Source organism: Helicoverpa armigera, chromosome 1 (assembly GCF_030705265.1).
Source record: "Helicoverpa armigera isolate CAAS_96S chromosome 1, ASM3070526v1, whole genome shotgun sequence".
Classification (NCBI taxonomy): Eukaryota; Metazoa; Arthropoda; class Insecta; order Lepidoptera; family Noctuidae; genus Helicoverpa; species Helicoverpa armigera.
This window is the reverse complement of record NC_087120.1, coordinates 13,624,797-13,913,154: the sequence shown is the minus strand read 5'-3', so window position 1 is coordinate 13,913,154 and position 288,358 is coordinate 13,624,797. Positions and strand designations below refer to the sequence as shown.

The window sequence follows — 288,358 nt, the reverse complement described above, 5'->3', positions numbered from 1 at the left end:
CAAGTAGCTTAAACTTGCAAGGCGAGATTCAAAAGCAATATTGCCCAGGGTACGACTTTATTTTTGTGAAGATCACTTTGATGTAAGTTATTACATAGTTCTCTAGATTCTAACATAGAAGTTTTTTTAATTAAACTAATACACTTAGGCACATGGAAGTTTTTTTAATTAAACTAGTATACTTAAATGGAAGTTTTAACATTTCTAAATTCAGCTGAACAAAAATCTTTATTTGATGCCAAAAACTCTCCCGGCATTATGATATCAATTCTAGGCAAATTAGCGCTGTTTGCCTTGATAAATCCGAGCTCCATAACTCGTGTTATAAACAATTAATTAATTAAAAACAAAGATCGCAGTGGAAGTTCACAATAACGAAATGTGACGTTCGCGCGCTTTCGCGCGAGTTGTTTTGAGAGATGACGTCACGCGCTCTGATTGGTGTTCAAGATATCATGGCGGATTGCCTTATTTCGTAATTTTATTTTATAAAAATACATATTAATCACATTATTAATAAAGGAAACAATGCGCGTTTTGTATTCCAAGCTTCAAGTTTAATTTAATAAATATATTATTTTAATGATTTTTGATTACTGTCATCATGCCTTTTCCTGAAATAGGGAATAACCGATACTCGTTGAGATAATTCCTGTAACCGCAGCCAAATTAGCGTTCATTTTGTGCTCGCTGTTCGTATCTTCATTTGTGATTATAAAAACTTCTTTACACATTTGACATTGGAATTTATATTTACATAGTAGACCATTTCTGTTTTCCCCTATCAGAGACATATCTTTGAAATTACAACTGAATAAAGAACTATGACTAGATATTTTTTGCAGCTGCTGAATGAAGTAGTTTATATCTATGTAATGAAGTAGTTTATATGAAAGGAACCTAGCAGGTCAAGTTCAAGAAGCCGCGTAGTATAAATAGCTGGTGTCGTAACAATGAAAATTGTTTTCTATGGGCATAAGCTGAATGGAGCTGAATTAATAAAACTCAAAAAATCAATGATTATTAAACTTACTGAGATGCAATTGTTTTCTTTTTTCTGCTTCGTTTCTTCCATACAGATCTGTCGTAGAACCTTATTTCTTTTGTTTCCCATGGTTGAATTTTGTAAATAATGTTCTTTTTAACTATACGTGCTCGTACCTACGACATCATCATCAAGCAAGAAACATTATAATAACAGTAACAAAAAAAAATACAATCATATTTATCACACAATTTTAATGACTTACTTGCAGCGACAGCGAATTAGACTTGTGAAAAAAATCAGTTTGTGAGGCACAAAATGTCAAATGTTGTCAAGCTGTTGAAAACAATTGTTTTAGCATATTCATTATTATTCATATTATTTATTTGCATAAATTGAATAAGTGTTTCATTCACATTGGAATGCAACTGACATGCACATCTAGGATGCTATTTCTTAACTTTTTATCCAGTATTACATTTATTTATTTTCTTAGATTTTTTTAATGACAAAACGTTTTTAACAACATTCACGGTTCAAAAATGGCGATACAAGAATTTACGCCAACGTGTGCATTAGGAATATTATAACTTATTTGACAATATATAACTTTGGAGCAAACTTCCTTGACAATAATATGAGATAGAAAGGTCAAACGGGATCATATATTCGGAAATAAAAAAGGCTTATCACTAAGTACGTACCCAGAAGTAATGGAATTTTAAATTTGATAAAAACAAATAAATAATAATCTCACCACTATATCAAACACAAAGTGGGCGTCATATTTATAAGATTTTCAATCCACTTAAATATATTGTCCAGTTACGAGTTCCAACACTTCCTCTCAAACAACGATTATTTAATATCCAGACATCACATTCATCACACCTTACCACACATACCCAAACTCAACTCACGCACACATCTATTAAACGCTACACGACCCAATGGCTTAGTCAGTACATCCGCAGGGTTACTTGTCGAACACACATAGTCCAGACATACAACTTTGTTACAATGCAATCTCTGACATAGTGCGCCCTTATGTCAATGTGTCTTGACCGTCTGTGTGCCACAGGATTGTACGCAAGCTTTATGGCACTCTGGTTGTCCACAAAAATGCAAATGATCACTAACGTTTCACCTCGCATGAAAGCATTTAGCTGACGCAAGTGTACTGCCTCCTTCGGTGCCTCCGAGAGAGCAATGTACTCCTCTTCCGTAGACGACAATGCTACGCAGGTTTGTTTGCGGCATTCCCAATTGATTAAGCAGTTGCCGCACCTAAAAATAAACCAGAAAATTACTTGCGATCTTTTATCTTTCCTCCCCAGTCAGCTCCCCACTCATCTACGAATACCGTTATGTCCAGCACCGGCGACTTGGGAAATACTAAGGACAGACCCAGAATTGTATTGCGCCAAAAAATAACCGCAGCTACAATAAAATATCCGGGCGTGGGTTACAGGCCAGATAATTCAGCGACCCTATCAGCGCTTGAAACGACGAGAGTCTTGGCAGGACAAGAGCTTACCTCCTTCCCCTTCCTCCAAGGCTTTATGAAAATCCATTTCCATAGGAGTTTGTTTTGCAGTTCATATAAATATGTTTCTTAATTGCTATGCCTTTTTCTTGAAGACGTTGGTGCAACATTTTTTGAAATATATAAAACGTTGCGGTGTCATGTTTTAGGTCATCTGATATCATTACAATGCTGCCCTGTTTCAAATTTTGCTCCTCTTTATAATAATACGACCATGTCAGGAGCGTAGCCTGGTGGTTTTTTCAATGTAATGGAATGTCTGGGCTGCGTCTTGGACCACGAAGCTGTAGTTTTCAGCAAAATCGCACTGAACTATAATGTCACCCTTCAAAATCGACTCTTTTTGTAATAGAAAAAGATCGGTCTGCTTTGAGTGGGGTTTCAAAGTTTCTAACGCCGAGCAAAGACTCTACAAAGGATGATGGGCAATTTTGTATGAACCCTGGCCTGATAACCAATAAAGTTCAAATGTGTATTGGCTTATTACTTATACCCCACAGTTACCGAAATTAAACAGTTCATGTCAAGAATCTACCGGAAATAAGTACAGTCGGGCACAAAAGAGTTATACTTTTTGCACCATTTTTTTTCCGTAAAATTAAATCTTTAGTAAAAAAGTTAATTCTATGTTGTATTTTTCGACAACTTGTCACTCGTTTAAATAATCGTAGGGTAGACTAACAAAATAAAACAGTTGTAAATAGGCATAATTCTTTAAATAATGAAACAAAACATAAAAACTTTTCCTTCTACCACCGTATACTGTTTCTATTATTGAAGATAGCATTTTCTCGTCATGCGGCACCAGGATAGTCGGCCCTGGGTTGTTGATTATTTGATAATATACAAATAGTAACCAAACGGGTGATCAGGTCCGCAAGGAGATAAATCGCTTTTTGGGTTTAGTTGAGGCTCTTGGTTATAAACCATTTGAAACTACCAGCACAAGGTCAGCGTTATACGTCCACGTCGTTAGCTGAATCAAGATATTTAAGTTGTTTTTGAGCTTCACGGAGTTTTCATCATGTGGCACATCAGGCTTGTTAGCCACGACAGTCGACAGACATTAGTGATGAAAGATTGATCCCAGTACAACGTGACATGACCATTTTTGAGAACTGGATAACATGGTACCTCCAATTCCACAGATTAATAAGGATAATACTGATATATTATCCATGCCAATAGATGATGTCTGTGCAAGTACTCACGATTAGTATTTGTATTAAATGGGTTATGAATTTGACTGAACCGATTTGAAAAATCTGTCAGTGATGCGAAAGCTACGTTATCTCTGGAGAAGTAGGCGATGTTTTAGGTGTCCTAAAAAGTTAAGAAGTCATTTATTCAAAATACGCTGAAAATCATCAATTTAACAAAAGACAGTCAAATCGAAGTCAAAAAGTCGAAGTTAAAATCATTTATTAAAAAGTACACTAATTAGATTAGCACTTTTTAACGTCAATATTACAAAAGGACAGCACCCCAAAACGCCTTTCAGCTGATTGGAAAGAAGAAGCGGTGAAGAACAAACTTCCCAGCAACACAGCTGTCAGCTGTCTATAACAATTTAATAATTAATAAGTACCCTAGATGCTCGCCTTTAACACTTCTTTTTTCGGATCACAAAAAATCATTATCAACAGTTATCTCTTCCAGATATAGCGCAGGAGGAATAAATTCATCATAGCGGCCAACGCCTAAATACCATACAATGGAAATAACATGGGCGCACGCACCGACAGTGCGACGTCCTGTTAAACATGTACAATAATGGTGGACCAAAGCATCTAACCCCTGTCGCTCACGATCTATGAGCACATAAGAATAATATGTTCTCGCTCTAACATGCGTGGACTGAATGCGTCCACGCAGTAACCACACATTGTTTAAAAATATATTACAATCTTGAAGGTCGGGTAAGCTGTCTTCTCTACAAACTTCCATAATATAAACACCGACCGTCTCGTAAGTGTTCTGCTACGTAAGATTTAGATAATTTTAAGTGATATGTCCCTAACGCATACATAATAATATCATTTTCAACCATACGTATAAAATCTATAAAGAGATGGTTTTCATCGATTCTTAAAAAGATTGCTCGCTGCCTATTTAGACTTTTTAATTCTACATAATCGTATAATAGATTGGGCATATTAATTTTTGAATTTATTATTCTTATGAACTCAGTAGCATGGCTATTATCGACAACTACCGGATGAAAGGCATTTATAAGACTATCTATAAAAATCTATAAACATGCTTAAGGGCTTTGTTAAAATATGTCTGCCGAAGTAGTTTGAAGCACTGTTTAATTCGCCCATTTGTAGCTTCGATCACCCAACGACAAATGGTAATCAAGCGTGACTTATTTGCTTCGTCTGTCGATAGCTGAGAAGAACCCCTTGCTTTGGTGGGAGGAATATGGCCTTCATAACCACATTCCTCTAGAGCTGGTATGCTATCTCTAAACCCTCGATCAAGTATTAAAACGTCACCTTGCTCCAAAATCCAGTGAAGTGGGCTAACTTCATTATTTACTATGCCCGCCATAATTGTCGCATCAGAAGTCACGGCAGCATATGGACCTAGCACATCTATTATATATCCATCAGTACATACAATTAAAAAAGGTTTCAGAAGATTTTCGAATTTATGTAAACTATACGTCTGTCGTTGAAAAAGAAAATTGGAACTTTTTTCAATATAAATGTAAGTGCCGTCACATATAACAATTGCTTTTGAATTTTGATTATTTCCGAAAATGCTTTTTGGTTTTAATAAATTCCGTTCCAAAATGGTGTCCCTAGATATACTGTTGAATCCCAAATGTAAGTCGACGAAAGTTGTTAAAGACTCCCTTGCGACTGCCAGTTTCCGTTCCAATGTGCGACGAGACATATTAAATAATGTAGCCAACCGTTCATTGGATTCGCCTGATCTCAATTTTGATAAATAAATACCCAAAATAGTACGAGGACGATTATTATCTCCACCCAGAGATGGTGTCTCACTCAATATCTGGGCGAATTGGTCATTATTTAGACCGACCCAAAAATGTAGCTCCGCATCAGTTAACCCATTTAACACATCAAAAGAGAGCCGAGTCGCGATTGCAGTTTTTAATATACTGCACACATCTGAAAACTGTTCTGCGGTGAATTGGTGGACCATGTTACAGTGATTGATTAGGTCACTCCAGTTATTATTATATAAATGCTCTATGCATACTCTAGCATTGCTAGGAATATACAAATTGCATTCACATAACAAATACAATTTCACACTATGTGGGATGCGGTGACGAGTGGGATTGTGACAATAATTGTAAACGCAATGATCACTCCTGTTAGGAGTTCTCCTATATTGAGGAACGTTAATACTTCCTTGTGCTGGTAGTTGGTCTGGTATTGGTGCAGGGACGAGTGCTTCTTGTTGTTTAATATTATTTAATGCACTTTGCCAACAGCGATGACAAACAGCCCTTCCGTTATTGAATTCGATCTGAAAATGTACGTATCATGACGCATGAGATATTTATGCTTCTTTACTAATATAATAAGGAGGAATGTTTATAGCCTAAAGTCTTAGAAACTACTAAAAAGTACCAAAACAAGTACCAATGCCAAGGGGTATTGGGTTGATCGGATAACTGGGTTAAGGAGGTAAGATAGGCAGTCGCTCCTTGTAAAACACTGGTAGGTACTCAGCTGCATCCGGTGAGACTGGAAGCTAACCCCAACATAGTTGGGAAAAGGCTCGGGAGATGATGTTTGAGTATGTTGTGTTTGCACTTACTTCTTCCAAAGCCTGTTGTCGAATATACTCTGCTAAAACAGGTTGCTGGAGCATGTTTGCTCCACCAACCAACTTCTTCGCTGTGTTGCTCGATAGACCGATCGACGACGGCTTATTAGTTCCATCTTGAAACCTAGTTTTTTTTATGTGTATTATAATGTGAAAAATGGAAATGTCAAACTAGGAAAATATTTTGTCGTAGATTTATAATAAGAAGATATGTTTTTTAAACGGTTTTATTTAGCTCACCCCGTTTGTTTTATATTTATTCATTCTTGGGTCAAATTTAGTAATTCAAATTTCACCCTCTTCCTGTCAACCGATTAATCTGAAATTTTGTATACACCTTTAATTCCGATGACAATACAATATAGTAATATCAATAACATTGTAAATCCAATATGGCCGCCGGCACAAAATGGCGGATAACGTAGATTTTATCAATCCCATCAATATGGGTATCAAATGAAAGGGCTCAACAAGCAGAATACAATATACTATAAAAAATTGAAATCCAAGATGGCGGCCGCTACAAAATGGCGGACAACGTAGGTTTTATCAATCCCATCAATATGGGTATCAAATGAAAGTTCTCAACCAGTAGAATACAATGTACTATATAAAATTAAAATCCAAGATGGCGGCCTCTACAAAATGGCGGATAACTTAGGTTTTATAAATCCCATCAACATGGGTATCAAATGAAAGGGCTTCACAAGTAGAAAACTGTCAGTAACTCCAGCGGGGCCCAACAGGGCCAAGGCCTGCCTGGGCTGCGAGATTGTTCGAAAGAGTTACCGCGGCCCTGGTACATAAAAGGCCTACGACGGAACAAAACGATTTTTAGTCAAGAGTCTGGCACTCCCTCACCGCTGCTGACCCACAGCAGGAGAGGTCATGTGATGATTTTTGGGGTTGTTACAAAAAAAAGTATCTGGAAGGGCTATGTATTGAGGAATTGGATTGTAATAAATTTTCAGGTAAGAGACCGTGTAATAATGATGCACTAAATGAATTAGATAGAATGAGGAATATTCGGTGGGCATTTTCATTAAATACTAAAAACTAGAAAATAAAAAATCGGTAAAAAAAACTTTTAAGTTAAACGGTTTTATCTTATGTGTACTGAAAACTAGAAAATAAAAAAATAGTTACTTACCTGTCAACCTACGTAGGTGGTCCCGGTCATATTAAACTAAAATAAAAACGTGGGGCCCCTGTGAAATCCTACCTATGGCAAAGCATATCGTTTTACTTTGGTAGATCATGAGCTCGGCGTTCGCTGGATTATTGATTGTCAAAATCTCCAGTTACGATTATAGTAAGTCGATGCAATCCACACCTATTATACCTCTAGAAGAAAGTACTACAGCAATAGTTAATGGGCCCCACGTTTTTATTTTAGTTTAATATGACCGGGACCACCTACGTAGGTTGACAGGTAAGTAACTATTTTTTTATTTTCTAGTTTTCAGTACACATAAGATAAAACCGTTTAACTTAAAAGTTTTTTTTACCGATTTTTTATTTTTATAAAGCATACGTACCTAAGCGGTTTAAGTCGGCTATCCTATACTATCAGGTGTTATATCTTCGTTCTCCGGTAGTTTACAAGGTTTTGCCCATAACAAAAAATGAAGCTTAGGGTATAAGCTATCATTTGATATGCGAATCGTTTTTATTGGTTATGCCGGTTAGACTCACCAAAATGGCGGAATACGTACACCATACACTATAAATACTACCTGCTCAATATTTTTTTTTTTAATAAACTTGGAAAATATGGGCACAGACACCTTCTGTGATATGTCTTGACTAATATGGACAGTAATATAATGCACTTAAACATCGCTCCCATACAAAATGAAGTGGTTCAAGTCCATAGGCTGTCCTATGCTATCAGGTGTTATATCTTCGTTCTCCGGCGGTTCACAATGTTTTGTCCATAATAAAAAATTAAGCTTGGGGTGTAAGCTATCATTTGATGTGCAAATGGTTTTCATTGATTATGCCGGTTAGACTCACCAGAACGGCGGAATACGTACACCATACGTTGTAAATACTACCTGCTAAATAATCTTTGTTTTTTCAATAAACTTGGAAAATATGGGCACCGACAGACACAGGCACAGACACCTTCTGTGACTCGTTCTGACAGTTATTGACAATAATAATGCACTTAAACATCCCTCCCATATGCAATTAAGTGGTTCAAGTCCATGGGCTATCCTATGCTATCAGGTGCTATATCTTCGTTCTCCGGTGGTTTACAAGGTTTTGCCCATAACAAAAATGAAGCTTAGGGTATAAGCTATCATTTGATATGCGAATGGTTTTTATTGGATATACCGGCCAATTTTACCCATCATCCTTTGTCAGGCAGAAGGACTCGAGTGGCGATCGTAAAACGATCTGTACCATCCCATGTATCAAACGGCACACTGGTTGCTTAATTTTCGTCATATGTTTTTATCTAATGCTCGTGGATTTAGTCCAGGCCAGGGCAATTATGACATTGCTAGTTTAGTGGCAATTTTCCTGTCATTAAATGGCAAGTTGGTGTCGGATCTGGACACATCATCTTTTGCAGGCAATCTTTGTATGATTTTAGGGGGATTCGAGACCCGGAACTAAGCGATGAAATGTCTCCCCCGCTTAGTAACAATTTTACGTTTTAATGGTAAATACACACGCAGCTGCGTATGCATGACCATTCATTTTTTCTAATGATTTTACCGCATAGATCTCTGCGAGCGTTTCTTTCGCCGCTTCCTTGCATAATATAACCAATTGCTCCCAGAATGGACATCAGTAGATGAAATCCTCCAAGTCTGACGATGATTTTTGATACTTCAGAGCCCTCAGGTGCGGCTGATACAATTTCTGGAGCTTTAGCATACAGAAGCTGATCGAAAGTAACGATGCATACAGTGTCACCATTCCGTTTTGCATTTTCGAATGCGCAACGTAAAGTCGTATATACAGTACTAGCCGTTTTCCCGCGGTTTCACCCGCGTCCCGTGGGAGCTACTGCCCGTACCGGGATAAAATGTAGCCTATGTTACTCGCAGATAATGTAGCTTTCTAATGGTGAAAGAATATTTAAAATCGGATGGTAAAATAACAGTTCTAGATGAACTAAAAAATATTAAATTAATTAAATCCATATATATATAAATGAATTGCTGTTCGTTAGTCTCGCTAAAACTCGAGAACGGCTGAACGGATTTATCTTATCTTGGTCTTGAATTATTCTAGGAGGTCTCGAGAAGGTTTAAAAGGTGAGAAAAATTCTAATTATTGCCGGGAAAATCTTCAAAACAGAATTTTTCTATTTCCCATACAAACGTTTTCTAAATAAAATGGAGAGTCAATTTGTAATTTATTACCGCTGCATAAAGTTCAAATTCGCGTGCGCGTTGGAGGATCTAATATCGCGTTCTGAAACTCAACAAACGGGACAAAACTGCATAGTCTCAAAATACATAGTACATTAATAGTGGTCGGCTTCGAGAAACTCAATTTTAACTAACTTCAGTTGTTAATCTGTCCGATTATTTTTTTAATAAGACTATATAGAAATCGAAAGATAAATCTTAAGTTTTGTCACAAATTAAATTATAAATCTTAAGTTAAATTTCTGAACGCAATCATAATATTTGACATTAGATTTGACAACCAACTAATATGTCAATCCATCCTGTCGATCCTGTCGCATTTCAGAGCACGTGTTACGAGTTACGATATCTATGAGTGCATCCTTCTATCTTTGTGGCTACGTGCGCGAGAACTTTCTTTACTTTGGTGATCCTTTGTGATAGTGACATTCCAAGTAATGTGCTCTTTTTGTGATAGTGACACTTTACTGCTAAATGAGCGGGAAATTTTCTCACTTTGATTAATTACAATTTACGATGCCGAGGAAAAGACGACCTAACTTAGGTCGTCGTAGTCAATCAAATGTGCGAAGAGCTACCTCACGTGCTAACCGCACTGATGACCAGAGACAGACAGATCAAGAAAATAGTCGTATTGCTTTGTCAGAATTGCGTTCTTTAGTGAGAGACAATGTGGGACATAGGCTTAGAATGCAACGAGTTTGTGCACATCAAACACAACAACAGCAAGCTAGACATAATGAAATTGAGCAAATCCGCAGACGCAGTGCTCCTGTGATTCTTTACGATGACCATAAATAAATCGCAAGGACAGTCGTTAGAAGTTTGTGGAATCAACTTGGAGTTTCCCTGTTTCGCACATGGACAATTATACGTCGCGTGTTCGCGCGTCGGAAAACCGTCTTCTTTGTTTATTTACGCACCACAAAACAAAACAAAAAATATAGTTTATGAGAAAGCTTTAAATTAATTAACAGACTGTATTTTAACAGTGTGTGTCTGTGAACATCAAAGGACATTGTTCAATTTTGGCCTAAGAACCGATGTGAATATAAATTATACTATAATTTTCATTTATTTTTATATTGTTTGAAACATATTTTAGTATTCCACGGACACTTCAAATAAATAAATTCCAAATAAAAAGTTGGTTCACAATTATTGATGCCTTATAAAATGTTTCCGTCAGCCAGTGCTGCCAGTTTCGGAAGTTTTCGCGATTTCGGTAAATTCGGATCGAATTGAGAACCTCCTTTCCGAAGTCGTTTATTAAAATTAGTTGGTAACACTTTATTCATTTAAATACCTAAACTGACTAGCTAGAAAAAAACTAGTATTCTATATGTTTTAAGCGAAATCGCGAATTTCTAGCTTGGCATTCGAGTAGGATTATTGTTTTCGTAATTGGCAACACTGGTGTACTTCAGTCAGTTTGCTAGAAGTCAGTTTGATTGATTGCTTTGCGACTCGTTTCTATTGTGATTTTCTATGCGTTTCATGGTTTTATTCTAACAACTTTGGCTTGATTACGGACTCCGATTAGAATGCGTACTTGGTAGACTCGGCTGTGTGTAAAGGACTGGATTTTCCTGGCATTTTCGGATATTGCTCTGTCTGTGATCTTTCGAATTTAGTTGTATTATAATTACAACAATGGATGCAGAATATAGTATATTGTATAAATTGTGGATCTGCTGGAGGTTCTTTGGTATTAGAAAACGAAGATATACTTCGTTGCATACAACAATGGACTGTTCCCCGTATGGTAAGTGGTCTACGAAAGTGTTTTTCTAATTTTGATAAGAATGTTACTACCTACTTATGTTTTCATAAGCACACAATTTCTCGGTTTTCAAATCAATTGCCACAATTGCAAGTTACTTGACATTTACTAATGTTTTATTGTATTTATTTATTACAGGTTGAAGCTCATGACCTTATATGTACGACGTGTTGGTCTGAAGCAGTCGAGCATAATAAGATGCAATGCACTGTTGGACGCAATTGTGTATTTTGTAAGAAGCTCCTACCATCAGGCATTACTGTTGCAATTGTATCGTTGGGCGTAGAACAGTGGGCTGTTGTGCCCACATAATGACTATTATCTGGTATTTAAGCTGGACGAGATACCAAAATTCAATTGAACCCCCTGCTCAGTTCTTAGATAATATATTATTGAGAAATATTGATGATTAAAAACCCTTAATTGAATATAAATATTGTTTTTATTGCACATCCTCGAAAACCTCTTTCATTATTATTGGTAAACCTTACTTTAACTGTTAAATTATTTTGTGTGGTAATGACATTTTAGTATGGTCTGTGCTTTCTTGGTAATAGACCGCGGGTTCGATTCCCGCCTTATGGCATATAGATAGCTAGGTAACTGTCTAATATAAAAGTAGTAACAATCATTTAAATAAATAATTCTCCATCGTAATAATATCGATATTTTATGAATTTTGGTGAATGGAACTCTTCCATTTTGGATACTTATGCGTTTCATCACAAATCCAAAGTGGATTCACTATACATATATTAAGAAACGTAACGTTGAAAGCAAAAGCGTTTAGGTAGTAGTTTTTCATAAAAATTCTAAGCATTTATGAAAACTAGTCACACGCCCCGTCTTCGCACGGTGGCAATGTAAAACCTTGGTGTAAACCTTCCTCTTGACTTACTCTATCTATTAAAAAAAATCGCACCCAAATCCATTGCGTAGTTTTAAAGATCTAAAGCATTCATAGGGACAAACAGAAAATGCAACTTTATAAAATGATCATTGTCAAAGAATTATCTTAAACTTGACTAGGTACTATCTCTTTTCCTAGATCTAGTAGAGTAGTCTTTTCCTAGATCTAGAAAAGAACATATAGAGCTGTACATAGTATTGTTGATATTTTGTGTAGTGTAGTTTGATAATACTACTCTGATATTTCACGCAAGCTTGGTTATTTTTAGGGTTCCGTAGCCAAAATGGCAAAAACGGAACCCTTATAGTTTCGTCATGTCCGTCTGTCCGTCTGTCCGTCTGTCCGTCTGTCACAGCCGATTTACTCGGAAACTATAAGTACTACAGTGATGAAATTTGATGGGAATATGTGTTGTATGAACCGCTACAAAAATATGACACTAAATAGTAAAAAAAAGAATTGGGGGTGGGGCCCCCCATACATGTAACTGAGGGATGAAATTTTTTTTTTCGATGTACATACCCGTGTGGGGTATCAATGGAAAGGTCTTTTAAAATGATATAAAGTTTTCTAAAAAACATTTTTCTTAAAGTGAACGGTTTTTGAGATATCAGCTCTCAAAGTCGTAAAAAGTATGTCCCCCCCCCTCTATTTTTATAACTACGGGGTATAAAATTCTAAAAAAAATAGAGGTGATGCATGCTAATTAACTCTTTCAACGATTTTTGGTTTGATCAAAGTATCTCTTATAGTTTTTGAGATAGGTTGATTTAACTGTAATTTACGGAACCCTTCGTGCACGAGTCCGACTCGCACTTGGCCGGTTTTTATTTATAGCCTCAAAATATGAACTTTTTTCGTAATTATTTTAGTTTCCTGAAGTGTCCGTTCGTGAAAACTTATTTCATAGGATTCCATATAATTTTAAGAGTTTATGAAAGTCACTTTCCATTCGAACGGTTCTTAGGCAGAACATGTATGGAGCCGGAACAATGTCCTTTAAACCTTATAGATAGCCAGTATTTCAGGAAAACTCTGTTTTCTAAGTAAGCAACATGATGTATCGAAAATAATAATAAAACTTCATTATTTGTTCAATAAATGCTTTTTTTATTAAATACGGATTCGATATGTTACTTTTAAAATAAGATTAGGTCTTTTATTTATCGATGAGGCAGTACGAAGTCTGCCGGGTCAGCTAGTCTTCTTATATATAAAAATGAATTGCTATTCGTTAGTCTCACTAAAACTCGAGAATGGCTGGACCGGACCGATTTGGCTTCTTTTGGTTTTAAAATGTTTGTAGAGTTCCAGGGAAGGTTTAAACGATACGAAGTTCGCGTGATCAGCTAGTCTTATATATAAAAATGAATTGCTGTTCGTTAGTCTCACTAAAACTCGAGAATGGCTGGACCGATTTGGCTTTTTTTGGTTTTAAAATGTTTGTAGAGTTCCAGGAAAGGTTTAAACGATATGAAGTTCGCGGGATCAGCTAGTTATTTATAATAATGCATATACTATTGATTTTTATTTATTTACATACAAGTTTGAGGTTCCTTCCATGAAATAAACTAAAATACATAAACAATTAATTCTGCTTACATATCTCTGAATCTAAACTAACATAATAAAGACATACAATTTTTTTTGTTTGTTTTCGGACGACACGACGGGAAAATGGCTTAGTCATATTACATAATAGGGGGAAAATACTGTAAATAGTATTTAGCCTACTCCTCAGCCTATAATCGGCACTTAAGTCCGATGCGGGTAACCGAATCTCCTCAGTTTGATTTCTAGCCCAACCTAAATACCACACCACGCACATAACATGTGCGCAGCATCGCACCGTCCGCCTTCCACTAAGACATGATAGCAGTAGTAATGTGTTAAAGCTTGTCGTCCGCGCATTTATCGATTAACAACAATGTATTAATTATAATATTTTCTGGACCTTACATGTCTTGATTGTATTCGGGCACGTAGTAGCCAAACGTCGTGCTCTGTGATGTAGTCACTAAGACCTACTATTTCTGGCTCCCGGTACACTTCAATATCTTCCGACACTTGAATAACTTTTTTTGCATACAGGGGAAAGATGGGGAACTTTGAAATTTTATTTATGATTACGTTTTGAACGATGTCACCCATTTTTAGCTTGTTGTGTATTTATGTCACTTCAAATGTCTTAATTGACTGGACTATAATTATAAGAAAATATTAAATTGTTGACATTGATCGCCCGTCACGCCTGACAACCCGCAAAAGAAGTGAAAAAGGTCAGAGGATTCTGCATACCCTAGCAATCATGATTCGGATTCACAAAAAAGGATATTTAATAAATGTCTGTCCAAATCCCGAGTTGTGGTGGAAAACACATTCGGAATTTTAAGTGCAGTATTTAGAATATTTCGACGACCAATTGATCTGGATCCAGATATGGTATCACAATTGACAATGACATGTGTACTGCTACACAACTTTCTCAGAAACAGTAAAAATTCCGCAGCAAGATATACTCCTCCAGGAACGTCTGATGAATACAATGATAACGGCAATCTGACAAGGCCTTGATCGTGGCGAACAAACGCAGGTGGATATAACGCTATAAGAGATTTGCCAATGATAGCACGAAGATCACCTCTGAACGCTAGAGAAATCAGGGACGAATTTTCTTCATATTTTTATAGGGCCATCCACTAACAATGTACCTACCTACATATTACGTTACAATTGTATAAGTAAATGTATAACTTTTTTGTTTTAATGAAAAATAAATGACTGTTACACACGAACAAAGTTACGCTTATTTTAAGATAGACTGTTTTAAATTTAGTTTTTAAATAAAAAGTTATAAATATATAAATATAGTAACAATTATAGTATATAATATATATAACTATACATATACATCTATGAAAAGTAAATAAAAAGTAATTAGTTAAGTGCCTACTCAAATGGAGTAGTTATAGGTACATATTACTAACTAGCCGTTTTCCATGGTTTCACCCGCTTCCCTTTTTCGCTTTTGATTGGCTAAATGTTAATAATTTACAAATAAATCTGTCAAAAACGAATTTCATACAATTTTCTAATTATAAGCAAGTGATACAAAATCAATTTGGAGTTCAATGGTGATCAGTTAACAAAAAAATGCAGTGCTAAATTTTTAGGATTAATAGGCATGATGACAAATTTTTAAATTCCTTTGTATGATGTAGGTATACGTCTATTTTATATGAAAAATTATTTATTTTAAGAAAATGCGAAGTTTTTTTTTCAAATAATTGCATTTTTCTCTGTCCACTTTGAATCCGGCGCGAAAACGCTTGTCAGTGTCATGTCGTCACTTGTGACGTCACGACTGAAATTACAAGACGCAAGTAAACAACGCTCGTGCAATAATTAAGTTTTTTGTGTTATTAAATATGAATTCGAAAGTGCAAGTGTCGTGTTGTGGGGTCCCCCAGTGTAAGAACACATCCAAAACAACTCCTGATAAGTTATTTGTGTACAATCCTCACAATAAAAAAATACGAAACAAGTGGCTTAAACTTGCAAGGCGAGATTCAAAAGCAATATTGCCTAGGGTACAACTTTATTTTTGTGAAGATCACTTTGATGTAAGTTATTACATAGTTCTCTAGATTCTAGCATAGTTTATAATGTAAATAACTATTTTGAGGTTAGGTTTCATCTCTCATTGCATATCATATCATTTATTGCATTCCATCTACATAAACTTCCCAGGTATAACTACTGTTTTTAAATTTAAAAAACGTGTTTTTGTAGTCTTCAGTTGCTGATCTCTGTATTTATATAAAGTTTTTTTTATATTGTCGTATTTTGGTATTTTGGCAATTAAATTCAGTCCAGAATTGTTGTACTCTTCCAAAACTTCTTTTGCATAGATGGAGGGTATCGGTGTCAGTTCATTTTTTGCTCTTTCTATTGCTTCATTAATTCGTATTTTAATTTCATTTCCTGTTTCATTTTGCTGGCATTTATGGTCTTCTTCCTTGATAATTATTCTATCATTAGTGACTTAAGAAGCACAACAGATTTTTCTATTTACGCATGGCCAAACCGTATGCCCATTTAAATTAACGCGTCTTACAGTATACTTGTAGCCATTTTTTATGAGAATACTTCCGCCTCTCTGTGAAGGGATGATTTTAAAATCATCGCCCTTACTAGTGGACGGCAAATTTTCCATTTCTAAAAGAGAAAATATTTATTGTAAATTATAACTGTAGGTAAAATGTTTTTTTTTTTACGTAACATTGCAGTACTTTGTTTTCGTTTTTTTTTTTAATCTTACCTTGCCTGTTTTCGTTTTTTTCTTTCCCCGTAGATAAACATTTAAATTAAATAGATTTGTATGCAACTTCAATTGACATTGGAGACATGACATAATATATTGACATTAATGTTTTCGATAAAAGTTATGAAAAAGTTCTAAGTCTTTTGCCTCCTGACGATTTTGAGCTGTGAAAAATTTCACAACTACCGGATTTTATGAAATTAAGTCCCAATGGGTCGATTTACCTACGTTACTTTTTTCACATAGTAATCTGGCCCGCACATTCGGACCAGTTTTCCCGACTGTTATTATACCGTGTAATCTGGGCCGCGGCGCAGAGGCGAGTTTCCCCCTAACCCGGAATATCATGTGATGGGCTCGGTGTCACAGATTCGCATGAAACCAGGGTGTATGCCCACTATGTCAACCAGATAGAAGAAAACGAACATCAGATGCTACATCAAAACCATATATTGTCAAAAAACAAAGAAAGACATTGATAGAAGAATATCAGAAAGATTTAGAAGAAATAAGTACAAAACAGGTGAAACTTGAAGAGATGTCATGTGGAAGTTCAGGTAGGTACCATTTCAGGAACTTATTTCTGATACATAGGAGGCCTTTTCCCTACAGTGGGATGGTATAAAAGATTTAACCTTTTTCTAGCCCTGTAGTGGGACATTAACAGACTGTTGTTGATAATGTTGAATACTTATAATGTTGATAGCAATATTTTATAATGCCTATTAATATTATGCCTATTGATATAAAAATCATATATGATATTTGTTTGAGTTGTTATTGTTTTGACCTTTAAAATATACCTACAAGAACATAGCATATAGATATTTATATACCTCTCTGTATACCTAGCTATCTTGAAATCTTAATGATTTTTTTCATGAATAAGTATTTAAAGGTATTAAAACTTTTTTCTTTTTCAGCTTCACAGGCATTCATTGGAAATATTTTACAAGAAAACACACTTAACCCTAGAAGCCTAATCTACGCCTGCGAGACGTACACGCATTCGAATATCGTTTGTTTTTTTCTAACGGTTGAAGCTAGCGCGTGGTGCTCTTCTGTTACCTCCGTGGCCTACGGGAGCTAGAGGATAGTGCCCGTATCGTTGAGGTAAGTCCCGCCATTTTTGATTTATCGAAGTGTTGCACGCCTGCGAGACGTATGTTTAGGCTTTGTGTAACTTTTAACTGAGATTGAGTGATTTTACTATTGATTATTTTTCGTATATTTTATATCTTTTTTCGGCGTTGTTTCAGGTATAAATGTCACGGTCTAAAGTATTAGACGAACACGATATTTTTGCAATTTTGAACGAGGAAGACAATCCTTCTTAGGAAGATTCAGATTCCGAAGTTGAGGGTAACCAGATTATCGACAACGTTCAAAGCGAGGACGAAAATAATGAAGTGTCTGAGTACGTTTCGTCTTTACAAGAATCTGGAGCCTCTGAAGAAACCGACCCTACCCTTGTTGCAGAAGCTGGTCCATCATCTGGCGCAGACCGTGTTTTACCACCTACCAACTCGGAGCGGATTTATCGTGTTCGTAATTTCGTCAGAATGGACATATTTGGTCAACTGTTAAAGCTCAAATCTGATTAGTTGTTGTTTGCTCTAAGAATAGATATTAGCGTAAAAATAATATTTGGTATTCAAAAAAATATATATGTTTTAGCTGATTTTGAAGAAGTTATTTTTTTTGTTCCAATTTATGTATATTGTTTTTTTGTTGTAATAAATAACTGTAATTATAGTTATAATTAACAACAGTGTGATTTTATTTTTAGTTTATATTCTAAATTAAAATTTCTGCTCAATAATAAAAATGCTCATGTCCCTGTTGCCCTCTTGTTGCTTTTCAGTGACTGATTCCCGGGGGCCCAGTAAGTGAGTTGGCGAGTCTCCACCTGCCATTTTAACATGTATTTAATACATTGTCATCGGCAGGTGCCATAGTTCCCGTAGTTTCCCCATTCCTAGTCCATTAGCATCCCATCACAATAGCCCAAGTAGTTTTCATCCATAGTAAGCAATAGTTTAGCACATAACCGGGGATTGTCCTTGGGTACATTTCTATAGTGTATACAGGGATAATCGTCGGTTTTGTGTCACCATTTCATTAAAGTTGTCTCAAAAGGGCTTCAGCGTGTTGGCTTCGGCCCCACGTTCGGCCGTTCCAAAAATCCGGGACTCTATAGTCCCGAGGTCTGGAGGAGACATACATTTAAAATAATAATTAAATAATGTACCTAAAATCGGGGCTTTTATATGTGTACGCCTCTGAGACGTATGTTAAGGCTTTGTGTACGTTCGAAATATGTAGATTAGGCTTCTAGGGTTAAGACAGAGTAAAGCCATCCAAACGAAAGCTAATTTAGTAAACCAAATGACATCACCTCTGAAACCTTCAAGACAATCTGTGTCTACATCACCATTGAAAATTAAAAGTCACATTGCTGCTAAACCATCAATATCCAATGTACAGAAATTACTCAAGAAACATGAAGAATCTGATAGTGATATTTCTTATACACCATAAGTAACGCACAGAGATACATCACCGTCAACAATATCTCTACAAATGAAATCTACTTCAGACAGCAGCGAATTGATTGAAGAAGATAAAAAACAAGTTAATTCAAGAATTCTGGAATTAACAATATTAAAAATAACAAATAATCCACGTTTTTACATTGGAGTTCCTAAAAACTGTTTCTATTTAATAAATTTAATTGCAGAAAAATTACGTATTCCTGTAAGTGTAAACCATGTACTTATGTGTTTAAGAAAAATTAGATTGAATAACCCATTCAGAGAGCTTGCTGATGATTTTTCAATGGATCCAACATATGCTAGCAAAATATTTCTAAGGAGTATACCATTAATAGCTAGTATAATGCGTCCTTTTCTTGTAAAATTAGATAAGCATTTAACAAAAATAAATTTACCTATGGCTTTTAGGCACAAATACCATAAAGTAAGTTGCATCAAAGACTGCCTAGAAATAGAGGTGCAAAAGCCTTCAAAAGCTTTAAATCAAGCACTCTCATGGTGAGAGTACAAAAAAGCTAATACTATTAAATATCTTGTGTCCTGTACACCTAATCGGTTAGTAAATTATATTTCACCAGGTTATGGGGGAAGAATTACAGATACGTGTTTAGTTGAATCTTGTGATTTTATTAAATGTCTGCAACCTGGTATGTGTGTCATGGCCGACAGAGGATTTAAACATGTAGAACCATATTTACGACAACAGGGAGTGCAGTTAGTACGGCCTCCAAGTGTTACCACTGGGTCTAAATTATCAAAAAACGAGGCAAGGGAAACTAAAAATATTGCTAGTCTGAGAACACATGTGGAGAGAGTGATTCGACGCCTACGTAAATTTAATATGTTAAAGCCACATGTATGTGTAAATAATAATTTAATAAAAGTACTTGATGATGTCATCACCATTGCCTGTTCTTTAATCAACTTACAGGATTCATTAATGAAATAAAACTATTTTTGTTTTAATGTTGTGTTTTATTTACATAAATATTACAAAGAACTTTGGTACAGTAATGGATATATTTACATTTTATTTCCATAAAGAGACTATAACATCTAGAAAATTTAATACATACTTTTCATCATATGAAACACATATTATTTCTACATTTTTATTTGCACTGTAGCTGCTATCAGCCACACAAAAATAGCCTTTTTTAAGTCCTGTAAGGGTGATTTGAAATTCACCAAAAACAACGTTCGCCCAGCGGAATCTGTTTTTGGTGAATTTCTCCACAATGGCTGCATACACAAATTTTTATTTACCATACACAATTATAGGACGTCTTACACTAATTATCTGCATAATTAAAATCTTTAAATTCAACAACATTCCGCTGCGCGACCGCACACCCTGTAAGGTACATTTGGAGCTGCATCTGCACATACAACTTAATTGTTGGTTTACCATTGACTATATATTTTTAAAACGTTTTAGCACTCATGGGACATTTAATTTCAATAATACTGTCTTCACAGATACCATCAGGTGATCCTGCTATCATAGGATAGTTCTTAGACAGCATTAATCCTCAGTGCTTAATTTTTTTTCCCAGTTTGGTACTTACTGTTTTCCTTACTTCATCTTCCAATATTCTACCACGCTTCATGGCTGATGTATCAGGGAGTTTCCCACCCATTAATAATGAGATAAGAGTGCCATCACTGGTTTTGCAACGACTAAACTCAAATGGTCTTGAAGCTGTTACCCTGCCATATCTTAACTCATGCCAAAGGATGCTTTCATGTTGCCTTTTAGTTTCTTTCTCAATGCTATCAATATCAGCATCGGTCAATGTAACCTTTTCCAAAAATTTATCACAAGATGCTTCTTTATATTTCAGCACTAACTTGTGCATAGACAAACTTTCTTTTTGGTCAAACACATAGTCAGATTGATATTTAAGTAACTCGCAGTTGCTAAGTTTTCTTTTTCTCCCTTCCTCTAAAAACTTTTTAAATACATCTTCATCTGATGGCACACTGGGTCTGCCATTGGATAACTCTTTGGCTGTTATAAATTTCGTGGTGGAACCAACCCTCGATAGTCGCGATTTCATCCAATAGCACTGTATGGATGTGCAGGATGGCTTCATCCTTTGAACTTTGCCAAAAAACCGACACTCGACCTATTCGCGGCATAAAATTTCATGGTACGTTCAACATTCAACGGGCACATTCACGTTCACGAGCGTGTAAACGGTACGCCCGAGCCCGTGACCGTGCCCGTGACCGTGAATGCCGCGAATCGGGCTTTTAACACCCACGTCGCCAACGTCTGTAGCAATGCCCTAAACATCGCGAAGCAGCTTCAACGAGCTGCGAAAATAAGCTGGGGACTGCACCCTGATGTCATCAGCACAATTTACACGGCAGCAGTGGAACCCGTCATCCTATACGCCGCGGCTGCGTGGTCGCCCGCCACCAAAAAAATCTCCTAAGCTCCTAAACACCGTCCAACGGGGCTTCGCACAATAAATCTGTAAGTCCTACCGCACCGTCTCCCTAAACTCGGCCCTACTACTGGCCGGGCTACTACCCTTGGACCTACGAGTAAAGGAAGCAGCCAGCCTGTACGAGGCACGCAAGGGGTCGACCCGGCTAGTGCTGGGAGACTGAGAGGTCGAACGGGTGTTCGGATTTGCGGAGCTACCACACCCCGCCTTGCGTATACCTTCAGGTGTCTTGACCGAAGCCTGGTAGACCAACGCAACGGGCAGTCGCTCAGAATCTTTACAGACGGCATCAAGCTCCAGGGCAAAGTCGGTGCTGCGTTGTCCATATGGGACGACCAGACCGAACTGCGGAGCCGAAAATTTAGCTTGCCAGCGTACTGCAAAGTCTACCAGGCCGAACTCCTGGCCATATGCAGGGCCACTAGTGAAGCCCTGAACAGCGGAGCGGAGAGCTGCGGGATATACAGCGACTCACGGGCAACTCTGCAGACTATGACCAATCCCGTGTTTGGTCCGTGTCCGTGACTCTGTCCAGTGTTTGGGGCTAAACGCTTCGACCTCGCCCAAAAAATAGAAAAAGATGTGACGATCGGCGAAGCCTGCGGGCTCGTCGCAAGCAAAAAGACAAGAGGTCACTTTATGGAATACGCGGAACACATATGCAGAATTGTGGTGGAAAGGAACGCATCAGACTAAATCCGAGCGTTTCCCTCCCCAAAATATAAATGAGAATAATAATTGTTAAGACATAAAATGTCTCCGAATACATATGTCAGAGGTACACTCGACGGCAGGAGTGGGTTTTAGCCGGTAAGAGTCCGGCACTACCCCTCGGGGTGTCCATGAGGATTTCCCACTCCTGCCACACATACAAAAAAAAAACCTGCCAGTGTTTTAGCGTGCTAATAAGAAAGCGTGGGTAACAAGCGCTGAATTTTGTGACTGGTTTCGGAATTGTTTTGTTACGGAAGTTGAATTTTACTTGAAAAAAAAAATAAGAATTTAGACTTTAAGGCACTTCTAGTTTTGGACAATGCACCAGGTAATCCTCGCGAACTTGAAGCTATGCATCCAAATATAAAAGTGACATTATTACCTCCAAACATGACGGCTTTGCTTCAACCTATGGACCAAGGAACAATCCAGGCCTTAAAGCTCTATTACATTAGACGAACCTTCAGAATCGTATTGGGTAATATGGACATTTGGGCTTGGAACAAGATTAAGGAACTATTTTACTTCCCTAATATGCGTCAATACTTAGCAAGGTATCTTAAGGCTTGTGATGTATGCCAGAAATTTAAGGCAACCAATTTTAAACCGGCCGGCCTACTGCAAACGCCTGTCCCGCAACAGCGATTTGAAGTTCTCGCTATGGATCTGTTTGGACCTCTTCCTGAGGGTAGTAAGGGTGAAAAATGGATCTTTCTAATCGAGGATACTGCGTGCAGATGGGTGGAGTTGTTCCCGTTAGCCGTAGCCAACGCAGAAAATTGCGCTAAAATTCTAATTGAAGAAGTTTTCCTAAGATATGGTTTTCCCCGTCGGGTGATCTCCGACAATGGTACCCAATTTGTCTCGGCCGTAATGCAGAAGGCTATGTACGTTCTCGGAGTGAATCAGAATCTGACGCCAATTTACCATCCCCAGGCCAATCCCGCAGACAGGAAAAATCGGGAAATGAAAGAGATGCTGGCTATCCTAGTAGACCCAGAACATCGACGTTGGCCTGAGGCATTGCCAGCTGTTCGATTCGCGTTGAATACAGCACCTAATCAGGGTACTGGTCATACAGCTGCCTTTCTGACATTCGCACGCCAGTTTAGGTCCCGGTGGACGTAGCCCACGACTTAAGGACGGTCGTAGACCAAGAGAATTATGTGCCTCAAATTACGCCGTATCTCAAAGAATTTGCAAGACGCCTGCAAGAAGTGAAGTGGCGAATCGAGCGACAGCAGGACATCCGTAAGGAAGCTGCGGATAAAAGCCGTAGACCCGGACCCGATTATCGTGAGGGTGACCTTGTCCTCGTGGATAGCCATCGCCTTAGTCAGGCCGAAAAAGGCTGTACTAGTAAGTTCGCACCGCGTCGCGAAGGCCCGTTTCGTATAGGGAAAATAGTTTCCCCAACCACGTACGAAATCGTGGACGAGAACAATAAACCTCGCGGCAAGTGCCATGCTAGCCTCCTGTCACCTTACGTAGGTGAATCCCATCTAGCTCAAGTTAGGAGTAGGGGTAGACCTAAAAAGACGGTTCCCAAGCCAGCTCCACAAGTTTTCGCTGATTTGGAGGGGGAGGATGTAGCGCGGACTTTATCTATTGCCCCTCCGCGCCCCTCTAGGCTAAGACGCGCGCCGGCTCGCTACCGAAATTAAAAGTGGAACAGCCGCGCAGATTTTGCGGCGCGCGTCGAGAGCCGACAGTGACCGACTAACCGTGAAGCACGACGCATGCGCTCTGTTGTTGACGGACGCCCGCGTCGCTCGCGTGCCGCTGCTTAAGGTCCCTAGTATCTAAATATATACGTGTGTCGTGTGCGTGCATTATACGTTTATTTACCACCAATCGTTTTTTCAATCAATCTCGGAACGAAGCCCAACTATATACCCATATAATAATATGGGTATAAACCCAGATAAATTATCACTCTGTATTCACGGTTTCTGTATTCGCGGCATATTTATGGAACACTAGCTTTTGCCCGCGGCTTCGCTCCCGTCAACTGACTTCTCTACTTTACCCTATTTTTTTTTTCATAAGAACCTTCTCCTGACAATAACAAACACAACAAAAAAAGAATTAGCCAAATTGGTCCAGGAGTTGTTGAGTTATGCGCTTACCAACACATTTTGCGATTCATTTTTATATTATAGATATACCCCGCGAATAAAGAGATTTTACTGTACTCAAGAGTTTACAAGAACAGAAGAGATTATTGGACATCGGTTACCTAAAAGAAGACGTACATCTTTATCTATTTTTGATTGCTCTATTTCTACAGATTTATTTATTTACAAATTTTTGTACACACACATAATAAAGAAAGATGACAGGAAAGAAAGAATTTACAAAGGTAATGCTTATTTCTAAAGAAATCTCTTCCAGCATACCTTCGAATGGAAAAGGAATAAAAGAGATGTAGACAGTGTGTAAAAAGCAAGGGAAACAGAAATTAAAATGGAAGAAAACAGCTGTATATTGTATATTATACCTACATAAACAATACAATAATAATATTATTTTTATATATACAATATAATAATATTTAGTAAATTTAGCTTCCACAAAGAGAAAGAAATATGATGCAAGCTTGAAAGATAGATTCGTTGAGAAGGAAAAGGAACGCAGAAGCAAGTACAATGTAAAAACAGGCTGTGATATGAAGTGTATAAAATGTTGTTCAACTACATTTACTCCCGAGGAACGTTTGTATATTAATAACAAGTATTGGATGATGACACATTCTGTAATTATACGGTAGCAGCTCCTAAGAGAAAATATGTTCAGGAGCCTAAGAGAAATGCAAAAAGAACATTTATTTTACAAAAAAGAGTGATGGAGTTTTAAGGAAGGTATGCAAAGTACTTTTCTTAACTACCTTAGGTTACTGTAAAAAAATGTCAAAATATTGCTTAATTCCCTTAATCCTGACAAAGATATTGATAAACGGGGCATGCACGTAAAGACTCCAGCTTTTAATAGAGATATTATGACGGAAAATATTGAATCTTTCAATCCAGCTTCACCGCACTTTCGTCGTGAACACGCTCCTCATCGTCGTTATTTGCCCAGTGAAATTAATATTACGATTATGTATTCTGACTTTTGTTCGAAATATCCAGAACACAAAGCTATACCGATCACATCTAAAGAGTCTAAACAGTTCGCTCGACTAGGAAATGAGGAATGTGAAATATGCGAATCTTACAGATTGCATAGTCTTGATAAAAACCATAATGTTCGCACGCAAGCTATACCTGATTGTTGTAATGCATGTTCGACATGCAAAGCCATCTCAAAGAAGAGAAGAGAGAGAGTGTCATGCAAGAGAATTATATGATTTACACAAAACTTGGAACAGAATACTCAACAGATATATTTTAGTAGCGACTTAGAAAAAGTAATTATGTTACCATGACTAAATACGTTTAAATCCGTATTTTTTGTCCTAGACTTACGGTATATAAACAGACATTCGCACCAGTAGGAAAAATCACAAGCACAATGATTGTGATATGTTTATTTCATATGCATAAGAATTTGAGCCCAATATGTGTCATGTGCCATAAAGCTTTCAAAAGCGATGCTTACTTGTTTTGGGTATTTTTATAAAATAATTTCTCCGATGGTTTAATACTGATTATTATTTTGATGATTATTAATTCTGATCTCATTACTGAATAAGATTTGTAAAGGTTTGATTAAAGGACGATGGGCGTTTTGGTACCCTGTCCAACAGTGTTGAATCTAGTACCATTGCGTAGGTCTTGGCAAGGCAAAAAATGTTTACTATGACGACTAGTCCCAAATCCTTGTCCATTTCGCGTGACATCGATTAATAGAATGTGTAATGTTCATAAATCATCAACGTAGATGTAGTTCTTAAATCCAACTGGATTTAATAAAAACTGGTAAAGTAACAAAAAAACAGGAATTTGGCCTTCTTAGAATGTTTGCCTACCGATTGCTTTAAAGAAAGACTGTGCAAACCTTTGCAGTTCACACAGAACTAGCTTATGTATTTGATGAAAGTCTTTCAGTATTTACAATCAATTGAGGTTGAAAAGTCAGGAGACGATGTTTACATAGTACATATTACGACTCAATCTTGCTCCTCAAGAGGTGCTGAGATAATGATGAATTTCTTCTTAAAAAAAGATGAATAAAAATGATTTGAACTTTTGTCAAATCAGATGACGATTTTGTTTCCGTAGTATAACTCCATAGACTATTACAACTTTTAGATTATAATAACGTGTATCTCAAACAATGTAAAATGTCTGTTAACTGAGTTTAAAATTATTACACTGACGACATATGCCTCTTAATGAATTTGCATATATTGATGACATACTTGTTTCTATGTCGATTCAATTTTCATCGTTACTTGGATCGGACAGCTAATTGAGGCAAGCCCCATAGTTTTTATTATTCTTCACGTAAATACCTTTTTAATGATATATCATACGTTACTGTTGGAGCGGGTACCAAATTCCATACAAAGTGCCCATTGTCCTTTGCTTTTTTATTTTATTTTATATTGTTTAATTAAAACTAAGTTATTTGTTAGGAACTTAACACACAATATAATTAGACGTACTGATTGTCTTTTCTTTTTTATAAATAAATAAACTATATAGTTTTTATATAGTTATATATAGTTTTTAACATCTTCAACTTTAAACCCGCAAGTGCTTATTTAAAAGGCAGTTAATTGCGAGTGAAATGTCTTTAACTGCCTTCTAGTTAAGCAATAGGACAACCAGTATAAAAATATGTTTTACAATACCTAGCTTAAAAGCGTATAAAATCCCATAACTGCTTTCTAAGTAAGCAAAGATAGTCTTCCAAGTGTTAAGCCGCCCCCTCGTTTTTCTTGATTTCTTTAACTAGTTGTTTTCATTTTAAGGCCGGGTTTTCACTCTTTCCCGGTGTTTACCGCAACCATTGTATACAGTCCACCTCCCACCGAGCACATCTGTTAAAATCCTTTAACTGCTTTATAACTAAGTATATTTTGTAACTTTTTCTACAAGTACAAGACGTGGCGGCTATAAGAAATTGCTTTACTAGAAAGCAGTTAAGGTATGGTTAGCGGCCTTATAGTGCAGTATATTATGTAAAAATGAAAAAAATGCTCAGCTAAAAGTTAGAAAATGAATTTAAATAAAATGTAACGCAACCTATTAGGGAATATGTTTGCCGACTATACTCTCGTTGAAGAAAAAGTTGACACACTTAACTGAAACAAGAGACTATGAATACTGCAGTAGTCTCACTGAAACAAGATTTTTTGAAAATTTCGGGATTTCAAGCTGAAAATGCCGCTTTAGCTGCCATTTCTCATCCTAAATATAAAAAATTAAAATGGACATCACTAATTGGCCAGTCTACATCGTGGACAGTGAAGTGGTTAAAATCAGAAACCTCACGTACTTCTCCCATTGAGTCGTTGTTGTCCGTCCCATTGTCTAAATTCGAGGCAATGGAAGCGGAAGCTTCATCTCAAAAGAGAAAGCATCATAGCTATGCCATGATGTTAATGCCACAAAACGTGACCGTATTACCCCTCCATCATTGGTGTCACGATCCAAATATAACAACTAGGATAGGGAGCCATATCTGGTATATGTTTCCTGCACGGATTCAGACTCTACTTCTGGATCCACCCTTCACCCCATACGATTTGGGCAGTTATTGCAAAAATTAAACATAAAGAAATTTAATTAGGCGTATAACATACCAAGTAAACAACTCAATACAATGACGCATCACCGCCAGCGCACGCACAAATACAAAGAACGTGTCACCGAGTCTTCGACAACAACGGCAGCGGCGACTATATAAAGGCCAGCGCAGGCCTACCAGATTCATTCGCTGACTAGACGGATCCGAGTGCGATAGCCCCGCAGTCCACTCGTATTCAGTGAGCACCCTCTTATTCGATAGCCTAGCAGTCTTTAAGAGTGTCTAGGGAGACTAAGTTGCGATACCACGTGTCCTTCTTAACTGTCACTGTAGGATTGTAGTTACATTATTAAAGTGCAAAGTATAACTTTTGTAAACACTGTGAAGATACAATAAATCCACATAACTACAAAGGTGCCTTTAATTCTACAGCCACAACTCCTATAGCCGGGATTAAAAGAATTGGTCGAAACAAGATGTTAGTAGAGATTGAAATCCATGAGGATGCTTATATTTTCATGGATAACGTTGTTCTTAATCACAAAGGTTTTACTACATCTATTCCCACCTTCAACATTACAAGGATGGGGGTAGTGAATTGAAGAAGTGTGTTAAGTGATTCGTCAGAATTTTATTAAGTATTAGACAATCTCAAGTATGCTAAGATGTTGAAGGTGTGCGGAAGAATGCTATAGCGATACCCGTGCCCTCGACACAAGGTAATTGATGGCAACACTGGGTGGGTTTTTAAAAAGCAACTTTGCACTCTTGTATAACAAATAACTATTCTTTTGCCTGATATATTGAAATCCGTCGTGCGCAAGTCTGACTTCATTTGACCGCTTTTTGACACATTTTTTTTAGCGACGTCAAAAATCATCAAATGACCCCTCCCGCTGTGAGTTAGCAGCGGTGAGGGAGTGTCAGACTCTTACTGACTAAAAACCGTCGTGTTCCGTCGTAGGCCTTTTTATGTGCTAGGGCCGCGGTATCTCTTTCGAACAACCCGCAGCCCCAAGGTTTTTGACACCTAAAAGACATATTTAATTCCTTTAATTTTTTAGGACCTTCGTGAAATATTGCAGTCCAAACCTCATAGTACTGACTGTCAACCCGATCAAAATCAAAATGCAATTGACGTCGTCGTAAGTACCAGTTGCGAAGAAGCAGCAAGTGGAAGAGAGCTAGCGCCACGAACATTTAACAGAGGTTTACTGAACATAAAAAAATAAACTTCTAGATCTGACTGTCAATAAATCAGTCCCCAGTTTCAAAAATAAAAAATCGACAATCTATAGAAATAGGAATAAAATTTCAAATGTAAAAAAGTTTGTATAAATAGTGCAAGAGATGTAGAAGTGCCGAAACAGTTTCAAAATTTTTTGCTCGCCGATTATTATGACAATCAACATAGGATAATAATATTTTGTTCAGAAGAAGCGAGAGACAATATGAAAAACGTTAAACATTTTTTTATGGATGGAATTTTTTTATGAATTTAAAGTGCTGTCCTACGCCATTTAAACAGATGTTTAGCATTCATTGGCAGTAATTGCGACCAAACAATTATCATACCATTAGTTTATGCATTTATGTCGCATCAGACAAAACGAGCATATTCAATATTATTCGACCTTATTAAATCTCAAATCCCGGATTGGCAACCTGTTAAAGTAACTATATATTTCGAAGAAGCTTCAATGAGAGTATTAACCAAAATGAATCTTACAATAACTAAAGGGATGTCAGTAACATTTTTCAAATAGTCTGTGGCGTAAGGCCAAACAGTTAGGGCTGCACAAAAATAAATTTGATCGCAGATTTGTAGCCTTATGTAGTAAGCTCTCCTTTTTACCAGCCGATAAAATAAAGATAAGATGAGAATACATACATCAAAAGTGAAATAGGCGAGTTTAATAATGAAAATCTTAAAGAATTCTTTGACTACCTATTTCAAAAAAATTTGGATGCGGGACGATTACATTAATATTTCGTGTATGTATGGAGAACGGCACCGGACTAATAATGCCGTTGAAGGATGGCATCACAAAATTAATAATGGAATCAATAAAAATGAGGCGATTTTTTTATTTTTGATGACATATCCTTCACAATGATGCAGTAAAATTTGAAGTTGACGCTTACAGTTTTGAGGTTATCAACAAAATATTTCTTTGCAAATCACGTTAAAATGGGATCAGAGCATGTTCTTTCAGATTTAATTAACGAGGACAGTTCTTCGTTCTTAGTTGTACGACAAAGGCAGATAAATTTTCGCCCTCGAACTGGTTCTTATTTATGGGAGGAAGCAGATTTTAGAGCACGCTTTAGTGTGTCGAAGAATTGTGCTAAAGTGCTTGTAAATTTATTAGATTCTCGTCTCAAACGTTTCACCAGGAGGTGAGTAAAGTTTTATCCACAAATATTAATATACACATTAGGTTACTAGGTAGCAACAAATGATCTATGTTCATTCAAACTTTTCAGAAACGTTAACGAACGAAAAATACGAAATTACAACTTCAGACCAAGTCTTATTAACCCTAGAGTTTTACGCATCTGGATCATTTCTCACATGTGTGGGAGATTCTAAAGGAGTGCACAAATCAACAGCATGTAGACCAATCCACACCGTCAGCAAGGAGCTAGTAAGACAGCGCTTTATTTATATGCCAAGAAATGAAGATGAGCGAAAAACCACTGTTCACAATTTCTACAACATAAGCCGATTTCCAAAAGTTATAGGTGCTATAGATTGTACCCATATCTATATATACAATCACCTGGTGGCAATAATGCAGAATATTACCGCAACAGAAAAGACTCATTTTCACTGAATGTCCAAGTAATTGCTGATGCTAACTGCTACATACAGAATATTGTTGTAAGATGGCCTGGCGGAAGTCACGATAGTCACATATTTGATTCAAGCAACATCAAAGGTAGAATGGAAGATGGAGAGTTTGGCGATACATGGCTCTTGGGTGATAGAGGATATGCCTTGAGGTCATTTCTTTTCACGCCATTAGCGAAAGAGTGAACTCTGTGAACTCGTCGTTGTTAGCATCGATGATGTGTTTGTTACAGAATCGCATAGCTGATCATGCACTTGCGCTTGTCTTCATTTTTCACTGTGCTCGGCTACTTCACGTCTATTAGATTCATCAAAGATTATTTTCTTTTGTACAGTGGAGTTACTCTTCACTTAGCATCTCACTGACTAAATAGATCTTCTTACTGACATAGTAGTGATACTCCTATGTCACCAAATTTTCTTTACCAACTTAGAAAACACAAACTTATATTCATCATCCTATCATGTGAAGGTTAACCCTGTTTTTTCTTTCTGTACTTGAGAAACGGCATCCGTGTTTTCATACAGTAATCTATGTTTGTTTTCATCGATTGGTCCCTTTAAAAGTTCAAGTTTATTATGGATAAGTTACATCCTCCTTATCTGGAACAAAGCATGCTTTCATGATTACTATTTTACACGTGACGCGGTTGCTAAAAAATAACATGCACTTACTTTGATTTAAAGTCCATTCTGGCGAATACACCTGTACTGAGTAGGTGAAAAATAGTACTTTCCTTGCGTAACAACCAAAACCTATATCGATCGATATGAAAACCGATGAAAATTCGTAAAATATTGAATTAAAAATTACCAATATCTAATATTTCATATTTGACACAATGACAAAACTGACACAATGTTTGCAGTCGAAAAAAAATTACCAAACCAACAAATCCCACGGAGCGTAAGCATCTATTGTATTATAATTATAATTATAATACATTATCGTCGTAATTATCATATATTTCTTCATTCAATTTAAAAAACTTCAAAACTTCCGTAAAAACTTATTGTTATAAAAGGGCAGGGCAAAAGTGTCCTAACAAGACTTGAAAGTTTATACATCAAGAAATTAATTACACATTGGAAGATCTCAATATAAGACAGAAGTACACTTCAAGCTATTTACAGAAAATTTCAAGGAACTGCCTGTTAATTTATCATTACTCGGAGTGGAACAATCTGAGGAAGAAGAAACTGATAACAGGTACTTTAATTTATGCGCCGCTTTGGATCGGCAGATTAATAAACTGCAGTCTAGCGCTGATCCTCAGAAGAATAGCACATACAAGCCTAAGATGCCATCGTTGGACATACCTACGTTTGACGGTAAGAACATTAGTAATTATAAACCATTTATGGAAATATTTCAAGCCGTAGTACATGCTGACAAGAGATTAATGTCGAAAAACTTTGCTTTTTGAAAAAGTACCTTAAGGGAGAACCACTAACATTGATAGACGCATTACCCATAATAGGACAGTCTTATGAGTCTGCCTGTATGCTGGAGAAAAGGTACGACAATCCCGCTTTGATTGTGACCAACCATATTAGTCATCTTCTCGACATGAGCAACATCCAACGCAGCCCACCGCAGTTGCTTCGAGAATTTGTCGCACAAGTAAGGCAACACGTTACAGCTCTCGAACACCTCAACCAGCCGGTGGCGGAGTGGAGCGCACTGCTCTCATGCATTTTGTTGCGTAAATTAGACTCACTTAAAGTCAGGTTGAACTGGGTGTGACTCAACTTCGGCGGTATATAATAAAGGCAAAAAAAATTATGGATCTTTTGGAACGAAGGCAAGATTTGAGAAGTAAGGCAGAGATATTTTTGAATAATACATCTGAACTCGAAGATATTTTATTGAGGCAGATATGGTATGTTTTTAAGGACTTGCTAAAGACACACAACAAAATAAGCTGAGTCGAGTAGAAAGCTTATCAGAATATCTCGAAAAGATGCGCTATGAAAGTTTTCTCAAAGCTGCTACGAAAAACACTGCCGTAAAATTGTCATCCTTAGTTCCAACCGTTGGTGCCATAAATGAGCATAATAAGAGGATTACCTTCAAACCCAGATTTGGCTTGGCAACAAAAACATTTATCCAAAGGATTGGGGGTGGGTCATGAATGACGGTTTATTAAATCCACTTAAGTCTGTAGATACACCCGCACCACAAGAAAATGGTTTTTAGCAGCTGCAAAAAAGGATGTGGAGCGTCTTGCGGATGCAGAAAAGTAAGTCTGTTTTGTAATAGTACCTGTGGAACGTGCAGTTAAGATAACTGCTAAAATAGCCCTCCAATTCAGCCAGAAGATGTTGAATGTGACAGCGACTCCGACAGTTGAGTCATGAATGTTTCGAATGAAGCTGGGTGTTTCGGAACGGATGCTGCATTGTGTATGTAACCTGCACTCTGGTTGTAGGGTCAAGATCCGTGTTCCTGGAGAAGATTCTGACTGTAGAACGGTCTGGCGTGGGCTTCCTCAAGGGTCCGTTCTTACTCCGCTACTGGATAATATTTACAAAGTCAAAGTCAAATCATTTATTTCATTTAGGCCTTTACAAGCACTGAATGTCAAAAATTATAAATAGGTTTGATTCTATTCGCCCATTCCAAAAGCAGCTTCCTATGGAGAAGAACGGGCAAGAAAAGCTATGGTTACTTTTTTAAAAATAATAGGTACCGTGAAACCGGCCATCATTGCCCGCTTTTTTCCTTGTTTTTGAGATTTTGTAAAAATAAAACACCGGAAACGTGTATGAAGTCGACTATAGTAGCAATTACTATTAAAGGCGCTTAAATAGCCGGGCAAAATTATACGAAGAGAAAATGAAGGGGAGCAATGTTGGACGGCACAACCGTCCAACATTGCTCACCTTCATTTTCTCTCTCTAAAACTTTCAGTTCTAAGGCTTTGGCAATAAGATATGTTTTAGTGAATTATGCAATGTTGCCATCTCTCTTGATCAATATGTCAAACACGATTATTTTTTTATTTTTCTGAGGTGGGCAATGTTACAATACACACCAGCTACTTTTTCATACAAACTAAAACGGTGGGTTAGGGTTGATACACATTTATGTTATAAATAATCTCTTTGAATATAAACTCTTTTATTGTTAAATAATTAGTCAATTCATCAGAGGAACATCTCTTAGAGTTTCTTCCAAATTCTGAAAATATTCTAAAAAAATCGTTTGCACTTTTCTGAGCCCGCGCTGTTTTGATATTTTGCGTGCTTCTAACAGAAAGTTCATCTGCATGTCGGTCGAGAAAACTTGTAACCCAGTCCTTGCCAGGTGGTTTTCCATTAAATAAATTTTCACGATTATTTTTCTTTAAATAATCAAAAACAGTCAAACGTAAATCAAGTTTCGTTAGTGGGCAACCATATTCACCAGCTGCAATCAAAGCTTGAACAATACTCTTTTCCTCTTCCAAAGAAAGCCGAGTAGGAGTTCCAACGTTTTTGTTATGGTACTCTTTCACTTTGTTAAGGATGGTGCGCCTAGGTATACCAATTTTTTTTTCTGCTGATCTTGAGGACATCCTATTTTCTTTAACATTTTCTACCGCGAGGTGCAACATCTCTTCTGAATAATTTTTATAGGGACGACAACCGACGACAACTTCTTTTCACAGGCTTTCCCATACTGCGAACAAACAGACTAAATGTATCGAAGTGTCTAAATATAGTTGTTCTCAACTTGTCTAGACTGAAATACAGAAATATTATCATTTTTCTGCCCTTATCCCAATTTATATGAGGTCAGCGCAGCAGGTCTTCTTCCAAAACTCGGTATCAACTATCATCGTAGTATTTACTCCCTTTCTATTTTAGTCATAAATACATATTATAATCATTTGCACAATCCCTCCATTGGTTATTTGATCTTTTCTTACCTGCTCATATAACCATCCGCATTTATACTCATGCCTACCTAGAACTTTGGCCGTAACATGTTTCTCAGTCCTCTGTAAAAAATGCTCATATATTATGATAACCAATTTCTAATAAATTAGGTACCTAGGTAGGAGTATAAATTTTTAATTTAAAAATACTATAATGGGTGCCAACCCTAACACTGTTTCCGCAGTTCATTATCTTGAAGATTTGATGTTCTAATGATCTCAAAATAGCAAAGAAATGAAACAAGATACTTATTATTACTCTAATATTGAAATAACTTACCTGAGTGATGTCGTACGCTGACAATGTGTAAAAACTTAAAACAAGATTTTGGCACTACCTCACACTAGTCCTGCTTCTATCATGTCTCGCCGACGACTGAATGAACTTAACAATGAAACAAATCTTTAGTGTTACCAGAAAAATATTCAAATTTACCCTAAAGATTAAAAAATGTTGTCAGCTTTATACATTTATTTAAAATTCATGATTTTAGTTATTTTTCGTGTTCGGGCAAAGATATCCGCTAAGGGCAATGTTGGCCGGTTTCACGGTATAATATTTTTTATATTTTTAATGTTTTTTTTTTTTAATTTTTATAATCGAGTATTTAAAAATATAAATAATATGTTGTAAGATAAATAAATGACCAGAAACATAGGTATAACAGTTTGTATGTATTGATACATACTATAATAACATGCGAAGATAATGTAGAATCACAAAATTAAAATGCTAATTACACCTCGGATCTTCATGATTCCCTCAACTTGGATTGTCAGATTCTTCAATATGCGGATGATCTGTGTTTGTACATCCCTACTTCATCTATTGAAAGAGCCAGTGGGTCCATTAGTCCAGGCGCTAGAGGTAGTTGAGTATGCAAAATCCAAGTTACGGCAACTGTGGCCGGATTCTTATACCTGAGACCCTAAATAATGACAAAACACATCTTGCCGCCAGGTGTTATGGTCCCTTCTCGGTCCCTTCACATCCCCCTCTCCGCCCATACAGTAAGCATAGCGCGCTCACTTGTTTAGTGTGTTTCTACATCTATTGACGTACAGACGTTGCATTTTTAAGTCGTTTTTTTATATATCATATAAAATAATAATATTTTCGAAAATTCTTAGTGTCTGTTTAAAGTGTTCTGTATTGAAAAACGTAAAAAATGTCGTTAGAAGTGGTTAATTTGAAAAGAAAAAAACCTAACGAACAATTTTGCTTATTCTGCGATTATTCAAGTGATTTAGTGAAGAACCCAAGGCCAAGTACGTTTCTTCATATCAAAGAAGCAGCAAATAGGAGAAAGGACAGCATTAGTGAGAAGTTTTCAAAACTATATGATCCAGACTCCACAAAACAAGAATTTTCATGGCATCAAGACTGTTTAACCACTTATATAAGTGAGGAGAAAATAAGGAGTCGAGAAATTGCGTTGCATAAAAAAGAAGAAGAAGAAGTGTTGGCCATTTGGCTGCTAATTCCCTGGGTGAAAACATATGCAATATTTTGCCAGCATTACATGCTGTGAGTGGTTGCGACACTACTAGCAGATTTGGTAGTAAAATGCAATGGTCGAAAGCTGCGTCTGAAGATTTTGTACAAACAGCTCTCATGCCTTTGGGAAACCTTGACCTAAATGACGAGCAATTCAAACAGTTAGAAGCAGTTTGCACATATTTATTTTCAAAGAAGAAATTATCTGCTGATGAACTCAGATTTATACTGATATCTCAGAATATAGGTTTCAATTTCAATTTGATGAGAGTGATATGCACTTCAGATGCTTTGCATTTGCATTTATTAAGGGCTACAGTACAAATATTTATATGGAAAAATGCTCATCAAACACAATGACCACCCATTGATTATTGTTCATTTGGTTACGAAAAGCTCAACGGTGACTTACGTCCACGACAAATGACGAAGCCGTCTTTACCAAAGTCATTAATTCCACCATGTTAATGTACTTCAAATTGTCGCACAATGTCTTGTAATTGCAAAAAATCGGAATTGTTTTGTAATAACAAATGTGAAAATAAAAATGATTAATTTTTTACCTACTTTAACTATTCTATTAATTAAATTTTTTTAATCAATAAAAAAAAAATATTACTGTAATTTTTTTTTTATTATTATTTAAGAATCCATCTTCACTTATAACACGAGAAAATACTATAAATTATTACGAAAATAATCATTAAAGCGATTTTATATCATGCACTAAATACATTCCCTTTATTAATAAGAAAAGAGGGGGTAAAAAAAAATGGACCAAAAAATTGACCGGCAAGATCCACATTATTATTCTTTGACCTTTTCCTCACCTAAATCCGTTGGCGAAATTTGGTACTCACATTTTGCATACTCACTTACCTCTAGCGCCCGGTCTACATGCAAATATTACTCAATTCCCTAAATCAATGGTTGATTGACCATGGCCTTGTACTGTCTGCCACAAAAAGTTCTATGGTTGTTTTTTCACGTAAGCGTGCTGTTTCTAATGTCAACCTTAAAATTGCCCTCCGTACCACTTGAACAATGGGACAGTACCATTGGTGGTACAAATGGTACTGATTTATCCCACTAGTACAATTGATTGTACAAATGATACAATAATATCCCTCTGGACCACCTGTACCATTTGTCAGTACCATTGACGGTACAAATGATACAATAATATCCCACTGGACCACCTGTACCATTTGTCAGTACCATTGACGGTACAAATGATACAATAATATCCCACTGGACCACCTGTACCATTTGTCAGTACCATTGACGGTACAAATGATACAATAATATCCCACTGGACCACCTGTACCATTTGTCAGTACCATTGATGGTACAAATGACACTGATTTATCCCACTAGTACAACTGTACCACAATTTCATGTTATCATCCTTCTTGATATTTTATTGTTTCCTGGCCGCAAATGATTCATAATAATATTTTTTAGCTCAATGTCAGTGTCACTGGCACTATAACTATCAACCAGGTAAAAAAAGCTAAATAAACCATTTTCGTGAGAAGTTGCGTAGGAAAGCAAAGAAATTAGGATTGACAGATAGCAACTCTTTTTGCCTTCCTTACAGTTATTAAAAACGATTCCGACTTTCGAACCGTAGTACCCAAAATTCAAGAGAAACGGAAATCATTTGTACTGCACAGAAACACTTACATACACCATGTGCAAATGCAACTAATTGTAGACGTCCCCTGTTCTTAGAAAAATTAAGGCAGTAGTAAAATAATAATACAATAAAATAGTGCCAATTGTACCATTTTATTTTTTATTGAAGTAACGTCGAGTGTCGCGCTTGTATTTATTTTCCTGGTACTAATGGGATAAATCAGTACCATTCGTACCACCAATGGTGCTGTCCAATGGTACAGGTGGCCCTAAGGGTAAAATTGGAGGGTTTCCCATTGAAGTTGTAAATAATGTTAAAGGGCAATGCTATTCTTTGTATGGAAATTGGGCTCAAGAGTTGCCCACAGTAACTGCATAGTGTATTATGTTCCATAGGCTTATAATAGGTCCCAGACCGAAATATTTCGAAATCTATCCCAGGAGTCCTGAGAAAAACTGGTTTAACTCTTATTCAATATTACGAAAAATATGCTTACGAACTCTTAACTATTCCACTTTTATTACCTTCATTGAAATGCATTATAATATTAATCGACAAATACGAGGTATTGAACGAATTTTTTTTACTGACTTCAAAAAATGGAGGATTTTCTCAGTTCGTTTGTATTCTTTTTACGTAAGTACGTGCATAACTCCGTCGTTTACCAACCGAATTAAACAATCATTTTATTGTTTGAAAGAATTTACTGTCCAAATGGTTCCTTTGTTATTCGCTCCAGGGACCAGGGTCTGGTGATAGAAACCTTAAAACAATAGGGAAATCTCGGAAATTGTAAGCACATATCGAATAAAAACTTGTCATTCGGGTATATGTCTCTGACACTACAAAACATTGGAGGTTAAGACCTGACCTGACGATGGAGACGACAGTGAGACGAGGGAACTCCTCAACGGTATCTATTTACTACCTGTTCGAGCTTATTTTATTCGTCTTGATAAGATTTTTCCATTGCCATTACTGATATTGATTGCATGATGCTACACGAACTTAGGACTGATTGTGGTAGATAGAGACTGAAAAGCAAGAGAAACCGTTATTTAATTTTACTAATTACTACTAATACGTTAATTAACCAGTTACCTTTAAACGTCTATTTTTTTTTTATCCTGTTAACAGTGAAACCACTAACTATCTGAATGTTATTTCAAGAAAAGAGGTTGTTAGGATTGTGGCTGCTTAAAATGGCTTGCTAACAATGGCTGGCTAACATTAGAACCGGTTTTTCTCGGGAACTCTGGGACTGATTTCCAAAATACATATTTGGATTTCGTGTTAACAGTGAAGTAAAGAACCTATTCTAACCATTCCCACAACTGGGCAAATGGCTTGAGCTTTATAAAGTGACTGTTCAAGTTTAACATTAGAACCGGTTTTTCTCGGGACCTCTGGGACCGATTTTCAAAATATTTGGATTTCGTATTAACAGTGCAGTAAAGAACCTATTTCGACCACTTTCACTGCTGGGCAAATGGCTCAGGCTTTGTTAAGTGACTATCTATGGAGAACATTTGAACCGGTTTTTTTCGGGACCTCTGGGACCGATTTCAAAAATATTTGGATTTCGTGTTCAGAGTGCACTATGGAACCAGCTGGAACTATTCCCACTGCTGGGCAAACTTTGAGCCCAGACCCTGGCATTGTCCTTTCTTGGGGTTATATTGGACTTCAAATTGTCAGGTGAGTTTCATCTTAATAGCTGGGCGGTTCCTTAGCTAGCTGTTATCTAGTAAAACTGCAGATTCCACACTTATAACTATATTTTATTCAAACTAAAATACATTTCTCATACCAAAAGCAAAAAGGCGGGCGTCTGATCTGTCAAACTCTTTTTAGTGTTGTCCTCACAGTAGAGGTAGTGTTGTCCGTATAAAACTAAATGATTTAGTATACTACGTTCCTTAATGTATGGAAAGAGAATATAACATACAGAACAATAAATAAGTCACAGGATAATATTAGTCTAACAATCTCAACCATATTTTAGACTTAAGTGCGAGAAGAAACTCAATGTACTCCGTGCGCTAGCGGGAGTCTGGTGGGGTGCTCACCCCTTCACCCTAACACTGATCTATAATGCTACAGTTAGAAGTTTGCTTGATTACGGCTCTTTCTTGTTAGAACCCTGCAATAAAGTTCCAATTGCTAAACTAGAGGCCATTCAGACTAAATCTCTTCGAATCGTTTTAGGGTGCATGAGGTCGACCCCTAAAAACACCTTGCAAGTAGAGAGTGGCGACCCCCCTCTTCTCGTCCGTAGACAGTATTTTACATACCTAATCACGCCGTACCGTCAGCGTAGCTGTGTGCGCGGTCGTAGACTTGCACAGATATAGCTACGTCGACACTGCACTGATTCCAGCCTCAAACCTGCCAAACGTGCGCACATGAATCTAGCTGCAGAGCGACTGAGTCAGATTGTACCATGAAAAATTGTCAATAATATTGTGTAGTGTGCGGCCTGTATTGCGGTATTGTTCAATAATATTGTAGATTATCCAGAAATTCAGATTTTTTCACGTCAATATCGGGGGGAGGCAGGGGTATTGTCAATCATATTGACGAGTGCGGGCGCGCGGCAATATTTTAGTTGAGGAAAAGATTTCAAGGCAGGCGGACGTTCGTGTTATTTGTTCAAAATGGAAGACGAAAACAGTATCCAAAGCGAAAATAGTATTGATAATGTTGATGATAGTACCCTTACGGAAAAACACAATTTGTCAGTGTCCAGAATTATGGAATACATCCTGCAAAGCATATCGTGATACAGTTAAGAAAAATAATGCGCTTGATAAGTTGCTCGATATTTATAAAAAAATCAAACCAAATAGTACAAGAGAAGACGTAAAGAAAAAAATTAATTCCCTACGAACACATTTTTTACACACACTTTCGGGAAAGGGTACCGATGAGGTTTACGTCCCGTCTGCCTGGACGTATTATGAATTGCTGTTTTTATCAAATGATGAACAACCAGTAAGACAACTAGAAAAGAAAACAATAGAGGTTTGTATTATATTTTAACAAGTTTATTAATAGTACCTACTCTCCGTAGGTTAGTACAGTAGACTGCACATTAGTGGTAACTGTCATGCACCTTAACGCAATAGTAATAAGTACGATTTTCCTATAAAACTGTTACCACTGACCTGAAGTTGACTGTACAAAAAACTTATAAGTATTAGTTGATCGAGCCCTTGATAATTTTTGATTGAATATCAGCTCATTAGAGCGGCAGTTTTTCTGTGAGTATGGTTTCATCAAATTTGGGCCCAAGCTTTTTTTCTCATCCAGTCCTTAATCCATAGTTTCTTTCTTGATTGCCTTTTTAGGTAGTAAAATTAATGCAATACTCAATGCAACGACTTTTTCTTTCTTTCCATTATGTTCAATTTGCGCACATGAATCTAGCTGCGGAGCGACTGAGTTAGATTGTACCATGAAAAATTGACAAAAATATTGTGTAGTGTGCGGGGATCATTATATTAATAAAGATTTTGACAATCTTCATTGACAATATTATTGAGTGTGTGCGGTTAGCCTATGGATTCGAATTTTGAGTTGGTGGTTGTGCTCGGGGGGAAGGGGACTGTATTTTGTGTTCAATGGGTTGCGGTAACAACACCGAGGAAGAGCGTAAAACTGGCCTTAAATAACAATTTGTAAAAGATAACTTGAAAACGAGGGCATCTCGCGGCGAGACGGCGCGATGGCAACTTGACATTAATCAAAAATAGACAATTACAAAAACAAAAGCCGAACTAAAAAATAAAACCGCTAGATGCAGCCAGTGCTGCAAGAAGTTCGATATACGTGCGAGCCTCGCCCTCGTTGTCATTTTATTCATTTAAGGCGGCTCTCGAGGGTTCAGCTGCTGTTGTGATTCAATCTATGGAGTTTTCCGCCAAGAACTATTCTGTCGCATGGAAAATATTGTGCGAACGTTACGACAATAAGCTAGTTTTAATACAAAACCATGTAGCAGCATTGTTTAATCTCGAGACAGTTAAGAAAGAGTCATCAGTGGCTTTAAAACGTGTAATTGAACAGGTCATTATGCAAATCGTTGTAAAGTAAGTGGCTGCAAAGTCTGTAAGCGCAAGCACAACACTCTTGTTCATCTTATCTATAGCTCACACGGAAGAGTCGAGCTCTCAACGCCCGGGGGGATGTTTGCGATATTCAGAACATTAAACCCTTCTTTCGGCACTGACATCAAAACCTATAAAGTGAGAACCTAATTCGTGTCAGTGTTTTTTTTTTTAATAATTTTTCCCTGTTCTTCATAGTATAACATCCCACCATAGAACGACTTTCACCGGGCTGATTATTGGATTAAAAGTAATTTTTAGTTAATAAAATATGCCAATAAAGAGATTGCAAATGGTTTGCCAAAAACATTCAATATTAATTGTGTCGCTTAACTTCAAACTCGGATAAATCCAATTTTGAGACATTTCAAGATTTTGGTATCAAAAAAAGGTAAAAAAAAAAGTTTTGTCACTATTTTATCAGTTATGAATAAATCCGCATGGTTCCTTAGAAATAAACCGTTAAAATCTTAATATTTTATCAAAGTCGGATAGATCCATGAGACAGTATTTTTCAAATGTGGATAAGTCCATGATAGCCAATCAGCGAATTGCATTTGTTTAACATGGCCGTCAGTCGACGTAAAAGTCCGCGACAGTAGCACTGTGCACTCCCGTATTTTATTATTTTTGTGTTTAAACAATTTCCATGAATAATTCCATTAAAATTGTGTCCCCAAGCAAAGCCCGCAAGCGGCCTAATATAAAACTTCGCCGTAAAAAAGAGGAAAGAGCCGAAATTCGGTAAGTTTAAAATCCCTTATACCTATGCGTTGTTGGAAATTCTCATTTGGCACTAGTGTTGTGCTAAAGATTATCGATAGATTGTTCTACTGTTACAGAATAATTTGGATATAATAAAATATGTAAGAACATAATATTACATAATAATATGAACTGTTCGATCACATTTTTTATTCATTTCGGTACGGTAGGTGTACATGAACAAATGAAAGTTTTAAAAATAAGTGCCTTTTGGAGTTGGTGGTTTGGATTATGTTGTGCGATTCTGTCTTTATATGTGCGTTATAAAGGGTGATTTTTTTGCTGGTATCTTTTTGGCAACACTGTTTTTGACAGATCACGCGTGAATCGTGTCTTGTGTTAGTGTCAAACTTGTTCAGTTTGGTCTATAATTTAACCATGAACAGACTTACGAACGAACAACGCTTGCAAATTATTGAATTTTACTATCAAAATGCGTGCTCGGTTAAGAGAGTGCATCGCGCACTTCTTCCAATTTATGTTTTTTTTTTGCCCAAATGGAAGAATTGGACATGCCTGACATGTGGTTTCAACAAGATGGTGCCACATGGCATGCGAAACAATGGCCCAATTGAGAGCCGCCTTCGGTGAACAGTTTATCTCACGTTTTGGGCCCGTCAATTGGCCGCCTAGATCGTGTGTGTGATCTAACGCCTTTGGACTATTTCTTGTGGAGCCATGTTAAGGCTCATGTCTACAGGGATAAACCAGCAACGATTGACGCACTGGGAGCCAATATTGAAGCTGATATGTTGGGGAGAGTGTGCCGAACCAATTTCGGCACACTCTCCCCTTGCGAATGGGCCATCTAAACCGGAGCCGCGGCCAGAATTTGCATGAAATCATCTTCAAAAATTAAATTATATTGATCTTTCTATCGATTCCAATAAAGATTTCATCAATTTTTTCAGATTTTCTGTGTTTTTTTTGAAAATCAAATCCTATACCTCTTAAAAAATCACCCGTTATAACTGTGTGCAATCTTCGATAATATGTATTTATCGAAATTATTATGGCTAACATTTATGTTTTCTTAAGTTAAGGGCAAAATTGAGAGTTTCGTGTTCAAAACAGTTTCTTTCGCACTTCATTTAGCTTCTTATAGAGTTTTGTTCGCATTTTTTTTTTGTTTGGCTTGGCTGGTCGCATTTTGGGTGATTATTTTGTGCATTGGCGGCTTAGACTCGTTACATGACAGAAGTTATAACCAAAGCATTGATTTATTTTCAGATATTCAACCGATCAACCACCAATAAAACCAACATGCGGACATAACACCAAGGCTTATCAATGTAGCAAACTAAATTCAAACGAAGTCCTATTCTTTAGAGCATTTTATGCAACAAATGACAAAATTAAACAGGATAATTTTATTGTAAAGCATGTCATATCTACAGGCATAAAAAGAAGACGCCCAAAGACTGGAAACAAACCAGGAAGGTTAATGGCTCTTAAATACTTCATTCGCAAGAAAATAGACAGAGCGTTGATCCCAGTTTGCAAGAAAGCCTTTTTAGGCATTTTGAATTTAAAAAAGGGCAGGCTAGATGGTGTGGCTAAGCGTCATTGTGTAACTGGCTCAATTGCTGTCGAAAATCGTGGTGGACATAAAAAAACGCACGCTTATCGTTCACGCAAAGAAGCCGTTGAAAAGTATATTCAAACTTTGCAACCTCTAGAAATTCACTACTGCCGGGATAAAGTTCGGCAACGGCAATATTTACATCCAGAGCTTAATATAAAAAAGTTGTGGAAAATGTATTCCGATGAAGTACTTCCTGGATTTTCAGTTAGTTTCAGTTTCTACCGTAAAATTTTCGTAACAAGATTTAATATTGGCTTTGGTAGTCCTAGGCAGTACGTGTGTTCTACGTGCCTCCAACTAAAAGAAAAAATAAAAGTAGAAAGAAATGGTAGCGAAAAAGTAAGACTTATGACGGAATTGCGGATACATAAGCTTCGTGCAAAGGCATTTAAACTTCTCCAAAAAGAAGAAGAAAACGAGATACTGCTATCTTTTGACTGTCAGAAAAATATACCATTGCCCAAAATACCCGATCAATCCGTTTATTACTCACGACAGCTGTACTTATATAATTTTACCATCGTAAGAGGGTCATCTCATCACAATCTGTCTAAAGATAACGTGTATTCGTACATTTGGACGGAAGAAACTGCACATGAACGGTCAAACGAAATTTGTTCGGCCGTTATTGATTGTTTAGACAAACTTTGTACAAAAGGTATTGGAAAGATACGTCTCATGGCTGATGTTTGCGGAGGCCAAAACAAAAACTCCATTTTGTCGAGTGCTCTAATGAACTGGCTTTATATGAACACGCAGAACATCAAAAGTATAGAAATAATTTTTCCCATTACCGGACATTCTTTTCTGCCACCAGACCGTGTATTCGCATTAACGGAAAAACAGATCAGGAAAATGGAAACCATATTATTACCGGAAGACTACATGAATGTCTTAAAAGAACATGCGACGGTTTTGCGATTAGGAACGGACATTCCGATATTTGATTTCAAGACACAAAGCAGAAATGTTTTGAAGTCGACCCAAAGCTTTCATTTTCAAATAACAAAATGTAAAAGATTTACTATAACTTTACATAGAGGAGAAGTCAAGATACGTGGCGAAATGTCTTACTATTCTGATACAGGTACGTAATTGACATCCTTATTTATTACTAGCTTCTACCCGCGACTTCGTCTGCGAAGACAGGGACCTACTTAAGGTATCGGGATAAAATGTAGGCTATGTTCTTTTCCATATCGAAGGCTACATGCATGCCAAATTTCATCCAAATCCGTTCAGCAGTTTTTGCGTTATTGAGTAACAAACATCCACATTTTCACATTAATTTATAACATTAATAGGATTATCTTGTGAATTTGTACCTACTTATATGATTGATCGCATTTTACCAACTAGATAGTACTGTTATTTTTAATAAAGAATTTAATTTCATTAATTTTATTTCAGGTGTCGCTAAAACAATCAATAAGGGGGGACCGATCGTTTGAAAAATTTAATCCATAAATGCTGCCAAATGGAGTGCCAGTTAATGAAGCAAAACTGATTGATGTTCGCAAATTGTTGGAGACACACTTTGGCCAAGATTAGGCCTCGTTGCTGCAATTAAAATATTATAAAAAAGTGCTTAACAGTGAGAATGTGATAGGGCGACCAACTCACGAAGAGATTGAAGAAGATGATTCAGAAGAAATATTGAATTTTGTTTGAATAATTAAATATGCTCTTATCTTACTCTTTTTTATAAAATAAAACAAGATTTCCATTTTTTATTTTGGCTTTTTACTTAGCTAATACAAAAACTGGCGATAGCATTCCATTATTTCGCCACTACCACAACACTAGTTCCATTGGTATTTTTTTAAATTCAGATAAATCCAGATCTATTTTATCAGAATTCTATAAATCCACAATGAGATTTTTCAAAGATGGATAAATTGCATTCTATTATATCGAATGAAGGTAAATCCAAACTAAATTTTAAATTTTTCAAAGAATGTATGGTTTTAATACTAAACTTGCTTAACAGGATCGTTTTGTTCAATACATATTAAAGGAAAAACTGCCATAAAAATAATTCAAACATGATTATTAAAAGTTTTTTTTGCATATCTCCCAAGAAGGTTGAGTGGATTTATCCGAGTTTGAAGTTAAGCGACACAATAATCGATAATCAATTTTTTTTGCAAACAAAAATCTGTCATGAATGTCGGTAAGCGATTATCAAAAATTTAAATATTGCTAAAAAAATTGCAAAGCCCTAAAAACTTTTTTTTAACCGTCGACCATCTGTGCTACTCGTATCAAGTTGAGGAGGATTTATTTTGTTAGGAAATATGCACAATATTTCTGAATTAGAAAGGCTTGCCACTTCAGAAATAAAAAAAACTAATAACCAACCTGCTGAAGGCATTAATTGTAACGATTTAGCGTCGAAATCAGGACTTGGACTATGCCAAAGTCTTCCCGCCTTCCATGCGTTTACAGGTTGCCATTACACGGCAGCCTTTTATAATAAAAGTAAAACCTTTTCAGCTATTTTCTAAAAATGAAAAATATCAAACAGTGTTTGCATCATTAACAGATGAAGTCGATATTTTCATTGACGAAAAATGAACACCGTTCAAGAATTTACTGCAAGTATATATGGCATCAAGAACTGCTCTAAAGTGAACGATGCGAGATATCGCATTTTTATAAAATCTCCTCTGCTAAAGAAGACAGTGAGCAGTTTAAAAAAAAATATAACAACACGCTGGATATCATTGACTCAGAAAATTTTGCGAACAATTTTCGTAAATTCCATGTGGCTTAATGCGATGGATCCGGTATGCGTGAAACTTCAGCCTGAGAATTGCGGTTGGTTCTTAAATGAATATTTAAAACCAGTAGGGTTCATTGGGGATCACACACCCTTAAGGATAGAAGACATTGTCGAAACATCTGAAACTGAAAACATCTGAAATTGGGTTATTTTTTTATAAACAAACCAGTGGAATGTTTGAAAAAAAAAAGTTTTTTTTTTAAATTATTATCAGTCAATCGGATGAAATCGAGCCTGAGGAGGAAGATGATTCTACCGACGAAGACGATGATTTAAAAAAATCTCAAAGTTTGGTAAACTCTGCCAATAGCAATGTCATACGTTACGTATGACATTGCTACTATGACGTATGACGTACTGCCTATCAAATGATACGTATCATACGTACGTACTGATAGGCCTTTTTATCTAGAAAAACCTTTATTATGACAGCTTTGTCCGTTATGGAATATAGATCAAAGTGTAAAAGTTATAACTAAATAATCATATCTCAAGTTTTCAAACGAATACCAAAGTGCTAAGAATTAAGAAGAGGCCTATGCTGAGATGCCGCTGCTGGTACCTAAGCGGCGCGGCGGCGCGGCCCCTGACAGCGCCAAAGCGACGCCGTCAATTTGACTGTAGAACTTTGTTTATTTTTGTGTTTTATTTTTCTTGTAATATTCGTAATTTAAGTGTGTATAGCTTATAAGTGTAAATAAAACGAGCCGCAGCACACGAATGCGCAGCGGGAATGATATAGACTATAGTGAATGACAATTTTCTGGATCACTGGATGCTTTAGAGAGATGCCCCCCGTGCCCCCAAGCTCGTTTCTTCAAAGGTAAGTGAGGCTTGAGCGTGCACATTGGGAAGATCCACAAATCCCAATGTGCAGGCCCTGCCAATGCTAATGCAATCACCGATTCCGATGAGCCTGAGCCTACCCGTTTGCCAACAACAGGGTGATTACGTCAAATAATACACGAACATAAGATAAGTTCACTTTTTCATGAAAACCTAATACTTTCACTATGGCTAATGGTCCAAATATCAACCTACAAAGAAGCTATTAAATATATCTCAGTCTAACCATTGTATATTTATTTATGATTGGGACTCTTGACAAGATCTTGCAAATAATTACTTGGATATTTCAACAAAGAATAAATTAAATTCTGAAAGAATTGCTTAAATACATTATTAGGTGATTCCCTGTAAAGTTTAATAAGGAAAGAATTCGTCGGACCTGAGCAGTCCCTGGCACTATTTTAATTCAATCGGGTACTATCTCTGAATTATCCTCGAAGACGGAAGAGACAATCTATAGAGCAGTTGACAAAGAAGCTGGGAACGATTGCTCCGCAATTGAATAGGTGTTTTCAATTGCGAAAACCAAATGAATACCAGCTTGGCAGGCTAGAGGCGTGTTACCAACATATACTGGCCGGCTAAGCATGCCGTCGGCATGACGAAGCGCGGCGCGGCGGCGCGGCCCCTGACAGCTCCACCGCGACCACGTCACTGGCCGTCACTTGTGATTTTGTTTACTTGTGTTTTTTATAATTATTTATCTAATATAATTTCCTAAGTGTAAATAAAACTAACGGATGTACGACGACAATGATGTGGTAGAAAGTGAAGGTCAATCTTCGGTGTAACTTGATGCCGTGAAGAGATGCCCCCTGTGCCCCCAGGCACGCTATTTTAAAGGTAAGCGGGGTTTAGCGTACACATTGGGAAGGTCCATAAATCCCAATGCACAGGGCCTACCAATGTGACCGCACCAAACCCAACTCTTATCAGTTATCACAGCTACACCAACTCTCGATCCTTTTTGGCAAAAGTAGTAGTATTAAAGCAGGTTCCCCGCGCAGCCAGGGCTCTGGTTGCTCAACCCTTGGCAGGGTGTTTTAGCCTGGCTGCACGGAAGAACTCGTAACGTTAGGCCATACAGATTTCGATACTAAATTACCGACCCAAAGATGCTCAAACATTTCACGCCTAGTGGAATCAAAGTTGAGTGAGGGTGACATTCGGGGGCTGCTAGAATTCTCTTTAGCAGTGATGTGGTGGCGCCGTGTTCTCCAGATCGCCACCAAGGCCGGGGAAGCAGGTGAGTCGCTCTTGAAGGAGCTTACGGCCCTAACCAACCGGCAAGGTGGACGAAATCATCATCGACGTTTTGTATGGAGCCAATCTATGTGCTCTGCGCACAAAGGATGGCGGCATTCGTCCAATTGTCGTGGGGGATTGCTGTGGGGCTACTTACCGTCGTATGGTAGCCAAAATCTGCTCTAAATTTTATAGTGAGGAAGTTTCGGACAAATTTCAGCCCCTGCAGCTAGGTTACGGTTCGAAAGGGGCTGCGAGGCTGCCGTACATGCCCTGTCGACCTACCTAAATTATGGGAAAGGAGATGTCATCCTGAAGGTTGACATCAAGAACGCCTTCAACTCGGTGTATAGGGACACTTAGTTGGCAGAAGTCAAAAAAGAAATACCCAAAAGGAGATCATTCAAGTCTCGAACATTTTGTACCCAAAAATGAAAGTGCCGGCCAGAAAAAAAAATTGTAGATTCTCGTAGAGAATAATGTCCTGAAGATTTTTTACTATTACAAGAATCTTCTACAGTTAACCCCCTGGCTGCTATTTGACTTTGAAAATACAAAAAATAATTCTCTTTCTACAATGTTTTTAGCATCACATTAGGATTGTTAACGACTTACTCATTGGTCTAGTAGTCGCAGCGACTGCTATGACTGAGGTCCCGGGTTCGATTCCTGGGTCGAGCTGAAATCGCTTTCTGGATTTTATAAACTTTCACAAAGCAGCCCATAGTCTGCAAGTTTGGTGAATGATTCAGCCGTGCATCGGAAAGCACGTTATTGTCGGTCCTGCGCCTGATCTCTCTCCAGTCGTGTCAGATTGCCTTCTTATCTATGAGAGTGAAGGAATACGGAGTGCACTTGTGTCTGCGTAAATGCTTGTGCACTATAATATATCCTGCGCAGCTGGCTGATCTCCTTAAATGAGGATCGCCGTGGTCGAAATCGGCCTTGGATATATTATTATTTTAAAACAAATCTCTTTGGGTAGACGGATGTTTTTACTTTTTATTGTTTTTGAAGTGTCATGAATTTTGTTTCGACTTCAAAAAATACATATATTTTTTGCACAAGCTAGTTATCCATGCGACTTTCGTTACATAGGACGGCTACTATTCAGTTTACTTGTACTCTTATTTTGCTGATATCATTATGGCGGAATTACTGTGTACACAGTGTCATGAATCTGGTGTAAATAGAAGGAGATACTCTTGGGCTTCCCGAGAGGAGCAGCACATTGAAATAGCGCAAATCGTTATTCAAGAAATATTGGAGCAGCAGGTACCTATGTACCTACTTAAGATGCCCCGTAGATTTTGTTGTAGGTTCATTGATTCTGTTTCACAAGATTAGGTATGTTGCTCTCCTATAGTAATTATATACAGTAGTCTCAGTTTATTGTGTAGAAGTAATCCGTATTCGTCGTTTCACAAGTTTATTTTACCTCTCAAGCTCAGCCTACGGACTACATTTGTCGACCTTGTTGGCAAAGGGCAGAAAGAACGTACCATCGAAATATACGAGAAGCACGTCAAGAAGATGAAGCAGATGATGTTCTTCCCATGGAACCAGTTGCAAATGAAGAACCAGTTCAGATGACTTTGCCTGGTTATGTGCGAACTCCGGACACTAGGCGCACATGTGTTTTCCAATGTTGCGAAAATAGTACGAGGCACCAAATACCGAATAATATTGTAATCAGGATGCTAGGTCGTTATAATCTTCTTGTATCCGAAAACAGTCGTGTTTGTAATGAACATCTGCAGGAAAACCTATGGCATTTGCTGGCAGTACAACAAAACAACATTTCGGAATTTACAGCTGCCCACATCGTACGAGCCCAGTCGCTGTTAACTACGTATGTAACAACTGATGTTTTGAACTTCGCCCAATACCAGACAATAAACCCAAAGGAGTTTCACACCTGGACTGGCCTTACTCACGATCAGTATACAGATTTATTAGCAAACACTCCAAGTCTCAACGATACAAGATATAAAAACTTAATATAAGCAGCTGTATTCGTGAAACTGCGGACAGGAGATTCAAATGCAAGGCTGGCTACAATTTTCAGAACAAGCGAATCTTCTTTTGCCCGCATGCTTAAAACTGGTCGTACTGCGCTGATGCAAGATTTCGTCCCGCAACACTTGGGCTTTGATCACTTAAGCAGGGAAGACGTAGCTCGGAGAAACCTCACACTGCCAGATAATCTCTTTGGCAATCCAGATAGTCTACCTAGTGAAAGAAAGGCGATATATATGTGCCTTCACAAATGGTTATACATCCAGAAGAGTTCCAATAATTTTTCCAAAGAAAATCTTACAGTAATCATAAATATAGAAACCTATTAAAACCATTTTTATTTGTGTGTTGTGATGGACACATAATAGAAGTATCTGGACCTCATGCAGCTACAACATCAGATGTCTTCCATTGGTTCTACAGAAATGGTGATGTTTTTATCTTGGATCGCGGCTTCAGAGACTCTGTAGAACCTATGCGACAACATGGTTACTCAGTGCATATGCCAGAAAGCAAATATCCAAATGAAACACAACTCACCACAGACCAGGCAAACAAATCCCGCCTAATAACTATTTGCCGATGGGTAGTCGAAGTGGTGAACGGGCGTTTTAAGCGAGACTTTCGGCTTCTGAGAAACATGCATATAAACCGAACTTTATACTATATGTTTGAGTTCTTCAGAATAGCTGCCGCTTTAATTAATGCCTATCACAGGTTAATAGATGATTATGTTCACGCGCAAACATTTTTAAACATAATAAATGAAAGATTCACTCTTTCAAATATATTGGCAGATATAGTCATAAGACATAACTATAATAGGAGGCGAGTACAGTTTCGTTTACTATCAGCAGATGTTCCAGAATTGAATGACTTCCCGAGGCTAACGGAAGAAGACTTGGTGCTGTTTCGTCTCGGTATACACCAGACAAAACAAGCGAGGAGCTACTATGGAGAACACTTAAACCCAAATGGAGAGTTTATCATTGAAATCGGAAGCGGACTTCTCACTGAGCATGCCAGAGAGTTGGGTGAAAATATCGTCATAATAAGGGGTAGAATTCAGTCTCGCCATGTGCAAGCGAGAACATACTTTGTATATATTGGCTGGAACACACGATTAAGTGGTAGGGAAGCCATAGAACACTATTATTGTTCTTGCAATGTAGGCAAGCGAACCGTCGGTTGCTGCTCTCACACAATGTGTTTGGTGTGGTATATGAGCTTTGCAAGACATGAAGCTCATATAAGTCCACCCGCAATAGGGTTAGAAAATATTTTAATAACGTCTTCTGAAATGTAAAAACATGTATATATTCCCCCAATCTTTTTGTTGATATATTTTTTACTACCTACCTAGTATTATTACGTTAGCATGACCTAGCGCTCAAGGCTTTCCACCTCGGTGTAGTAGGGAAGGGGTTTATCATGAAGGTTCGGTCATTTAAAAAAAAACTTTATACGTTATTTCCCGTAACTGGAATGTACAGATTTTTTTGTAACGATAAGACTTTGAACTCAAATAGCAGCCAGGGGGTTAACCGAAGACGTTCCTTATAATAGTAAAAAATCTCCAGGGCCTTATTTTCGCTGAGAATCTAAGATATTTTTACTCTGGCGTCAGCAAACCCCAGCGGGCCCACCATGGCCATGGCCTGCCGGGAGTGCGGGATTGTTCGAAAGGGTTACCGCGGCCTTTGTACATAAAAGGCTTTAGATGGATTATGATGGGTTTTAGTCAGTAAGAGCCTCACTTTTCCTTACGCTGCTAACCCACAGCGGGTCATTTAATGATTTCCAATCAAAGAAAAAAAAAGGAGGCATTTGGTGGGCCCCACAGATTGGGCAGGAGTCTTTTGAAGGCAGTGTCAGCCTTCTTTAGTTTGGGGCCGTAATGTGATGCTCCAAACATTGTGTGATTTTTTTGTATTTTCAAAGTCAAATAGCAGCCAGGGGGTTAATTGTAGAAGATTCTTGTAATAGTATTAGTTTTAAGTTACTTTATAAGTATGTATTAGTGTATGTTTTATTTAATGTTATAATATTTGTGTATTGTATTTTTCTATGGGCCTTAGATGCCTGATTCAAATAAAAAAAATATATATATATTAAAAATTCTTCAGGACATTATTCTCTACGAGAATCTGCTATTTTTTTTCTCTGGCCGGCACTTTCAATTTTGGGTACGAAATGGATGATCTCCTTTACAGTTTTCTTTGGCTATGCCCAACAAAATTACTATATCGAAACAACCTATTAGAATCGGCTGTTGGCGGTCAACAAGGTGATCCTCTCGGGCCTGTGATTTTTAGTTTGGCGATTAAGCCAATTATTCGGCTAAATTCAGAATTTAACGTTTATCTCGACGATGGGACCCTGGGAGGTAACAGAGATATTTTCTAAAAGATAAATTTTATGAAATTGGCCTCGATCTCAACCTTTCCAAATGTGAACTTTTTATACCCGTACAGACAGACGATTCTTCTGATGAACCTATTCAAAGATTGTATGAAGGAACCGCAAAGAATTCAGAGACAAGGGACTCGATATAGTAATCTGGCTTTTACCGCCGTATGGAAAAGTTAAGCATTATTTACACGATGCAAGAAACAAATCACGTCCTCAGGCACGGTGGAGTGATGACTTGCGCAAGACGGCTGGCAGGAGCTGGATGCTAGAAGCCGAAAATCGATCTCAGTGGCGTGCACTCGGAGAGGCATATGTCCAGCAGTGGACTGCGATAGGCTGATGATGAAGAAACAAATCGGTACACGTAACAAAGACTGTGTTCAAAAATGTTGGTGAAGTTGAAGTACCGGTTCAGTTCAAAGATATTCTTTTAGCCGATTACTACCACGAGGGAGCTCGGGAACAAACACGTATAGTCTTCTGTTCCAGTAAGTCCCGTGAAGTGATCCCAAATATTAAAGAATATTTTGTGGATGGCACCTTCTGTAGTTGCCCTTAACCTTTCGTTCAAATATATAACATTCATGGCGATATAAGCAGCACCACAGAAACGATTGAAGTAATGCCGCAAATTTTTGCTTTGATGTCGAATCGTAATAAAAAGAGCTATATCATTTTGTTCTATTTGATTCTGTCGAATGCAATTTCGAAAGTTATTCCTAATTGCAAAATAAAAGGATGCTATTACCATTGGTTACGGAATATATGAAAAAACGCGAAATCTCAGAAGTTTCACATCACGCAAATAAAACTTGAAAGGAGAATCGTGGCAATTACTGCCGCCTTACCGCTTCTGTCTCATCATCATCATCAGCCTATCGCAGTCCACTGCTGGACATAGGCCTCTCCAAGTGCACGCCACTGAGATCGATTTTCGGCGCTTCTGTCTGCCTACTTTTTATTATATAAAATCAGAATGCGAAGGTTTAAAGCGGATGGACAAGTGCGCAGATATACGCGAGACACAATTAATAGGTTAAACTAGTTTTTCCGTAGTAAAGATGATATTCCTTCGCCATGTGACCTGGTGTTTAAAAATATTAGCCAAGATAAATCATTGTACTTATCACTTACAAGAAATTATGAATACTTTTATGACCACAAAGAAGATACTGGATCTGAATCTACTGAATCTAAAGAAGATACTGGATCTTAATCTGCAGAAGAAATTAGAACAAAACCATCTGACTGCAAAACATTTGCAGCCTTACTTATAAAAATCAACTAATCATCTTCTAAGTATTGTTTTATCTAATTACTACTTAAAGCCTTAAGTAGTGATTAAATTATTTTGACCTATAAACGTTGCTTAAGCATGTCTTAAGTAATGAACAGATAATGACATAAAAACATACTAATTTCTCAACACTACCTGAATGTTGGTAGCTTAAAAAAATATTTGTCATCAAAACGTTGTGTAATAGCAACAATGGCATCCGTAAAATATAAAATTAAAAAGTTGAGCTGTCAAAGTTGAGGTAAGGAGATCCCGTTGCATTGTTTTTTTTTAGAATACAATCACAGTTTTTGTAAATATCAGCGGCATAATTGTGATGTAGAAATACATCAGTATGCAAAATCGGCAACAAAAAGTTTTATTGACGGTATAATATATATTTTTTATTTTTGACTTATTTGTATAGAGATACATAATATATTCATACGAATTTTATGATTTTTTATCCAGAATGTCGCGTAAAGTGGCAGATAACGACATAGAACAACTTCTGGCAGCTTTAGAAGATGGAAATATTTCTGAGGATGGCTTGGAAGGTGAAAGTGAAGATGAAGAAACCTTTTTCAAGAAGACTAAACTAATGCAAGAGAAATTATTCAAGAGTTGGAAGACGAGGATGCAGAGGACCATGAAGATCCTACCTATAGTGATCCACCACTAGTACAAGATTTGCCTGGCCCATCAAGTCAAATGTAGAGTTTGATAAGAGGAAAAAAATATTTTGTTTATCATGTTTTAGATATACCGGTATATTAGTCATTTTTTTATATAAAGTGCTTCATTAAACTTAAAAACTCCGTCGTTTAAAAGCAAAGGACATTATTTAAAATTTGATTATTGTATGTTTAAATCAACGAGATGTTAATGAATAACAATGACATCACAACAAGATGTGAAGGCGTCAAAAGTAGACTTAAAAAGTTGAGTGAATTTGGTGTTAACGACACGGAGATCGAAACAAATATATATATTAATGAAATTAATATATCGAAATTAATGAAAATTATAAATTGAATACAAGTGTTAAAGATCTAAGTAATTCAGTATTTCAAGATTCTTTGAAATGCAACATAACTAAAAGTAGAAACATAATTTTCCCTGGTGAAAAACTTCCATCATGGTTTTATGAAAAAAAAAAAATATAATTACTCTTAGCGATGACAATGAATTTGGGAGTCATGAAAACGCATGCTACTTCCCCGCATTTATTAATGTCTTATCGCGTTTGATGAACCAGTTTCTTTTATGGTCCAATGTGATGAAAAATATTTATACAAACCTAAAATAGACAGATCTTACATCTTCAAATGTGGAATCTTATTTCAGAACCCTAAAAAAACTACTTTTTCAAATCGGAACAAAATCTCAAAGGTTAGGTATAGACGAATTTATTAACAAACACTTAGATATCAGTTAAGGTAATCGAACAAAAAGAAAAAGTTAAATGCTAGAGTTTACAGATGATTCTATTTTCTCAGATCATCCAAGTTTGGTAGAGAATTGGAGAGGTATGGGTGGGTATATTGAGCCGTAAAAGTATAAAACAGACCAGTGAACAAAGAAAGAAAGTGTTTCTGCTTTCGAATGGAGCCAGATTCAAAACTGGCAAAGAGATTGTAACTACAACAAATACTCGTGCACTGGACTCAGTCTGTCAAGCATTAGCTACAGCATATACTGATGGATCTAGCATAACTCCAACGATACAGGGAAGTGATCATATGCCATGTCAGCTAATAAGAACAATGAGTGAGTAGATTGTGAATGCAATGTGACTGTCCTATAAATAAAGTAATCAGGAAAGTGTCAGTCTAACGTTTGCATGATAAAAGTGTAGCTGATATTCAAGAAGCTGCAAGTTCACTCATCGACAATATGGAAATGACCGATTATTTCCAATGTCCCACTTGTCTGGCCACCACTGGGGGACAGCGAGACAACTTTAAAACATTATTCTCGCTGTCCACCACTGGGGGACAGCGTCACAACTTTGTAAATTATTTCCATTCGCCACCACTGGTGTGGCCGCCGTAGGGGATAAAGGCACCATTCTTTTGATCCAATTCCCACTGGCCATCAATGTAAATTATTTTATCTAGAGACCATTTGGTTTTTATGCTGAAATTAGTTCCACTGAACTAATGGGACATTTTGTTCTACTATACAGAAGAAGTACAGTCGACGGCCTGGGTGACATCTCGCCGGGTCCGTGGTTATTTGTAGTTGTGATTTTTTTCAGAGCTCAAAATCGATAGCAGTCAGAATAACTTAGATTTTTTTTTCATAACTTTCATCAAGAATCAATCAACTGATTTTCTTTACAAAAGTACTAGGAGAGCAGAAATGAAAAGGAACTATATAGTGAGTTAGTTACTCTTTGTTGTTCATCTAATTTTATAACACATCTCTGGTGGTGTTTAAAATCAGAATTGATAAATAAAAAGTTTGTATGTACTTTCTAAGCATATCTTGGACACCAATGACTGCGTTTCTGATGCCACGTTAAACTGTAGGTTCTGGCTGTCATTGAACATACACGGCAATCGCTACGGGTAGTCAGAAGCCAGTAAGTCTGACAACCAGTCTTACCAAAGGGTATTGGGTTGCCCGGGTAACTGGGTTGAGGAGGTCAGATAGGGCAGTCGCTCCTTGCAAAATACTGGTACTCGGTTACATCCGGTTAGATTGGAAGCCGACCCCAACATAGTTGGGAAAAGGCTCGGAAGATGATGATGATTTTTGATGTGGCTGCAAATAGCGTTTTACTTTTTAGTTCGGCTTTTGTTTTTGCTCCCATAACCAGCCATGTCCGATTTAAATACTAGTGGTTCCAGTTCATCAGGAAAAGTGCATTTAACATATATAAATAGAAAAGGCGGGACAATTTTATTACACGGAGGACATGAATATATAGTAAAACGAAAACATAAAAGTGGTTTAATAATCTGGGAGTGTACTAACAGGAAGAAGAACAAATGTAAAGGACTTATCAAAATCAAGGTAAGTCCATGATAATAACACAATAGTAGGTATACAACACCTTATTTAGTACTCATTTTGGAATTGTTTAAGGTACAGTTACACATGCTAGTTAGTAGCACGAAAGCATGCTACTTTTGAGCAATTGCTGCTTAGTGGTATGTGTGTCGAAACATTGATATGAATAGCTAATAATGAGCTTGCTAGTTTCGAGTTTGCTCGAAAATCGACTGTCGTGCGATTATTGGGCATGCTACCTGCAGCGTGGGTGGAAGGGGGCGTGCTTATAGCGTGTGTGAACAGATTTGCTTATTGAGCATGCTAGTATCGATCAGTCGTCAGCAGCAGGTGCGCGTGCACAATTTCGCGCTAAAAATGTCGCTGGGGCGATGAAAAAACGTTGAAATTTGTGATTGTATATCGGAACAATGAATGCCTATGGAATCCGCGCATACCAGAATACAAAAACTTTGAATGGTTTTGTTTGAACTGACAGTAAGCACGCTATAAAATGTCATGTGTACCGGAGTGTTTGCTTTGAGCATACTCTTTCAGAAGCATACTCAAAACTAGCATGCTTATAGCTAGCAAATGTAGACAAGTGCAGAGCATGCTCGAAACAAGTATGCTAATGAGCATACTAAAAAGCATGCAATAACTAGCATGTGTAACTGTACCTTTATTGTTTTATAAGTAGGCATGTTCGAAATTTTAAATTCGATGATATCGTTATTAAGGCTGCCATTTTGTTTACTCGTAGGGCGCCCATTTTGTTTACCAATCCTAGTATGACGGTAATGTGAGATGAATGTGAATAAATAACAACTTTTTGTCTATGGTGATGATTTGATGTCTTTTTTTTTTTTTAATAATTTTTTTTTTGTTGACCTAGGATACCAATATAAATGAAGAAAAGCCACATCTATGCCAACCTGATTTTGCAAGAAATTTTGTAGAAGAAAAAATACAGCAATGTAAAGATAAACGCCTATGGCGTTAAGTCCGCCTTGTACGAAATGTGCAGAAGCATTAAATAAATAAATAAATAAATAAATTGGTTTCTCCTCAATTTCCGCCAGTGCCAGAAACTTTCAACGCTATGGTGAGTCAATTCAAAGTCATACCAAGTTTGATTCAAAACATACCGTCATTTCAAAGCATCAAGTCCAGTTTATACAGACATAGAAATACAATCGCTGGAATAAAAAGGCTTAAATGCAAAAATGTGGAAGAATTCCAAGTTCCAAAAGATTATAAGGACTTTCTTTTAGCAGTCTATTCATATAACTGCAACCGAATTGTAGTGTTTTGTATTGAAGAAGCCAAAAATGTAATCTGTGAGATTGATCATTTCTTATGTGATGGTACCTTTAAAAGCTGCACAGAGCCATTCACTCAACTTTACTCGATTCATGCAGACTTCAGAAGAACTGAAAATAGTACTAACATAATTCCGCTAATTTATGCATACATGAGTCGCCGTGATGAGGAATCCTATACAATTCTTTTCAATTTAATCAAAAGTCAAGTTCCGGGATGGCAACCTTCAAAGTTTTCAATTGATTTTGAGAAAGCTGCTATGAAGGCCATAAAAGCGACATTTCCATTAGCTAAACTTAAAGGATGTCACACATACATGAATTATATTCAACCTATTTTCAATGGATTAGTTTCAAATGTATTTATTTTTTATTTGAAGAAGGTAGAATAAGAAAACATTTGAAGTTTTTCGATACGTCCACGATACGTTCATACGATTTCATTTCCACCATTTTCGTTAGAGTACAATCGGAGTTTATTGTTTTATTCCATTAATAGTTAGATTAACTACTTACTTATTTAATCATTATTTAATTACAATGAAGCGAGCGAAATGTGTGTCAGTGTGCTTAGAAGAGCAAAAAGCAGCATTTAAGGACTTCAAACACCTATTTACGGATGTGAAAAAAATCCCATCGAGTGAGGGCAGTGTTTTTAAGGACATAAGTAAGAATTTATCATTTCGTATGACACCAAAAGCCCTATACCTATCGGCAAAGAGACACTACATTTATTTTTTTGGTGATAAAAACCTTGAGGATAATGGAAGTTCCAGCAGCGCTAAATTTGTAAACGTTGAGAACGACGACGTAAGTTCTACTAGCGATAGCATTACCGATATCGTTGACGTGGAGTGTGGCACAGCGTGAAGCCTATACTGGTAACTGGCAAAAGAAATGATTTCAATAAACCTGGAATCAAATATAAAAGAAAAAAGAGGATGTCTAAATCAAAGTGGAGTGGTATTTTTTGTGAATGGATTTGGCATTACACAACTAATCGTTGTGTATGGAATTTTAAAAATAGTGCTGAGACTGATGATTGCCATATGAAGTGTACAGGTACATGTAAAGAGTGCAATGGTAAAATTAATATCACAACCAAAGGAAATGGTGATAGCGTTATGTTAACATGCTCGTTTGAAAATGTCGATAAAAATATGAACCATACGTTAAAAAATAGGTTGTCTTCTTACAAAACGAAAGAACTATCTTCACAACTAGAAAACCAGCATCCCATAGTCGTGCGAAACAAAATGTTGAATTCCTCTATGCAAGATGACGAAACACGTGAACCACCTTTTATATCTTGCCTGAAATCATTGCAAAATTTAAGAAACAAACACGATGCTGTAAAGCGTTATCATAAAGAAGTTGTTTCTGCCTTATGGATTATGTCGTTTACAGAACCGTGGATGAATGTCATCAGAACTGTTTTTCTGCAACCCTTTTTCATACACTATTGGACTGAACTTCAGTTTTTATGAAAAGGTTTCTAAGTGTTTCAATATTCAAGAAAATTTGTCCCCCTAATCCTACAAATGCTTACGAAAGTAAACAATTGTTTTTATACGTCGTGATGCTAAAGGTCGAAGGTAATTCTGTGCCACTTTGTCAAATGATTTCAGCCACGCAAACCATGGATAATATATTTCACTGGTTAAAGAAATGGATCGGTCATATGAAAGCACCGAATGAAGTCATTTGCGATGACTCGGCTGCAATTATAGGAGCTGTTGTGAACGCGTTCACAAGATTTAGCACAACCAGAGAATATTTATCACACTGCTTTAATGTTTTATGCCAAGGAGAACGCAGTCAAATTGCTTGCCTTTTGAGATTAGTTACATCACACTTTAAGTCTTTATATCGCCTACAATGTTTCAAGTTCGTTGATGTTCGTGTCAAGTCTTTTTATATTAAATATCTGTTAGGACTAAAAAGTTGTACGAATTTTGAGGTGGCAAAAACTATAATTGAAAATTTAATTGTTATTGCGCTGCAGAAATATGATAGATGTTTAAAAGACGGTAGCAAAAGCAAATGCGATAAAGCTCGAGAGTTATTAAAATCTCTTGGACTGTCAAGTGAAGGTTCTATTGATATTATTGATCAGAGTGATGAAGATGTGACTTGTAATAATATAAATAAATAATGAAAACGTTAACAATTATTTAAGTGAAAAAACGGACTACGAAAACATATATTATTTGTCAAATTTTGTAACATGTTTTCGCAAACTTGTGCTAAGATTACCTCTCTGGTCGAATGTTATGTTTCCCTACATTCCAAACGTCTCTGACTCATCAGATGTAGCTACTAGCAGCAACGTAGAAAGCTACTTTAAAAATATTAAAACTATTATTGCACAGTAGAAGCGGACTGATGAGAGTTGACGATTTTGTAATGAAACATACACAGTTTTTATCGGGAGGATTGAAATCGGCTAATTGTTCCAATTTTCTAAAAAGTAAATGTAAACATTTAGATGAAGATTTAAAACATAGCGTGAATGAAGAAATTAATTCAAGAAATAGTGACTTTACTCGAGAATCGGTGTTTACTGTTACTTGTACTGATTACATCAATATTTTAATATCTATTACTTCTACAAATTCGGCTTTTTCGAGACTTGTGTCTGCTTTGGTACAAAAAGATGTTAATGTAAATTGTTTAAAAAGTAGAACAGAAATCTTACGAAAACATTATCCCTGTACAGTACAAGGACATGTTGAACTAGTTGATTGCAATTGTAACGTTACTTTTGTACTAGAAAAAATTTTAATCGATGATATTTTTAGTGCAACTTTTTCAAAAGTTTGTTCTGAATGTGAAATGCGTGTAACAAGAAAAGTTTCGATGATTCCTTTGAATACATATATTATTGATATCAGATGGTAGTGTGGCCTTATTAAATGAATCGGTATCATCTATGTTGGCAAGCGAAGTCACTAATTGCAAAAACAATAATTGTACTGGAAAAGTATGCTCAGAATATTTAATTTCCGATATTTTTTTTTTTTAATTAGATATGACTGTGCGTGTAAGTGACATTCCAAAGGAATTGCTGCTCTGTGACAAAATATTTGAGTTAGCAGCTGTAATTGAATTTATTGCAAATTCAGGGGGTGTTGGTCATTATAAAAACTATCTGTTTACGGCGTAATTCTGAATGGGAATGCTACGACGATATGGCCCGTAAAGCTGTTCCAGCTAAATGTGACATTGTAGTTACTTCTCATCTGCTGATGTACGCTGGAGAGCATAGTTTGACTGTTAGACGTTATTGTTCTCGATCGATATGTTCAAATGCTGGGAATCGGTGTTCAGCGAAGTTATATGGAAACATGATTTTTGAACCAACATACCTATGAAGACTTATTGTAATTCTCCTAGATAATTTCTTGTTTTATTTCTTTGACTACCATCTTCTTCTATACTATACTAATATAACTAATAATAATCTAACTAACCTATTTTTTATATTTTTAAATGTTTTTTATTTTTATATTTGATATTTAAAAATGTAAATAATATGTTTGAAAATAAATAAATGAAAATAAAAAATCTAACTATAGTTCGGCCGTTCAGAGAATGCGTTCCTGACACTTCGCGATTGAACTGACGACGTAACTTTGTAATGGCGTTGCAGTTACGATAAAAAATTTTTGCTGATTGTTTACCGTTTTAACAATTGATGAAATAAATTTAAAACAACATTATTATATCAATAATCAATGAATGTTATAATTTTGGTCCAAACTGAGTGTCAAATAACTTGGTAAACAATATTTTTCTAAATCTCTACTGCGCAATTACAAGGTTATGTCAGCGCTTTATATTTGTAGTGCTGTGCTAAAAATAACAGGCAAGTATTAGTTCTTTTACAGTTATACTTATAATATAAAATAAAAGTTTTGTTATTCTTTTTAAGAATTTGAAAATAATGGACTATAAGATAACTTTTATGAATTTAATACTGCTAATTTCAGCTAATTATTAAAAGCTTATATTAGTATCTTAAGGTAGCAAACTGCGTAAGTTAAAACTTCAATACCAATCTGTGTTTAATAATCTTAGCAAATTCGGATTTGTCTCACATAGCTTAATCTCATAGACACCAATAAGTAAGTAATATAATATGTGCGCAGTCCTGTTTACTATATTATGTCTATGGTTTTTATTTGACTATCCGGCTTTTGTTTAATGGACTGTTTCTGCTTTTCAAACTGACATTGGCGCTAAATATTCAGAAACCGCCTACCCAAGCTAATAAAAAAGAAGAAATGGTGGCTTGGTTACAAGCAAAAGGCATTGACGCAAATATGCAGATGCTAAAAGCAGAGCTAATTAAATTAGTTAAAGAAAATAAAGCGGCAAATGTGCGATACGAAATCGATGAACTGGCTCTGGAGTACGGTCATCGCGTTCTAAGAATTCCACCGTATCATTCCCAATATAACGCGATCGAGCTAATCTGGGCTCAAATAAAAGGTTACGCCGCTCGCCACAATACTTCCCCGCCATTCAGCACAAAAAAGATGATGACCCTATTAAAAGAAGCCTGCGGGGAAGTCACAAGAGATGACTGGGCAAGGGTTGTTGAGAAGACTAAAAACCTGATTTTGGAACATTTTGACCGAGATATCAGGATTGATTCTGTTATTGATAATAATATAATTATACATGTAGGGGAAGATGATGATGAAGACACCACCTCCTCAAGCGAATCGGAGTCTGATTAATATTCTGTACGCACATTCAATTCAATGTACTTACTTTATTGCATAGAAATTGTAACTTTGTAACAAACAATAAATAAAACAATTTTATTATATGAATATTACCTTTTTTTGGTTTCCACTTAAATAACTAAAATATAAATTTAAATGATTCCGCCAATTTAAAACGAAAATAATCTTAAAATAATTCGGCGGTTCATTTTGGAGGAACGGTAACGAACTCAGTGTTATGTTGTGCCCATCACTAGTTGTGACTAACTGATAGGTGTCAGGAACGCATTCTCTGAACGGCCAAACTATAATACATAACGTATTGAAATAAACAAAAAAAAAACAAAATAGTAACACGACTAAAATGAGATACGAGAAAGACGACAAGAAACACTTGAAAAAATCAGCAATGTGCATCGGCTATGTGAGAGAAAACGAATAATGTTGACGAGAGCGGCCCGCCTACGCGCACGACTACCACCTCCGCGATCGTCGCTCAGCTCCGCCTCGCCGCCGCCGGACCCCGGACCACCAGCGATACCGGCGGCTGCAGCTGCGTCGAGCTCGAGCGACGAGTACTTCTCTCCGCCGACGTCGCCACCACCTGTACGTCGGCAGGGGAGACGCCGGCCACCGACGGGCTTGGGATCGGGGGACCATCAGGTCCCTAGCAGGGTCCCCGCTACCGGTGGTTGTGTGCAGCGCATGAGATGGACTCAGAAAATGAATGAGAACGTCATGCGCGCATACTACGGGTCCACAGAGGGAGGAACTAACCTCACTGCGTACCGTGATAGGATGCTGTCTCTGTTCCAGGTGCTTGAGCCAGCCGTCAACGTATCGGCCCAACGACTGTCGGATCAGGTGCGGGTTAATCTAGCGCAATCACAGACTGGACGACGCCGCACTTGATCGGCTGCGCTTAGAGATGCTGAGCAGCCCTGTGGTCACCACCTCGTCACAGGCCGCGGTGCCACCGCCACCTTCAGGCGGAGTCACGCCGCGGTCCAATCTCGTTGAACGGGATGAGGACAATAGGGTTGTAACGGTAAGTACTCAGTGCAACGAACGTGTGAGGAGTGCTCTGGAGGATGCGATTCAGGAGTTTAGGTACTCACCCGTCGAAAACCGACCGCGACTACCTCGCTTGCCTATGCACAGGCAGAATAGGGCGTTGGTGTGTGCTCTGGATTCGCTGTTGGAAAAATATTTTGAAAACAGCGAAGACCTCCTTGATACACACTCAATTATGTATTGCGCGGCTATTGCTGCATGTCGTGTAGCTAATGTCAAATTCCCTGACAGTAACAGAGCTACACGACCAAAATCAGCGGTACCAGCTTGGCAGTGCAGGATTGAGCGTCGTATCGAGGGGGCCAGAGTACTCATTGGCAAACTATATTGCTTCAGGGAGGGTAATACCCGACCACGGGTGATGCGCTTTGTGAGGCGTGCATTCATGGGTACTGGACTCAGTCCTCATGAATATATGCCGCGTATCGCGGAGCGCATCGAATTCCTGAAGCAAAAAGTCTGTGCATGGGCTAGCCGTATTCGAAGGTATAAACGAGGGGTAGAACGTTACACCCAGAATCGTATGTTCCAGAGTGATCAAAGATGGGTATATAGAACTTGGGAGTGACCTGAGCAATGCGTGATGGACGGGAGCCGGCCGGATGATGGTGCCACAAACATGTTTTGGCGCAACCTCTGGTCGACGCCCGTATTTCACGAGGAGGGTGACTGGACACGTGATGTTGAACGGGAGTGTGAACAAATACCAGAAATGGAGGAGGTCAATATTACCTCCTCCGACGTAGCCTGTGCAGCTCGTCTGATGCAAAACTGGAAATCACCAGGACCGGATGGTCTGCACAATTTCTGGTTAAAGTGGCTGCAAAGTTCGCACCCCAGTTTAGCATCACAGTTTCAGTCATCCTTAGAAGCCGGGTCGCTCCCACAGTTTCTAACAACAGTACCGCGGAACCCAAAAATTATAGACCGATCACTTGTTTACCGACGGTCTATAAACTTCTTACATCTATTTTGAGATTAAAAATAAACCAACATATTGAAAAATATTCAATTATGTCAGTTTCTCAAAATGGATGTAGGAAGGGGTCCCGTGCTACTAAGGAGCTGCTCCTCACTGATATGGTCATCAGCCAACAGGTTCGACGATCCCGAAAGAATTTGTCGACATGTTGGATAGATTATAAGGCCTACGACTCGGTCCCCCATACATGGCTTAGGAGGGTACTGGAGTTGTATAAAATAAATACAACTCTACGCGACTTTCTTGCGTCATATATGGAGCAATGGAGAACGGTTCTTCACTATCCAGGATGTAGACAAATTGAAGGGACCGGCGATCCTATTAAGATCGAGCGGGGAATATTCCAGGGTGACAGTTTGAGTCCACTTTGGTTTTGCCTGGCCTTGAACCCTTTGAGCTCATTGATAGAGGGTTCGGGGCTGGGCTATCCTTTGCGGAGAGGGGGTCAGGTTATATCCCATTTGCTTTATATGGATGATCTGAAACTGTTTGCCACTACAGAACTGCAGCTGATGAAGCTACTGAAGATCACTGAAAATTTCAGTAGTTGCATCAGGATGGAGTTCGGTGTGGACAAATGTGCAGTCATGCATGTAAAGCGAGGGGGAATTGTGGAATCTGGATGCCTTGGATAGGAGAGTCCGCACACTGCTGACTGCAGAACGAATGCATCACCCACGATCGTCGGTGATGAGACTGTACATCCCAAGGAAATGTGGAGGCCGAGGCTTTTTAAATGCAAAGACGCTCCACAACCGTGAGGTGTGCAGTCTCAGAGAATATCTTCTCAAAAGCGACGTGGGTATGCATCGTGATATGGTAGCAGTGAACAAAGGACTCACCCCGCTATCGTTGGCAAATGAGAACTGGCGCAGACCTGTGGTACTAACTACCCATGATCGCAAGGAGGTATGGCAGAGCAAACAGCTACACGGACGCTTCTTCGGGGCTCTTCATGGCCCCGATGTAGACTTCAATGTGTCCGTATCTTGGCTACGCTTCGGTGACTTGTTTGGAGAAACCGAAGGGTTTGTATGTGCAATTAACGACGAAGTTATCCTTACGAATAACTACCGGAGATAATAATATGTATATCGTGAAAGACGGGACGGTTGACATATGTCGGGCATGTCACCATCCGGGTGAGTCTATCAGACATATTATATCTGGTTGTTCTCGTTTGGCTAATGGTGAATATTTGCACAGACATAACCAAGTGGCCAAGATTATCCACCAGCAGCTTGCTCTGCAATACAACCTTGTAGACCTTGAGGTACCGTACTAAAGTATGCGCCCGACCCAGTTCTCGAAAAGGACCATATCACATTGTACTGGGATCGATCTATCATCACTGACAGGACTATTGTAGCCAATAAGCCTGATATAGTGGTGATAGATCGATTAGCGCGCCGCGCGATGATAATCGATGTCGCCGTCCCGCATGACGAGAACCTCGTGAAAGCAGAGAAAGAAAAACAAATAAAGTATCTCGACTTAGCGCACGAGGTTGTCGCCATGTGGAGTGTCGACACGGCTGTTATTGTGCCGATTGTCGTTACGGCCAATGGTTTAATAGCCAAGAGCCTCGACGAACACCTTAGGAGGCTCTCGTTAGGCGGCTGGATCAAGGGACTGATTCAGAAGGCAGTACTCCTTGATACGGCACGTATTGTGAGGAGGTTTCTGTCTCTGGGACCCTAACCACCGGTACCTTGGACCCTGTGCCAGATATCGGTGGCAACCTATTTTTTATATTTGTAAAGAAATTAAAACTTCTTTAAGCTATGTCTGTGGGTAAAACAGTTCCTGTTTTACCTACATTATCTTTAGATGGCGGTACTGTGGATAAAGCAGACGGGTGGTTTGGAAATATGGCGAGACTAAGTAAACGTAACGTAAATAATTTAAAGTAAGTAATATAATAGGAAGAGGAATCGGCAGTGAACAATAAACTTTTAATGTCGTTTCTATGTTTTTCAGGTAATTTGTAATTTCTATTGTTATAGTGCTTAAAAAAGTGATAATTTATGTTAAAATAAAACTATGTTTTTCAGAGCAACACATTCGTTTATTTTTCCGAAGATTCCCTAATTGTCTTTTATATTTTTAAATGTTTTTTACTTTTATATTTAATATTTTAAAATGTAATAAATATGTGCAAGAATAAATTAAAAAAAAATCTAACTAATATTATAAAGAGGAAAGATTTGATTGTTTGAATTTAATAGGCACCAAAATTACTTGACCTATTTGACAAATTCTTTCATTGTTGGGAAGCTACACAATCCTCAGTGAACAACCTACTAATATTATTATTATTTATTATTATAAATGCGAAAGTTTGTATGTTTGTTCCCTCTTCACGCCCAAACAGCTACACACATTTTGATTAAATTTGGCACAAACATAGAGGGTAAACTTGAATTAACACATAGGCCACTTTTTATCCAGGTACGGAAAGAAGTTCTTCCGGGACGCGGGTGAAACCACGGGAAACAACTATGTCACTATAAAACACATTATGCCAAAATAAAATTTAAATTCTTGATTTGTTTAAGTATTTACTTTACGTATAGTTTATTATTCTTTTTTATTTATATTTTGCTGACATAATTTACTGTAGTTTGAATGAAGTGTCAAAAAATAATAGCATAACATAACATTGCTAACACAAAATAACTAGGCGCTTTCTATGAAAACTTAAAAAAGTGAAATAAATAAAACCGCTGTATAATAATGATTATTTCAACACGTACGCAATAAACACTGTTCGTACAATAGTTTTTATCAAAACACAGTAACGTTTGGCTTTCCTAAGTTTAAGTTCTGTGTGGCTCTGCTAGAGAGCATACTCTCTTGCAATCAATCAATGTCGATTTTCTCATTATCCAATGCACGTACAGTAATAACGGTATGCGTACATTATGTTCGTTTCACGTACATCATTTTAGGATAAAATGATCAACTTCTAAATTGGTGGCTCTGCTGAAGAGTATGACACAGTAAAACTTGGTATTGCTCAAACTTCAAAAATCTCTCTGGGTCCAGTCATCCTGACCCTGACTTGTGGTGGTATGGTTTAGTCCCAGCCTATCCTCAAGGGGATGGCCAGGGGTATGATGGGTCCGGAATATATGACATGGCCGATATCGGATCGGATAATGCAAAAACGCTCAAGTAAAACAAACTTGATAAAATGCAATGTATTTTTATTTATTGAAAAACAAAACTTATGCGGAATCATCAAACAAACTAGATATGCTTTACGTTACGATAACGCCGCCAAATTATTACAATTTTTTTATGATGTGATCAAACATTTATAAATTACCTACATTATAATGACACCAGCCGAAAAAATGTACCATAAAATGTCAGCAACAAAACAGTTTAGAAAGAGCAACATCCCAATTAAGCCCAAGAGCCCAATCTAAATACACGTCGACACTTGTATGAATTCACAGAAAGATGAAAATTGGCATAACACCATTATGATGAAATTACTAAAGTCCTTTATCGATACGACGTGAGCAAAAGAAGTCTTAGTCAATTTAGATTTAGTGGTGATCCCATTGATATATTGGCTATCTCGTTGGATAACTTGGCGAGGCCATCGTAGTCATACTGCAACTACGCATATGTTTTCCACATTTATATTATTATAAAGTAAAACTATAGTTAGTCAAACCTTATTGAATAAACTTAACAGTGAAGTAATCTTATAAAATCTCAGCCGGGGGGGCTGTCTTGCCCGTGATCCAATCTGGCATCAAATACAAGTCTGGCCAAATAACAGGTGCCCAAAGGTAAATAGCAAACCACGATATAATAATAGTGGTAACGGAAGGTCCAAATCCAGCTACAATCTGAAAAAACAAAGCTTATAATAGCGGATTTCCATTACACAACAACTGAAAAAGTTTAGTTTTCGTTATGGTTAAATTTGGGAGTATGCTACATAGAAAATAGAACATATACTACATAGAATTGTGAAGTGGGCGGGTGAACTTTCGGATGCGAGTAGGTGCGGCAAATCGGGTCCCAAAAGTCCACCGATTGTGGTGAATATTTTTAATATGGTGTGTATGGGTCTTGCGTGAGTCTGTATTTGTCTGCTAGTTTTTGGTGTACGATATTGACAAGTTGGTTATGTCTGTGTGTGTGTAATTGTTTTGTGTTAGTGTGCTACACGCTCCTGTGATATGTTGAATAGTTTCCGGTTTACTGTGGCATTTCTCAGGTCGTCTCATTGTGCTATCTCTAATTACGTATTTTCTATAGTTTTTCGTGTTCATAACCTGGTCTTGTATAGCTAACATAAATCCCTCGGTTTCTGGAAATTATCCACTTAATTCTAACCATTTATTAGAAGAAGCTTCTCTATCTATGAATATCTTAGAAGCTTCTCTATCTGTGAATATCTTATTATTATATGTTAAAAGAGAGGGATGAGAAGAAAATGGCTGAAATGAGAATGTGGAGATGGATGTGTGGTATGACAATAGATAAGGTGAGGTATGATTATACACATTGCACCACGTATCAGAAAATATTAGAAGTTTTGATGGTATGGGCATGTAATGAGAAGGGATGACACATGTGCAACAGTGTGCGTTAAGTATTAATTTAGATGGATAGAGGGAGAGGGCAAACTTAAGAAAAGATGGAAGTATTGCCTGAAAGATGATATGAATAAAAAGGGATTGAACCTCAATTATGACGAGTGACATTAATGGAACCGGAAAAACACATTTCGCTGGATAATGTTATATAATAGATGAATGTTACCATTTTGCCTGTAGGCACTTTTGCAGAACTCTGTACTATAAGATTTCCAGGAGTGCCAACTGGTATCATAAAACAGAAAGAGGCGGCAAATCCCGAACAGATGGCATACCACAGCGGGTTCTGATTGATTTCCTTTGCCTGGAGTAAAAATTAAAGGTGTTATTTACAAGAAAGTATACAGATGTCTTAGTATGTTTTTTATAAAAAATATATAACAGACTTCCACTTACCAATTGCATGGCTATTGGTGTAAAAACGTTGCATACAGCCACATTCGAAGCAAAGTTGGTTACTAGCACAACAACGATGATTATAATTAAAATCACAACTCCATTTGGTAAATCCTTTAGGGCTTGCATCGACTCGCCAAGCTTAGCATTCAAACCAGAGGTTCTGGCTGCAGTTGACAATGCAAAACCACCACCTGAAAATATTAATACATCATGATGGATCGAAAATGTGACGAAGTGTGAGAATCAAAAATGCACACTGATCGACCGACAAATAAACGTCATGTAGGTTACATTTGTTACATACTAACCTAACAGAAAACTGAATGCAAAAGGCATTGTTCTGTTCAGTGTTGGCCAATCCAAAACGCTCATCGTCCTCCCTTTTGGTAGGTCTTCTTTAACTTCAAAAAGAAAAACTTTATAAATACTTTTTTGGGAAAATGATTTTGAACTTAATGGTTAAACAGTTTTAGAATAATTATAATTTCTGTAAAAATCTGTAAAACGAGTAATATACATACATTTGGCAGTAAAGTTGTTGAAAAAAGACAAGTCTCTTGGCAGGAGAAACATTAAGAATCCAACCAACATGGCGCAAGCTGAATCGCGAATACTGTAAAAAAAACATTAAGTTTTAGAAGTTCGTCCTGAAATCTATGTATGTAGTTTCTATCCTACTTTCTAACGGCCTCCACCGAGCTGTTGAATGAATGAATGCGATCTATATTGTATGGAAATGTATATGTTACTAAAGTTATAGGTTATATACGCTGTATAAATAAATAAAGACATTTTAGGTGGGTTCCTTAAGAAATATCCTGTCTTGTGATTGGAAATTAAAATGTCTTTTAGTCCTCGTTTTATTTCTTAGTAGCGCACTCATCTATTGTGTATGTGTATTGTAAATGCATACAGGTGAATTAATTAAATATAATTCCTGTCAACTATAAAAGGCCGGATGCAATTCGGTCTAGATAATAGGAGTCCGCATCGATCCTAATTGTGCAAAACTAAATATCGTTCTCAAAGATAATAATATTAATTACGCTTTTGGGTACTTTGCTCTCTAGATTAGGCCGCAAGTTCGCAACATACTGAAATACAATAATAAGTACCTACCTGTCTTACCTTCAAATGTCAAAACACAAACTAGAACAAATATAACAAGATATGATTACAAGAGCAGCTTCAAAACGGAATGCACGCCATTATTGGCTCTAGTCGCTATGCTTATTAAATACTTATGTACGGCGTTATTAGTACTCACAATTTCGCATCTTTAATTTTATAGTAATCTTGAATTATATCGGCCCAGCCTGGAAACAGTTGTGGAGATCGGCAGAAGAATGCAATCATTGCACCTCCGAACAAGAGAAGTACCATCTGCGAATAAAAATAAAATTTTGAATTTCTATTAAAACTTTTACAAAAAACAAAAATGTAAAGCCACAAATAAATCTGTTATCTTGCCTATGACCCAAACTGGTACAGCTAAAGCTATGATTTTAATACTTCTACAGTGCGATCAGAGTTCGGTCCTCGTCGCGGTGGTTGCAAGTTATGATGTCGCCGCAGCAGACGTCCGCCTTGCAAATTCCGCTTATCGGGATATCGTTGAGACGTAGGTACAAAGTGCTACATGACGGACAATTACACTAATGTCGAGTTGGTGGAGATGGCCCGCCTGTATGCCATCGGTTGAAACAGCCTATGTGGAGCCATGTTCAGGGAAAAGTTTCCAGATCGGAAACCTCAATCACCGAGCGTCATGCCGATAAGCGGTTAGTTTACGCGGAGGAAGTGACAAGTGTAGCCCAATCATGTGATGATATATTTTTTATTATTTTAGAATGAGCTATTAAGAGCGTGTACGTCAACCGCGCGCCATTTGGCCTAAAATGGTACTTTTCAAACCACTGTTTCTCAGTAACTACTTATCCTATAACTATGTTATTTTTTAATAACGCAAGGTAATTTCACTGTCTATATAGTTAATTGAACATAAATTTCAATTTGTGTAGTTTAAATACTTAAAACCCCTATAACGTAACAGATGTTTTATAAAATTCCCGTTCAGCGTCTATTTCGAAGCTTAAATTCATGTGAAAACAGTGGCAAATCTAATCATATTTATTTTTTTACTCATAGACGAAATCCCCTTGCCTATAGTTAGTTGAAAACATTTTTTGATTCAGGTCTCTATCTTTCAGAAAAAAATATTTTAACAATGTGAAAAATTGTGAATTTCAAATGCTTTTTTTACCTATCTATCTTACTTAATTTAATATAACAATTATTTACTATAGTAATATAACTCTTTCTTTAAAACATAAACTTTATATTATAATTTAATCTCTCGTTTTATTTTTTATAAATTATTTAAAACTACTATAAAACGCTGCACGCGAGTCAACTCAAACCAGACCGCCGCAAGGCTTCACAGAGAGAGGACGTGTCGCTCCGTCACATCGCGTAGGGTGAATAACCTCTGCCGTGGATACCGAGAATAGAGTACATTTCAAGCGCGACCAACAAATCTTGATACATTACTATTTTATTTAAAGCTCAATTTTGAAGCATATTTTTTTATCGATTGAGTTGAAATTTTGTTTGAATGTTCAGTTTTAATGACAATGTATGATTCTATATCCAATATGGCGGTATACCCAAGATGGAGAAAAAAATGTTTTAATGCATTCCTACGATATGGGTATCAAATGAAAGGGCTTGCTATGAATAACTCGAAAAAAAATGTGTCGCGAGTCTAAATCCAATATGGCGGACTCCTTAGGCTAGAAATCACTTATTGCAGATGTCTGTTAGCAATCGAGCTATATTTTTTTTTCATTTTGGATGTACCCAAATTTTGACTTTTGATCTCGAATAACTTTTGAAGCATATAGGATAGATAACTTAAAACTTTATTTGCAATGGTAAACCCAAGCTCTTCACCAATATTTGGCTTTCCGGCAATTGTTGTTATTTGACCACAATTTTTCGGTCTGGATGGACTGGACCATTCATATAAACAATCAATTTTTCAAATCGGTCCAGGCGTCTTTGAGAAATCGAGAACAATCAAATTGAGAACAATCACAAAACAATCTAATTGAAACCTCCTCCTTTCTTTTTTTGGAATCGGTTAAAATACAGAAACTCTTAACATTGTCATTAATCATCAGTCGACTATTTAGTACTGTTGAAAATTGTATGTAATATACAGAAAGTCCTCAAAACCAAGGTTTTCATAGGTGCCCAATTTTTTTGCAAAAGAGTGTAAGTATTAACGACTTATTTTCATGCTTTTATATTTTAGACATCCATAGACTTACACTATTTTCCCGCTATTAACTATTTACTAAATAATATATTTTTTGTTCTACCAATTTCACTCGAAAGGATCAAAATGGTTTGTGTGACTATACGTGAAGTATGATAGGCACGCACACAGCCGCGACGCTAGTCTGCGTGGTTTTTTGCGTTGAATTACCTAAAGTTGACATCGCGCGCCGAGCGTACACGCTCTAAAGAGGAAAACTTTGTTTGTTTGTTTGTTTGGTTGTAATGAATAGGCTCAAAAACTACTGGACCGTTTTAAAAAATTCTTTCACCATTCGAAAGCTACGTTATCCACGAGTAACATAGGCTATATTTTATCCCGGTACGGGCAGTAGTTACCACGGGACGCGGGTGAAACCGCGGGAAAACGGCTAGTCTATACATATAATAAATCTGTAAAAAAACTGTGTCTGTACATTGAATATATTAAAAAAATAATAATTGGGTGGGGTTTAGAAACAGTAATGGAGCACAAATCCAAAAAAAAAATTCTGTCTGTATGTCTGTATGTCTGTTTGTTTGTACACGCTAATCTTCGGAACTACTGGACGGATTTCAATGATTTTTTCTTTGTTGTATCAGTATCAAGCCTGGTCAACATATAGGCTATAATTTATCTTCGAAACTTGAAGACCTGATGCAGAACACCAACAGACCAACAAAACTATAAGAGATACAAAAATGGTGCCATAGCAAAAATTGTTTCATGTGATGAGCATTTTCAGCTGAGATAATAAATTTTAAGATCTGGAACACCTGATGTGGAACCCCAAGAGCCCAGCTTCTCTGTACCATCTACAGGTATGACGTTTTAGCAAAAGTTGTTCAACTTGATAAGCACTTTCTATTGACTTATACAAATTGAAGATCTAAAACACCTGATGTGGAACTCCAGGGGCCCAGCTAGACTATAGCATATAGAGGTGTGACGTTTTAGCAAAAGTTGTTCAATCTGATAAGCACTCTCTGTTGACGTATATACATCGAAGATCTGGAACACCTGATGTGGAACTTCAAGAGCAATACTACACTTGAAATGTATAGAAACTAATGTTATGAAATAGGCATGGTGACACAAAACCGACGATTATCCCTTTATACACTATAGAAATGAACCCAAAGGACAATCCCCGGTGGACGTCGTTAAAAAAAAAGACAATCCCCGGTTCTGTGCTATACCATTGCTAACTGTGGATGAAAACTACTTGGGCTATTGTGATGGGATGCTAATGGAGTAGGAATGGGGAAACTACGGGAACTATGGCACCTGCCGATAACAATGTATTAGATACATGTAAAAATTGCAGGTGGAGACTTCGCCAGCTCACTTACTGGGCCCCCGGGAATCAGTCACTGAATAGCAACAAGAGGGTAACAGGGACATGAGCGGCTGAAGTGTGAGAATACCTCGGCGGATTTTAAACGCAGATTACGCGCTCCCTGTGGGTCACTTACCACGAGGCACCTATCCTCCGGGCAACCCTGCTCTAGCGACTCCACTCTGGACGGCCAAGCCAAGCCAGAGGCGTGAGACCTACCCCCGTCATGGTTCACTCCGACCGGCCGGAGATGGGGGACAGTATACTCTCCCTGGAGAACTCAGTATATATAGCCCCGCGGGGTAGCTACTCCCCGTCATCAGCCTCAGATGTCCTGCGGTGCTTATATCTCATTATTATTGTCGTTATTATCTCAAGAGCCTTTGTCCCAATTATGTTAGAGTCGACTTCCAGTCACGATGCAACTGAGTACCAGTGTTTTACAAGGAGCGACTGCCTATCTGACCTCCACAACTCGGTTACCCGCTCAACCCAACACCCCTTGGTAAAACTGGTCAGACTTACTGGTCTGACTACCCATAACGACTCCAAGAATGTTCAATGACAGCCGGAACCTACAGTTTAACATGCCTTCCAAATAACGGTCATTCGTATCCAAAATATAAGTAGATACGAACCTACATACGAACTTAGAAAAGTTGCATTGGCAGGTACTTGCCAGACCTGGAATCAAAGACGCACGCTCATTCTTGAGAGATTGGTTCTCTACCCACTAAACCACCACGACTTCCACTAAGTCACCACGACTTTGTCATCTATTTAATGTTTTTTTACTTAATAATACGTGTAATATTTTTGCCACACATAACTTAAATGCGGACTAATTAGAATCACTACTTTTACTACTATCCCTATGGTCGCGTCTATTGCGGTTCAGTTCTCAGCGTTTTGTTTAGTCTGAAGTACAAAAATTAAATATATGAAACGTTTCTAATACGTATTCCGTTGTTTTCAAGTCAAGGGCCCTTAAAATTCAATATCAGACGATTCAGATCTTTGATTTTGCTGACCCCGTAGTCGCTGGCGCATAAGGGACAGGATCCGCGTACGAAGTCGCGGGCAGAAGCTAGTATTGAATAAAGTCTTAAAAGGGGCGTCACCAAGTATGACGTGATATCGCAGGGATGGGCGATGCGAATGAGATCTACCGTTCTTGCGATGCATTCGTGCGAGTTCGAAAATATTCGCGGTTCGATGAGTTCGTAGTTCGTAGTTTTGTGTGGGATTTGGGAGCCCTTAATCATAATACAAAAATGTATTGTGGCTTGGCTAAAGAATACAACACTTAATAAATAGAAGACTTACTGCTTCCCAGTATCTTAATTTTCCCATTTTCTTGATGTCTGATTCAATTTGGGCTTTTGCTGCTTTTTGGGCGGTAACTGGGATGTGGGAAGCTTTGGCGACTTTACTGTGGGGCCTAAACATAAAATATTACTATTAGTCTCATATATACAATATCTTTAGTATTATCCAGCCTAAATGTTAACAGTATGTAAATGTATGTATGTACATAGTAAACCATAGATTTCACAATTAACACAAATCACTCCATACATTTTGAAACATTTCCTTTAATTTTAATGAAAAGTTGCATACCTTAAGAATCCCATGTAGAGGACAATCATATAAAAGTATACGGCAGCTTCTAAAAATATTAAGTACGGAATTGCAAATGCAGAAAACTTTGGGAATGATAAATATTCCGGTGCGTCCGGGTACGCTCTGAAATAAATATGGTTACTTTAACGTTTATATCTTCTAATTTAATTTCGAAATAGTTTTTATCTTTCGAGTGCATTCTTCCTGTCGTAATTTTTATTTAGCAGTATGATTTTTCTTTCGCATAATAAGTTGAGATAGTGGTTTTATTACTATAAAAATCGTACTGGACGAAACCCATTACGACAAAAAATATGAAAAAAATTACGGGCGATTTGAGGTCGGTAAGTGGAGCAGGGGAGACTAATAACTACTAATAACTTACACTACGAATAATCCCTTAAACACCAAATTTGTCCCTGTCCCTACAAGGGTGCCGATTCCACCTGGAAAAAGTTTTGTGTATTTATTAAAAGCATGTAACATCTCACAAAAATATGTTATGGTTTATAAGGTGCTTGGTAGAATGAAATTATATACCTAAACCTTAAATATTATCCCACCGGCAATGAACGATCAAGCAATAAAAGCGTCTCTTCAATTTATAAGGAATGTGAATTTTAGAGTTTTGCTGAAGTATTTAAAAAACGCGAAAAATTTGGCCACGGGCGTGGCGGACCACGCTCCCTGGTTTCCCGAATATAGCAACCAGGAAGTTCTGGGCACGTAATCAAGCCGGTAATAAGAGGTCAGCAGCCAACGCCGAGCTTAATAAAAACTAAGATGGATTGTTCGAAAATCAAGCTTATCTCATATAATTGTAGATCATTCAAGAGATCTTTACAGGCTCACTTTTGTAATAATCATCACATAATAGCCCTTCAGGAAACGTGGCTTTTTCCCCACGATCTTGGATTGTTAAATAAAATTCACAATCAATTCGGAAGTCATGGTATATCTGCTGTGAACACGGAGCTAGGAATGGTGCGAGGGAGGCCATACCGAGGAGTAGCTCTACTGTGGGATCGAAACGTATTCCCTCGTGCTGATATTGTGCAGTGTAACAATGAACGTATGGTTGCATTTAGACTTAGGGAGGATCGGAGTTAAGTGTTGGGTGGGTGCAGCGGCCAAGTAGTCATGTAATAGCAATATGTTATGTAATGATTTAGAACATAGGAGTATAATTGACAGGCTTTATTGTAATGTAATAAAAAGAACTTTCTGAAAGGCTGTATACTACTACGATGTGTACAAAATGGTTGCAGGGTAATGTTAATTAGCGTAATTTTTGTTTTTCTAATTGTCTACAGATTCTTTGTTGTTTCTGTTTATGCTTAATTAGTTTTTTTTATTGTAATTTGGATATGTTTATTTGTGTCCTTCAAATCTTCCTTTCGGAATTTACAATGGATTGTAAATTCCGAAAGGAAGATTTGAAGGACACACACGAATTTACAATCCATTGTAAATTCCGAAAGGAAGATTTATAATTACTATACTGAGTTTTCTAGGATTCTTCTCTTGTAAGAAAAGTATAAAAACCTCTACATGCGGGCCAGGGCTAAGCGTGCAAGTAAAAGGAGGCAGAACACCAAGTCAGTCATTACAAACTGGAAATTCTCCCTTAAAAACTGCCAGCTGACAATTGGTCACATTCGATACTCCTAACTTTATCTCTGCTTTACGCATGATGTTGTAAATTATGAAAACGAAAAATGACTCCTATGGCTAAACCACTGAATAGATTATGTTATTTTTTTACAAGTCCCCATAGAATATCATAAAGTATATGTAATAGGATTTAATGTGATTAGGTACGACACACCCGATATGTATAAAAACATCCATTAAATAGTGGGGAAATACTGTTATTCCGTGCGAAGCCGGGCCGGGTCGCTAGTACGATATAATTATCAAATTATAAATAATCAAAATAATTACCAACAGTTGCTGAAAATGTAGTCGCACAAAAGTAACAAGAAGTAAAGTCGCTAGCGACGAGTTCGCCGTCTTCGTTCTTTTCAAATACGACTAATACTTTTTGCTGTAACAAAACAATTTTATATAAGGTAAGTATCATTAAATTACCCTGAAATTCAATCTACCACACCTTTCAAGTGCCATCGGCCAAAATCGCCAGCCAAAAAATATTTATTACTTTAATTATAAATGACAAAAGATCACACCGTCATCTTCTAGATTCTAGGGGCGACCGTCCCGTGGCGGAGTTTTGTTATTTTTCACAAAAGAAGCAAAATTACTTTGATAATTTCGAATATGAACTACTGTTTTCAAAATAATACTCACGTCCTCAAATACTTTCAGCAATGCGAAATTTATGGGAACCATCATGGTGGTAGCTGCAGTGTTAGTAATCCACATGGAAGCAAAGGTAGTCACGCAACACAGAGCGAAAAGTAACCTGAAAGAAATTTAAACATTACGATGGACTATAGTTATAACCATAGTTAATCACTATGATGAACGTAAAGGTATACGTTTTCGACTTTCGACCATGGGGACTGCGGCGGTGACTAACCAAAAGTTTAATATGGAGGTCACAACATATTTTGTTGTAAATATCTGAATAGGAATGAGATGAGGCCAAACACGTGGTAGTTGCTACTTGCCGAAGTGGTTTTCCCTTCACGATTATGTAGACTCACCGGCTACGCATCATACAAATATAAAAAAAAAATCCTAATCCGTCCAGGCGTCATCGAGATATCGAGTAACACATCGTCGTCCAATAATGCGGGCCACGTTGACGCTTCTATAGACTTTCCAGGAAACTTTGCAATGCAACTTCCTTACAAACAGCATAAAGTTTATAGGTCAGGGTCGATGGAGAATGCTCTGACTCCATGTTTGTGAATACATATTATTGTCCCCCAGGAACTACATGGCGTCCCCTCCGTTCTTCTTGCCTACCCTGGCCTCGTTATGTACTAAGTTTTTATTCGTTATCTACTTTTTAATAACCTAATAATTATGTTTGAACATCAATAGAATTACTTACTTAAAGTGAGAATAACCGATCAATCGTACAGTGTAATAGGCCAAGCGTTTATGAAATCCAGATTGTTCGACTGAGTACGCTAGGATCAGACTGCCACCAAACATCATTACAGAATCCTAAAAGAAATGTGAATAAAAGCGCCTTGACATTAGTCCATTTTAAATGCGAGTCTGAGTGAAAATCTATATTTGGTATACTAATTTGTGTAATAAATTGTAAAGTATAAATTCAGAGTTAGTGACGTTTTCTAGGGAGAAATATTTGGATCTACTGAAGTGAATTTGATTTTTAACCAGTATAAAAACACATTATTTGTGAAATTAAATACATTACTCCAAATTGGAAAATTACTCTTTGTGACGTAATGTATCGGGGTCGTGACAGTTCTTGTAAGTATGACAGAAAGTTATTCATAAAACTAAACAGAAAATTAAATTGCACTGTGCTGAGCCGCTGCGGGCAGATAGTTCACTACGAAAAGTTTTCCGTTTGAATCCAAAAAAAGAAAGTGTGACGGATTTTTCAACCAAGTATTGTCTAATGTTGTTTTTCGAATGTTATAATTTTTTTTACAGACTTCCCAAAAAGGAGGAGGTTCTCAATTAGGATGTTTGTATTTTTTTCTCACATTCATGTAGGCAGTGCAACAGGTCCGAGTGTCCGATACATCAACCAATGGGAATATCACGACGGGTATAAATGATGTCACCGCCAGAGGGATGCACTCCGATACCCAAAACACAGCCATTATAATCAGTGTGAAAGCGGTCCACTGGTATCTCTGCAAAAATCCAAATAGTTTCAATTAATAAGTTTACAATAAATACAAGGAAAATCGGAAAATTAAGCTTATAGAACATTTTTTATTTACCGTGCTTGGGAAAGGAGCCAGCAAACCTATCAAAATAATTGGCGTAATTATAACTACCACACCACGCCAATGTCCGATCATAAAATATTTGAGCTTATCTCCGATCGTGAGTACCGGGTCACCAGGGTCTTTTCTGAAAATTAATTCACATTCAAATATTACTATTACTTATCAACGTTTGAGACTCGCGCATGAAGTCGCTTTTTCTGTCCCCGTGTCTCTTTGTTCGCTTAAATCTTCAAAACTACGCAACCGATTTTAATGCGTTTTTTTTAAATAGATAAGTGATTAAAGAGGAAGGTTTAATGTACAATAATATCATTAAATAGTGGGGAAATACTGTTACCCCCTGCGAAGCCGGAGCGGGTCGCTAGTTTGAGAATAATCTGAAGATTAACACTGAACCCTGCGCGGGGCTCCTATTGCTGGGCGGTTAAAAATCATGAACCATTAGTGAAACTTAAGCAGCGACTGCCTATATGACTTACTTCACCCAGTCCAGTTACCAGGGCAACCCGATACCAATTGCTTAGACTGGCGACTGACTTAGTGAGACACTTACGAATATTTTGTAAAAGGACCACCTTGCATAATCCCGGAAATGGATTTGATATTAATTTCCCATAAAAGTCTTATGAAATAACTGGTGGCCCGTGGCACGTGCTTCGCTACGTATAAAGTCCACCATTTTGTTACAAAAATGTAGTAGACGATAAATGAAGAAAACCGCTCGGTCAGTGGGTCGTCTTAGGGGCGGAGGCTCGACTGATTTTGTGCAAAATTCACATAAAACATCTACAAAATTTTATATTGGGTGAGATTGTTCTCGAGATATAAAATTACAACGAGAAATGGCAATCTTTTTTTATATTATGTCTTTATATTATATATAACTAACGAATAAATATTATTTTACTCACTTCGGTGCCATTGTTAATGCCTCTCATCAATTATGCTCAAACTTAATATTGCAAAATAGTATTTTAAAATTTCACAAGAAAATAAACTAGATTTTCACAGTTCCGTTTGACTTTTATTGCGATTTCGTTTTTTGATGGCTTGTAATAAGCTTGTCTTCTAAATTTTAAATTCAAAATTTTGACAGAATTTCCAGTCAGTATTCTTGAAAAATATTTTTATAAATTTAGGCCCTCCGCACATGGAGCTACTCAAATATGACGGAATTAATCAGTAATTATAATTACAAACTAGTTATAAACTGTATTTCGCACACGATGCTACTCACATTGCAAGGTTTCAGTCACTCCTGTTATTTCTACTACCAAATAAACACGTGCGAAAAACCTAGCATGGGGAAATATTGGAAGCAATAAAAATGTCGAGTGGATCGAGCGAAGATGACGATGTCATTATACTATATTATCATAATAACAGACGCCGAAGGAATCGACGCAGATTTTGGATTTATCCAAAATAATGTGAACTGCAGATTGTCAGTTGCAGCACGAGAGCTGCGTGAATCAGATAAACAGATCATTCATTTTTCACATCAAAACACAGGAAACTCGGGTAACCTAGTAGCTCGGCGACCGGCACGACGCGTCGCGCGGGATCAGTTGCCAACGCGTTACTAACTGGTTACTGACTAGTCGCGTCGTGTGCGAACCTGTATGGTAATGTATGGGCGGTGACGCTCAAAAAACTCGTTAGTAATGTGAGTTTGTGATTAGTTCGTTTTCAGTAGCTCCATGTGCGGAGGGCCTTACTGTCATAAACGTTTTGGTAATCTAGCGAACATAATTTGGAAAACTTGTATAACCCCAATTTCACAAGTTTGTTGCTTACGTAAACATTACGTAAGTAAGCAACCTCCGTAAGTTTTATGCCCATTTTCACCAACAAATACCTAAATTAAGAGATCCCCTAAGAGCATTTACGGAACACTTAATAAGAATTTCGTTTTCACCAAAGTTTAGGTATCCCTCATCCATAGTTATTTATGTCAAAATTGGGAGAGCCCTTATTCTAAGTGGCACTTAGATTAAGAGATTGTTGGTGAAAATGGGCATTAAAGCGTAAGAAGTTTTAAAAAAGTACTATACCTAGGGTATTTTAAATATGCAAAGTATGGTGGGCACTGGGCAAGTTGGCCGTTATATCTAAAAATGACCATTTACACAGGAAATGAAAAATTAAAGAAGTAGAGAAAGGCGCGCGGGTGGCGGAAACCTTTTCGTCTCTCATGCAATCTTGATCACGCTGTAGCGCTTCAACAGCGAGCTCCATGTGTAAAAAAAGAATTTGGCGAAAGACCACGTCGGTGACTGTTATTTTTGCCCAGTTTATTCAGCTAAATGACGTAAAGCCAAAAATTAATCTCATCGAATACCCCTGATCTTGCTTCGTCTTCAGTTTCAACATTTCAAAACCCAGAAGCCAGTATCTGAACCTCCAACTTAACTATCTCCATCAAGCTTATCTCAAAGGTCAAATAAAAAAGTTGAAGATGAAGTATTTGTACTGTCACCAAAACCTCATTTTATTACTACAGAAGATTTTGATGTGCGAAACTAGTAACTGCCCAAAATATCCCCGCTTCCTCCAAACGATTGCAAGCCGCAATGGCATCCCAGACATGATATGAATGATAACAGATCTGATTCCAGCGACAGCTTGGAACAGCATCACAGCACTAGCAAGTGTCTTTCATGCGGCAGTCTCGGGCAAGCCTGAGTTGCGTGTTGAGATTTTCAACCGCATGTTAGAATTGCGCAAACTTGGGGCGAAGGGCGCCATCCTCTCTCAAATCAAACTTGTGTAGGAGTAGTCTTCCTTAAAGGCAGTCCAATATATGGATCTATTCATAAAATCCAACTGCCATGCCCTTGAAATCTCATCCGTACTTGACCAGGCTGTAGCTCTCCATGAGAAGTGGGAGACAGCAAAACAAGATGATCCCCAACTTGCATATAGTCAGGTAAAAGACCCCAACAGTCATCCTGGGCTGAACCAAGGACATTATCCCGACCTATATTATGCTGCTATCAGTTACGCGAAAGCAAACAAGCTTGTTGGTGACAATTTCCAAATGTCAAGCTCCCACCACTCATCCCACACAATAATGATAGACAAGTATACCAAGATAATGGCGTCTGCGGAACTAGGACAGTTATCTGAAGAAGCAAAGGCCAAGCTGACCCTGTTAGGATACCCACTATGTTAAGGGAAATGGAAAATAGACACTTATCTTTTTTTAAAGGGAATTTTTCCGTCTCTGAAAAAAATGTGATGAGCACAAAACCATTATTTTTATCCCAACTTTGACAGAGTTACTTCAACCTACACATCAAGGCTGCACACAGGATTTTTCCAACCAAACCACTGAAACGTCCGTATTCAGGGAAAAATCCAATTAATTCACCAAGTGACAATTATTCTTTGTCGACGGACTTTGTAGTTTGATTTCACATAATAGTCATCTTCCGAGCCTTTACCCTATTATGTTGGGGTTACCAGTCTAACCGGATGCCAAATGCCGGTGCTTAACTTTTTTCTCGGATAGAGTTTTTGCTAAACTTTAAACAAGTTTGTGATTATTGTTAAAATTTATTTTTTGAGGCTGATTTATTGGTTCTTAAATAACCCGAAACTTAATTATTTTGGAAAATTATAAATACTGTATTTATTTTTCATTTAAAACACAATTACGGTTTTTTATAGTACCGTGATTCATTGTGTACCACATGGTTTATTTAATACCACCTTCACCACCGGTTCTTCGTTGGGTAGTTGCAATAAAAATCAAAACTGTTATAAATATCTTTATTAAGGAGTAGGAGTACCATCGCTGTGAGTGCAAAGTCGACCATAACACTGAAATCATTGTAATATATTAAAAAGATACTGCTATTAGGATAATTTGATTTGGGCTTTTAACCTGCACTTTACTTCACATTTGTTTTTAACAAAACTACAATAGGATATAATATCTGTTAGACATTACAGCATCAATGCTATGATTCGTTTCTTCGCTTATTGTTCATGTTATCGCTATTAAGTGCTGTTGGGGGTGCTAAGCTTTAACCACTGGTTTAACATTTTTACATAAAATAACAAGATTAAATGAATAATGTGTGAAGTTGATATTAAGCTTAATACTAGTCTTACCGCAGAGTGACAACCAGCGCCCGCACACTTAAAAATCAAAATAACTTAATTGTAAAAAAAATTGCACCAGTAAGCAATGTATTTGTTATTTATTCCTATTTTTTTTTATTTTTACTTGTTTTTTTTTGTTTTGTTATCTTGGGTGCGTAATTTCAATCAATGGTATTTTTTAATTTTTCTTTGTATAGAAACCAAAGATTTGTTCATCAGAATTATTATTCAAGCTGTTGATTTGCATCTGTGCAATATTCAAGGACGTAATTATACTAATGATTCTTAACCCAAATCAAGAAACACATTGGAACGATTTTTTTTTCGGATATCCGTATTTAAACTCGGCGCGTGTGTGCGGCCTTAAAACCGTGCTGCGCCGGAAATAATCCCTTAAAACTGACAGCTGTCAATTAGTCAAAACATTCGGTACTCCTATACTTGATGTTGTAAATTATGAAAACAAAAAATGACTTCTGTGGCTAAACCACCGGATGGATTAGGTATTTTTTTTACAATTCGTCATACAATATCATAAAGTATCTGTGATAGGATTTAATGTGCTTAGGTAGGACACACCCGATATAATGTTCCTTAAAATATTATAATTCTTTGGGTGACCTAGACTATAAACGCAGTCGCGACAACCGTCTGTGGCGGGAGGGAATAGTTGAATGAGTTATCAATTACAAAAAGTGAGAGAATTGGATGCGAATGCGACGCAATAACAACAAACATTCTATTTCCTTTGAAATTCCCTATTGGATATTGGTCGGTATGGCGCGGCCCAGAGTTCACAATTCGATTCGAATCACTTCGCATTCGCGTTCGCGTTGATTCGCCTATCCAGGACGTACTTTGGACACTCACGTGTGCTTGACAAGCTTTGGCGTGACACTGAAATTATTAATTGAGTGCCGGTTAATTTGTTGTCCAATGATGTTTTCGAGCTGTAGGTAGTAAATTACAGTTTTAAAGTATTTCCATATGTTTAAACTGATAGCCTGTTCTCTACTTGTACGAGTAATTACCTCAGTCCGACAATCAGTTCCCTCACACTGTAAAAGAGAAAAAATATTGTATATCGCAAAAAGCTTTCATTTACCGCATTGTAGTTCATAAATTAAATAAAGATTATTAAGTTCCAAACTGATATTGAAAAACCTTATTTTATGCACACTGTTTTAAATTCGTCATAAGAGCTCTATTCTATGTGTTCTCTACGCCTTTTCCCAACTTTATTGGGGTAGGCTTCCAGTCTAACCAGATGCAGCTGAGCCTGCCTGTCCTCCTCAAAACCCAGTTACCCAGACAACCCGATACTCCTCTACCACACACTCCGAAACGAACACCGTAGATGAGTTAATCGTTGGTATGGCAATACTTTTACACAAGAACAGTGTCTTATTTAAAATAACATTTTCTGTAAAAACTTTGGCCTGGTAGAAAATCTTTTTCCGATCGAGTTTAAAGCCGCATTATAAGAACCAGCCAAAGTTGGTAATCAGTAGAATAGAGGAATTGCAATCAAGTGAACCTTGTGGTGAAGATTTGGTGGCCAGCTGGTCCAGTGCGATTTTGAAATCATTTAGGAATGTATTTTGTATATATGTACTTATAGTTACCAGTGATATACACCCCTCACCAGTACACTGAAAAAAAAAAATGATTTTATGTGTACCGACCGCCGGGGACGGTTTGTTTGCACCATTTACGAAAAAAACACAGAAAGGAACAAATTAAAAACTTTGAGATAGCTCTACTTAGTAGTTAATCGACGTCCCTTTCAGCGTTTTGTGAAGTCAGTGTAAAGGAGATGTTTCAAATCTGGCCCACTATATGTACAGTACCGAAAAATCAAGAAAAATCTAAGGATTTGATCTATTTTTGGACTGGACTAAACTTGCACTTGAGACTCCTTCTCTAGAAGACAGCTCAAAGAAGAAATCGTCCACGGACTGTCCTCGGTATCTATATGACGAAACTAAGAACAGGAGAGTCAAACGAGAGATTGTCAACATTGTTTAATATATCTCGCCGAACACTGGAACGAAAACATGCAATAGCCAGAGAATGTTTAATGAATTACTTCGTTAGCAGAAACCTTGGTATTGGCCATATTTTGGCGAGAAAATATACTGCAAAGAAACCTGCTATTACCAAAAGGCTTGTTTGGCAACGAAGAAAATACAAAAGCCATTGTTATAGCTGACGGCACCTATGTATACATCGAAAAAAGCCCCAACTTTTTATTTCAGAGAAGAACTTACAGCTTGCATAAGTTCCAAAACCTTTTGAAACTTTTTCTGATGGTATATAGTGACGGCTACATTATCGAAGTTTATGGTCCGTATGCGGCTACGGATTCTGATGCATCAATTATGAACAATATATTAAATGATGAGGAAAATCCTTTCCACTGGATGTTTCACCGGAACGATGTGTTCATTTTAGACAGGGGTTTTCGAGATAGCGTAGAAAACTTACAGGCATTGGGATATGAGGCACACATCCCACCGACAAAAGATAGATTCGAAACTCAATTGACCACAGTTCAAGCAAACAAATCAAGATCAATAACATTGTGTCGGAGGGTTGTAGAAGCTGTTAATGGCAAGTTTAAAAATGGATTTTAACTACTGCGACAGGATTATTTTAATAGAGCCTTGCCGCATTTATTTGTTGATTTTAGATTCCAGCCGCTCTTATTAACGCATTTTACATGATAGATGTTGATATTGAACATGCAAATGAAATGTAAAGAATAGCCAATGAAAGGCTCCATACACCTTATCTTTTGAACGAATATGTACAACTGAGGAACCTGAATAGACAAAGAGCCGCATTTATTACATTGGAAGCAATTCAGCTGGAAGACTTCCCTCGGCTAACAATAAATGAGATTTTCATGATATCGCTTGGGTCATATCAAATCGGACTTGCTAAATCATATTGCAGCGAACAGTTACGCAATGGTTTATATACGATAGAAGTCTGTCGTGAAAATGAATTAAATTATTTAGCAGCATGCAATATCCATCACAAAAATATGTGGCTATTAAGAGGAAGGATACAGTCAAGACATGTTCGTGCACGTACATATTACGTATACATTCTCGTCAACAGAAACGAAATGGGTCGAGATGCCATCACTCAGTATCTAACTCGTGTCTAACAGGTAGACGCACAGTAGGAAGTTGTGCTCATATCACTTCAATAATATGGTATCTAGGGTTAGGCAGGCACACACAATTTAATCCACCGGCAGGATATTTAGACGACATTATTATTGATATTGATCATGGGTCGATTCGCCCCGCAATATGGAACAGTTCTTTTTTTGAAACGGTGATTGCAGTCAAAGGAGTTTTTATTCATTCATTCATTGTCATTTTTCCGTGTACTAAGTGTCATCACCTACCGAAAAACCTCAAAATTGTCAGGAGACAAAAAGACTTTTCATAATTTTCATTTAAAAAAACTCAGTTAATAAGTCGGTAATAAGAAACGACTTGTTGAATGCAACAGTCAACATTACAACTCAGTCAACTGGAAACTTACTGTGCTAACCATTACTCGGAGACCATAATTTTTACCGACGTAGAATCTTTAAAAGGACAATGAGCAATGGGTTACCACCAGCCAGCGTTGTATGAAAAAAGACTAATTACAACTGTCCAAGATTAGAAATCTACAGCTGGGACTCCTTTACTTACAAGAACAAAATAAAAAAAAATCTTTTAAAATAAATAATATTCTTTTAAACCAAGAAAAAAGGTAGTTTTATTTATTGTGCTGGCTGCAAATAATGCTTTTCTTTTTCTGTCACTTAAATTTTATTCTGGAATGAACTGTCATAATTTATGTCACGCAAAAAATAATAATTTTCCGCCTTTCTCGCGTCTATAAACACGTATATCTCTACCAGACCTCGGGACTATAGAGTCCCGGATTTTTGGGAGGCGAACGTGGGGCCGAAGCCAACACGCTGAAGCCCTTTTGAGACAACTTTAATGAAATGGTGACACAAAACCGACGATTATCCCTGTATACACTACAGAAATGTACCCAAGGACAATCCCCGGTTCTGTGCTAAACTATTGCTAACTATGGATGAAAACTACTTGGGCTATTGTGATGGGATGCTAATGGACTAGGAATGGGGAAACTACGGGAACTATGGCACCTGCCGATAACAATGTAATAAATACACGTAAAAATGGCAGGTGGAGACTCGCCAGCTCACTTACTGGGCCCCCGGGAATCAGTCACTGAAAAGCAACAAGAGGGCAACAGGTACATGAGCGGCTGAGAAGGGTGAGGATACCTCGGCGGACTTTAAACGCAGATCACGCGCTCCCTGTGGGTCCAGCATCACCGGCCCACTCGCCACTTACCACGAGGCACCTACCCTCCGAGCATTGCTCTAGCGACTCCACTCTGACCGGCCGGTGAAGGCAAGCCAAGAGGCGGGAGACCTATCCCCCGTCATGCTTCACTCCGGCAAGCCGGAGATGGGGGACAGTATACTCTCCCTGGAGCACTCGGATATATAGCCCCGCGGGGTCGCTACTCCCCGTCATCCGCCTCAGATGCCCTGCGGGGCACACGTATATTATTATTATAACAACTATGTCTCAGCCTACAACATCTGCCTGCATTCTTGAACCTTTATTTCAAACTACAAAGAGAGGTGGGCGCATGCTATGTCGGGCCACCTATACCTACGTATTGAAGAGGGTAAATAAAGAGAGCCCGGAGTTATGGAGGTGCACTAACAGGAAAAAGCCAAATGCAACGCCACAATAATATTTCTGATGAAAATTTTCACAACTACCAGATTTCAGGAAATTAATTCCAATGGGTCGATTTACCAACGTTACTTTCTTCTCATGGTAATCTGGCCCGTTTTTAGGCTGAGTTTACTAGCCAACTGTTAATGTACCTTCCCTTGAGTTTCCCCCTAATCCTTTTCAACACAATTCACTTCTACTCTCCTGGTAAATGATGTCAATTTTCGTAGCGACAGTACAAATAAATAATTGGAATTGACAATATTCGAAATGAGTTACCAAATGTTTTGTTTTGTGGTGCGAATCTACCTATGCTTAAGATACCTTAGGCCATTCGCCCCGAATAAAACAAAAACAAAATCTGTGGTGCAAATCGACCCATTCAAAAATTGTACTTCGTCGATTGGCACCGCGGTGCCAATCGCTTGTGGGGCGAAACGACGAACGACCCACGCTTTTGACGTCAACAATAATAATTATAATGTAGGCTACTATTGCTATATAATGCTATTTTAGCATTCTGGCTTCGCCACTGTCGGTTGAGGCCAGAATTCTTAATATTATTATTGTGGGTACTAGATTACGGGTGGTTTAATTTAATTTTGTTTTTATTTTGTATTCAATAATCGGGATGTTGTTTTCTTTTTAGAAAAACCCCGTCCTTAAATAAAGAATTAAAAAAAAAACAACTGACAACATGCCTAGAAAAACCAGGCCAAGAAAAACTACTCCGTGAGAAGACTTGCACATCGAGTTGTTGGCAAAAAAGGATCCGTTCATGGCATCAGGGGCCCGATTAATAATGTCAAAATTGAATAGAAATTGAATCGCAATAGCAGTTTTAACCGTATCAGACATTCTGCTACGAGGGTCAAACTGAAAGTTCTTAGAACTGGCAACTTATAAACAATATAATAAAAAAATAATTCTAAAATTTGAAAATAGAACTCTTTGCCAATATTACTGAGTATATATTTAATTCATTTGTCATTGTTTACTCTTGCGCCATCACACCTTCCAAGTTCTGCGTGCTGTGCTGCTGCTGCCGCTGCGGCTGCGGAGAACCTCAAGCGGCGGAAATATAGTGGCCTTGTCGGAAACTATATTTTCGAACCGTTTGGGGTTGAAACCCTCGGGTCGTGGGGTCCGAATGCCCACATTCTATTTAAAGATCTCTCTAGGCGGCTGGTTGACGCTTCTCGTGACCAGAAGGCTGGCTATTACCTCTGACAAAGAATCAGCATGGCGATCCAACGAGGTAATGCTGCCAGCCTCTTGGGCACGCTCCCAGTTGACAGCGATGGGGACGAATTTTTTGACGCTTTTTAGTTGTTTGTTTTACTAGGATAGTTTTTGATTTTTATTGTAAATATGTTTTGTCATTTGTTTTACGATTTGGCGGCAAATTGAAAATTGTCTGTGTCACGTCAACATGAATTTAACACGAGAAAATTTTCGTGCAATGATTTTTTATGACTTTCGATGTCATTTAAGTCAACAAGAAAGTTATGATAGACTACGATTGGCCTTTCACGATGAAGCCCCATCTCGTGCGACTGTTTACAACTAGTTTAATGAGTTTAAACGTGGTCGCACTAATCTCACTGATGATTTACGTGAGGGACGGCCTTCTACGGCGACGACTGAAGATAACATCTGTGTTGTGCGGCGTATGATAGAGACTGACAAAAGTGTGACCTATCAGCAGATTCGGACAAGCTTAGGCATCGCTATGAGTCAAGTGCACAAAATCCTCCACGAACATTAAGCGGTCAGGAAGCTTTGCGCCCGGTGGATACCTCATAATTTGACTGAGACTCAAAAACTCCATCATGTGGATTGGTGCCGAAAAATGATTGAAAGATTTAACGGAGGTGACTCAAATGCTGTGTTCGACGTACTAACACTACAATAAAACATATAATAAAACTAATAACTGGCTAATGTAATCAGTTTCTGATTTTCTAAGAACTTTCAGTTTGACCCTCGTACTAATAAAAGACCAATCGTATTCCAATAATTGAAGGTTAATAGATGATCAAGTTCATGCGCAAACATTCTTAAATATAATAAACGAAAGATTTACTCTTACAATTATATTGGCCGATAATTATAATAGGAGGCGAGTACAGTTTCGTTTACTATCAGCAGATGTTCCAGAATTGAATGACTTCCCGAGGCTAACGGAAGAAGACTTGGTGCTGTTTAGTCTCGGCATATAATATACCAGACAAAACAAGCGAGGAGCTACTATGGAGAACACTTAAACCCAAATGGAGAGTTTATCATTGAAATCGGAAGCGGACTTCTCACTGAGCTTGCCAGAGGAGGGTGAAAATGTTGTCATAATATGAGGAAGAATTCGGTCTCGCCATGTGCGAGCCAGAACATACTATGTATACATTGGCTGGAATACACGGTTAAGTGGTCGGGAAGCCATAGAACATTATTATTGTACTTGTAATGTAGGCAAGCGAACTGTCGGTTGCTGTTCTCACACAATGTGTTTGGTATGGTATATGAGCATTGCAAGACACGAATCTCATATACATAAGTCCACCCGCAATAGGGTTAGAAAATGTTATAATAAGGTGAACTGAAATGTAAAAACAATGTATATCGTCCCTAATCATATTAAATTAAATACGTTAATAATATATTTTTGTTGTTATTTTTTACTACATGCCAACGTAATAGTATGATCATACTACCGACCGGGACCGGGGTTAACCGAAGACGTTCCTCATAATAGTAAAAAATCTTCAGGGCATTATTCTGGATGAGAATTTTATATTTTTTCTCGGCGCTTTCATTTCTGGGTACAAAATGAACGATGTTTTTCCTAAGTAATTTGAAAGTTAATTGTCCTTTAGAATGTAATTGGAAAAAATAGTAAACTAGCAATATTTTAAGAAATATTTAAATATCGTTTATAGTTTCAGTACTTACATTTGCAAAACATCTGTGGCCTAAACACTAAAATCAATAAAAAGAAAACATATATTTGGCCCTTCCTTTACCGTCTCTGCCTACAACTTTCAATTAATTTGATTCTCAACCCACTATTTCATATGCCTGGTCATTTCCCCATTATGTCGGGGTCGTCTTTCAGCTTCTCCGATGCAGTACCAGTTTTTTTATTTTAATTTATCTTATTTCACAAGGTAACCATCTTATGTGCTAAGCCCCAGGAACGCCTGCCTATCTATCATCCTCAACTCAATGACCAGGTACTCTTGGTCAGACCAGTCATAAGCTAATCTTTCACCGTCATTTAGATACAATAACAGCGAAATTCGCGTAAACATAGATTTCCATGACGATGACCTAGTTCTCCGTCACCCAAAAAGAATATATTTTACGGTCTGCATTTTTTCCCCCACCACCGGTTTCATCCGCGTCCCGTGGGAACTACATAGCGCAGCCGGAGAAAGTAGATAAGTAGCCTTCATCCTTCCTCGAAAAATTTGCTAGGTATTTAACACCGTAATGTGTTTTCGTAATTTCGTTGATTTCTTAAAGAGAATACGAAAATATAAAGTAAGTAAATAAAACAAAATGATTTAATCTTCATCATATCAGCCTATTTGCCGTCCGTTATTTAACAAAGCGCAATGAGCTCAAAAATTTTGACTATGGGCATGTCGAAGAGGTAGATTCTATAAAATATAAGACTTACGCTTGACGTTGAAACAACACCCAAAGCCTGAAATTATAATGATTCATGCCAATTTACTCCAATATCCAGACCGATCGCAGTTTTGACATTAGACTTAAATATTATTAAGTTTTCGCTATCCAATGTTTGGAAGATATTACCTACTTGTATTGCAGAAGAAAAATACATTTGCACATACTGCAGGATCTACCAGGAAGTAGTGAGCAAATATAAATTGTCAAAAATTGTATCACTAGAAATAAATATTCCTAAATTTGCAGTAAGCGTGGTCCCACAGTCTATCATTATTTCAAATAGATCATTTTCATTATTAGGTCTAATGGAATTTATCCCTCAAAACGAGATTGTTGTTTTGTTACGACGACTATGATGGTAAAATTCGTAAGGTACGCAGACCAACCAACTTTGAACCATAATTTAACTTCTTTGATCCATAATTTGACTTATGTCGAAAATGATCAGTACCTAGACCTAGGTGAAAATCCACGTTCAGTAATTGTATATACAAAATAAATGAAAAAAACAGTTATCATTTAAAATGAAATTCGTCAAAACGTCTTAAGAAATACGGAAAATATCCTTTGTTCAGATGTATGTACCGACATTACCTCAACATAGCGAAAAGCTAGTCTTTCTATCCGTTTCTAAATCTTAAGTGAATTTATTTGACAGACCATAAACACTTTCCATCACACTTACGAATGTCAAGCAGGATGATGAGCGACACTGTAAATAAAGCGTACCTAAGCATTTTAACGAAACATTGTGTTGGCAACCGCACATTTAACACGTATTAAAGTTTTTTTCTCAGTTGATCAGGGAATTACCTTACTACCCATATGATTAAAAGTTGTCTGTTCCTCATAAAATTAAAGGTTTACTTTTGTTTATGAATAAACCCTCTCGAAACAAACAGTTGAAACTTACGAGTGCTTCACAGCTGCGCCCGATGCACTATAGTGAAAATATTATTACATTTTGTATCAAGACTTCTGACATTTTAGTAGCAACTGAAACTGGTTAGCAAAATTCCACGGATACTCGTTTATACTCACTTTTGACATACAAACATTCATCACTCCGTCGCACTGAAATGAATTTATTACTATGTATTCATAACAGCATTGTAGAAAAGTTCGCCTAACTTAAATTTATACGTACTGCAGATTTGCAAAATGGTCCATAGCACTGCGAAAATTCAAAGACAACTTCATCTAGATAAAAGGTCACTTAATTACGTAAGTTCGTTGGTTTCAAAGTCAAAGGTAATTTTAAGTTTGTCGATATATGTAGTTTGTATTATTTATTTCAATAAATAGCCAACTGTTTTTGGTAACAGAATTGTTATTAGTTGTAATACGAACATACATTAGAGTAGCTTGTGTTGTTTTGGGGAAAAGGGGAAGGGGAACTGATAGTTATCTAAATATATAAAACTCAAAGGTGACTGACTGACTGACATAGTGATCTATCTATAGGACGGATCGGGCTGAAATTTGGCATGCAGGTAGATGTTACGACGTAGGCATCCGCTAAGAAAGGATTTTGATCAATTCTACCCCCAAGGGGATAAAATAGGGGATGAAAGTTTGTATGAAACTTTGTCAATTTTAAACCGATCGGACTGAGACTTTGCATGCATAAAGCTACTATGGCGTAGGCAACCCTCAAGAAAGGATTTTGATAAATTCCATCCCTAAGGGGATAAAATAGGGGATGAAAGTTTGATACATCTTCTTAGATTTTATGAAGAAGTCCTGATGACGAATCAGAATTTTATGATGACGTTCGTTTAAATACGATTTTGATTAATTTCAACCCCCACGGGTGATAAAATAAGGGATGATGAAGGATGTAAAATGTATTAGTTTGAACCTATCAGTACGTAATGGAACGAACAAAATAATGTTTAGTTCTAAATGTTGAGAAGTTCTGCCTACCGCTATTAGATGGCGCTGTGCATTTTCGTCTCATTTCTGAATCGCGGTGTTAAGATTCTCCGCCAGTTAATTACCTTCGAACTGAACTGTAGGTAATCTGTTTGTTTGGTTGCTGCGGATTGCCTTCCTCACTGACATCCTACTATAATATTATAAACGCGAAAATTTGTATGTATGGATGTATGGATGTTTGTTACTCTTTCACGCAAAAACTACTGAATGGATTTTAATGAAACTTTACAATAATATAGCTTATACATCAGAATAACACATAGGCTACAATTTGTAAACATATTGTTCGAAATACTAAACCTGCGCAGACGAAGTCGCGGGCACCAGCTAGTCATATATATGTACATGTATTTTGTTAGAAGCGAATTCGATCATTCGTTTGTGTTTTTCTGTAGGAATGTCAATCGTGATCTTACCTCAACTGTTGACAAATCTCCTATGGTCTGAAAGTATCACGTTGAAATTGTAAAGGTACATTTTAAAAGCTACCTGCCGATTGCGATTGTAAGTGCAGGGGCACGCTTTTAATAATTTTACTTAAGCGACATACGATTCACATCCGACTGAGATCCAATCACGACTCAATTACCATTGAAGCGTATGTGGCATTCCGCTATTTTTTTTTAAATAAAAGTTTTTATTCGTTTCTGTGATTCAATAACTAATCATATTGTCTGCAAATTATTTATGATTGCAATATTGTAGAGCAAACTGCCGTATAGACCAATCGCAAATCAATCGAATGTTGAAATACGATTGGTCTCATATTGGTTAAAACTGCTATTGCGATTCAATTTTTATTCAATTTTGACATATTTAACTTAGCAAAATCGGGTCCCAGCTGCCGCTATGATTCAAAACGGATGAAACCGTTAATACACAAACCAGTTAGTGAAGCTACGGCCAAGTCGCGGCATGTGCGATTGGCAGATGCAGTCGGCATCTAGCATTCAAAACGCATCTTAATTAAGGGAAAATAGGTAAGAAGAGCACTACTTAATAAACTACGAAAGAAAGTTACCAGCAAAGAAAATATTTGAATAATACCTATAGCCAATTTTTAGGTTTTCTAGACAAAAAAAATGGCATCGGTGTCGCCGTAGAAATGGCTGCTGGAATAGTGTCACTTTGACAGAGCGTCAGGTTGAGGGCAGCGCGGGAATAGAAGTGATAAAGTACTTACTATTGATGTCGCATTGAATCCTACAGCCTAAAAACATAAGTAGATTAAATGCAAGTAAGTACAACAATAATCTTAAAAAGGTCCCTATTTAGGTAGAGGTAGGTATAATAAAAATTCTTGATTATTTTTTGTGATGGTGTGAAACAGGTACAGATAGTTCAACGTGGTTCAACTCAGTTCTGCGCGCGGCCGTGTGTGCGTCGGCTTGTAAATATTCAACTTTCATTCGTGCGACAGGGACGTCGTCAGAGCAATAGGTGTTCTTATCGCTTCTTCTTATGGGTACAGTCGTTTACTAAAATGTCTAGTTCTTCGCGGAGAAAATGTTTGAGGAGTCAGGTTTTGCGTTCCAAAAAAGCGGCTGTGTGAGTCTACAAATCGGTTAGTATGGCAAATTTAAGCCGTACATGCGCGTGACGGCATTCTTTGTTGGATTATTTCCATTTTAGCGACGTTGTGTGAGATCTGGGAGATTTTTAACGAGTTTCGAAACTTTTTTAAGATTTAGCCACAATAAAAACTGGCGACTTTTTAAAATAATTAAATAGGCTATTTGACAGTATCAATAAATTATAAATTTAATAAGTCCGTTATTTAGAGTTTTGAAAATGACACGACTAGTAAGTGATTCAGTTTGCAGTGCAAGTCCAATTATAACATCGAAATTAAGTGAACATTTAAATGTACGGAAAAGAACAGCAATGGCAGTGGGGGTGTCGGAGAGAACAATTACTAATAAATATATTGGCTGAAGGAAAAGAATCTGACTCTAAGTTTAAATCCCCGCATAAAGATCGAAAAAACTTTTTAAAAAGTTAGAATTAGACAACTTTAACTTTGATGTTATACGTTCCACTATTCAAATTACCATTTAGAACAGTGGTTCTTAACCGGTGGTCCCTGGAGGCATCCCTAGTGGTCCGCGAAGCCATCCCAAGTGGTCCGCGAAGCAATCCCAATAATATGTGACGTGAGATAATGAGGCGAGTCGAAACAAACAACGCAACATGCGCGCGGTACGAGTCCGACGGCGAAACGGGGTGCACGAGGGCGGGGTGGCGGGCGGTTCCTTTGCCGATCGTCACTTGTAACGACCACGACGTAATGAGCGGTAAGGATTAATAACGTGGCCTTGAGAGATTGAAAATTACCTACTGAGTACTTGGATTGCGCGCACGCCAAAAATGGCGCGCATGTATTCATGGCAGCCACTTTTGATTTTTATCAAGTCGCGATCTAATTTTTTACCTAACTTCGTAAGGTCATAATTTTGGCGAACATTATTGTTTGGGAAAGTGGATTAATCTAGGAGAAAGGTGAGTTATTTTACATTTATTCATATTAACTTGCAATATCCAATCCTTTTTGTATTTTTCTAGCAACAATATTAACCTAGAAATATATGCGTATTGTAATATGGACTAACGGTATGGGTTGAATATGGACTAATGGTCCATTTTGAAACAGTAATTTACCTATATTTTCATTTAATAGTTTTAGGGTGGCATCTAAAAATTCTACAACGAAAGGAAAGACCAGACAAACATGGGATAAAGACGCAATGATAAATGCAATTAAAGCAATAAAATATAAGCAAATGGGTTTTTTGAAAGCATCCAAAACATACGGAGTGCCCAAAACACTCAAAACTCCAACTCTGACAAGTTCACAAAAGTTGTAGCCACTAGGGCAGCGGTTCCCGAATTCTTTTGGTTTCGGAACCCTTTTCGTTACACTATTTTTCGGCGGAACCCAGTGCCGTCTGTAGTTCATGTAGCATCCGGGAGCAATTATTACCGAAGCGCTTCCTATATATTTATATGTAACATTAGGAGTCACTGTTTTAGTAGTCGAAGGACTTAAAAACGTTTCCGAATCACTGTTCGCGCGAACTTTTTGCCAGTATAGCCATATAAACAAAAATTTCTAATGGGACACAACAAGTAACCAGTTCTAAATACCACTGTAAAGGAAGAAGTAATCGCGAGCGGAGCGAGCGCGAAAATTTTTATTTGTTGGAGTTTTGGGACACAAAAATTTAATAAGTTTTCCTGTCAAGTAACAAGTAAGCGCGAACTTTTTAGTTTTTAATGACTCCAAAAGTATACTGTTTTGCTAGATTTAAGTTATGAAAGGTAAGGCAGTGGTAGGAAGTGTAGTAAGTTACGCGAGCGAAGCGAGCGCGAATTTTTTTGAGTTTTGTAATAAATAAGTACCTACCCGAACAAGTTATAAAAAACGCTGTAAAGTAATAAGTAGCTGCGAGAGCGAAGTTTTTTAAATGTTGGTTTGAGGACTCAAAAATTGAATTCAATACAAATAAACTATCACTTTCTATGATATAAACAGAAACCGTGACCAAAGCGAGCGTTATTTGTTTTTGTTACTTCGGTTCTACAATAAATAAACAATTACAAAAACAGTATGTTCTCATGGAGACGCGAGCGCAGCGAGGTTTTTTTAAAACTTTTAGTTGGAGGATGTAAAAAGGGAAAAAAATCATCAAAATGATTAATCAAGCAAAGAAAGGCTGTTTCAGTAACTTTGCTTGTCTATGTCATGTTACATTGTTAATGTATATTTGTGAATTGATGAAGGCTAGGAATTGGCTAAGTTGGTACATCAATTTAATATTGTCCCAAGTGAAACGATTTACAATTTGGAAGTTTTGAATTATTTTCGCGGAACCCTTGAGGGCCTTTCACGGAACCTCAAGGTTCCGCGGAACACCATTTGGGAACCGCTGCACTAGGGCATAATAAATTGCACGTAGAAATCGTAGACCGTGCGTCGTAGAGGTTGAGGGTGCTGTACTGGTTCAAACTTGTCTGGTAATTTTCCTACCTTAAAACTGTACTATGGAATGTTGGGTGGAAAATGATGGAATGGTTAACGAGTGTTAGGAGATCATCAAGTTAACCTAATTTGTGTAACTCTTTTATTCTCGCAGATTTTCCGCACTTTTTCCATTTAGTATTACAGAACATATATGAAATAAATGACAAAAGTTACTCGGAAACCGTTGACCATAAAACAGAATTCATCCATGTAAAGAAATTAAAACTTCTTTAAGCTATGTCTGTGGGTAAAACAGTTCCTGTTTCACCTACATTATCTTTAGATGGCGGTACTGTGGATAAAGCAGACGGGTGGTTTGGAAATATGGCGAGACTAAGTAAACGTAACGTAAATAATTTAAAGTAAGTAATATAATAGGAAGAGGAATCGGCAGTGAACAATAAACTTCTAATGTCGTTTCTATGTATTTTTCAGGTAATTTGTAATTTCTATTGTTATAGTGCTTAAAAAAGTGATAATTTATGTTAAAATAAAACTATGTATTTTTCAGAGCAACACATTCGTTTATTTTTCCGAAGATTCCCTATATAATTGTCTTATATCCATATAATTATTTTGTTGTGAACGGTTGTTGGGATTCATTAGTTACTTTCAAAATAATCTCAAGCACTTACCGAAGCAGATGACATCATACCCGTACACTGCCGGACAATAAAAAGGACACAGATTTTTTATTATCAAACACACAACATTTTTCATTTACTTTAAAACTTCGTGTTTCTTTATCGTAGCTAACACCAAGTATAAGCTTTATTTAATACTGGGGCCTATACCGATGCATCACCTGGGCAGTAAGATTGCAGTTTTAGACCGGCACAATGATCGCGACGATTAAGTCGAGGTGATGGTGATAATCATAGAAATTAAATGATAGGATTATATAACAAGTGCTATTAAAATTACAATAATACGGTGGGTTTTACGAGAGCATAAACAATATCATTCGCATGTTTGTGTTTTTAAGAAAGGTCGAGAAGTTTGAGACTGGTTTTAGAAACTCACATTTGAATGACACTCCGATCCTTTGCACTAAAACAAAATTAGTGAGTGAAAATCCGCATTCTCGAGGTGATCGTTCCTATCAATAGATTATTTTAGTTATTACCTTCGCTGTACAATTAATGGCCGATTGCTGAAATAAAAATTGTCTTTAAAACAATGTATGTTCGTGTTAAATAACTTTGCGCTTCCGTAAGTTAGCCATTTGAGGTTTGAGGCATGAGAAGCAGAGTTTTGACTTCGATTTATTTATTTGACAGTTTATGTACACAGTTGATGAGACCAGAAGAAAAATGAAGTAGGTACTGTAGAGATGTAGTACTTAGTCTTTGGTGGTAAGGTTTTATTTATTATATTGAATACCTGGCCGGACAATTATTTAAAGATATTAGAATAGAATAGTTTTTGATACTGAAGTATGTCACTTCACCCCCAGTCCGTCAATAAACACAAAGTTAAAGATCTATTTAATGTTTTAATTATTGAAATATCCCGAGATTCACGGTCCCTAGCGCGCCACGCGCTACAAATGGTGGGGGCGCCGCCGCCGACGCCAAAGTATTTTTCAGGTCAAGCGAAAAAGTCGCTTGGTGACATATAGAAGACGGGAAGGAAGAAGAGCCTGGTAGAAGAATTCCTGGGCACTGGTTCTAATGATATATTGGAACAAGGAGTAAAAGAGCTAAGTGGAAATTATTTACTACGTGAAAAATGTCCGAAGATATAAAATTTTTCTCGAGGGTCAATGACATTTCTTTGGACGACTTTCTTTTCGAATTTCGCACGATTGCGGCAATTGCTTAAGCCCTTCTGCGTCGGGGGATAGCGGCCGCTCCGTCACTTCAGCCTGGGCGCTTACACTGGCTGCCTTTATATCCGGCGCACTCCTGCTTACATCCACCATTTCAGAATCAAGGAAGTCACCGGCCTCTTGTTTAACTTGAGCGTTCATTTTGTCATTCAGATAACACACGCCATTTAGATCAAAAGCGCTGTTCGAGAATATTGCCGCGGCACCAACTGACGCGTCTACCAATGGCTCGCTCATAATAACATTTTCAGGAACTGTAAATTTCAACTGTGTTGGCTTCTTAGGTGGGGACATCTCAGCTTCTGGTGATTTGTGAGTATAGGCTATGTCTTTAGGGGTCATATCCTTTTGTTCTTTTTTAGGCGTAGCGTGGTAGCTCTCATTTTTCTCCGTCTGATGTTGAGTAATCAAATCACAAGCTTTTCCAAGTATCACAATCGATACAAGAACTCTTACAGATATAAATATGCAATGGATATTAAGAAGATTGCGGCAAACCAGTCAACTTTAACAGCATGTACCAATACTCTGGTAATAACAACTCCTAGAGGCAAAGGTATAAAGCCCATTCTACGTGCCACTAAGTCTGAGTGGTCACTGGAGGCGTACTTCTACCTGGTTTGTACCACATCGTATGCCAAACTCACTGTATATTCTCTATATACTCCATAGGGAATCTCATAGAACCTGGTAATAAAAGCATGCTTGACCCAATCAATGATGACCTCAAAAGTGAGCACCAGAACACAATCCGGTGCAAGTATCCAGAAGCGTCCTTCCCTCCACATGTACTCCTTCATAGTTTACAGAACTACTATAGCACCGACAGATGCAGCCGTTTTCTTACATCACTACATGGCACTTGGAAGAGATTGTTCTTGTCAAACTTCTTGAAGGCACTGCCTTTTAATTCTACAAAATTGTTCGACATCATTATGATAAGACTTTTATTATTAGAGTTAAAGGCTACATTCAGTGTTGTAGCTTGAAACAGCACCAGTAAACTGTGGTATAACTCCCAGATGTTCCCTCCTTCTATCCCTGGGTTCGGTAGCTGTTCAGAACAGTGCATGAATAGTATCCTGGCTTAAAGCTGAGAACAAACGGTCACCAACCTCCACCATATTGTAAAATATATACAATTTCATCACACTCTGACTCTTCACTAAATGATACATCACATTTAGTTAGAGACACTATTAATTGTTTTGGAGCGAAGTCATGTTTCACGACAGCTTTTCATCCAGCCTCTAATGGTTAAGTTGAAAGATTTAATAGATCATTAACACAAATGTTATCGATGTATGTTTATGGGGATCAGCGTAATTGGTGTTATTATATTATACGCTAGTACTAAAATACCGCCCTATATGATTATGTATGCTAAAGAACCATTATTTCAGACAGATAAAAGAGTAAATGATGATAGGAATAGTGAGGTTGATTTTAGTAGAAGACATAATATACATAATATGTTATGCCGGAAAGCCTTGAATAATATAAGGAAGGCTCAATTAAAACAGAAAATAGTATATGATAGGAAGGCAAAGACTAGGCGTTTTAGTCCAAATCAACTGGTGATGGTTTTTACACCTAGGCAGGCGCATTGGTAATAAAAGTATAAAATTATGTCGATTATACAATGGTCCTTATGACATTGTTCGACAAACTGATGTTAATTATGTAATTAGAAAGATAAATAATAGGAGATTTAGAGATATAGTTCATGTAAATAGATTAAAGCCATTTAATACTAGGTTATAAATAATTATCTTGGTTATTATAGCATGGTTTTTCTTAAAATTTTCAAAGTTTATTTTTATTTTCTACTAGCTTCTGCCAGCGGTTTCACCCGCATTCCGTGGGAACTACTTCCCGTACCGGGATAAAAAGCCTATAGCCTTCCTCGATAAATGAGCTATCTAACACTGAAACAAATTTTCAAATCGGACCAGTAGTTTCTGAGATTAGTGCGTTCAAACAAACATACAAACAAACTCTTCAGCTTTATAATATTAGTATAGATTTTCAAAGTTAAAGATCAATTTAATGTTTTAGTTATTAAAATATCCCGAGATCCCTGGTCCCTAGCGCGCCACGCGCTACAGTACAAAGGCGTTGCTTATTAAGTATCGACCAGTCAACCTGCGAATTGCGGGTTATTGATACTTACTGATGAAGATGGTATATGAAATCATAGTCAAATTTTCAGGAACAGATTCAAGACAGTCTTAAGAATTAATTCATCGGGTAGGCCCATTATCACAGGGTTTTAACTTTTTTTTCCTCTTTAGGGAACTTACCCGTAACTCCATTCCTTGGCGAACAATACTCTGGCTCACAAACACTGGCAACTAGAATGATATAAAATAATAGATAAACTGTATAAGTCAATTTTATGCCAGAAACATTTTAAACTGTGTTCAAATTACCATGTGTAAACATAGCCCTATTAACACAAGAAAAATAAAACGATACATTTGCAAAAATAACACCGATCCGTCCTGTAAGAAAAATTGAAAAAACCTAATGCGTCTTTGCATTTCTAATTGGAACGAATGCTGATTGATACTGAAATTGATTATGTGTCACGACCATACTGCCTTATGTAATGATATCTCAAGTTAGAAGAAGTTGCATTGCTCAACTGAACATAAAGTTTTTTTATGATGAAGTCTACGAGGTAAAGTTAAGCAAAAAGAAATAGTAGTGTGTTAAGATGACCAGCGAACGTTTGCCTGAAGTGTGGATTGAAAAATATTTGTGGGGGTGTTTAATGTTCTAAACAGATGCGAAGGCAGTCTGAAGCTCGTTCGATGATCGATTTTGAACAAAATACACACGTACGCCCTTCGGAATATCCGGTATACTAGTATATGTAAGTGAAAGCTGGTATGTTTGTTACATTTTGACTCTCAAACTGAAAAAAATTGAAAGTACAGATCCTCTCGAAATACACATAGAGAGTTGCTACCTAATTGCTTTCAGCTACCATTAGTTGCTTCCCTCGTGGTTTTGAAGATATTCAGCATCTAAAGGTGACAGCCATTCTGATATCAGGATGGCTGTCACTTTTCCTAGTGTGTAGAAACGGCGCAAAAGTATTGAGTTTTCTTTTCACCCAGAGTTGCTACCTAATTGCTACCCTCCAGAATTAAATTTTGGACCACATCGATTTCGTGGATAAAAATATTAAAAAATGAGTTTTTGCGCCTAGCAAAAATAAATTAGCTAGTTGGCATACATAAGTGGATATGACAGGACTATAGATTTTTCCATTTTCGAATAGCACGAGGTAAATATTTGTAGGTGATTATTTACTATTTCTACAATAAGCTAAAATTTCGCTGGTCCTACCTACCTATGTGACGCTCTACACTCTACTCTCACTGGATGTCAGACTTACTAGCTTCTTTCTGCCCGCTAAAATGTGTACCTAAATGACAGCCAGGATTGTCAATATTATTCTAAAATACTGTACCTGTCACGGACTAGTAAAAAAGTAAGGACTCCGCGTCACCTACATAAATAGTGAAGCACCCAAAACATAAGCCGATCGACCGCCATTACGCTCGCGACCGTCATTTGTGACAGTACATTTTTTCGCGGATAAAAAATTGACATAATGCCGTCGTGCGTCGACAAAAAGTGCCAAGGGATTACTTTTCAAAGGCAAGCCAGTTCTTATAATATAATTTTATGTCCTTTTCTAAATACAAACAATAACAATATTTGGAACACAAAACCTCCAGTACACGTGATTTATCTATGACAGTAATAGCCAGTGTGGCCAAGAAAAAAATAGGGCCTTTACCCGGAAAAGTGGGTAACCTAATCCATAATGTATCCCAACCTATCTAAAACCAAATTTCAATTAAATCCATCCAGCCGTTTTTGCGTGAAAGAATAACAAACATACATCCATACATTCTCACAATCTTTCACATTTAAAATATTAGTAGGAAGTGGGATAGTAGGATTAGCAGGATTCTCCTCATTATGAAAATATTAACTAATTTTATAAAACTGAAGAGTTTTTTCTTTGTTTGCACAGCACACCTGAAATGTTGTAATTGGTATCCTTTTCTGTATAAATACATTTAATTTCTTTGCTACCTAGTTGAACTTATTTACGGTTTGGATTATCAGTGTACTTATTTTAGTATTTTCTTTTGTGTTGGTAAGCGGCCTTATTTTTCAATTTCATTTTCACCTGTATTTTTATTTTATTAAAAGTGAAAATAAATCACTCAAACCCACATTATATTCTTTTTCTGAAATCTACCTCCATATTTATTGACGTCGATAGCAAACAGGCAGATTAATGAATTTGGTGTATTTGTAAGTACTTTTTCATTCAGATAAAATAAAAAAAAACTGAAACTCAACCAATATAATTATAGGTAAGTAATTTATATTGCCATTCCGATATCAGATTGGAGGCTCACTTTCTTTTTATTTAAACTGTGTATCAGAAACCCGTCACTTTGATGCACACAATGATGGGAGAATTATTTGTGAAGCTGGCATCCCCGTAACGCACACATTGACAGTCTACATGTTGCTTCACTTTCTAGTATCGCGGTGCGGGGTCCTTACTTTTTTACTAGTCCGTGGTACCTGTTCAATTAATTTTCTAATTTAATTATTAAAATGACAGGTTACTTAGTAAATAAAACACAATTTAGTGTGAATACATAAATTTTCTTTATTATATCTGAACTTGTGGTGATGTTTCAAATCTAGTGTTAGGTTGAACTATATCTGCAGTTAAAGTACGGAAATTATTTTCAAATCCATGTTTATTTAAGTTTCTGTAAGTCTAAAAAAGATTAATTCTAAGTGATTATTTTTTCTGTAAGTTAATATTTTTTTCTATGTAAATATATTTACAATAATTATTAACACTTTGTAAAGTTTATTTTTTATTTCAATTTACAATTTGAATTAAAATCACATAAAACTCTGATATACAGCAACAGTGTTGTGCTGACTTATAAATCCCCTTTACCTAGAAACTAATTGATCCCGCTTACATTACACAGCTCTTCACCACTTGTCTAAAACACTAAATCTGCACTTAAACGTGTAAATAAGTGACACTACGTGAAGGTAGAGACGCTACGATATAGTTGAGTCCGCTTAAATTCATGTGAACATTATAAGAATCCGGTTTCTATAGGAGAAATAGCTCATACGCATTTACCGGAACACGTCTACGTCCACTTGTTTCTAATGACGGAACTCAGTCGTCGTCCCCACATAAGGTGGTATCATACAATAGTCCCTTGCAGATGCTGGGGATCAGGAGTTGATGTGACAGTTGGTAATGAAGGACCTAGAGACGAAGACGGCAATGCTGCTGCAACTTCTTGATATCCCCCGAGCGGTATACTTGGCCCAGGTAAGCGCTCCAAGGGATGCTCTTCTGGCGGTGTTACTTCAAGGCCAATACTACCGTTCAAAGCGATTTTGAAAGCATTCTGTTGCTGTTGCTGTTGTTGATGTTGTAGTAGTGAATTGAAGTGGGATATACCAATTTCTTCGAGACTACTTTTTCTACGCCGGGAACCGACACCACTTAGTCCTTGACGAAGTGAATTAGATCTTCGCAGTAATATATCATCAACAACCCGAAGTGAATTTGATCTGCCTCTAAAATCGGTGATTATGGTGGGGCTATCAGGCAAAGACAAGGAGTTTGCTTTAGTAGTGGACAGGGGAGGCACACGAGGCGGGGCAAAACTTGCACCAATGGTGGATCCTCTCCTACTCGAAATACCTTGAGCTTGAATCAAAGCTTGTGAACAAAAGCTTATATTTGATTTACGTCGACTGTTGTGGCGTTCAAATGTTTTTTGCGCAGAAAATGGTGACGGACGAACTAAATATCTGTAATAAAAAAAATAGTATCAATGTTGCAGGATATAACGAAAAAGTTGACATTAAAATTGAGATACATTACATTATATCGCCTTCTTGCAAGTTGAGGTCACAACTAGGATTTATTATCACATAAGATAGACTATTTCGTTTCTCGCTGACGTCATCATAATCGATACCAGTAAGATTTAATGATTCCATTCTCGATCGCACTAGATTAGCTATTTCAGCTCTTTCAATTTGTTGAGCATGGTTATCTCGGGCTTCATCAGCCAGGCTTGTAGAATACTGTGAATGAAAAAGTTATTATAATTACACACTGATTTTTACAAAATACTTTATCAAGAAATTATGGTCATCAACAATAATGTAAGGAAATATAGGCAATAGTAAAATTAATAATCATGTTCACGAATTCAAAATGACAATCATATATTTTCAGTATATGATTCCAATTATTGTTGGTGCCGGTGCGTAGAGACAAACATGCATGACCTGTTTTATTGATTTGCTCGCTCAAATGAGTGAAATATGTACGTTAAGTATGACAATTGCGGTATGAATCGGTTGATTTGTATTGTAGGTACTAAAAAAACTAGAAATTACACATTACGAGGTAACACCTTAACTAACTACACCCTAAGGCGAACTTTCTTACTATTTTTGTAACTGTAAAAGCCTGAATATTAGTAAACCCTAGATTTTGCAAAAATATTGCTGAAATTTCTTTCAGTAAATATTTTTTTGAGCTTTTATCACGAAACGTGAAAATGAAGCTGTATATCTATCCTTATTCATTAAATATACTTATAGCTGGTAAATGTTAAATAACATTCATTCCAAAAGATAAAAATTTGTAGGAAGACGTTGAAGAATTTTCAAGAAGATGATGAATTAATAAATTATGCATACCAATGAATTAATAATATACGCTTATTTATAAACGAAATTATCCAAACCAAATATGCATGGTAAAAGCCCCATAACTTAACTATTTATTGTAAAAATACCTATGCTACGCTTTTTACGTGAACCTAGGATTTACTTTCGCTTTCCCAGTAACATTTACTACATGAACTGCCAATATTTTATTTTACTTCAAATATACATTCAATTGCGTCTTGTCTCAATTTATTATTTATTCATATAGCATATCGTCACGACAAGCAGATTGATTACATAGATACTTTCTACGAATCGAAGCTGGTTTGTTAATAACAGATACGTTTTGAAAAATAAAGTAATAATCTTCCCACATTCCATTCACCTACTTTGTACAGAAATACTGCAAGGATTTTTTACTTAAAGAAATATAGTTATAATAACTATATTTGTATAAGAACTACAATTTGAGTATTATTAATTATAATTATTATCAACAACCATTGACTCTAGAAATAGGTATGATTAAATTGCGAATAATAACGAAGTCAAAAAATAAAATGTGTTAAAGAAATATTTGCGTCCGTTTTCAGCGTTACAGAATAAAGATGTATCAGTAATGAAGCAACGTGAACTAGCCAACACTACAACACAACTAGTCCAAATAATGACGAAGTTCCATTGAAGCAGCAGGGTTGCCACTTCTAACGCTTCGTGAGAGTCATGGTACGAAATGGTACCCATGATTATAGATTTGTAATTTTTTGTAGTCAACATCTATTGCAAACACCGTCTTAGATTTGTCTATGTGTTATGTTTCACGAATACATTATAGTCGATCATACGGCAAATTATTATTTTTTAATAATTTTAATTGCATCTAACTCGTAATTATATCGTATTACAGGATGACGATGTGAAATTAACATTAAGTCAAAGCCTGCCATGAGAATTTAAAATTGGTATTGTCACAGCCCAAAATATTGATACTCCTCAAAATCGTCTTTATCAAGGACAGAGGGATATTTTTCGAAAATCGCGTGGGTACAATATCTAAACCGTATAACAGTTCACATGAAAATACCAAAACCCTTAAGCATAAATTAGTATACACCATTTAGGACAGGTGAAAATTTTACCAAATGTTAATAGTTTTTCAATAAAATTGTGATGTGACAGAACGCTACATCCGTCAGTTATAAACATTACTTTTTTGTAACTTTTCCTTTTTATAACTAAGGTTTTCTGAAAATAACATCGAAAACTTTCCAAATCGCTAACGAACCTGCTACCAGGACTACATGGTGGTGTTGGCTTTACATTTGGTTCATACGTGTTCTGTTTTTGTCTGAACTGCGCAGAATGATTAACAGGTTATCGAATTGAGGACACCCTTTAGGTCCTTTTAATCATTGAATATCTTATTTTATAACTTTTGATTGCAATTAAATACCTAGTACTTACCTACCGATTTTCTAAGTGTGTTCTTCTTACACAGTTTTTTATACACCGTATGTTTTCTGCACGGTTAATTTTTGAATATATAGTTATCATCTATCATTAAAAAAATTATCATGAAAAAGTCTGAAGTTTTTTTTATTTTCTAGCTTCTGCGCAATATGATGGGCATATAATCTGTTCATGGCTTGAGAACGTTTTTTCACCAATACAAATCTGAGGATAATTATTAGCCGTACCCAGCTGGCAACGCAAAGGTTGCCCAGCTAACGTACCAGTTTTAACTTAATTAAGCATAAACAAATATTACTTTAATGATTTAAAAATGATCTCATTACACAATAAGAATAATTTGGGTTAATTAACGACGATAACGATTTTATATAAATGTAATTATTGTATCTAACTTTGCTCTAAATGTTTCCTTTAATTATCTGTTATTGTAAAATTCTTCTGTTCTGCAAATATATTTTTAAAAATTACTGTTTCATTTAACTACGTTGCTGTGCCCTAACAAGGTCCATAATTGTACTTAAGCTTTAATACTTGTATACTATCTGTAACACACATTATGGAATGCAAATAAACGAATATGAATAATATGGACCCGAACAGATATTGAAAAGAGTTAAAACCCAATATATATTAAGAAAATGAAAAAAAAAAGAAATAAATAAATTTTATTTTGTGATTAGGGACACATGCACACACGCATATACACAATAAAAAATAAAATATCATAAAAGAAACATAATGGCAGTATGCGTAACAAGCACGCCATATGGCCCTCGCAATATCCTGCGACCCCATCCCAGCGCTGTCCATGTAAAAATCAAAATGATATAACTAATACATATATCAATGTTAATACTGTAAATAATATAAATAAATTTTAAACCTCCTCCTTTTTGGGAAGTCGGTTAAAAATCACGGAACGAACCACACCCAATGCTTATGAATAACTTATTTACACAGTAGTGAATCCTGCACACACGAAGTGATAACATAATTATAATCTACGTCATGCAGTTGATTGCTTTGCTATTCAAAGGTATCTATTGGATGTGAAGTAAAACAGTCAGGTAAAGATGGTGCGATCTTAAAAGTTCCACGTTGCAGGGAAAGATTAAGGCAGAGTTCGACCAAGTAATTTCAAAATCGTACAGCGTTACAACTTTCTGGTGACATAAAGCGCTTTCAAACACTGGTAACTAAGGTGACCACCCCTAAATCACTAGTGTGTGAGTGCAAGGTACCCAATACAGTTTTATTCACGAGAATCACTATTTGCTAGATTAAGCTATATTTTACGCCTGTATTTGCAGGGAGTACGATTTAAATCAACGAAGTCATCTTTAATTAAGGTTTTTGTGGGTCATTTCCTTCTTGTTTGCAAGGCTACGATATTCTATCTTGAACTTAATTTATAACAGACAAAGCTTTTTACTGTTTGTGTAGAGGTACATCAATGGACTCAAAACAAAAACCTTGGCAGCGTATGACAAAAGCAACGTCATCAATTTTAACTTCCCTGCGTTCTGCATATTTAGGTCAGGGTAGATCCCTTTTGAAACAAAATTATTTCATAGTATGGTGACACCCAGAAGACACTAAAATAATTATAGCATTGCACTGGCTGTGTGCACTGGGCTAACTGACTAGTAAGCACTCGTACGTTTTAGAAATTTAACTATATTTTTTACACCTCAAAAGTTCGAATTTGTAACACCAGCATGGGTTTCATTATAATTTCAATTAAAACTGAACCTTTAGAAAAAAGAAACGCAAAGGACGACGACGCAAAGAACGCGAAACGAAGATTATTGTATATTTTACCATGAATCCCAATCAGAGTCCTTTCACATAGAATGGTTTGTAAAATGTTTGAATAGGGCTTGTTTTAAATAACCTTTTGTCTACATGTTTTTATACACAAGAAAAAACTTATTGCTGTTTCAATATAATAATTATTATAAAGCATCTTATTCTGTTAAATTCTTATAACCATTGAGATAATTATTTTTAAAATCGGAAGTCTTTTCTAGGCAGGAACTAAAAAAAAACTTTTTTTTTATGTATTAAATCACCAGATTATAATCTAATTAAAAATCACCCTGTATTCTGTTAAGTTGCCTAGGCATTGAGAATGTATAAGGTATATAATACAAAAAAAAAACAAGCTTAGTTATGTAGGCAAAGTTACCCAAATATACAATTTTCGACATATTGTGTTATATTGAATGTGTCGTGACCATAATAAGCAATTATTTGATAAGAACGAACACCAATCATTAAGTAAAAAGTACCCCAAGTAAAACAACGCAAAATGTCTTAGTTATGATCTCTCATTGTACGTATTACAAACAAAAGGACAATGCTCAAAAAAAACCCAAGCCCGGCGCAAACGAAAAGTAACTCAAATTATGAGTAATAATAAGTAATGAAATACTGCATAGGAGGCATCATCGAAATCAATGGCTAAATGTATGAAATTGCTATTTGATTTTTTAAAGGGGTAACATGAGCAGCTGGGACTTATCGTTTAATTAAAGTGTTATCTGAAACAACAAACAAGTAATATGGCAAGTAATAAGCTTCTCCGAAAAGATAAATCAATACCGAAGTCCAGGCTGCAGCGCCCACGTCATCGCGTCATGAGCGTTTTACATTACTTTAGGGTGGACTAGACATGAGGAACAGTTCGCGCATCCCGCAACATTTTTGGATCTCGTCGTGTTAGAAATAAAGAATCGATGACTTTTAAGCGTTATTATTAAAATGAAAAGTACATGCATATCCTGTTTTTGTTCTATCATCCTATTATCTAGTAAAAGTAGGTAGAATAGTGGAGAAGTTGCTATAAACATGTCATTATGTACACTCTTAAACCACAACTGTATCTGTTTGCTGTTCCTTTTACTAATACATTATGTTACCTCAAAAAATTTTTTTTTTTTCATTTCTGTATTTAATTCGGAGTTTTTATCCACATGGATATTTCAACCCCATCGTACCCTCTAAATTCTATTGACATAAAACACTATAAATCTCTAAAATCTTGAGTAGCAATGTACCGCAGATGTTAAAATTCGAATAGCAATTTCACACATATAGCCACTGATTTCGATGATGCCCCCTATGTAATATTTAATTACTTATTTTTACCTATATTTTGAGTTACATTTCTTTTGCGCCGGGCCTGGGTTTTTTTCTCATACTTCATGAGCATTGTCCTTTAATTAAATTACAATTCCGTTTCATAATAAAAATGTCCAGTCAGTAAAATAAGTCTCGTGTCACTATAAAACAATATTTTTCAAATTTGATTCTTGGCTGTTCATAATATGGGAAAAAACTCCAAATTGTATAAGAATACATATATAAAGGCACAAAACTGACCGAAGTAAATCCTTTGTCAGTGTTGCCGGCAATCTGTATAATTCAGGTAATTTATACAATACCTGGGCTATGTATAAAATACCTGGGTCTTCCAGGGGATGTATGAAGTACTATTGTCCACTACTTACTTTACCTAGGTCAATTCCTGGGGACTGATTAGAGTACCTGCTGTTGCATCGGTAACGTGTAAAACAAATATATTTTGTTTTATAACTCAATTTATCAATGTTAACCGGCCTAAAATATATATATTTTTTTTTAAGGAAAGAAAATTATCAAAAATGAGGAGGTTCTCAATTAGTGCATGTCTAGTAGTTCAGAAAACTTTTTCTTTATATGAAAGGGTTAGCTTGCAGTTTGGCCTGATGATAGGGGAACCCTGAGGAATCGAGGGCTACCATTAGTAACTACCAATTGCTACCCTCGTGGTTTTGAAGATATTCAGCATAAACTTAAGTCGCATCCAGGGATCATTTCATCTTAGACAGGCTATAAACGATTCTCTTCTATCTCTGCTCTCGTTTTATAGAGACTTTATCGATTGCGCATTTAGTGTTGTTACCAAGGCAACATATAAAATTAATAATATTTCATACATTATCTACACGATTTAGGCTTTCTAAACATTACCCAGGTATTGTAAATAATAACGGATAATACAGATTGCCGGTAACATCTATATCTATGTAATTTGCTTACAAAATATAATAGGTTATTAGCGGACAGCCCCTTATCGCTAACACAAGGTAAAAATGTCCATGTGAAAGGTCTCTGGCAGTGACCTTACCGCCGGCGTCCGTTCTCCGTAGCAGCCACTGAGGCAGCTTGTCGCCTCCCGGCGCCCGCAAGTTGAAAATCCTCCGCCTTCGCCCTCCTCCTGCTGCAACTATCGTGTCACAGTTTTCCAATAATTTGCCTAACTTAACAACACATCGGCCAGTTTTGTTTGATTTTCTTGAAACATTTTATTTATTGTTCTTAGATTTTATTTAATGACACTGCTTATTAAGTTTTAAGGGTACTGCTACTGTGCATTTTAATTGGACTTTTTATTGAGTCCTAACTGTACGTATATGTAATGAATGAATTTTACGAAATCTACTTTTCCTTGCTATAAGCATGCATAAAGCAGAAGCAATTTCTTATAGTTATTACTGCTGGGGAAAATTCATATGATGGTGAACTTGCTATTCAGGTTTTAAAATAACTTTTATTATCACATGCTGTGATTACCCTTTTTTCCTTGTTAGAATACTATAATAATATTTTTTATAAGCTCACATCAAAATTAACTGTTTGCTATGTTATCATAAAATCATTGTATTTGTATGCTATGTCTGGTTCCATCATGTCATAAGAATCTAAGTTTCTATACTATCATGCAAAACACAAACTACGATTAATACATAAAGGCGGGATTGCGATCATCGAGTTCAATAGCGATATTTAGTAATGGTCCAGGTAAGCCAGTTTCTTTCTGGTTAGCTTCTTAACAGTAACTAACACGTCAGCTTTTCACTAATGCATATTTTGTTATTCTGTGTTCGCGCCAAAGCAAAAGTTACTACCTAACCCATCCGGCCGTAGCAGATTGCGTATAAATTATAATAGTGAAGCACGTGTAGTCCATAGGACAGTACAAGTATCGCGTGAGAGTTAGAAAGTTAGTTAAAAATTGCTACTAATTACAGACACTCCACAAGTGTAAGGCTCAGAATGTATATGTAGAAAGGTTAATAATGGAAAAAGTGTAGCTTTAACGCGATAAAAAGAAAAATAAGAGTTAAAAAAATGTACCCGAAATACAGTCCAAAGACTCGGACTACTGAGATGCAAGTTAGTTACGTACTATTTTAATTTGGAATTTGGAAGTATTGAAATGGTGTATGATGGATTATATATTAGCGTTCAGGCGTAAACTGCAGTAAAGGACTGTATTTAAGGAGATAAATATTGAGAGTAGGGAGTTAACCGACTCACCGATGCACGCGATGGTCGCATTCTCGCGAGGCGTGACCAAAACCACTTTGATGGGGTCCTTGGCGACATACTCACGTGGTGAGATGCATCGGCTAATGTCGTGTCCTGTGTGCGATAAATTCCTATCGGAATTTCGCATGTAGTAGAACATAACTTTTGGTACAATCGACCGTATGTTCTTATCCACATGTCTTCTTTTGAAATTTTCATCTGTTAGAAGTCCAAGTTTATGTTTCATAAAAAGCCTGCTCAATTTTTCATATCTACAGTTCGCACCAAAAAACTCTGTAGAAATTAGAATTTCGACGCCTCACACATGCGTGTTCGTTTATGTTTTAGTGCTTTTGTGAAGTCGACTTAAGCTGAGCAAAGCTACTCGACAAGCTCTGTACGAGCAAATATGCAAGAAGATAAATAGCAAATTACAGAAATACAGAGTTTTTTGGTGCGAGCTGAAATCACTGGTTTATATTAGAAAATTTTTACAAGTTCGCAATATTTCGCTTAATAATAAAAGTCACTACGCAAGAAATAATGACATTCAATCAATATTTGACCATAAATTCGCAAGCCAATAATATTAATGTAGCACAGCCAAATCAGTATGAAGAAAAACTTACGGAAGTAAGAAATCCTGATCCCGGAGCTTGATCGACACCCAGTAATAGTCGCACAAAGGTAATAACATAGTCCTTCACAAAAGCTTGATAAAGTAATGTATCAAGCATTGAAGCTGAGAACACAGAACCGGCTGCAAATGGCAGACGAAACATGTAGGAAATATGTGAGCCACGTTCCTTCTCCCGCTAAAAAAAAAAGATTAAAACAAAAGTATTGAGGCTGGTGATACTGGTTCGCATCAATGAAAACTTTTTATTATTTTTGGCATTTATTGCCAGCACCATTGAGCCTTCTTTATAAGCTTCGACTTTAATAATAGCAGAAGTTAAAACAAAGATACCTTTTCCATTTTCGATAAATGTAATGCATACTTGTCATGCGCACGAAATTGCATAAATCGCATATTTGAAGATTGTGATAGTTCTGTGATTGACTTTATTGATGGAAAAAATCTGAAAATAACAAACAAATAATACGTTGATAAATAATCAATATGCAACAGCCAAAGTGAACACAAGTTATCTTCGCCGCGCAACACGACTTATTATGATCACTAAAATAATAAAAAATCTTTCAAGACGTTATAATGTAATTCGCAATGGCGCACATAGTTATTAAATTATTTAAAAAGAATTACTTGAACATAGTTTGTACGGCAACTATTGTATTACAATCGGCTAGACTATCTTCTTCGGCAGAATTCGACAATTCTTTGTTTACGACAACCACATTTTCGGCCAAAGTAATCCCAGCACGTAACAAGTCATCTAAGCTAAAACGAAAAGTGTATAATTTTAGATTTATAATAAACATATTTGCACTGGTATGTACCTAGATTACTTCGTTTGTGCTTACAACTTACCAGTCAATGCTTCCTAGCATCCAGTACACTAAAGGAAAGTATGATATAGCGTCTAAAAATGCTATGTCTGGTCTGCGTTCCAATAGAAGTATGATAGGATTGAGCGAGGTCTTTGATCTAAAATGAGCTCGTAGAGGTATGATGAAATTATATATTCCATTAGATGCATAATCAGCAGCAAGTATTATAGTTTTGTTTTGCCATTGGTATTCTTTTGCATTTCTATAAGCACAATGTTCGCAAACTTGTGCTAACTGCAAACAACATAGAGGCTTCTTTTCTTTCAGTAAATAGCACAGAGTAGGACTGACTCCTATAAATGGTGACACAGGTGGAAATCCTTTTACGATCCTGAAATATCTCATTAAACTGCCGTTATTTGTTATTTTTTACCTAGAATTGTTCAAAAACTTCAAATTACGATTAGAAACGTCATTGAATTAGGCGAAGCAAAGCTTTTATAAAATATTTTCAAAAGTGAAGTAAAAGTATTACAAAAGTCCTGCCATAGGTACTTACGAGAAAATGTATTCCTCTAATATATAGAAACAATACATACTATAAACATGTAATTCTGTGTATAGTTCTACATTTAGTGGTATGTAAAAGTCTAACAATAAACATCGAATCAACGAAAATAACATGCTCGGAGTCGTATAGGGTCATGTGCAATTTGAACTAAGTCCTTAGCAGCTGAAAAAATTAAAGGAAGTTTTGGACCACTAACACACTTGCTTTTAGCATGCGTCTACGCCGCGTGCGCAAGGGGCCAGCTGGAAAGAAACGGATATTATCTTGTGACAGGCGCTGAATGGAGTTCATATACACAAAGTAACGAGAAAACCGATTTTTGTACATATTACGGTGATGCAACACTTATCTGCATGTTGCCGAAATATATTGATATAGCTGAGTGGTAGTGGTCCAATAATTTCTTATACTCTTACCGGCTGTCATGTTACCGGCGTGTGATGCGTAGGAATGAGGATCATGTTGTAATGAAGTTTTTGAGCATGAACGTGGATGGTTGTAGAGGAAAGGGACGACCTAAGAAACGAAGGATCGATGGTGTGAAAGTAGCTATGGCTAGAAATAATATTACTTGTGATATGACAACAGATAGAAGAGTATGGAAGAAGAAATTTGACACACTCAACTCCATTCAAGCCCTACACATTTCAATTTCCTATTTAGGTTGAAGGTAAACACATTCCGTTTGCTCACTTAAACAGCTGGAATTTTTAATAATTTAAAGTTTAAATTGTGAAGAACGAGAGTCATGAAAAATGCTGAGTTTACCATTTGGTCCATAAAAAACTGCAGTTGATAATGATGCTGACCTGGACATTGTTTTTTGTTTTTATCAGCTATTAGGAAAGGAGACAAATCAAAACCAATTATTATTGTGGTACTGCTCTTCATAGGACGACATAAAGCGATTTAAAGCGTTAAATCTGTATCAGTTTGACATCATAATCTACCTAACCTTAACCCAAATATATTATAGTCGGCTTCCAGTCTAACCATACGAACCAGAGTCTAAATGTCTGGACCACACTTATGACAGACAATATAAGAGGAGAAGGAGGATAGATAAGAGGAGAGGGATGAAGATAATATAACAAACCTGTTTCAAAATTATGAATGGCTTGTGTGTATCATCATTATCATACTCATGACGTAAGAAATATCCAACGAACGCGTGTTGTAAATTTAGTACACTTCCTACACTTGGATAATAAGTAGCCTATAACAGTCTCCTAAAAGATCCCATCATCTGCCTTTCTGCCCGTGTTTAACTTTAAAAATCTCAAAAGTCGAAGAACACATCCAAATTTCTAAAACTGCTGAACAACGTAGTGCCCATAAATTGCTTGACAGCATATACAATTATTTCATTTTATTATTACCTGAATTCACTTCACATTCCATTCATAAGCAGCTGGACGCTCAGTAGGCAAAAGAACCAAAAGTCGCTGAACAATTTATTCGAATTGATATTTTTTCTCTGTGTTGTTTATGGATATCTATTCAGTTCCTTTCGAGCTTGGCGTCACTGACATTTCCTTTGTAACGGCTTACTACGTGAAAGATTGCAACTAATTTACTCATTCTTTTTCAAATTATTTACATCTTTTATAAACGTCACTGACGTATCTATTGTTTCTTAGTAGAAATTTAAATGAATAGTTTCTGCATAACTTATGCTTCTGTTTTTTTTTTTTTAAGTTTAAGAATGTGATTTGAATTCTGGCGTATGTTTTCAAGCAATTTGTGTGTACGAGACGTTAAAGTTGTTGTTTATTATGTAGTAGATTATGAGGCAGAAATATGGTTATTACTTTTGAGTATAATAGCTCACCTCATGTAATCATTTCGCCATGCGCTGTGCCCGATGTCACTGGCTGCCAACGACGAGAAGCTGCTGGTGGTGACGTCATCACTGGAGGCAGGGATACGGGCCGTGCGGTTGGGTTTTTATGCTCAGGGATTATACAGATACACAATGCACACATTTGCAAAACAATTATTATTAAAGTATCTGTATTCAAAAATACAGTCCTGCTAGTTAACTGTGTTTTTAGATTAAATTTTAATGCCGGTGGTGCTCGTGGTTGCGGCAGGTAAAAAAGTAAGGTATAATAAAATAATGATAGCCAGTACATTCCCATGATGATGCAATTGAAAAAGCATGCTGCCGAGGTTTAAAAGAAGTTGTATCCTAAAAAAAGTTTTCTCTGAGGGAGGACCGTATTTTTCTAAGCAAGCATTTTCATCTGCATCATTGCCAATTGCTGACACAAAAGAGTTAAATTATTTTAAGTGGAAAAAATAGATTGAATAAAATATAAAAGCAAATGTGTATTTATATGAGACTATGATGTACGTACTGTGCCGTATTCATGCAGCTGGTTTCCTGGTCGGCTATCTACAGAAGTGAATATACACACTAAACCAGTGACAAAAATGTGTTGTCCACGATACATGGATATTATTCTGACACGTTGGAAATAAAGAAAAAATAATTACAATGCACGTTACCAAATATACCCGAAAATGCAATATACATAGATTATTTAAACTGAGTGCTAATTCTAATTAGTTCTGCATAGTTAACCACTTTTTAAACATTGTTGAATTAAACAATCATTTATTTGGAGTGTATTTACACGTGTGGTTATTACGATTTACAAAAAATGATTGTTGTCAGACTCTTTATAAAAGACCATTTAACACCTTTTCTCGGGTATTTTTGTAACATTCTGTATAATAATGGCAACAAGAATAATAAACCTTCTTTTATGAAAAAAAGAAAATATAAACTAACGAGTAAGCAATCTCGATTTTCGTTTCTATGTTTTTCTATAATAAAACTTAAATATATGTAAATTCAAAGTGATGCGTGCATGTAGATGCATTTGAAGCGACCTATACACAAATGGGCTTACGCAATCTTTTCGGATGGTGATCGCCATGGAACATCGTCTTCTAATTCATCCTCACTCTCATCTATTTCAGCGTCCTCATCCTGATTATCTGACGCAATATTTAAACTGCTAGTTACCATGTCTGGGACAGGGAGTATAGACGGTCTTCGGCTTCCTGAAAAACAATATATTTAGTTATATTTACACACAGAATTATTTACTGGAGGATCTTGTCAAAACTATCCTTACCTCTACGGTAATTCAAAGCGTCGGGACTGAGAAAATTGCTATCAGGCTTTGGCAGCAATAAATGACTGTCGGTAGCACTGTCCGTACCTGGCGAATCTTTTAAGCAGGTTCTAGAATCGGAGGCCGATGTGCCCTCGCCATACTTCGCTGCATAGAACATTGCAAATATAAAATAACGTATTTTACTGAGCATCATACCTACATATGCCTTTACCGAAATGCCACAAATTACGTTTGAGTAGTAACACAAGAAATACACGAATGCTGAGAAATTATTTGAAAATATAAGTCGTTCTGAATTATTATATTGCCACAACTGTATATGCCGAACTGTGAGCTTTTTAATACATACAGGGCCCTGTGACAGGTTTCACATGAAAATAAAACCCTAGAAAATCCCTTTTATCTTGTGGGCGGAAATTTTCAAGAAAGGAATACCAGTAATAAAAACATAGCAGTATACCCTAAGCAGTATACACTTGAATTGTGTGTAAAAGTTGTGCTTTTGTGCTAGGGACTGTACCCATTTTCTGATATTTTTTTCACAGTAAAATTTGCTCTGAACATACAGTAATTATCATCGGATGCACGTTTTTATATAAAATATTTATATATGCGTCGATAAAATTAATGAGAAAGAAAAACATTGGATAATTCATCTTTTCTTAAAAAGTGTGGCTACATTATAACGAAGACAATAATACAGTCTTATAGTTAGATCCTTTATTATTGTCTTCTTTATTGAAATATGAAAGTCTGCAAACCAAACACAACAATTATTTTATAAATAAATAAATAAACCAACATAAAAATCATGGTCACATACAAAGAAACTAACAAATCTGTGAATTAACAAAATTGTAAGTACCTCGGTATATTTTAATGGTTGTTTTTTTGGTAATTATTAATGGAAATCAACCGTTAAAAATATTATTTTTGTGAGTATATTATTTCCGCACTGTTTTCTGGGAAATATTGAAAGTGTATAGGCACGTCGGATGAAAAGTGCGACTTTTACCCAACCTTAAAATAACACGTATCTTTTCTTTTGACACTATTACGTGTAACTTTATCGCATCATATCTTAGTATATTTAACGTTTTATAAAGATAAACAATTCGTATCCAATATATTTTGCTAATCTAAAAGACGGACTAATTAGAATCACTATTATTTTGAATCCTGTCATCACGCCTATTATTACTTGTGAAAATAAACATGTGTGTAAATGAAGACGCATACTGTATAAACATACATAGGTTTGGTGGTACATTAAATATTACAAGTAGATAATTTAAATTGAATTCGTGTTACTAAGTGTTATAATACAAATAAAACATGCATAATTAAATGCGTAGAATTTTGATGAAACTTAAATAATATTTGACTTTGTAGTGAAGAATTTATGATTTGTATCGGAATATATTTACGATGACTTTACTTGACACGAAGCACACCAAAGCTATAGACTGGTTAGTGGATAACTTCATGAGAGGTACTCGATAACAAGGTGACAATTTCAATTTCTTCTACAAGTTTTTTCAACAACATTATTGACTTGTTTATAAATACTCCTTATGCCTCGTTATCGTAGTACTTTCTTTGAAATGAGTGAGTTGCTATATGCCTTTAACGTATAAATCTAACTCAGTATATCACCAATAAAGACAACGAGCAATAAGCAAACCAAAAAGTGGGCCGAACGCATATAATTCAGATGGTATATGCATTCGATCAACTTTTATGTTTTACCAACTGTGACACTCACAGTTAGCGACAGTAAAATTAGCGGATGAAACAGTATTAGCTTGGTTGATGCGTGATGGCGATGCTTTTGGTGTGACACTCGCGGGAGCTTGGAGAATCACTTGTGGAAGGTCGTACTGAGCGACGTTACTACCGTCAGGTTTCTTCTGCTGGTCAGAAACCTCCTCTGCATCACCTGCTTTCTTGTCGTTAGAGAGGAGACTACAAGCAGTTTGGTCTTTTGGTAGCGTCGGCTTATGTTCTTGTTTTTCAGCAACAACAAAAGCAGAATTCTCCTCCTTTGTAATGCTCATATAATAGCAGGTGTCACTACTTTTCATGATGTGCCGTGGTCCAGGATTCAACAGAATGGTTTCTTCATAGAATTCAGGCAGCTCAGCAGGGCGCACTCCGACTAAAGCAACGCCATACCTTAACAAAATAACGATAGTCGTAGTAGTCTTCTCGTAAATATTATTTAAAAAAACTTTGTTATTTAGCTTTTCAGTGACAAGTAATAGCTGTGACTACCCGCATTATTGGAAAGATCTCGATAATTCGAATCGCATAAGCCCAAACACGGACCTATTAATCGTTTTGAAAGACCGGGTGAAAATAGAAAAGCTTACTTTCTATGCGAATGAAAACTTGCGTAGGTAAAACTTTTTCCTTCATATTCGCCGAAAAATCGGCTATCACCCAAAACTATGTGATAAATTTCGTTTCCCGAACATTTTCCATAAAGTCGATGCCATTCCTCGGGGGATTGTTGGCCTTCTCTGAAATAAAAAAAAAACATAACTATTAGGAACCACACATTAATATAATATTATAATATTACCACAACAATATTATAATGTTTCATTGAAGTGCATGTTTCATAGAGTAGGTACGTAAAATATACTTATGCTACAATTTTACCTATTATGAATTGACCGAGATAAGGAAAATCCGAATTACCAAAGAAATAGAATTTTCTTAGAAATTACAAATTAAGATGAAAAGGATTTGTATCTTTCCTAGATAGTTCAGAACCACATGTTTTTTCATCCTATAAGATTCCATTTCCTACCTCTATCTCCGTCTTACTAACAACCAATGATTTCAATGTATATTTGTATTTAGTAGCATTTATCTCCCTCAATAACATTTAATATCTTGTAATTTTTCAATAATCCTATCCAATATCCAAATTCCGTAACCATAATTTTATTTAATTCCTAAAAAAGTTCCCCGTTTACGTGTAATTAATTAGTTACATAGGTACTTAGTTCAACTTACTGGCCTCGGCTAGTATGAAGTAGAAGAGTAACGAGAGTAGAAGCTCCCGGACATGTGCAATTGTTCGCCAAGAGGGCGTACTTAAACTCGTCTTCGCAAACTACAAATTCAGCAAATTTAACGTGCAGTTTATTTTCAGGCCTAAAAATCTGCACGTATTGAGGCACAGCTGGTGCAAAATCTTTCACAGCCCAAGACCTAAAAGAAAAAAAACGTTATGAACATAAAAAAGTTTTTGAGTTCTATGTTATAAAACACATTTTGACATCGTTTCCTCTAAAGTCTAAAGAAAGAATAATGCGGAACCTTTTTCGAAACCAGCCATCTTTAGTATTTAAGATCATCATCATCCTCCGAGCCGGCTTCCAGTCTAACCGGATTCAGCTGAGTACCAGTGCTTTACAAGAAGCGACTGCCTATCTGACCTCCTTAACCCAGTTACCTGGGCAACCCAATACCCCTTGGTAAGACTGGTGTCAGACTTACTGGCTTTTGACTACCCGTAACGACTGCCAAGGGTGTTCAATGACAGCCGGGACCTACAGTTTAACGTGCCATCCGAAACACAGTCATTGGTGTCTAAGACATACTTAGAAAGTACATACAAACTTAGAAAAGTTGCATTGGTACTCGCCTGACCTGGAATCGAACCCGCGCCCTCATACTTGAAAGGTTGGTTCTTCTTTGCCCACTAGGCCACCACGACAATCTTTAGTATTTAAGATATTAAAGTGTTAAAGTCATCATAGTGTTAATTAGCATTACTTGAATTAGGTTACGATGGCGCTGGCAAAGTTTTAGTAAGACCAAAAGCCCCTAAATTAATGAAATATAATAAAAAATTGTGATTTGTATTTGTTGAGTTTGTCTTTGAAGAGAAAACGGTTACCTAAGTATAGTATGTTCGTCTGCAGCAGTTTTGTCTGCATAATTTCTAGCAGCTAGAATAAAACACGCTTCGGCTTCATTCATTCTTGCTCGTATTAAATCTGTATCTTTTAAGCAGGATCCTTGGATGTAAATCACTCTTTGTGCCCAAATCGGAACCTGAAACATATATAAATATATTGGAAGTACATAGAACAGGCAATATAATTATCTCATTAAAATTTGGTGTATGTATGCTATACATTTTGATCAAACATGGCAATTAATATACTAATATAATAAAGAAGAAACATTCGTTGTTCGTTTGTACCCCTGAAAAGTAAAGGCCTACTACTGAACCGATTTGAAAAGATTTTTCGCTGTTTGATAGTTACACTATCCCCGAGTACCTAACATATAAATAAGTCACCCCAGTACGCGTGTGGGACTGTTTGGAACCGGTTTTATAGTTGCAAGCCATGGCACTTCCACTATGTCACCAACCCATAGCCGCAAAGCTTAAAAAGTATTTTTACCAAAAAAATATTAAAGATCCTGCGTTACCCGTTAAATGAGCCTGGGTAATAATCTCTCTTTGAACACCACTTGTTGCAAACAGTTGGAAGCCAATGTCAAGATAAATTATATTGCAATAGGCAGGTATATCAATTACCTGCAGTATCATTCTCATAGTGGTGTCTAGTTCCATAGGAGACAACAACACTACGTAGTAGTCTTGTAGCAGTGGATGTGCATAAAATTCATTAAGAAAGTCCATGATAGTGTCAGCATGTAAAGTAGTCGAGCACACGACGACATGTTTCTCTGATTGTGCACGGTGTGAGGAGTATGAGCCTCCAAGTTTTTGTCTTTCCATCCATGTGAATGCAAGTTGCTCAAACTGAAATAATAAGGTAAAGTGTTATGGGTGCCAAAACAACTGATAAACTGATTATATTTACATACAATATTTATAGACACATGTTTATAGCTTTCTAGCTTAGTACATTTTCTAGTAAAATCGATCTTGCTGGAAGATCAGTTTGCAACTTCTTTCTTGCTTACTGCCTGACATAACTTCCTACGCCTACGTTACGTATATGTTGATAAGCGTTATTTTTAAGGGGCCATCATTAAAAAAAATTACATTGCAAACAATCCGTCACATAACCTTTCTGTTTTCACACCTAAACCTCCAACTAATCTCACGGTTGGATTTGCAACTATGATTCACAACCAGTTCCAAAAGCTGAAATAATTCTTCTTTATTTTAATTGTATATGTAATAACATGCTTACCTGTGTAGGTAGAACTACCAATGCCACACCTATCATAATGACCATAAAAAGTTGTGATGGCCAAATATCTGGTACAAAGTCACCGTAACCAACTGTAGAAAAGGTTACCACGACAAAATAAGTTGCTTGAAATAAGTTCAAGTGACGATGCCCAGCTCGTTGAAAGTGCTGTATACCGCAAACACTGAAAAAATAATATTATTCCGATGTAAGTATATTCAAACCCACTTTTATACGAGAATAAGAAATATTTATGGAGTAATTTAAACTTTTAAATGCTTAATAAAGATATCATCACTATTGATCCATTCGAACTATATTGGCGTGGTCATTGTTAAGATCACCTCCAGGGACGCATCGGCTGGACCGCAGCGGGCGCAACGACCTCGATTCAGTACTTTATTCGAATACTTATACTTATCTATGTTCATAATGGAGATGAGACCAACTGTCGTGGGAACTTCTCAACGGTACGCTAAAGCTACCTCACGTTTGGGGTTATTTACCCGTATTGACTAGAACTATATAGCAAAGTAGATCTCTACTGTAACTGGGATCTCGACATTACATAAACAGTATTTCTTGTACTACGACAAGAAATACTGTTTTGAGAACATCCAAAAAGTTATAACAAATACCTTGTTTTTCGTCACAACCACACCATGTTGGTCGTAAGTACAAAATTCTATCAGGCAGTGGTTAAGGTTAATAATGTCGCTGCAGCTTATCGTTATTGTGGTTGCGTAAAAGCGTGTCGATGTGGTTGCGTTATTTATTTAGATATTTGTACGTTCTAATAGTGCGGATAAAAACGTGGAAAATAGCTTCCTCACCTTGTAAAGACGAGGCATAGTAAAGTTACGCATAATATCATCAACTGTTGCGATAATGCTGATTGGGACTTTTGCATCGCTCTGTGGAGATCGTTCTGAAACGTAACAAACACAAAGAGAGTGAAAATATAAACTAGCAAAAATCATAATTAATTAATTATCCAGTAAACGGTATTTATTATTTTTATGAATTACACAAATGTTAATTGTTAATAAACTAAATAAATAATAAAAAAATATCATACTATAATATATATTTCGAATCGACAGCTGCATTTAATTGTTAATATTTGAGAATGATATAAACTATGCGCATTGTATATGCGAACCCACAAAAAAGAATACTTACGAACATATTCTCAAGTGACCTCTTTGCCAACCAGCAGTTTAGAAACACTGGTATGAAAAGATTTCTTAGTGGCGGGAATGGCAACTGCAATAACAACATTATTATGGTTAATAAATTCCACGATACAACTGAAACTTGAATAAAAACAGTTCTTCAGCCACGACTTACCGTCAATGCAAAAGGTATTGTGTTCACCATTTCCAATATAAAGTGAAATGATAAGACTTGTTGCCAGATATTACCCTGAAAACAGCGAAACATTATTCATTCAAATGAGTGAAAATACCTTAAGACAGCCGTAAAAAATCTGAATGGGTTAATGTACATAAACTACCTACGTTAATCAACCAATAAGGTTTTTAGGGAAGTAACATAAACGAACCTATCGTACCCGTATTATCGTCTCGTATCGTGCATCCTATGCACGAATTTATTGTATGATTTTGCTTGAACGATATTTACATTAGATCAAATGATTTGATTGATACTATCCCACAAGAGAAAATTTGATACAGAATAATGACATATTTCATCACGGCTTAGGTCAAATAAGTATTTATTTCGGCTGCATACTGTGTATAACATGTTATGACTTGACCTTTCAATATACTTATAGAAGAAAGGGTAATAATATTAAAGAAGATATATGTTTATTAGAAAGCTGTTTGATTGTTCTGATCAAACTAATTTCAGGTTTTATGGCAGTTCACAACTAAATTCCGATCACAAGGCCTCCTCTCCTCTGTCACCATGCCTAAAAATAGTTTCAACCCAGCGACTAGCGCGATGTTCCGTAACGAGAACTAAGAAATAGCGCCGCCCACAGCGATCCGAAGATACATCAAAAGTGGTGTAATTATTACTGTTCAAACGTTTGAGTACTTAAAGGTTTTCACGACCAATTGAGTGACCTGTTCCCAACCCAATTTCAGAATTTGTTTTAATTTATTGAATAATAATTACGCTCTTTGTCGATTAAAAAATGTGATCTGACTCTCTACTTCAAAATAATTATATAATAAGTGATCATCATCATCATCCGATCATCTTAGATAGCCAATAGCAAAGAGCCAGCAACACGATGAGACTGCGCCCACTGACGAGCCACTATATGACCTCGATCCACATTCAAGCTCAATCCCAATGCAGGAGACGTACTCACAGAACTTTGGGTTTGGAGGCTACTTGTATTAGAAAAATAAAGATGTTTTGTTATTACGTCGACCAGATGGAGCGGACTTACGAGGCATTGCGTGGCATCGATCCATGGCTTGATCGCCGAATGCTTTTCTCAATGTTCCAACACTCAATGACCACGATATTGAACTGTTATTTAAGGGACTTCACACTAGCTAGACAACGGTGAAAGGAAGACCGATTCCGCCAGATGTCAGGACTTACTACCCGAGGATCTTTGCATTCCACTATTTGAAAGCATTGGCAATACAACTACGGTTGGTGGTGAAGAAGTCGGGTTTAATTTGCCCGACGTCGCAGTCCCACAAGCAGCTGATGGAAATATACCAACCGGTTCATTCGGTGCTTCAACGCCCGAAAATCACAATGAACAACCTCAAATAGAGTACTAAACTCTAGAAGACTACAAGGAGAGCCAGAAATACCACCCTTGCCATTGGACTTAATACCACCAGGAGTCACGCCAACAGCTAGCAACACGTCTCATCATGATGACGTTAAATTCGCTCTTCTTCTTCTTCCTCCTGCCCTGTTCCCAATTTTATTTGGGGTCGACGCAATATGTCATCTTCTTCCATTTTCCCCTGTCACTCGACATACTGACCAGACGGAGTCACTCACTTCCTTCCTATTCATGTCATCTTTCAGGCAATCCATCCATCTTTTCGCTCATGCCAATGAAATTAATGAGCCGCGTCTAGATTATCGGATTGTCGGCTCACGAGCTGCAGTGAGATTCTTGGTACACAAATGCCCATGGTACAAAAACGCATAACCATACTGCCGCCTATGGAAAATCTGCCCGATGAGACGCTGGTCCATCCGCTTTTTGTACCAAAAACCCAATTTCTACTACTTTTAACAGACCTAGTTTTACGAATATTTCAATAGATACAATAGATACGCATACATACCTACCTACTATCAGCTACTCAACTGTTAAGTACATTGAACTATGGAGGTTTTAAATGTTATTGCGTGTTAAACGTAAATTAACGGAAACTTATATGGACGTGAAATAAAGACACCTAATAGCAACTTTGCTAGCCAACCTTTCTGCATCGCTAGATATCCTGGAACGATGTCCGCACTGTACCCAAGCACATTATTTCAAAGGTAAGCGGGGTCTGAACATACACATTGGCAAAATCCACAGACCCTTAGCGCAATCTTTAGCACGCTGCGTGCGCCTCGTAGCACGGAGAACTTAGCCACGTGCCTGGGAGCTATTACTCACCTTTCCCTACAGAGTACTCCACATACAAAAAGATTCGGCTAACCAAAAATGCTTGACCTCAAAAATAAAGGAAAACTGCAGTATTTCTGCCCAAAATATTGACCTTAAATTTCTGACGCAGCGGTTAACCCCTTTAAGGAGTAGAACTAATCTTGTCGAAACAAAACTAGGTGAAGGTGATATCAGAGGAGCAGCCAGGATTCTATTTAGTAGCGATGTTGTGGCGCCATGCTCTCCGGATACTCTCATAGCCCTGGAGAGCAAACACCTGGCCCCCGTAGATGGTATTTCCTTTCCCGACCCTCCCCTTCCTGATACAAACATCCTCACAGTTACAGGTCGACAAGTGGTTGAGGCTGTAAATTCTTTCCGAAGCGGATCTGCCGGTGGCCTCGACGGCCTGACTCCGCAACATCTCAAAGATTTGACGAGGTCGGGTGCCGGGGACCCCGGTGCGGAGCTTCTTAAGGAGCTTACAACTTTAACTAATGTGATGCTCTCCGTCATTGTACACGATGCCGTCATCTAAGTCCTATATGGAGCAAAACCTTTGCGCATTAAAAAACAATGATGGCGGTATTCGTCCCATTGCCGTGGGAACAACATATCGTCGTATGGCAGCCAAAATCTTGCAAATTTTACAGTGAGGAACTTTCGACCAAATTTGAGCCCCTACAATTAGGATACGGTTCCAAAGGAGGCTACCAAGCTGCCAAAGCAAAGGCAAATTCTGGCAAAGGAGAGCCATCCTGATGGTTGATATCAAAAATGCTTTTAATTCCGTCAACCGGGACACCCTGCAGGCTGAAGCACAAAAAGAAGTACCCAAAATTTATAGTTTCCTTTATCAGTGTTATAGGCACCCATCAAAATTACTTTATAAGGATATCCTACTAGAATCTGCAGTTGGATGCCAAATATGGGTATATAATATACATGGGTTACCTACATATGCTTCAAATGAAAACAAGGAACTCACATAGACAATAATTTTTCTTCATGTTTTACAAAGCTGTAACAGTTTATTAACTACGTAATTTTATAATATCTTGTTGAATTTACCTTATAGCCTAAATAAGCAAGTAGTATAGCTTCGGTAAAGGATATCATAGCTAATATGACTTGCACAACCCACAAGTATAAAGGCCTATTGACCCATATTATTCCGTCCCAATTAATTATCGGGTGCTCCTGAAATTCCTCTTCCGTTAAGTTAGCCGAATATTCGAATTCAGTCTTATTTCCAGGCCTGCAGCCGTAGCTAAAATAAAATAAACAATAATATTAGTTTTTAATATCTAGTTAGTATGTTTTGGTGGTAGAGTCCTTTGGTGCTCAAAGTGTCAAGACGTTATTTCCGTATCAGTGTACGTGTGTACGAAACGTCTGTATTTAAACGGTTTTATTTAGCTCACCCCGTTTGTTTCTTTTTTATCAGTTCGGTTAAAAAAATATATCGGGTGTGTCGTACCTAACCACATTACATCCTATCACATATAGAGGTACTTTACGATATTCCAAGGCGAATTGTAAAAAAATAACCTAATCCATTCAGTGGTTTAACCACAGGAGTCATTTTTAGAGTTCCGTACCCAAAGGGTAAAACGGGATGCTTGAAATATTCACAGAATATGGAATGTATAACTGTATTATAATTATGGAACGTTTTATAAATAATAGTACGGAACCCTTCGTGCGCAATTCCAACTCGCACTTAGCCGGTTTTACGTTTTCATAATTTACAACATCATGTGTAAAGCAGAGATAAAGTTAGGAGAATATTTTGACCAGTTTACAGCTGTCAGTTTTCAAGGGAGAATTGCTATGACTAACTCTTATTTGGTGTTCCAATTCCCGCACATCTGTATTCTATTTACTTTGTTTGAAAAAAAAAACATATTTTTATTTTTTCGAATTTTATTTTTCTTTGTGCTAATCGACATATATTAACCAGTGTATTAAAGTAAGTAAGTATTTAATTTAATGTGATTAGGTACGACACACCCGATACAACACAGTTTGAGTCAGTTACTAAGAGGCACTGTGAAGCAGGATTCATGAGCAAAATATGGTCTGATCTGCACCACCTCTGACACTTGCATGTAGTTTCATCACTGAGTGTATGGCAACGTAGTGAAGTTTTATCTCAGATTTTTATACACAATTTACTTGATTCAATGCGAAAATAAGGGCTTCGATCAGCGCTACCGTTGCTGGATTACTGTACTGTTGTGAGAACTTACCAGGAAGCGGTAATGGGATCTCCATCAGCGCAAACTCGGCATATATACAAGACGCAGGTCAACAGTTTGAAAAATAAGTTAGCTATTCTAATGCGTAAACCTAAAACAAAAACATATGTTGAGAAAGTTTTCTGCTGCAATTTCGAAAGAAACCAAACGACTGAACCATCATATTAACATCATATGGTTTGCAATCAGCACAAATAAATTTTACAATCTATATTTTTTTATTTTTGTTCAAAAATGATTAATACTCGTACATAAGTTTAAGGTAAAAACATACACAAGTAGGTACTTGAAATACTTACTCGATCGCTGATTTTTTATAAAATATAGTTGCAGTCTTTCTTTGAAAGTATTCTCGTTTACGTAGTACTCCACGCGAACTCTGCAACAAAACAGATGGAAATCGTTCAATCCAAATTCATGTAGATTTTTTTAGGATACATAGTAGTTTTTTGATTGATTTTTATTTTATTAACAAAAAAGCTAATATTTGGTTGACGCTGACAATTATTTGTACTGTAGTTTCTATTGAATAATAATTTTATAAGATAGTTAATAGGTGTTTTTGTAAACGCTTTGTTTGACAGTGACTCCGTAAACGAGCGCGATTCTGTCTTCTGGAAAATTTTTAATGTCTTGTCAAAGTTGTGCTCTAAAATAAAACATCTCATAAAGAAATCTAACGACTTTTAATTGAAATATTGCTGAATCCCAATAGTTTCAATCACGGTTGAGCTATTAATAGATTTCATTAATGTATTCTTCATTTCCTCTTCCGTGGTTGTACTTTTTACTTTTGCTTGATAGTGATTTTCAGGTTAAATAAATATTTGAATATCGATATTAAAACATGTCCAGGTAAAACATCGAAAATCAAAATGTCATCTGAACCATTAGTGATCTCATGGTCCAGAAGACATTTTGTTAGTTTTGTTCACAGAAAGTCATGAGTTTGATATTTTTTATTACTTTTGATGAGAACGTAAAACCGTGACTTTGTTGATTTTCGACACGGAAAAGCAAAAATATACAAATAAAACCCGACGTTAAAAGCAAAAAAAATGAGAAACAATACGTTATTAGAAGTTGAAACAGTATAGAATTCCCGTCCATCCAAGAAACGTTAACGTTAGGATATGGTTAGGATCGCTGTCACTCCTCACCGATTCTCTCGAAATACATATAGAGAGTTGCTACCTAATTGCTACCCTCATGGTTTTAAAGATATTCATTAGCTAAAGGCGACAGACATTCTGATATAATTTTTTTATTAAATTTTGTCACTCTTCTGTATTTTTGAAAGTAGGTGTTATTTAAAAAAAATCTTAGTTTAAGCTTTTTGCCGAAATAATATTAACAGCGCTAGAACCTTAACTATGAAAACTTAGCTTACGGATAATATTATCGAAATCCATTTATTAAACATTCGTATCTGCAATTCCAGATTTCATAAATACGTAATATTGATTGGAGATATCAGTATTAAAACACCTGCATGATTACGTGATTCATGATTACTTGAAATAGAACGCGCTCGAAAGAATTTTTAAAATTAGGTATAAAACTAAAGGTCAGTTATAAACTCGAAAGATTAAAAAATAAATCACATTGTTGCACCACACCTTTGCACCTGAGGGGCCTAACATACACCATGGCGCTAATGGCACGGTTATCTAAATCAGTATTTTGGATGTACTGTTCCTTCACAGTACATATACATAGAATTTGTAATCGAACATAACGCCAATTACGAAGTACGCAGAAGAGTATTATAATAAATTTATCTGCGAGTCTTCCGCTACCGTAGCCACTGATGCGATAGCGTGTCCACAGAGAGCTTTTATTGTATTGTAGTATACATTGCCGGTCACCAGCTTCCAACATTTTTGAAATTCTCACAATATTCCTTATATCGGGTGTGTCGTACCTAATCACACTAAATCCTATCACATATACTTTACTTACGATATTCTAAGGCGAATTGTAAAAAAAATACCTAATCTATTCAGTGGTTTGGCCACAGGAGTAATTTTTTCGTTTTCATAATTTACAAAATCATGGGTAAAGCAGAGATAAAGTTAGGAGTATCGAATGTTTTGACCAGTTGACAGCTGTCAGTTTTCAAGGGGAATTTCCGTTGTTTGTTATGACTGACTCATATGGTGTTCTAATTCTCGCACATTTTTATTATATTCACTTTGTTTGCAAAAATATATTTTTTATTATTTTTACGTTTCTTTTTTTGTGCTTATCGACATATGTATATTAACGTATTTTGATTAAGTACGACACACCCGATATAATCAATTGCGATTCAAAAAATAAATATGAGTAAATATAATAAATATGCCTCTTAAATGCCCTTTAAAACAATCACAAAACTACAGAATCGTGTATGTTCTCGATGTTTTTTTCTATCCATTTTCATTTTTTTCATTAACGCAAAGTGTATCGTCATCTCCCGAGCCAACTATGTTGGTACGCAAAGTAAGTGTATAATTGCATACAATTCTCAACAACTCTCCCATGCACGTAATTATATTGAAGCACCACGAACATACTACTAACGAAAACTTTCAATGAATACATGGCAAAGTCACGAGAATGCTTGTGAAGCGCGAGCCAAACAAATGAGTTTCATTGTTGTGAGTGTCAAGACATAATGGCGTCACTTGGCGCACTCGTACCGGCTGTGCTTCACACGACTGTCAGCGAGTACGGAAAAATACCCATATACAACGTGTTACAAAAATAATAAATTATCGTAGAAAACATCGCTAACCCGTACAAAAAGTCATATAATTCAACTACAGAAATGATTGTACCCCCAATTCTTTTTCCCATTCGCAGTTTTACTATCTATACACATATATCTCATTTTAGTAACACTAAACTGGCTTCTAAACATATTTTTTATCATTTCTAAGTTACTATTTTTTTGGAAAGTAAACTTACTTGTTACTTCTAAACTACTACTGTTATATACAAATCTTTTACCTCATGGCGGTCAGTTCAAATTAAATAAGAATAAAGAGTAGGCGTATTTTACTTACTCCATGATATTCTTGAGGAAGGGCTTGCATGCATATCTATAAAAAAAATAATATATTTTTGCGATAAGTCAATGAGTGATATTATGATTTAAAAAAAATGATTGATTGACTCTTTGTAAGTGGCCATTTCACCCCCTTTTAGCTCTACGGTAACTTTTGTACCACGCTGTATAGCTCTCAGTCAAGCGGAAAGTTCGATTGCCTTTTTAAATGTATGTCAAATGCGATATAAATGGAAATATGTTTTCATTTCAATACTTCGTACGTATTAAAATGTCACCACTGCGAGGAAACACACACCTCAATATATGTTATCCATTTCATCTTGATTTATACTATGCTATGCTTTACTACGAAAAAAGATGCAGTCAGATGGACAAAGAATTGACAGGGGCCCATTATTTTAGGGACGGCACATTATTTTGAAACGACGAACACAGACACAGACCTTAAGTCCCCTCTTTGAGGAGTGGCTCGGGAGGAGTCACGGCGCCCTCACGTACCGCATGACGCAGGTCCTCACCGGACACGGTTGTTTCGGGAGGTACCTGCATCGAATCGGTCGTGAGGAGGCGCCCGGGTGTCACCACTGTGCGGACAGCCCCGAGGACACGGTGGACCACACAGTCCAGGAGCGGCCTGCGTGGGAAGGGCACCGCTGGGTCCTCGTCGAGGTTCTAGGCGGCGGCGACCTCTCGCGTCCGGCTCTGGTTCAGGCCATGGTCCGGGGGGAGGGGGAATGGGATGATGTCGCCTCCTTCTGCGAAGCGGTCATGCTCGAGAAGGAGGAGGCGGAGTTCGGGTGGCTCATCGTCCCTCTGTCTGCTTAGACGACAGACCCGTGTCGACGGCGCGCGTTGTTCCACGCGCTCCTCAACGAGATGTCAGCAACCCCAGCAGGGCCAAGGCCTGCCGGGGCTGCGGGTTGTTCGAAAGAGATACCGCGGCCCTGGTACATAAAAGGCCAATGACGGAACACGACGGTTTTTAGTCAGTAAGAGTCTGACACTCCCTCAACGCTGCTAACCCACAGCGGGGTCATTTGAAGATTTTTGACGTCGTTAAAAAAAAAGACCTTAATATTGGTATACTGTTTTTCCAAGGTTTTACATGCGTCTCCGGTTAACTTCTTGCCGTAACCGCAGCTTTCTTAAATTAAAGAATGAAAGATTTTTTCAACGGAGCCTGTACAGTGCAAACGAACAAAAATGTAGAGCAGCATAGACGTGTCGTAGCGACATCGTAGATTTTTTCACTTCATGAAATGGCCTGCCATTTCTGAAATGTGGCTGAGGGCTACTTATCTGGTAGGCATTTAAAAAAAAAACCTAAACCGATCATTTCATGACGATATTACTAGGACTTTTATGAACCCTAATTATCTATAAAAAGATAGCATGTGAAGTAAAAAGATGCAAATCACATTGTCTTTTGGCATCATGTGTACACCAAGAGGCGTATAAGGTTGTATGCCTGGCTAGACTGTGTCAAGGCACTTACGGCACTTTTTCCACTCAATGACAATCTAATCATGTTCCCTCAAGTCCCATTAATGTACATTATGTAGTAGCAAGTCACTTGCAAATACATGTGTTAACGTTCACAAACTTGAAGGTGAGCAAAACTTGTATTCATAGTATATGAAACGGTATGAGGGGTTTTACAGGCGCGTATAATAGAGAATTAAGGAAGTTTAGGCGGTAAAACTTTTTCCGTCTATTAACCTATACATAGATTCCTTCATTTCGGTACGTGCACCACATTAGAAAGACTCGTACGCGTACGTAAAGAACACATTTTTCCGAAAACTCAATGATAAATCGATCCTAGGCTATTGCAACGGACAAATAAAAATATAGCAAATAGTTCCAGAAGCTACTTTCTCCAACTATTTATTAAGTATAATGGACGTACCTAGCGTAAACCCTAGAAAGATTGACGACGAATGGGGATGAAAATCTTGCTTGGCAAGGACTTTGTCCATCATTTATAATGCGATATATGGCCTCCTCTCACATGGAGAAGGATTGAGCGTTAATATATATGTATATATGTTGTTATAGTATGCCTATAATACGTTGAAATCCGATTTCAATAAACGATGCCAGCATCGATTGCTGTCAACTTCCTTGACATGGTTAAAAAAGGTTCACTCTTGATATTGATCTAGTAAGCGGGGGAAATGAAATGGCTAGATTTTATTGCCATCGAGGAAACTGGGAACTGACCATAAGATTAAAATGTTTTTAATATTGAAATCTGATTTCAAATCGCTTGGCGATCCTTAGTATAAATTTATTTTTAACCTAGTCCCAGTTGAGACCAATTTTATATTTTTTATCAATGTATAAATTCCATTCTATTATCTAGTTATTGAAAGGAAGCTGAGAAAAGAGAGTGATATCTCCCAAAATCAATTCGTTTTTATGCCGGGTCGGGGGACAACGCACGCCATTTTTGTATTCGCCAGCTTTGCGAAGTTCAGAATTACCCACAAAAACTTGCATATGGTTTTCGTTGACCTCGAGACCGGGTGCCTTGTGAGGATTTGTGGTGGGCCCTTGAGGAGAAATGTATTCCAATTGTGCAGTTGATTCGAGCGATGTACGGCAGATGCAGTACACAAGTCCGCTCCGCAGCGGGCACTACTGCCAGTTTCAGTGTAGATGGTGGCTTACATTAGGGGCGCTAAGTCAGTATCTCTTCCTGCTGGTAATGGACGAGCTAATGGCAGACATACAGGAGAAGGCTACCTGGTGTATGCTTTTCGCCGATGTCATTGTTCTGGTGGGGGAGAGTGAGCCAGAGGTCCAGAGCAGATTGGAGCCATGGCGGCTAAGAATGGATACGGTAGGTTTAAAGGTGAGCAAGAGCAAAACCGAATACGTGCATTGTGATATTGGTATATTGTTAGATATGAATCCTCCTTGCTACTAACTTGGACTCACCGGGCTGGTATAGAAGAAGAAGTTATGACGGGCAGAAGGATGACGGACGTTGAAGATGTCATGATCTTAAAATTAAAAATCGATATTTTCTTTGTTATTTAAAGTTGACTTCAGCGTTGGTTCGTTAAGGCTCAGAATGACAACGTCCTAAAATGTCCCCTGGTACCAAAATGTCAACTTCCCATGATGTCCCTTTCCCAAAATGTCCATTTCCCAAAATGACCCTTTCCCAAAATGTCCATTTCCCATAATGTCCCTTTCCCAAAATGCCGCTTTCCCAAAATGTCCCCCATTCTTAGAATTAAGCGTTATAACCCAACTAAAAAAAAAACAATATACGAGGGCTGCCTTTTAAGTTGTGTCGTTTGAAATAAGTATAGATATTCCAATGTGTTATTACCGTTTATTATTTTTTTAAGAATACTTAGCGAATTTTAATGTACTTTTGCATGCATTCAAACCAGTTTTTAAATATTTATTCCATTCCAAAGTGGGGGTAGTCAAAACGGCCGATTTGTATACGTCAACAGCTTCTTCAGGTGTGCTGAAAGGTAGCCCATGAAGAATTTTCTTAATTTTGATTAATGTAATAAAATCATTAGTGCTTAAGTTAGAGCTGTAAGGTGGATGATCCAATATTTCAACATTTTGTTAACTCAAAAACATCAGTGTTTGGCGGGCGGTGTGCGAACTTGCACTGTCATGGTGCAGTATCATTCCACGTCTTGGATATTTTTTTCTAAATTCGGTGATGACTTTTGGTAATCAAACAGTGGTAGACGAGTCAGCGGTAACCGTCTCGCGATATTTTAGTACAATAGTGGCGACACGATCACCCTTTGGCCAAAAACGGGGCAACCATTTTTTTTTAAGTGCTTTGCGAGCGTACGGCTTTGGTCGGTTCTGGCTCGTTTTGGAAGACCTAGACAGCTGACTGCTGCTTAGAATCCGGATCGTAAGCATATATCCAGGACTCGTTGCCACTAACTATATCATAGACCTGCTTTGACTCTCCTCAGTCGTATCGTTGCAGAGTTTAACGTCACCAACTTGCTCGGGCTGTTTCTTGGTCGTCGCTAAGAAAATGTGGTATCCAAGGAGAGATCATCTATCTTACGCCAAGTTCTTTATGTAGGATATTTATGACTGTGGTCCCTGAAATGCCCACGGATGCCTCTATTTCACCATATGCTACATGTTCGTCTGCGAGGATTAGCTGCCGCACAGCCTCGATATAAACTTGCATCATGGCGGTTTTTGGACGACCTTCACGTGGCTTGACACTGAAGCTAGAGTGCCCAGGTTGAAATTCTAAATATCAGCGTGCTGCGGTCCCAAGGAATGGTGCTACATAACTAAATACAGAACTAATCTCTTTCTAGCATTGAAGTCGCGAAAATCCCCTTTTAAAGTAGTAGAAAATTATCGCACTGAAATTTTCCTTACACATTTCCATTTTTGCAACCGACCTGTCACCTTTGAATGGACGAAACAATAAAACTATTCGACCTATTTAAAAACATTATTTTGTTTTCGAATTCTAAATTCAAAAAGATTCAAATAGCATATATATTTTCTTTTAATAATCGCGGAAGGTTACCAAACGACAGAACTTAAAAGGCAGCCTTACGTAATAATCAAAGAAGACGGATCACAATCCGTACAAAATTGCCCCACGTCCTATAACAATGTGACGTATCTCAAAAAAAAGATAAAAATGTAAAAAAAAAAATATGGCAACTCTCTAATTTATTTTTTCACAACTTCATACGAAAAAAATGTTTTAAAAATTGTTCAGGCGCTGTTATGAAAACATCGTTCATAGGACTATTTTATTAAATATTTTTTTTGTTTGATAGGGTATACCATACAGGTGGTCCCATAATCATCAGGCCAGGATCTGATGATTATGGAAACCCTGAGAAATCCAGGGAAACTTTTAAAAGTTGTAGGCATGCGCAGGATAAAAACTTGACTATGAGGTTATGTCTAGTAAAACTATGCAACAGTGAAGGTTTGGAGCTGACCTGATGATGGAGACGAAAAAAGGTCGAGGGAACTCAACAACTGAATATGTAAACTACCTCGTGTTTGGGCTTATATTATTTGTATTGAACAGACCTTTGCAGCAGTGAAGGTTTGGAGCTGACCTGATGATGGAGACGAAAGAAGGTCGAGGGAACTCAACGACTCAACATCGACAAACAAACAACAATCGCAAAAGAAACTGATTTATCAAGCGCTGTGGTTGAATCTCTAACTGAGGCTGCAACTGAGTGTGTCCCCGTAGTTCCACTTGAACTCATGCCTAGCATGTCTCGCTACCATTACCATCAAATTTTAACGTTGAAATATCGAAAAAACTGATACAGTTCACTCTACAAAAGTAACATCTGCCGAAATGATAAGTGACTCTGAGATGTTGAACAAGAAATCTATACTGTCAACAGCTGTAGCTTCAGATAAAAATACGACACATTCAGCTTCGAAAAGGGCACGCTCCGAATCATATGATTCAAAGCGTCCCACAGATGCTGGAGGACCGTCTGGTGATACAGTACATTCATCAAATGATACCCAACGTCATTGAAACTTGCTAGTCAAACGTCAAAATCCACGAGTCGTTGACTCACGCCAAAAAAATTCAACTGGCGAGGAAAAGTGAAAGAAATGCATCCAAAAGCTCATTTTAAAGATGCTATGAAACCGCCGCTGCCACTTCGGACTACGAAAAATTCGTGCCTCGACAAATGTTCGCCCACAAATGACGATATGTACGACGATGGATTGGACGAGGGCACTAAAATTTACACGTAGCGTGCTTCAAACTTTGACAGCCCACAGACAGACAGACGAAGATCATCGATATCTATCTCGGATCGTAGATCGTCACAAGATCGTTCGTCAAAAGATCGTAAAGCTGAGGCTCAAAGTATCTTAGAGGATGTTAAAGTATCGTCGAAGCGCTCACGCAATCTATCAGAAGGCCAAATCCCGAAGAAAAAACAAAGTCTATCAGTATCTGTGCCCTTACCACCGAATATTGACTTAAGGTCATTAGCAATTGCAAGACGCTTTTCTTCAGAAACTCGGAGCCAATCAAAAGATTCACTCAACTTGTCACAAAATATATCTACACCGACAATCGCAACAGAAACTGATTTATCAAACGCTGTGGTTGAATCTCTAACTGAGGCTGCAACTGAGTGTGTCCCCGTAGTTCCACTTGAACTCATGCATAGCATATCTGTCTCGCTACCATTACCATCGAATTTTAACGTTGAAATTTCGAAAAAACTGATACAGTTCGCTCTACGAAAGTAACATCTGCCGAAATGATAAGTGACTCTGAGATGTTGAACAAGAAATCTATACTGTCAACAGCTGTAGCTTCAGATAAAAATACGACACATTCAGCTTCGAAAAGGGCACGCTCCGAATCATACGATTCAAAGCGTCCGTCAGATGCTGGAGGACCGTCATGTGATACGGTACATTCATCAAATGATACCCAACGTCGATTGAAACTTGCTAGTCAAACGTCAAAATCCACGAGTCGTCAAAAATTCAACTGGCGAGGAAAAGTGAAAGAAATGCATCCAAAAGCTCATTTTAAAGATGCTGTAGCGACATGAAACGCATACAACCTTTTCGACTCGCAACCTTCAATAGTCATGAAGAAAAATAGAATGAAGTTCAAATGTCAAATTCAAAATTTTAAATTTTCAAAAGCTGATTTTCGTTGTCGCAGGCGTACACATATAAATAGGGCGCCGCCCGTTGAAATAAAAAAGTCGACATAAATTCCTCGTGTATAATTCATCTCCAAAAATGCTATGAAACCGCCGCTGCCTCTTCGGACTACGAAAAAATCGTGCCTCGACAAATGTTCGCCCACAAATGACGATATGTACGACGATGGATTGGACGAGGGCACTAAAATTTACACGTAGCGTGCCTCGAACTTTGACAGCCCACAGACAGACAGACGAAGATCATCGATATCTATCTCGGATAGTAGATCGTCACAAGATCGTTCGTCAAAAGATCGTAAAGCTGAGGCTCAAAGCATCTTAGAGGATGTTAAAGTATCGTCGAAGCGCTCACGCAATCTATCAGAAGGACAGATCCCGAAGAAAAAACAAAGTCTATCAGTATCTCTGCCCTTACCACCGAATATTGACTTAAGGTCATTAGCAATTGCAAGACGCTTTTCTTCAGAAACTCGGAGCCAATCAAAAGATTCACTCAACTTGTCACAAAATATTTCTACACCGACAATCGCAACAGAAACTGATTTATCAAGCGCTGTGGTTGAATCTCTAACTGAGGCTGCAACTGAGTGTGTCCCCGTAGTTCCACTTGAACTCATGCCTAGCATATCTGTCTCGCTACCATTACCATCGAATTTTAACGTTGAAATATCGAAAAAACTGATACAGTTCGCTCTATAAAAGTAACATCTGGCGAAATGATAAGTGACTCTGGGATGTTGAACAAGAAATCTATACCGTCAACAGCTGTAGCTTCAGATAAAAATACGATACATTCAGCTTCGAAAAGGGCACGCTCCGAATCATATGATTCAAAGCGTCCCTCAGATGCTGGAGGACCGTCAGGTGATACAGTACATTCATCAAATGATACTCAACGTCGATTGAAACTTGCTAGTCAAACGTCAAAATCCACGAGTCGTCGACTCACGCCAAAAAAATTCGACTGGCGAGGAAAAGTGAAAGAAATGCATTAAAAAGCTCATTTTAAAGATGCTATGAAACCGCCGCTGCCACTTCGGACTACGAAAAAATCGTGCCTCGACAAATGTTCGCCCACAAATGACGATATGTACGACGATATGTACGACGATGGGTTGGACGAGGGCACTAAAATTTACACGTAGCGTGCCTCAAACTTTGACAGCCCACAGACTGACAGACGAAGATCATCGAAATCTATCTCGGATCGTAGATCATCACAAGATCGTTCGTCAAAAGATCGTAAAGCTGAGGCTCAAAGCATCTTAGAGGGTGTTAAAGTATCGTCGAAGCGCTCACGCAATCTATCAGAAGGACAGATCCCGAAGAAAAAACAAAGTCTATCAGTATTTCTGCCCTTACCACCGAATATTGACTTAAGGTCATTAGCAATGCTGCGGGTTGTTCGAAAGAGATACCGCAGCCCTGGTACATAAAAGGCCTATGACGGAACAAGACGGTTTTTTAACAGTAAGAGTCTGACACTCCCTCACCGCTGCTAATCCACAGCGGGAGGGGTCATTTATTGATTTTTAACGTCGGAAAAAAAAGATCATTAGCAATTGCAAGACGCTTTTCTTTAGAAACTCGGAGCCAATCAAAAGATTCACTCAACTTGTCACAAAATATTTCTACACCGACAATCGCAACAGAAACTCATTTATCAAGCGCTGTGGTTGAATCTCTAACTGAGGCTGCAACTGAGTGTGTCCCCGTAGTTCCACTTGAACTCATGCCTAGCATATCTGTCTCGCTACCATTACCATCGAATTTTAACGTTGAAATATCGAAAAAACTGATACAGTTCGCTCTACAAAAGTAACATCTGCCGAAATGATAAGTGACTCTGGGATGTTGAACAAGAAATCTATACCGTCAACAGCTGTAGCTTCAGATAAAAATACGATACATTCAGCTTCGAAAAGGGCACGCTCCGAATCATATGATTCAAAGCGTCCCTCAGATGCTGGAGGACCGTCAGGTGATACAGTACATTCATCAAATGATACTCAACGTCGATTGAAACTTGCTAGTCAAACGTCAAAATCCACGAGTCGTCGACTCACGCCAAAAAAATTCGACTGGCGAGGAAAAGTGAAAGAAATGCATCCAAAAGCTCATTTTAAAGATGCTATGAAACCGCCGCTAGTCAAAATCGTGCCTCGACAAATGTTCGCCCACAAATGACGATATGTACGACGATGGATTGGACGAGGGCACTAAAATTTACACGTAGCGTGCCTCAAACTTTGACAGCCCACAGACAGACAGACGAAGATCATCGATATCTATCTCGGATCGTAGATCGTCACAAGATCGTTCGTCAAAAGATCGTAAAGCTGAGGCTCAAAGCATCTTAGAGGATGTTAAAGTATCGTCGAAGCGCTCACGCAATCTATCAGAAGGACAGATCCCGAAGAAAAAACAAAGTCTATCAGTATCTCTGCCCTTACCACCGAATATTGACTTAAGGTCATTAGCAATTGCAAGACGCTTTTCTTCAGAAACTCGGAGCCAATCAAAAGATTCACTCAACTTGTCACAAAATATTTCTACACCGACAATCGCAACAGAAACTGATTTATCAAGCGCTGTGGTTGAATCTCTAACTGAGGCTGCAACTGAGTGTGTCCCCGTAGTTCCACTTGAACTCATGCCTAGCATATCTGTCTCGCTACCATTACCATCGAATTTTAACGTTGAAATATCGAAAAAACTTATACAGTTAGCTCTACAAAAGTAACATCTGCCGAAATGATAAGTGACTCTGAGATGTTGAACAAGGGATGCCGTCGCTTTCTGCGAAGCGGTCATGCTCGAGAAGGAGGAGGCGGAACGCCAGAGAGTTCGCACCTCTCATCCCGGCCACCGTAGGCGTGGGTCTGTGGGCGGTGAGTTCGGGTGGCTCATCGTCCCTCTGTCTACTTAGACTACAGACCCGTGTCGACGGCGCGCGTTGTTCCACGCGCTCCTCAAAGAGATGTCAGCAACCCCAGCGGGGCCCAGCAGGGCCAAGGCCTGCCGGGGCTGCGGGTTGTTCGAAAGAGATACCGCGGCCCTGGTACATAAAAGGCCTATGACGGAACACGACGATTTTTAGTCAGTAAGAGTCTGACACTCCCTCACCGCTGCTAACCCACAGCGGGAGGGGACATTTGATGATTTATAACGTCGGAAAAAAAATTTGAACAAGAAATCTATACCGTCAACAGCTGTAGCTTCAGATAAAAATACGACACATTCAGCTTCGAAAAGGGCACGCTCCGAATCATATGATTCAAAGCGTCCCTCAGATGCTGGAGGACCGTCAGGTCAACTTCCCGAAACCTCAAGTAACTTGTTAGAAGCTTCAAGGAGCCAAACTGAAACAATTTCTTGACCATCAATCGTTGATCATACTATGCCGAGCTTTGCCTTCAGACAGTCTTTAGAAGCACCAAGACTCGAAACGAATACAGCTAATGCGGGTTGTTCGAAAGAGATACCGCGGCCCTGGTACATAAAAGGCCTATGACGGAACAAGACGGTTTTTTAACAGTAAGAGTCTGACACTCCCTCACCGCTGCTAATCCACAGCGGGAGGGGTCATTTATTGATTTTTAACGTCGGAAAAAAAAGATCATTAGCAATTGCAAGACGCTTTTCTTTAGAAACTCGGAGCCAATCAAAAGATTCACTCAACTTGTCACAAAATATTTCTACACCGACAATCGCAACAGAAACTCATTTATCAAGCGCTGTGGTTGAATCTCTAACTGAGGCTGCAACTGAGTGTGTCCCCGTAGTTCCACTTGAACTCATGCCTAGCATATCTGTCTCGCTACCATTACCATCGAATTTTAACGTTGAAATATCGAAAAAACTGATACAGTTCGCTCTATAAAAGTAACATCTGGCGAAATGATAAGTGACTCTGGGATGTTGAACAAGAAATCTATACCGTCAACAGCTGTAGCTTCAGATAAAAATACGATACATTCAGCTTCGAAAAGGGCACGCTCCGAATCATATGATTCAAAGCGTCCCTCAGATGCTGGAGGACCGTCAGGTGATACAGTACATTCATCAAATGATACTCAACGTCGATTGAAACTTGCTAGTCAAACGTCAAAATCACGAGCCGTCGACTCACGCCAAAAAAATTTAACTGGCGAGGAAAAGTGAAAGAAATGCAGCCAAAAGCTCATTTAAAAGATGCTATGAAACCGCCGCTGCCACTTCGGACTACGAAAAAATCGTGCCTCGACAAATGTTCGCCCACAAATGACGATATGTACGACGATGGGTTGGACGAGGGCACTAAAATTTACACGTAGCGTGCCTCGAACTTTGACAGCCCACAGACAGACAGACGAAGATCATCGAAATCTATCTCGGATCGTAGATCATCACAAGATCGTTCGTCAAAAGATCGTAAAGCTGAGGCTCAAAGCATCTTAGAGGGTGTTAAAGTATCGTCGAAGCGCTCACGCAATCTATCAGAAGGACAGATCCCGAAGAAAAAACAAAGTCTATCAGTATTTCTGCCCTTACCACCGAATATTGACTTAAGGTCATTAGCAATTGCAAGACGCTTTTCTTCAGAAACTCGGAGCCAATCAAAAGATTCACTCAACTTGTCACAAAATATTTCTACACCGACAATCGCAACAGAAACTGATTTATCAAGCGCTGTGGTTGAATCTCTAACTGAGGCTGCAACTGAGTGTGTCCCCGTAGTTCCACTTGAACTCATGCCTAGCATATCTGTCTCGCTACCATTACCATCGAATTTTAACGTTGAAATATCGAAAAAACTTATACAGTTAGCTCTACAAAAGTAACATCTGCCGAAATGATAAGTGACTCTGAGATGTTGAACAAGGGATGCCGTCGCTTTCTGCGAAGCGGTCTGTGGGCGGTGAGTTCGGGTGGCTCATCGTCCCTCTGTCTACTTAGACTACAGACCCGTGTCGACGGCGCGCGTTGTTCCACGCGCTCCTCAAAGAGATGTCAGCAACCCCAGCGGGGCCCAGCAGGGCCAAGGCCTGCCGGGGCTGCGGGTTGTTCGAAAGAGATACCGCGGCCCTGGTACATAAAAGGCCTATGACGGAACACGACGATTTTTAGTCAGTAAGAGTCTGACACTCCCTCACCGCTGCTAACCCACAGCGGGAGGGGTCATTTGATGATTTATAACGTCGGAAAAAAAAATGGGAACAAGAAATCTATACCGTCAACAGCTGTAGCTTCAGATAAAAATACGACACATTCAGCTTCGAAAAGGGCACGCTCCGAATCATATGATTCAAAGCGTCCCTCAGATGCTGGAGGACCGTCAGGTCAACTTCCCGAAACCTCAAGTAACTTGTTAGAAGCTTCAAGGAGCCAAACTGAAACAATTTCTTGACCATCAATCGTTGATCATACTATGCCGAGCTTTGCCTTCAGACAGTCTTTAGAAGCACCAAGACTCGAAACGAATACAGCTAATGCTGACAAAACACTGATTCATCTAAATTTATACCCTATCCTAGGTACACTGCGCCTAGGCCTTCGAGATACCCACGACAGACATGGAGAGCTTCAGCTGGTCAGTACATTTCATCACCTCGGTCATCATTTCAAGACCAAAAAGGTGGAAGGTGTAAGGTGTTCGTCGGCGCTCGACGACCGATTTATCGTACGTGCATAAATGAAAAATCGGTTTCTCACTGCGTTAGAGATATGCCAGCTTTTGCAAACAGCAAGAGAAGTCATCGTCCGTAAGCGCACAATAAGAAGGATGCAGGAACGGGATCTGCGTGCTCGAAGACGAACTCGAGGCCCGGAATTTCTCCTGCACCATCGCATAGCCAGACTTAGGTTTGTAAGAGAATATGCAAATTGGACGCATGACCAATGGAGTAAAATTTTATGGACCGATGAATGTAGAGTCGTCTTAAGAGCTCCAGACAGCCGTGAACGTGAATGGGGAAAAACGCGGAGAATGGCTTCTTCCCACCACTACCAAGCAAACAGTGAGTTTTTATGGTGGGTCCATCTTGGTTTGGCGAAGCCCATACTGAATTATTGGTTGTCGAAAGTCGTCTGACAACAGTGCGGTATATTGAAAAAATCCTTCAAAACCATGTTTTACCCTGCCAGAGATTCATAGGAAGACCGATTACTTGTTGGAGGTCGGTATTCAAAAATTGGACTGGCCTGCAAGAAACCCAGCCATGAATCCTGTAGAACATGTCTGGAACATGCTTAAAACACAGGTTGGGCAATAATCACCATAAACCTTTAGGTTTATATTTACACCTATGTATATAGGTTTATGGTGATTATTGCGGTAAAGGAATCTGTTTTCTAAACCAACCTCAATGAAACTTAATGAACATCCTCACAATTCTGTTGTTTGTTAGTCATTTGCTATTGAAATGAGTAAATTAAACAATTTTAAAATAAAAATTCAGATTAAATATTATAATATAATTTCACATTTAAATAATGGTTATAAGGCCCAAATGTGCTTGGGCCAGATTAGGTGCCGCTGAATGTATTTGTAACAAATGAATAAAAAGAAATAACAAAGTTTTCCTCTTCACATACATTCCGCCACTTAAAGGGGCATCGATTGACAGACTAAAATAGTGCAAAAGCAATCACAGTTGACTAAGGGATATAATTTGCAACGATTAGTCAGAATGCGGTCGATAAAAGAAATCGGTTTAAAAACAGATTTATGACACTGTAGTTCGCACGCAGCAGAGAATGATGATCCGTATGACGTTTCAACTGACAGTTGTATCAGTGATGCGAAACAATTTCGATAAAATACGGGTGTTTTTTTTTAGGCAAATGTCATTCAGTCAGGTCATACAACATAATCTATCTATATAAATAAAAATGAATTGTTGTTCGTTAGTCTGATTAAAACTCGAGAACGGCTGGGCCGATTGAGCTGATTTTGGTTTTAAAATGTTTGTCGTAGTCCAGGGTAGGTCTAAACTGTGAGGAAATAAGGAAAAGGCGGTACGAAGTTCGCTGGGTCAGCTAGTAAGCAATATTTATTTATTTTGAAAAAAAAAAAGATTATGCGCGTTGATGTACATAAAACATTAGATAAAAAGTATTATATTTTATTTTTTTATACTACTCAAATGTACACAATTATGATTGAAGTGCAACAACACACAGCACAATTATGACATTGCGACTTGAAGTGTGGGGAGGCACATGAAGGAGTAGAGAAATTGAAGAGCGAAAAGGTGTACCTCTGGGAACGAGTAAGTCAAAGCGAAGTAAAGAATAGAAAGAATGTGAGCGTCTCGACTCTTCCGAATAGGCAGCCACTTCAACCAGTTCCGAGATAGCGAAGAAGAGCCGAGAAGCGGATACACAGATTCTGCAAACGTGCGATTTAATCAAGTGGTTCCTCTGTCGCTTAAGGAAAACAAATATTAGCATAATCCAACGGAGAGAGGAGAAGGCACTGAGCGACAGAAACCTTTTTTGAAATGGTAGAAACTTCTAAAAACTCTTGAGTGATTGGCAAAAGCTAAAATAAGTTGCAGTCCATGAGGGCACCCAAGTATTTGATGTGATGAGGCTATGCCTACACTGTCATACAATTAAGAGGGGAGTTTGAAGCCTATTTACGAAATATCTACCACCAATGATGAGAGCTGACGATTCGTTAGAGTTAACTACGAGGCCAACATTTTTTGCCTCTTAACTAATGTTTTCACCCTTGAAAGCTCTTCAGGTTCACAATCTTGATAAAGCTGCAGCTGCAAAATCATCTTCATAAAGATGATAATGCGAAACAAGTGTCTTTGTGATGGCGTTAATAAAAACGGAGAAAAGTAGAGCGCTACCATGGGGTACCATGACATTTTTAAATCGAGAACTAATAACGTATTATAAATATTATAAAATATAATATAAAAAATGGTTCTGCAGAAATATTTAGCCGCATGCAGCACGGGAATTAAGATATTTATGGCAATCCCAATTCTATGACCTTAAATTTTTACCGTCTTACCACAAAAACTTTTAAACGTCAGTTTATGCCTTGTCTAAAAAAATGTCAAATTATGACGTTGACATATGGTTCATTTTGCAGCCAAAATTTTATTAGACAAGTGTAAAACAGGGTTTAAAGTTTTTGTAGTAAGGCCCTTAATATCTAAATACAGACACTAGTTCTTGACAAGAAGGCCTTTGAGGGATGTTTTAAGACGTCAATACGACGGACGACACTTATGTTATTGGAATATTAGAATTGCCTACATACTATTTACAGTAATTATATACAGTACACCTTAATTCAAACATTGATACAAGTCATTCTGAATTATGTGGAGTCAGGGGAATATTCACACGATGCAAGAGCAGCTTGTATTGCTGGATTATCCATAATCCCTTCCTGTTTTATTGCGACATTCTTTAACGTACGTAAATTAATATTTGCAGTTCACGCCCATTCATTAAATGTACCATCTCTGGAGTACTGTTGTTAAAAATTACCTGTTATGATCCCTACGGAAATGCCGACCATTTCTCGCTGATGTGTTGTTTTATCGTTTTATTGTTTCTTGCTCCGTAAGAAATTAATTTTATGAATAAGTTTTACTTGACGGATTAAGTGAAGTTCAATATTTACCTCGGTATCTTGTCATAGCTATCCCAGCCAGTCAAGCAGTTGTACGAGCTATATCTGCTGACGGCTGCCATCGTAAAGTCCGCACAATTTACTAAGATATGTATGATAATATCACAGTAATCTAAGAATAAACATCGAAATGCTCCGCCGTCGCCATAGCAACACAGCCACCTGCAATGATGTGGAGACTAGTGATAGTGTGGCAAGCCAAGTTTAACATTAACAACAAGAATCAAGTCATAAAAGTAGATACAATTCGATTTCATAAAATGCTGAAATCATTAATGAATATATTAACCACATACGACCTACATTCAAAAAAATTAACCCATATTAGATCGCATGTTATGCGACGCACGTAATTTCGTAAAATTCAATTAAATTCTAATTTGCTTAAAAGCTTTAAAGTAACATGTATTCGACATTTGGATATATGTAAAGCAAATAAGACATACCCAATGTGGTCACAAATTCACGACAGTGATAAAAATATACACGGTGCATTGTCTTCTATCAAATACATATTGTATATAACATCATATTTATAAATCGTATATTTGTACTAGATGACAAGGAATAATGCAGAGTATGAAAAAAATAAAAGTTATTTTTGAGCTTTCAAATCCATTTAAAAATGACCTTTGATAAGTTGAAACAATTTTATTGATTAATATTCAAAGCTGCGGAAACACACCTTAAAATTTCACACAGCGAAATTGTAGACGTGCAAGTGATGTTTTGTTACTTTTGAAGTAGCACGGTAATTTGTTTTAATGTTTTAAAATTAATAATGTTTTTATTTTAATAAACGAGACCGCTACTACGGGTTTGATATCTAATGTAGATTATGATGATTAATGTAAGCGTATAGTGCTGCACGCACTTAAGTTTACTTTCTGTGGTGTAAATAGAGTAAATGTAAGTGTAGGTAATGTGTTGAGCGGCAGGGCGGGCACCGCGACGCGCAACCGTGCTCGAGCAACTGACGGAGCGGCGCGGCGGGCGGCGCGCGCTCCCACGCGCCCCTAGCGCTCCCCAGCGCCCACCTCTACTAGACCTCCTCTAACCTACCCACTACCGGCTAGGTGACTTATTAAATACATTTAAGTTCTCGATTAGCAATACGACAAAATATGAAGGGCACTGCAGAAGAATACTATGAAAGATTAGAATGTAGTAGGTACCTACATAACGTTTGTAAAATACTATGACTTTAGGCGTTGTTATATAGTTTTGAGGGGCTATTGCCCCCGTTTTATCAAAAATATCGAAGAGAGCAAACTGGTAGATTATTTGTTAATACCATGTGAATATTTTTTTAAATTAGAGTCACCATTCAAAAGTAATAATTCGATAAATTCTATTTTTATTTATTTATTTATATTCCCGCGAAGTATTGTTATTGTTGGTGTGGTTATTTCGTGAGGCTTTCCACAGCCTGTTATGCTGAAGATTTATGAAAAAAAAACCGCATTATCGACGAGATAATTAGCTATATGGCAGCCTAATCGAAACTGATAGCGAACATTGTATGGGTTAATGTCAGAAAGTTGAAATTCGCATGCATGTGAAAAGTCCCTATCCCAATCAGATGAATGTGTTATATCTTTGAAATTTTTCAAGCTGTATTGTTTGTGTCAATTATTGATTTCTGAACGTAGTTTTGTAAGATTTCAGGAAGTTGTTTAGTTTTGATTTAAAGTGTCAAAATGTCAGATGCCAGATTCCGGAAGTCATTTTTGTTTTAGATTAAAATTAAACTTTCACACTATTTTTATTGCAATACTTATTCCGTAACATAAAAGCTTTTTAGATATATTAATTGTGAATTTTACGATAAACAGGGTATTGTGTAATGTTTCTAAGTATTTTCAGACACCAATGACTGTGTTTCGGATGGGACATTAAACTGTAGGTCCCGGCTGTCATTGAACAACCTTGGCAATCGTTACGGGAAGTCAGAAGCCAGTAAGTCTGACACCAGTCTTACCAAGGGGCATTGGGTTGCCCGTGTAACTGGGTTGAGGGGGTCAGATAGGGCAGTCGCTCCTTGTAAAACACTGGTACTCAGCTACATCCGGTTAGGCTGGAAGCCGACCCCAACATATTTGGGAAAAAGGCTCGGAGGATGCCATTTTCAATAAACCGATAGATTTTCCACCGATGAGATATTGATTTTCTCGTCAATTTGTGTAAAGGCGCTGGTCCACACTTATTAGTGAAAGTCCAGTGAATCTTTTTCCTATGACACATTTACTTATAAATTATGAAAGACGTCGGGCAAGCAAACACATATCAAATGATTCAGATGGCGGTCCTCCTTGAAATAACGGGTTTTGTGAGGAAGTTTTTATCTTGGGGACCGCAACCACCCATATCTTGGATTCTAGTCCCGAATACCGAAAGTCCATTTTTATATTTTAAATGTTTTTTTATATATTCTTTTAATGTCTTGTAATAAAATTTAATAAATATGTTGGTAAATAAGTGAATCACTACAATAATAATACAAAATGTGTCAATAGTTTCGTCATGGCAGTGGATATACATAGAGCTCTCCCCGTGATCTTTGGCTAATGAAAACTGGCACGAACCTGAGGTGTTAACTACCAATGATCGCAAGGAGGTTAGCAAAGTGCTTCACGAAAGCTTTTTCGGTGCTCGCGTCCCCAATACAGACTTCAAAGCGACCGTATCTTGGCTACGCTTCGGTGACTTCTTTGGAGAAACTGAAGGGTTTATCTTTGCAATTATGGGCGAATAACAAACTAGGACAAATCATGAAATACAGGATGGTTGACATCATGTCAAGTTTTTCACCATCCGGGTACATAGTGGCCAACGGCAAATACTTGCACAATCATAACCAATGGCCAAGCTTATCCACCAGCAACTTGCTGTGCTGCAGTACAAACTCGTAACTCTTGAAAAATTCTCTTTTTGGGAGCTTGAAAGAAGAAAAAAGAACATTTATTGGCACAACATAAGACAAATACAAATAGAGGAAAACACTACATGAAAAAGAAATGTGTGTGCCAAATGGGTCCAGCTCAGCATTAAAAACAACTCCGTGCCAGACAACAAGTGCTGGTTTTCAACTGGAGCTAAGAGAAGTAGCAAGTGTCAGTGTACACGAAATAATGTATAGTTACAACTCAGCTTACTACATATATAAGTGTGCTTGCTGTTGGTAGTTAATGACACCAAAGAGAAGACATGCTAAGTGCAATTTATGTAGGTCTCGACTCCATTTTTAGCATGGCTTTTTTTATGAAGCATGGCGTGGCATGACCTAGAGGAGCAATGGTGTAAAAATAGCAGTAGACAGAACAAGCGATTCGACCAGCAGTCTCTGACTGAAAAGGTCTGATCTTGTACAGTATTTTCAGACGGTATGTACGGTGCTTTTCGAATCGCAAGCCATTGTCAATATTTAAATCAAGAACACGAGCGTTGGTCTTCAACTTCCATTGCTTTACGGTTTAAGTTATGTCGAAATTCGTTCCTCTTTAAAACTCCTTAAATAAAATCTGGTAAATTCAATAAGTGGAAATTAAATAAGTTTGGAAGTTAATCACATGATTTAGGACAAAATTGCTCGGTACATCTACATGGTACTTTTAAAGAAGCAGTTAACAGTATACTATAGTACAATTTTATACCAGGAGCGGTGAACGGCAGGACTGGTAGCGCATACTCAGACGTTTAACGTTTGTAACCATTTCACGATTCGGTTGTGAATTGTAACAGAGATTTGTGTTTTTTATGTAACAAATGTGATTTTACCTTCTTTGATATCCTCTTTACGTAAAATCCTATTGAAACGTGTACTAACTATACTTACATGTCACAGTGCGACTAACATGCCGTGAGGGGAAATTCACAAACTCAAGTTCATCAACACGTTAGACGACATGGCGTCCTATTCAAACAGCAAATAAACTTACATACACTGGAAAATCATAGCACTCCTTCTGAAAGTCGGGAATAAACATTGTTCCCATGCTTTTGAACCAACTCTAGTTTATACTCGGAATTAACCAAATTAATAATTTATAGTCAGTTTTAGCAGAAGTAGGGTTCTGTAACCCAGATTCAACAATTACGTTATTACAAGCACACGACCGAGTTGCGCAGATAACTAGCAAGGTTGGACAAAATAATATTTTAGTGATGATGTATCTGATGTAATAATATTTTAGTAGGGATATTGTTATTTGCTTCTTCAGTGTAGTTTTTTTTTTTTGTAAAGTTTATAGAGTTTATAGATTACTAGCTTTTGCCCGCAACTTCGTTCGCGTGGAATAGTGACTACCAGCAGATTTTTGATTTGACCAATAGATGGCGCTATATGTCCGGAATAAATTTATTTTTGTTTTTGTAATAAAAACTATCCTATGTCCTTTCTCAAGTTTCGAACTATGTCTGTACCAAATTTCACACAAATCGGTTCAGTAGTTTAGGCGTGAAGAAAAGACAGACAGACAGACAGACAGAGTTACTTTCGCATTTATAATATTAGTTTGGATAATTGTAGCCTTATGTGATTAACAATCGAAACTAATTGGGGGTGTTGTGGAGATCATGGGCACTTGTTCTCAGAAGGATCTTCAGACGAAAACTATCTGCCATTAGAACAAGAACCAACCTTCTTCTGGAAGAAACCGTCAGCCCAATCACCCGAGAAAAGCAATTATTTTAAAATGACTCAATCCGCACTATGAAGATGAAGCAGATTCATTTGGGAAACTGACTGCTAAGAAACTTAGGCGGCTTCCTAAAGAACAGAGAGACGATATAATGCTACAGATAGATGAGTTTCTGTGCGATAATATTTATCTGCGAAAAAGCTTGGAAAAAAGTTTACCAGACGTTATTCCTGGTCCTTATAATATCTCTCTTCGCCCAGTTGAAGTGAAGAAAATGTATCGACTAGATTTCGAAATTCCGATAACCATAAAACAAGAAAATTTGGCCAATGCAGCCTCTTCTGACTGATCTCCTTAAATGAGAACAGCCGCCGTGGCCGAAATCGGCCGTGGACGCCATTACATGTAGCTAACAAAGTACTCGTTAGAATTACTTTCGAGGATAGACCTTCAAATCCTCGATAGGACTAAGGGTTAAAATGCAAAAAATATTGTTCGGGCACTTGAAGTTCCCCATACGCTAGTATACATAATATCGTTAATAGCTCAACTAAAGAGCAAATATTTATTTATTTATTTGTACCCTAAAGGCTCAAGTTCTTTGACTTTTGGGAAGCTACACTATCCTTGAGTAACATATTATGTAGGTAGGCTATATTTCATCGGGGTATGGAAAGCGGAAACTGCGGGAAGACAAATAGCAGCAGTAAGAAACAAATATATTCCGCATTCGTTTTCATTGGTCAGTCAACCCTGTCGGTCTTCTAATAGGCTTGATATATTCACTTCACTGGACCCCAATAGAACAATCTGTACTGATATAATACAGTTGAAGAGTTCATATGGTTGAACTTCTGGAACAATGGGTCCGATTCTCGCTCCGCAGCGAAAATAATTCTTAGAGGGGATTAACAATAGCATCTTATTTTGCTGCTCGATTTGGCTAACAAGCAGCACATGTTGCGCTTTATAATAAACTTCTTATTCTTCAAGCAAATCTTTCGATTAATACATATAATCCACTGGTGTGAAACAGACTAAACAAGCTCTAAATATCGGCAGTCAGCGCGTAGGAACAAGTACTATGTAGTTACTATCATATAATAGCATATGTATTATCATCTAGACACACGGCAGTGTGTCCGCCAAGTTCGAGCAAAAAAAGCGACACACCGGCCGTGGGTTATATTACACGAACCATTTCGGGCCAAATTCGACCCCCCTATAACTCAAAATCTATTTTATTTACACATTTCAAATTTCTAGTATCTGTTGAGACCCCCTCACTTATCTAAAATACAAAATTTCATTAATATACCTATTGTAGGTCTTGAGATATTGACGTCAGAAAATCGCTATTTTTACTATATACTCACTGACTGATTCACTGATTCACTGACTCACTCATCAAAAACCTAGACCACTTCCAATGGTCGTATTGACTTGAAATTTGGCATGGAGGTAGGTCTTTATGTCAAGGTAAAGGGAAAAATCAGAAAATGGCCAAGTGTGAGTCGGTTTCAAAATAATGAAGGTGTAAAATACCCAGTGTAAATTTATACCCCTAAGGAACTAAAACGAACTAAATTTATCCTTATTTATATAATATATCTTCGAATGGTCGTACCGATCTGAAATTCGTTACAAAGGTTTGTATTTAGTCAAAGTAAAAATCTGAAAACGGCCAAGTGTGAGTCACTTTCGAAAATAACGAATGTGTAACTTTGATCTACGAACATAATATATGATAACATGTCATGTCAGTCAGTTGGTAAATCTAGTCCATTTAGTTAATCTAGTTCATTTCTTTGTAAGAAGCATAGTGCATATTCAAAAATCTGAAAGATAGTATAAATGAGACATTTCCTTAACTAACTTAATCATAAGAAAAAAATAAAATAAACAACCTTACAAAAATAAATGAAATCCCACCCAAAACAAAAATGTGAAAGGCTGCCAAGTTCGATAATATGGAAATCCTTCGCCTATAAAAGAAGTGAGATCTGAATAAGTACCAAGTTCCATACACATACCTCAGTTAAAAATAGTTACTTTTTTAATAATGTTACTTGGCAAGTTTTAATAGAAAATTAAATACTTGATTCATTGCGTTTAGTAGGTTTATAAGAAGGTGTGTGAAAACTTGCCAAGTAACATCATTAAAAAGTAACTATTTTTTACTGAGGTATGTGTATGGAACTTGGTACTTATTCAGATCTCACTTCTTTTATAGGCGAAGGATTTCCATATTATCGAACTTGGCAGCCTTTCACATTTTTGTTTTGGGTGGGATTATATTTTACGACTGATTGGTAGATAAACCGACGATTGTTCAACTCATGTTTTAACAATTCAAATGGAACCTGACAAACTTTTTGTAAAATACTCGTATATAATATTTTTTTAAGTAACATTTGAATTGTTAGAACTTTTGGAGTTAAACAAAGACATTTTAAATTACTTTGAAATCAACAAGTTTGTTATGAAGTTTTCTTATTCAGTTTTATTGTGTTTTATACAATTTTAAGGATTATGCAGTAAGTACATGTCTTATTTTAACGTGTTTTATACTTAACAACGAATATAGCGACGTCGCTACCACTTTAATAGACGTCCTGGTAAGGTGGCGCCAGTGTTTTTTTAAGGTGAACGGGGCCCGGGGATGCTCTGTAGGAAACTATTTAAATACCATAGTATATTTGCGACTTCCCAATGCATTCAAGTTCCCCAACAAATAGTTCAAAGGATAAACTACGCGCGCCTTGGCCTTGGCTTCGACGGCTTGACGCAAACCACATCTACCTCTAAAAGACGTATCGTGCTGAAGCGCCGGGGAAGCTGGTGAGTCTCTTTTGAAGGAGTTAATGTCCCTCATCAACTTGATTCTCTCCGGCAATGTGAACGGAGCCATAATCGACGTTTTATAGAGTGCAAATTAATCTGCACTACGTAGAAAAGATGGCGGCATCCGCCCCATTGCCGTGGGATGCACAATTGCACATATAGCCGTATCGCAAAAGAAAATGCTGTGCCTTTTACAAAAAGAAAACCCTGGCTAGAAAATTTCAACCCCTACAATTTGGTTTTTGTTCAAAAGAGGGCGTTAAGGGATACAGGAAGAGTAAAGAAGGCGAGGTTATCCTAAAGGTTACCATTAGGAACCTTCAACTCCGTAAATTAGTCACCTTGTCGATAGAAGTCAAAAATGAAAAAAAAAATGTATGGCAATGCTGCAGACATTTTTTTAAATTACTGTACGTTTTAGATTTGGATTGGCCTTGAACAAAATTTATCAAAATGTGAAACTTTCATTTCCGGTAGCACAAACAAACAACCATTCGTTGTTGTTGTTTCGTATCAACTTATACATACATTATACTCTTCGTTCATCTCTTATTTGGAAACAACCACAACTTTCGAACAAAGTGGCTAACATTTTTGAATAAACTGGTCAGGTCTCCCGTCTCTGGCTTGCCATCATTGGCCCCCCAGTGTGGAGTCACTAGAGCAGAGCTAGCCCTGCTCAAAACAAACCGCTCTGACCGAATCCCTAGAAAGACATGCAAAAGACACTCAACGAACAGTTAGGCATGGTGTCAACATTGAACACTAAGCTTTTCCTGGAAAGGCAGAGGAATAATAATCTAGAATTGAGGGAGCATGCAAAGAGCCAAATAGTGGACATGGGCGCCTCATAGAAAGTGGGCCGGTGATGCTGGACCCACAAGGATCGCGTGATCTGCGATAACCTCGCCCTTCAGCCGCTCATGTCCCTGTTGCACCCTTGTTGCGTATATTTATAGTGAGTACCGTAAATCGTATGTTGTGTCACCATTTCATTAAAGTTGTCTCAAAAGGGCTTTGGCTTTGGCTCAACTTTCGCCTTTCAAAAATCATAAACATACAAGATAATAATGATAATTAAGTTTTTTAAAATATCTATCAGGTCCAGTATCTGAGGATGAGAAATCGAGGGCAACTTTCAAAAGTTGTAGGCATTCCTAGGGCAGAAACAAAACACTGAGTTGTATGCCTGGTAATATAATACAATAGTGAAGAAGAAACACTAAAAAGCTAAAAAATTTTAACTTCGACAAAAAAGAGACAGTTGTTTTAATTACTATTATGAAGTGATATTCAATTGAAAGGTTTTTGCAAATCGGTAACTTCGGATAAAGGGCCGTACCGATATTGAATATTGATCATTTTATTCGTATCTGATTATTGAAAACTCACTTACGAAAGGAATCGGATCCCTGAAACGATTAATAGTACGTAATAGGAGGGAAGGGAAGGTATATAAAGAACCATTTTAATGACTCATAGAATCACTGCTAATTTGTCATTTGTTTTATGCTTCGTTTATACAAGCGTTGGAAATTGCGGCAGTGATCATAAAAAACGCAAGCACAAGGGCCTAGTTATGAGGTAATGCTAGAAAGCCAAATGATAACAATTTTAAGAAACCTGGGTATCTGTAGCGCTATTTCATCAAGGCTGTCCACCGGTGCACTTAGCGGTCGCTCGAGCAGTCGGGATGGGGCTGTAAGCAGGTCTGAGTTCATGTTTCGTCTAGTATTCGTGTTTCTGTTCAGCTTCTTCCGCTTTTCCTCAGCGCGTCGTAGATTGTGGAATCGGAAGAAGAAAATCGACATTATATTTGATGCACTTGTATATTTGCGTTCTTCAATAGTCCGTTATTTACGAATTCACTGTCTGTCTTTCCCAAAGAAGATACACCAGTACACTCATTTTACACTATGTTTTAAATTAAAATACTAAGAATGTCCTGAAGTTAAAAAATGTATTAAGCACCTTAAAAATAGTGGCGGGTAAAGGTCCAAACAACGTCCGGAGTGTGATTTTTGTGTTTAGTGAGTTTTGCTTGTAGATTTTTATGTACAAAATACTTAAACACTTCAACATATTTTCGTAGACAGGGGCATATCCCACGGAACAACACCGTACTTCAAAATACGAATGAGGATATAACCTAAGGCTCTGAGCCCTATCCGCGAGGAATACTATTGCCTACATGCTCGTTTTCAATCGTCGGTCGAACGAAAACAGTATGTAAGACGGTTGTTATTGTCGTTGAAGCGAAACCTCGGAATATACAGAAGTTTGTAGAATGTTCTGGATGTATGAACTAAGTCAATCTTGAAAGTTCCAGGTGTCATATCATACATTCAACTTCCTACTGGAACCTTATCGATCTTCTCCCACTACCCGGATCTCAGAACTTTCTGGAAGTCTATGCCCACTATATTATGAGAAGGTCGGCAGCGCCGCGAATCTATATAACAATGTTAAATCGCTCGCTTGTATTATATAACGCGAAGTGATAAGTGATTAGGTATAATTGTGTGTTAGTGATTATTGATATTGTTATTGTTTGAGAAATGTGTCGTTACGCATATTTCTGTATAATTAATCTAAACAATAACTATCGATCAATACTAGGTACATACGATACCGACCATCTATATTATTCAGGTTATATATACAATACCTAGCAATGTATAAAATACCCGAGTCTTACAGGCAATTTATGAAATATTTTTGTAGACACTTAGGTAATGTATACAATTCTTATAAGACTTTTAAAACATTAGCTACAGATAGCGCCACCACAGTGGACGTGTCACAATTGATATTTCCACTAACACATGATACTTAAACAACGATAGTAAGTAGTGGAGTGGTTCCACTACTTACTACACTACTAAATAGTGGCGGAACTCGTCATTTCGGGTTAGACTAGATAATCCATGATAAAGTCCCTCCATAATTCCTCTCGTCTTTTACAGATCTTACCGGTTGCGCATTTGTTTTTATACAGATTACCCAGGCAAAGTGTAACATAAAATACCTATACCTTGGTCGTTTTCCATACATTACTTAGGGATTATACATATATCCGAATTGTACAGATTGCTGATAACACATATGTACATTGAATTCAAATATATTTGGCGTTGTGAATATTTCGCTAGATTGAATGTCCGCATATTGAAATTTTGATAAAACATATAACCCGATGTCTAGTTATGAGTGTCTTGTGTATGTATGTTGAAAGAGCGTTTTTCTGCGTTCATGACCTACATTCCATTTGGGAGCGGCAGCTTTAAAATACATAATTTATGATTCTGATCTATTCTGAGACGCCAACATATCCTTTGTTGCTAATCGCAAATCACAGCGCAATATTAATTTTGATAGTAGTAATGGATTTTCTCATGTAGCTAAAACCAAAATTTTGTAGGCTTTATGATTTCAATCGATTGCTCTTGATTGGTTCATTATAATTATCTACGCATATTTGAATCAGAGGAGGAATTAACGTAGTTGTTATGGGAACTTGGGTTACGTAAATGTGTTCAGATGAATATAACATACATATATGTTAAATAGTAATTGCACGTGTAAAAGGAGATGGCCAAAAAAGCATCCAGAGTCGACAGAAACTTCACATGTATATATTGGATTCAGTATAATGTATAGCTTAAAAAAAGTATTTCATATCATCCCAAAAACTCTTTTTAACCGACATCCCAAAAAACGGAGCTTCTCAATTCGACCGTTTTTTTTTGTATGTTTGTTACGCGATTACTCAGCCATTGATCGAGGTGGTCCCATTATCATCACAGGTCAGGATCTGATGATGGAAACCCTGAGAAATCGAGGGCAACTTTTGAAAGTTGTAGGAATACATAGTGTGAAAACTTGACACTCGGGTGTTTGCCTGATAGCACTATTCAACAGTGAAGGTTTTAAGCTGACCTGATGATGGAAACCAGAGAAGGTCGAGGGAACTCAACAACCGAATATGTAAACTACCTCGTGTTTGGGCTTATATTATTCGTATTGATGAGAACTTTCCAGTTATGCGGATAGTGACAACTATTCTATTACCTATTGTAGCGGTACTACAACTCACAACACCGCCATCTACACATTCGGAGACGCAACTATCCTGCATCGCACATGCAGTGTTCGCGCGCACAGTGAATACAGATAGATCACCCCGACAACAACTGTCGGGCAGTAGCCCACCGGACAAAAAAACTCCTGTCCGGTCGGAGAATCCTCCCTTTACCGCGAGGTATGATGAGCTTTACTCTCTGCTCTCATACCTCCACACCTATTGATATTGTTATTTTATACAATGCCTAGGAAATGTATTCACTTCCCAGGATATGTATGTATAAAATAATTATTGAAATAATATTTTATAAATTTCCTAAAAAGCTTCAGAATATAATACATTTCCTAGGAGCTGTATACAATTCCTAGACTTCATTACTTATACAATAATATTTCTTATTACATAATAAACCGGTGTTAGTGATATCAGTAATTTTTGATACTTGATCTTCTTTTTGTATTTTTCATTTACATTTTGTTAAACGTGAGTCAAGATTTTCCAGCTAAGCCGAGTGGGCGACGGCACTCAACCTTATCTCTCATTAGCGTCAAGTCTCGCATTGTTCTACTGCTTCACGACGCCGTCGTCACATCTGAATTCATACATGGTTACTTACAATTCGACGTCTACTTAGCAAAAACTAGGTAAATTACTCGCAAAAATGTTATGTCTATGGAGTACTATCTACCTTTTTTCAACGACTCTCGCAACGCACACAACGCCGCTCTCTTACTACCTTTATATCATCTATTCTTAAATTCTTTATTTGTATATTATTTAGCATTATTTCACGTTCAAAAGAAACGTACATACTTATTTAGTTGATAACCGCAACATGATTATACTTATTCTTTACTGTATTATTAATTGATAATTCAGTGGTTCTTATAACTTTTATAGCCTGCCCAAGGTTGCTGCTCTGACATCTAGCTAGACGTATAAAAAGCGAGCCTTTCTCTTTAGTTGTTTTTGATGGACATCATGAAATATAGCACTCCGAAACTAAAAATATTACACACTGCGCTTTCCAACACGCAGGCTTAGCGCGGTGAAGGCGTTTCTTCAGGTTTACTAGATAATTAAATCGGTTTAGTAGATTTGGCGGGAAAACGTTTACGCATTTGTAACATTAGAAAGAATTGAAGCGATTTTTACTTATATAATCTGTCTAATAATCTTGTCCTGACAATATTAAACAACTAGCAGCTTAGCGGTATCGCCCGCGTCGCGTAGGAACTTCTTCACTTCGTAAAATGTTGCCATCGATACTCGGGCTTAGCATAACTTTTCAAATTGGTTCGGCCCCGCCGAAAAAAAACAAAAAAGTTGACAAATTGCAGCTTTACCGATCAGTCGTACAAGCATGCTGAGACCATAAGAAGTAGGGATTTGTTAAAAATAAAATATATTTACATAAGCATTAGGTGGACCTGCCTTAAATGAGCTGGTGTGACGCATGGTTCTTCAAGTTATATTAAAGTTGTGTAAAATTCGGTCTGCGATTAGAACATGCCAATTTAGCACATGAAAAAATCCATTAATCCATGCCTTTGTCAAAAGGGTAAATTTAGATACTCAAGAAGTATGTACCATGAGTAAATCGACGCGATTTTAAGTTTTCTAGAAAAATGGCGACAATTTAAAGCCGTATTAACAACCTTCAAAAAAGTTTTTGTACTTAATAAGTACCTACACAGTACATATAGACTTGAAACATTTAAACTGATTTCATTCACAAAATATCTATCCAGTGCAGAAACTGTGTACATTGCTCACTAAGGGGACAAAATAAGAAATCAACGGTACGTATTCGACATGTACATATGATCATTTAAAATATTATTTACATTAATATGCATACAAAGTGTAACTAACTATATTGCAAAGCGAAAGAAGTGGAAAGGAAGTTGAGTGCTAGTGTCTTGAGTGCTAGGCGGCTTCAAAATAGTCTATTCTTGTCGTTGAGTTCGCTATCGTTGACCTCAAAATGTTAAAAACTTATAGCTACCCTCGTCTTCCATGTTTCATAACAATGGAATACTTTTTCAATACATTCAATTAGGTGAACATATTTTTCCGTTCAATAGTATTTCAACGAGTTTTGTTAATCGTTTTGCTGGACTGTTCTACCAACTTTTTTATTATATTACGAATTAATTATTTGCACGACGTATTAAATATACAAACCCGCTGCGTCCATATATGAAAAATATATCGTCTCCTAATTCCATTACAGCCACACACCTTGCAACTACGTTATTTCAATGAGTTAGCCCGAGAATGTAACTAAGAAAATTGAGGACTAAAATCTACGATTAAGAAGCAATAATTCACATAATACGTAAACAGGCTAATAAATATGAAACTTAGTTAAGAGATAACGAGGAACGCGCACAGTGTTTACACGCGACGGCAGAAAGGAGCGATACCGCGGAATTGACGGGTACGCCTTGCGTATCACTGCGCCTGAAAGACTAAATGAGATTTGAGTCGCCGTCGCCAGCGAGATACTGGCCGCCGCCAGCCAGCCGCCCTCTTCACAACTGCCTCCCGCTCCGCGCTCGACGCGCACCCCCGCGACCATTGCTCGACATCACACTATCTATGGATACTCACTTCACGTCTCACATTGAGTCCTTTGCAAAATTACACTGGGTATTCAGCACCAAGTAAATTAGTATTTACTTCCATTATGACGTGGATTTTAATATGTCAATAATGTGAGTTGCTAAACGAAATAACGCCATTTTATTAGGGTTCCGTACCCGAAGGGTAAAAAGGGATCCTATTGTTTTCGCTTCTCTGTCCGTCCGTCTGTCTGTCACCAGGCTGTATCTCATAAACCGTTATAGTTAGAGAGCTGAAATATTTACAGACGATGTATTTTTGTTGCCGCTATAACAACAAATACTGAAAACAAGAATTCAATAAATATTTTGGTGTGTTCCCATACAACAAACGTGTTTTTTATGCGTTTTATAAATAATGGTACGGAACAAGCAAAATATGGTTACTATCAATTCTTACGCACTTGGGTCAGGTCTCGCGTCAGTAAACCGGTTTAGCGTTGCCACCGTGCCTACTATGACGACTGTGACAATCGGTTATAAAATAAACATCTTTCGCTGCCAATAACTATTCTTTTTTATACTAGAACACAACCAATATAAAAATGTACGTTTCTATAAAACTTAATAAACAACAACAAACAACTTATAAAAGTTGACAAAGTTTGCGCACTGAATAAAATTCATTCCTGTCTGATGTACTTTTGTGGTACTCAATTAATCGATCTTTATTATATTTTTGCATTATACATATATCGGGTATGTCGTACCTAATCACATTAAATTAAATTCGTTAATATACTGGTTAATATTATTAACACAAAGAAAAAAAAACACAAAAAAATACTAACGAAGTAAATAGAATAAGAATGTGCGAGAATTTGTGCGAGTTAGAAATTCTCCCTTCAAAACTAACAGCTGTCAACTGGTCAAAACGTTCGATACTCCTTACTTTATCTCTGCTTTATACATGATGTTGTAAATTATAATAAAGAAAATTGACTCCTGAGGCCACCACCGCACTGAATGGTTAAGGTATTTTTTTACAATTCGCCATAGAATATCATAAAGTGTATGTGATAGGATTTAATGTGATTAGGTACGACACACCCGATATACCGCGCAGAATGCATATAATCCATTTTAGATTTCATACGTACCTATTGTTATCATGACATTTAACTATAATTGTATATCATGGCAGTCTTGAAAGCAGCGTAGCGTAGCTACTTCAACATGTGAGGCAGAGTAGGTCAGCCTATGGGAGAGTATGAAGGAGCCTGTGTATCTCAACAGCTTGTTGAAGGAATAAGCAATCACGAGGTACGCTCGAGTGATTGTTCATGTCGATAATCAAGGGGCTATATTCTTAGCTCAGGACCCTGTGTTTCATGCACGTAGCAAACACATTGATATTCGTTATCATTACGTGAGGGACAAGAACGACATTGAGTTGAGACATGTACCCACTAAGTCCATGTTAGCTGATGTGCTTACTAAGCCTTTATCAAGTGTTAAACATTATAAGTGTCCTAGATGGTTTAGGTGTTAAGGCCAGCTGAGTTTTTCTTTTGAATATTTTTTAATTTCAATTTATAGGGGCGTGTTTGATATACGAACTTATTTGTATAAAGTAAATTTAAATTTGATGGAATAGAATTGGTTTGGAATGTTTTTGATATTTGACTTTTTACAATTTTTGTGTCACTCGATATGAAATTTACCTGAATAAAACGCAAGCTTAAAAGTGCAAACTAAAATCTGGGTTTTTTTTTACGATCCATCGCTCACATTTATAGCTTTCGTAATAGATTCAGTTAAAAGTAATCCAGGCACACTCACTAGAGCGTGTTGCTCCAAAACTTCCAGTTGAAATCATACGTTTTCCTTTTGGTGTTACTTATACCTCTACTTTCAGAAGCTTCGACACTGAGTAAGTAAAGAATGAATTATGCGTACTGCAAGAACAGAATGATTTCATAATTACCACAGATACCTTGCAATGCCCACTACCTAATATAACCGTTTTTATGTAGAATGCAATACTGTAAAAACAACGACTTTTACTAACGTGAGACGAATAATAATAGTTAAATCCCTCGTAACATAACATCCCACTACAATTTTTTTCGACCTGAAATCGCAGTACTTTATCCGGCTTGCTTTGCGCATGTCAAAACGAGTGCGATACGGTAGAATGCGTCAAGCATTTTACATGATGCGAAAGGTGCTAGCTGATTTTATTTAATGTTAAGAAATAATGGTGAGTCGATGTAGAGTTCCCTGTTCCGATGGCTTAATGATAAATCCCACTATACAGAGACTGGCATGGATTCCTTTTTACAGCACTACAGAAATTCCGCACTTCCTTTGTCGCACCTAAATTTTTGGTAGACATATTGGTCTGATCTGGTACATTGACGTAAAAACAAAATCTTATTTATTTATTTTTATATATTAAATATAGAATATGATTTAGAAAGCATCGTGAACACTGACCTTTCTTCGAAGCGTATACTGGATCGGCTAATGTCGCTCCAGGCACTCATGGATCTGCCGCGACTCTTGTGGTAGGCCGCGGTTGCCACTGCGGAGACTGTAGGTCGCCGCTCTAACTCCACTTCAGGCGGAAAGTTGACCTTAGTAGAGCCTCGTGAAGAGGGCCCATCCACCGATTCACCACCTCCTGAGCACTCCATTTCGAAAGCGGCGTATTCAGGAGCTTCCTCGGGCTCTCCTTCACTGCCGTCGCTCGCCGCCGAGAGTGCCTCATACCCGTAGCCAGGGCGGACGCCAGCGGCGGCGCCGCCAGCTGCGCCGCCCACGCTGCGGACGCACTCCGGCCCTGCAGCCAGCCTCGGTGAAGCTTCGATACGACTCAATGACGCCGCTTTTACAGATTGTCCTTTTATATTTAATGGCGAACCTCGTGAAGGAAAATGATTTGAATAACGCAGTTTGCTGTGACGAAACGTGGTGAAGCTTTATTTCGACGATAGTATAATAAGGAATGACACTAGCGTTTTGCTCACTTAAATATATTTATGATATGGAAAGCACCTCTATGAATCATTCCACTTTTACACTGCTTAGGAATTTCGCGCTATTTTCACTAAAGCTAACTTGGTACAAGAACTGGAGTGTATAGATATATTATCTGCGTAAATTTAAATTTACCGCAAATTCTTCAATAATCACAACAAACTTCCACAATTCTCACTTATAACGTATCGTACCGCGTTTCTTGACATTTGACCCGTATGTAACACTAGTCTTAATTCGTAATGAACAGACGACGAACAGATTCAACTAAACCTAGCCTGATTCCAACGTGTTCTGTATGCTCTTCGGCTGTAGCGACCTTGGAGTCAAGCTGAAGATATCAGTATTTGTTAATGGGATGGCTAAACAATGAAAGCGTATAGATACTACTTTTCATACATAAGGTGGTTGACGTGAAGTGAGGAAAGTATGGAACTATTGGAGTGAAGTGCGCCCTAGAGGTGGCCGGGCGAGGCGGATCGATGCCGTCCCCACGCCGCCCTCTTGTAGTACGAGCCGCCACCACCGCAGCGCCATTGTATCACTCCTCATAAATAATAATACCTATTATATTTTTACTATCTTAGCTTATTCGGTGCTCTTGAAAGATGATTTGCTTTTTAGAATTGTAATGAACATGAATTCTATTCAATATAACTATTTACGTATGGTAACTTATGAGTATAATAGTGTATGAATAACTTCACTAATATCTTGTTTATCTAGCATTTCTTAATTCTATACTAATAAGACTTATTTACATAAATAAATTGATGGCAAATATTTTGTAATCACAATAATTACGTGGTAATGAAATAAAAAACTGCCAATAGATGACACTAGAATAGTATTTCTTAGAAAAACTTGGTGCAAACTTGCTATTAATTAATTTGCGAATGATTTTATAAGAATAAACATATATATGCAAAAAGGCCTTTGCGTGCTGCTTACCCGCACTTTGCTACAATAAGCTCCATCTGTGGTAGTTTAAATCAAACCACTTCTTAGTTAATACATCTAAGATGCGTGAGTTGCTCGTACGTTAATTATTGTGTTGTTATTGTAAATTAACTACTGAAATCATTTCAATCCATTCCTTGAATGTAGTAAGTAAGACTGTCAATACAATCTCACACAGGTTACAGATGTAGACTTGAAAAACGAAATTCGTAGTTAGCTCTGTTAGCAGGTAATATTTTAATTTTCAGCAATATTATAATATTACCTGAATATATTTCAGAATATACGTAAAGGGCGCAACACTTGCAACCATCCGATTTTCCCAGAAACTTACTACAATCCAGAAAGATCCACAATTTATTATCGCAATAGGTGGCGCTAGTGTCTTGGAAAATATAAGCTCACGAAATCATGTGGAAATGTATTAATTGTAATGCTGCCAGCCTATTATGTACGCTCCAAGTCTACATTGATAGGGACGAATTTCTTGATGCTTTTTAGTTTTAGGTTGCCTCGTTGGTCTAGTCATAGATAGCGCGACTGCTGTACACGAGGTCTCGGGTCAATTCCCGAGACGGTTCGACATTTTGGCTTTGTGGATTTTAGAAACTTTCATAAGGCAGAACCCGGAGTCCCATAAACCCGGAGTCTTGAAGTTGGCGGTGTTTCACCCCCCCTGCCTGGGAGAACACGTAAAGCCGGCGTCCCGAATGCTACCCAGTAACACTCGTTGTTACAAGTCCACATCAGAGGCCAAGAGGCAGGTCCCTCTTCTCCACTGGGCACTATGGGCACGTGCCCAGGGCCCCACGACCGGGGCCCCCTATTTCCTGCCAGATTACCAAATCATAACCGATATTTAGATATTACCGAATTAACATTATGTTTGAAAAATCTGATGGTAATGACCTACGCTTATTAGCTTTAGTTTGCCGCATGCGCATAGCTATACCTTGTACAACATAGCTTGAACTTTTTGACAGATGGGTCAGTGATGGGAAACAGAAAATATCTATTGGTGTAAAAAATATGTGGCTGTATGTATGTTTTAAACTATTCAAAATAAATGAAAATGAAGCACCTAACAGTGTACAGGAAGTATATAAATCTATTTAAGCAAAACAAAATTGAACACACATTTCCTAACGTAGAAATTGCATTGAGAATATTTTTAACCATGATGATAACTAACTGCAGCGGAGAACGCTCCTTCTCCAAATTGAAACGAATAAAAAATGAATTAAAAAGGGCAATGCTTCAAGAGAGATTAACTACTTTGTCGCTGATGTCCATAGAATGTGATATTCTCAATACCATAGATTTTGAAGAAGCGATTAACGATTTTGCTCATCTTAAATCTACCTTTGCAATCAACATAGAGTTAATCTAAGGATTTTATGCTAAGCGAGATAGTTCTTAACCGATTTCCCAAAAAGGAGGAGGTTCTCAATTCGTCGGGATCTTTTTTTGTTGTTTTCTTTTATGTATGTTCACCGATTACTCGAAGACGCCTGGACCGATTAGGATTTTTTTTTGTTTGGTAGGGTATACCTTCCAGGTGGTCCCATAATCACCAGGTCAGGATCTGATGATGGAAACTCTGAGAAATCGAGGGCAACTTTCGAAAATTGTAGGCGTGCATAGGTTAAAAACTTGACAATGACAATGACAATGAGGTGTACGTCTGATAACACTATGTAAGGGCCGCCGTACACGGACTGCTCGAGCAGTTAGCGGCTGAGTGAAATACACGGACCGCTCGAGCGGTCGGCGTCGACTGCTTGAGCTGTCGGTTGTTGACTGCTCGAGCTACGACCCAACTGCTCGAGCAGTTGATTTTCAAAAAACAGTCGGCAAATGAGAAAACAGACGCCGCGAGGCCGCAAAGGGCGGGGGGGAGAGGGAAGTTGGAGAGCTGTCGACTGCTCTAGCGCAGTCAACGGCTCGAGCAGTCGGTGTATGCCTCGCAACCGCTCGCGAGCGGTCGACGGCACGATGGAATTTCATCATGCAGTTGACGGCTTGAAGCGGTCGCGACTGCTCAAGCAGTCGTGTGTACGGCAGCGAATGAATGACTATAGTTCACTGCGCGGTCGCGGCTTTAAGCAGTCGGTCTCAACTGCTTGAAGCAGTCCGTGTACGGCGGCTCTAACAGCGAAGGTTTCGAGCTGACCTGATGATGGAGACGAGAGAAGGTCGAGGGAACTCGACAACTGAATATGTAAACTAGCTCGTGTTTGGGTTTATATTATATGTATTGACGAGATCTTTGCAACTCTGAAGGTTTGGAGCTGACCTGATGATGGAGACCGGAGAAGGTCGAGAGAACTCGACAACTGAATAAGTAAACTACCTCTTGTTTGGGCTTATATTATTCGTATTGATGAGAACTTTCCACAAATGCGGATAGTGACAACTATAGCCAAAAAAAAAATTACAAACAAATTTAAACGACTCCCAAAAACACTGAAACGCAAAAAAAAACTAATCTTAGGTGCATCGGCCTAGAAGTCGGTGGCGTATAAACTCAGGAACATCTATTAGACATATTATAACTAAAAAGTGTTTTCTCAAGCTCATAGGGGCCCCATGATCCTAATGTGCCCAGGGCCCCAAATAGTTTAAAGACGGCCCTGCCAAGAGGCGGATTTGAGAAAATGACTCCAGCGGGCACAGCATGGCGATTCTATCCCTATTCTTCCAAGAAAAGACAAAGCTCTTTCTATGCCACTCACGACATGTCTTCTACCCGAGCATGGCGCGACCCGTAGACTCGCGTTTCTATCAAGACAAACACTTTCCATAACAACGGAGATGAACGAAGACGGATGTAATATGTAATGGGTCGTCCTGCGATGAATTTACGTTTAGTTAGCAAAAAAAATGTGTCAGATGCACTATTTTTCACGCATGAACCTTTTATGTATAGGTAACGTAACTCACGTAACTCAAAGCACAACATAACGTATTGATCGAACTTATTTTTTATCTGTGTTATAATCAATATTCTGTGGTACAGTTATCGGCACGGATATTTTATACAATGTGTCCCGGGGACAAGTGACCGCCCGAAATTTTTTGAATATTTGTACAAAATTAAGGATAATTTCGTTTATATTTGGGACTTACCGCCTTTGGTTTTTTTTTAATGATTTTTAGTAAATACTGTGACGTGCTGCAGTTTTTTTAAGATATTTCCTAAGTTTTTACATCTTTTTAAATTCTTTTTTCTTTATTGACTAGCCGACATCATAGTTTATCAATTAAAATTATCAAACATAACAAAAATGTAATAAAACATTTATTAGAAAAAAAAAATAAAAATTCAAAGAAAATAACGCCTTTTTTTCAGTTTTTTCAAAATAAGTCCAATAAATGCCCCCTTAATATCACTTTCTTTTAATTTATTAATAAACTACATGATATTTCCTACAATAGCTCACAACAATGTTTGCTGCTATTTCAAACAAATGCAAAAATACAGTCAGTTGAAATTTGAAAAAAAAGAGCAAAGCCTGTTATTAACAGGCCTGACAATAAAAAAATTTTAATGTTTTTTTTTCAAAAATATAAACGAAATTATCCTTAATTTTGTACAAATATTCAAAAAATTTTGGGCGGTCACTTATCCCCGGGACACATTGTATAGAGGTTTCAAGAACCCTCCATCCCTGCCACTACAATGCAGCCCTCCGTCCCTACCACTACAATGCAGCCCTCCGTCCTAGGATGCAGCCTACTAGGGTTCAGCGTGCACAGAGTGTCAGGAATGAGTTCTTGGCCTCTGATGCTGAAACGAGACAAGTATTATTAGTAAGTGTCTGAGTAATATTCATTTACTGGTACTCCCCTAGACTTGGCTCCATCCAAGCAAAACTCTCATGCTATGTTTTAAAAATATAATTATAGCAATAGTAAATATGGTATTTGTTGTTTCAGAACACAAGCAATTCTTTAAAAAGGAAAAACAGTCATCAAGAAAATCAAATGAGATGGAATAATTTGGATAGGTAAATGTTTATTTACATAATATTCAAATAAAAGATAAGATAAAGATAAAAAGTACTTTTCATCCCACCATCACGGAAAGGGTATTTTTACTCTGTGAACGTGGTCTCTCACTATCGGCCTCATCTCAAAGCTCAAAGTCGCTCAACGAGCTATGGAAAGGGCTATGCTCGGTGTTTCTCTACGTGATCGAATCCGAAATGAGGAGATCCGTAGACGAACTAAAGTCACCGATATAGCCCACCGGATTAGCAAGTTGAATTGGCAATGGGCCATATTGCTCGCACAGCAGATGGCCGATGGGGTCGAAAAGTGCTGGAGTGGAGACCACGGACTAGCAAGCGCAGCGTAGGACGTCCACCAACAAGGTGGACAGACAATCTTATAAAGGTCGCCGGAAGAGGCTGGATGCAGGTCGCCTCCAACAGGTATCTGTGGAGACCTAAGGGGGAGGACTATGTTCAGCAGTGGACGTCCTATGGCTGAGATGATGATGGCTCTTTGATATCTGAGTGCAAAAGCCCATTGTATACTCTAGAGCGGCAAAGGAAATTAGAACCTCATGTGGACTGAGTTTGTGAATTCGGCTGTGTTCCGAAATTGAACTCAGTATCCTGGCCAGTGTGCGTGAGCTTACGTATCAACACCTTATTGTACGGAGTGCCACGGTGACAAGTTGACGTAATGTCCTGAGCACTGGCTTCGGAACACAGCCTGTCATCAACATTTTTGAATTTAGAAAACCTTCTTGGTACTTTTTTTCTTAATTTGCGTTGCGCTCGCTATTTTTTTTACGTCATATTGTTTAAAACGTGAAAAACATATTCTATTCTACTAAAATGAATGATTTTAGTGACGACGACGACATATATTTGACGCCGACAGAATTGATTGAAACTGTCAATAATGCGCAAACGACCTTTCCGCTCAACAATCACGCGAGAAGTATTTAAAACAATAAGAAATGCTTAATACATGGAGACTAGCTAAAGGTGCCAAAACGTTTTGCTTGCATATTTTATTGAATTATATGAGACTAAGAAATCAAGCACACTACGATTAAGATGAAAATAGATATTCATATCGAAACCTATACTAAGATACTGGCATTTTTAAAAAGAGCCTCATCTAGTCATGAACCAAAAAAATCTAAAGTTTTCACAGCATCCGAAATAGAAATGTTTATTAACGATGCACCAGATTCCATGAGTGACATTCCAAAAGTAAGTCAGTGTACATTCAGACTAAGTGCTCTTTCATGTGGGAGAGCAGACTTAACAGGCTCAGGTGCCCAAAGAGAGGGAAACGGAAGTCCAGTTTGAAACGCTCCCTTTAAAATAAAACATTAATGAACTGGTCGTCTGACCGTTTGGCAAATTCAAATTAAAGTGAGCTAGGTTAACATCAGGGTCTGTATAGCAAAGCACTTACCTATAGAGCGGTAGTAGGGTAATTATCGTCACTCCTCCTGGATTTGCCTTGACCAGCTCAATTATCTGTGCCTTGAGCAATCGATAACTTATCATCACGCGTTCGATGATATTAGTATTGGTATTGGTACTGGACAAAAGACAATGTAATTATCGCATTGCATGTTCCCTATTGCTTGCCGTGGGACGCCGGCTTAGAATTGCGCTCCCCCCAAATCATCCCGTGGGTGTCGTAAGAGGCGACTAAGGGAAAACCGGAGGTCGGGCAGCAGCGCCCTCTGCGAACTGTACATACTCACTGCGATCGCCAACCCGCCTGCCAAGCGTGGCGAGTAAAGGCAAATACCCTCCTAATGAAAAGCACAGAAACCAGGCCCCCAGTCCCCGGCAGCTCCGCTATCCCTGGCGCGGGTAGCGGTCAAGGTAACGGCGGAGCAGGGGGTGCTAAGAATCTCCGGAAGAGATCCGGCTACCCACCCCCACGACGACTGGCCCTGGTAACACACAACATACGCACATTGAGGACTGACGAAAAGATCTGCGAGCTGGAAGAGGAGTTGAGCAAGCTACATTGGGACATTATAGGGTTATGCGAAGTCCGTAGAGAGGGAGAGGACACCGTAACCCTGAAGTCTGGTAACTTGCTCTACTACCGGGAGGGCGACCAAAAGTCCCAAGGTGGTGTCGGGTTTCTCGTTCACAGGTCCCTCGTAAACAACATAATAACCATCGACAGTGTGTCGAACAGGGTGATATACCTAATACTCAGAATATCCGAAAGATATTCGCTGAAGGTCATTCAGGTATACGCACCGACCTCGTCACACTCCGATGATGAGGTGGAGACTATGTATGAGGACGTAAGTAAGGCCATGCATAGTTCCAAAACCCACTTCACTGTTGTTATGGGGGACTTTAACGCTAGGTTGGGCAAGAAAAGCGGTGATGAGTTGAGAGTGGGGCAATTTGGGTATGGGCAACGGAACCCTCGGGGACAGAGGCTGGCCGACTTTCTGGAGAAAGAGGAACTCTTTATGATGAACTCTTTCTTCCAGAAGCCGCCTCACAGGAAATGGACCTGGTTAAGTCCCGATGGTTTCACGAGAAACGAGATAGACTTCTTCATGACCGACAAGAAACGGATATTCAGTGATGTCTCTGTGATCAACAGGGTAAAAACCGGTAGCGATCACCGAATTGTAAGAGCCTCACTGAATATCAATGTTAAACTTGAAAGGTCCAGTCTGATGAAGTCTACGCTCCGACCTACTCGGTCCCATATTCAAAACCCGGAAAGCTTTCAACTCGAGCTCTCTAATCGCTTTGCTTGCCTCGAGAACTTAGTGTCAGTGGACGAGATCAACGACGGGCTAGTGGAAACTGTCCGCACGGTAGGGTCTAAGTTTTTTAGAAAGAGGTCAACCGCCGAATCTAACTCGGCTGGGCAGCGTTCGGGAAACTACGCAATGTCTTTTCGTCCGACATACCTCAGTGCCTCAAGACGAAAGTCTTCAACCAATGTGTGTTACCAGTGATGACTTACGGCACCGAAACGTGGTCTCTCACTATCGGCCTCATCTCAAAGCTCAAAGTCGCTCAACGAGCTATGGAGAGGGCTATGCTCGGAGTTTCTCTACGTGATCGAATCCGAAACGAGGAGATCCGTAGACGAACCAAAGTCACTGATATAGCCCACCGGATTAGCAAGTTGAAGTGGCAATGGGCAGGTCATATTGCTCGCAGAGCAGATGGCAGATGGGGCCGAAAAGTGTTGGAGTGGAGACCACGGACTAGCAAGCGCAGCGTAGGACGTCCACCAACGAGGTGGACAGACGACCTTATAAAGGTCGCCGGAAGACGCTGGATGCAGGTCGCTTCCAACAGGTATCTGTGGAGATCAAAGGGGGAGGCCTATGTTCAGCAGTGGACGTTCTATGGCTGAGATGATGACATTCAGTAGGTATTGTTTTATTCCGGACAACGAGGTTAAAATAGAGGTATGGCTTTACTGTATAACCTAAATTGCTGTTTTGTACCGGAAACTACATCATCAAAGGTGTCAAATGTTTACAAGCAAATTCCTTCGGCTGGAATTTATTGTTAGCATAATACATTACGGTGTAACATTTCGTAAGACAAAAAGACTCAGAACTGTACTATATTCGGGTTAGTCAAGATGTGCTATTTTAAGTTTAATTTGAAAATGAAAAAAATTGGTTATATTTTCATATATGTAGCGTTTATTAATGTGCCAAGGGCAAAAGTAAGTATATTTGGATATCATATCCACCGTCATTAGTTATTTGTCACACTTATTAATTCCCATTTATTTGTTACATACATATACATAAAAAACAATGATTCAATGATTTCAGTGCTCTATACCCGGCACGTTTTTTTGGAAACCCCGTTTGGGTCTCGACTTAGCCGTTCCTACAACAGGTAAGATATTTTATCACCTGCGTCACATTTTTTACATTTGCATTTATTAACTATATTTCCTAGTGAATTAAAATAAAAAGTCTGTAAGTCTGCGAAAATACTATCACTCGAGGGCGAAGTTTCTCTGAGAATGGCAAACATTTTTTAAACTTGCTTGCAAATTATTGTAACGCCGATTCGGGATCTTTGGGGGGACCGGCAAAATTCTGGAATCTTCAGTTTGGGAGTGAATATTGTAATCGATCATAAGATTAAGCAACGTCAGTCCGTGGATGGGATGACCATCTTGTCATGACGACATCTTCCGAGTTTAGGGAAGCACTATAAACTGTATAACTGCATATGTTACGGGTATGAGAAGCCAAAAAGTGTGATAACCATAAGGGGTATTGGGTTGGCCGGGAAACTGGCTTGAGGAAATCAGATAGGCAGTCGCTCCTTGTGAAACACTGGCACTCAGCCGTGATTGTTACACACGTTTTATTAGCCACTGAGCCGATCAGCCGTTTTAAATTGTTATGTTAGCGGTTCTATCATCAACGGCTTGGTTCATGAGAAATTTTGTAAAACAAAAAATGAAAAATACATGTTCAAGCACAACAAAGTATTATTTCGTGAAAGTGCAGGACTTTCATTAAAAACACAGGATGATGGGTAAAGTTGGCCGGTATATCCAATAAAAACGATGTGCACATCAAGTGATAGCTTATACCCTAAGCTTCATTTTTAGGGTTCCGAACCCAAAGGGTAAAACATGAACCTATTGTTTTCGCTCCTCTGTCCGTCCGTCCGTCTGTCACCAGGCCTATCTCATGAACCGTGATAATGAGAGCAGAAATTTTGATCTGCTAAAAAACTAGGTCTAAAGATGGAACAAATGGGTTATTCATGGGGCTGCCATCCGTCCGGGTTTCCCCGGATTTGTCCTCGTTTTGACCCCGTCCGGGGACGTCCGGGCGGGTTTTCAAGAAGCGTCCGGGGAAAACCCGGACACTTTTCATGTAAGAAAGCACCTTACTGTATTTAAGTATTTATCGGAATTATAATACAAAACGCTAACTTCATTCGGTGTAAGAATAACACGATAAATCAACGGACCGCCCTTCGTCTCCACACCCTCGCGAGTTCAACCACTTCGATTGGATGATGTTGGAAAACATTTCAGTAGATTCATCGTGGCCTGAAGTAGAAAAAACTTTGCTATTTTTGAAAGAAAGAAACATTAATATAGACGACTCGAAATCATTTGACGAGTGGGGTCAATTTGAAAGAATTTAGCCTAAATCTTTGAAACGAAGAGAAAAAATTGAGCGCTAACCAGCTTTGGCTGAATTTTTTTAAAACAAAGAATGCACATCTGTACACTGAATTAAGTAGGATTGCGCAATATTTTTTCTGCATACCTGCTCATAATGCGAACGTAGAGCGATTATTTTCATTAATTAATCAGCAATGGACGAAAGAGAGAAACTCGTTAGACACAAATATAAAAGAATTAATTTGTTTTCGTAATTGTTTATTGCTAAAATTACACATTGTGTGAAATTAAAAAAAAAAGAAATTTAAAGGTCTTTTTTTATATTATTTTCGGACCCGTCCGGGGAACAAATGCGATTTACGTCAAATGTCCGGGTTTGGGGAAATTCGTGATGGCAGCCCTAGTTATTCGTCATCTCGACACACTTAACTCACCATGAATGTGTCCAGTTGGTAAAACTCAAATTTTTCACATTTATCATGTCGTCAACTCGACACGTCAATATTTTGATTCGTGTCCAGTTATGAAACATAAATTATACACTTTTATGTTTTCGCCATTTCGACACATTGTAGCATTTAATACTGTTATACCGTGCGAAGCCGGAGCTTAATTTGAATTTCATTCTGCTTCTTACTACAAGTACTAGGGCCAGGGCCAATGCAGCCAGTCTTCTGGGTAGTGATGCGGAGGAATAATTCGACGCCTAATCAATGTTCTTTTATATATGTTTTTATGTTTTGTATATAGCAGTTTATTTTAAGTATTGTATATAGTATTTTTATTTAGCAAAATAGCACAAGTTTATTAATATAGTGTACATTTTCTTATCATATAAGTTTCACTAATTGGACACGAAATAAAATCTTGACGTGTCGAGTTGACGACATGACAAATGTTCGAATTTTGAGTTTCACCAACTGGACACATTCGTGGTGAGCCGTCGATGTGTTTTATGCCCTCGATCAGTCTATCGAGCATTATTTTTCGATTGATATTGATTTTGACAACATCAATCAGTGTCTGCGATACATACAATGGATTTGTTTTTAATTTAACGAATCTATTATATTTTTTAGAGTTTAAGATGAATGTAAATTTACGAACAAGAGAAAATATAGAAGAAGGCTTAGTTGTTCTCATTGACGGATATCAAATGGGCCTTTCTGTTATAAGTATTGCTTCTGGAGCATCCAACATGAATGCACAAACCCCACATTTTGATCCAACATCAGCAGCTTTCACCACCAATTTTTACAGATGGGCGCTAAGATATTTTAGCAGGTGAGTACAATGTGTAGATACATATTTTTTTACTCTGCCTTCGCGTGTGTAGGGGGGATCAGGTCGTCATATCTGCAGCATGCGACACGAAGAGACAGCTATGTTTATGTCCAAAAAGTTTTGGTCAAACGAGTTAAGTTAAAAAGATACTGATTTCTGACACTTACGCGAATATACATTTAAATAAAACTACTTTTACGGATTTTATCGCAGTTCGTTCCCGGTGACGGTCCGGTGACGACGGCAGTGGACAAACGGCCTTAGTCTGCTAATTTATTTTCGCAAGGCGCAAAAACTCAGTTGTTAAATATCTTTTTATCCGCGAAATCGATGGGGTCCAAAATTTAATGCAGGAGCGTAGCAATTAAGTAGAAACTCTGAGTGAAAAAAAATAATTGCGCCGTTTCTTCACACTGGAAAAAGTGACAGCGATCCTGATATCAGAATGGCTGTCTTCAAAACCACGACGATAGCAACTAATGGTAGCTGGTAGCAATTATGTATTTTGAGGCGACCGGTAAGAAGTGACAGCGATCCAACGTTAACGTTGTTTGCGAGTATTGTGACACATTGAAGTTTCCCGGAGAAGCGCCAGGATTGTGCTGCCTTAGTGGCAACTTGTAATTGCCGTTATTGACTCCGCCACCTGAGCTTGCAGTCATTGCTTTGTTGCGAAACACCCGAATTACATTTTCTAGCAAACACTTAAAAAATTAAATGGTTATTTCCAAATAACCTCATTTGGGGCAGACATTATCGAAGAACGAGGATTTAATCCGACATTCAAGGTATTTATTTATTTTTGTACTTACACGCAATATATATTTTCCTACATTGTTTGTAAATCAGTAATTATGACTGCTTTTAATTCTTTAGAGACAAGGACAGATTCACCATCGCAGTGCTTTGGAGCGCATGCCGAATGATGACTACAAAATCGTGATCAGAGCGGATAAACGACCATCTGGAACACATGAACACACATTTAACGCTCCAACAATAGATGAAGTGGCCATTCTGATAGTTGGGGAAAATTTGGAATCACAAGATATTGTGCTGCGTCGCGATAATGGGTAGTTGCAACAAATATCTCGCATAAATAAATGCATAGTTCATATGACACATTACAATACCCGTTGATATTTTGGAATGGAGAAGATGGATATCATTTTACAAAATATCCATCTAAGAAAAACTGCTGCGCTGAAAGTGCAACCCATGCAACAAGATACATAGCAAACCCGCCACAATTGAGCGTTTACCTGCCGTACTTTCATACATTAGAGGAGTCACAGACAAGATACATCTTGAAGCACCTGTCAAGTGTCACATACCACTATCAGATGCAGGTGCATACGAGCTTGATTGTGGTCATTCATCGCCGATGTCAAACACCGCCATTCCAGAAAGTCAAGTCCTTGCAAAAGAAAACCGACTCTTGCCCAGGATGATTCGCAATGAAATTAAAAAACGATTGGTGAACAGGAGAAATTGTATTACAACCATATGAAAGACGACATCGTCCAATTATGCAGAAAAGAGAGGGAGCTTAATGTACAGGGTCGAGTGTTCTGCAAGCACACCTACGAGATGCGTCTCAAGTAGCCTTAGAGAAGTCGATGAGTGATAATATACTGCCGTTCATACGGGAGCAGACTATGACAAACACCGAATTTGAGGTTACAAAGAGAATGGACAAGATTGCTTCTCCCATTTCAAAGGAAGGTAATTATAACATTAACTTAGATCCCTCGAAGTGGAACCAGTTGCAGAGACATGAGTTTAACAAATGGATTTTTAATGAATTGGACCAGTTGCATGGAAGGAATAACCTCTACTCAGACTCCCATACTTGGTTCAACAGGTGTGCGGAAAATGGTGATCCTGAACATGTCAAAATAACAGAATGTATCGACTCCTTTCAATTGTAAAAAGATGGTTGTTTTATCCGTGGATGAGTTTTTTACGCCGAATTGACATCCTGTGTTCTTACACAACACGAATTGGAATTATGTTAAACCAACTTGGTACATTTTAATGATTTATTAAAAATCTGCTTCTATTTTTTAACAGACGATCAAATGATGATTTAGATCTTGGGAGGGAGCGCAGAGCTTTGTCAGTCGAGACGAACATGCTGGCTCGCAGTTTTTCTCGATATACAGTAGAAATTAAATTAGCTGTCTTTAAAGCTTATTGCACAACGCTGTACATAGGGGCCCTGTGGTTCAGATATCCCCAAAAGGCTTACAAGGCTTTGCGTTTCCAATATAATAATGTGTTCAGAGTACTGTTGAGATTGCCACGCTTTTGCAGCGCATCGGGCATGTTTGCCGACGCAAGCAAAGATAACTTTGACACAATATAGCGAAAAAAATCGGCCTCAATGGTGCGGAGGTTGCGTGACAGTCGTAATAGTAGTCAGTCACTCAATTGCTGCCCGGGTAGACAGCCCGATCATACACGTGCGCTGGCCGACCGAACCAGGGTCGTTATTTATCAAGAGATACTATAAGGTTCTCTTTTTTAGAGACTCGAAACTTTTAAAAACCAAAATTTATTTTTGATCCCACCATCTCAGAAAGAGTAGTTTTAACCTAGGATATCTGAGCGCAAAAGCCGTTTTTACCCTCTAGAGCGGCAAAGTGATTTGAATTTAGAACATCGTGTGCGATACTCCATTTGTGACAATCTTGATAAGAATTTTCAAACAAATACATTTTAAATATATAAAAATGAATTGCTGTTCGTTAGTCTCACTAAAACTCCGGAATGGCTGGACCGATTTGGCTTATTTTGGTTTTAAAATGTTTGTAGAGGTCCAGGGAAGGTTTAAACGATACGAAGTTCGCGGGGTCAGCTAGTTTTAAATAAATAAAATACTGCTTAAAATAATTATTCAATTAATTAAGTAAATTTTATTATTGTTTTTCAATAGATTTTTAACCTCGTTTTCAAATAAATGAACTTTAACCATGCGCCCATTTAGTTTTTTTGCATTTAGTTAGGATGAATTTTTTTTTTTTTTAATTGTTTTGAGATCGATTTTAAACCTCATTACATTTTAAACTGAGTTTTTGCATAAATAAATTTCATTAGGTACATCTTTTTAATTTTTGTGACGTGCGGGCCATTTTTTTTGAGTTTAGAAATTTCCTCGATGAGGTGGGATGAAAACTTACGTGTTGCACTCGAGTGCAATGATTTTTCACATTGTGCTCTTTTGATTCCCTCGCTATCGCTCAGGATTCTAATTATTAAAATTGATATTCCTGATCTGTCTTAATAGATCTCTCTATGATCTTTTTTCAGTATTCCTTATTGGATTGGAGGAAAAGGAGGCAACTTCTGCGATACCCTCAAACTCTGGCGCAGGAGATTCTATTATATGGATGAACAGGTACCATCTTGGTTAAGAACACTTCTATTCTACATAAAAAAAGAAGACTGGGAAAGAGAGGATTTGGACTTAAAGCGATTCAAAAAGTACTCAGAATCAGCATTCGGTAGACATTTCCGAAATCCAAGTAAAAATTTTAATAACTTTAAATCTCAAGAAACCGTCGAAACTATGGAACAAAAACAACACAGTTCCTCGCTCATCCTCTAAACCTCAACAAGGTACTTATCTCTTTGATTAGGGATGATTTATATTAGGCCGGGCCGTGTCCGGGGCATGCCGTGTAGGGGCACGGATGTGAAACGTTACATACATTTTGTATGAAGCAGTTTATATTACACAGTGCATGATCCGTGGCCCGTCCGGGCTACAAACGACGCTCTTTAGAATTTCGTAAAAGCCCGGACACGGCCCGGTCTAAAATAAATCATCCCTTACCTGGGGCCTCTGTAATTCCTTAATGACTTTTGCAGTTTTTTATGGGTCTTTTAGTTCATAATTAGTAACTTTTATTACAACATCCTCAAAGAAAAATACACCTAATATTATTGTTCATAGATCCGACTTTGTCGACAATTCTTATTTTCAGAACAGCAAAAGTACGTGTTACACAAATATTTAAAAATAAGCCAGTGGAGTAACGTGAGGCGGGCAGGGGGGCAAAAGCCCCGGGCGTAATATAAATATTACACCATAATTACCTAATAAAAATATTTTTACTAAATATGTTAGGTTGATTAGCATTAAAATTTCAGGAAAAAAGGTGCAGCTGCACCTCTCTTCCCTGATATCCTAAAAGAAGCAAAAAGCGTTGAAAATATTGATCGCTCTTCCATGGACGACGTGGACGGTAGAGCGATCGTTTAGCAGCCTCTGCAGGCTAAAAACCTGGCCATAATGAGAGTGCACCAAAGACTTATTCATGGAAACCTACAAGATTTTAATAATAATGCAATCGAGAAGTTTACAATGGATCCCCGAAAATTATGTTTTTATTGACCTAAAATGATAAAAAAAATACGTTTTACAGTTATTCAAATTCAAACTCCTTTTTATTATATTTTTCTAATAAATGTTATTATAACTTATTTACAAGTTTTTTATTGCACAGTCAAGAGCTGTCCCAGAATATATCGGGTGTGTCGTTCACTATCACATTAAATGAAATCCTTTAATATACTGGTTAATATATGTCTAATCGACATAGAATGTCTAATCGACACAAAGAAAAAAAATACTTAAAAATAAATAAATGTATTTTTGAAACAAAGTAAATAGAATAAAAATGTGCGAAAATTATAAAACCAACTGAAATTCTCCCTTGAAAACTGACACCTCTGAACTGATCAAAACATTCAATACTCCTTACTTTATCTCTACTTTACACATGATGTTGTATATTATTAAAACGAAAAATGACTCTTGTGGTTAAACCACTAAATGAATTAGGTTATTTTTTACAGTTCGCCATAGAATATCATAAAATATATCATCATCATCCAAGCCTTTTCCCAATCATGTTGGGGTCGGCTTCCAGACTAACCGGATACAGCTGAGTAGCAGTGCTTTACAAGAAGCGACTGCCTATCTGAGCTCCTCAACCCAGTTACCCGAGCAGCCTGATACCTTGGTTAGGCTGGTGTCAGACTTAGGTACTGGCTTCTGACTACCCGTAACGACTGCTAAGGATGTTCAATGACAGCCGGCTCCTACAGTTTATTGTGCCATCCAAAACACAGTCAATGGTGTCTAAGATATTTTAGAAAGTACATAACACCTTAACACCTTAATCCACCTTTTCACAAACACCTTAATTTCACAAACACCTACAAACATCTTAATTTCACTTTGGAATTCCTTTACATGTTGACTCTACATTGTGGCTGATCTGATTTTAACACCTGAATAATTGATAACAACAAAAAATATAGTATATCAATTATATAACTTACAATTTCTTTAATATTTTTTTACATACTAAATAAATAAGTAAATATAATTTATATGAGTTTTGTGTTTGAGGCCACTTTTGTTTGGAACACACATAATAATGTGGTATCCAAGATAGGTGTCCTTAGAAATTACATAAAACAGCAGGACACAGACTTGAAAAGCAGATGCAAACGGAGTAGGAAAGAAACCTCAACCAAAACTTCCCTATATAAGAAAATATTGACAACACTAAAAAAAGGTATGAGCAACTCAAAAATAGTCAAACAAATGCAACATGATCAAAGATTCCATAACAATATATAATTCCATAGAATGTCAAAAAAAAATCTGATTCTCTTGATAAGATCTGGCTAATTAATTAGTCCTTACCTATTTAGCTTTTCACTCCTAAGATATACTTTTGCCTGTCACCTAAACAAAATCTTAGACCGCACAGTCACAAGATAACTGTAACCTTGTGATTCTTGTGTTTTGTTGAAATGAAATGATATGTTGATATCAAAATAATCTATTCACTTTGTTTTAGAGCATCTTATTTTCCTTGCTCCCTCCATTAGTATGCCAGTTTTTCTGTTATGAACTCCATGCCATTCCTCATGATGACCAGGTCCTTGATTGATAACAATTTAAATAGAAGACATGCTCAGTTTATAAACTTAAATACAATGTAAGTGTAAAGTAATGTATTGTGATGCATATTTACCTTTCACCATATTCTTCTGTTGTTCTATTTTATTCTTGTTTTGTTTTTGGTGTGGTTTTATATGTACATTCGTTTTTGTTTGAGTGTCACGAACGCGAATAAATGTTTTGATTTGATTTGAAATAATATACCATTCCCAAGACACATACAGTCAAGAAATAGTAACTAATTGTAGCACATGCCACTTAAGACGAGCAAGGTCTTATTATGGAGAACATACCTAACGACAACAACATTAACGACAACAGGCAATCAACCACTTTTAAGAGAAACATATATTTTGTTTATATTTTACATAATATAATAATATCACTCATGTTATTATCATTGGATATATCTAGGATAGGCATGAAAGTAATGTTTTGTTAAAGACCAAGTTTATAGGTTTCTACTCACCTAATATTCTGATAGTCTATGACTCCAAATAAATTAAAACCAGAAATACTTACTTACTTATTACTTACTTATTTTACCACTCTAATACAGCTCATACAATGTATAGCTCATACATACATATAACATATAAATAATAAATAATATTATATAAAGAGACTAGCTGACCAGGCGAACTTCATACTGCCTTATTATTGGAGGCATATTTAGTAAGTCACAAACACACAACACTTAACTTTTTAAATTTTCACAATTTTTCCTTATTTGCTCACCGTTTAGACCTACCCTCGACTACGACAACATTTTAAAACCAAAATCAGCTCAATCAGCCCAGCCATTCTAGAGTTTTAATCAGACTAACGAACAACAATTCATTTTCATATATATAGACAGACTAACGAACAACAATTCATTTTCATATATATAGACAGACTAACGAACAACAATTCATTTTTATATGTATAGATAAATAGATAAATAAGCAAGGATTTTATCTGACAGGGTTCCTATTTTAGATATGGATCAAATCCTAGCTAGTCACAACTCAAGTAGTTTTTAACATGAAGACAAGTGTCCATGCTTACACAAACCATCCTAAGAAACAGAGCAACTCTCTCCCAAAAATTCTACAGTAGGACGTCACTAGTGAAATTTATCAATATCTACCAGAACCTGCAGACAGAGAAACCGAAAGCAGCTTTTTACAAACAACAGAACAACCAGGTAAAGAAAAATCTTCTGTGTATTGTGTATTGTCTTTACCGCCATTTTAGGTACAAACAAATTTAGTTTGCCGACATAGTCTTTTATTACTCATATTTTTAAGAATTGTTACCAAATCAAAAGAATACATGCACTAACTGCAACTGCTAATTTTTTTTTTTTAAAGAGCAATCTTTTTAACAAGGACTGAGCCACAAGATACCTATGCTAGAAAACCCGCCACAATACATTTTAATATTTTACGACTCGACCAGAACATAGGAACCAAAAAGACCTACGATAGCAAATTTTTAATTTTGTGTCGACCCGAAACCACCTCAATTTTAGGAGAAACCTATCAACAATCATTTTTCAGCAGGAAAGTTTTTTATGTCTCACACAAGAATCCACCCAATCATTTTATTTTATAGACAATAAAAACAAAATCACATGAAGTATACCAATTCGAACGATTGCAGAAAAAAACAAAGGGAATATAATATTATTAAAACTCCTATTCCTACGAAAACTCCGAAAAATGGCTCCAACACAACAGTCAACACCGGCCGGGCCGACACCCCCCAACCCCAAGCAGGAAGCAAAGCGAAGATTTCTTTTTTTTTAATATTCTTGGCCATAGATACATAGTCTTTCAGCCGAAAACATGGATAATTTTAGCCCGGCTGCAGACATTCGGTTTCCGGATACGGATTCCTGATTAGGAATTCAGATTCGGAAACCGAAATGCTCTTTTTTCATACAAAATGTTCACAAGAGCGCACACGTTCTTACTTTTTCTCTTGTGAACATTTTGTGAATCTGAATTCCTGATCAGGAAACCGGATGTTTGCGGCCGGGCTTATGGCGGCTCTACACGTTAGCCAATATTTTGACGAATGTATTCGCCAATACGTGTTGGCCATTGTGTAGAACGGGGGTTGGTGATCTATTTGGTAGGTATTGGACTATTGGCCCACGCATTGGCGCAAGATCCGTGTGATGTCGGTTTTTCGACGCAGGTCAAAGGGTTATGGCGGGATTGTGGCACAGTGATGGCCGTAGCGTCCACACTTTGGCGACACGTTCAGTTTGCAGCGAGCGCCCATTCTGTGCGGACGTATTTTTTTGTGAGGATTAATTGATATCGAATACGATTATGGCAAGTATGAGTAATGAAGAAACTTTTCGCTTCATAGAGCTCTTTCAAGTTGAAAACTGTCTATAGAATCCGAAAAATAAAGATCATAAAAATAAAAACAACATCAACCACCTTCTTTTTAACCCCCGACGCAAAAACGACGGGGTGTTATAAGTTTGACGTGTCTGTGTGTGTGTGTGTGTGTGTGTGTGTGTGTGTGTGTGTGTGTGTATGTGGCATCGTAGCTCCCAAACGGATGATCTGATTGTAATGCGGTTTTTTTTATTTAAAAGGTATGTCAGGAGTGTTCTTAGCTATGTTTGGTGGAAATCGGTTCAGGTCTTCAAGGTCATCAGCTCGTTTGCTAGATGTGATAGGAATGTTACACGCTCAGTTTACTTGCAAGTATATGTGGGATCTGAAATTTGAAACACTAATGTCTTTTGGAACCACTGAGCTGGTCTGCTGTTAGGGCACGAAGGTAGGAGACGTAACCCTGAACTGCCTTTTAGTAAACCCATCGAGTTTGGGCTCGTTGAACTTGTCTTGACGAGTTCTCTTCATGTTTCTGACTGACGAGAACCTTTTTTTATCGACGTAAAATCATCAAATGACCCTCCCGCTGTGGGTTAGCAGCGGTGAGGGAGTCAGACTTTACTGACTAAAATCGTCGTGTTCCGTCATAGGCCTTTTATGTACCAGGGCCGCGGTATCTCTTTCGAACAACCCGCAGCCCCGGCAGGCCTTGCCTGCTGGGCTGGGGTTGCTGACGTCTCTTTGAGGAGCGCGTGGAACAACGCGCGCCGTCGACACGGGTCTGTCGTCTAGGAAGACAGAGGGACGATGAGCCACCCGAACTCACCGCCCACAGACCCACGCCTACGGTGGCCGGGAGTCATCTCGCGACACCCGGCGCCCATGGTGTCTACCTGGTCCAGCGCGGCGGCCGGGATGAGAGGTGCGAACTCTCTGGCGTTCCGCCTCCTCCTTCTCGAGCATGACCGCTTCGCAGAAGGAGGCGACGGCATCCCATTCCCTCTCGCCCCGGACCATGGCCTGAACCAGGGCCGGACGCGAGAGGTCGCCGCCGCCCAAAGCCTCGACGAGGACCCGGCGGTGCCCTTCCCATGCGGGGCACACCTGGACTGTGTGGTCCACCGTGTCCTCGGGGCTGTCCGCACAATGGTGACACCCGGGCGCCTCCTCACGACCGATGCGGTGCAGGTACCTCCCGAAACAACCGTGTCCGGTGAGGACCTGCGTCATGCGGTACGTGAGGGCGCCGTGACTCCTCCCGAGCCACTCCTCAAAGAGGGGACTTACCGCCACGATGGTGGCGTGCCCTACTGACGAGAACCTGATGCTGGAAATGGGATGTGGCGGATGAAACCCTGGAATGCTGGAATGAAACGGATAAACCGATTTATATTTTTGCTGAAAATCTAGTTAATAACAGCTCTTCTCTTATACTCACTTGCGTAGTAGCGGTAGGTATACGGAGAATAAATAAATCGCAGCAGCAAAACCTCAAAATCCTTTTATTCTTTCTTTTATCCTTTATGGATTAAAATGAGAAAAGGAGTCAGTCAGATTATTATCCGATGATGGTCCCGAGAGACTTTAAAAACAATTTGTCCAGAAATCTGAAGTTCTTTGGTCTCGGCTCAAAGGGCTCGGTGCAATGTTTTTTTTTGACAAAGTTACACTTACGTAGTAGGTACAACGCCATCTATAACTTATTTTGGGGACAATTTTTCCTTTTAATTCAATTCAATTACGTCATTACGGATTTCCTTTCTTTTGTCACGAGAAACGTTACTATCCCCGCCCTTATACCACTTATAGGTATTGTTTGGAAACCGCCCATTCTTTTTAATACCAAAAGTCGTTGACAGACTTCCCAAAGAACCCGAATGCCTCGTTAGTTCACTCATAACTGATCGTTTTTGTCATGAATCACGAAATTACTTGTCATGCAAAATTTGATGTTGGTTTTCGATCTCTACTCACGCACAAGCAATAAAAACGAGAAAAAATACATAACAACTTCTTTATTTGCATTTGATTTATTCCTTAACATAATATTTTGCATTATAATAATGATCTTTGGTTTATATTAACAGTACGGAAACCAGCTACTTACCATGATGTGTAGTGTACCAAAATTTGTTTTACCGCAGACCATACTTAAAAAGGGTGTCAAATATTCCTTTCTATCATTTACAAGTTAGTAGAAAATTGTAAAAATAATTCAATTGCAAAAATCCAATCTCAATAAGAAGCATATTAATTATTTGAATGCATTGAATTTAACACAATTGTTTTATGTACGAATTCCCACACTGAGAACTGTGAGAACTCATCTCATAAACTGTGTAATATACATACAAGCACTTCTGATCGAGATGTTTATGTAATTATCAAAAAATAGTTTGTCGGTTACTTTAATACTATTGTTATAAAATAATAATATAGTATGAGATAAAAGTCACACTCACATATTAAAAGCATGAACTCTAGTCAATTTGGAGAATATACTTAATATCATAATAACCTACTAAATTGCCATCAATCTAGAAACTTAATGTAACGAGATTCTATTTTACTTTAACTTAGTCTATAATTAGCACAATGTATTTGTACGAGTATTTAAAAATCCAATTCCTACCAACGCACCTTGTAACATGATGGACTTATAAATGCTGGACGCAGTTGGATGAAGCATGAAAATAAGTAGTACAAAATAAATAGAAAATAGTATTGTATAGATTATCTACGCAAAAATAACAGTAACATATATTTGCATAATGTTGCTGTAAAAGGAACCTCGAGAAATTTGTAACTACATAATAAGTATATAAAATTTGTCATAGCTAATGTGAGAGTTTAGATCGTCCTATTAAAATATGTTCACGGGTCTACGAAAGAGATCATGATGTATCGTGTGCCCTTCGTGACGCTCAGTCCCTCGTGGTAGTGCGTGAGTCGGCCGGGGTGCATCAACAGCCAGCCGAGCTTGGTGTCACGCACGGAGCAGTTGTACCGAATAAAACGACATCCACCTCCTTCGAAATCCACATCTGAAAGTTCCATACAAGGAAAGTAAGTAGGTTTCATATTTTTGGATAACTAAAGACAGAATTTTATGAAACAATTTCTATATGTAAATCAATTATTGTAATAGCTTTAAAAGCAGGTACAAATAGATAAAATAATACGTACTGGGTGTGTTGAGTGCCAAATTAATGGTATATGTGGAAGAGTCATGATGCGGCCGTAGGGATGGCTGTTCATCTGGTCTGTAGCGCACCACGAAGTTCATAATCGACACTGGCGGCTGTTCAAAACAATAAAACATATTTAAGTTAAAAGCAAAAGAAAGTAATGTTAGAGAAATCTCTAACATTACTTTTTTGTCTAATACATATATATATATATATTTATTCTACTTAAGTACTTCATTTGAGTGGGCACTTAACAAGGATAAAAAATTACATCTATGTTGTAATAACATTGATTGATTGATAAAATAAACGGTGCTTTATTTGTTTAATAACTACATATTTGTGTAAAATCTCTTGTTAAGATTAGCTCCTGTTAGTCGAATGGGATATAGACTCTAGGTTAATTTTATATAAGTACTTATAAAATCATACGTTATGATAGTATCCTGTGAAGACCATCTCTTGGAGAGGTCGCACAAACTCTTTCAGTATATGCAACCAGTGTCGTTCCAAGCCAACTTGGTTCATGTGAATGTCACGAGTGGGAACTGCTTCGTATCCACTTTCCAGACGTTTGTCCTGCAAACAGACGCACAGTGTAACTTTACAATATTTCTACATAGTACATATCAAAGCAAAACTCCTTTATAGTTGTCCTTCGCGTCCCGGTGAACCTTTTTACCGTAGCCGGAAAAAATATAGTCTGGGTTACTTGCCAACAGTGCATATTTTTCAAATCGATTAAGTAGTCTCACAAAAAGCATTATTATGTTTCCATTTTATAACATCACTATAGAAAACTAAGGCCGCTATGCCCGCAATCCCACTGCGCAGACGCGACGTTCGAAGAATTCAAGAATATTAGAAACTATTTACTCTTATTTTAGCTTAATAAAGTAATAAAAGAATCAAACTTATAAAAATGTAGTTACATTATTGGATCCGTCGCTCCATTGTCCAAAAGCCTCCATAATTTGAATCCATTCTGAACAAAATCTTTTGGACATCAATGGGAACCAGTATACATCAGGACACGGCTGTGAAAAAAAAAACGTTTAAATTATATTATTTATACAATATAACAAGGCAGTAGTTTCATAAATACCTACAGTAAAACAAAATTGCGAACTGCTATCGACTTTATGTAACAGCCAAAATAAACATTTTAGATTAATGATAATTTATATAAAAAACTAAGGATTTTCATATAACAGTTGTTTGAAGAAAACATTCTTCTATTATTTACTTTGAAAACTAAAGGTAAAAAATGTTAGTTTACCCGTTGTTTTAAGAAAACTGACGTTTATGTTGTTGGTGAACTATTATTTGAGCTTTCGTTTTCAATATTGTTTTGATTAATCTTGAAGACAGTGAATTTCGACCAGTTGGCTGTGACATGTTGGACCTTCGGTGCAATAATATACATCATAGTTACCTACACCAGGTATCATCGTGAGAATTAACTACATTGCGCACCTGGATAGAAGCTGAATAAGTAACTTTGCTAGATAAATGGGCTTTGTAACCCCTCAGTGGCGTGCACTTGGAGAGGCCTATGTCCAGCAGTGGACTGTGATAGGCTGATGATGATGATGACGTAACCCCAAAGAATTTGTACGTCGGACCAGTACTTTCTGAGATAAGCCTGTTCAGCCTGTTTAAATTTGTCAAACAAACAAATGAACTTACCATCAAATGCTTTCTTCCTTCATCAAAGTTGAGATGATAATCTTCATGCAGATAACGCGTGGTCCATTCCATTTTGTTATCGAATAGCTGATACATGTCAGGATTCGTGCGACTAATGTCGTACGACTCTGGATTTACCAGGTGTCCGAAGTCCATTTCGTTACTTACATACATATATACGCCCTGTAACGATAAACCTACGTCAGTTTCATGAAATCTTTATGATTTTTCTTTGGTCGAGTCGTGGTGGACTAGTGGGTAAAGATGACGTCCTCCTAGCCGATTATCGGCTACGGCGGCTGTTCTCATGTAAGGAGATTAGCCAACTACGCAGGACATATTATAGTGCACGAGCATTTGCGCAGACACAAGTGCACTCCCTATTCCTTCACTCTCATAGTCCGATGGGACGGTAATCCGACACGACCGGAGAGAGATCAGGCGCAGGACCGACATTTACGTGCTCTCCGATGCACGGGTGAATCAATCACCAGCTTCCAGGCTCCGGGCTGCTTTGTGAAAGTCTTCTAAAACCCACAAAGCGATTTCGGCCCGACTCGGGAATCGAACCCGAGACCTCGTGCTCAGCAGCCGCACTTGCGACCACTAGACCAACGAATAAAGTGGGTAAAGAACCAACCTCTCAAGTATGAGTGCGTGGGTTCGATTATCGTAAGTACCAATGCCACTTTTCTAAGTTTGTATGTACTTTATACGTAAGTATATCTTGGACACCAATGACTGTGTTTCAGAGTGAACATTAAACAGCAAATCCCGTTTGTCCCTGAACATCCTTGGCAGTCATTACGGGTAGTCAGAAACCAGTCTAACCAAGAGGTACTGAGATACCCGGGTTAGACTGGAAGCCGACCCCAACATAGTTGGGAAAAGGGATGATGATGAATTTTCTTTCTGAAGAAGGTTAAAATACTTACAACATCTCTAAGGCTGGCACAAAAAGCCATATCCGGGTCGATACTGTCCATCGTGTAAGTTACTGATTTAGTAGCGGGTTTTCTGAACAAGGACATCTTAACGAGGTAGCAGTTCGTGATAAATGGAACATTCCACACTCCTCTGAAAATTAATGATTACAATCATTAAAAAAAACATATACAGTATATTATACATCTATACTAATATTATAAAATGGAAAACTTTGTTTGTTTGTAATGGATAAATTCAAAAACTACTGGATCGATTTTTTTATAATGCCGGGACACCGCGGGATAACGGCTATTTCGAATATTTGTACCACTTTTTTAAGACGTTACGCATTTTCATCATTATGATTTTATTTAATTACTGTTTGTTTCCCGGTGTTTCACTCGCGTCCCTTGGAAACTACTTCCCTTATCCGGAGCCCGGAGCCTTTATGGTATTAAAAAAAAACTCTTTTTTATATTAGGACGCAGGTTGATTTTGAAGGTCGAATTTATCGAGTTGCAAATTGCGTGAAAAGAACAAGACCGTTTAACTGTCGAAGGTAAGTAGGTAATATAATGTTAACGAACGTTTGATCACAGATTAATTATCTGTTTCGTTCTCCAATTTAAAAGGTGCCTGCTGATTCTCCTAGACATCAATAGGTAAGTGACAAGGTATAAAATAATGCTCCGAATTTTGTAACATTACAGATACTTATATTATTAATTAATGGTATGGATATCTCATTTTGATAACCTCAATGAAGGTTAAAAATATCGCCTACAGTTTTATTTAACTATTGTTATCATATAGCATACTTTAAAAGATAAAATAATTGAAACATATTTATGAGAAGGTAGGCTTACTGAAATTTCGTGGTCACGCTTTATCGTGATCCTTTGACCCATCCAAGTACAAAATTAATACAACTTATAAAGGCCCACTTTATCGCTGTACGAAATGCGAAAGGAAATGACGAGTACCGTATATCACATAGGGGAGACAAGGGCCCTCCTGCTAGCACCTCGTCATTAGCCAATTGAAAGATTGGCGCAACAGGAATCGCCGACACCACCAGTTGCACTCAGAGTCCCGCGAAAGAACATACCAGAATAGTAATAATCCACGTTTGAAGCCCTTTTTATAGTATTAAAATTACTTTATTATTTTGCATTTGATCACACAAATGTTCCTCATGAAAGCGAAGGTCCTTTTTTGTTTTCTTATATTATACTCGTTTTTGATCTGTAGTTCGGACGCGAGACGCGGGCGCACCAGAAGTAGAACGAAATCCAAGGTATTTTTTTTTATTGTTATTATTACAAAAAGATAACCATGAACCTGTGCAGTGTTTAAGTTAATTTTAATGAAACGAAGATCTCATAGTCCCCTGACTTATACTGTTCACGAATGTCAACACAATATCGGCCAAACTTTATTGTTAATATTCTTTAAGAGGTTCATAGTAACATTTTACCGACACCCTTATCGTTTTGTGGGCAGGAGCAGTATATTATTTAAAAAACCGCGAATAAATAACTTAAACAAATTTTACAAATTTTCAGGTACAAATTGGACTACCAATTACCGGAAAGTACAGAGATCCCGAATCTGATCAATATTACAACAACAATGATGTAAGTTTACCTATAAAATCCACAATTTGATCCGTACTTAATACAAGTTTATTTACTTTGGGTACAATGTTTCAGGGAGCTAAAATTCTACTCGCCTCGCACTTTGACCTCGAGTACGTGCTCGGCCATAAGATTGCCTTTCTGTGTATCGCCAAAGGATCCCCTAGGCCTCACATCACGTGGTTCAAAGATGGTGTGGAAATATTTGCTCATCATTACCTACATGTGAGTATCAAATAGTTATAGCCCAATCCGCCCAATGCAACGCGAACTAATATCTATTAAATAGTCTTAATATAGTGTACCTATGCACATATTTAGTTTTTATAATCAAGAGAGCTGCGCGATATAAAAAAAACTATCAATTATCTTCAGAAAGTAGTAGGACTCTTCTAATTGCTAACAAATACAACACATACAACTTTTTACAATAAGCTTTAGATGCAGAGTTAATACAGTAAATAAGTTGATGGGATGAATAAAAATCAGGAGTCTTCAATATTATTTAAGTGATGATGCCCAACAAGACGATTTCAACGAGAACGGATTAAAAACGATGTAGGTATCTATTTAATATTTGATCCGAAATCCAGCTCTCTTTTATTTTGATCAGAAATATAATACGCTTATTAGAAAAACTACTTCTGACGTCCGCAGTCAACTTACATACTGTACCCACGTAGTAACTCAGTCATAATTCTGGAATTTTCAAAATCTCGGTATGCTACTAAAAATGTTATAAATTAAATAATTTATTCTAATACTTAACAAAAAACAAAGCGCTATGTGCCTATTTCGATAAAAAGTTATCAATGAGGGCTTGCTTGTTTTTTTCCGCTAAGATAAATTATTGAGGCCTTTCACAACAACAGATATAATACATACATATAGGTAGGTACATAATGCGCAGCGGTCATTGAAACTTTCGTATTCATTAAATCGTATAGAGACTGTCCTATTTAGATGATTAACGCTTATTTGAACTGCGGGGCAAAAATGTACGATTGGAGATTGGAGTGAATTGGTTGTACTTAATACACGTACTGATACTAGGTCATTCAAGAACAAATTCATAAGAGTGGGACTTCAGGATAACAGGAGTCGATGAACTTGCGTCCTATGTTCAATAATACAAATCATAATCAAGTTAATTAACTAGTCGTGTGTGTTTTTAGATTCACGAGTGGCCTATCGGTGACGACCGTGTGAAGTCGAAGATCGAGATCGACCCAGCAACTCAGATGGATGCGGGCGTGTACGAGTGCACAGCTGACAACATGTACTCCATAGATCGACGCTCCTTCAAGACAGACTTTTCCATCGCCTTCGACTGACCTGGGCGGTTGCCAATCCAACAAAGAGACTTTATCATATTATATTTAATTATTTTTATTAGTTTTTCATGGAATATTTGTAAAAGTATCTATTTTTTCGAGGAATAGAACATTTCGCGAATCCTTAATAACAGAGTTAGGCTTACAGACCCCATTTAAATTGTAATATTTAAAATGTTTTTCGTTTAATAAATATCTATACTATTTATGTTTTTAACTAGATATATTATCTTTCTCTCAGTCATTTTGTCCATTGGTTTTCCTTTGCCATTTCATATACATACTAAAAAGCTCTCCTACGATATAAAATTGTAGAATCATTCAAAATGCATACAAAACATCCTGCTGTAGTTGTTCGCAAGCACTACTTATCTCAGGAAGATAGATAGACAGCACACAGACTCTTGAAGCCCATATGATTTCCATACCAAATTTCATCTTAATACGTCAAGCCATTTCAGCATAATAGGGCCACATTCGCATTTATAAATTAAGAAAGAAACTTAACCGTACAAACCACCTGTAGTTGAAAATGCCTGTTTTATAAAACCAAAAAGTATATAATTGTCAATAGAAACCCATTTGACTTACTTAATATTTTGGTAGACTATATCCATGTAGTCTGTCGATCTTGCATAAAAGCCAGCAGAATTGACGGCACCCCAGAAGTTGGACCATGCGTGTCCAGGTCGCACCAGCATTGGAGCGATCACATCATATCCAGACGACAGGAGGTATCTTAGCGTATTCGCCTCAAGACGTGATAAGCTGTCTAAAGAAAATAAGTAGTCGCAAGCACTGTTTACGCAGCGATCCCTGCAAAATAAAAAACATTTACTGTATACTGTTTACAAACTAAATAGGATACTAAATATTAAAGGATGATATTTTAGATATGAATAGGGTATTACATGCATTTTTGAAATATATCTTAAATAAATTCTTTAGTCTTAATATATCTCTAAAAAATTAAAAATATTTTTTTTTCTCACGTTATGTACGAATATAAATTAATTGTTTTATCATAATTTCAAATTTCGCGCGTATTTCGCGAAAACGCGGCACACAACGGACGCCATGATTGTTTTTTGGTCATGACGTCATTACGCTACTACAGCTGTCAGTAATACATATTTTGATAGGGTCATTTCGCCTGTTGGCGACCATTTAGTGCAGTTGGCAAGTTTGACGGCGATAATAAAAATGCTCCAGCACTCATTTCCATGTCAAATTTGTGTAATGTATTCCTTATATACTCTATTTTAAGATTAACTTTCAGTTGTATAAGAAATATCTTACGTTTTCTATTTAAATCGATAAACCTCAGAATTAGGCGTTTTACCCAGTTTGCGTCCACAAAATCCAATTCGCGTCCACCCATGGTCCAGTTCGCGTCCAGCGGCTTTGAAAAGGAATATAGGGGTGAAATTGTTAAGAATTAATAAAGAAAGATTGTATTTGAACAATTTCTTTATTTAACAATACACTTAATTATTAAAAATCAACATTATCATCATTTAAAATTCACTTTACAAAATAAAAATAATTCTTCTCAACATTGGTTTAAGTAACTTAAAATTAGGCAATTAATTTTGAAACTTGAAGAATAAACTGTAATCAATTCTGTTAATTTTACTCTAAATCACAGGGAATGCTTAAGATCCGCCTTGATTATACTAAGTTTTGGCCATATTATTTTTTTATTAGCCTATGCTGTCCCACTGCTGGGCAAAGGCCTCCCCCATAGCCTTCCATTTTTCTCTGTCCATCGCTATTTGTGGCCAGTCCGAGAGGAAGCTGTCCAAGTCTTCTCTCCAGCGTTTTCTTAGTCTCCCTCTCGGTCACCTTCCATCCTCAGGGATCCAGTGTGTGGTGATGTTGGCCCACTTGTCCGGGTGCATTCGACTTCAACTTTGCAGACTTATTGCCCACATCTACTATGCCCGGATCTTGGACCGGATAATGGTGTTGCGTAGGTATCCGGTCACTAAGCCGTATGCTGAGCAGGCTACGCTCCATGCTCCTTTGGCATACTTTTAGCCTGGACTTTTGAGATTCGGTCAAAGACCAAGTCTGAGCGCCGTAGGTTAGGATGGGCAGAATACACATGTCGACTAGTTTCCGCTTCAGACATAAAGGGAGTTCTCCCTTCATGGACCAGTAGCTCTTCCAGGCGTTTTCGATCCGTAGATCGATTTCCTTTCATATTAAATTAACAAAACAATTTAATAATTTTGTGTAAACATACAACTAACAGAATTGTTGAGTCAATAAATTATCAGTCAATTTTTATCGATTTATTCTTCTCTCGAATAACATTTAACGCTTTATTTAAATCTTCTTCTGTGTATGTTGTCTTTTCCTTCTTTTTTCCTGTATCGGAAGAACTTATCTTAAATGAAATTACTTATATCAGTTGATAATTTTATTATAACCACGTATATATCTTAATAAAAAAATTTACTGTTTGATATATTAATATTAAACAGTATGTTTTAATTATTTTTTATAAGCAAGTATTTAACGAAAACAGTGGACGCAATTTGGTTTATTATTATAGAGGATAGTTTTAGTTCGCGTCCATTGTGGTCGCAAAGTGGAAGTTTCGTAAAATTCGATGTAGTAATTCGCGTCCACCTTATTTTACTCGTTAAATATAAAAAACATTACCAAATTCATAATAAACATTATACTTTTATTCATCATTAAACTGTAGAAATAGCTATCTATCCTAAAATTCACATAAAACAATATAAAACTTACCATCAAACACGCCGCTGCACACTAATTTTTATCTAAAATTCTGCGTGTTTTCGCTTTCTTGTTGAAGAGCCTAGACTAATTATTTTTTCCAAAAGGATTGGTTGGACGCACAGAACGTTTGTCTATATGTGCGTGCCTCTTATACATTAACGTATTAGCGGTAATGACTTTTCGTTTGATTAGTGTGTTAATTGACTTGTTTTCGAGGATTTTTAAAAGGAGATCGGCAAAATGTACGCGAACTGGGCTATGGACGCGAACAGGCGAAATGACCCTATGTATTGAAAATTTTAACTGACACTTTTGTTTTCTACCGTAATGACGTCATTAGCATGGCGGCGACATTTCGTAGTGTTCAAAGACAGATAAAAAAACCTAAAAACTTTAAACTGCAATAAAAAATATATTTATGTACCTTACGAAGTGAAACTAACATTTCCCGATTGCTTTTCCTCTAAACAATCATTGTAATTCACTTTTAATTTTTTTCTCATCTAGACTAAAATACCCTATTATATAAGTGCATTTTTCAGTTATTTTGTTAACATGACAACCTGATTAGCTTTCCACTTCTTAGTTATTAAGAAAACTAGCAGCTTAAGAAGAAAAACACTAGTTTTGAGCTGCCGAGGATGGAGAAGAATAGAGTAACTTATTATATTTCTTACTTGGCAATATTCCTGGCTTCTGCTTCTGATATAAAGTCACTGGGCTTAATACGTTTAGCAGTGGCATACTCCTTAGCATGAGCTTGGAAAAATTCATCAACTTCAGTTTCATGATACTCAACATTGTTCCTCAATAGCAAATGGATTTTTTCCTTTGGATAATCAGTGGTTACAATTTGGTCCAAAAATTCTTCAAGAAATGGAGTAGCTTGTTCGATAAACACTGCCATCATCACAGTAGGCAGCTCATCATCCTAAAACAAATCTTTATTGTGGATCCAGAAACAATTTTCTTTGCTTACCCGACAGTTGATGTTTTCACCATGAGGCTTATGTCAAAAAAACTACCTTATGAATATTATAAACTGTATAGCATTAATCAAGTCATTTACCTGAAGTTCAATTCTTTTTTCCTGGCATAAGGTGCAACCCTCTTTGACTGACCATGCTCTGGCTAAGTAGTTGCCAAAGTGATTTAATGTCATCTTAGATGGTCCATTACCATGCACAATAAGTGGGCGTTCATTAGTAACAACATTTTCTATATATGGCCAGACTTCTGTAGTTGTGTTGGACTTTAATTGAACATCAGCTGCAAAAAATGTACATATTTTAAATAATAGATATCCATGATGATGATTTTAATAATAAATGCAATAGTACTCACACAATGCTCCATTTAGGTTTTGGAATATAGCAGAATTGTGATCCAAATTTATTTGAAGAGTTTTCCTCAAATTCTTTTCCAAATAAATTTTGGTGTAGTACAATTGGTCATCATCTTTATCACTAACTGGTTTATAATTCACAATTTCATATATCTCAGGAAGGTAACCTATACAGGAATAAGAATGTATGTAAATATTTTGATTAACACCTGTACACAACCAGGTAGTATTATGAGAAGTGCATTGTGTAAAATAATAAATTGAGAGGCATTATATAACAATGACAGTTGCTAATCAATCTGTTTAGTCCAACCAATGAAAAACAATATGCAATTTGATATTTTGAGTTAAACAATAAATAAATATACCAATAAATCCTCCGGAGTTGAGGTATGGGTTAGCCACCTCTGTCTTTGGATATTGATTGGCAAGTTTGGTGTCTGGCCAACAAAATTGTTCTGCAGCAAATAGTACTCTAGTATCCGGGAATGACCGGAACTTCTTTAATATTTCTTCTATACTTGACAAAAATAAGACATCATAGCTGGAACAGAAAACAAGAATAAAATACTGAATAAATAGACAATGTTAAGATTTTATTTACGTAATAGAACACAAACCTGTCTGTAAATAATATAATCTTTTCTTTATTTTCTGATTTCATCAGTTCGTTCAATTTGTCCTTTAGCAGGTTAATCTTTTGCCCACCTCCGGGGAGGTTCATGTCTCCCCCGGTCCATTTTGTTCCTTTACCCAGTATTTCTACATCAATTCCATAAACTTTGGCTGATCTCAGGAACCTCTCCAAGCCATGGTTTTCATCTGTTGCTACGGTTAATACTGTTATGTCATCTGTAACAAAAACAGGACATTCAAAAACTATATTTAGTAGAAAAACAAATGTTGATATTAAAATTACAGTAAACATTTTGTTACTTATAGCATAGCAAAAAGGATATTATAACATTGAATGAAGTTTTGAATTTCAATCTTAGGCATGAGTACCTAAATTACAACAATGATGACACCTCGGAGGACATAAATATGACCTCAATATCATTTAATTGGAATGTAGATGCACACTATCCATACTGTAACCTACATTCACATGCAATTAGATATTCACTTAGAAAACTTTGAAAACAATTTGTTAGCGAAATGTTATTTATACTTTGAGATGATAACTATATTCTAATATTGGGATTTATAAAATATAGTGCTAGTATGTTGAATGTTTTTCAATAAATAATACAGGAAAGAACCACTATTTTGCTAAGTGCACAGAAAATTCTTATAGGATTAAGATGTATAGTTTTAGCAGACAGCAAATAAAATAACAGATGCAGAGCTTAATGACTTAAACAAGCATGACAAGGAAACAGTCATAGTTATCAAGTGACACAAAGGAGACACATTCAAATGAAGGGAACAGCTCAGCAGATAATGCGCTCAGCTTTTACATGATTATCTTACCTTTTCCATGAACAAGACTGCATAATAGCAAAACAAAACCGAGAACTTTCAATAACATTGTTAGCTTTCCGAATCGCTGCATGACGACTGGGTTCACTGGACTTCCGTCGACATGTGCATAAAATCCAGTCGTTAAACAAAAGGCGGCTATAAACACTCGCTACGTTCCAGATACGAGTTCACGCCGCTTCCTAACCGATAAGCTTCAGTAGGTATTCACTATTCAGATATCACATTAAAACTAAGATAATAATAACACCGCGTCCGGCCGCCGTCACGTCCCGAGTTCACAGCGCCGCGGCTACATATGAGATCATTCCAGCCAAACAAATTGTTTTATGTTTCGATGATGCTATTTATCATATAGGTTAGCGTGCGATTTTATTAAACCGTAGGTGGATGGATACTCAGTTTGCGCATCATAACATAACTAACAGCCTACAACGCATGCACCGTTGTTGATACCTAGGTATACATATACACTTTTGTACCACAATCAATGGCATGCACTCTCGAAACACGCTCATTATAAATTTAATGGGATTTAGACCGATGTTTCAATAAACTAGATAGGAAGGTAGGTAGTTAAGTATAAAGATAACTTTCTACTTCTGTTTTTTTTCCTTTTATCACCATACAGAAAGTAGTACTGTATTGTAAAAAGTAAACAAAACTATAAAAGCACTATATAAGTATGGCTGATTTACATTGAGTCAGTAACTGACGTCAGTCCACTGACAAGTCAGTGCTGACCCGGCACTGCCATCGTGTAAATTGATTTGAAGTCAGTACAGTACTACGAGTACTACTGACGAAACACTGACACTACACTGACTTCGTGTAAATTGCTCGCGTCAGTTTTCGGCGCCTACACTGACGTCAGTTACTGACTCAATGTAAATCAGCCTAAGGAAGTCCAGCATAGTTATTTACTATAGAGGATTGGGCAGGCAAGAAATTAAAAACTTGTTTGTTTTGGATTATATGGCCGATATGGGCACGTATAGTAATCTGTGCTAATACTGGCAGCCAGTGCTGGCTTAGTGCTCTAATATGTTGTGCCTCATGTAAGGGATGATTAAAGGCTCGAGCAGACCGGATGCGTATGCGTAACCACGCGCGTAGTCACGCGCGTAGTTACGGCGTAACCATGAGTTGTAATGTATGGAAATGTATGAGACAGGCCACACCGCTTGCGTAACGTAGACACGCGCGTCGTTACGCAAGCGGTGTGTCTCATTCCATACATTACAACTCATGGTTACGCCGTAACTACGCGCGTGACTACGCGCGTGGTTACGCATACGCATCCGGTCTGCTCGAGCCTTAAAGGCTCGAGCGACGCGCGTGTCTACGTTACGCAAGCGGTGTGGCCTGTCTCATACATTTCCATACATTACAACTCATGGTTACGCCGTAACTACGCGCGTGACTACGCGCGTGGTTACGCATACGCATCCGGTCTGCTCGAGCCTTTATACTTATTAGGCCGGGCCGTGTCCGGGGCGTGCCGTGTACGTGGCTCGTACGGGGCACGGACGTGAAGCGTTACATACATTTTGTATGAAGCAGTTTATATTACACCGTGCATGATCCGTGGTCGGTCCGGGCCACAAACGACCCTCGTCTTTAGAAATTCTTAAAAGCCCGGTCACGGCACGGCACGGCCTGGCCTAATATAAATAAAACCACAGTTTCAGTTTAAACAAGCCATGACAAAAAGAATAGCTAGCGCACGTCTACTTTTTTGCCAGTGACTTCCACTATGCTTCCACTCGACTGGTGCCAGCATTAAATGCTGAGCTGGCTTTTTGCAAACTTGTTTCTATTCCTACCTATTTATAAATAATGGGGATAAGATAATTGATATATAGAGGTATTACAGTAATCGTCGACATAATATTCTAGCGATAGACAAGAAAATGCAATCCATACAAATTGTCCGAATACGTTATCTGTGGCCATATTGGTTGGGACAAATTGACAAGATGTCATCCTCATAGATTTTAATCGTAGAAGGGACACAACGTTTTCGCTCGTATTTTACCTACATGCATTATATATTATATTAATCGAATATTAAAGCAGAATATTCGATTGAAAGCAAAGCAAAAATTGTAAAGATTTTGAAAATTTAATTTTTATTTTGGTTCGGCGGGGTATTTACGGGGAGGGAAGCGGCCTGCTACTAGTAGCAAAATGAAAAAAGTTAGTGTGTCTGTATTTGAAATCCGCTACAATAAGGTAATCCACGGGACAAGGCACGTAATTCCGAGACAATCCCGGATTTCCCGGCCATCTGACAAACCTAAGTAGGTAACGTGTCACGAGCAGTGAAAATATTTTTATTCATTTATTTATGTAACATGGATAACTTACAGTTAAAATAACTACTAATAAACTGTAATTATCAGGGAGCCAATGACAAGTCAACACTTATAGAAATGTATATTTACTTGAACTACTCGAACTCGATTTTTGACGTACCTACCACGAAAAAAAAGATTTTTTTTTTAAATGTAGTAGGTACTGTTGAACAGTTACAAATCTTATCTTCTTCTTCATCTTCATCTTCGTCTTCATCATATATAAAAATGAATTGCTGTTCGTTAGTCTAACTAAAACTCGAGAATGGCTGGACCGATTTGGTTAATTTTGGTTTTAAAATGTTTGTAGAGGTCCAGGGAAGGTTTAAACGATACGAAGTTCGCGGGATCAGTTAGTACAGAATAATTATACTGTTAATGACAAAACAACAGGTGTCATTGACAATACCTAACTGAAATAAAATTAATTATAATTATTCTCGAAATGTAATGAATAAAGTTTCGCGAAAAGGAAACCAACGGTATGCCAGCTTATTTTACTAGAGTTGTATAGCTTGATGGTGTACCTACTGTGTAGCCGGGCATAGAGGTCCTTACTCAATAGGCTCATAGAGTGAGTAAAATAAAGAAAATAATAAAGAAAAATACGCATACGCTACACGTTTACCTACTATGAATTGAACGCGTCGAGGAAAATCAGAATAACCAAATTAAAAGAATTTGCTTAGAAGCCACAAAAAATAAGCAAGTTCATAAATATTTTAAACCATTTCTGTAATGGTTTAAAATATTTATAAGCGAGTACTTTATTACTAAAATGTGATACATACGTGTAGATTATAAACATTTATGAATGGAAAAAAAGGTACAAAATCGATAAAGTAGGTAACTGACAGCACCGCTAGTGCCGATGCATGAAAGCTCGTCGATGCACATCCGTGTGTGAGTGACATTTTACGAACTTCAGTAGGTACCTAGCTTCACAACTATTTACAAGAGCATATAATATATGCTCTCAACGTATAAGAATCAGAAATCAAAAAACAAAATCGATCGATTAAAGAATACCACAGATTACCTACATTAATAATTACTTCGTAATACCTACACTAATGGTAAAACCCTAACGTTCATATTTTGAATATTGGCACGTAGGTAGCTAACGCAGATTTGATGCGTGCTGCCTCACCGACTTCTTTAATGCCAGCTCATACTTATCGCATCATATCGTAGTTAAAAATACTTAATAGCTTTATTTAAAAAAAGAGCATTGCCTTAAATAAAATTCAAAAGCGTATTTCGTTACTCACTCATAACTGCCTTTTATACTTTATTTATAATTATGACTATCGATCATAAACTTACCACAATAGGTATATTGAAAGACGGAAAACATAGCATTAAAAAGAAAAAATGTATGGGTGCATATAATGTAGATATATTTTTATTGTATTACCCTGTAAGCAAGTAAAGTATTTAACGGTAACGCTCAAATTATAGGTATCAAAGGTATGATATTTATATCGCATATGTTAATCTAAACTATATCGGTGATCTCGCAGCCTAAAGGCAAATCGCACTTTTTTAATAATAATGATAAAGTTACCTTTAGTGTAGAGGAAATGTTGTTTACAGCTGTCATCCTCGGAATTCTTCTCGCAGAACTCTTGAGATAAAGTTCCCTGTTTTAAGGCAATAAATATTGCTATTATCCAACAACATTTAAGCGGAAAATTGCGACGCCTTAGAACCATGTTTTCCTCAAAGCTTCCGACGACCGACTGCAATCATTGAGCCAGTAGAACCTATCAAATTGATTTCAACGGGAAGGTGAGAGCCGTTCATTATTTTTATTGCTTTTAGAAAAACTTATTATACCGTGAAATGAAAGCGGCGGACGACGTTAAAAAGAAAACCTTAAAGTAACTGTATCAAACAAATTCTGATCGCTTACGTAGCCACAGATTTGAATAAGTAGTGCAAATGTTAAATGTTAATGCCTTTTTAGATTATTCACAACATACTTAGGTACGGAAAAAACTGGTCGTACCAGTTTTTGCAGTGTTGCTAAGTTCTAGGTATTTTGATTGTTAGTTGTATTAAGTCATGTAGGTATGTGCCTCTACCGATGTTGTAAAATCGTCTGTTCATCCCTGTTTCTCTCACACTATTCCTTACTCTATCTGCTATCACATTACTCTTAATATTTTCATAACTAGGGTAATGTCTTGACTTCTTTTTCATTCCACGCTCTTACGGCCCAACACTGTGATCCATACATAGTCATTAGTATGAAAATTGTCTTATACATCTTCCCTTATAATTTTAGGGGAATGTGGCGATCAAAGATTATTCCCGTAACCTGCTATTTTACCCACCCTGTATTAATTCTTTACTTGGGTGTCTGATCTAAACGCCATCGCCTTAGATTAAAGTATAAAGAGATACTGAAAGTCGAAGGGATACCTAAATATAAGAGCACACTATCAAGCGTTTTTGCTACACGTCTGGAGAGACTGATGAAATTGCAGAACATGTAAGCATTTGTTCTTTGATCTGCTCATTTCTAGGCTACATTGCACATTCACCAAGTACAACAATATTTTTTGCAAACATGCCTACCGTATCAACTGTCTTATCGTATCAGTAGCAAGAGGTATATAAGTACTAGAGGTAGAAGCCGACTATTAGTACAAGCCCACAAAGCAGCTACTCCTAACTGGTCTGTATTGCCAGCATGTGATTTTGACATACCTACGATTAACCATACGCTAGGTTCTTATTCGACGTTTGGGTCCATATATGGCCTAAGAACAAGCTACGAAGACTTTCCACATCAGTTGATCAGTTCACACCAACAGTACAGTTAGCTATTGTTAATAATTATATTTAAAATCGTGCCGAAGTCTGGGGTTTTTTCGGTAAAGGTTGAAAACGGTTAAAACTAACAGAAAAGAGTGAAGCAATTGAGTGAAAGTAAACGATTGTGGGACATTTATTTAACGCTTCGCTTAACTTCAAACTGTATTCGTCAATAGATTACCTATACCTACCTACCAAATAGTTAAATAATTTTGGACTGCAATTAGATGGACTGTATCTATCTCTCGTACATTCCTACATAACTATATCTTTACCTATTCGCAAACTCGGAGTTATTTTGACTACGATTGAACATAAACTGAAAAATAAAAATAAAAAAACTTGGTAAGTCAAATCTATTTGATACCATCTTTTCAGAAAGCTATTTATTACCTACCGTTCCCAGTATCAATTAGTGTAATGTACATTAAAAAATAATTTTAATTCAATAGAATTTGCGCCTTTTTTTAGTAGCGTGGCAAATAATATTCGAAGAATAAAACTTTGCTAAATTAATAGAGTTAGGTAACATTTTTTGTTTTTATAGGTACTTAATACTAGCGACCCGCCCCAACTTCGCACGGGATATGAGTATTTCCCTACTATTTCATGGAATTTATTACATCTACAGCTTCCTCTTCAATCACTCTATCCATTAATTAAAGGAAAGCCGCATCAAAATCCGTTGCGGAGTTTTGAAGATTTAAGCGTACATAGGGACAGAAAAAGCGACTTTGTTTTGATTGTTGATCCGAGTAATGAAATAACTTGAATCATAAAACCTTCGGGTGACGGGTGAAACTAAATAATCGAGTATCTTCTAAAGATCCATCTGTTCAGAGTTCAGATTATACTCTTAGCACTTATTATTACTTATTTAACGCTTACTAATTCATTCTATGACAGCCAGGGCGACTATGACTAGATATAGAGAGAATTTGGATCATCTAAAAGTGCGGTACTAAACCATGCAACGCGATTGCCAAGTTACATTATATTTCAGCACGAACCAAGTATTTCTGAGAAACGTAGTTTCTCCGGAACGTGGATGCAACCACAGGGTGCAGTTAGTTATGGATTGAACTTTCGTATCACGTTTAGCTGCGCTCTGTTTTACACTGCCTCAGGCTCTGTATACATATAGGTGTAGTAGGAATGTATTTAATCAATTGGATTACCGCGTGTTACATAATTAGGTTATCACTCTGTGGATTGCGGCCAATAAATAAGTCATATTCTGCATGAACTTTTATTAATTATCAGCTTCAAGAAGACTTTATTAGCCTCCTTTCCAAAATCTTTAACTGAACTGAAAACATAATAAATAGTGGTCAGCAGCACAGCAGCCCATTAGTTGGCACATATAAAGCTTCAGTTGAGCAGTAAATTGAAATCCAATTTACGCAAATGAGATTAAGAGACAGGAGCTCGGTTCTGTTAGTCGCTCATACCAGTCGCGGGAGTACATCGTACAACTGTTCGTTGTTAGTGGACAGCGGGAAACATGCCGAAGGAAGACCCAGAGACTACGGCCCTCAAAAAGGAACTAAACGACTTGATCGCCAAATTGAAGGTATCCAAAGAACTGAGGCATAATACCTACATTCAATTGTTTTCTTCTATGTTCTCACTTGAGTTAAACTTTGACAGGCCGATCAAGAAAAATTAGCTGACGCGAAGCTAACCGATAAATGTGGAGATTTAGGAGATGTGCCGAAGATACGATTTGTAACTAAGAAGACTTTGAAAGGACACATCAATAAAGTCAATTCTGTGCATTACAGCGGTGACTCCAGGTAAGCGAAAGAAATTAAATGATATTCATTAGGTACACTACTAATTTGTTTGTTGTACCCATTTTATCGTTTAAAAGCGAATTTAGAAAAGTTTTGCTTGAATAAAACTCGGACTAATCAATTACCATTCATGCATTTACGGTACAGTAATTTACGTAGGTATTGGGTTTTTTTTACCACAATAATTATTGGCACTAAACCGTAATATAGGACAAATCCAGTACATCTGTATCTTTTCAATAAACTTATACTTATCAGTGTCATGGACAGTGAAAGCCACGTCTTCTAAGAAGATTACCTATCCCTTTCTTAAGCTAAGCGAAGATATAATATTGCGATGCTAAATAATGTGTACTGCTGAGCTAAATATGTATTTGGTGCATAGGTACACGCTTTTAGATTTATAGCCACATATTCCCCGAAAACACGCATGCGTCGCGTGAGTCAACGTTAGGTACCTACTCGTACCAGTAGCAATCTTGTTCATTTTCCTTCCCGTAGCTAGTACTTAACATTAATTACAAAAGTCAAAGATTACCCACGTGGAAATGTAACTTACCTTATAAATATAACATGGGAACACTAACTAATATAAAGAAGGTAATTATTTCAATAAACCGAGAGGAAATTTTTTTTAGGCTTCGAAAGTACTGAAACGATTTGAAAAATGTATTTCACCTTTACATTTTGTCCCGGAACAGGAAGAAGCAAAAAATATAGAGGTATATATATACGAACGAAAGAAATGTCTTATTGGAAATCGATGAAATTCATATCATAATTGTACACCTACAATTATTAGGAAATGTAAATCTCATCATCATCATCATCCTCCGAGCCTTTTCCCAATCATGTTGGGGTCGGCTTCCAGTCTAACCGGATTCAGCTGAGTACCAGTGCTTTACAAGAAGCGACTGCCTATCTGACCTCCTCAACCCAGTTACCCGGGAAACCCGATACCCCTTGGTTAGACTGGTGTCAGACTTACTGGCTTCTGACTACCCGTAACGACTGCCAAGGATGTTCAATGACCGCCGGGACCTACAGTTTAACGTGCCATCCGAAACACAGCCAATGGTGTCTAAGATATACTTAGAAAGTACATACAAACTCAGAAAAGTTGGAAATGTAAATCTATAATTATTAAAATGGCTCAGAAATGTGTGTCAATTTATTTTCTTAGGAAATCTATACAATTCTTAAATGGCATACACAAAGCACCTCGACTTAGAGAAATCCGAGTTGTATAAATATTAGGTTTTTTTTTACAACCATTCAGTTTATCAGATTCAGTTTATTACTAAATAATGGTAGTTAATAATGTCATATATTGGCTTTTGCTAGCATGCAAATAAAAAACAGCGAGTTCAGTCTAAATTGATATGAATATAATAGTTTGTCAGCATAGCATTCAGTGTACGAGAGATTGAACCTCGTGTCATCCACAGGCACTGCGTCACTGGATCACTAGACGGGAAACTGATTATCTGGGACACCTGGAGCGGCAATAAGGTCCAAGTTATACCGTTGCGGTCTGCTTGGGTCATGAGCGTTGCTTTTGCTCCATCCGGGAACTTTGTTGGTAAGATATGCTTTATTTGCCTACAGATATGTACTCATAAAATGTACGGTGTAAACGTTAATGTTATCTTTCTTTCACACGTTACGTTATAAATCCCATCATGATTGAAATTCTAAAAGATATTTTTTACAATATTCTTGACAAACAACTGCCGATAGCAAAAACAGTCCGGAGTGATGTATTAACACTGAACTAAAAAACTCTAATTTAACGGGATGTTAATAAAGTTGAAAATGCAGTATTTGTGTTGTTTATCTGTAGCTTGTGGTGGAATGGACAACATGTGTACCGTGTACGATGTCAACAACCGCGACTCCACCGGTGCTGCCAAAATGGTGCGCGAGCTGGCCGGCTACGAAGGGTTCCTTAGCAGCTGCCGCTTCCTCGATGACACTCACATCCTCACAGGCTCCGGGGACATGAAGATGTATGCTACCTATACGTGGTTACTTGAACCTTAATTAAAACATTAAAACCTACTTAATTAAAACATTGTTGAAAGCTTCTTCTAAGCTACAGACATATATCTGTGTTGCTAGGGAGTTTGTTGCGCCACTTCTTCTACCCAGCAAAAACACATAGAAAGTGGTTAAGGGTGGGCGTTTTGGGGGCTGTCTTTTGTAAATTTCTGACCTTCAAAAAGTGCTATTTTGCAGCCAAGTTTAAATAAACGATTTTTGATTTTAATACAAAGGCATCGATATACCGCCCGGTGGCACTTATCTTTCGGCGTAGGAAAGAAGCGAGGTTATGAACACCATGATTTTATTACAGATGCGTGTGGGACTTGGAAGTAGGCAAACGGGAGATGGAGTTTGATGCTCACGCTGGTGATGTCGTCACTATTTCTCTGGCACCAGGTATTTGAAATAATGAAATTGCAGTTACAGTTGTCGTGCAAATTCATACTGCATTGCTTATCTAAAGTAAGTAGGTATGAGTAATTGCAACGTTGGAATGATTAGTGTTCATGTTATACTTACGAGGGGTAAGGGAAAGTACCAATTACATATTCAAAAGATAACAAACTGTTTAATTAACAAGATATCCATAAACCTGCTGGAACCACAGTTAGAACTCTTCGTAATCAGTCACATTGTTGTTGTGTAAATAACACAACCAAGTATATAATCAACAAAGTACCTATCCAATAGTGATATTCATTTATTGTAATCACCATCCACGAGTAGGGAAACCTATAAAAAATAATAAAAGTTGTAATTAATTATAAACCTGATCTAGTGATTTCATGGTGTCTGTTACAAACTAAGAAAACGACGACGTTTGCATAAGCGATGGCAGAGCAATCTATCTTTAACAAGGTTCAGTATCATATTACCCAGTAGAATTATGCTCAAATTAAAACTTCATGGAGGACAAAGATGTATGCGAATCCAACTGTGTCTCCTTTGAATTAAGTCCGTCCAGGTTCTCAACTGACTTATTATAACTTTTTCTTCCATGACACATAACGTGTCCAGGGTCATATTCGAACCACCCCGTTGACCCAGGGGCAGGCAGGACCCCTGATGATTTTTAGCATCAAATCCGCTATTTTTGTAAAACGTCCTTGGTACCTTTAAGCAGGAATTAAGAGCTTAGATAGTAACCGAAATTCAATGTACTTACTGATTGACAGACATGAAGACTTACGTAACTGGCTCCGTGGATAAAACCTGCAAGTTGTGGGATATACGAGATGAGAAAGCGAAGCAAACGTTCTTCGGCCACGACGCTGACGTCAATAGCGTTTGCGTAAGTATATCTAGGTTATCAGTGCAATGTGTTCTCTACATTCTGCATTCATTAGGTAGGCGCCAAATAGTATTCAGAATTTTTGAAAAAGTTCAGATGAATAACTCTAAATCTCTCAAATATTTGTAGTACCACAACAGCGGTCATGCGTTCGCGACGGCATCTGAAGACAAGACAGCACGCTTGTTCGACATACGTAGTGACCAACAGCTCGGACACTATACGCCTCCGGGAGCCAGTGGGTTCACTAGCTGCGGTAAGTCTCAGATCCAGTAGTGCCAATGCCACAAAACATTATTTAATAAGATGACCATTCACGTACTCATGCATTTATGAACTTATCTATGGGTTAATTAATAATTTACTCAGGTCTCTCGCTGAGTGGGAGGTATTTGCTCGCTGGGTCAGACGACAACGACGTGCATTCCTGGGACACCCTCAAAGTCACCCATACTGGTAATAAGCTTGTATTTTTTTAGTGATCCTGTCAATGACTTTTGACCATCTTGCTTTTGCAGAAATTCTCAAACGATATGGATATATGGAGATTGTCGATTCCACCTCGACTGTTGATTGGGGAAACCAGTATGTGAAATTGTCAATTTCCCTCATAAATTTACTTGTGTGCCAATGTTTTTCTTTATTTCAGGAACTCTGCACGGTCACGAGAACCGTGTTACTTCGATCTCGATGTCGCCCAACGGCGTAGCATTGGCTAGTTGCTCCTGGGACAACAGTGTCAGGGTTTGGGGTTGAAACCAGACCAAGAGCGTACCATAACCTTGTTATATCCTGCAAACAACTCCATTCACTACATATGTGTTAGCATTTATATTCCATTAAATATGCTGCCATTTCCTATCGATTAAAATTTATAAATATTGAATTGTTTTATTTGCTTATAAGATTTAAGTAAATTAGGTACATTGGACAAGGTTTTAGATTTTTTAAAATTAATAACCTAGGTAGGTACATAAAAGCAAGGTCAACTAAGTATTTAGGGGCTCACCGAAAAAATATTTGTTTACTTAGGTACGTTCATCACACCCATTATTACGTTGGCAACTTTTCTACAACGAGTTAGACATTTATCCAAAAATACTTGTAATTTTTATAATATATCTCTTTAAACTTTATTACGTAATTCTTGGAGGGGTCGCTAGCTACAACTGATGAAGTACTTTTTATTTGATATAAAGTATTTTTTATTACTTATATGTTTACCTAACCTTCCCTGGACCTCTACCAACTATTAAAACCGAAATAAGCCAAATCGGTCCAGCCATTCTGGAGTTTTAGTCAGACTAACGAACATATACCTAGGTAAGAAGATACCAAATGATCACACACACTAGGTGCTCCGATTTTAACAAAGCGGCGAATTTTATAACAGCTTAACATTAAATATGTGATTGTTTTTTTAAAGATCATACATGAGAGATCAATGATTTTAATCAACCTTGACGATCCAAAACAACAATCTAAATGTTTGTACGCAGTACGCACGACGTGAGGCGTGGGTACCCAGTACTTAATGCGTGTACCTCACTTTTGTGACGCAGCCACAATAACTATGTTCGTTAACGACGTTAACCTCAAGGAGAGTCAGCAAACCTCATCGGAGGCCACCTGGGCCAAGGCCCGCCGGGACTGCGGGATTGTTCGAGTTACTGCGGCCCTGGTACATAAAACGCCTAAGAAGTTTTAGGTTTTAGTCAGTAAGAGTCTGTTCCTCACGTTGTTAACACAGGGGGGTCCTTTGATGATTTTCCATAAAAACCTATTTGTTTCTGCCATAATAATTACTACCATGAATAATCCAGCGGATTGCCAATTGCAAATCTAACTAGGTTATAGACTTCAAGGTTTAGGTACATCAAATTAAATTATATTGGTTAGCTACGAACCTCAAAAATAGCTTAAGGCAGTTAAGTTATACGTCAAACGCTTAAAGATATGAAGGCTAAGGTTGTGGATTTAAGTAGGTACAAGTGATGCAAAAAATAGCAGTTGTTTTGGTTCTCATTAAAGTTAATGATTTATTTACATATGATTATCTTATTAAGGGGGAAATACCTGTTGACGGACTATAAAACGGAAAGTATAAAAGGTAGGTAATCTGTGTATCTGTTATGTTGCATTATTATGAAAATCTTAGTAAAGTGAAAGACAATGAACGACGTACCGATGATAAACTGTTACCTTATCTTTTACCGTACGTTATGATTGTACCTTATACCATTGCATAACATATAAAGATAATGAAGATATTATTCCTACTATCCCTACTAATATTATAAATGCGAAAGTAACTCTGTCTGTCTTTCGCTTTCACGTTTTTCGCTGTTTTTCGCTTTCACGTCTAAACCACTGAACTGATTTTAATGAAATTTGGTACAGAGATAGAGTTGACCTTGAGAAAGAACATAGGATAGTTTTTATCCCGGACTTTTGAAGAATTCTCTTGGAAACGCGATGTAACCAACTCTAGGCGGGCGAAGCCGCGGGCGGAAGCTAGTTTGAATTATAAAGATGACTAGGACAGATTGAAGAGCTCTGACTTTGAAATACATATTTTTAGGTTAGGAATAGTTCGTAATGCTAATGACATATCTACAAACAAACAGTACCTACATATATTTATTTAGCTACATACATGTTAAGCTAAATAAGGGGTAATGACCAGAGGTACACACACATTTGGGGAACATAGCGCCTCAACTACGTGATCAGAGTTAAAAGTATACGTATTTTGAGGATTCAAGTTATGTTTTATTCATTTCGTTTGATTTGACACGTCGTTTGAATCAATCATCGACGATTTATGCAAATAAATCTAATTCAACCACTTTGTCTCTGCGTACCTATTATAGGTTTGTCATTATCCTTCTCTGTGTGAGAGGAGGCTTATGGATAATAGCTTTTGCCCGCGACTTCGTTCGCATGATATAGTAACTTCCGGCATATTTTTGGTTTGACCAATAGATGGCGCTATATGTCCGGAATAAATGTTATTTTTTATTTTTATATTTTTTTTTTTGAAATAAATACTATCCTATGTCCTTTCTCAAGTTCCAAACTATGTCTGTAGCTGTACCAAATTTCACACAAATCGGTTCAGTAGTTTAGGCGTGAAGAAAAGACAGACAGACAGACAGAGTTACTTTCACATTTATAATATTAGTTAGGATATGAAATTTTTTTACAGAATTTGGAATATGTTTCATATAGGTATTCCTGATGCACACCTTCCAAATTATATACACGAAACACAATTAATACTCACTTTATTTTCCATTTTATACTGAATTTTCTTCTTTGCGAATACTATTAATCATTTATTTCTATTTTGTTTCAATAGAACACTAAGCAACGACTTTTTAAAACAAGATTTAAATTCAAATATTATTTACATACATAATACTCAAGGTAGACCTAGTTAATAAAAGTTACCTAAATGTTATGCAGATTATCGGATGCTGTTTAATATAAGAGCGATCTAAAATGCTCTTAACAATAAATTCAAAATACATGCACATAATAAGTATGTTACGATATTTTCAAATACCTAACGTTGAAGAATGTGTTTGTGTAGTTTTTAAGAATTCGTGTGTAATGCGAAATGGTCATCCTGCAATCAACACAGAATAAACAGTTATCGTCGATTTTTGCGCGCATTTTGTTAGTACTCACTCGAATGATGCACGTCTATCTTAAGTGGATTAAAATTAAATCAGTGTATTGTTTTGTATTAGTGATATTGATTTTCGTGCTATGTTATCTGTACAATACCAGTTATTTAAAGAAAACGAAATTGGAAGCTCCTTGTATGATGAACACGCCATTCGCTACATCAACGACTGAGATTGTATCAGATAAATCTCCCAAGCCCAGAACTAAGACAAAGTTTATATTACTGTGGACAAATCCTAACACGTACCCATTTCTTTATTTTGGCGAGGGAAACGATATATTCAAGAAGAAAAAATGTGAATATGTTAATTGTGTTGTTACAAGTAACAGGCGACTTTTAAGGGAACTCACTGAATTCCACATTGTGGTGTTTAACGGGCCACAACTTGGAGAAATGATGCCAAGCGACGACATCCCAATGGAAAGATCTTTTCGTCAAAAATATGTGTACGCCAACATTGAAGCCGCAGTTAACTATCCTATTTGCCGAAATACTTGGAACAATTTCTTTAATTGGACTTGGACATATAAATTAAATTCTGATGCTGTCTGGGGTTATATCGTCATAACGAATACTAGTAATCACGTTATTGGTCCAAAAGAAAATATGGATTGGATGAGCGTCGACGACATGAAAAATATTGACAATGATTTAAAATTAAAACTGGCCTCTAAACACGTAGCGGCAGCTTGGTTTGTTTCTAATTGTAACACATTGAGTAAAAGGGAATTTTTCTTTAACGAACTGCAAACTTTTATGAGTTACTCCAATTTAAAGGCAGACGTGTACGGTTCTTGTGGCTCTTTTCAATGTCCTAAATCAATAATGTACAGATGTCACGATGAGTTACAAAGAAAATATTACTTTTATTTGGCCTTCGAAAACGCTTTGAGTGACGATTACGTATCAGAAAAGATTTTGCATGCTCTCAATCATTACACCGTACCGGTCGTATATGGAGGAGCTGATTATTCAAGGCATGTATGATTATCTAGCATTTTAGTTATCTTTTTTTTACTCTTCACAACTAATTTGCGCCAAGCTACCTAGGACACTACTTCCTAACCTGGTTCTTTCCTACCAATTCATTCCGCGGAGAAAATATATACTTTTAACCTTTTAACATATTTAAATTTCAGATTCTTGCCACCTGGTTCATATCTGGACGCCAAGAAATTAGGTGCAAGAAATCTAGCCAAGGAGATGTCCGATATTATAGACAACCCAGAAATATATTACAGATTCTTTAGATGGCGAAATCACTATAATATTCGAAGCAGGTATGAGAGCCCGGACACCGATGATTACTGTAGGTTTTGTGCCATGGCCAATGATGAAAATCTAATGAAAAAAAAGACTATCTATAAAAACTTTAGTTCTTGGTGGACTCCTGAGGGGTTTTGTCTGAAGAGATAAACCAATTAAATTTTCTTAATTCATTTTAGCAAACGCACCGGCAACTCAGTGCTAGCAACTACTTTCTTTAAGTATCTTGCCTCAGGAACTTTCAGTGCCACGGGTACAACGAATATCTACAAAATGCATCATTAAATTTGCTATCAAACCTCAAATAATAAATATAGGATTTTTTCTTACATGTTTATTGAACTTGATGCTCAAGATAGAAAAGAGTGGAAAAACCTTCTGAGAGCTCTGCATTCCCGATGAGGCATAACAGGATGTCATATTAATAATTATCATATATTTTATATAGTTATTTAATTATAATTATTTATAGTTCATCCATAAACCTACTATTACGTAAACTGTGCCATAAAGGTAGGGTACCCCAATATCGAGAACGAGCTGCAAGATTTTCCTTCATTGTCGACTGGCTTTCTATTTCAAGGTACTCCATATTTCGTGCTGAAGTTACAGGTTCCCATTTCATTGGTAAGCCGATGGGTTTGTTTGGATTGCTGAAATCAATAATATATTGTAAGAATAGTTGACATTAATTGCTTTTTGCTTTATAATAAGTATTAGCTACTTTTAATTTTAGACTCGATAAGTTAGTTCGAACGCCGTACCTACGCTTAGATCTTCCAAACTAATCATAAGATATTTTCTTAATAAAACTTGTTATATTATTATCTCTTCATTAAAACTTGTAATCAAACTTGTGTCACACTTACCCTGAAGTAGCAAAATTTGTAAAAAGCGTTACTATAGTTTCACTCATCTTAAGATCCTCTGGAGAAACAGGTTTGTCCATAAATCCGATCGGGAACAAATGCATCAGATCGTCAGCATGGCAAACACCTAAGACCGGATAAAATATTGAGTTATTAGGTAATTGAGTATCATGTAATAAAGTTATCCTAAAGTTAGAGGGTTGAGTGACGTAGTAGGTTTGGATACGCGGCAGTAAGGAAGAGTCCCTCAGTGTTTCGGAAGGCATTTTTAATTTGGCTCCGTAGTCACTATAATATGACTTACCATAATTGCCTTCAGGGTCACCAAATATTTGTGAAAAGCTGTTGGTCGCTCTGTAAGCCAATTCGTAGAGGTAGATTGGATTCTTAGTGTAGCTTAATACTAGCTCTATAGCCTCTACAGCAGGGTAGGCAAAGTACGAATCTGTGTAAAGCTGAAAAAAGTAACAATGATACATGCGGATAAAACAAAATAAAATGTGCTCAAATTCTTACTCTTTCTCATGATTTGCGAAAGCTATCGTTAAACTGCAATATCAAGTTCTTCAACTTCCAAACTAATAAAAACAAAAGCTATAACTAGGCTTATATGAAGCTTAAAAAGTTATGAATTTATGATAAGCTATTCAGTGAATATTCAGACTTCTACAGTAGGTATTCACATTTAAATGTGTAAATACTCAATTAAAGTCTTACATCGAGGATCCCACGTTGTGTTGCCTGCTCGTCATTTTCTTTCAAGTATTTAGCCCGAATCTTCTTGGTAATCTCTTCAGCGAATGGTGAATTGTCATAATAAAAAGTAACTGGACCGATAGTATCGAAACCTGCTGTAAATTCTTGGTATCTCGACGAGTTTGCTGTGATCCCTTAAATAACAATAGAAGCATTTGATACATCCTAGTATTAAGTTGACGAAAATAAATATACCCACCACAAAATGATAGTTTTATTATAAGAGTTAAAATACCAGAACAAATTATAAGGTTGTAGAGGTTGTAATATTTTACAATTAAAGGTCTCACACTTGCACTGGTCAGGATCATGGATGTTCCTCGCTCAATAATCTTATCAGTTAAAGGACAGAGGTTTCCCTCAACTTCGAAAAAATACATAGTTGACATTCGAAAAAGACAACTTACAAACAGATTTTAAGCATCCTTCATCTTTGGTCAGGCCTGTCATCCAGGGAACAGCGGGTACGTCAGGTATTTTCCGGGGACTTCTCGTCAAAAATGCCCCGGGAAGATCTGGCTCCACAACCGCTTTGAAAGGCGTCATTGGTTCATAGTCCCATTCCTACGAAATTAATGAGCCATATAAGTAGGTAACCCATTTAGTTGAAACAAATAAAATCATCCATCCTCCGAGCCTTTTTCCCAAACTACGTTGGTGTCGACTTCAAACAAACAAAATCAAACAAAAAAAATAAAATAAAATCATGCATAGAAAAATGCAAGACTGATAAAACGACCATAAGATACTAAACTACTGAACAGATAAGAAAAATTCTTTCACTGTTGAAAAACTACGCCAATTCCGTGTAACATAGGATATATTTTATTCGTCTACGGAAAGAAGTTACCCTATAGAAGAAGTAAGAAATACTATAGTATAGATGTGTTAATATTCATTCTATGATAGGCAGGAACTAAAAGTAATAAAGCACACATACATAAAATTTAAATTCGGTGTTGATGATGTCATAGCTGTCCTTGGTGCGAAGACACTCGATCATTTTTTCTGAAGGGGACTGAGGACATTCCAGGAACTTAGCCAGACGGAAGGCATTGCGGAGAGCCTCACCCGGTGGCGCTTCAGCCCAGGGCACGAGAGCTGTTCCTGACTCCGATATGCCTTTGTGAAACAGTCCTAAAAATACATCTTTGGTTAAAATCATTGCTTTGCGCACTATTGTTGGTCTAACTAAACCTTTATTTGCACAAATATTGTTTTCTGGTGCATTCAAATTTTAAAATCTTATGTATACCTTCTACGTCCTGTAATAGCAAAATTATTTATTTTGATTTTTCTCTATATTGTATGTACGATAACTTTTACTATATAAAAGAAACTCAGAACTATAAGATATGAGATACCCACACTTTGTCCCCTATAATGCCAACACTTTCACACTTTCCAAGCCTTAACCACAATAGTTGGTAAGGTCTTTGAACTCTTACATTAACGTGAGTAAAACATAAAGGTACGCGGTACTTTTATGAGTTAATCAACCTGTTACTCCAGCAAATGCGTAAAGCTTGCCAATAACGTTAATAAAATTAATGCTGTTATGGTATAATTGTGGCGCAGGATTAGATGATTACAATAAGCTTGTAAAGGTTTCACGGCTTTACTACAATCACAGTAGTAGTAGTTGTTACAATTTCACACCAGAGGCCTTCAAGAGGATTTGAGAAAACTCTGACATCAGGGTTTATCAGGTGATCTGCAGCTCACTCGATATAAAGAAGACTAAACTCGTCTATGAAAATGGGGTATGTTCGGAGACGAAACAAATACCCTTCTTTGATGGACTGTTGATCATCGAGAAAATGATATTTACCTGCACTAGTGTCCGATATCATGTGGTAATGAACGCTGGCCCCGCCAGCACTTTCTCCGAATATAGTCACAGAGTTTTTGTCGCCACCAAAACTCTCTATCGTCTTTTGTATAAATCGCAGAGCCTCTTGCTGATCCTTCAGACCATTGTTCCCAGGACAATGTTCGTCTTGAGTAGAAAGAAAACCTAATGGACCTGTAATTTTACCCATGTATGTTAAAACCACGCAAAAGTCAAACATTATTAAGGTAAAGAAAATTTAGTCTATTCGATTAATTCGCTTTCGTATGTTTCACATTGTTAAACCGATTAAGGCAAGGGGTTTCGCAACACCAATTCAAATGACCTGCCCAAGTATAAATCTATCTTCATCCTTATTAGTTATGCTGTCAATTTAAATTACAGTAATGTAAAGTAAATTACCTAGTCTGTAGTTGGTTGTTACCAGTATAACATCTCTGTCCAGAAGATACTGTGGGCCGTACATTTCCGTAGTGGCATCCCCACACATCCATCCACCGCCATGAAGAAACAGCATTACCGGCAAAACATTGTTCTCTTCGCTAATATCCTGCCAAGTTATTTCATAATATTTCATTATACTTTTGCTCATTCTACCTATTCTGCCTCTATAAAGGTTCAATGACAAGCAAGGTACGTTATTTGATTATTTGTCATTAATTCATGTTTTTTTTAACGCCTTGGAACTCGCTAAAACCAGATTGTACACAAAAAAATGCCTGCCAAGAGTGAATTGGGCTGTGTCATCAAGGGTTCTACAAATATATGATTTCTAGGTCACCAAAAAAACCTGATTATTCAAGTTTCTTATAATGTTTTTTAGATGGTAGGTATATTGAATGTACTTATATCGTTGTACTTTATAAAAGTCATTAAAGTACAGAAGTTGCGGAATTATTCTTCATCGCAAATTCTTTTTATTACGGAACGCTAAAATGACCGTGGCCTTTTTTAACTTTACAATATATCTTGCTTTGTCCGACTCTTGTTTGGAATATTTGAAATGAAAAAATCTTCATTAGTCATGTTAACCATCTCACTGCTACACTGGCCTCTTCACGATATCTTTACTATAATTTTATAGAAGATACCTAAGTATACTTTCCCTGGGTTCTAGGAATAGTTGCTTTTGAGGTAAACCGTAACCACGTAACCACGGAACATCTCAGATAAAAGTATTAAAAGATTAAACCTACGTTGTTTGTTTTTGGTGTGTAAATGTTCAAGTATAAGCAATCTTCTTGTCCCACGATGTCTTTTTGGCGAACGTACGGATTTTTCTGAACACAAACTGGGCTGACGTTGGTGGCATTTAATATTCCTTGCCATGGCGCGATAGGTACCGGAGCCTGTCAAAACAATGGTTTGTAATTAGCACTTTAAATTCATAGTTACATCGACGCCTATAACAAAATTCTTGAGTAAGAAACATAATAATAAACGAGAGTTAAGTACTTAAAAGTATATAAAGAGAAACATATTTTCTCGTGTAGCTGTCATGTAATCTGGTCGTGGAAAATAATCAGCGCAGCAAGAAGTTATACCTGTGTAATCAATATAATAATGAAATCTACTTTTTAAGCCGAGCTATTGTTCAACACTTTCCACGTAAATTTTTTATCTTAAAAAATCGTTGCTAGGTGTGTACAGGTAAAGGCTTTTGAGCACGGCTTTTGAGCTTTCGAAAAACATACTTTCTTATGAATTAATCATAATCACCAACTGTAAATTTAGCTAGAAATATTTCGCTTAGCTTGGCAGATTTATCACCGCACTTAGGGTTCTTTCATTCCTTGCCCGGTAATGCCCAATAGTCGTATTTACTTAGTACAAAACAAGTTACACCTACTATGGAAAAAATCATATGTTGTCACCACTTTGTTTTTAAACTTCGTCATGCTTTGCTGTTTGCTATATTGTTCATTAATACCTACAATGTGTACATAATCATAAAATACTGTTCTTACTAGAATTGGAAACAACCGCAAATAAAACAAGATTGTTTTATTGATCTTAAATAACATCGCACGTGCATAGTAAATAACAATAGACAAACCTGCTTTTTATATACTTAAGAATTAAGCTGAATTAATGTTTTTATGAACACAAAAACTGCTGTAATAGCTCATTATTTCGCAATACCTTTGATAGAAATTAATTTACCTTAAATCTTAGGTCTCCAAGCGGTGGAATCGCGAACGGAATTGCAGTAAAGGCTGATATTTGGCGCCCTCCTCGGGTCTGCATATAATAACCAGATACTTCACCGAGCGGAGTCCGTACCACGGGTTGTTTTTCGCTTGTAACATCACTAGTACACAACAATATAACTAAACTTAAAGGAATGAACGTCGCTGTAGACATCGTTATTTTTCGTAACACGCTTTTTAAATGAAACCTGTTTGGCATGAACCCATGCAGATGATCGCGCCGCTTCGAAAGCAAAGACGAAATGATAACAAACATCGGTGTGTCTCAGGTTTTTATTATAAAGCGATCTATGTACTTCTAAGCAAATGAACCTACATCGTTGTATCACTGCGGTGTGGCTTTTCCTTCATACGCTGCTGAGACTAGGTAAGGGAAAATTACTAAGTAAGTACCTTAGTAATGTTAGGTATATTTTCCTTTCAGTTTTAAAAGAAGCTCGTGGCTAAATAACAGCTGCAGGGGTCCGACGATTATAAAGCTAAGCTGAGGTTGGCATAGACCGCGATGGGTGATCTTTTAATGACTTCCTCTGTGTTTTGTATGAAACTTTGAAAATGTGGATCTCAACTTTTATTTACACATCTTTAGCAGTAGTTACAGAAAGTAGAGTCTTCCGAACTGTTTACCACGGGATATCGGGTTGCCACTCCATGAAATCACTTGAACCAACGTACCCATCATAATCGGGAACAGTGGATAGGCACACAATAACACTGGATAGGCAGATGATGATAATCCTACTAATATTATAAACGCGAAAGTTTGTATGTATGGATGTATGGATGTATGGATGTTTGTTACTCTTTCACGCAAAAACTACTGAATGGATTTTAATGAAACTTTACAATAATATAGCTTATACATCAGAATAACACATAGGCTACAATTTGTAAACATATTGTTCGAAATACTAAAATCTGGTGAATAGGTAAATATATTAAAACTAGCTGGTGCCCGCGACTTCGTCTGCGCAGGTTTAGTTGCAATATCATAGTTTAAGTTCAGACACGAAAGATACATAGGATCTTTGAAGTCAACTGCATCGGTCTTGGGCAGCCTTTCTCCATCCTCTGCCGACGACCAGCACTTTCTTCCTTAACTGTCCCTGTATACCACGAAATAATTATAATCTTGAGAAAGAATTGACTGAAAGCCTGAAAACTACTTAGGTACTTAACTTGCAGAGGATCGAAAGGGCCTCATTGTAGAAGATGGAACTTAAATTAGGTAGGTAATATTTACGCAGTACTTATTTATCAATTCGTATTTCTGGCAAAGCTAAGTGTAATAAATAATAACATGCTATTCGAATTAATTCTTTATTGAAACGCTCTCACTGCTACTGTTATTTTTTAGGAGGAGGCTGGGTTCTGTTCATTTTTCTATTTAATATGTTAAATATTCTGTGCAAGAGATACGACCGCCGACGAGTCCTATATCTCACATTTTTTTCTGTTAGCGAAAGAGGCGGTTCTTCCTTATTTTCAATCGCGTTAGTTGATTTAGGAGCTAAGCTTAAATTCCTTCTTCGATATCTACTCGTTGAATGATGTGAATGCTTGTCATTCTTTCTTTTCTCTTCGATTTCATCTATTTTTCGCAATATATCATCATTTTGTTGGACAATGCGTTCTGCTACACTTTTTATTTGTGCCAAATCGCTGTTTAATTTTGGCAATTGAATTTTATTTACGAGTTCAAACTTTTCACTTATGGCAGCAACGGCTGCCATTAAGCTACTGTTGTCCTTCTCCTTCTCTTTACTCATGTCTGAGCCACTCGCATGGGTGCTGACGTAGTTCTGACAGAGAGAACACTTCCATTGATAACCTCTGTCTCCGCCATCACGGTGGTCCTTCACAGACTCATTGACGCATCTCATGTGGAAACAAGACTCACATATTCCACATTTGAGACCTTCGCCAGATCTAAGTGACCGCTGACAACGTTTACATATCATCCTGAAAAATATATGTGAAAGTTCGATACGAAAATTATGTTGGAGGAATTACAATGGTAGATACTTAGATCGCTAAAAGGACGAGACAAACTATAAGTTTATCATATTATTATATTTATAACATCTGCCATTCAAAATACAATATACGAATAGAAAGACCTGTTCACTCGACCCAAGAAATACCTTCGAAGCAAAATAATGACGAGAAGATAGCGAAGTGATGACTGCTGTACCTACAGAGTTCTTGGAGGGTAATATTATATTTAAAAACAGGCCAAGTGCGAGACGGGCTCGCGCACGAAGGGTTCCGTAGGTACCATTTTATAAAACAGCATCTACCTGTTGCCGTTATCGATATCGAGCAAAAAAAATCACGTTTTTGTATGGGAGCCTCCCAAATATTTATTTTATGCTAGTTTTGTATAGTATTGTTGTTATAGCGGCAACAGAGATACACCATCTGTGAAAATTTCAACTCTCTATCACGGGTCATGAGATACAGCCTGGTGACAGGCGGACGGACGGACGGACAGAGGAGCGAAAACAATAGGGTCCCGTTTTACCCTTTGGGTATGGGACCCTAAAAATGAAGTCAAAAGAGGGACCTTAGTTGCCATGTGGTATTGACTCCGTGTTAAACGATTACCTATTTTGTGCCCATTCCCGCATTCGATCCTCGGTATTTAGATGGCCCAATAGCAGCTAAATTTGCCTACAAGCTATACTATAAGAATGATGACATACCTTTCATCAAATTTCTGTGGTATATCGGAAGCCACGGAGCCTATAATGGAAGGAATCACTGAGTATAATTTTTGAACTAATCACATTTGGTTCAGATTATTCTTGTACAAGTTGTGTCAAAGTATACATAAAAACAATGTCAACAAAATTGTAGGACATTATATATAAACTAAAAATAAGTAAAAAATCTACAAAAATATCTCAAAACATTGTAAATATGTAACGACAACGTACACATATGTCATTTATTTTCACAAATGAGCATAGACAAATAACTTGAATAAAGTAATAACTTTTCTTGAGCCCAAAAACAATCAAATATGGAACCTTTCTCTACTATTACTATTACCCCTTTCTACTACTATTATAACAGTGTGCAAGCATCTTTCTCAGTGTAAAAGTAAATCTCGTTGTAGGTAAAAGTTCTAGCTATTTAGTATGATCACAGATTATATAATGTAACGATTACATATCATATACGTATACGGCAAATGTATTCCGCCAATCATAGTACCTTTTCAACGGCCTACGGGTCTACAAGAAGTATGAGGTCTTACGTATTCCGCCAATCATAGTACCTTTTCAACGGTCTATATACGAGGTCTTTTTTATGGGAAATCATCAAATGACCCGCTGTGGATTAGCAGCCTAAGAGAGTGTCAGACTCTTATCGACTAAAACCCATGATGTTCCTTCGTAGGCCTTTTATGTACGAGAGCCGCTGTAACTGTTTCGAACAATCCCGCAGCAATGACACGCCTTGGCCCTGCTGGGCCCCGCTGTGGTTGTTGACATCGCTTTGAGGAGCGCGTGGTCTTACGCAGACGGAGGGACGATGAGCCACCCGAACTCACCACCCACAGACCCACTCTTGAATTAGGGCCGGGCGCGAGAGGGCTCGACGATATATTATGAGGTCTGCGATAGAACGATGAATTAAGCTGCTGAACATAGGCCTCCCCCTTTGATCTTCACAGATACCTGTTGGAAGCGAATTAAAGTCTATAAAAATAACCATACCTACTTACCTAAATATAACCATTTTTTTAATAACCTTGAGCTTATTTCTAATGGCCATTCATTTTTACAAGGTTGATTTGGAGAATAGATCAGCTAGCCCATAGATACCATCCAAAAACATTAAACATACTTAGGTACCTATCTATCACCCTTTGATAGCACGCAATTCTGATGGAACCAGAATTTGAAATAGGAACAGAAGACACGACTGGAGCCAGACCGGCAGCAGAAAATCACAGATCTAACACATTTCGATCTAGGTAGGTAATTAGTTAATATATAAAAAAATTAAGGTTATACTAGGTATATCCCGGAAACGAAACTGTTATTTCTGAATGTATGTAGGTATATGTATATGTCGGCAAAGACGTCAGTAATATTAAAATTTAATTATGCTAATTGATCTTACATGGTTCTTGCACTCAAGTTACGCGTGGAAACGGAAATATTTAAGTACATTTTAAAACTTGATAGTAATCAGTTAGAATAAATCATAATTTATATTTTTTTAATAAGTTAAGTTGAACATGACTTATAATAAGTTATCCTGGATCAAGCAACGACGGTAGTTGTTCCACCCAAGTACCGAAGACTCCGCACCTGGATAAAAAGTTGCTTGTTGCCAATATCACAGGTTACCTATAAGTCACTACGAAATATGGCCTACACATATACCTACACTAGCTTTAGCCCACGACTTCGTTCGCGTGGATTAGTGACTTCCGGCAGATTTTTGGTTTGACCAATAGATGGCGCTATATGTCCGGAATAAATTTTATTTTTATATTTTTTGCAATAAAAACTATCCTATGTCCTTTCTCAAGTCCCAAACTATGTCTGTACCAAATTTCACACAAATCGGTTCGGTAGTTTAGGCGTGAAGAAAAGACAGACAGACAGAGTTACTTTCACATTTACAATATTAAGTTAGGATAACATAGAAATATGTATAGAGCGCCTCCTTCTAGCCACCTAGTAGGTAGTTCTAGCCTAAGATAAGAGAATACAACTAAGTTATGCCAGTTACATTTAGCTTTAGCCGGCTAGAACTCAGACTTCGTTCTTTAGCCTTTCTTTAGCCTAGTGTACCTACCTATAGGTACGCTAGCGTTTTTTTTTTTTTTAGTTTAACAAAAAATTATGAATAAACTTTTACAAAATACAGTCCTGAAAAAGAAAAATAGTTACCTACTTAAATACAATATGTACCTAACTACTTATCCACTTTGGCTTTTTTTGTAATTTCATTGAATAGTGACTGTTTTCATTGGAAAAAAATAAATTAACATGAGTAATTTTAGTACCTAGGTACATTTATATTGTTCAGAATTCCACGTAAGATACAAATATGTAGGTACACTTAATTTTTATGATATTTGTTTAGATGACATATCAAGTCTTTAATCTAAAAAACCTTAATAGGTAGGTATGTACCTACCTACATACATAGTAATCTTTTATTTTTTGTTCGCTCGCCATGTTCTTTGCTAGGAGTAGCAGAGTTGTTTTTTGTCCGTGCTCAGGGCCTCAAAGAAGTTTAAAGACGACATACCTACTACCAATCAATTAACTCCAGGGTCACAGTTCATGGGCCTTAAAGCCTACCTATCGGATAAAATACAAATTGTGCATCAAGCATGCTGAGGCTGAAGCACAGATATAACATAGTGTATTTAGACCATTGATATAAGACACTAAAAAGCGAAAACAGTCAGCAAAAAACACACAAAAAGGTAAAAAATGGCAAATCCCTAGAGGTCGGTATCAAAACAAACTCGACAGCAAAGTGCAATCACTGAATTGAGTTTATTTTTTCATTTTTATTTATTATAATATTTTTGTAATATGGAGGTAAGTTTTAATTTAAGCTGCTCTTAACTGCTTGTCCTCCCAAGTTGTTCACAAAAGCGTTTGACCACAATCCCATTCATTTGACTTTCTTGAGGTGGCCATTTCACCGTCAACCATCCGAAGGATATGGGTACAATTTTGTGGTAAAACATCTAAACCATAGGGCTAACTGATTGGTACGGGTGGAGACAGGCGAAACACTACGTAAATGCGTTTGTAGCGCCTTTTAAGATTTTAATATCAATGATGCGATTTGAGTTAGATAGCTCGCGTCTGCCACACAGGGTCGTGCCAATCTTTCGCTTTAGTTGCTCTCATTATTATTTAAACAGCAGCCTAGTAGACAAAGAACCAACCTCTCGAGTATGAGGGTGTGGGTATCATTCCAAGTCAGGTAAGTACCATGCACATTTTCTAGGTTTGTATGTAAGTACTTTCTAAGTGCTTATATCTTGGACACCAACTACTGTGTTTCTGATGGCATGTTAAACTGTATGTAGGTCCCGGCTGTCAATTAACATCTTTGGCATTCGTTACGGGTAGTCAGAAGCCAGTAAGTCTGATACAATTCTTACTAAGGGGTTGCCCAGGTAACTGGGTTGAGGAGGTCAGATAGGCAGTCGCTCCTTGTAAAACACTGGTACCCAGCTGCATCCGGTTAGACTGGGAGCCGAGCCCAAAATAGTTGGGAAACGGCTCGGAAGATGCTGATAATAAATATAGATAGGTACTGCTACATACGGCGACTGAACACTAGGTAATGAGCAGCTGAGCGTGTCAACCACTAAGAGTTGTTTAGATGTGATGAAGACGTCCACGGGATCAAACTAACACGTAACGAAAGGCGTTTTGATCTAATTTGGGCGTGTAGGATATAGGTTCCGTAAATCTACAGAGAAGGGAACGAGCTCTCAAGATATACCTATGTAGTTAGTGACTTTTCACCATTTCAGCACACATTTCTACCAGACACTGGATGCGGGCTCAATGCTGCTAATTTAATAATGTGTCAATTGGATATCAATGTAAACTCAATAATATGTTTTAACCATAGCGGCCATTCTGCTACTAATATAAGACCAATCGTATTGGGGGGGTGAAAGGTTGTAAGGTATTCCAAGAGCCCAGCTACAATACAGCATACATAGGAATGATGTTTTAGTAAGTTATTACATCTGATGAGCACTCTGTTGACTTATAAAAATCGAAGATCTGGACAACTATTGTGGAAGTTAAAGAGCCCACTTATACCATCACACATATAGGCATGACGTCTTAGCAAAAGTTGTTCGGCCTGATGGGTATTTCCTGTTGACTTACCAATGCAAATCGAAAAGCAGAAACTTCTGATGTGGAAATCGAAAGCTGTCTACTAATTTCACTGTATAATCATAAAATAACAATACATAATATCCCTGTGTAACACCGTATGACACCTCTCGCCGGTTCCAGTCTTCAGTGAGACCGGTGTATATGACGGACCTATCCGACAGAGGCCGTCATCTACCTAATTGTCATGTAAGGTAATTCATTCACTGCTGGAAAGCGACACTCTTCCCGAGTGAAAAAGGCGTTCTATACGGTGCTCCCGCGTCCCCGGGGAACTACTGCTACGCGGGTGATTATATTTATTCCCGAGAGACCCTAATGACTTTACTTACTATAAATCTATTATTGTAAACTACATTATCATCTCTTTTCCACCATTATTCCAATTTTATTTGGGGTCAGCGCAGCATGTTCCTGAACTACAATAGCCTATTTTAAAGCAATTTGTGTGTAAGGTGTCTATACCTGACTGCGATTCCCGGGTCGGGCCGAAATAGCTTTGTGGGTTTTAGAAACTTTCACAAAGCAGTCAAGCAAGCCTGGAAGTTGGTGATTGATACACCAGTGCATCGGAGAGCACGTAAATGCCGTCTATGAGAGTGAAGGAATAGTAAGTGCACTACTTGTGTCTGCGCATTATATGTCCTAATGCACTATAAAATGCTTATGCGCTATAATATGTCCTGCGTAGTTGGCTAATCTCCTTCCATGAGAACAGCCGCCGTAGCCTATAATCGGCTAGGAGGACATCCATCAACAAGCAAATTAAACAACGCTATCGCTTCAGAGTGACTCCACTGTCGCCATGTCTTCTTCAATGTATACTGTGTAAATAACAAAAAGGTTTTTCTGTGAAGTACCCTAAAGGCTACAAAGCTACTGAACCGATTTGAAAATTTGTTTCACTGCTAGGAAGCTATTCCGAACGGGAAGGAGCCCCGAGACGGAAAGAGCTAATAGGTACACTGTACAAGCTAAAAATAAAACAACAATACTTTATAATCAACAATATTATGTAATATAATCAGTACCATAGTAAATATTATTATTAAGATTATTATGCCTTTAATTGATATATTATGCAGTTCTAATTGTAAATCACTGAATTACAACAAAGTTCTTTAAATAGGACAGCTGATGTGCTGATACATGTGTATAAAAATGGAATTATGTATAATCAGTACCTACCATAACGAATATTGTACAAAGCCCCAAATATTCCCTGCAAGTTATTAATTCTTGCTACTTAAAATCTAATTAATGTAAATAGCACCCATGTGATCCATATTCATTATTTACAAATTGGCATGGTATTTCTTGAATGGAGCCAAACCAGCAGCTACCTTGTTACCTAAATCAGGGTGAACTTGGGTAAAGATCTTAATGGCTCTTTCTTGAATAAATGCTGCAGCGTCCTTCAAATGACCCACAATGTTTTCAACGGCACGTTGTTTGGCTGCATCATCAAATACATCCTTGTAGAGTGCAGTAGCTTGAGAGAAGTTGTCCTCAGTCTGGCCACTGTCATATCTGTCAACATCACCACTAACGTTGTACCTGGGCTGCAGGCGTTGTGCTCTCGGACATTCTTGAGGACCAGAGAAGGAGTTGGGGAAGTAGTTGGGGCATCCCTCTTGGTTGCTCATGTTTTGTGGTCCATCACGTTGGTAGTTAGACACCGTCACGCGGTAGGGGCAATTCACTGGAATTTGCAGATAGTTTGCACCAAGACGGTGACGGTGAGTGTCACTGTATGAGAATAGACGACCTTGCAACATCTTGTCTGGAGATGGCTCAATTCCAGGGACCAGATTGGCCGGACTGAAGGCAATTTGTTCAACTTCAGCAAAGTAGTTTTTGGGGTTCCTGTTTAATGTCATTTTGCCAACAGGAATCAAAGGATAATCAGAATGAGGCCAAATCTTGGTCAAGTCAAATGGATCAAACTTGCAGCTCTCTGCTTGAGCCATGGTCATGACTTGGATATACATTGTCCAAGATGGGAAATCACCTTTGGCAATAGCATTGTAAAGATCACGGATAGAATAGTCAGGATCTGTGGATGCCAGTTCACCAGCCTTTTCAACTGACAAGTTCTTGATGCCTTGATTAGACTTGTAGTGGAATTTCACCCAGTGTGCCACTCCTTGAGCATTGACAAGCTTGAATGTGTGGGAACCATATCCATTCATATGCCTGTATCCATCAGGAAGACCACGGTCACCAAATAAGTAAAGTACCTGGTGAGTTGACTCTGGTCTGAGAGTTATGAAGTCCCAGAACATGTCCGGATCCTTTAAATGAGTTGCTGGGTTTCTCTTCTGAGTGTGAATAAAACTAGGGAACAAAGTGGGATCCCTGATGAAGAAAATTGGCGTGTTGTTGCCAACAAGGTCCCAGTTGCCATCATCAGTGTAGAATTTAACAGCAAATCCTCGGGGATCACGTACTGTATCTGCAGAACCACTTTCACCACCTACGGTAGAGAATCTCACAGCCATTGGGGTGACCTTTCCAACTGACTCAAAGATTTTAGCTGCACAGTATTTAGTGATGTCATGGGTCACTTCAAATTGCCCGAAGGCTCCAGCACCCTTGGCATGTACAACACGCTCTGGGATACGCTCCCTATCAAATGCTGATATTTCATCAAGGAAGTTGACATCTTGCAGCAGAGCCGGTCCATACTTTCCAACTGTTTGAATTGCTGTCTTGACTCCAACAGGTGCTCCAGTCTTTGTAGTGATGTAACCAGGGGAACCCTGAAACATAATAATGATAGCTTAAGTATGTGCCAGATAACTATTGAAAGCATCACCTAATAGACAGATATGTGATAAAAACACTTTTAAAAGTATCATACATTCACTGCACTATTAATGATAATATGATAATTCGCAAAGCATTACAAGGTGAACACCAAGGGAGGTGAACCTACTTATTGATATTGAAATAAACATGTTCTAGATGCACACTTAGAAGGTAAAGAACTAACCCTCAACCTAGTGAAAGAACAAATTAAGTTTTCAATTCATTAAATTGCAAATTGGCCATAATTTAAATTGTATTTTAATAAAAGAAGTATCATTTGTTCAAGTGTAGCACACTGTTTACACAGTAATTTTGATAATGCAAATCAAGGTACAAAGATCAACTTAGCGTACACAAATAACGCGGGCCATAGGTTTTACTAATAAACACACAATGCTCAGGGCTCAGCTTGACACATTGAAAAGGTTAGCTACAATAATTTGCAAATGTCATGTCAACATAAATATTCAGGATAATTATTCATTCGTCGTAATTCGCTAACAACGAAGATTCCAGACATTCCACGTAAATTAAGCACTATATTATTTCACTTAGCATATAATCACTAGAACTGCAAAACTGTTACTTACTTTAAGGTCTTTCTTGTAATTAATAAGCTGGTCGGTGGCTGGGTCCCTTGAAGCCATTTTGGTTTAGTTGTTTGCAACTCCAGTAAGCATGCGATGTCAACAATACGGAGCGGCGCACTGGACGCGTACCGTGAACACAAGTAACTACCAGTGGGCTGCGTGCGTTGCTCTTATATAGAATTTCCAGCGATAAACAACTATCATGCCAAACGAGTGCGAGCACTGGCCATTACTTGGTAGAATAATAATACGCACTTATCACAAGTTTATCGCTATTTTGTTCTTTCGATATATTGTTTATTTCTGATCCCATAACTAAAAGTTAATTACACAGAGTACTTATACCTAAACGAAATAAAATCCAGTTTTCGTAATAACCGCCAAAAAGCCACCAGTTATTACATTTCTAATATATTGTGCATAGATTAGTAGCTATTTAGAAAATGACTAATTATATAATAACATACGATACAATAAGAAATAATAATATCTGTGTGACAACTTCGATATTGTCATCTTCTTTCTCTATCTACGTCATCCAATGTCATCCATCATCATAGACTTGCACAGATACTAATAAACTAGTTTTTAGTGCAAATTCTTAATGATTACGGTTTATTTTTCACCTGTTCGATTCACATTTGAATATTCATTATTCGGCCCTATTTGTGCCTCTAAAACGGGTGTGGCGGGAGGCTCGTTCGATAATTGATTACAAATGGCATGAGTATAAAGTCCGATAACGTAAACTAAATGCAAATGGCCAGAGGCGCTCTAATGAAGGGTAATGTCCTCCATTTATCTAGACCGCAGCCAGCCCTTAAAGAACCTAAATGAGTTCAGCTCATCTCGCCATAGCATCGTAAACTCGTCGTGAAGTTGTTTGCTGCCGTTTGGTAACACTGGTTGTTTTATCCCTACAACTCATGGCATCTGGCAGGCAAGATGTTTGAGTGTTCGCACTGTATTTATGATTTGGGTAATTACAAACGCTGTTCCTATTGCGGTCATTGTGTTTGGCACCTAAAATACTGCAGCATTCGTTGGGAAATCCCAACGGCATTACCCATCTTATTATTTGAACGCCACGCCTCCGACGCCTAAGTCAAGTCATTACCTACTCTAGTAATTTTTATCGTTATTCACCATTGTAAGATTGTAAACACCTGCTTCTCTTGGCAAATTTCTTATATGGCAGCATCAAATCGAAGTAAATAGCTCTGATCTGAAAAGAATATTCTGTGCGTCGGGTCTAAATTCTGGCCATTATATTGTACCTCTATACTGAAAGGGGTAACATCAAACAATGCATGTAGACAGTTGGGTGCCTGGTAGGTGCCTGATAGGTGGTAGCCCGGTGGACTGATTGGTCTCTGGTAGCTGTTACCGCATCCTGTGCGACCAGTCACCTTAGTTGAGGGTGGTGTTGGATCAGAATCGAGTAACTGGGTTAAGGGGTAAGACCTTAAAGTTCCAAACTTCAAACTGAACGAATAGGTACCTACGTGCGCATCTCCATTGCAGCAGTGGAACAGGGTTAATGTGTGTCGTCCCAACGACCTAGGTACCTACTTCAATCAACTAAGTGTACCTTTGTAGGTACCAACACTATCTATTTATATAGTATTTTTCTTTGATTCATTATGAAAGAAATGTGGAATAAATCAGGATTATTCAGGATAGATAATAAGTAATTCTTTAAAGATAAGTAATTCTCGTTTCTTCACAAGAGTTATTGACGTCATGTTATTAAAATATTAAACTAAGTTACGCAAAAAGAACATTGATAGCCCAGATAATGCGAAGCGACTATCATAAGTAAATATACAATCAAGTGGACATACAATGCGACTTATTATTTAGATTACCACCATGTCGACCTAACGAGCGGCCCTTGTCATTGTCACTCGTACCTACCTGCCTGATATGATTAGTAGCTATGCCGTATTAAGTATATGTGACATAAAAAACATTACAACATCGAACACTTGATTTACTTTCATCATCATCTCCCGAGCTTTTTCCCAACTATGTTGGGGTCGGCTTCCAGTCTAACCGGATTCAGCTGAGTACCAGTGTTTTACAAGGAGCGACTGCCTATCTGACCTCCTCAACCCAGGCAACCCCATACCCCTTGGTTAGACTGGCGTCAGGCTTACTGGCTTCTAACTAGGTACCCGTAACGACTGCCAAGGATGTTCAATGACAGCCGGGACCTACAATTTAACGTGCCAGCCGAAACAGTCTTTGGTGTCCATGTAAGTAGGTATCACATGATTTACTTTCAGTGATACTTATTTTAAAACCCTGGGCTATGAATATGTTCAGATTAGTGCTGCTAACTTTGATTTGATGTTGCCATTTTAAAACTTTTACTACCGAAAGTAAAGTAAAAACACCTTCCAAAAGAATCATCATTCACATTTTATGGTGCATTAGCAGGTCTTATACCTGTACATGTAGTACCATTCGGTGAGATGGAAACAACGTTTGAGTATAAAATCTCATCTCATTAATTGAGTGATTGCAATTTCTAGATCTGACAGTATCTACTCTCCTAAATTGCTAGCTATTAATTATTTTTTTTTATATTTTTGATAATCGTAAAGCAGCTCAGTAGGTGTTTCTTACTGATTTACCAAAGTTGACCACCACCCCGGAGAAACAATATTGGTAATCTTCCTACACTCTCATGAAAACTTAATTGGTTCAGACGTTTTACAGCTATTTTCTTGGTAAGGATACTTGGGTAAACATAAAGCCTATCTGCTAAAAAGTTTGCAATGGTCGCTCTAAACGAACTAAACGGACGGTAATTAGCGCGAGTGACGCAAAACAAACACAACGGATGTACGGTGACTATGACTGAGGCTACCTAATGATGGCGTATCGTGTGCAATCGAATCTTCAACAGTTACGTGTGCACTATGTACGCTTGACATCAGTTTACTATTTTAATAAAGCGGTTCAAACGTAACCATTTTATTTGCACAGTCATGGAAACTCGGCTTTTCTGGAGATGAATGAAAATTTTACACGTGCCTGTAATATTTGGCAAATCATTCTGCATTTGTCATTGTTTCAGAACCGATTTGAATTATTATTTCACTGTTAGGAAGCTACACTAGCTGACAATTGGCTATGTTTAATCCGGGTACGGGAAGAAGTTTCCCTGGGATGAAAATTCGTGTGGGATAGCTAGTCAAAATAGAATGCCATGTCGTACCTTCCCAAGAAGTTTTACAATAGCTGTTTTTCGGATTGGTTTCAGACTTTAATATATGATTTATGCTTACACTTCTCTCTCCACAGCTCTTGTAAAGAAGTTTGTTTTATATTTAAGTGCACAACGCAATCTGCTTTCTAAACATCTTTTTCGACTTGCTGCTTTCTGAAAACCTTACCGTTGCTCCTATGTGCGCATTACCATTCATCTCCATGCTGATTTATGAGCCCGATTAAACTACAGGCCTAAAAGTGTGCAGTACCGTACATTGCTCTAAACTGAAGGCCTACTAGCGGCCTTCGGTCAGGCCCGGTTGGCCTACAGTTTGTTTTGAAGGCAATCGTGAATCTAATCTTAGTTATTAATCGGTCCAATCCGATACCGGCCGGATACGTTATCAATGTAATGTGTGCACAGGCGCACTACCATTCATCCCCATACTCATAAAAAGAACGCAATCAAGCTATCGGCCGACCAAAAGTTTGCTGTGTGCGGGCTCTTAACAGGTTATTCACATTAGATTTGTTTGTAGTTTTCTATTTTTAGTCCTGTGTATTATTTAGTTAGCATTCTTTTTATTTTTTTATGAACAAAATGACGTGTTTTGTTTTTAAGCGACAATAACTGAGAAGACCGTCAGGTTACATTTACATGATAAAGTCGCAGTTATTTATTTTTATGGATTTTTTGCGATCATAATCCGCTTTGTAATGTTATGAAGGATGCAAGCTGTGTGACGACAGTGATTGCTGCGTGCAATATTGCAATAAGAATGTTAATATTATTGTTTAAACTAGCATGTATGTACCTAGTATTGGCACCAAGGAGATATCACTCACTTAGTGGTACCTACGTCCATCGATAACCTTATCAATTATACTCAAATACTAATTAGATAGTACCTATACATATCTACTTACTTTGATTAATCTCATAAAGCATTTCTGATATTTTCTATTTGAATGAAAACTTGTTTTTTGTCATCCGTGTTTGAACATAGATAAATTATGCCCAAGAAAAAAATTAAATAAGAAATAAACTGTTGGAAGATTCATATAAATGCGTATTATTAATTTAATTTATTTTATTTTAAGTACACAATATGTATTATAATAATGTATGAATGCGTATTATTTTATACCGTGATTCTTCAGTTTAACAAACTGCGGCAATGTGCTGAATCATGAATGGACAAGTACCTGCCTACTGTTTATATTTCTATCTATCCAAGGTCGGCCACCTACATCATCGAATGTGTTACTAGGTTTCAGTATGACAAGAAATACAGTTAATAAACTTTGGCCTTTTTTTCAATCTTATGAAGTCATTCATCAGCAAAAATGAATACTTAGGTTTTTATTTGTAAAAACTGAACAGGTAGATATAATCGCTGCATTTTATTGAGAATCCTACTAATATTATAAACGCGAAAGTTTGTATGTATGGATGTATGGATGTTTGTTACTCTTTCACGCAAAAATTACTGAATGGATTTTAATGAAACTTCACAATAATATAGCTTATACATCAGAATAACACATAGGCTACAATTTGTAAGCATATTGTTCGAAATACTAAACCTGCGCAGACGAAGTCGCGGGCACCAGCTAGTATTATATACTTTACAGATGGGGTTTGCCAACAAATAATTTAAAATTCCACCTAGGCCTCTCAGAGCCATTATCGTATCCTAAGATAACGACTACTGATATTATGTAACAGCAATTAAATTTTTGTCCTTACACAAAATGCAATTACCGTGGCCAGATAATAACCACTAACCTGATAATCGAAACTTTAAAGGATTTCATTCAATTTCGTCATATTTGTTCCGAATACACATGTGATGTAATGAAAAGGGATCCGTTCCGTATAACACTACATTACCAATATGTATACATAACGTACTAACAATGTACACCTGTAATTTTTATGTCAAACACCGGTAGTGAACTACAAACAAATTCACACGACGTAATTTGGCAGAGTCCTCTAACAATATTATCGCTCTGAGCTAGTTAGGAAGTCTGAAAAGATTATGTAAGCGTATTAGTAAATATTACCATACAGGTCGTGCTAAGTGCTCCCTAGTGTAGGAGATGAAACGGTCGTTTATCCTTCAACATACAACTGATACAACTACCTTCTGCTAGTTTGATTTCTTCATGTACCTACGCCTTCTCTAGTCTTATACATTACCTATGAAAGTAAAGGTAAGGTACTAGGACCCAAATAACGTATTTCAAGTAGTGGGTGGCTCGCCGCCCCAAGAACGTTCCTGTACCATAAATGACATAGAGAGATAGGTACCTAATAAAATAATACCTTTGCGGGACGTAGATACAGGGTTTTCTAAAATGCGTTTTGTATATGCGTTGTGTCCAAGAACACCTGTGCCTGCATAATTTGTTGTTATTTTACTATACTTATTTTGAATTTTCCCATTAAAGTCGTTAATGATTTATGACCCAACAAAGTCCTCTTTAAATCTCTCCACAATAAATTCCCGTTTAATGAGAGGTTCACCCTTTTAACGATGGTCTTGCAATATGCAATTTGATCCATTTGCAAGGTTAAGTATTATGTCAAGTGTACACAATCATTTATTGACTGATCATTATACAAAGCGCTTTTGATATCTATGTTATTAGTTATTAGTAAGTAGCTACTCTCGATTTCATCCACTGAATATATACTTATTCATATTTTTTTAGGCCATTCAGTCAGTAATATTCTGAGGCTACGGCTACTATGAATCTAATGAAAGATTGATATAAATCAGAAATCTAGTAGTTGGGTAAGATTTCTAAATAGATACCTACTCTTTGGATTTTTTATGGGCATAGCGGTGCATATCGTTCAAAACTTCTATACGAAAGTACATGGGAAGTTGTGAAGGCTAGGGCCACATTCAAAAGGTTTCGGTTTCAGTGTACCTACCTGTAAATACCCCTTTTATACACCTGTAAATAAACTAATTATAAATCAGTAGTAGGTACCTACCCTACCCACCTAACGACATATTAAACGAAACATCGTATTGGCTGGTCATGAGAATTGACCTTACTTTTCTAATAAAGTCACTGACCTTAAAATAAAATTGTTCTAGACAAGTACGCTGTTTATCTATGTTATGCAATGAGTAATTTATAAAAGCAATAAACATTATCTAATCTTAAAAGCTTCATATTGAGGATGTCAGGAGGCAGCTTTCTATAGAGAGTGTGAAGAACTTCCTCAAAAAGAATAAAACAGAACACCTATGATATGAAATATCAGGGTATCAATAATCGAAAATTATCAAATATTTCGGAAAACACGGCTGTAACTGGAACATCTTTGGCTGTCTTTACAGTCATAAGCCTGAAAGACTGACTATGAGTCTCACCGGGGGGTATTGGATTACCCGGGTAGCTGTGTTGTGGTCGCAGAAGTCAGGTAGTCGCAGCTGCGTCCTATTAGACTGGAAGCTGTCGACTGTAGTTGGGAAAAGGTCAGTCAGATGAATCAAAAATTAGACCCTAATTCTACAAAAGGTTCATTGTATAGCTAATTGCATTTGGCTGGGGTGCACAGCGCCCTAGATTTACACAAACAACTTTTATTAGGTACTAAAGAACTTGATCACGAACGAGGTTGCATAAAAATACTTTTTATATGTATAAACCTACATTTGCTTCAAACCAGTATAACGAGTTTGGCCGAGCCTGTCTACTCAACCACACACGACACTTCAGTCTGCCCGCGCTCTCCGATGCCTTACGTCATAACTCTGAACGAAATGACATTTTTAACTGCTTGCGTTCTGATTTCAGTCCAGTGCTTGGAGTAGGATTGTTGCAGAGCCGATTAATCACAATGGCATGGCAATTAAAGCAATGACAACAACAGCTGTTTACACAACAACAGTTCTTATTCGTAGACTGATCGGCAGATAATTCTGTCACATTTATTGAGGCTGGTGAGGCACAGGTTATATCAAAGCACCTACAAATATACAAAAACAACAGGCGCATAGGGAATTAACCTTACTCATGTCCTTTAGGTACCTTTTGCCCATTGAGATGACCATTTGTATGGAAATTGGTGAGAACCTTTTTTTATTATTTTCGGCGCCTGAAACCTGTTATGGGCTACCTAATTTATAAATACTTAGTTAGGTGTCTTTATTTTACAATAAACCTTGGATACCTACGTAAAGATAGGTAGTATAATGGAATGATAAGGAAACGTAGAATATTAATTTACTTTGATATCATTGAACCCAGATAGGATCAGTTTGGTGAGCATCACAGCAATACCAACGGCAATTTTTGCCTAAGTAGGTAAGTACCTATTTGATATTCTTTATGCGAAATCATCTCTAGATGAATGCAAGTTAATACAACATCATCATCATCCTCCGAGCCTTTTTCCCAACTATGTTGGGGTCGGCTTCCAGTCTAACCGGATTTAGCTGAGTACCAGTGCTTTACAAGAAGCGACTGCCCTGCCTGACCTCCTCAACCCAGTTACCCGGGCAACCCAATACCCCATGGTTAGACTGGTGTCAGACTTACTGGCTTCAAGTTAATACAACAGTGAATCATATACATACACGTTACGGAAGCCTTACTTTAGGTATAACTATTCAATAAAATATATTTTGGTAATATCGCCTGCTTTGTTCTGTTCACATCAGGTTTCAGGTTTTAAGTGAGTAACCCAAGTAGAAGGGAAATCATCAGATGACCTTGTGTGGCTGTGGATGAAGCAGAGAGAATTTCAGATATCAGTTTTTCCGGAGCCATTTGTGAGTCGCGGTAACTCTTGAAAAATCCCGCAGCAATAGCGTAATGCCCTAAACAGCAAGAGAAGTTTGTAGAAATCACACATGATGACATATTAGTTGAAGATACATTCGGTCGTTAATTATCCTAATCACATTTTTATAGCCCATAATTACTCTATTTAACCTTCAATAAATGAGTAAGTTTACAATAACAATATTTAGGAACACAAAATTAACCTAACATTGACATTGTTATCGAACATAATGATGTTAATTTTATTGCTTTAACCATTGAACTGCGATCTTTTTTTATGGGCTGATTACTAATTATTGATGATTTGAAAACTCTTTTTGTTCAGTTTAAAATTGCACAATTATTTTGAACATGGCAAATGTGTCACATTTTGTAGACGACAATGTATCAGAAAAGAGCAAAGGGTGCCAAGATACAGATAAAATAAGTACTAAAGTGGATGCATAACAAACATAATGAAGATAATAGCTCTACAATAGGTACAAACTCCTTAGCTACACTTTCTACTTACGTTCAGGAGGATAACAAAACATTATAGGCGATAGCTAAATTATCGGATGAAGATAACACAGGTATGTGTGGATAATATTTACATACTTTTATTATGCTAAATACTATCGCACTGTTGTTACGTCAGTTCAAAAACTTCGTGAGTAAACTAAGTGTCCTTCGACAAGGTTGGGTGTAGTTGTGGAGCAGCATATATTTCAATATTTAGTTGGGTATATAAGTAAATACCTAAATGTCGATTGCCGATGCTCCATACCTGTATAATGAATGTATATGTGACACAGCATTCAAATAATATTAAGTTTATTCACAATGACCACTTCATTATGTAGAATACGCGACTTGATACTTATAGAATTTCAGTAAGCTATGTAGGTATGTTGTTAGCATACCTATATATTATCTACACACTTGCGTAGAGTACCTAGATATTAAAAATCAACGTGTTTTACTTAGTAATTAACTTTACCAAAATGAGTTGTTATCAGTTACAAAAGCGTGAATGGCTTATGTGTATTTATCATTGATAACATCAAAGTAAAGCGAGGAAATACGGCGCTTTGCGAGTTTGCCAGTATGTTACTTTACTTATAAAATGCCGTGAGAAATTGCACCTGCGCCTATGACCAGAAAGTATCTATCATGAGCTGCATTGACCGAATTTATTTCAATTGGTTCATGCATTGCACCGTGAAAGCATAACAGAAACACTAGTCAGCAGACAGCGCCATCTAGTTTTAATCAGGTGGTACTTAGGTACAGGTAACTATAAACTGTGAACCAGCCTTGACAATAAATAAAGACAAAAATTCTTGACTTAAATTATTGCAAAGTATTTTAAGGTCGCCTATGTTCAGCAGTGGATGTTCTATGGCTGAGGTGATGATGATGATGATTTTATTATATTGCCCATAGGTTTAAAATCTTAACACCTCCCGTTTGATAGACAGGCCATGCCTGACAAATAACTATAACTACTATTGTGTGCTATGAGTCCAAAAAATGGATACACTAGTTAGCTAGAGGCCTGCAGTTCTGGAAAGTATCTAACGCCTTTACAACAGAACCGTCAATATTTTGAACAATGTTTTTATTAGATATTAGATATACATGATCAAAACGAGGTAAGCACAATTTACTCTTGGACTTGGGCTTACTCATGTATTCCGTCGATTTCCGTCCAGAGACCAATCCAACAGATGAAATATCAAAATTATTCATTTCGTAGAGAATTACAGAACATTCTGTAGTTGTTGTGTTCATTGGGTAGAAATAGAGGTAGGTAACTATAATAATTTACTTTTGCAAATCATCGTAATTAAAACAGCTACGTATAGAATCACAATTTGCATTATTCATTCATTACTTAGTCACACGACTTTTTGTAGCAGAACTATTGCAAACGAAGATAACTGACAATAATTTAGTTTTATTATACATTGTGATAAAACACGGATGAGATGACGTTTAGAACTGATTGTATGATTGCATGACGATGGTATTGTACCAAAGATTTGCATGCCGATTTTACGGCGGAACATACAGTACAATAACATAATATGTAACACCTATGTCAAACCATGTTTCACGCAAATAAATATTCTTATTGTTATTCTGATTGCAGTGAGATAAGAAGGCTATAGGGGACTGAAACTTTGTGTACGATTTTTTCACCGCTGAAAGTGCCGTGGGAAAAGTGTCATTCACTAACTTTCATCCTTATTATTAGGTACTTATTTCCAAAATCCAATGCCGAGGTCCTCACGACACTCGTTCCTTTTGCTGGTACTCTGCCTGGTACCTACCTACCAAGTACTCAGGTCTGAGAATCTGCAATTGGTACCTACCACATTTTGCTGCAGAGCGCTACCCTATGTAACCAAAATCAAAATAGTAATTCAATAGTAAGACAGTGATGAATGTTTTCCAGTCAACGTCTTCTTGATCTACATAATCTACAAGGATATAAGTAAGTTTTCACGAAACGGAAAGCCACCTCCACTGTAGAGTAGACAACGTGAGACGTGAGTTACCAAATGAATTCCCGCCGATATACTGAATGCCTAACACCTAACAATTAGTGTATTTTTGCAAGAATGAAACAGACTAAATTAAGTAAGTACAGTACAAACAAGTCGTCTTCATACATTAAATGTATTCACATAATATGTTTAAAATTCATGTTGGGATGGCGTAAATGTCGCTTTATTCCGGACTATGTAAATATACTATCAAGTATGTATAAGGTTTTGGCCAAAGTTTATTATAAAAATACCAACTTAAAAACATTACGACTGAGTGCATGCATGATCACCTTCATCCATAGGTACACCCATTATGTCCCTGTATCGCTAATATTCCTTTACAGCTAAGTAATCTAATTTCGTTTCAAAATCAACAAACGAGTACCTATACCTGACCAAGTAATTAAAACTGAAAATGCAGAACCTCTTTTTTTGAAGTTGGTTAATAACAATTGGTTCATATATTTTTCTCGCGGTTTCACCCGCGTCCCGTGCGACTTCCCGAATAGTGTGTGTGGAATAGTGTAGCTTTCTAGCATTGAAAGAATTGTTTGCATCGGTTCAGTAATTTCAGAGTAGCCTTTAGGGTACAAACAAACCAACAAACAAAAAAAATATTTCGTCTTTATTATATTTGTATAGAAGTACTTGTATTATGCACCCACATGATGCAAACTCTAGTACATACTTACAATTGAAATCACAATGCATCTTTGATTGCAACAAAGAGTTCTTCGAACTTAATTGAAAAGCGTTGGGTAGGTACTGTTTACGAAACCGTACTGATGACAAAAGGCTGATGCATGCTGTATGGAGTAAATTAAAATTATCGTTCTAATGGTGCTTAATGTTGTGACGGATTGCACGGCCACGGGCACGCTTACAACAGCCGTGGTTAACACACTTAATGAGTTTTGTGGAACCTCTCGTACAAGTGCGGAAGTTTTAATGATGCAGGCCGTGGAAATATACATGATCGTCGGAGCAACACTTATGACCACGTCATTGGGAACACTGCATAATTGTCTTCGTTACTGCAATGAGTAAGATACTTTGATTTGGTTTCCGATAAGTCTGACCGCTTTAAACTACTTATAAAACTATCTAAGGATGGGTACATCGGACATCGAGATAAAAGAGTTTCCCTACGGGTTGCTCAGACTATAGACAGATGGATGCCTCATGTCTTGCAAAGTTGTAAACTCGTGCAGCCCATGTTTCCTCACGAATGATGTTTTCCTCCAACGATAGTTACTGACCAATTTTGATATCTTAGGCGAATTAAGTAAAGGCCTATGTATTCCTATACCTATCAATTTTAGTTATTAGTATTAATGTATCAATTGTTAGTATTATTGGTTTAGGTACCTTTTTACCTAGGTACTTATAACACATTAACTGTTTAACCGTATCTAATTATATACCTTGGTATGCCTACCTTGTATTAAAACCTAGTCTTACAGTAACATTTTGTATTTCAGTTCACCGGAATACTCTTCTATTCCATCAGACTGCGACTGCCAAAATCGATTACCAACGTCAAATTCTCATATTACTAAATCTAAAGAAGACAGTGAAATTTACTACGAGCCAGTGAATCAGAATTATTCATCACAGGACCTCATATTACGTTTCTTAAACCACAAAATTCTCATTACAAATACAAGTCAATCATCCGCCGTTCAAGATAGACATGATGAGAATCACAGCAGAACTACAAATAAATATAAAAGAACAGACGGTAATTACCCAAAATCAAAAGAAGACGGTAATGAGCAACTATTACATTTGTATTTAGATCTAGATTTAGATACTACAAAAAATAACAACAGATCGCAAATAGAAGAGTTGAAAAAAATGATCGAGAACTTCCAGGCTGTTGAAAAAGATTTATCGGAATGTATAAATCTCCATATCTACATATTTTCAAAATATGTCGATACAAATATCAAAACAAATACTAATTGGGGTCAAAATGCTAAAAATGATAACTTATCAAATTCTCAAGTGTTAACTGAGATTCAAAGTAAGTGCGAACAACCTGTCAGTATCATACAACAAAGTATCTATCAAATACAGCAAGGATTTTCACAAGAGGAACCAGCCGGTGAGTATCCCCAGAAAGGGGAAGAAATAATTAACAGAGTTGAGTCAACAACCAAATATACAACTGGAAGTAATAACAGTGTAGATGGAAAATCTGAAACAACAACACTAACGATACCTCCCACTGATGATATGCCAGCAGAAACTATTCACGATTACGATATTACTCCGAGTACATCATTTTATGATCATTCAACATTATTTGATGATAATCAAAACTTCAGAAGTACAACTATGCCAGAGAGAATTTTATTGACCGAAGAGGACATGAAGATACCAAGAATATTAACGAAAGAACTTTCAAACGGTTCCGTCACAAGTGTAGTGGATGGTTACGAAGAAATTCCAAATTCAGACTTTATGACTGATGTAGTGACATCAACTGTCTCGAACAATGCAGTCAGTGTGTCTAACAGTGATGAAATTGTCGAACCTGATCTGGCAGAAATTAATGGAAGTCTATATTTTTCCTTTGGGGAAGAACACATACCAGCCCGTTTTATTCAACATTTGAATGGGTCATTAAATGTGGCTTTAGATGGCTTCTCGATGTGCAATCATGTGCTAAAAGTAAACACGTCTCATTTTATGAATTTGCTATGTAAATGTATAAGTCTTCAGAATTGCACTTAATTAGCAATGAAACAAATAAAGTTACTAAAAACTATAAACCTCTAAATTCTAGATTAAGGACTTTTATCGATATATCGGTTTATGTTACTGTAAATATAATTGCATGTTTCTTCCAAGTAGATTTCATTTTTTTTTATTTTGTCCCGGAATTCCCAATGGGTTTAGTATAAAAGTGAAAGTTAGTATGAACTAGTGAATTTATTTTGGTGAAACTTGGCAGTATAATATAATGAATTATTACAGAATAAATATAGGCTTCTTTTATTCGGGTGCAGGTGCGGGGAGATTTTTGTTGAACCTACTTGGTTCAACAAAATCTGTCTTTATGTATTTCGTTGGTGAAAGCCAGGAGAAAAAATATAAAATTATTAGATACATTATTTCAAACGCATCAGAAATTCTTAGGAAAGGTGAGTTGAAGCCTAAGCGCCTCCTGAGGCTTGATTCTGCTAATTTCACTTAAGCGACATACGACTCTTATCCAACTAAGATTCAGTCACGACTCTAGTACGATTAAAGCGTATGCATTATGCCATTTTATTCTTTTCTGTGCTTCAATAATGAATCATATTGTCTGCACATGATTTGCGATTGCAAAATGATCGCATAACAGACTATCAGGCGCAGGACCGACATTTACGTGCTCTCCGATGCACGGGTGTATCAATCACCAGCTTCCAGGCTCCGGGCTGCTTTGTGAAAGTCTTCTAAAACGCACAAAGCGATTTCGGCCCGACTCGGGAATCGAACCCGAGACCTCGTGCTCAGCAGCCGCACTTGCGACAGCTAGACCAACGAGGCAGTTTATTGCTATAATACTTTTCTACCAGCAATCAGCATAAATTACGTTCTACTGAAACTATGCTTTGTAGTTTGTATCTTTACCCGCCTACTATTAATTAATATATTACCTTAAATTGTTCATAGACTGTAGTTTTATTTTAACTGTAACATTATACTGAAAATATTATCCTGAGTGGTTATAAAGAAAAAATTAAAAAATATAAAAATGTAGGTACTTGTAATAATAACTTTTTTTGCATAATATACCTATTATGAATTTGGGTTCGATATCGCTACCTATTACAATAGAACAGTCGGTTTCCTAGAATATTTTACCATTAAACTGTATGTCTCTACCACGGGACTACAGTCCCGGATTACAGGCGAACGTGGGGCCGACGCTAACACGCTAAAGCCCTTTTTAGACAACTTTTCCACAAGTCCCGTGGTCGGTTAGAGACATACAAAAGTAATAATAATTTCATTTATTTGCATACAATGTGGTACAAGAGTTGATACAAAATTTAATTATAGTGCTAGACACATTCCGCAGGTATAAAACAGCATGCAAATATTGAGAGAAATAAAGAAAATCACAGACTAAATCTCAGTTGTACACTCAAACAAAAGAATCACAATAATTAAATATACGATAAGAGAAATTACAATGCATTTCTAAAATGATAGGACTGAGACGAAAACTTTCTTATAAACTCCTCTACAGAATAGAAGCTCTCTTCTATTAGCCACGTTGTTCGTAGAGACCTACAGAATTTCTCATATGGCAATTCGATTATCTTCTGAGGCAGAGAGTTAAAGATAAGCGGCGCCATGTACACGCAACTTCGTCTGCACATTTCGAGCCGTGGCATTGGCATTTTTAAATAAGAATGAGTGACTTTGCGCTTGTTTGTATTATTTTTAGGTTTAAACAATTCAATATTGGATTTAACGAATTTGGCCACTTCATAAATGTACATGCTAGGGACAGTTAATATTTTTTCTTGTTTGAAAATGGGCCTGCAAGAGTATGACCATTTAGCATTAAAGATAGCGCGAATACATTTATTCTGAGCAATAAAAACACGCATAAGATCTGCTGTATACCCCCATATCACTATGCCATATCGTATAATGGAGCAGACGTAGGCATGGTACACCATCAAATACCTATGTGTGTTTTGAATAAGAATTCTTTGATTCTTTTTACAGAAAAAACAGATTTTTTTTTTTACAGATGTTATCGATATAATCTTTCCATATAAGGTGTTCGTCTACTGTAATACCAAGAAACTTAATGTTGGCCTGTTCGATGGGTGTATTATTGCAGTGCAGTATTGGTAGTGCTTTCGCTTGCATTGGTGGAGCTTCAATCTAATGGAGAAAAGCCTAAAAGATGTTTACAAAAGTATTTTTTACAAAACTGCGTCCAAGTGCAGCTATGCGATTCTGTAACAAACACATCATCGATGGCAACAACAACGAGTTCACAGATGTCGCATCGTAGACGACATTGTTCGACATCACCAATAGATGACGCTAAACAACGCAATTCACATGATAGATAACTCGACACCGGGCCCGAGCAGATCGGCCCAGTTCCAGCGACGTGCAAAATAAGCAAAGAATGTCCTTATAATAACATTCAACGTACCATATACCAATAATGGAAGAAATTGATTGATAGGTATATCACGGTATAGACCAAACGGCAGACCAATCAAATGTCATTGGAATACGATTGTTCTTATATTAGTAGCAGAATGCCCGCTAAGGAAGGTTACTGCTATTGCGATTCAATTTTCACATTATTACCTAACTTAGCAGAATCGGGCCCCCAGATATTAGAGAGTATACATACCTACTTCGAAATAAATACATATATGATAGTGATACCTATGCGAGGAAAAATAGCAAGAAAAGGAAAAAGTTACCTACTTAGAAGCCGTTTATTTCATAGCAAAAGTAGTAGAGAGCGTTACATTGCTCGTACTGGAAATTAGACATCTTAAGGCGCGTACGCACGTACGAACACGAACAAAGCGAACACAAACACCAGACCCGAACATTTGGTTCGTACGTATGGACGGCATATTCGAACACGAACGGAAACATAGTTCGAGTCGAGTTCGCGAACAACAGTCGTGAACTCTATCTTAGTAGCCATGACGGCGCCGTTGGAAGTGGTCGATTGTGAAGTTATTAAAGCGCTTCGAACACCGTCCATACAGAACACACTACAAGGATCGCCGCGAACATGTTTGACGAACAGAGTGTTCGATGTTCGATAGTGGTACGCACGTGCGAACCAAGTTGTTGCATATCATGTAACGCAACAAATTTGTTCGTACGTGCGTACGCGGCTTTAGGAAGACGATTCTCTCTAGTAGAAGAATCCGAGGAACCATTCCTATTCTAAAATCTATACTAATATTATAAAGCTGAAGAGTTTGTTTGTTTGTTTGAACGCGCTAATCTCAGGAAGTACTAGTCCGATTTGAAAATTCTTTCAGTGTTAGATAGCCCATTTATCGAGGAAGGCTATACCTAGGCTACTTTTTATCCAGGTTCGTGCAGAGGTTTCCTCGGGATGCGGGTGAAACCGCTGGCAGAAGCTAGTTCTTGATAATTCTCATTCTCTGACCGACAAAATTATAACAATAGGTTCAGGATGCTGGTGGGGCGCCCATATTTTTTTATTGTTTTGCAGGAATGTTTGCTGAGGTGAGGACAGAGGGATTCCAGGAAATCGTCTGAGCACCCGGAAGCTCAGCCCCTCTATTCATCACTGATTGAGTGACAGCTCCTACAGTGATGAGCACTTTGTTCGGTAGCCCATGGGTGCGACACTGGATCGGTGGCTCTTCTGTGATTGTTCACATCCGCAGAAGTGTGCTACCACCAGCGTTGTATACGTATAGGTAGGTAGGTACTTACTAATTTTAATCGTAATATATTTGTTTTTATTAATCCTACTTCCTACTAATATGAAAGTTTGTGAGAATGTATGTTTGTTATTCTTTCACGCAAAAACGGCTGGAAGAAATTGATGCCTACTGCTCCGCCTAATATAAATCCACGTTATAAGAATAAAAAAATATATGCTGCCTCGAAGCAGATTAGTACCAATTAGATAATATTCATATCAAAGAATTAAAACACCGTCCAGTAATCGCTTGTATCGAAAAACTTATTGCAGCAGCTGCAGCTTTTACGTGCATTTCAAGGCGGGGTTTCGCGATCGATTGACCGACGACCTCGTCCCGTGAATAAGTAGGGCACGACTTGTGCCTAGAATTCATGCCACTATGTGGAGCCGATATGAGACTGAACCACAATAAGATTACCACTAAGATTGTTGGCCGTGGTACTCCCTAGCAGTCCAGTAAGACCATTAGTACGATCCTAAATCTATGAGTAGGACGAAAGGTACCCATATGGTAGTACTATCATTATTTTTTAAGCCTTTGCTCTCGCAGTTATTCCATCATCATACCTACCAAATTGAATTCATATTTTGGCCATTAAATGTTGAATTTCCAAACCCCAAAAGCTGCAAAAATCTCAGAATCTACTGAACTATTATACTTCGGGGGATTTAATGTTGTTCTTGGGAATTTCAGAGTACCACCTAGGTAAATGTAAACCAGATAACTTTTATCTGAAGAATAAATTAGTTTTGACAGCTTTTATATTGAAAATATGTTAAACCATATTTCTCAGATACAGGTTACCTGATGATTGAACAAAGCCCTTAGTCTGACAACCAGTATAATCATGGGATATTGGGTTGCCCAGATAACTGGGTTGAGGTCAGATAGGCAGTCGCTCCTTGTAAAACATTGGTGTTCAGCTGCGTCCGGTCAGACCTCAACATAGTTGGGATAAGGCTGGGGAAATGATGGGTCAGGGCTCCAGGATTATTCAAGTAAAAATATTTTCACACAGGTAAAAAGAAGTTTTTATTTCTGAGAGTGTTGTTTTCAGCACGAATGATTTAATTACAAATAAGACTTGTTAAAACATGTATCCTTAAAAATTTATAATTAACTAATCACCTTTCTTTAACATGCACAAATCATTTGGGGCGTAGGAACCTGCATTTAATTTCAATTTCTAAACATTAGATGCACAGTTAAAACTTTGGTTATCCAAAACTTGTATAATATGTCATTGGTTAAAAAATACTTTACACACTCATGTTGTCAGTATAATAAAAAAATTGATAACGTTTAGAATAATAAAAATATCACATTTTTGATCTATGATACTTCAAACTATGCAGTTCCATTTAAACCTTCCCCTTACATTACATTCCAATAAAAAGATGATAAAGTGCAGAGTTTCTTAGATGTAAAAGCTTCTGCAACAACAATAAAACAAAACACTCTTCAGTTGTACAGACAAGACAAAGTTGTGATGGATATGTGGCACAGCTAGAATTAACATTCACTACGTAAGGGTGTGCGCCACACAGTGCAGCTGCAGGGTGTTTAGGCCTGGCTCTCATTGGTTGTGGTCTCAATGGTGGTTCCAGCAGGCTTGTTGGTTGGTTTTGGCTTAGCCTGTTGGGTTGGTGAAGCAGCAGTGGCTGGGGCCTCTGCCTCCTGACCGTTCTGGCGTGGTGCTTGGTTCGGCTGACCACCTGCTTGGGGCTGACCCTGTCCCTGGCCCTGCTGGAAGTTGCGTGGACGCATACGACGGTAGCCGCCACGGTTCATGGGCCCGGGACCGCCACCACGGCGTCCGCCGCGGAAATTGCGACGGAAATAGCTAAAAACAAATATCAGCTGTTGTAAAACCAATTTTTCCATTATTGAAGCGCTCTCAATAACTTTTGCTTCTGTACCTGCGCTGTGGTGGTGCTCCGCCACCCTCCTGACCTTCATCCCCCTGTGCACCCCCCTGGTTGGGCGGGGGCCCACGACGTCCTATTCCACCTCTACGTGGAGCGCCCTCCCCACCACGTCCGCCACCTTGACGGGGATAGTACCTAAAAGAATATCAATTAAGTAATCTGGACAGCAGACAGTAACAGAGGCAAAGCTCTAAGATAATTTCTTCTTATCCCAGGTAACTTACTGGCGGTGGAAACCGCGGCGTTTGTCAGCTGCGTAGGGCGAGCCCTTTACTGGCTCACCACCGGGACCAGTTACTCCGGCTGCTTCATAGCCTTTCTCCCCGGCAACCACGGCAAACTCCACCGCCTCCCCGTCGCCGACCGAGCGCACAGCCTTGCGAGGGTTGTTCCGGGCGATCGCAGTTTGATGCACAAATACATCCTCCTTGGTGTCATTCCTATCAAAGGTAAATGCAACATTTTACAGTGTCAACACTCACTTAAATGTTCATGTAAAATAGTGCAAGCACTTGTTATTTAAATTTACCTGTTGATGAAACCATATCCACTCTTCACGTTAAACCATTTGACAGTTCCCGAAACTTTCTCAGCTGTAAAAAAATAATTTGATTTAAGTTGTTTTCTCCATGTCTCTGACTATGTAACTTGAAAGTAGGTAGTTTAAATAGTTTTGTTTACTGTCACCCAAAAAAATTTTACTGTTACCTTCATCATGATTTGTAATGTATTATCAACACATGAATTTATGTTCATTTCTTTCCCTAAAATGTAATGATGGCCGGACCGGTTTGGCTTTGGAAATAATCATTGAAGTTCAGTGAATGTGAGAAAAATTTATCGGATTTAATACAATATTTCCCCTAAAATATTCTTATTGTTTTTTGTTTGTTTGTTTGTGAGATCAATAATTAGGAATATTTACGGAATCACATAATATTAAAATTAATCAGGCCAAAGTGTTGTTTTCAAAGGGTTTGACACATTTGGTGCACTTCTCAACTTGTACACTTCTCAAATGCTACACTTCGCCACTTGTGCTTTCTCAAGTTATGAACTTCGCAAAAGGCCCTTTTTAAGTTGAGTGGATGTTTGTAAAAAAAAACTAAACATTATAGAATCTTTTTATTACATAGGTATTTTTTTAAAATGCAATCAACAAATACCTTAAAAAATATATTCAAGTAATTAATTTACTTAATCAATATTAACAACCACCAGTACCAGTTGCAACATGCACCAATTGAGAAGTTAACTAGTTGCGAAGCGCACCATTTGAGCATGGTATACAAGTTGAGGAGCGCACCAAATGCGTCAAACCCTTTTCAAACTTGAATAGCTTTAAAGCTGAAGGTGCTAAATATTATATTATTATGAACAACAAGTGATTTCATTTAAATTTATTTCAGAAATGCTTGAAGTTTGCTTGATTCTTTGTTTGATTCCAACACAAGTACCTACAAAAAGAGCTTTGCATTGAGGATGCATTGTGTGTAGACAAACTAACTACAAATATAGACGCAGTCGTGAATGGCAAATAAAGACGCCTACACGCCTATATCAGGATTTTAAAAGATGATGTCAATAATATTTATAAAACTACTATTAAGGTAAGCAAATGATAATAGTACATTCGCAACTAAAGTCAGAAATAAATAAAAAAACAGCGAAGCACAATAAATTACACAACTCTACAACATTCCAATAAGAACAAGCGCGGATGAAATATGAACTTCATACAAAATGGCTCCATCCCGGTCCAGGACGCCACGCGGTCCTCCATTTCGAGGGCGATATTGATTCGTCCGCCGTGCATGACTCGCACATAGTTAGGTATATCATTCTAGCGGGGTCAACACACGATCAATAACGCCGCCGTCATGAACGCCTAACTGTTTTATGCAACGAAATCAGTCACAAAGAAGAATAATTTTAAATTGAGAATTTACAATCCATTATTTAGAGATCTCGCATACATAATATTTCTAAAAATAATACGAATCCGCAATTTATTCAACATGTGCTTTTCATAAAATTGATGCCGGGACACGCAAAAACTAAGATGGCGTAGCAATACTTACCAATGACCTGCTTTTGTTTAGCCGCTTTAACTTGTTGCGGTTGCTGTTGGGGTTGTTGCTCTTGTTGCTGCTGCTGTTGGGGCTGCGGCTGCGGCGCCTTTTCGGTATCAGCCATGGTGTAATTGGCGAACGGCGATGGTGGCTAGATGGTAAATTCCTCCACGACCTCTCCTCGATGTTCACCGGTCTTAGTCGTCGTTACAATTGACTTGACTAGCTAGCTATTGCAGCAGTGTTGCTACCCTAATTTTGGAAAATTTGTAGAATTTGTACCGAAAATAGGTAGAACCTACATAAAGAAAATCATTTAATTTTTTCGTTTATTTATTTATTAACACATTTCATACATTTTTAATATTAAATATAAATAACATTTAAACACATAAAATCTACGTACTCGAAGAGGAAGATGTCCTGGATAGAGTGAAGTGGAAGAAGGAGATACGGATAGCGGACCGCGGCACAAGTCGGGATAAACGTTAAGAAGAAGAAGAAGAAGAAGATGGCCACCGCTAGATTTTTGCTCATGGTGCCTTTTTCTGACCTTTTACTCCGTGCGTCTTCTCCGCCATTATCATGGGTATCGCTGTTATCAAAAGCCATTACCTTCTCTTTGAGGTATACTCTAGCTTGCTAGAGGCAGAAGTAGGTCACAACAACTCTGTAATAAGTAACAAAATTGGACAAAATCAAATTATATCTTTTGACGCATTTGCACGTTGGCATTACGCCAACAAACAGCTTGCTGCTCGAATAAACCGCGTAAACTTTACGGGGTACTGAAGTGTCAACTGTCGATCGTGACTTCGTAAGTGTAAGTCACAAAGCCATAACGCCTCATCCTTCAGTAAGAACAAAAATGTTTTATGAAATACATAATTATGAAAATACAAAAACAAAGGACAATGAGCGTTTTGGTCTACCTCTCCTCTAGCATTAAGTGATATATCAATAGAAAGCTTGTGTTATGTAGAGTATTTTCTTGTATGGCGGCGATTGTCATTTGTTAGTATTTAGGGAGTTAGAACGGGTTTAGAGAAATACTAACTATGTCTTAAATCTACTGTAGCTTCTAAAGTACTGACAATTTGTTAGAGGTATTTAAGTACGAAATGTTCTATTTAAAAAGGCCTTTCCAATGAAATATTTTTTTTTAGTAGAGAAGGGATTTATAAACTGAAAACACCTATCGATAATATAATCTAAAATAAGCTCTAGCTTCTAAAGATCTTATAATTCGTTAAAAGTATGTCCATACGAAATGTTCTATTTAAAAGGCCTTTCCAGTGATATATCATTCATTACTAGAGAAGGAATCTAAGAACTTGAAACTATCGATAATATTATCTGAAATAAGCTCTAACTGCTGAAGTACCTACTTGTAATTCGTTGGAGGAACATTAATACGAAATGTTCTATTTAAAAAGGCCTTTCCAATGACATACTCGTAGAATTCATTACTATACATTATCTAAGAACTTGAAACTAACTATCGATAATTTTATCTAAAATAAGCTCTAACTTCTAAAGTACTTATAATTCGTTGGAGACACGTTGATACGAAATGTTCTATTTAGAGAGGCCTTTCTAGTGATATATAATTCATTACTAGAGAAGGAATCTAAGAACTTGAAACTAACTATCGATAATATTACCTAAAATAAGCTCTAACATCTAAAGTACTAAGAATTGGTAAGTAGTATGTTACTACAAAATGTAACGCTTGAAAAGACCTTTCAAATGATGTATGACCATTACTAGAGGGGGAGTAGACCAACATCCAAACATTTCGCCCATTGTCCTTTGAAAAATAGGTAGATTTGAGGCTTCGGTTGCGGTAGAGAGGTAGACTGAGGGCACAGTTGGTAGATCTACCTAAAAGTTGGTAAAGTTGGCAACACAGTTAATTGCAGCGACAATAGGCTAGAGCTGTGACCAGATTTTTATATCGATAACATCGACTTGTTGAAGTTAATAGTTTCAGCAAACTTTTAGTTCTGTTTAATAATTTCGTTAAATAATTATTTTTCCCTTTTTTTGTGGTTGTTGAATTCATAAACTGTACAGAAAATGTATGTAATCTAGTCGATTTTTTATTAGAAACTTATTATATTTTACTTTTATAGCTTTCGGCAGTCTAAATGTATTTAAAGTTATATTTACGGTCTTTATACTTTTGTATTGATGACAATAAAAATATGTCGTGCTTTTGTTTCTCGTTTTACCGACAAAATTATACGAACACGAAACTTGAATCGAAGCTCTAGTTTTTAGTTGCCAAAGAGAATTTTTTTGCTTTTGCCAGTAGGGCAGGCAAAAGTCTTTCGACCGTACTACCTAGTCTTTCGTAGTATTTATCTCTTTCGTAAGATTTTTTTTTTTTTAATCATCATGCGTATTTATTTATCAATATTTTACGTATTTATATATATCAATAATCATGTCTTCTTTTGTTAATCCGGTTACTTTTTTTCGTAATCCGTTTTTATGCCGTTAGACATAATATCGTGTCAAATCCATTTTCTAGTCAGTGTCATGTCATCTTGTCAAATGTCATCGTATTTCTACATCAAATTAGTAATTTGTAATTTTCAAAGGTTTCACCTTTTTTCATATCTAATGCTATTATTTATTTATTATATATGTAAGTTGAAGCATTCATAAGCAACTCCTGTAAGCTTAGCGGGACCGTTTCAGGATTTTTATAAATTTTTAGAAGCTCATCCGACAACACAAGGCGCCGAATGTTGAAATACGAACACTCATAATAATGTACTCCGTGATAATTGATAAACACTCAAAAAAGATGTGATGTAGTGTTGGAACCTTTTGCAATTGACAATAATCACAATATGCTGGGTTAGGGTGTAGCAAAGGGTATGCAAGGCTTTTGGGACTTAGAAGATTTTTCATAAAAAATGAAAATGTCTAGTTTTTCATTTCTATGCTGAGCTGACCATTTTGAGATGATGAAGGTGATGATTTAGTCTGCAATGACCAAAACGCAAATGACAAATAATTGAATAAAATTTCTTATTTAGAAAAATATGATTTTTACAGAACCAAGGTACGAAGATTAAATTGGACATCAAGAGTATTTTCATTGTGCACATGATTATATGAATTTCTCCTTGAATGCTTCACACATGCGTTGCCTTAAGAGACTAACTACAGCTGTGTAAGGTATGGAGAATTGTATCCTCTAGTTTCTAATCTAGTTCAACAATGTTTTTGGCAAGATAATCAGATTTTTCATTTCCTTTGATGCCAATATGCAATGGTACCCATACAAATTGAACTTCAATATTTGACTCAATTAATTTTACCCACAATTCCTTAATCTAGGGCTGCCATCCGTCCGGGTTTCCCTGGATTTGTCCTCGTTTGGAGACTGTCCGGGGGCTGGTTGTCCGGTTTTTTAAAAATCTTTGTCCGGGTTTGGCGAAATTCGAGATGGCAGCCCTACCTTAATCTAATAATAATGTGTTTAGTGTTAGCATGGAATTTATTATTTGCTATATTTTGTAGGACACTCATGCTATCACTTGCTATGACCCATATACTAGTCTCTAAATTGGAATTTTTTATGTTTCAGTGCAGTTGACTTTTACAAGCGGAACAATTCCTATGAAAACCAATTGATGGTAAGATACTAGTTTTTCTATATAAAATTCTAAGAATTGTTTTAACAGTTGTTGAAACAATTTGCCAACACAAGAAGTAAGAACTATAGGACCATGAGAATCAGGACACATTTTAGTTTTATCTGGTTTAACAGGCTAATGCTCAGCATTAGAAGAATAATGACTGTTGTTAATGTAAATAATATTGCTAATCACTACTTTTATGATTACAGGGATGTGATAGCTGCTACCAAGAGGACAATCATGTACATTCCATTCACAATTGAGAGCTGAAGATGGTGAAACTAATGTCAAATCCAACGCATTAGGATGCCAAGTCAAGGAGCCAACAGTAGTTGCTTGACCATCATTGAGCAGAACCAAATTATTATCATCAATAACCTGTAGAATACTGCGTCCACGCACAGAGTCCGAGTCACAGCCCCAAGAGGTGTGATGAGCATTAAAATCACCAGCCAATATGAAAGGTTCAGGAATAGATTTTATTAAAAGATCCAATTTTTCCTTAGAGATTTGTGGATTAAAATTCAAAGAACTATAAAGACTGACTAAACATAACTCTTTGTTATTTACTTTTATTTTAACACAAGTATTTTGTAATGAGTTATCACAGAAGGTTTTAATTTGAGTATAGTTAATACTTTTATGAATGATTATTGCAACACCATTCTTTTCGTTGCCAATATAATTTCTTTCAATATTATAAAGTTTTATTTTAAAATCTTGTTGAGGTTTTAACCATGTTTCACTAATGATTGCCAGATGTACATTGTGTCTATAAATTCAATAACTATAGGTTTATTACTATTTAAGCCTTGTGCATTCCATTGTATAATATTTAATTCCGAAATATCAATTAACAGGCAGGAGAAAATTTATCACGTAAAGTTGATTTGAGAGCTTCTATCAACACTGAATTGGTGTTTGCTTCTTGTTTACAAATTATTGTAAGTGTTCCACTAATGTATAAAATGTATTTATAAATTTGTCTGATTTCATAAGATTATTTATTTGCGTGTCAATGTTGCGTTAGAGCTGGGAATTAATTCACATTAAAAAGGTCTGAGTATGTGGCGTTTCGGGATTTTATTTTATTTTCCTCTACCTTTTGTTTTTTAATTGGACAAGCTGAAGATATTGCAATATGATTGCCCTTGCAGTTTGTTTGGTGATATGCCCATATTGCATGCATTTAAGGCATTTCTTAACAGGATGTATATTTATTTATCTCATGCCGCCAAGAATCCAAATGTATGTGCTGTGGTAAGATGGTTGAGGCAAAAGAAACCGCTACTGCTTGCGTAGGAACGTAAGAGAACTTACCTCCATCACCTCTTACCCTGCGCATGAAACACCTTACCCGGGTAACCTTTTTAGCACTACCAATAGTAAGGAAAATATTTCTTTGTTAGCCATGTCAATTGGTACTGAGGAGTACCCCAGTGACCTCAGTACCACCAGGAGGAATTGATGCTCTGAGCGATAAATTGCTCCAGCAGTTTTTTATTCTTCAGGAACATATTTGCATTGTTTGGTAAGTCGAACCTTGAATCTGTTAATACTACGCAAGTGAATCATCCCAGACACACCATGCTTCCATATGCGCGAGAAAGCCATGCGGTTTTATCGGTGAATGTCTTGCCTTCATCAAAATGTGTTACAAAGACAACCAACTCTGCCTTCTTACCATGGGCGTAGCCAGCTTTGGGCTCAGGGTGGGGCAGCAGTCAACCTCCCCCGGAGGAGGACGATTTTTTGTATCTTGAGCCGTTAATCTGAAACTTGTTAATCTCTTAATTTGAGAGGTTTATATTTTCAGGTACAAAATAACAGGAAAATAAACAATCACACACAGGACATTAGCCAAAAGTAAGGGCACACAGTTTCTGAATACGCGAGCGAAGCGAGCGCGAAATTTTAATCGGACTTAAACCAAATATTACGTAAAATTTAGCCCAAACGTACTTAACTTGTCGTTTGTTGACAAATGTAAAAATAAGGGCGTATAGTTTCTGAATACGCGAGCGAAGCGAGCGCGAAATTTTTATCGGACTTAAACCAAATATTACGTCAAATTTAGCCAAAACGTACTTAACTTTTTGTTTGTTGACAAATGCAAAAATAAGGGCATATAGTTTCTGAACACGCGAGCGAAGTGAGCGTGAAATTTTTATCGGACTTAAACCAAATATTACGTAAAATTTAGCCCAAACGCACTTAACTTTTTGTTTCTTGACAAATAACGGGTGATTTTTTAAGAGGTATAGGATTTCATTTTCAAAAAAAACACAAAAAAAATGAAAAATTTGATGAAATCTTTATTGGAATCGATAGAACGATCAATATAATTTAATGTTTGAAGATGATTTCATGCAAATGCTGGCCGCGGCTCCGGTTTAGATGGCCTATTCGCAAGGCCCAATTTCGGCACTCTCTCCAACATATCAGCCGGTATATTACGAATAAATGCTTCAATATTGGCGCCCAGTGCGTCAATCGTTGCTGGCTCCACAAGAAATAGTCCAAAGGCGTTAGATCACACGATCTAGGCGGCCAATTGACGAGCCCAAAACGTGAGATAAACTGTTCACCGAAGCCTGCTCTCAACTAGGCCATTGTTTCGCGTGCCGTGTGGTATGTGGCACCGTCTTGTTGATACCACATATCAGGCATGTCCAATTCTTCCATTTTGGGCAAAAAAAAAATCGCCAATCATCACACGGTAGCGCTCGCCATTCACAGTAACGTTTCGGCCATTGTCGTCTTTGATAGTAAAATTCAATAATTTGCAAGCGTTGTTCGTTCGTAAGTCGATTCATGGTTAAATTATAGACCTTACTGAACAAGTTTGACAATAACACAAGACACGATTCACGCGTGATCTGCCAAAAACAGTGTCGCCAAAAAGATACCAGCAAAAAAATCACCCGTTACAAACATAATATAGATTCTGAATACGCGAGCGAAGCGAGCGCGAAATTTTAATTATTTTTTAAGACTCCAAACCAAAAACTACGTAAAAGTCGCCCAAATATACATTTTCATGAATGGGGGGACTAGGTACGACACACCCGATTTACGTCCATACGAAAACCCCCTCGCTCGCATAGATGAGTCGATACATTACATATACAGATTGTACAGGTCGTACATGGCTGGGCAAGCAAAATAGCGAGCGCGGTTTTTACACTAGGATAAAATTGCATTTCCGAAATTTTGATCACATCTACCAGTTCCATCTCCTTCAATGCAATATTTTTTGGATAAGATGGACGGCTCGGCTCGCTACGCCACATAGCAACTATTCTTTTAGGGAATACGGCTCGCTTTCAAATGACGCGCGCACCGCGCACGTTCGGGAACTCGAGCGCGCATTTTGTTCTGATCGCGCTCTTTTCAAAGTCGACAATTTTTTTGTGCAATAACTTACGGATAGTACATATGTTGTTGATGTTGTTAGTTAGAGTTAGTAAAAAAACATTGATTAATCAGACACCTTATAGGTAAGAGCCAGGGCCCAGGGTGGGGCAATTGCCCCAGCTTGCCCCAGTGTGGCTACGCCCATGCTTCTTACAGTCCTCCGGAAACTGGCGTGCGTAGCCTTTAACTTTATATATGACATATTTATCCTTAGGCTCCTCGACATTCATGTTGGAGCATGCCGACACCACTGAAAGTGCGGAGTCTGAATCTGTGGACTCTGACCGATTAATATCTGGAGGGGCTCTCTCTCATCTACCAAATTATCCTTCCGCCGCCTCTTCTTCCCCATATTTACACTTTAAATTCTAAAACTATTAAAATTTATTTACACTATATTTACAGATATACCTAGTCAAAAATTGTAATTTGTTTAAAATTGAAAAGCGCGCCTTTCCACTTCAACGGTTTTCCCGCCTTTTCACACAAAGAATCATACTATTATAGATGTCGTACATTGTCGTACGTCGTAAGCTATGCTTCAAGGAGGACGGAAAAATATTCTACAGGCTGATGATCGACAGTCATTCCAAATTAAATATTTTCATTCTTATCTTCATTAATATCGTAAAAGCGATGAATTTTTCAAAAAATGTGCCCCTTAAAGTTAATTCGCAAAAGTAAACTTCTCCTTGGTCAGTCAATGGCAGAGGATTTTTTTGAATGCCCGCCCAGTGTTGCGCCACGCACACGGCGTTGTAGGTAGGTACATGACATTATACAGATAGTGCACAATCTAAACTTAGGTATATCACAATTAAATATTATAAAAGCGAAAGTTTGTGTGTTCGTGTTTGTTCCTTCACGCGCAAAAGGCTAAACGGATTTTGATGAAACTCGGCACTAATGTAGGTACAAAGTCGCATCAGTTTATTATTTATGAATTTTATTCATTAATAAAAATGTTAACATTAATATCTGTTACAAGGCACTCGCACTTCACGTACCTATTTATAGGTAGGTATCATACATTGACTGTGATGTGGCGAACAATACGAAAAGACAAGAAACGACTAAATTAAGACAAGTTTGTAGTTAGTAAAGCGTAGATATTATTACAATATTTTAGATTTTATTAATGAAAAAGATTTTAATCTCGATATACCCGGTCATAGGCGCAGAGGCAGGCCAAAACTGATGGTGGTTGAGTGTCGTAAAGAAAGACATGAAAATCGGCGAACTCAAAGAGGAAGATGTCCAGGATAGAGTGAAGTGGAAGAAGATTCGGAAAGCGGACTTCTAGACCAATGTAATATAAGTAAGTACGTAGGTAGGTTACCCGCATCCCGTAGGAACCACGGCACGAACCCTGATAAAAACTAGCCTATAGCCTTCCTCGATAAATGGGCTATCTAACACTGAAAGAATTTTTCAAATCGGTCCAGTAGTTCTTGAGATTAGCGCGTTCAAACAAACAAACCGCTCAGCTTTATAATATTAGTATAGATTTCAGTGGAAGCTTTAACCTCAATAGACATCAAGGAAATGTTGAAATAATCTAGCTACATTTTAATTTATAATTATTTCAGTATAAGGTTTTTACTCAAAACGCGAACTTGCTACGATATGGTACCTACTTTTAAAGACGATTTTCTACAGATAGTTTCATTAAGGATCGGATAGTCCGTTGCCGATCCGCCGTTAAAGTCACATGAGTGAGGATGTATTCCTCTAAATTCTTCTAAATTCTTAAGGTCAACTCTATCTCTGTACCAAATTTTATTAAAATCAGTTCAGTGGTTGGTTTAGACGTGAAAGCGTAACAGACAGACAGACAAACTTTCGCATTTATAATATTAAATATAAGTAGGGATAGTTTCCATATCACACTTTGGACCTAAGAACTTGTATTTACTGGATTTAGTTTGGCATGTTATCAATGCGCTGTCATTTATCTGACAGGTACTTCTATAAAGTAAGTATTTATTTAGAGATTGTGTTCACAAGATAAAGTACCAGCCTAATCTACGTCTGTCTGCAAAAGATCATCTTATGATATGGTGAATAATTCGCATGTCTACTACATGTTCCAAAGTACATAAAATTACACGCTAGATAAGGACACCTGGTACTATTGTGCTCACCATACCTAGGTTTTGTCCAGGTCCTATGTGTAAATGCACACCAAAAATGCACTTATCCGATCCGAAAAAGTTATAGGCTCCCTGACAATATCCCCAACGCATATTGGATGCGATTTCCTGGTCTTTTCATATGCCACATAAAATAAATCATGGTTTAAATATTTATTGCAAGCAAGAACCGTCTCCATAAAAGGTAAAGGTAAAGGTGCCCGTCGTGCTTGGTCTTACTTTTTCTCTCTGTGTCCTAGTAGACTTACACTGGTGTTTATGAAATGGTAGGTCTTTTTGATTTTCTTAACTTTCATGATGCTTAGGTAACTATCAAGAAGCTAGTCCATTACATGCGTTGCATGCATCCTATTGACCTCCACGACTGAGTGTTTTTCATACGAACCTTATCACTATTTTAAGGTAGACATTTCAAAAACGATTTCTGAATCCTTAGTAGGTACTGTGACACTTCGTAAGGATTAGGCCACCATCATCTTTCGGACCTTTTTCTCAACTGTTGGGGTCGGCATCCAGTTGCATCTGTGCGGCTGATGCTTTAATGCGTGAGCTGATGTTTTGGAAAATTTCTTACTGTTGGTGGCCTAATCAGAATCAGCCATCAAAGGATTAGGCCACCGACAATAATAAATTCTCCAAAACATCAGAACAGACAACAAAGCGTCGCGCGATTTTGTAAATAGAGACATGCATATAAATAAGGAACTGATAAAGCTTTGACTCATCAAGATCTTGCTCAATGTCAAATAAAGATGATCAGTTGAACTAGGCAGTACGCAGGCTGAAGATTCTTCCTGTGTCTTTGGTCTTTCTTACATACATACTTACTAGCCAGCCTACAGTTTGAAATGGTGGGTGAAGACACTTATGAATATTGCTGTATTCGCCTGTACGGCCGTGTGAAAAACTAAGTGTGAGTAACTACTAACAAATAAGATTTTTTTGTGTTAATATTTGGTTAATACTCTGAAATTATGCCAACAAAGTATGAGAATGGTTGCGATTGAGCATATTAAAAAACGATGAACTTTAAGAAGTTGGTATAAACAGTACTGGTACAGTTATTATGTCACGGAATGGTAGTATATCCGTGTTTAGATGAACACGTTTAACATGTTTGAGGTCAGAATAACAAAAACAATGGTTTGATGGTGGAAGCGCACGCGCCGGTGCCTCTTACCGGAGTGCCGCGAGAGGTGCCTTGACACGGTCGTGGTAGTGGTGGCAAGTGGCCAGTGAGTCGTGCGGCCTGCGGATGCAAGCTCAGTGTGGCGTCTACCCTGCCGAGTGCTGCAGCCGCCGCGAACCGCAACATAGTCAGCAAACGTCGATAGTGAACAACATTCAAGTAAGTGCTATTTTCCTATGCCGACTTGACACTTCATTGTGAACTTGAATTAAGTTGCTCAGCGCCGTGCCTATTTGCGACTATGTTTTTGTACAGCCGAATAGAAAACGCATTAATAACCCTATAATTCTCGTGTGTTCTATGATTTGAAACGACTTTATTATTGCGAAAATATACGGTCTTAGTATAGTTTTATGTAAACAGCTGTATGTTATGTTTTCAATCGCTTACTCGTGGTATTCAGTCTCTATTCAATAGTACCCTATTAATGTTTTGTGCGTGTACAACACAAAATTAGATTATAACTTACGTTCTTTAACATAGTCATTAAACCACATGTGCCTACTTATTTGTTTACTTTTTAAAGAAATCATCTGCCTATGTCAAATTAATAGTTTAGTCAAATTAGTAATTAACACAATAATTCCACTCCAAAATAAAAGGTTCTTGAGTAGGTAGTCATACATGGTAATTATAATAGTTAATTGCTTATTTAATATTGATCGAGTAAAATAAGAATTCGTTGCTTAAATAAATTATACTAAAAGATCATGTAGTTGCGGCAAACTTTATAAGAGGGTAGCTGAATAACTAATGTGTAATTTTTTACCCGTACTTACTAATGTTAATAACTTTAATTTTTGTCTGTTTCCTGAGTACTTATGTGAGTTTTTAAATCGCCCTGAAGAAGCGAAGAAGCCCAGTCAAAGAAGCGTATTCTTTGACTTATTGCTCGACCTGATATTAATTATATTTTGATAGGCTTGATAACTTTTAAGAATAGATAGGATCTTACTTTCTGAAAAATAAAACATTGCATATTTGTTATATTACATTAACGTTTTTATGAAACTAGGTACATGATAAAAAAAAAACTTACGACATGACTGAAATCCATATCCAATATACATATACAAAATCACATTAAATTGGGAGCCGACTCCAACATACTTGGGAAAAGGCTAGGCGGATGATGACACGAAATGACGATCATGAGTCTTCAAACTCCAGGTTGCATAGTTTTGATGACAAAAACCGACTTTCTTTTATACTACGGAGTGATAAGACACCAATGACTGATTAAAGGTGAAGGAAAACATCTCGAGGAAGCTTGAACTATAAAAAAAAAACTTTGGTATTTATAGATACCTATCCATCGAGTGAGATAGTGGTCAAACGTGTTATAATTAGTAAGAAATGAATAGGTATTTTTAAATATCTGGCATACCTACCTACCATTTCTGTTATGATTTTACCGCATTACCGATAGTAATCTCATTCAAGCGTTTTCTAATTAGTTGCGTTTAATGTAGGTATGTACCTACCACCGCAACTGTAATCAAACTTTATTAACAACTACTTAGCTGTTTTCCCGCGGTGTCACCCGCGTCCCGGGGAACTTCTTCCCGTGCCGGAATAATTATGGCCTATGTTACTCTGGGGCCCGATTCTCCTAAGTTAATAATGTCAAAATCGAATAGAAAACGAATCGCTCGATCGCAATAGCAGTTTTAACCATATCGGGCATTCTGCTACTAATTAAAGACCAATCGTATTCGATTGACATTTGATTGGTGTGCGATTGGTCTGCTATTTTGGTGATTTTGGTCTATCATTTTGCAATCGTAAATCATTTGCAGACAAAACGATTCATTATTGAATGACAGAAAAGGATAAAAACGTTTATTTCAAAGAAAAAATAGCGGAATGCCACATACGCTTCAATCGCAATCGAGTCGGGATTGGATCTTAGTCGAATCGAGTCGAACGTGAATCGTATGGCGCTTAAGTAACATTAGGAGAATCGGGCCCCCTGGAATAGTGTAGCTTTCCAACTGTGAAAGATTTTTTCAGATCGGTTCAGTAATTTTGGAGACATTACATATAGGTAGGTAGGTAGGCATAGTAGTTTTTGTAAAAGAGAAATAAACACACACCTACATAGAGTCGCATTTCATAATATGATTATAAAACAAACGTAAATTGGATTTCCTTCCTTTAAATTAGGTCGAGCAGGTCAGCAAACGTGATTCTTTTTGTAATAACTTATCACGACCGCTTTATAATAAAAACAAAAGAAATATGTATGACGTACCTAATTATTGCAGTTGCATTTAATTTATTATTAATTTATTTTATACTCATTTATTGGGCATATGGACAGCGTATAGCTGTCGCATTTGTAGAATTAGGAGAGCTATGTAGTAGGTATTTGGGGAAAGCTGAAAACTTATCCTATACCTAGGTACCCAAAATTTGTTGCCCGTTCTAAGACTGTTGTTTTTACACAAACCTTATGTTATTGTCAGTAAAAACCACACATGATATGGGAAGGAAGAGTGTAGCTTTCAAACAATGAAATAATTTTTCGAATGGGCTCTGTAGTTTCGAAGCCTTTTTTACAAATAAACAAACAAAAGAAAATCCTATTTATTATATTAGTGTAGTTAGATAATCCCTCTGACTAGCCATACAGCAATATTACCTAACAGAAAAAAGGCCTTTTCGAAAAAAAGAAACTAAAGCGAATGAAATAAATAATTCAAAAAAGTTGTATATATTTTTCAAATAGGTTTTATGTTTAATTAGATATTTTCTTTTTGGTCATCCTTGGTTTCTGTGCCAGTAAGAGAGGCGCGCAACTTTTTCCCTTTACTAGCGACGAAGCGAAGAGTACTTTGAAGTTTAGAAGTGACATTCTTCACCGTGGACTTCCTCATGAAACTATGTTGGTCCTGTAATTGAAATTTGTTATAAGTACCTAGGTACATGTTTGTAAAGAACAAGCTCCCGTCAACGGTGTTATGCCTGTCCCGCCAACCTAATTAAGTACTCAACAATAACTTCGGTACCTTGCCAAATATCTCTTGTACCTATGTAGACATTATTTACTTATATGATGTAGAAAGTCTAGGTAGGCAGAGTTGCACACCTTAGCAGCATTAAGTATTGTCTTATCGTAAGGGTCGGACGCTCGGTTGCACCATTTAATTATATAAAAAAAACCATAACCAGCCGTCAAGTCGCTGATTGTCGCCGATTTATACAGCTGGTTATGGTTTGGTAATCGTCACATATCCAACCTAGCCTAAAGAATGGTTATCAAAAGCAAAGAGAAACTACTTATACTGTAGCTTTGCTTTTTTCCGTTTACTACTAATTGATTGCCTTGGAGCTTAGGAGCCCGTTTGTAGAATACCCAGTGTGTCGAAAAGGTTTGGGATCCTCGAGAAAACGCGTAGAACTCACGTCTATTGAGAGGCTTGGCGAGTGCCCCTCTGTTTGCGACGTTGACGCAGGATGCATTTCTATGGCTTCCGATTGTTGGCTTGACGATGTGCTGGAAAACACCTGTAATAAGGCCACGATTAATTCATCCGGCTTAGAGTCGTGTAACACAAATGCAGATGTATCGGAAGCACCATCGGATGCCCTCGAGCCGTCGGACGATATTGCTTAGCAAGTGTGCTGTTCGTGCATTTAAATCGTGTATGTAATATAAAAATGCCTGCCTGAAGCTATTAAACATGTGGCAGAATTGGGACAACTTTGCTGTCGGCTAACGTCGGTCAGGTCGGATAATGTGAAAGTCTCTTACACCTAAAACTTTGTTAAAACAAAAATGTAAGCTATTCTTACCGGTATAAGCGACGTACGTCTAGTTTTCTCCATCTTCGGCGCTGCTTGTCCAGATACTTTGAAAAGAGGATCGATATTCAGTCTATTGTCCTCGTTAGCGTTGAATATGAAGAAGGAATGGGTTGGCGGAGGGAGGCATCGCAAGATAATGTGTCCGCCAGCCATAAGAGCACAGAAGAGTGCACCCACCACGGCAATGACTGGCGCGTAGCCCAAGTATTCTATGGGAAGACTGCATTCCGATTTCCGTTCATCAAACCTTAGAACAAACAACATATTTTTATGTTAACAATACAATATACGGGGGTGGGTCGTACCTAATCACAAAGAAGCAGCTAGCGCAAATACAGAATTTTCTTTGACCTGAGAGAATATCATAAAGTATATGTGATAGATAGGATTTAACGTAGGTACGATACGACACACCCGATATAACTAGGGCCCGTAGCGCCGTAGCTATTGTTATTATTATGTTTATACGGAAGACACAGCTATTAGTTGCAAGTTGTTGAAACAGGAAGCAAAACCTAGCGTTCCATTGCAGTTGAACGTAGGAAACACAACTAACTCGTGCATATCACAATGATGGTTACATTTTCACCCATAGTAAAGTAATATCTAAACACGTTTTATGTAGGTAGATAATAAACGGCATGTTAAACTGGTAACTTGGAGGAAAGACCCTTGATAAAATATTATAATAGGTAGTAGACTAGTCGAGTTATGAATCGGTACTGTAGAGAAACTAAATACTTTTAATATGAAATTGTTGGATCTTGATAAGCCCCCAATAAAGCTACAATGGCAGTTACCTTCAAATAAACCATGTTAACGTTACTGTTCGTCACTGTCATTGCATTTAGATCTGATTGCAGTAGGTAGGTACATTCACAGATTTCATTCATTCACAAGGTTAGCTACGTTTAATGGTTTTGTCTAATGATGATGATGGGCTCCTCCTAGCCGATTGTCAGCTACGGCGGCTGTTCTCATATAAGGAAATTAAACAGCTGCGCAAGACATAATGTGCTCAAACATTTTCGCGAACACAGGTGCACTCTCATATTCCGATGAGATGAAAATCATGATGATGATCAGGCGCAGGCAGAGGCACCAGGCTCAAAGCTACTTAGTGAAAGTTACTAAAACCCACAAAGCGATTTGAGCCCGTCCCGGGAATCGAACTCGAGACCTAGTGATCAGCAGTTGAGCTGTGTGACAACTAGACGAACAGGGCAGTTCTGATCTAATACAAAGCAAATGAGAAAGATCTGACTGATTTCTTCAAGGGGGCTTCGGACCTACTGAACTAATTTTAATATTTTTTTACTGTTATCTGACCATGTTTTATGTTGTATCCTCGGGACGGAGTTGAAGCGTAAACCAGCTAGTAGAGACTTTGTATTATATGAAATGAAAGCAAGCTGTTACGATTGCTACGAGCGACGTTGGTAACACATAATGGCTTTGGCACATATCGTTATTGAATGATAGTCCAATTGTCGCTGCGGTCATCACAGCTAGCTACCACCCAGGCCATATTTATTACCAATGGGTTAATATTTTAGTTTAGTGAGCCGCAATTAGTGGTACCTACGCGTACCGTAAAGGTACTTATGCGAGACTGCACAAAGCGCAGATAATAAATCCTTAAAAAATTCGCCTGCATCAGAAATCTCAACTAGTGAAAGACAGAAATTAATTGAACAATCACAATTGAGCTGTTCTATGGTAAACTCGCGCTATGTATTAAGAGGACGAATTGGAATTTTTGGCGCCAAGGATGTCAATTTTTCTCAGTTAATACAAAACGGATCAAAATACAACTTGGTTACCTGAAAGTTCATGATATAAACCTTATTTTGTTAGTTGTAGAAACATGATTAGGTAACTTTTATAACAGAGAAAAATATATCAAACATACCTCTTTTTAAAAAGAGATTCACATATTATGGGCAAACGGGACCGATTAAAGCCTCTTAACTTTTTTAGTAGTTGAGTATATACATACTCTTTAAAATTGTAGTAGGATTTTTTATCAAATTATCATTTCTAAATAATAAAATTACAAAACCATTTTGTCGCTTACGACTTTTAGTTATAAGCTAGCGCGCGTATTGTTATCCTCGCCCCGCTCAGACGCTCCGACCCCTTTTGGCGCCTTAGATGCGCGTGCCGGTTATGGAATTATTGTTGACCACTTCCTCGCCTTAAGTCAACCAATTAACGTTTCTGTAATAAGGTGTGACTCCACAAGTTAGAGGTGTCGCGTAGAAAAACATTTATTGGGAACTGCTGTTATTTGGACCCAAGTTCTCGTTTTTTACGCTAAAGTGGTCACAAAACCAGTAACTTGATCTTCTTCTTCTTTCTCCTGCCCTGTTCCCAATTTTTCTTGGGGTCGGCGCAATATGTCATTTTCTTCCATTTTCCCCTGTCACTCGTCATACTGACACTCACTCCCTTCGTATTCATATCATCTTTCAGGCAATCCATCCATCTTTTCTTAGGTCTTCCTCTTCCTCTCCATCCATCTACATCCATACTTAGCACACACTTAACTTGTTAAAACCAGTAACTTTATAAATTACCTTTATGTATGTATGTAAACTAACCAATCCGAGACTCCACAGTTCTTGATGCCATCACACACAACTCCGCTAGTGAAACAGAAATCTTGTCTATCAATCACACAAAGAGTTTCGTTTCGCGAGTTGCATTTTGTTGGCGGTTCTAGCCGAGCAGAGGTTGCAGTCACTTGGTACAAGTCAGCCTGCAACCAATCATTTCTTTTTTAAATCAATGTCATTTCGATAAAATCGAGACGAAATAAGCATGAGGAGTTAACTATTGCTCTGTCTGTGATTGTGAATCTTAATTAGGTAAGGAAGATTAAACACTTGGTGAAAATAATAAAAAGGTTTCTGCCTTAGTGTACCTAATACCTAAACGATTTATTTAAATTATTTTATCTATTTACTAGCCGTTTTCCCGCTTCCCGTGGGAGCTACTGCAGTTACTCGCATATAATATAGCTTTCTAATGATGAAAGAATATTTAAAATCAGTCCAGTAGTTTTTGAGTTTATCCATTACAACCAAACAAACAAAGTTTTCCTCCTTATAATATAAGTATAGATTTATAAAAAGGTTTTATTCCTTTCATTTAAAGGTACTTATTTGTAGTTGTACTTTTATCGTTACGGCATTTTTCGTTTTGTTATTGTTATGACTGGTGCTGGACATGGTCATCCGACTGAAGGTTATTTCTACGCTTTATTAGACACGAGGGAAATTTATTTGAACAACAGATCGAATAAGTTGCGGAATTGTTAAATAATAATTGAGTTACTTTCCAAATAAAAGAATACAATAATATGTATCATTTTCGCAGTCTTCATGTCCGAAGTCGATGTTTTAATAGATACATTTAAGCGAAATTTATTTAAATAAGAATATTGACACTATATTTTCAAACTTAAACTAGGTACATTACTAAAAATAAAATACAAAACATAAAAGCATTTCATAGATTGAAATGGTAAAAAAAAATTGTAAACACAATCTAACCTCGTTGGAAGCCTTTACTGGGTAGGTATTTACTACGTCACGCAGTGTTGGTGAATGTCCAATAAAAGCACATGACTATCGTTTGACTGAACAAACCGGTTTAAAATTCAATAAGAGAAACTTTTTACGCAAATCCGAATTTATGAGTTTTAAAATCCAACAAAGTGATTACAAAATAAGTACACTGGTGATAAAACAGTCAAAATTACGCAGTAAGAGTATCAAGATCTTACTAGTTTTGAATATTACGTAACTGCAATGTACCATGTTTGCGAAAACATACTCAGAACTGTGGCATATTATTTAGTTACCCAGTGACAACTGCAACTGCCGCGTTGGTCTATCGATCATAAAATTAAGCAACGTTCAGCGCGGTAGGTCCGTAGATGGGTGACCACGTATGTAATACTAGCTCCTCCGTGTTTGGGAAGGCGCTATTAAGGGGCTGATTGTCATTTACATCTTCAGTCGTCGTTCGTTCGTTGGTCTTTCGTCAGCAGTCAGCCAAAAAGTCCAATAACCTTCAACTGTACTGGGTAACTGTGTTGAAGAGGTCAAATGGGCAGAGGTTCCATTTAGCAGTCTAGTACTCAGCTGATCCCAACATTAGTAGTACATTAGTAGAGAAAGGACAGGCCGACCTATTTATGATCGTTGTATAAATACTATCCAAAATTCTAGAGGATAACGATCCTGAAGAATGTGATGTACATCTATACTAGGTACTATTATAAAGAGGAAAAATATATTTTGTGTGTTTGGATAAACTCAAAAAATTCTGGACCGATTTCTTTTTTCAAAATTATATTATAAAGCAACACCAACAACACTCTTCCGGAGAAATATATGCTAAATTTATCCCGGTGCGGGCAATAGTTCTCACGGAATGAGGGTGAAGCCGCGGGAAATCGGCCAGTGTTGAATAAAATATCGGTTTGTTTAGTTTGCTGCAAACATTGTCCTTTGCTGCAAAACATGTAACTAGTAGAAACTTACACTGATGTCCGAATTGATGCTGCTATTGCTTAAAAATCTAAAACGTATTCTCCCTCTTACGGTGATTACGAAATATGGAGAATACAGATCTCTGGTGCCTATCAGGTCGCAAATTCGCAGGCATTTCTTCTGTTTAATGACGTTGAATGCATCTGCATTGGCGTGACAGTTGGTAGAAATGCTTGTGGGGAACTTGATCACCACGACCAGGTAAATGTCCAGTTCAGACTGCGTCACTATGTCCACGTTGCATGCGTAATCTTTCTCGTTTATAGTGCGAAATACCTGGAAAAGCCGAATGTGTTATTTCTGTGATGAAGTGGTATGGCGGGAACCATGGTTATGAAAACTTTTTACGAAAAAGTCGCCCTCCAAAAAAGTGAAAATAGTTATTGTATAAACTTTATCCCGAACAGTTCTGCTCCACTACTATGCTTGCTTGTAGTTGCTTGAGAGAGCACTGATTAAAAACCTAATTTTTCTGGATTGGTAAAAAATAATAAGGTACATTTATTAACCCGGAAGACGCTGGATGCAGGTCGCTTCCAACAGGTATCTGTGGAGATCTAAGGGGGAGGCCTATGTTCAGCAGTGGACGTCCTATGGTTGAGATGATGATGATGATGATGATTAACCCATTGTGACGAAACTTTGTTTGATTCTTTTAAGAACCTTTTTGGTGCTTAACCTTAATGGCGAAGTTGCACCGGAACACAGCCCTACCCGCGATGTACAATAATCAGTTAAAAATAAATTGAATGGTTAAGAAGTGTTAGACTATATAAAAAACATTACATTATGCTCCAATCGGGTAAAAATATTTCTATACTATAAAAAACCGGCCAAATGCGAGTCGGACTCGCGCACGAAGGGTTCCGTACTTATAAAACGTCCCATACAAATTCAATATTCTGTGCTTGTTGCCGCTATCGATATCGAGCAAAAAGAATTTTACCCTTTGGGTACGGATCCTTAAAAATGTACCCAATTATACAATACAGTAAGTGAGCTAATGAATTCTAAGTTGAGATAAATTAGTTTTCTTACTTATATGAATTGAATGGTGTGCACTGTGCAACGAGGTAGGTATATAAAAACAGGCAAGACGACTAGCAAAAAGTTGCTTTGTCAGTAATAAAATAAATGCATTTTAATTTATATGATAAAAAATACTCAATTTACATAAATATCTGCGATATTCTTTTATTTTTAACATAACTTAGTGTTAGACATGACTTCCTAATGAGATCTTTTTTTACAAAATGTTAGGTTAGGTTAGTTATCGATGTTTTTTATTTAGAGTGCATTGTATTGTATACCTAAGTGATGTAAAACTGATGTCTTTCGTCGAATGTCGAAGAAATGTCGAATCCTTTATTTCTCTTTATTTTGTTCACTAACGAACTACCGTACCGTACGTACCTACCTACATTGTAGGTACGAGTGGAAGTCGTCCTTCTTCTTCTGAAACTACGATTTCAGCTTATCATCACTACATAATACCTACCTATAAAACAAAGTCCCTTCTTCTTCCCAGCAAAAACACATAGGAAGTGGGGAAGGGCGTGCGTTTTGGGGCTGTCTTTTGTTAATTCCACCTTCAAAAAGTGCTGATTTTCAGCCTATTTTGAATAAATTACTTTTTATCTTTTAGTCGCTTTATCTGGCCCTATATCCTTGTATACGTTTAAATCTTTAAGACTAGGCAATTTTCTTAGATAGAATGATTGAAGAAGGATGATATGCATTGCATGCTAGCATTGCACCCGTGCGAAGCTGGGATGGGTCCCCAGTTTACGATAATCAGCTGTACCTATTCCTTTAACGCATCTTTATAGTGAAAATTATAACCTTCAGAGAGAACAAATAACATTTTATAGCTTTCAAAACCAAAATCTACCAATCCAGCTGATATTAAATAAAAAAGAAAACAGTCATAAGGAAATGTTAAATGAATTACTCAAACGTGTTGATAGTTTAGTAACAATAGCTTTATCTTCTGCCGTCAAAAACCACATGATTTTTCTAAAATATTTTATTGTTTTGTTTATTACCCATGTTTATTTATACTCATGTATTTATGTAGGTAATCAAATACAAAATTGTGAATAAAATAAGAATGGACATTGCAAAATTATATTGGCTGTTCTGGTGTAGGGCAGATTTTTCTAAGGCAGATCATCATCATCCTCCGAGCCTTGTCCCAAACTATGTTGGGGTCGGCTTCCAATCTAACCGGATTCAGCTGAGTACCAGTGCTTTACAAGAAGTGACTGGCTATCTGACGTCCTTAACCCAGTTACCCGGGCAACTGGGTACCCATTTTTCTAAGGCAGATAAATCAGCATTTTTTTAACGCCAACAATACGAGTATCAACGCCAACAATGTCAACGATCCAAAACCATCCCTTCCCCGTGTTTTTGCTTGTAACAAACCGCATAATAAAAGAACATATGAAGACTTTTATAGGATACCACTACCTAAATTATGGATGTTTGACGTACCATAGTGATAGTGTCCGACATTCCCATACCGAATGACAAGTCATAGCGCAGTCGTCCTGAGAAGGCACATTCATTACTCACGTCTATGGGCCTGTACAGAAGGAGCAAACCATGTTTCCCCCCATTGACGACGGAAAATAAATATATTATTACGATTTTTACGGGATGCACCATTTTGTTTGACATTACAAATCTAAGTGGCTATGGTACTGATAATTTTTTGTAACTGTTCTTTGCTGATTCCGAACGCAATTGAATGCATAGAACATAGGTCAATCTATACTAATACTATAAAGAGGAAAACTTTGTTTGTTTGTTTGGTTGTAATGGATAAACTTGCTCCGTGCCACAGCGGCTCAAAAGTCGCAGGGATTTTTACAAGATCGTTGCTCCTGTCGATGGTGAGGCCTCTCTAGCCAGACGGGAACTTTGGCGGTCGAGGATTTCACTGCCCACTTGGAAAGACTCCCTCCTGGACACGATCTCCCGAGAAGAGTTTGGCAGTCCTTAAACAGACTCCGAACGCAGGTCGGCCGAAGCAAAGACAATCGGTCCAGGTGGGGTTTCACGGGCGGGACGGACCTTGGGTGCGAGTGCGGGGCTGCTATGCAGACCATGTCCCACCTCATCACATGTCCACTGTGCCCTGAAACTTGCTCGCGGCAGGACCTCATGAGTGCATCCGGCCGTGCTCTCGCTGTGGCGGCATATTGGGCTGACAAAGTGTAGTCTCACTATAAGACATGTCATCGACACAAAAGAAGAATGGATAAACTCAAAAACCACTGGACCGATTTTAAATATTCTTTCACCATTAGAAAGCTATATTATCTGCGAGTAACATAAGCTATATTTTATCCCGGTGCGGGCAGTAGCTCCCATGTGACGCGGGTGAAACCGCGGGAAAGCGGCTCGTGCATCCATAAAACAAAACTTTTTGATCCGTATACCCCTGTCTATTCTATTTTTAAATGTGTTGTATATTCAGCGATTTCTTATTTTTTTTATTACGTACCTATGCCTGTACCTACTGGGGAGGTTCAAAATAAAATCTGATAAAATTGGTAAAGTACAAGCTGTATGGTATTAGGAGATACTTACTAGGAGTATTAATTTTAAGATTTCCATAACGAGGGCAATGAACATAGTAAGACAATTTATCTCAAGATGATGAGACACCTTATCTTTCTTTGTCTTTTATTTATGTTGAATGCAAATATGTAAATAGGAAGTTAATTGATAAATGTATATTTGCTTCAGATGTCACGTGAAAAAGCAACAGTGTTTGTCGATGCAGAACCAAAGATAGGAGATGATTATACATACAAGAAAGATCTCCGGACCGCCTTACCACAGTTTCTAGCTGTAAGTGCTAAAAACCTGCTTCTTTTAGGTAAGAAAATATAACACATATATTTATATACATAAGTATTTTATTAATTTTGTTTATTCACGTTATCCCATATAATTACTTCCCGCACCAGGATTAAAAGCCTATGTTTTTTGATAGGCTCTAGACTATCTGTTTCGTATATACGAATATCGGCTTTGGCGTTACAGACTGACAGAGTTTAATCTAACAATTCTTTACCATTTCCAGGATATGGAATGACACTTGGATTCTCCACAATTCTCATGCCAGCCGTACAAAACCCTAAAGATGGCGAAATATTACACTTGAACAAGTCAGAAATTTCATGGATAAGTAAGTGTGACCTATTATTATCTGAATACCTCTCTTGATGGACCATTGATTATGCAAGGACGTTGACTGCGTCTCTGTCCTCTGTCCTTAATTTTATACAACAATAAACAATACGTGTTTATGCGAGACAAAGTACCTTGCACCAAGTTTTTGCAATGGACGTAAATACTGGATTATGTAACTTACGTGATATGGACTTGGTAGTTGGTACAGCAGTCGTCAACTAATATTGACCGCTTTAGGCTGTGTTCAAAACTTCAAACCAATCGGACTATTAGCCGCCGAATTTGAGCCAACGTTACGCAGTTTATGGTATAAATTTCCGTCCCATACAAATTACAAATTCACTCTTTCGTTCACATCCCACCGACGATAGTTATATAGGGTCCGTTCACACAGACCGGCTCAGAGAGTCAGTGGGCGAGAGCATGCATTCGAAGCCTAATGTTTGTGTGAACCGAGCTGGTCTGTTTGAACGGACCCTTATTCGTAATATGCATAGACGCGGACATTCGGTGGCTGACAGTCAGTTTGGTTTGAACGCAGCCTAAAAGTCACTCTCATGCAGTTTCGCAGACGTATATTGTTCTTGCATTTTGACAATCGTGTTGTCAGTACTTAAGGCAAGCCAAATCTTAATTATCAGATCTTTTGTTATTCAATGTTTCTGATTATTAACGCTATGGAACATTCGGCGAGCGTTCTTGCTACTGACCTTCCTAAGACCTCAAAGGATTTCTTCAACTGCGTTAAAATATGAGCTTCTCATAACAGAATCAATATGTAAATACAATACCTACTAATACTTTGTAAGATCACCATTTACAAAGATAATGAATTCCGGAATACGTATTTTTAGAACAGTTTCTAGATGACTTGCCCAGACTCACCGCACTGGGCGTGTTAGTGAGCGCAGTGCAACTAGGTATCCAATACAAAAATAATGGCTTAATTTCGGCCCAGGCAGCTGTTCTCAGCGAACTGCGCAGGACATATTATAGTGCACAAGCATTTGCGCAGACACAAGTGCACTCACGATTCTTTCACTCTCGTAGCCTGATGGGACGGCCATCTGACACGACCGCAGAGAGATCAGGCGCAGGACCGACATTAACGTGCTTTCCGATGCAAGGGTGTATCTATCACCAATTAATTCTCAAATAACTAAAAATGACTCCTGTTTGCAGGTTCTATCAACCTAATTGTGGTGCCAGTTGGATGCGCCTTATCAGGAGTAGTGACGTCACCAATCGGCAGACGGAGAGCAATGCAAATGGTTAACGTCCCTTTTTTCATAGCCTGGTTGATATTTCACTATTCAACAACTACGGGGCACTTATACGGAGCACTGTTCTTGACGGGATTGGCAGGCGGCCTGTTGGAAGCACCCGTAAGTAACTATAATTAATTGACTTTTGTTTTTTTAATTGGGTTACGGAGATCAGATAGACAATTGCTTCTTATAAAGCTCTGGTACAAGCTGTGTCCCGATTGGAAGCCGATCGCAGTAGTAGGTGGCGCCCAGGCCGATAGACAGCGCAGGACATGTAGGTAATAATGCCTTTGCGCAGACAGGTGCACCCTCAGCTCCTTCACTCTCATAGCTCAAAGGGACGGCAATCCATCTAGCTTAGGCAAATATGTCTAAACTTATTCAGATTTTTTTGCAATAATAATCCAAAATTATGAAAAAAAAAGTTATTAACGATTTTTTTTATCCGACATAACTGCAGGGAGATCAGGCACATTACAGACATACGTATATAGTTCACAAAAGACTAGGCAAATAATAAATTATAATAGCTCGATCCTACTGTCCTTGCTGGGTGCAGCCGAGTATGATTTCCTCATGTGACGAAGCTGCAGGGTCAAGCAAGCAACAGAGGGCTTCTCCGACACAGAATAACTTACATTACGTACTTAAGTACCCACTTTTATTAAAATTATAATAAGGCTAGATTTAATTAAAACAGCAGACACGTAGTAAGACAAGTAGGTTAAAATATTGTTATTTTCAATATATTACCCATTTAATTGTTTAACATTGAAGAGTAAACTCGACCCATATTAACGTCGACACAAATATAATTAATATTGTAGCAATAAATTTAGTTTATCTGTTCATTGTAATTGATTTAAATGGCTTCCCTTGGCCTCATGTACCACTTTCTTTTCTCATCAGATTTATAGCAGAAGAATTTATTATCTAGGTACATTAATTGGGTAGGTAATCGATTTTGGTTACGTAGTTGCAACGGACTGCCTGGTTTCTTAATGCCAACCATGTGTACAACAAACACTTTGAATATTAAATTAGTTTATGGAACGAACAATAATTTATGGAAAAATAACATACTGTTCCTGACTTTCAAAAGCAGTAGTCTTGGTTGTACCCTTTTACCAACTACTAAATTTGTCTTAATTTCTGGTAGTTATTATTTTTATCCTGTGTCTAGAGTCTAGGATGGTATTTCAACAATCAATTAGGTACCTACATAAGAAAAGAGATCAACTAGAGTTCCTCGCCGGTTCTTCTCCATAAGACCCACTCTTTGGAACCGTGCACCTAGCTATTGACGTTTCTTAAGCACCTGTAGAAGGTCTATGAATAGAATAGATTTATTTTTGCAAATGCGGGCATACACAAGCTCAGCCTAATCCTAATCACAATATCGTTATTTAAGTTATACATAGACGAGATCAATTTAATTATTACTAATACAATACATTTTTCATTTAAAACCCATTGACTTTGACTTTGAATGTTTTTGCAGGTTCTGACATACGTGGCGGAAATCACGCAGCCTCACCTGCGGGGAGCCCTGACTGCCACCAGCTCGCTTTGTATCATCCTCGGCGTGTTCACGCAGTTTCTCTTCGGGATATTCATGTACTGGAGAACGGTGGCTTTGGTCAACATCGCTTTTACGGTTTGCAATCATTTCTTTTTTTTTTGGGTGAATAATCACTGTTTAGTAATCTGTGCATGAGTCAAGAACTTAGACCAGATCTTGTAACATTTTTTGTTTTTTAGTACGATATAAATTATGTTCTTTAAATGTTACCTTAGTGATGGCGGAAAGCTATCCGAGAAACATAATTATGAATGACATAAAAATGTTACTGGATTTTGTATGCAAATCATTTTATCATCACATTCCTCTTACGTAGAGTCACTTCATTGAGATAATTCGTGTTTTTGTCTCAAAAGGTGCTTGCAGTAATCGCGCTTTGCTTCGTGCCGGAGTCTCCACATTGGCTGGTGTCGAAGAAACGACACGACGATGCCAGGAAGGTACGAAACATAAACTTTATAAAACACCTTTCAAAACTTGTACTTGTCTTTAAAAATTAAAACTTTTTATACAACAATTTTTATAAAACCGTCTATAAAAGAATATTAATTAGGCGTCGAAGTAGTCCTCCTCATCGGTCCTCTCAAAACTTGCCCAGAAGATTGGCTGTATTGCCACTTTGTATAGCCCTCTGGTCACGTGAAGCGTCGACAATCCTTTTCGTAATAAACGAAAAGGATAGGTACCTACTAATAAAGTACCTTTGTGCAATTGACAAATCATTTGTAAGAATAGCAATTTAAATATTCGCCTCACGCCTGGATGCTAAATAAAGTTAGATTGTTAAACTCGGTTTGAACGAAAGTCGAAACTTTCTAATGTGCAATTTACCAGGAACGACACCCAGCATTCAAAGTTCTTGATTTAAGTCTACCACAACCCTTAATAAGATGAAATAAGAAGTAGTTCGTAGGTATATAGGTAAGTAAGTAATTTTGATAAATGCAATTCAGTTCATTCTTTTTTTAGAGCTTGCAATGGCTTCGTGGTTGGACAACCCCTAACTCTGTGGAAAATGAACTACGAGATATTCAGGCTTTATTTAAAAGAGAAAAGAAAGGTAAAGAATCCAGTCTTCCTATTTTACTGTTTAAGAATTTAATTGCAACACTCAGCTTCTTATTAAACACATGGTTTTCTTTTCCAGATCTCATTGAAGTTGATGAAACGATGTCTGAAAAAATGTCGCATTACCTAAAAAGAAGCTTCCTCTTGCCATTCTTTTTGGTGACTTTCAGCTTCTTTGTGGGCAATTTTAGTGGCATGACTACTTTGCAGGTAAATAAGAAAGGTAGCACATTGGATTGGATAATGTAGTTAGAGTGGTTAAAAATCATCTCAAATATCGTCTATAATCAAAATTAAAGTCACGGTTTATAAATGATCAATTTAACATTTCAGACGTACGCGGTAATGATATTCCAGATTCTAAAGGCGCCTATAGACAAATACTACGCAACACTAATAATCGGCGTGCTGCAAATAGTTGGAGCCGGCACGTGCGTGTTGCTGGTGCATTACACTGGGAAACGACCCCTCACGCTGTTCTCCACTGCGGGGGCTGGGGTGTGCTGCATCCTTGTAGCAAGTTACGATATATATATTAAAATGGTAAAAACGCTACTTTTATGTAAGTAGTATAGTCTATTAATCTACGCCAAAAGTCTCTACATCATAAGGATGTACCTAAATAGCAACTATTGATGGTCTAAAATATGACGTCAATAGAAAGAAGACGAGTGTGTGATGGTGTGATGTGACCGGTGACAGAGACGAATGGACGCGTAAAACATGTTATGGCACTGGCCAGTGTAAAATTAGGGCAGGGCAAGAAGAAAAGCAGAGCAAAACCAGCTGCAATCTGGCAAACTGTGCACCTTGGGAATAATTCACGCAATAAAATTGAGGTGTTTGATGACCTTTTTTAAAAAATAAGGAATCTGCCATTGGTAACACTTGCCTCGCGGCGACTAGTCCAATTAATCCTATCTTACCTACTGTAATTTATTACAGTATATTTTCAGATTTACATAATATTGTTTGATGTTCTTCCAGAACGGTTTTACTACAACGACAGAGTTAAATAATGATACTTTGACGACAAGCATAAACGCCACGTCGGCCGATATTGAAGAGGAAGATGTAAGCTTACTATTAAATAATGTAAAATATATAGGAAATTGACATGAATTTAATTGATTGTTGAAAATGTTTCAGCGAAACCCATACTCTTGGATGCCTATGACGTTGCTGATGCTTTTGGCTCTTCTTGCACACACGGGCTTGAGACTGCTGCCATGGATCCTCATAGGCGAGGTAAACGCAATAATAGCAAATAGTGAACTGATCATTTGTATGGTAACGGGAATTTCCCACTTCCCGAACGTATGTCCCGTTATTTCCAAATTATTCAAAATACTCTAAAAGACAAAACAAAAAATAGTCCTGCATTCTGAAACCTCTCAAAATCATGAGACATCAATTTGAGAAGACCACAAATATGTCTTAACCTATGAATTTGAATTAATGAATACTGTGTTTATTTTGAACAAGCCGTTTTCCCGCGTTTTCACCCGTGACCCGAGGGAACTAACCTGCTGCCCGTACCGAGATAAAATACCTATAGCCTATGTAACTTGGGAAGAGTGTAGCTTTCCAACAGTAAAATAATTTTGTAGTTTCGGAGCCTGTAGGATGTATGACGGGTGAAGAAAAAGTCACGCTAAAAGTATTAAGGAAAGACAATAGTTTAAAAATCTAACAAACATTCTTTCAAAAATTACTAAATAATTCGGACATTTAGTTTGAAGAAAGAAACGTGGAGCGTTTTGCCCAAAAAGAGTGAAGGTTACCTACGCTCCTTGCTGTGTTAGTTTTTTAAACTATTTTTTTTTTCCATTATACTTCTAATACTAATTCTTCTGTTTATTTTCAAGGTCTTCAGCGCCAAGACACGTTCTGGCGGCGCGGGCGTCGCCAGTGCAGTTGGCTACTTATTCGGGTTCCTCTCGAACAAGATGTTCATAAGCATGGTTGATACCTTGTCGATATGGGGCACATATGGCTTGTACGGCATTGTATGGTACTGTATACCCTTGCTTGCATATTAGTAGGTATATTTTATGGTTAGTTTCACCGGTTCCTGATAGTGTCTGATAGCCGACAGTCAGGAACTTGGTATCTGATTGCAATGATTATTGTATTACTAACAAACACTTCACACTATCGGTAACCGTACCGTACCGGTGCAACCGTACCTTAGCCCATTAAATTAATGTACCAAATACAATTGAATAAAAACCTACCTCTTAAATACTCCTACTTATTAAATAAATATTGAACTGTTTGAACTAGCGCAACATTCTAAAAAACAATTAATATTTAATTCTCTTCCAGTTTTGTTGGTGTTATCATATTTTATTTTATTTTGCCCGAAACTGAAGGCAAAAGATTGAATGACATTGAAAGCCATTACGCTGGGAGAACCAAGCTCACAAATAAAGTATATAGATCTAAGGTTTGTATTAATCACTGTTATAAGTCTAGTTTGTACCAAACAAAGAAGCCAAAGCATGCCCTGGGCTGCGGGATCGTCCGAAAGAGTTACCGCGGACGTCGGACTCTTACCGACTACTTAAAATCCACCACTTCCTCACGCTGCAACCAATGACCCCCCTCATTTAATAATTTCCCATCAAAACATGGATCACATAAAGAGTAAACACCACTCACTATTGCATGTAAGTAGTAGGTATAGTAACAATATATTTTTTACTTTCCAGAGAAAACCTCAAAAAGATATGCACGAATTGAAAGGCGCCGTAAATCCAACATTTGAGAGTGATACTTCTAAATTATAGTCGAATTATATTGTGAATGAAGTGACTGTAGCTGCCAGTGATTAATATCTATTATGGACATTGCATAATTTAAGATATTACACCAGTGTCAAATTCATACATAAGTCAAGCAATCTCTTCGTGAAGAATTTCGTTGAAGCAGTATTCCATCGGTTTGAAAAATGTATGAAAATGTACCTATGTCTGTTAGTTAGTAAATAATACAGAAAAAAAATTCCAACAACCCTTTGGTGTGTGTAAGTTTCAACCGATGATTTCCACAATTATCAGTAACGGTCTGTTCCGTGACACGGATGCGTATCAGTCCAAATCTCAGTTGAAAACGCAGCCTGACGATCGACGCGACGGTACTAAAACTTTTCATACAAAAAAATAAATATTCTCCCGTTTTTGGTAAGCTGCCAGTAAATGCTCATTCCATATAATTAATATATTAATTTCCCCTTAAATAATTGTTATTTTCATTTGTAGGTAATTTGAAATATGCCATATTTATAATACTTAATCATTAACTCAATCATATTTAGCGTGAAGTACCTACACATTTCCAACAACAATGAATAAAAAACTGTGATTAATTTATATTGTAATTTTAAGTTTATGAATATGTTACGATTCTTGTGAAAATGTAATCAATAATTACCGAGAATTATCACACTGGTTTTATAGTCTGTTATCACAATAAATTGAGTTCTAATTGTTTATTCCTATTCCTATACCCCATCTGTATGCTTTTTGCATTAGAGACTGTTTGACATTTAGCTCCATATAAATTATGCCTTTTATCTCTAATCGCATAAAAATGCATAGACAGGTTATAAGAATGCACCGTAAGAGTTTCTGGCTCCATGAAGTTCTGGCGTTTTACTCTATAACACTTTTTACTTTTACACTCCCTAATATTAGTATGAAAATTAGTCGACAATAGACTTTAGTTTATAACGAGAAGGATCCCCGTAAACATAAGCATTTTCGATTCTTAATAGGTATGTAATTGTATAGTAATAGGTCCTCGTTCAATCTAAGCTAGACCGGAATTTTAAAGGGATCAAGATTTTTTTTTATTTAGTTCATATCCATCAAAAAGTAATTGTTAATTATTGATAACCAGCCGATAGGTAGGTATACTTCACAATGTTCACCTATTTTACATAAATAAATACCTACCTATGAATAACTTAAGTATAGTAAATAATAACTAAGTTAGGTGCCTATCGTGATCTTTTATAACATAGACAAAATGTTTATACAGGTACAGAAATATAATATTTAAAATCGAAAGATTTGTGTTTGATTAATTGACTTATATATCAAGGAGGGCTGTGACCATTTACGAGTAGTAAAGTAAGATTAAATATAAATAAACCGGCCAAGTGCGAGTCGGACTCGCGCACCGTGGGTTCCGTACAAATCCTGTACAGATAAAAAGTGAGTGAGTCTCGCGCCAACCGTTCAGTTTAGAACAATCATAGTTATGGTAATTTCGTGAGATTCAAAATAGTTAATATTTTTTATTTTATAATATAACTAAAATAGTAGGCCAGTACCTTGTAAAAGTTATTTTATTAAAGTTATTTATATACAACATTTTATAGTCATCATTCAGAAATTTGATTGAAAATAACTAATTATGTCTTAAAGGTCATTGGGCATATCTGACCCGCTTTGTAAAAAGTGACGGACATGAATCAAAGTGGTTTTAAATCGTGGAGAATGGTATGACGTTTCTTTGAATATAAATATTTTATTAAAATTCCATGGAGACGAATGTCCAGGATCGTTTGAAAAATTTAAAAGACAAGCAGTTTCAGAGGATTGTACAGGTTGCAATGCTAGTTTTTATTGTTAAAGACTTTTCATAAAGAAGGAAGATGCCAATTCGGATGACCAGGATCTGATGAGAATCTGGAAACCCTGAGAAATCGAGGTCAACTCTTGAATATTGTAGGCACGCATCGAGTCATAACCAGACATGTGAGTGTATTTTTGAGGGTACTGGTAAACGGTGAAGGTTTGGAGCTGATTTGATTATGGAGACCACAGAGAGTCGAGGGAACTCCTGAACGGTATGTTGCAACTACCACGTGCTTGGGCTTATTTTATTCGTATTGGCGAAGACTTTCCACATAGATAGGTTTGACTGCCATTGTGTGATCGATAGCAAAGATCAGATATAGTTATGGGTCAGATAATTTATAACGTAACCTTGTGTTGGAGCTTATTTTATTTTAGGTGATGAGAATTCACTACTAACTTGGGTTAAAGCAGCCATTGCAGGAATGGGATCTTTTATTTTTGAGGGATTAATCACCTAACGACCCCAGTTTCAGGTTTTTTTCGAAACCGCCTGACGACTTGTAGCTGTCGAATTGTAACAACGACTTCTAGAGAGTAGGATTCGGGGCTGCTGGCTTTACGTTTCTAGAGCCTTGACAAAAGTGTAATTCTGTCCCTTTCTTTGTTTTATAAAGTCGGCTTTATTTTATTTTGTAGCATTTTACACACAAATCCAACTTCAAACATATAAACAGGCAACAAGAAAACAAAAGCAAGAAAGAAATTAAAAAGATGTTAGGTGCATCGGTCTAGAAGTCGGTGTCTAGAGGATGCATCTATATTTACCACCGAGATCTAGACCGATGCATATAAACAGTTTTCTTGTTGTTTTTAGAAGTTGTTTTATTTTTTGTAAAAAGTTTTTATTTTTAACTTTTGTGAAAAGTTCTCGTCAATACGAATAATACATATAAGCCCAAACACGACGTAACTAAAACATACCGTTAAGGAGTTCTCTCGACTTTCTCACGTCTCCATCATCAGGTAAGCTCTAAACCTTCACTGTTTGATAGTATCACCAGACATACATCTGAGAATCAAGTTTTAATCATATGCATGCCTACAATTTCTGATAGTTGCCCTCGATTTCTCAGGATTTCCATCATCAGATCCTAACCTGATGACAATGGAAATAAACGGTGAGTATACTCTTTCACTACAAAGAAATGATTTCTCAAATCCGTCAAACGTGGTCGTTTAAATTCCCCATTGAAATGAGGAAAATATTTGATGTTTACACCTGATTTGCTCTAGATTCCCATGGTTAACATTGATACGACTAATGCCATAGTAAATCAGAGCCTTATATCATTATACTGTGCTATATTTCGTTCGTATCCGCCGTGGGTATGGTTTCCATACTAAGGTGCCCAATGACCTTTGAATGATTTAAAATTTTTCTCAGTTTAGAAGCAATTATATTTAAGAAGTGTTTGATATGAATTTCACTTTTTATTCAAAACTTTAATAGGTATCTCTACGCGTTCATGTGAAAAAGGGTAGGTAGTAAGTTTATAATCATTAAAAAAATATTTTATGTCATGTAAGCAAAAATAATATTTTAATATTTTATGTAACTTCAAATTTATCATTTTCGCAATTTTTCCTTTATCTGTACTATATAACGTTGCTTCGTGCCGAATTTCAAGTTTCTGAGTTCACGGGAAGTACCTTGTAGGTTTTGATTCCCTAGCGTGTGACGGAAATTCGTCTAGGGTGTCGGTAAAACTGCTGTATCTTTTGATCGCTTTAATTTAGAAGTTTGATTTTTTCATTGCTTAAAGGGACAATAGACCTAGGTATTTGGTATAAATTTCAATTTGGTACCTTTATTCGTTCGTGAGAAATAAGGTAGTAAGTTTCATTTAATTAAAATATTTTTATTAATATTATTTAACTAAAAAATGTGATTTTCGCAATTTTTCCTATATTTGCATTATATGACAATGCTTCGTGCCAAATTTCAAGATTCTGAGTTTACGGGAAGTACCCTGTAGGTTTTGATTCCTTTGCGAGTGTCGAAAATTTGTTGAAAATATCGACATAATCGGTTGTATCTGTTGATTGGCTTGGCTTAGAAGTTTGATATTTTCACAGCTTAAAGGGGCAATAGATTCGAGTATTTCATGTGAATTTCAGCTTGATACGTCCACGCGTTCTTAAGATAAAGGGTCTTGACAGACAGACAGACAGACAGACAGACAGACAGACAGACAGACAGACGGACAACAAAGTGATCCTATAAGGGTTCCGTTTTTTCTTTTCGAGGTACGGAACCCTAAAAAAATAAAACCGGCTCCCAAAAACACTAAAAAGCAAAAAATCTATTCTAAGGTGCATCGGCCTAGAAGTCAGTGTCTAATGGATGTACCTACACTGACACGAGGAAAGTCTATATTGTTCTGGATTTCGTTAATAGTACGGATCGCTCGCGTGAGAGGCGTTTTGGCCAGTAGTTTGCTACTGGCGGTTCTGTTTCAAAATTGAACAGAAATCGAATCGCAATAGCAGTTTTAACCATATCGGGCATTCTGCTACTAATATAAAACCAATTGAATTGAATTGAAACGACATTCGATTGGTCTGCTGTTTTGGTCTATACGGTAGGTAGTTTGCTCTTCAATTATATTGCAATCGTAAATCATTTGCAAACAAAATTATTCATTATTGAATGACAGAAAAGGATAAAAACGTTTATTTCAAAGAAAAAATTGCGGAATGCCACATACGCTTCAATCGTAATTGAGTCGGGATTGGATCGCAGTCGAATTTGAATCGTATGACGCTTAAGTAAAATTAGGAGAATCTGGCCCCAGGGCTTCCATCATCAGATCCTGACCTGATGACTATGGGACCACCTGGGAGGTAACAAAAATAGTTATTTGTTATACAAGAGTGCAAAGTTGCTTTTTAACCGCGGGCTCAATTTTGATGACCGAGCAAGCGAAGGATTCTAAAATTACATTAAAATTATTTGCACTCGAGTGCAACACGTAACTTTTCATCCCACCTCATCGAGGAAATTACTAAATGCAAAAAAACAAAATGGCGCGCACGTAGGTATGAGTATCAAATTAAAAAGAAGTAGGTACCTATTAAAGTTCATTTATTTGAAAACTCAGTTTAAAAATGAAACGATTTTAAAAATCTATGTAAAAACAATAATAAAAATTACTTAATTAATTGAATAATTATTTTAAGCAGTATTTTATTTGTTTAATATGTATTTGTTTGAAAAGTCTTATATCAAGATTGTC

At 37.4% G+C, this 288,358-nt stretch overlaps 14 protein-coding genes, 2 long non-coding RNA genes and 3 pseudogenes across 22 annotated transcripts; 7 read left to right on the top strand and 12 right to left on the bottom strand.

Annotated features, from left to right (window-relative positions):
- The first annotated feature begins 17,282 nt into the window (after positions 1-17,282).
- On the top strand, positions 17,283-20,248 carry LOC135117457 (uncharacterized; annotated as a pseudogene).
- Positions 20,249-20,289: 41 nt separating this feature from the next.
- LOC135117455 (uncharacterized) lies at positions 20,290-22,861 on the bottom strand (annotated as a pseudogene).
- A 46,564-nt stretch (positions 22,862-69,425) lies between these two features.
- LOC110374280 (protein I'm not dead yet) lies at positions 69,426-82,508 on the bottom strand. Its single transcript, XM_021331936.3, has 15 exons — positions 82,349-82,508; positions 81,429-81,561; positions 81,186-81,338; positions 80,558-80,673; positions 79,846-79,960; positions 79,480-79,582; positions 77,921-77,981; positions 77,533-77,658; positions 77,239-77,353; positions 72,522-72,637; positions 71,776-71,867; positions 71,563-71,655; positions 71,252-71,445; positions 71,022-71,159; positions 69,426-70,099 (listed from the first exon to the last, which is right to left on the bottom strand). Exons 1-15 carry the CDS (start codon positions 82,357-82,359, stop codon positions 69,953-69,955), a joined length of 1,713 nt encoding a protein of 570 aa, XP_021187611.1. The 5' UTR covers positions 82,360-82,508; the 3' UTR covers positions 69,426-69,952.
- Positions 82,509-85,196: 2,688 nt separating this feature from the next.
- Positions 85,197-94,745, bottom strand: LOC135116685 (uncharacterized). The gene is made up of 8 exons (XR_010276396.1): positions 94,719-94,745; positions 94,020-94,046; positions 93,290-93,316; positions 87,173-87,199; positions 86,579-86,605; positions 86,418-86,444; positions 85,557-85,583; positions 85,197-85,262 (listed from the first exon to the last, which is right to left on the bottom strand). It is a non-coding gene; the product is annotated as an uncharacterized LOC135116685 (long non-coding RNA).
- A 135-nt stretch (positions 94,746-94,880) lies between these two features.
- Positions 94,881-104,334, bottom strand: LOC110374237 (uncharacterized). Its single transcript, XM_049836485.2, has 10 exons — positions 104,256-104,334; positions 104,127-104,177; positions 101,119-101,145; positions 101,016-101,042; positions 100,628-100,654; positions 97,155-97,181; positions 96,388-96,414; positions 95,181-95,207; positions 95,075-95,107; positions 94,881-94,973 (listed from the first exon to the last, which is right to left on the bottom strand). The coding sequence occupies exons 1-10, from the start codon at positions 104,301-104,303 to the stop codon at positions 94,881-94,883; spliced, it is 387 nt and encodes a 128-aa protein (XP_049692442.2). The 5' UTR covers positions 104,304-104,334.
- LOC135117453 (protein TAPT1 homolog) lies at positions 101,733-103,007 on the bottom strand (annotated as a pseudogene).
- A 2,172-nt stretch (positions 104,335-106,506) lies between the features above and the next one.
- On the bottom strand, positions 106,507-167,996 carry LOC110374263 (potassium channel subfamily T member 2). 2 transcript variants are annotated; one of them, XM_049835972.2, is made up of 24 exons: positions 166,674-167,996; positions 131,945-132,024; positions 131,637-131,736; positions 130,456-130,654; positions 127,128-127,202; positions 126,960-127,043; positions 126,611-126,705; positions 125,778-125,961; positions 125,153-125,380; positions 124,502-124,659; positions 123,613-123,810; positions 122,961-123,110; positions 122,354-122,763; positions 120,586-120,732; positions 120,358-120,511; positions 119,271-119,351; positions 116,909-117,259; positions 116,684-116,818; positions 116,387-116,498; positions 116,046-116,231; positions 115,426-115,635; positions 114,233-114,331; positions 107,789-107,994; positions 106,507-107,715 (listed from the first exon to the last, which is right to left on the bottom strand). In XM_049835972.2, exons 1-24 carry the CDS (start codon positions 166,871-166,873, stop codon positions 107,097-107,099), a joined length of 4,461 nt encoding a protein of 1,486 aa, XP_049691929.2. In that variant the 5' UTR covers positions 166,874-167,996; the 3' UTR covers positions 106,507-107,096. The 2 variants fall into 2 exon arrangements, with proteins under 2 accessions (XP_049691929.2, XP_049691933.2); XM_049835976.2 differs by having other exon boundaries at positions 114,233-114,325.
- A 6,466-nt stretch (positions 167,997-174,462) lies between these two features.
- On the top strand, positions 174,463-183,488 carry LOC110374265 (uncharacterized). The gene is made up of 5 exons (XM_064036922.1): positions 174,463-174,474; positions 175,990-176,056; positions 178,394-178,598; positions 181,911-182,219; positions 182,754-183,488. The coding sequence occupies exons 1-4, from the start codon at positions 174,463-174,465 to the stop codon at positions 182,206-182,208; spliced, it is 582 nt and encodes a 193-aa protein (XP_063892992.1). The 3' UTR covers positions 182,209-182,219; positions 182,754-183,488.
- A 5,435-nt stretch (positions 183,489-188,923) lies between these two features.
- LOC110374242 (procollagen-lysine,2-oxoglutarate 5-dioxygenase) lies at positions 188,924-205,383 on the bottom strand. Of its 2 annotated transcripts, none has more exons than XM_021331868.3 (13): positions 205,204-205,383; positions 200,418-200,649; positions 200,166-200,341; positions 199,797-199,964; positions 199,522-199,721; positions 199,130-199,383; positions 196,290-196,514; positions 192,736-192,877; positions 191,801-191,983; positions 191,044-191,148; positions 190,544-190,690; positions 190,110-190,224; positions 188,924-189,967 (listed from the first exon to the last, which is right to left on the bottom strand). In XM_021331868.3, the coding sequence occupies exons 1-13, from the start codon at positions 205,349-205,351 to the stop codon at positions 189,798-189,800; spliced, it is 2,265 nt and encodes a 754-aa protein (XP_021187543.3). In that variant the 5' UTR covers positions 205,352-205,383; the 3' UTR covers positions 188,924-189,797. The 2 variants fall into 2 exon arrangements, with proteins under 2 accessions (XP_021187543.3, XP_021187544.1); XM_021331869.3 differs by lacking the exon at positions 205,204-205,383 and adding an exon at positions 201,271-201,679.
- LOC110374243 (immunoglobulin domain-containing protein oig-4) lies at positions 193,651-195,920 on the top strand. Its single transcript, XM_021331871.3, has 4 exons — positions 193,651-194,024; positions 194,293-194,364; positions 194,440-194,589; positions 195,540-195,920. The coding sequence occupies exons 1-4, from the start codon at positions 193,914-193,916 to the stop codon at positions 195,696-195,698; spliced, it is 492 nt and encodes a 163-aa protein (XP_021187546.2). The 5' UTR covers positions 193,651-193,913; the 3' UTR covers positions 195,699-195,920.
- Positions 205,384-207,834: 2,451 nt separating the features above from the next.
- Positions 207,835-212,473, top strand: LOC110374254 (guanine nucleotide-binding protein subunit beta-2). Its single transcript, XM_021331895.3, has 9 exons — positions 207,835-208,032; positions 208,110-208,255; positions 209,704-209,837; positions 210,099-210,264; positions 210,612-210,697; positions 211,477-211,592; positions 211,722-211,848; positions 211,962-212,048; positions 212,242-212,473. Exons 1-9 carry the CDS (start codon positions 207,964-207,966, stop codon positions 212,346-212,348), a joined length of 1,038 nt encoding a protein of 345 aa, XP_021187570.3. The 5' UTR covers positions 207,835-207,963; the 3' UTR covers positions 212,349-212,473.
- Positions 212,474-216,988: 4,515 nt separating this feature from the next.
- Positions 216,989-222,504, bottom strand: LOC110374274 (juvenile hormone esterase). The gene is made up of 10 exons (XM_021331930.3): positions 222,193-222,504; positions 221,226-221,378; positions 220,432-220,579; positions 220,009-220,203; positions 219,118-219,314; positions 218,585-218,741; positions 218,139-218,311; positions 217,726-217,876; positions 217,422-217,548; positions 216,989-217,205 (listed from the first exon to the last, which is right to left on the bottom strand). Exons 1-10 carry the CDS (start codon positions 222,493-222,495, stop codon positions 217,019-217,021), a joined length of 1,791 nt encoding a protein of 596 aa, XP_021187605.3. The 5' UTR covers positions 222,496-222,504; the 3' UTR covers positions 216,989-217,018.
- Positions 222,505-223,551: 1,047 nt separating this feature from the next.
- LOC110374266 (uncharacterized) lies at positions 223,552-225,200 on the bottom strand. The gene is made up of 2 exons (XM_021331923.3): positions 224,945-225,200; positions 223,552-224,201 (listed from the first exon to the last, which is right to left on the bottom strand). The coding sequence occupies exon 2, from the start codon at positions 224,198-224,200 to the stop codon at positions 223,586-223,588; it is 615 nt and encodes a 204-aa protein (XP_021187598.1). The 5' UTR covers position 224,201; positions 224,945-225,200; the 3' UTR covers positions 223,552-223,585.
- Positions 225,201-230,138: 4,938 nt separating this feature from the next.
- LOC110374239 (catalase) lies at positions 230,139-232,764 on the bottom strand. Its single transcript, XM_021331866.3, has 2 exons — positions 232,546-232,764; positions 230,139-231,906 (listed from the first exon to the last, which is right to left on the bottom strand). The coding sequence occupies exons 1-2, from the start codon at positions 232,600-232,602 to the stop codon at positions 230,440-230,442; spliced, it is 1,524 nt and encodes a 507-aa protein (XP_021187541.3). The 5' UTR covers positions 232,603-232,764; the 3' UTR covers positions 230,139-230,439.
- Positions 232,765-243,979: 11,215 nt separating this feature from the next.
- On the top strand, positions 243,980-245,965 carry LOC110374261 (uncharacterized). Its single transcript, XM_021331912.3, has 2 exons — positions 243,980-244,153; positions 244,592-245,965. Exons 1-2 carry the CDS (start codon positions 244,059-244,061, stop codon positions 245,847-245,849), a joined length of 1,353 nt encoding a protein of 450 aa, XP_021187587.3. The 5' UTR covers positions 243,980-244,058; the 3' UTR covers positions 245,850-245,965.
- Positions 245,966-250,569: 4,604 nt separating this feature from the next.
- LOC110374248 (Y-box factor homolog) lies at positions 250,570-253,807 on the bottom strand. Its single transcript, XM_021331880.3, has 5 exons — positions 253,572-253,807; positions 252,020-252,083; positions 251,715-251,930; positions 251,482-251,625; positions 250,570-251,405 (listed from the first exon to the last, which is right to left on the bottom strand). Exons 1-5 carry the CDS (start codon positions 253,684-253,686, stop codon positions 251,126-251,128), a joined length of 819 nt encoding a protein of 272 aa, XP_021187555.3. The 5' UTR covers positions 253,687-253,807; the 3' UTR covers positions 250,570-251,125.
- A 2,414-nt stretch (positions 253,808-256,221) lies between these two features.
- On the top strand, positions 256,222-258,306 carry LOC135117644 (uncharacterized). Its single transcript, XR_010277030.1, has 4 exons — positions 256,222-256,546; positions 256,632-256,754; positions 257,167-257,215; positions 257,428-258,306. It is a non-coding gene; the product is annotated as an uncharacterized LOC135117644 (long non-coding RNA).
- A 5,222-nt stretch (positions 258,307-263,528) lies between these two features.
- LOC110374272 (facilitated trehalose transporter Tret1) lies at positions 263,529-284,546 on the top strand. 5 transcript variants are annotated; one of them, XM_049836254.2, is made up of 15 exons: positions 263,529-263,701; positions 263,947-264,136; positions 276,106-276,238; positions 276,446-276,550; positions 277,738-277,940; positions 279,325-279,480; positions 279,762-279,845; positions 280,375-280,465; positions 280,553-280,683; positions 280,807-281,016; positions 281,461-281,547; positions 281,623-281,721; positions 282,342-282,487; positions 282,802-282,922; positions 283,188-284,546. In XM_049836254.2, the coding sequence occupies exons 2-15, from the start codon at positions 264,044-264,046 to the stop codon at positions 283,263-283,265; spliced, it is 1,737 nt and encodes a 578-aa protein (XP_049692211.2). In that variant the 5' UTR covers positions 263,529-263,701; positions 263,947-264,043; the 3' UTR covers positions 283,266-284,546. The 5 variants fall into 5 exon arrangements, with proteins under 5 accessions (XP_049692211.2, XP_049692209.2, XP_049692215.2 ...); XM_049836252.2 differs by having other exon boundaries at positions 263,916-264,136; XM_049836258.2 differs by lacking the exon at positions 263,947-264,136 and having other exon boundaries at positions 263,530-263,701.
- Positions 266,677-275,019, bottom strand: LOC135117448 (uncharacterized). The gene is made up of 6 exons (XM_064036737.1): positions 274,846-275,019; positions 272,341-272,625; positions 270,391-270,548; positions 267,776-268,034; positions 267,386-267,487; positions 266,677-266,871 (listed from the first exon to the last, which is right to left on the bottom strand). The coding sequence occupies exons 1-6, from the start codon at positions 275,017-275,019 to the stop codon at positions 266,722-266,724; spliced, it is 1,128 nt and encodes a 375-aa protein (XP_063892807.1). The 3' UTR covers positions 266,677-266,721.
- Positions 284,547-288,358: the final 3,812 nt, after the last annotated feature.

What these genes read in the sequence shown, in the direction of transcription:
- LOC110374280 (XM_021331936.3), bottom strand. An exon ending in ATCGGTTATTCTCACTTTAA is followed by an intron (nt 79,961 to 80,557) that starts GTAAGTAATTCT and finishes AATTTCTTTCAG; the next exon opens with GTTACTTTTCGCTCTGTGTT. An exon ending in TTTAAGGGATTATTCGTAGT is followed by an intron (nt 77,659 to 77,920) that starts GTAAGTTATTAG and finishes TATTTATTTCAG; the next exon opens with AGCGTACCCGGACGCACCGG.
- LOC110374237 (XM_049836485.2), bottom strand. Translation starts at nt 104,303, where the DNA reads ATGTATCGTTTTATTTTTCTTGTGTTAATAGGGCTATGTTTACACATG. An exon ending in GATCGGAGTGTCATTCAAAT is followed by an intron (nt 100,655 to 101,015) that starts GTGAGTTTCTAA and finishes ATTGTCCGGCAG; the next exon opens with TGTACGGGTATGATGTCATC. An exon ending in GTATGATGTCATCTGCTTCG is followed by an intron (nt 97,182 to 100,627) that starts GTAAGTGCTTGA and finishes TTATGTTTTTAG; the next exon opens with GCTGTAGGATTCAATGCGAC.
- LOC110374263 (XM_049835972.2), bottom strand. Translation starts at nt 166,873, where the DNA reads ATGGAGTGCTCAGGAGGTGGTGAATCGGTGGATGGGCCCTCTTCACGA. An exon ending in CTTCATACTAGCCGAGGCCA is followed by an intron (nt 123,111 to 123,612) that starts GTAAGTTGAACT and finishes TTTTTATTTCAG; the next exon opens with AGAAGGCCAACAATCCCCCG. An exon ending in GCCGTACAAACTATGTTCAA is followed by an intron (nt 116,499 to 116,683) that starts GTAATTCTTTTT and finishes TGTTATTTTCAG; the next exon opens with ATTTTTTCCATCAATAAAGT.
- LOC110374265 (XM_064036922.1), top strand. An exon ending in CTTAGCCGTTCCTACAACAG is followed by an intron (nt 176,057 to 178,393) that starts GTAAGATATTTT and finishes TATATTTTTTAG; the next exon opens with AGTTTAAGATGAATGTAAAT. An exon ending in GCGCTAAGATATTTTAGCAG is followed by an intron (nt 178,599 to 181,910) that starts GTGAGTACAATG and finishes ATCTTTTTTCAG; the next exon opens with TATTCCTTATTGGATTGGAG.
- LOC110374243 (XM_021331871.3), top strand. Translation starts at nt 193,914, where the DNA reads ATGTTCCTCATGAAAGCGAAGGTCCTTTTTTGTTTTCTTATATTATAC. An exon ending in GAAGTAGAACGAAATCCAAG is followed by an intron (nt 194,025 to 194,292) that starts GTATTTTTTTTT and finishes ACAAATTTTCAG; the next exon opens with GTACAAATTGGACTACCAAT. An exon ending in TTGCTCATCATTACCTACAT is followed by an intron (nt 194,590 to 195,539) that starts GTGAGTATCAAA and finishes GTGTGTTTTTAG; the next exon opens with ATTCACGAGTGGCCTATCGG.
- LOC110374242 (XM_021331868.3), bottom strand. Translation starts at nt 205,351, where the DNA reads ATGGTTCTAAGGCGTCGCAATTTTCCGCTTAAATGTTGTTGGATAATA. An exon ending in GAAGCCAGGAATATTGCCAA is followed by an intron (nt 196,515 to 199,129) that starts GTAAGAAATATA and finishes TTTATTTTGCAG; the next exon opens with GGATCGCTGCGTAAACAGTG. An exon ending in TCACAGGATACTATCATAAC is followed by an intron (nt 190,225 to 190,543) that starts GTATGATTTTAT and finishes TGTTTTGAACAG; the next exon opens with CCGCCAGTGTCGATTATGAA.
- LOC110374254 (XM_021331895.3), top strand. Translation starts at nt 207,964, where the DNA reads ATGCCGAAGGAAGACCCAGAGACTACGGCCCTCAAAAAGGAACTAAAC. An exon ending in CACTATTTCTCTGGCACCAG is followed by an intron (nt 210,698 to 211,476) that starts GTATTTGAAATA and finishes ACTGATTGACAG; the next exon opens with ACATGAAGACTTACGTAACT. An exon ending in CTGACGTCAATAGCGTTTGC is followed by an intron (nt 211,593 to 211,721) that starts GTAAGTATATCT and finishes AAATATTTGTAG; the next exon opens with TACCACAACAGCGGTCATGC.
- LOC110374274 (XM_021331930.3), bottom strand. Translation starts at nt 222,495, where the DNA reads ATGTTTGTTATCATTTCGTCTTTGCTTTCGAAGCGGCGCGATCATCTG. An exon ending in GATATCGGACACTAGTGCAG is followed by an intron (nt 219,315 to 220,008) that starts GTAAATATCATT and finishes ATGTATTTTTAG; the next exon opens with GACTGTTTCACAAAGGCATA. An exon ending in ACAAATTTTGCTACTTCAGG is followed by an intron (nt 217,206 to 217,421) that starts GTAAGTGTGACA and finishes TATTGATTTCAG; the next exon opens with CAATCCAAACAAACCCATCG.
- LOC110374266 (XM_021331923.3), bottom strand. Translation starts at nt 224,200, where the DNA reads ATGATATGTAAACGTTGTCAGCGGTCACTTAGATCTGGCGAAGGTCTC.
- LOC110374239 (XM_021331866.3), bottom strand. Translation starts at nt 232,602, where the DNA reads ATGGCTTCAAGGGACCCAGCCACCGACCAGCTTATTAATTACAAGAAA. An exon ending in ATTACAAGAAAGACCTTAAA is followed by an intron (nt 231,907 to 232,545) that starts GTAAGTAACAGT and finishes ATTATGTTTCAG; the next exon opens with GGTTCCCCTGGTTACATCAC.
- LOC110374261 (XM_021331912.3), top strand. Translation starts at nt 244,059, where the DNA reads ATGATGCAGGCCGTGGAAATATACATGATCGTCGGAGCAACACTTATG. An exon ending in TGTCTTCGTTACTGCAATGA is followed by an intron (nt 244,154 to 244,591) that starts GTAAGATACTTT and finishes TTTGTATTTCAG; the next exon opens with TTCACCGGAATACTCTTCTA.
- LOC110374248 (XM_021331880.3), bottom strand. Translation starts at nt 253,686, where the DNA reads ATGGCTGATACCGAAAAGGCGCCGCAGCCGCAGCCCCAACAGCAGCAG. An exon ending in TAAACAAAAGCAGGTCATTG is followed by an intron (nt 252,084 to 253,571) that starts GTAAGTATTGCT and finishes ATTTTTTTACAG; the next exon opens with CTGAGAAAGTTTCGGGAACT. An exon ending in CGCCGCGGTTTCCACCGCCA is followed by an intron (nt 251,626 to 251,714) that starts GTAAGTTACCTG and finishes ATATTCTTTTAG; the next exon opens with GTACTATCCCCGTCAAGGTG.
- LOC110374272 (XM_049836254.2), top strand. Translation starts at nt 264,044, where the DNA reads ATGCAAGCTCAGTGTGGCGTCTACCCTGCCGAGTGCTGCAGCCGCCGC. An exon ending in CCGATATTGAAGAGGAAGAT is followed by an intron (nt 281,548 to 281,622) that starts GTAAGCTTACTA and finishes AAAATGTTTCAG; the next exon opens with CGAAACCCATACTCTTGGAT. An exon ending in GGCTTGTACGGCATTGTATG is followed by an intron (nt 282,488 to 282,801) that starts GTACTGTATACC and finishes ATTCTCTTCCAG; the next exon opens with TTTTGTTGGTGTTATCATAT.
- LOC135117448 (XM_064036737.1), bottom strand. Translation starts at nt 275,019, where the DNA reads ATGGTGCATCCCGTAAAAATCGTAATAATATATTTATTTTCCGTCGTC. An exon ending in GACGTACGTCGCTTATACCG is followed by an intron (nt 267,488 to 267,775) that starts GTAAGAATAGCT and finishes GCCTTATTACAG; the next exon opens with GTGTTTTCCAGCACATCGTC. An exon ending in CGCCAAGCCTCTCAATAGAC is followed by an intron (nt 266,872 to 267,385) that starts GTGAGTTCTACG and finishes TTTCAATTACAG; the next exon opens with GACCAACATAGTTTCATGAG.